The sequence below is a fragment of the Amblyomma mixtum genome, chromosome 3, assembly GCF_055824585.1.
Source record: "Amblyomma mixtum isolate Tamu chromosome 3, ASM5582458v1, whole genome shotgun sequence".
Classification (NCBI taxonomy): Eukaryota; Metazoa; Arthropoda; class Arachnida; order Ixodida; family Ixodidae; genus Amblyomma; species Amblyomma mixtum.
Genome location: NC_143014.1, coordinates 209,097,232 through 209,385,589, shown reverse-complemented (window position 1 = coordinate 209,385,589; position 288,358 = coordinate 209,097,232). Strand labels below are relative to the sequence as shown.

At 46.2% G+C, this 288,358-nt stretch overlaps 5 protein-coding genes and 2 pseudogenes across 7 annotated transcripts; 2 read left to right on the top strand and 5 right to left on the bottom strand.

Moving 5' to 3' along the window:
• Window positions 1-67,784: 67,784 nt before the first annotated feature.
• LOC149353503 (uncharacterized) lies at window positions 67,785-68,800 on the bottom strand (annotated as a pseudogene).
• Window positions 68,801-69,696: 896 nt separating this feature from the next.
• Window positions 69,697-76,584, bottom strand: LOC149353502 (uncharacterized; annotated as a pseudogene).
• A 17,554-nt stretch (window positions 76,585-94,138) lies between these two features.
• Window positions 94,139-158,005, top strand: Sap-r (prosaposin). 3 transcript variants are annotated; one of them, XM_089582603.1, is made up of 36 exons: window positions 94,139-94,299; window positions 101,079-101,230; window positions 101,292-101,363; window positions 101,449-101,514; window positions 101,578-101,637; window positions 102,041-102,136; window positions 103,431-103,565; window positions 105,013-105,075; window positions 105,300-105,356; window positions 106,696-106,764; window positions 107,213-107,311; window positions 107,437-107,496; window positions 107,938-107,997; window positions 108,083-108,196; window positions 109,909-110,029; window positions 111,650-111,703; window positions 111,950-112,029; window positions 112,685-112,847; window positions 115,932-116,038; window positions 117,869-118,034; window positions 121,958-122,070; window positions 123,929-124,094; window positions 126,165-126,274; window positions 130,021-130,186; window positions 133,731-133,846; window positions 137,395-137,560; window positions 140,133-140,266; window positions 142,953-143,118; window positions 146,550-146,662; window positions 146,769-146,934; window positions 147,533-147,615; window positions 147,705-147,885; window positions 149,909-150,057; window positions 151,970-152,050; window positions 153,566-153,697; window positions 157,642-158,005. In XM_089582603.1, the coding sequence occupies exons 1-36, from the start codon at window positions 94,260-94,262 to the stop codon at window positions 157,678-157,680; spliced, it is 3,915 nt and encodes a 1,304-aa protein (XP_089438729.1). In that variant the 5' UTR covers window positions 94,139-94,259; the 3' UTR covers window positions 157,681-158,005. The 3 variants fall into 3 exon arrangements, with proteins under 3 accessions (XP_089438729.1, XP_089438728.1, XP_089438730.1); XM_089582602.1 differs by having other exon boundaries at window positions 126,162-126,274; XM_089582604.1 differs by lacking the exons at window positions 123,929-124,094; window positions 126,165-126,274.
• A 10,933-nt stretch (window positions 158,006-168,938) lies between these two features.
• On the top strand, window positions 168,939-177,648 carry LOC149353500 (uncharacterized). The gene is made up of 4 exons (XM_089582605.1): window positions 168,939-170,386; window positions 172,528-172,604; window positions 174,856-175,018; window positions 177,367-177,648. The coding sequence occupies exons 1-4, from the start codon at window positions 170,284-170,286 to the stop codon at window positions 177,447-177,449; spliced, it is 426 nt and encodes a 141-aa protein (XP_089438731.1). The 5' UTR covers window positions 168,939-170,283; the 3' UTR covers window positions 177,450-177,648.
• A 3,739-nt stretch (window positions 177,649-181,387) lies between these two features.
• LOC149353499 (pancreatic lipase-related protein 2-like) lies at window positions 181,388-203,931 on the bottom strand. The gene is made up of 8 exons (XM_089582601.1): window positions 203,772-203,931; window positions 196,762-196,820; window positions 193,856-193,944; window positions 188,782-188,919; window positions 187,173-187,469; window positions 186,283-186,535; window positions 183,501-183,695; window positions 181,388-182,631 (listed from the first exon to the last, which is right to left on the bottom strand). Exons 2-8 carry the CDS (start codon window positions 196,784-196,786, stop codon window positions 182,399-182,401), a joined length of 1,230 nt encoding a protein of 409 aa, XP_089438727.1. The 5' UTR covers window positions 196,787-196,820; window positions 203,772-203,931; the 3' UTR covers window positions 181,388-182,398.
• A 12,576-nt stretch (window positions 203,932-216,507) lies between these two features.
• On the bottom strand, window positions 216,508-231,784 carry LOC149353498 (phospholipase A1-like). The gene is made up of 6 exons (XM_089577364.1): window positions 231,657-231,784; window positions 230,169-230,275; window positions 227,235-227,534; window positions 224,144-224,387; window positions 218,598-218,789; window positions 216,508-217,156 (listed from the first exon to the last, which is right to left on the bottom strand). Exons 1-6 carry the CDS (start codon window positions 231,679-231,681, stop codon window positions 216,897-216,899), a joined length of 1,128 nt encoding a protein of 375 aa, XP_089433490.1. The 5' UTR covers window positions 231,682-231,784; the 3' UTR covers window positions 216,508-216,896.
• A 10,827-nt stretch (window positions 231,785-242,611) lies between these two features.
• On the bottom strand, window positions 242,612-263,454 carry LOC149353497 (pancreatic lipase-related protein 2-like). Its single transcript, XM_089577363.1, has 8 exons — window positions 263,341-263,454; window positions 260,141-260,229; window positions 249,770-249,852; window positions 249,209-249,337; window positions 248,077-248,376; window positions 245,832-246,084; window positions 244,678-244,872; window positions 242,612-242,995 (listed from the first exon to the last, which is right to left on the bottom strand). The coding sequence occupies exons 2-8, from the start codon at window positions 260,157-260,159 to the stop codon at window positions 242,688-242,690; spliced, it is 1,287 nt and encodes a 428-aa protein (XP_089433489.1). The 5' UTR covers window positions 260,160-260,229; window positions 263,341-263,454; the 3' UTR covers window positions 242,612-242,687.
• Between the last annotated feature and the right edge of the window lie 24,904 nt (window positions 263,455-288,358).

Genomic DNA, 288,358 nt, shown 5'->3' with positions numbered 1-288,358 from the left:
TCACTGCCTGACTAAAGCTGGACTTCGTTGCGTTGCGTTGCATTGCGTGTACGTTCGTTGCGCTGCGTGTACGTTCACAGCTACCCCCCCCCCCCCCCCCCCCCCCCCCTACCACTCAGCGCACCACGACAAAAGAGCGCGGACGCATTGATGCTACACGCTTCGAAGCCACATACCAGTTATCCCCGTGAAAGGAACAAGACCCGCTGAAGAAACTCCGTAATGCTCATTCATAATCCCCAGCGAACGGTGGGAGTAACCTGTTCCTACGCCACAGTGCATCAAGCAACATCGTAAAATGCCTGGTAAAATCCCTGAACAAACTCGAAACTTACGATGAAGAGCGACCATGCGGCTTCAAATGTACATAGGTTCCAAGTTGAGCCAAATTTCGACGGAAATAACCTGAAATATCACGCAATGCTAAAAGGTTACAACATTCGTTCGCTGCCCCGCCGCGGTGGCTCAGTGGTAATGGTGCTCGGCTGCTGACCCGAAAGACGCGGGTTCGATCCCGGCCGCGGCGGCCGAATTTCGATGCAGGCGAAATTCCAGAGGCCCGTGTGCTGTGCGATGTCAGTGCACGTTAAAGGATCCCAGGTGGTCGAAAATTCCGGAGCCCTTCACTACGGCGTCCCTCATAGCCTGAGTTGCTTGGGAACGTTAAACCCCAATAAACCAATAAACCAAACCATTCGTTCGCTGTTCATAATGGCGCTGCGCAAGATCACACCTTTTGGGAAACTGCCTGTAAGCTCCATGATTTATGAAGCTGCACTCTGATTAGACCATAGTGTTACGTGCGTTCACCACCCTCTGCAAACTCCCCAAAGGAGCCGGTTCGATTTTGAAGCGGAGTTTCATGGGAATCTGCATTTAAATATGCCAGCTCAGGGAGCTTCGTGCCACGTCACTCGGGCTGTTCAACGGTGCGATGCTTCATTCGCGCTTACGAAAGTGCGGATGCTATATGGCCTAGAGTTCTTTGTTTCGAGATTTGGGCATTAAGGTCCCCTGGGCTGCACTTCGTGGTGTTCCGCGAGCTCTACAGGCACCAAAAACAAGAAGTTGCCGTCTTACATAACACAGATAATGCAGCCAGATATGTGGTTGCAAAATCGGTATTCGTGGCATGATGCCGACCTTGATTTGCAGTCTCGGTAAAGCCTGTGCAACTTGACATGACGGCGCAATTACCTAAAACAGCTAGTGACACCTTGCAGCTACGAAAACATGAACCGATAATCAAATAAATATAGGCTTCAGGGGGCCGGCGAGCCATCCTGAAATAATGATGTTCCATTGGAATTTTTGCTTCTTCGGGAAACTGAGGAATAAAAATTGGCGAGAAAGGAATTTTTTAGGAGTATCAGGACATTTTAAAAACAGGAATTCTCTAACTTTTTCCAAACAGGCGAAGTTTTCAAGCTGCTGCAGGGAAAGAAAGGGCCTGAAATAGAGATTTTTGAGTTTCACTGAGGGAATTTTCGGCTACTGCACGGAACATCACTGTGTTGCGATAGCGTATGCGGTGTGATGCGGGCGGAAGGGCATGTTTTTTTACACCTTGTGTCAGTCTTAAGATCCATACCTTAGTCATTTGCCCTGTCGCCCGATTTTTTTTTATTATTATTAAGGTTTGCTTGTGTCGGCTTGCAAATTTGCCTTCGCAAACGTCGCCGCCGCGGGGTCATCCCACTGGAATGAAACGCAGGCAGCACACTGTCCAGCCTCTCGTCGTCGACTCGTATGACTTCTTTTGTGCTATGTAAAAAAGTAATAATAATATATACTCTCTTAGAAGGGTCTCGCTGGAACGTTCAATTGCGTAGGCAGGCAAACGTTCGTTATATTCGAGGTTGACTCACTGAAGTTCGTTATATCCCATGGACCGAGATGGTACACTTCGGTTAGTTATATCCGAAGTCAACACACTATGTTCGTTACATCCGAGGTCCAAACATGAAAGTTCGTTATACCCGAGGTTGACATACTAAAGTTCATTATATCCGAAGTTAACACACGAACGTTCGTTATACCCACCTGGCCCACCGTTATATATGCAACTGGCCCACCGGGGTGTGGGCAGCCTGCTTTTCACTGTTTACTGACAGACGGCAGTCACCATTTCCGCTGGCAAAGACCCTTCTTGTGCTAACGCATTATTGTTTTATGGCTTCTCCGGATTCGCAAATCTATTACACCCGTGATAGATGCGGATGTTTAGGAAACTGGAGCAGGGCATAATCTTTTATCTACAGAATACCATGTTTCTCCTTGCGTACGCTATTCGCAACTTTCACCGGCGGTGTCGCCACCAAGTGATCGCCTCTGGTACTACCCGAGAGATGATACCGAAGAAAGGCGTCCAGCTTGGTCATGCGTGTCTCGCCCAACTTATGTTCTGTCAGTGCTGTGGCTGAGCTTGGCTGGCGTATTATTGTGTTTTGGTTCGCTTTTTGCACATGGCCAGGGCAACAGGTTAATACCATATCCGGGCGCGCGTGTAAAGCACACAAAATGGGCAGAAAATATAAAAACATTCAAACTTTATGTCTACTGCAGAGCTCGAACTCTGCGGTCAAAGGCGAGATAGATGTGCATACATTCCCTCTGGATTCCAAGCTCAAGAAAGAATGGATAATCACGCTTCTTATTAAAAAGTCCGTGACCACGGCCATGACGGTTTGCAACACGCATTTCAGGCCCTGCTGTTTCTTCCCCAGCACCACCGGTGAGCAATGATTTTGACCCATAAATCGTATTTAAGCCTTCGCGCGAATTCTATTCAGCAGCGCGCACTTCACCCTACAGGTACTTATAGAGAGAGAGAAAAAATGTTCGCGGCGGGGTTCAATGTTGCAAAGCTTGATAGCAGTAGCTGTTGAATTCAAACTAAATTTGGAGTCATATACAGAAATTTATATAGACGTGGGGTCATAGGTCCTCAGCCTGTACCGGCCGCTACTAGCATTTGTGGCCCCCGAATAGTCCCCAAATAACCCTAGCTACTTTGTTTTCCAAGCGAGTTCTCCTGGAAAGTGTTTTCGCCATAGCTTGTCCATGATTAACGACGTTCAAATTTGTTGCCCGCGAGAGGTGCTCCGACAGAATTCGTCTGTGCTGGATTGCGGACTGCAGACCGCTATTGCTACTTTGTATCTGCGCCTCATTGTTGCGCCTGGACTAAATATTTATGTGTTGTGCTTGCCTAGGCAGCCAGATGCGGCGGCATAGGCGGAAAACAGGGCCAGTGGCTGTGAGTTCGGCATACGTGCCGCTATTAGAGTAAAAACCCGGGCTAGCTGGTCTTGGTAACTCGAATGAGTTTTTTCAGTGCAAGATTAGGCAGTTCAAAGCGTTTGTACTGCGTGTGTCTCTTTTCTACGTCTTGCTTAATTTTGCGCTAAAAAAAAAAAACGCATTCGAAGTACGCACAGTCTTTGCCAAAAGTAACCAGGCTGCATGGTCTGCTTCTCATTTGCTCAGTGGACTCCTTAATGCTCCCCAAAATATCAAAAGGTCTAGAAAGTTGAGGGGAAGGGCTCTTCTTATCTTTCTGAGATTTAGAGTCCCGTAGTTGAGATTCCCTCTTGATCTCGTAGAGGGAAATTGGGTTGATGATGATTGTTGTAGGATTCTTGACGTCTTGCAGATTCGAATTGCTCAATCACATTGCAAGAGGACACTTCTGTAGAGGTTAACTTTTTATAACAATTAAAAGCACAAAGGAAGATACAAGCAAGGAGAAGACATATTTACACTTGACTGACTCGATGTGACGAAACCAGCCCTCGGTCCTGCCGAAACAGCTGGTTTTAAAACCTATGTCCCCGCCCTCGGTGGGGAGAATAACCAATCAGGTACTGTACAAACAACCACCCAATAACTTATTGGGGAAAGGAAAACACAACCAATCAATGATTGAGGAAAGAAGGCAGCTCATCGCGACACCGTGCACAGATGTACACTCTCCACCATCACGATTTCGTATAATTGTGCTTTCCCGCTGCAAGCTTCGCGACCACTCACTTTCCCAACGCCCGGTTGACCCAAGTTCCAGGAAAACCACTTCAACCCATCTGTTAAGCATCGTCGCTCCTCATGCCTGCAGCTAGCGTGGCAATATCCTGTTGACTGCGCTTCAAAAGCACGCCGCTGCAGACATGGTACAAAAAGCCACGCACTGTGACGCGGGTTCGCCTCGGGCTGAATTGACAGTCCTAAGGGAAGATGCCACAAGTCTCATCAGTGACGGCTTCATGCAAAGTGTGCATAACTGAGCTTGTTGACGCAATTTTTGAATACGGCAGCAGAGAAGAAACAAAGTCAAAGTAGGGACAAATATACGAGGATGATGTGACAAATGAAGTTTTTATTTGAAACTGTTCTGCTTTTCGGGCGACATTAGGGCGAAAGAAAGCGACATTTTGTCACTTCGCGGTACATATGTTGTTACATATTAATTGCACATTTTGCTGGCATGACCCATCACATGCCACTGCAGCTATTCTTAAGGCTGACAAGTGTGGCCTTTTCTAAGCAGACAAAAAAAAAAAAGCTGAAGTAAGCCCAATTTGTGAAAGAGCGAAATTCGGCACTCCCCATTTTTCAATACTGCGCAGCTGGACCAACCAAGTGCCCTGGATTATTGTAAGTACTTAGTTATTGAACTGGTTATTGGTCCTATGCAAATTTTAGGAATTTTTTCACCTCACATTCTTGCGAGGGAATTATTTTGCCCCAAGCTACACTTGGGGCAAAACCCGCCATTGCGGTGTCCAGCAGGGCCTAAAGTAGGGAAAATGGCTTTACCGCTTGCTCGAAAACTCTGGCTTTGATTTATCGCTCTATTATGTGATCTGAATGTTAAAAAAAAAGGAAACGATTCATAACCGAGTGGCACGAAGAAAACACAAAGAAACCTCTGAAGAGCATCAAGCAGTACCGGTGCCACTGAGCGTTTTGGTGTCCCTGAATATTCCCGCCACAGAACAATAAAGAAATTGAGGAAATAAAAGGGGAAGAAAAGGCCCAAACTTTCTTCGTGATACTAATCTTCACGCCGCTCTTAGCGGCAAGCAAGAACGGCTACATTACATCACACTGACTATGGAACAAGTTCTGTTCTGTCTGACCTAATATCATGTCCAAAAGCTCGCGTTTGTGTACTGCGAATCGAACCAAATCGGATGTCCATTTGGCAGACAGTAGGTGAAAGAGAAACAACCGTAACCCTGAAAGAGGAAAAGGGAGCGAAGAAGGCAGGAAACAAAAAACGAATGCGTAGGGAGGCTGCGCGTAAAGCGTCGCTGTAGAAGTGCCTATAGTCTGTAGCGGGTGCAGATAAGATCACAAAGGTTGTGTTGGTGCCCATGCATAGAACTAACCTTGTGTGCACTGACGCAAAAATGCATATTATATCTTAATTTTAGAAGGAGGTATCATTTTTCCCCGTGCAGTGTCGTATTTCATCCTGCGAAGAGGGGCAAAATGCGACAACTTAAAGTTTTTAATATCGCTAAATTTTAGTGTGCCCCTTCAGCTGGTGTGATACGTGATTCAGCGAACATGATGCCGGCAGGGGAGCAAACAAATATTTCGGCAATATTTATTTTCTGTCTGTGAATTGTAAAAATAAAAATAGGACGATTAATTAAAAATTTGCGTCGGGTTTTGCTCCACTCTCCCCTATACCAAAGAATTAAAGTTTATCTGCACCTTGTTCTTATTCTCTTTATCTGCCTGCTGAGTCTCGCAAAAAAAAAAAAAACAAATTATTTCTTCAGTAGTGCCACAGATACCGTGCTGACAGCCTGACACACTGCTCACCAGGTTCTCGAATGGTCCATGCTTCCATAGCCCAAGGCTTTCGTGGGTCACTGCGCACTGTCCCTAAGCCGCACAGCCATCTCCTGCCACCACCGGAAACGTCATCGCCTTGCGTTGTTTAAGGAGCGTTGCGCAAACGCCCACGCAGCCATAAAAGTTCCATTTCCTGTCGAATGTTGCTCATCCGGAAGCTCCCGACCGCAAGGCGGTACGCTTGGGTCGCTTTTGAAGACTACGGCATAATATTCAAGGAACTGGCACGCAGCGAGACAAAAAAAAAATATTTTATACAAATGACTGTGGTCTAAGCCACGTCCTTAGCACAAAATTATGGGTCATTGGTGCTTAGGGGGCTCTTCTTTTGTTGAGGTCCCTGGTGTCATCAGCTGAATGTAGGCCGTGATGTGTTCTACTAACTGTAGCGGATAAAAACTCTACCAGGAGTTGACGGTTTGAGGTTCATGACTGGGTGGTTGAATGCGATGAAGTAGCTGGGCAGTAAGACTGTGCGGGAGTGTGCTTCGCTAGCTTAGTACTGTGAGCGCTCCTTTGTATTGTCTAGCCGCGGGGTAAGGCAGTCGTCTTCCCGCGTAGGAGGACTTTCTTCCGAAGTAAAATAGCACCTTCAGAGACGAACACAAGAACACGAAAACAACATGACACAGAACAACGCTACTGCCAACTGGTTTGTTTCTCGCAGAAGAACATGAGTGTATGCGAAGAACATCGCATGCGTAACAACTTACCGCGTCATAGTCTTTTTTTTTGTAGCCTTTGTTTCCACATGGCACGCTAATTTCAGGCGTGCTTCATTTTAATGTAGCCCTCATGTAAGTTCATGCAGAGAGTAGGAGCCTGGCAGTCAACTCTAAACTGCCTACATTTATATGAACTCGTTCCCTGCGAGACGTACCTCTTTGACATGCCCAACATCCTTGGAGAAAAATTTTGAATATTGAAATATTGTAAGGTATTGTTATAGGAATATTGAAGGCAGTGGTTCATTCTTCCGATGGGTAGCAAAATATTTCTTTTAGACCGTTTCCACCACTCGCATGAAACAGTTAAACTGCCGTGTAAAACCAATGGGCGACGCTTTTGACGACAGCAAAAACATTAATAGCAAAAAGAATTGAAGCCTGCCGAAGGGAGATCTGCGGATATACTGAGTGTTAATTATAGCGAAATCTTACAATATATGAAAAAATCGTGCCCATAAACTTGTTCCCGTTCAAAAATGCTTTTGTCCACAATTGTTTTATGCTTTCAGGCTGCAGCTGCATTTTTGCGCGCGCGTGTGTGTGTGTGTGTGTGTGTGTGTGTGTGTGTGTGTGTGTGTGCGTGTGCGTGTGTGTACGTGTGTGCGCGTGTGTGCGTGTGTGTGTGTGCGTGCTTGTGTGTGCGTGTGTGCGTGCGTGTGCGTGTGCGCGTGTGCGTGCGTGTGTGTGCGCGCGCGCGCGCGCGTGTGTGTGTGTGTGCGTGTGTGTGCGTGCGTGTGTGTGTGTGTGTATGTGCGTGTGTGTGTGTGCGCGCGTGTGTGTGTGTGCGTGCGTGTGTGTGTGCGTGCGTGCGTGCGTGCGCATATTGATTCCTTATGGTGTCAACATTGAAGCAGGTATGAATGGATTTATGAACTAGCGGGAAAATTTAGAACATAATTTTCCGAGGAAACAGTGATTGTAGGAGTTTCCAGGATATCCGTGGAAACTGTGCCTGCCGATAGAGGTGAAATTTAAAATTGCCACAAATCAAAAGGACGCTGACAAACAGCAGAAATAAAGAAAAGCAGCAAACGATAAAAGTGGTTTATTACGTCAGCACATATGGTACCGGTAACTTCATTACACTTTACTTGTTTTGTGTCGGAGAAACGAATGAGTTTCTCCCCGAGAGGGGCACACACATCTGAGCACAAGGACACTTGCACAAAATATATATATTGGAAATTTGAATGGTACAAAGTTTGAGCTTGAGGTCATGGAATCGACGAGTGTAGAGAATGCGTACTCGTCTGAGTGGTATGAATTCTATTCCGACTTTTAATGGGCACAGAAGAACCAGGAGAACTACAGCGATCAATTCCAGAGAGATGGAATTTCAGCGGAACCAGCGCAGTTGCCACCCATATCCATAAGCCACTTCCCGAATCAAGGAGTTCTGAACAAGCGTCTTTTTCAACGGGAAGCTGTTTATGAACGAAATTGTTCGCATATCGTGAGGCTGCACCGTAACAGTCGGTATATACGCAGATCCCTCCTTAGGACGCTTGTAGTTTCCTGCTATTCATAGTCAAAAGCGCACCCCTTTGGTTTTGTATGACTTTCTTAACTGCTCGGTGCGAGCACAGGACAGACTTTAAAACATGATTGTGCTACTCATCGGAAGGTTACACCATTCCCATCAATATATGTTCATAACAGTATCTTACAGTATTCCGCAGTTACCTCCCAAATAAAATTGATGTCCACAAAGCTGTACTTGGAAAATGCAGACTGCATAGGTATGTATACGAACTGCATGCGAAGAAAGCCAACTGTCACCGATACCAAGGAGCACAAGGATTTTATATCGAGTGGTGTTGATCAAAGGCAAAATAATGCTGTAGCTACATTATCGCAGGTGGTTGTCTATTGCTCTTCTGTGTAATCAATTATCTTTCAGCGTTAATGTAGCTGCGATATTAATTTACCACTGGTCAACACCACAATTTAAAAGAAAAACATAAAAACATTTCCTTGCGCTCCTTGATTTCGGTGACTCATTCCACTTCCATTGTCTGCTCAATTTGTATGAATTGGTTACAGCACGTAGGTCAGTCCCATATTGCAGGACGGCAGGCCAATATACTGGTTTCTCACTGCACACTCGTAACGAACAGGTGTTCAAAATGTTGACAGAAGCCAGAGTAACAGAGGAGCGCGTCGCGAGTGTAGGATGCCTTGACGGGCCGGAGCACCCTACGCCAGTGTCGCCAGTGAGACCTGCAACGCCATCTCGTGACAGACACCTGCGTTACAGGCGAGGTTACACCCATGCGCGGAGCGTGGTAGCGATAACGAGCCTCGAGCTTGTTTATCCTTTCTGAGACGGGGACAGCGCATCCGTCTTCTTCACGATGTGAGTGCGCATGCATCGAGTCCTGAAAGTCCCGAAAGGCATGGAACAAGTGAAAGAACCGGTAGCGCCGCGGCAGCCGTCGTTGCGTCAGTATTCACCGTGCAATTTAAGCGACTGTAGACAATGCCAAATGGCCTGTGCGGAATAAGGTTCAAACTTTCAGTGTCTCTAGCGAACGGCCAGGTCCGGACCGTCGTCTTACCAAGGATCTTCGTGCGCTGCACGATATCGGCTTAAACGCGAAGCATCGCTAAACGTTCTTAGCGACGAGTTCCTCACGGCAGCCGTGGTAGCCGTCAAGCACATAAAGACTGTGTCGAAACCACTTTTTGGAGGTCATCATCATCAGTCAGCTACGTCCACTACAGAACAGATGCATTTCCATCTCGAATTAACCCCGTCCTGCGCTAGCTGTAGCCACCCTATCCAAACTTATTTCCCCCTCTCGCATCCCCGCCTCACTCTAAACCACCTCCGCTTCACTTGGAATTCACTCTGTTGCCCTAATCGACCATCGGTTATCTGCTGTTATTTGTCGCGCCCATCCCCTTGTATTTTCTGTAATTTCCACAAGGGCATCAATAACTCGAGTGAGTTCTCGAATCCACGCTGCTCTTTCTGTCTAACTTTGCCCCTGTCGTTTTCCTTCCCGTACCTGGCTAAGCTGTCCTCAACCGATTCCCAAGTTTCTTTTTCGTTGACCTCCGAGTTACAGGTGCGCAGGTGAGTAAGGTAATAAGTTTTTCGGCGTGCTAGCTGAATGTATTCTAACCCATTCTTATCCGCTTGGTAATTTATTAATCATGATGCTTATTTACAGTCGCAACATGGCCAAGACTACGTGGCCAACTTTCTGGCTTCCTGCTCCTGTACCTCACTGTCTATGGTAAAATGTTGATCTGCTCCTTTACTGTTCCGTGGAATAAATATTACCTTAGTTTCTTCCATATTAATTGTTTCACCGTTGTACTCTGCTTGTAGAGTTCCTTATCAGTCATGCGCTGTAACTCACCCCCTGGGATACTTGGCAGCACAGCGTTACCAGCAGATCGGAGGATAGGGTCTTTATACCGGGTGTTTCACTTATGATGGTCTGAAATTTTTATAAACAAGCTTTCTCACTTAGAATAGCGTCTTTTTCAGCATAGCAGTGTCGGCATTGTGGTGCATCAGAATACAGCTAAGACATCCTAACTAGACGGCTGGCTAACTAGTATTTAGTAGTTAACTTTTTAACCATTACCGTTAGTCACCATATTTACCGTTAGAGGCACACGTGTAGCCGACCGTAAGTAATGCCCATATCAGTTGTTAGAATTTCGAAAACGCAGTTACCCCCAGCGCCGTGGCCCAGCAAATTTTGGCTACTTCCACGAGTTACATGCTCTGCAGAGATTGCTTTGCCTGCAAGCTTTTCGAAAGCGCATTTATTTTGGCGCGAGTAGGCAAAATTTGTTGAACCACAGTGACGAGGGTAACTGCGTTTTCGAAACTCTAAAACGTGATATGGATATTACTTGCGGTGGCCTACACGCGTCTTAATAAAGAGGAGACTAACAGTAATGGTTTAAAATGTACTAAATATAGCTAACCAGCCTTCTGTTAGCCCGCCTTACCTGTATTTTGATGCGCTATACTGCTGGCAATGGTATGTGGAAAAAGGCGCGCTTCGGTCCCAAAAAACCTATTTTTAAAAATTGCAGAACATTTAGGTGATACACCCAGAATTCACCTTACTTAAATATAATTCTTCTCGACCCAACCTTCTGAACACCGCTCCTAAGAATGCAGTGAATTTGTCTCAAACAATGCAAACTGAAGACAACCAATAACACATAACGGACGACGTGCGCTGTACTGCATCTACTCTTTATTTCGCTCACAAAGGCCAAGGAAAAAGAAGAATTACCATCCATGCTTCACAAATGCACCCTGGCCAATCCCCCGCCGTGGGTATGTGCCATTAAGCCTTAGGACATTATCATCATCACAAATGAGAACGGAAAACGCAACAATGACGATGAACTGATGCAACCCACTCAGAAAATGACAACGGCATCTATTGCATCGCCTCAACTAAACACATTTGGAGAAGTGATATAAATAGTTACTAGTATTTTTAGAAAAAGGCTGCCAACAATTTGCGTTCAGCGATTCGCTTGCAGTGTTGGAAGCTATTTCCAATAGGCTGCGGCTAAAATTAAAGTACGTCGGACAGGCCATGTACACATTTTTTCCCGAGTACGTCCAACGGATCCGAATGCTGTGGCTAAAGGCACGTTGGAAGGACCAGGCACATTTTTTTTTTCCCGAGTAAGTCAGACGGATCTTACCAACGCGTTTTTAAAATTCCGGGCATTTCATGCTCACTCGGCGGTCGGCTCGATTTCGCTCCCATTGCGCTCCCTTTGGTTTGCCATCTGCGAAGATAAGTGTACAATTAGTTGCTTCTAGAATATTAGCTGCTACAGAATAGAAATGGTGAGATTGGAGTTACAACGTTTGCCGCACTTGTTTGGTTGCAGCATGCAAACTGCAAAAATTACTCCTGCTGATTCCATTCCAACTTTCGTGCTTTTCTGCCGTGTGCTGATATCCGCTCTGTCAACTTGGAAGCTTATTTACCTTGCGGCGAGCCGCTTTGCCCAATTCGAAATTGAGTTTCCGCTGCTTCGGCGCTCCAAATGCACATTTATGGCGATTATCTGAACGGAGGCCCTTCGGCTCGCGCTGAAACAAGCTGCAGCAGGACACCTTTCTCGTCTTCCCTGGTCTCCCCCCCCACTGCAAAACGTTGGTGATTGCCCGGAACTACCTATTACACGCTTCCGGCCCTCTCTATCTCTCTCTCTCTCTCTCTCTCTCTCTCTCTCTCTCTCTCTCTCTCTCTCTCTCTCTCTCTCTCTCTCTCTCTCCCGTGTATTGTGGTAAAGCCCGTCATCGCTTCGGCAGGAGCGTCGGCTCGGTCATCGCCGTTGTGCCGGTAAACGTAGGCGTAAAAAAAAAATGTCATACTATTACTTTTGCAATGTCTGTGAGGCAGATCCTTCAGATTTCAAAGATGTGCATTCTATTTGATGTTAAATAAGAGCTAGCGTATGATATTTCTCACGTTTTACTCCCGGGTGTTCTGCAAGGTAAGATGCGTGTTGCTCCGGGTATACGAAGGCTCGCAAGTGTGCCGCTGCGCTTCAGAGGTTGGTGCAGAATTTCCGCCAGCACAAATGCTGGTGATAGCTTGCCTAACTTACGAGCAGAACGAGGCGAGATATTATGAGATTGCTTACTACGGCGGAGTGCGAAGGCACCGATCGATTAGTGGCGAGCGCTGAGAATGCTTCACTACGTCAGAAGAGAATCTGTGCATTATTATCGCGGTTTGTTCGTGCATAGTGGTTTTAGTTTGGACGAGCTGCCGGATATGTACACGCCTTGGGTTGCAGCTTGCGAACTGCAAAATTATTCCTGGATATTTCAATGCAAACATATGACGCACATGAGATTTTCTGTCGTGTGTTAAAGTCTGCATCATAAACACTGAGACTTTCCTTTTGGCGAGCCGCGTTCTCCAGTCGAAGTTGTGTGCACGTAATTGTGACGACGGCTGAGCGGGGTCCGTTCCTTTCAGCTCGACCTAAATTCGAAACCGCGGGCGCTTAAACTCCACTTACACCAGCTTTCGCAAGAAGATAAAGCTGCAGGCTGGGTGCTTGCCTAGTCCATCCAAAACTACGCAAACACCGTCGCTGTTTACCAGGAATCAGATCGTTCATGCTCCTGGCTTTCCGGTCATTCCCTCGTGCACTGCGGCGGAAAGCGTCTTCGCCTCGGCAGGCTCGCCGACCTGTTCATCGCCGCTGTGCCAGCATAGGCGTCAAATAGATTCGACATACCTTTTCCCACGGCTGTGAGATATAATATAAAAATTTAGGAGATGCACATCCTATTTGCTTTCTTTTCCGGTAAAGAAGAGCTTGCAAAATAGTTATTTATTTCTTACGGTTTGTTCCGCACGGTGATATCCGTGTTGTTCCGGGTACGAGCGCTCGGTCCCCAGTACATATACTCGAGCTTCAGAGGTGGGTGCGAAAGCGCAGACGGCGCAGATGCTAAGTAGGGATAGCCGGCTGCTCAATATGAGCAGATCCAGGTGACAGATTACGGGGCTTTTCTCTGCTGCGTGGCGATGCCTGCCGCCGTCGTTTCTATGGAACCTGGTACAAGTAACAGCAGTGCTCGCTGCACGTAACTGGGCGTAAAGATGCCAACCTGTGTCATTTGTGGGAGGGTGGGGGTGTAAGAACGGGCGAACTTCTCTCTGCAGCTGCTCGAAAGTCGCGAAGGTTGAGCTCTTTGTACGCGTAGCAAGCGGCATGGCGGGCGTACACTGGACGTGACTTCAGGCATGGGCGTACAATGATACGTCGGGCGTATCATCAGAAACTAAGTTTCCATTATGCCTTACGTAGGGGGCGGTTTTTGCAAATGTGCACAGCTTGAATGAAATGGAAGACTTTTCAATAGAGTGTTCATCCCAACTAAGGTAAGAGTGGCAAGCCTACACTCTGAGCAGTTGCACATTATTAACACCGAGGCACAAACTTCGAAATTCGAATGTGCCGCCGGCACGAGTCGCACGCGGAGGACGCGCCCGTGGCGCCCTCGAGTGGGAAGTGGCGCGTCGCAGCGGTGAACCCGGCGACATGGCGCAGCGCAGTGACTGATCGTTCCGTGGCGAAATTACGGCCATCTTTGCAAGAAAAATTGTGTGCGCAGACAAGTACGGAGTGGACCGACACACATTACACGTTCCTTCCATTCCGTCCTTGCCTGTGCGTGCGGTTTTCTTTGAGAAGATGTAAGGAAACGAAATATCTCAACTAGCCTTAAAGAATTCGAAGTGTCAAAATGATACGTCCGACGTTCCCAGTCGATTCCGATTAAAAGTACGGCGGACGCCACCGTAGGCCCGTGGCTAAATTCAGGTTCAATGTATGCCCATTGAGCTGCTTGCTCCGCGCAACCATCGCAAATGAAACGTCGAACCTATTTGTTGTCTACGATGGTGCAGCGGCGATGAACAGACCGGTGAGCCTGCAGAGGCGAAGACGAACTCCACCGCAACGCATCAAAGGACGACTGAAAAGCCAGAAGCGCGAACGATCCGCTTCCGGGTAAACAGTGACGTTTGGGTATTTTTGGAAACGCTAGGCAAGCGGGCGCCCAGCCCGCAGCTTTGCCTTCTGGGTTCTCGCGAAAGTTCGCGTACGTGGAGCTTAAACCCACCGCGGCTTCGAAGATAGCGCGAGCTGAACGGACCCCGCTCAACCATCGTCTCAGCAGAGATGCGGCGCGCGCACTCAACTTCGACTGGAGAACACGTTGATGATCTTCTTACAAGAAGAGTCTCAACGTTTATGAAGCGGACTTTGGCACACGGCAGGAAAGCACATATATTGACATGATAACAGCAGGAGTAATTGTGCAGTTCGCACGCTGCTACCAAACGAAATGGTGCAAACAGCGTAACTGAAGTAGTACGTGGTTTTCGACATACGCGTAGCGGAACAGTTGTTGAGCTTTCTAAGTACGCACACCGAACTCCGATCGCCTCATTCCGGGCAGTGGTAATAAATATTCTTGGACCAACCTGACGTATAACTATCCTCGCAGATGGTAAACCAAAGAAGCGCGTAACGAGAACAAAATCGAGCAGACCGCCGAGCGAGCATATCAAATGGCCAGACTTAAAAAAACACATTGGTCCGATCCGCCCAACATACTCGGGGAAAAAAAAAAATGTACCGGGTCCTTTCCGCTCCATCAGGCTTCCCGATGCACTGAAGAAGCGGAAAAGGGCACGGCAGCAACTGCGGCCCAGCCATTCGATCTGCGGAATAGATGACACTAATTCAAGGCAGCGTGGCAGGGCCAGGGTGGTTCACCTAAGACTTTACACAATTTTAAAAAATAGGCTTTTTGAGTTAGAAGAGTGCTTTTTTTCGTCATAGTATTGTCAGCGGTGCAGTACATTAGCATACAGCTAAGACATGCTAGGTTAAGTAATACTGAATAGTTAAGTTTGTAACTAATACCGTTACGCTCCTTAATTATTGGCAAGCGTGTAGCCCACCATAGGGAACATCCATATCAGTTTTTATAATTTCGAAAACGCGATTACTGGCGGCACTGCGTCGCTACAAATTTTGGCCATTTCGACGACTCACGTGCAGTGGAGAGGTTGCTTTGCCTGCAAGCTTCTCGAAAGCGCATGTATTTTGGCGCTATGAAGGCAAATTTTGTTCGGTCACAGCGCCGAGGGCAACCGCGGTTTATAAATTCTAAAAACTCGTATGGATATTACTTACGCGGGGCTACCGTCCCTCAATATTTAAGGGATCTGACAGTAACAGTTAAAAAGTGAACTATTCAATATTTGTTGACCAGCCTGCTAGTTAGCTCGTCTTAGCGGCATCCTAATTTACTACACTGCTGGCAATACCACGCCGAAAAAAAAAGCTCTCCTAACTCAAAAAGCCTTTATTTAACAATTGTGTAAAGTCTTAGGTGAAACACCCTGTATATAGTGAAATACTAGTTAAAAGAAAAGCACCAGGTGTAACAATGACCCATGGTCCGCGACTGTCTTGTATTACTCCGCTGTCCAGTCACAGCAGTAAACGAAATGAAATTGTTAGGAATAGAGCTTCCACTCGGCCGCTTAGACGTTGTCTGTGAGGTCCCTCCGTGTGCCCACCGGGTTGTGCGCGTTCTGGGCAACCTGCCTTGGTGGCAGGTAGACCACCTAGGTCTCGTGACCTTGTGACGTCATCACAATGTGCAGCAAGCCGCCCGCCGTGGCATGTGGCAGTTCAATTAATGATTGGTGGCAACCTGGGTCTCACAAGAGCCATTGGCCGCAACACCTGTCATCGCCGGGCAGTGGCGCATCGTTTAACCGCTGCACCACTGCGCCAGGAGGGGAATGAGGACTCCCAGCTATCTGTGAATGTAAAGCAGAGAATGGCCAATTCCGCATATATGGGCTACAGTGCGCGAGCACTGAACCCCAACTCATCGATTGCACCGATCTTTGTTTGAAGCTTTCTTGACCTACCGAACCTCGAGCCGGAACCGAAGCGAAAGCCGAAGTGCCAGCCCATATAATTTGCATTTGGCCTAACCACGCTAAACCGACCGTCATTTTTTTTTTGAATGTTTGACAATAGCAAACAGGCCAGAGGCATCAAAATTCGCTTTTGATTTAGGTAGCTAGAGAAGTTTTCACAGCGGGCTACTTACTGTTTCGGAGGAATTCTGTGCGGCGGTTACTGCGTATACTTAAATCCGGCTATAGTTCCTCCACAGACTTCACTCGAGCACGCCAGGCACGTGTCTGGGGGCTTATTCATGGTACACAAGCCGCAGCATTGACAGTGATGTTCTCTACCTTAACCGAAAATTCCCTGAAAACCCTATTTGAGGCCCCCTTTTCCCTACAGCAGCTAGAGAACTCCGTCAATTTAGAAAAAGTGAGGCGATTTTGGCTCTTACTGTTCCCTTTTTGCCAAATTTTTCCTCTGAAATTCTTTGAAAAGGGAGAAATTCCGCGAACGGTACATCACTCAGGATTGACGGTTTTCTTAAGACAACGACATCGACACCTACGCATGGCTGTCGTCTGGAATCCCCGCTTGCAAGAGAAATAATGTGATTCTTTGAGTGCGTTCAGATTAAACGTGACTGCGACTGTGCATACCTATTCAATGTATACCTATTCAATGTATTTATTCTGCAGTAAAATGGAAAGTTAAGCTACTTATTTTTTTTTATTCTAGGTGTTTGCCATTAGGCATAACGAGGAAGGTCGAGAAAGTTAGAAGAAGGAGCGTAGACAAGCCTCAATTGAAAAGTAGCAAAAGTTCTCAATAAATCGATTATCATGTGTCCGCTTGCGGTAGTCGCCTGCAACATCCCATCGCAGGACTACCTTCCTTAGGAAACGTCGTCTCACAGAGGCTGTAGCCGGGCAAGTCCACAGCAAGTGTTTTTCGTCACACAGGACGTCTGGCGCAGCACCGCAATGTGGACACTTGTCAGTCTCTTCTAAACGTTTGTCACGCCACCGATGATGCAGAGGGAGTCACAGCCGCTCCTGCCCGAATCCGGCGCACAGATACCTCTTCCTCCCAGTGAGACTCTGGGGGAGAGGGTACGAACACGGAGAAATTAGAGCGCGTGTTCGCTGACGCAAAGCCTGTTTCTCGGAAGCATGGGACAGGAACGGATCTGGGGGAAGAGGTGGCAGGATGTCGGACACATCAGACATCCTGCCACCTTCCCCTCTTCCCCCAGATCAATTAAGCTATAGTTGGTTCGTCCTATTTGTGGAAACAAACTGACAGCGCTCGTCCGGTCTACTTTCTTTTACGTTGCCTTTGCGCTGTTTCTACAAAGAAATTTATTCATTGCCCATTTCCTCTTCCATGCCACAAATGAGACGAAACACTTAAATGAACGTAACAAACGTCCTGTTCAAAAGTACATTAACATTTGGCAAACGTTTCTGCGAGGTGTACGATGGAAACGAAAGTGAGGCTGACAATCTTTCAATCTAAGGAAACCCCTGACGCAAATTACATTTCTTTTGTTTCTATGTAATGTTGGGATCATTACAGATGGTAATACAATTAGTAATAATTTTTTACAGAAAATAACTTTACCGGAAAACAACTCCTGCATGGATAATTGCATAAAAAGCTACTACTTGAACCAATCCGTTCCCGCTTTACATAACTGCGTCGCCTTTTGCGATCCCGCCACAACACCCATACGCATGATTACCAACCACCTCAGCCAGTGACCAGCCAGTGACTAGAGCGCCATCAGCGGCAGCTAACAGACCCATCACGACCGTGCATGCCATGTGCGTGCCGAGCTCACCGTGAGCATCGCCGCTGTCTGGCTCTGACGCAGTGGAATGGTAGCCGATTAAAGATCTTAGTTCATTAATTGGTTCTATTCCAAGACTGTTTTGAGCTTGACCGTTCATTTCCCCGATACGAGACTTCTCTCTTTTTTTAGCATTAATGCGATAATGTATATGTTTTTGCCTGCTTACGCACTTTTGAAGGCCCGGCGTATCGTTTAGGTTGCATCATGAAGCATATAGCGCTATAGGATGCACACACATAAGGACTTTACTCAGAAATTTTGGGGAAGCGCATTTTTTTCAACGGCAAATTGTTTATGAGCGCAATTTGTTCGCACATCACAAGACGACGCCATAGCAATTAATATTTACGCAGATCGCATCTCGGGACGCTCGTAGTTTCCTGCTACTGTAAAAAATGCGCCCCATTGGTTTTCTACGTAAGTCTTGACTACTCGGTGCGAACGCAGGAGAAACTTTAAAGAAAGATTTTGCTATGTATTGGGAAGATAAACCGTTCCAATCAATACCTTTTTTACAGTATCTAGAATAGTTGCCTCAAAGTTGAAAGTGATTGAAAGGAGGTCCCGTCCACAGTCTCTGACTTTGGGACCTCCTTCTGTATTCCAGTGTTTTTTTTATTCTGGTACCATAAACATGCAATAAGCGAATTTTGAACTTCGAACTTGAACTTTGATGTCCAAGAAAGCTGGACTTGCGGAAGAAACACCAGACGATACACAGCGCTAACAACTTCAGTTTTATTTCAGCGACATCATGTGTAAATAGACTGGTGACGCCAAATGATATCAAAACCCACAAGGCGAGAACAAAAACTAAGAACTATGAATGCCCGGGAAAAAAACAAGGCAGTGATCATGCTTCCTCGAGAAGTGACAGCTCCTTGTGTAACAGTTTAATGAAAGAGGCACTGACGCACAAATCTCGCGGCTTTCCATTCTTCAAAGCTTAATTCGTTTCTCGCGTGCATTTATCACGATTCCTTGCAACCTCTATGGTACCACTGTATACGCGGCACGCACTGTAGGTATGGAACTACAGCGGCACACTTGCGACCCGCGCCCGATTCCAGGCTGTCGCGTGTTCCTGCGCTAGATATGCTTTTCCTTACGGCATACTCAGCCACTTACGTCAGAAGTTTAAGGGAGCAACAACCAGAAAGAAGCCTTTTCACCTGTTCTAGAAATCTGATATGCTGTCTGAGACCTCAAGGCAACTACAACAACGTCGAGAATATGGTTGAATAACGTTTGCAAAATCAACAAATTGCGTCGTTGTATTCATAGTGAGTTGCGTCGTGAGTATCATAACGAATGCTCTCGCACTTCACAGAGAACCATCGTAGTGGTTTGTGCAAAATCTTTCCTAGCTTATAAAAACTTCGTTTTCTGGGCGTGGTCTCTATGATTAGAACTCGGTACCCTATCGATACATGCACACTTCCATTTCGTTTCAGTACCTATTCAAGGTCAGGAGCTTGTGGGAAATGGAAACTATTCAATGGAGTATTCGTACCTACGGGGGTAAGTGTAAATAATTTCTGTGCTCAGTAGTGGCGCATGATTCCATTCTCTCAACGGCAAAGTCGCACAGCTTCCGGTTAGCAGCGCGTAATTCGCACCGAGGAAAGAACTGGTCAATTTGAATGCGCCGCCACACGGTTCGCACGCGTTCGTCTCGTCCCGTGGCGCCCTCCAGTGGAGAGCGACGCGGAGACACGGAGACACATCGTCCCAAGGATCATGTTTCTCTTTTTTTCATCTGTTACTGCACATAATACGCTCTTTACAAACAGAAATTCACGGCGCTGCTTTACAGCTGTCACAGAAAGAAAAGAAATTCAGGGGGGCTCTTTGTTGACCTAAAGTGCGGTGAAGCGGAAGCCTTAAGCGCGGTGTTGCTGCTTGTGTCACTGATGTGTGGTTAGGTCCATCAAGTGACCAGACGTCCCGATTTAGGCGGGACATGTCCCTCTTTTGCGTTCGTTGCCCCGCTGTCCCGCCAGCATGCATGTGGGACGGCGTTTTGTCCCGCCTTCGCTGCACTGGCTACACCCGCCCTGCCTAGCTCCACCGAACCAGCCTAAATAATGGAAGAAACAAGCCATAGCCAGGTGGCTCGCAGAAAAGCACCCGCGACCACGAGTCACGCCTTTTCGCGTTAAAAAGGGCTCCCTGGGCGCTGCCATATTGTTCACTGGACTGCAGTGGGCACCTCGCGCTAGCATGGTAGAAGCTGCGGCGGAACCGGTTTTCGGCAGTCCAGAGAAGGGGTGTTTCGATTAAGCTCTACTCATACTTTTACATCTATACAGTGCGGGTGGAGGCATTCAAGGAGTTTTGCGACTTCGCATCTGTAGAGTACCAGCGACTTCTGGGCTACAGCAAGATGAGGTGGTTGGCATTAATGCCAGCTGTTGATAGGGTGATTAAGCTCTTTCCGGCTTTGAAGTCATTCTTTTTGTCGGCAGACAAATGCCCCTCTCTGATTAGGTCATTTTTTGAAAACCCATGTGGAGAGCTCTGGCTCCACTTTCTGCACAGCCAGGCTGCCATGTTTCAAGCGACTGTGTTGGAGATTGAAGGAGACTCGAAGACTGCCATCGAAGTTCACAAGGCCCTGAACGAGCTGCAGACCAAAGTCCAAGACAGACATCAGCAGGCATTTCTGCCATCAAGTGTGCGCTCCATGGTAACATCACTTGAGGAACTAGGAGAAGTTAGAAGAGGATCGGTAGCAGAAGTAGCGAGGAAGTTCTACCAGACCTGCACGTCGTACCTCGAGCGATGGTGCAACCAGTTTGATGAGATCAACAATCTCTCGTGGGCCTCTCCCGAGTCAGCACCGCTTTGGGACGATGTGCAAAGAAGTGAGCAGCTCATAACTTCACAGTTCAGTCACATCAGTCTTGATGAGAACGCTTTGTTTGACGAAGCCTGTAACGTTTCGCGTTATGTCACGGCTCAAAAACTAGAGGAATGGAAGAGCCAGAAGAAGCCTGTCGGAGAACGGTGGGTAGATGTTCTTCGGCACTTTGAGACGAATGATGTGCCATGCGACAACATGAGGGCAATTATTGAGTACTGCATGTGCTTGCCAGGAACAAATGCACCAGTGGAGCGGGTGTTTTCTCTCATGAACAAGATCTGGTCTGCAGAGAAAACGCAGCTTCAAGTGACGACCCTTAAAACGATCTTGATGCTCAAAGTGAATGTGCACATGACATGTGAACAGTACCACGGACACATCTGCAAAAATGAAGGGCTGCTGAAGAAGATTAATTCAAGCCAGAAGTATTAAGTGTATGCGCCAGCTAGGCAAGAGCTGGAGGAAAAGAAATGCTGCATGATATAGATAAAATAATAAAAAGTGCATGTCTAAACTATTAGCCGTGTCATTAAAAGGGACCCCCCCCCCCCCCCCCCCCCCTCAGTGTCCCGCTTTGGGGTCTGAGGAATATGGTCACTTTAGGTTAGGATGTTAATCTTCGCCTCTAAGAGTGGAACGCGACAGTGTCTTGCAACGCGGCCAGGGAGTCCACAGAATGCCATCGCCCGTTCTGCTACACGCCTTGCTCGTCGATAAATTGGTTTTTGAGGAAAGGAACTGTATCTGTCTCAAATATCTCGGTGGACACCTGAACCTCGCCATAAGGGAAGGGAGGAAGATGGGAGTGAACGAACACACTGTACACACTAGACGCGCCTTTGTTCATTCCAAGCCATCGAGCTTGCATGGCGGAGTGGTTAGCGTGCTCGTCTCGCACTCTGGAGACCCTGGTTCGATACCCCAATTCAACCAATTTCCTACTCGATTTTGTTTATTTATCTGGTCTGACTAGAAAGGTTAATTAGGCTAATTTGTTAATTAACTAATTAACTAAACTCAGTCCCACTTACTTGGCGCATCACTATACCATCCCTTTATTTGGTTGCATGGTTACTAGCCAAAGTACAATTGGCCCCGTTTGAAATTCGCGTACTGTGACGTCACGACAATTTCGACCAATTGAAAAGCGTGACATTTCTGTCGACAACTCCTGCTTGCAACGATGAGGCATTAAACGCTTCCGCCTTAAAACGAAGGCAAAAGATGAAAAAGTACAGATAACTACAGTAATAATATAAATAATATATTGTATATACATGGTGTACAAAAATACACACAGATTGAAAGCGTGATCATTTTATTTGCTGATGAGGAAATCGCAAGCCAGCGAACCACATATTGAGTACTCGGTAGCTGTCACCTGCTGCTGCCACACGCTCAGTAAAAATGTTGCAAATGTGTACCGTTGGTTGCAGGAAGCATCGGACATAAGAATAATCTTATAAAAATGTTTCGTAAGTTGCATTACCTCTATATGTTAGATGGAAACATTGTAGTAATGTTAGAAATTCACAAGTAACGTTATATATTGTTCCAGTAACGTTAGTTTAATATCAAGAGCAAACATTATTCTAATGCGGACTTTTAAATGTTATAATGTTAAAAAGTAACAATGATATACTTTGTATGACACCTTTGTATAACCATTTACCTCATTATTAGCAACTCTCTCAAAACGAACGAGCGAGATTACTTTGAAATCAAAACCAGTGAAACATCTAGGCATCGCCATAGTAAGTTCATCCCATTACCGACCAAACGAAATGATTGTCTTACGTTTAGTTACTTTAGTTACGTTTAGTTACTTCCAGAGCTGCCAGGGTAGAAATGGCACTTGCTATAGGCTCTTAATTCAGCGTCGCTGCTCTCGACTGATGAGTGCGCTTTTGGAGCACCAGAACACTCTTGGTCAAATACTGAGCGAAGCAGTCAGATAATTCCATTTTCTACAACTTGCAAACTGAACTGCCGACTGCAAGATTGGTGACAGCGTTGTTTCTAATTAGCGATGTGATCAGCTTCTTGGAGTCCAGTTTACTAATGCAACGTCTAGTCACTCGACACTGGCACCGGATAGCTTAAGCGGGGAAGGCGGAAAAGGCACAAATTTCGCTGCGCCACTGTTTTGGCCTCTGAACACAATCTCATCGTCTGGAGAAGAGAGGCGATTACTTTTAATCGGGCGCCTACACGCATGACTCGAGTTCCGTAACCTGGTGCAAGCCTAAACGTGAAGCTTTTTTTAAGCCAGCACTTCTTTTCAGTGCGAGCATCAGGCATTCACATTTCACAATTGCGTGGCATAAGTGGACCAACAACACGCAGCTAGGTGTTGTTAATAGTAAGTCCAAGATGTGAGCAGTACAGCGATGGCCCCCTCATTCGGCCCGTGTGCTATTTTCCAACATTTTCATGCCCTAGCCGAACCGCAAGGCGCATGCCCCTTGGCTCCTCTTGACCCTTTCGCAGATGGAGGCTCTCGGCCCAGAGAAGGTCACTGCAGGCCTTCAAGTGACGCAATAGGTGGCGGTGTGGAGACTTGTCGCTGCAAGTGCACGGCAAGTCCGCACTGTAGGGGTAAGTGAACCAGTCGCACGTAGGTCTTGGTGACGCCATCCTTCGAGCTTTCTCGGGGTGTCAAAGTGCAGGACGACAGTCGGTTCCCATCTGGTCTCGAAAATCTGCGGAACGAGAGGCACGGAGATGACACACGAGAAGGCAAGAAGACTCAAAAGTGAGCATGCTTTTCTGTCTAGATTGTGAATGCTGTTTACTCATTTTTATGATCAACTGAGATTGATTTGTTTTGCGCACGGAGTGCAAACCGCTGAGGACATTTAAAACACGTCAGGTTTCGTTTATATATTATGTCAAAATTAAGCGGAACTGAACCTACGGCTAATACTGCTGCACCACGTCGACGTTATGACCTTAGTTGGGAAAGCTTCAGACTATGGGATCCTAGCAGTAAAATTACGGCTGCGACATCATGACTATTTTGTGCTGGGGAAAGTACTGCACAACACCACTTTTAGATTTTTTTTAATTTTAAAAACTGAGGAATACGCCGGAATACATGGTGTACATGATAGAGCTTAATAATTAAAGGAATAATTAACTAGAATTACCTTATCAACTTTTATCTTTTTCTTAGGAAGCAAGATTATACTGAAAAATTAAAACCTGGCAACATGGAAGGTGAGACGAGTTATTAAATTTTCTTAACCGGCTAAGCGGTTCGCAATATCGAATATCAAAATTACGCATTTGGAAACTGTTTGAGTTGGCTTTCTCTCAATGCACATTTATAAAATGTCGCTCGCATTTATAATGTAGCAAATACAGACGCCGTTTGTGTTTTGCGATGTAGAAGCAGCTAACCTCGTTTCGGTGGTGATACTACGCGCAGTCACACCATTTTAAAAATATGCAACGCGGGAAAACCTACTCAACGAGCTTTGAAATGCGTATTTTTGACACTTCATATTTCGAACCATATTGCTGATTAAGAAAATATAAGACCGAGCTAACCTTCGATGTTGACGGCTTTCAATTCTGCAGTAAAATCTTGTCCCCTAAAATCGAAAATAAAGAGGTAGATCCATTAATGTTGTTGATTATTCGTCCAATTACAGGTTGCGCGGTGTCGCCCCGCGGCACCAGAGTAGCGTGCGCCGTCGTCTGCTCACCGATGACTGTAAGGTGTGTTAGTGGCTATTTATTATGATTAAAAATAAAAAGTGAAGGGAAAAGATGTTGCTACCCGCGGCATCTGCCATCGAAACCTGAAGGACCTGAGCTGCGGCTAGCGAGAATAAAAGGACAGGGAGAGGAAAACAAAGGGGGAGCGATAGGGGAAAGGATAGGAGCGCGTCGCGAGTAGTGCTAACTATGGCCGCCGCTCACTCAGAGATGGCGCTGGAGTAACGCGCGCCGCCGTCCATTCACGCGAAGCGAGGCTCAGCGGCGGCGGATGTCTGTGCGTGCTGCGTAAGCTGGAATCCAGAGCCACTTCCGTACGGCACTGCGTGTTCCATATATTCGGTCGCCTGCGTTTCAAACACCGCAGCAGCTGCGCTCAAAAATGGCATTACTGAGAAGCGTAATCGTCGCCTAATATTTAAAAGAAAAATCTGTAAACGTTAAAAAAAAATCACCCTGTACAAGGTGTTTGCTGTGTTCTTTGTGCAGCTGCATCTTACTGCCGGCAAAAAGGGCGGGGTCCAACGCAAATACCGCTTATGGGTAATGCACAATTCTACGCCCAGTTACGGTCAGCGAGCGAGTAATTAGTCTGATTCGCACTTCTACGTAAATAGTTCCTGCGCTACGCATATTTGCCAAAGGGTTGTACGTCTATGTCACGCTGCTGTCTTTAATAACACACGTAATTTGAACCCGGCCCGGTAGTAAACGAATTCAATCCCTTCTGCTCTTCACTGTTCGCGAGGCTCTGAGGCATAGCCAGGGGTGAATGGGGCGGTGGAATGGTGTGTCCGGCGGTTATACCAAGTGAGGCTCATATATGATTCACAGTGCAACTTTCACTTCTCTAAGAAATTGTCTCAGGTTATAGTGAAAGCCCTTTGCAGCAGAGCAAGTGATATCACCGTTTTTATTGTCTGCGGCATGCAAACGACCGACTCCGATGCAGTTGTCCTCTTCTGCTGCGTTGCTCAAAAACTGCAGTAACGGTGACAGTGGGAGGAAGTGGGTATTGTGTTTGATAAGGTAGGCTAAAAGACTCGCTCCAATGCAATTGTTCTCTTCTGCTGCATTGTGCAAAAACTGCAGTAGCGGTGGTCATGCGAGGAAGTAGGTATTGTGTTTGATAAGGTAGCGTGAAACGAAGTCGCCTCTATGCAGAGCTGCGCTGCCTGTGTGAAGCAAAAATCAACCACTTAAATTCCTTCGCGTTAGTAGTCTAGTCTGACCGCCCCCTTCGGCCAGTACGGGACCCACTAACCTTGCTTTCCGACTCTTTGCGCTTATTCATCTTCCTCGCTCGATCCCCTGTGTCGCCGGGCACCCACTGGTGATACAATGGGTGCAATCTTTCCCCTGGCCTGGTGCTTGGCTTATGCGGGGTGAAATGCTAGGGAAATGAGTCTTTCACCCTACATTGAGTAGACGAAAATACCTTCTGTCATGTCCCTATTTGGCCAAACCTGCCCTTGCTTGATAAAATATCATAATTATCATAATAATAACCATAATCATCATTCGTCCTCCTTACTAAACTTCCATTCACACGCTTTTTACACTTTTACTTTTGTTCTTTGTGGAGAGGAGCGGATTTTTGCGGAGAGGAGCTCCTAACAATTCCTGAAATATTCACGTGCTTTCATTCAAGATAAGAATAGAGGGCATCAGACGTTTTGAGCTACGAACAATGAAGCCCACGTCACCCACATTGAGCCAGCGCTGGTCAAGTGACGTCTTCCGGGGCTTGCAAGTGCTGTCAGGAATAAAGATGGCACATACCACGCTGAGCTTCGACTGAACTGCAACGCAGCGCCGAAATTTTGGGCGTTTTCAATAAGCAAAAGCTCGACAGATGGAAATGAGGAAACTGACATGCCCGCAGGTTAACGCGGTCCCCTCTTCTATGGCCTAGACCTGCAGCTACGCGATGCAGTGTTGTCGAAGCTTGCGTGGCTCCATTTTGCCCCCAACAGTACATGTGCAGAACAAGATGGGATTTCACTCAAATTCAGGCTGATAAGATCTTGCGTCCCAAAGCAAAGCACAAGACGAAATGTGCAATTAAATGTCACCTCCTGCCACATCTGGCACGTTATTTGACACAGAAACCTGCACGCGGCGCTTTGTTTTATTATTTTTACACGCCCTTCGAGATGCTGCCAACGAGACCAGCTATGTTTCTAAAATTCATTTTAATTGAAAGCAGCACTGTCGGCTATGAGCAATGCTCTAGTGAGAAGAAAGTGAAATAACGCTCATCCTTAAGCCCTAAACAAGTTTTGACATATTAAATAAACAAGCGCTGTGCGTAGATCAGACGGTTACAATAGTGTGTCCAAAATACTAGAGCCATGCGCGCCACGAAAGATTTCAAAAATTCAAACCAAAGCCCGCTACTGATCTTTCTCGGCACGATTACTCTCTTCGTCCGCGCAGATGATGACAAGGGCGCACCCACGTGATGCGTAAGGCCTAGATAACTGCATTAGTCGAGCACCCCAAGAGATGGATGGCGCTTATTCCTGGCGTTTGGTCGCCTGAGTTTCTGGGACTGCGCTCTTGCCATGCGTCGTCCGTCTCGGAGCGTGAAGAAAGAGCATTAGTTTCGCCTTGGCTCGAGATTCGTTGGAAGTCCCTAGATCAGCTTTGGATCTAGGGACTTTAGTAGGAAGTGAGGTGAAAGCTATGCAAGCGTGAGACGAGGGCTTTCGAACCCGATGGTTGACTTGCAAGCACGGGAGAACATTGCACCGGGAAGTCGTCGCCTTGCGCTTGTATTGCCTCCAGTCGCATACGTGAATGTTGCCGCTTTGGGAATTTCTTTGGGGCCTATGTATTGTATCTTATTTGACACTCGTTCGTTTCCTTGTTTCTGTTTTCATTGCAGCTTTATCGCGCTTGCCCGTACAAGTTCCTTGCTGAGCGTTCTAAATCCGGTGGTGTTGACGAGTTGCCGTGCCCTACAGCGATGTTGCGATAATTCTAATCATGTTTTAGCAGAGCGCGACACGCGGTAGGCTATTGTGATCTGCCTCGTCCAAATAACGGGGGTCGCCGCATGTCTGTCGGAGTGCAAATAGAGGGCGTGACGTTTTCGTCCAACTTTAATCCAACGGAGCTTCGCAGCAACGCCATCGCGCGAGCAGCAGTCGGAACGCGAACCTGTGATGTCATTTCCATAAGTAGAAGCGTGTTCTCCACCGAACCACCAGGACGGTAGGTCAGAGGTTCGACTAGCGTGAAGCTTGACCTTGAGGGCGACCTTGGCCAACTTGGAGAAATAAAATAAATATCGCCGCAGCTGGGTTTCGAACCCGCGGCGGCACGAACAGATCAGCTTCGCTGGCCACTGCACGAAAGCACTATGCTATCCCGCACCTCGCGTTAAATCTAAAACAAGCTAAACACAAAGCAAAACCATGAGCCGACCAGGCTAAACACATGCTTTCGCACGTCTACTCGGTTTAACCCCGTTAAAACAACACCACTTTTTTTTGCTCCTCCTTCTCTGCAACTCCTGGCTTATAGTTCACGACGCAAGACCCTAATTTTTGTATTAGTGTCGCTACTGTCAGAAAACACGCGGCGACTGTGACTCATCTGCTGCCTCTCGCTCGCTAGAGTGGGAGCGGATATCCCTCGCCTTGGCTTCCCTGTTGCGGCCTTCAAGTCGATGGTCTGATCGGACAGAGACTATTGTTTGTCTCCGCTATCACCGAGGTGGCGTGTTTCTGACAGACGCTTCCGATCAGTCGATTTACGCCCCCAAACTTTCCAAAGCTGGACTGGTTGTGTATTGGTTCCACGCTCTCTGACATATCAAGCACAATGCTGCCTCGGTGGTTCTGGGGTCGGTGTGCATGAACAGATTAGAACAACATAGAATACGGTGTCAAAGAACGGAATAAAATTAGGCGTTCAGCCAGTAAGGGTGGACACCAACGGATACAATGGAACGGACAAGAAGGGGGCGCGTGATAGTCAGCGCCGACGCCACAGATCGTTGTGCGCGGACACCGGTGTTATTGAACAAGCTAGCCACTCTAAAACCGATCGCTCAGCAACCGCGCATTGTTCTGCGGAGTCTTTCGTTTCGCAGAGGCTGCTGTTGTAGTCGTTGCCTGCATTTTGTTTTGGGTATTCTAGCTAGAGAGGGTAGGGGCGGAAGACACCGTGTCGCGAGTTACTTAACTTTCTTGGAAACGTTGAACTGCACAGAGGAAAGGGAATGTCGTGGGCAAGGGGTCTTAAAAACAGAAGACATGTTCTAGCACGAGAGAGTGGGCATTCTCTTTGATCAGCTGATGCAAAAATGCACTCTGTTCCTTTTTATGAAAGCGCGTCGCTAAAAGCAAGGTTTGAAGACCTGCAGGCTATACAGCTAAAAATACAGCTGCATTCGGGAGGCTTCGACATCTAGCATGCAGAGGTGTGCGGTTTGGTCTTAGCGCTTGCAATTTACAAAATGCAAGCAAAGAATTCCGTTAGAATACATGATTATTCGGTTTCTAGGCTGTTGCATGAGTTATCCACGGAGAACCCATCTATCTATAACTGTAAACTTATTTGCGCGTTGATACTAATTTTGTCATTTACTACACGTGAACGATAAGAAGAATCTAAGCTGTGCGAGACGTAAAAAGCAGGAGAGAATGGATACAGATTTTCTTTTCCTTTGGATGCTGTCAGGCTGTTGTAAATTGGATTTTCAAATTCAAATTCTTTATTTCTGCCTTGTAAAGATACAGACAGCGGAGGCGCAGAAAAAGCTGAGAAACAGCTTGACTAAGCCGCAGCCCCCTTTCGCTTGGCAGCAGCTTGACAGCAAGGCTTTTAATACAAAAGGCAGTTGCAAAGCGTGATAACAAGTATACAATACAAGAGAAAACGAAAGAACATTATACAATATTGACACAATATTCACATTGGGTAGACACAGGTAATGGCAGCAAAGAAAAAAAAAGAGAAAGAAGAAAAAAAAACACAAAACAAAAATCCTACATGCTAGCATACAAAGCACGCAAAGACCTGTTTGACGAACTGAAAAGGTCAAAATTATTATATATATACGCGTTTAGCAGGGACGGAAGAGTGAACTGCAGGCGTTCTCTACCCGAGTTTAACCGTGGGGTCGGGACTATCCATGTCTCCGCATACCTTGTTGTGTAGCTTGCATCTCGGGTATGTAGTTCAGCAAGTTTACGTATGTGGTTTACATTTCTACGTGTTTCGAGTTTAAACCGGACACTCAAGCGATATTTATACAAGTTGTGTATTTTTAGCACACCACTTTGTAGAAAGAGATCTTTGCTTGGCGAGTCCCAGGGGACATTGTAAACATGACGAAGAAACTTTTTCTGAAAAATGTAGATACGCTGAAGACAGCTAACCGTAGCTGTGCCCCACACTAGATGGCAGCAGTTTAAATAGGAGTAGAAAAGTGAATTGTAGAGGAGTAACTTTACTGTTCTTGGAATGACGTATCTGAGCCGACTTATGACTCCGGTTATTTGAGCCAGTTTCGTGACAATATGGTCCGTGTGGTGTTCCCAAGACATGATGGAAGAAAAAACTACTCCAAGGCATTTAAATTGTTCAACTATGTCTATACGTCGCGAGTTTAGTTTAATCTCGATGGGGGAAGGAAGTACTTTGTTTTTAGGACGAAATATGACAGCTTTTGTTTTCTTCTCATTTATACGCATGTATCTGGATTCGGACCACTTTTGTAATTCACTCAAGGTGTCATTGCATTCCCGAACATTTCCCGAATTTTGTAATTGCACATCCATCATCAATAACCTTATTTTGTTCTTCGAATCTGAATCGCGCTATTACCGTGTAATTTGTCCAGGGCAGTACAACGGTAGTAGCGCACCTCAGTTAAGAAATTCAAAACCGGTCCATAACCTATCCCTTCTCTAAATCACCTTGCGAAATCTGAAAACGGTTGGATTACCGTGTGATTTGTCCAGGGTAGTACAACGGTCGTAGCGCACCTGAGTCAAGACATTCAAAACCAGTCCATAACCTATCTCTTCGCTAAACCACCTTGCGAAACCCGAAAACGGTTGGATGATATAGGCTGCATGGATTGAGGGACGCCGTAGTAGAGAGTTCCGGTTAACTTCGACCACCTGCGATTCTTTCACGTGCACTGACATGGCACAGTACACCGGCCTCTAGCATTTCGCCTCCATCGAATTTCGACCGCCGCGGCCTGTATCGAACCCGCGCCTTCGGGTCAGGAGCCGAGCAGCGAAATCCGAAAATGTGAAGGAGTATGTTCTCTTATCAAACGCTTATCCCTAATACTTCTTGCTAAGATCGAATTTACTTGGCCTTTCGTTAGAAAAAAGCAAAAGCACTCGAGACTGTTCCGCCCCTTCTCAACCGTGCAATTGTCAGCGCCAGAAAAGCACTTGATCGATGCCCGTCTCCGACAAGACAAAGACACAGAGAGCATTGTCACAGAGGCGAATGTGCAACACCCCTAAAATACAAGAACAGGAAGCCGCAGTCGCTAACCTGTCGCCATGCACTTGAGGACACGCGTGCTTTTTGAGCGCCGTGTCCCAATCGAACAATTCTCTCCGGCCACGCTGATACAGAGCGGTCATTAAGTTATCATTCGCTAATACAGCTCAGTTCGCGCGTACTGCCAGTACAAATTGCCATTCGAAGGCGATCTGATAAGCACCAGGCGTGCTCGTATACCCTTTGAAGACAATCACGCAGCGATAAGCGCGCGTAACGCTTTCCGGTGCACTTTCACGAATCGCCTATCAGGACTGAAGCACTGTAACGGGTGAGCACCAGCGTGACGCGCTTTAAAGTGTGCCGTTAATGTCATAATGTTTCATGTTACTTTCCACTGAAATACTGACTCATGCGGCGGCTGATTTTAGCTTACTGTACTGCGAATATACTCAAATGGTATAGGTCTGTCTTTTCGTGCAAAGCCACTTCAGTTTTAGCGAACTTTTTCAACCCAGGGAAATCGACAGCAGCATGACGTCGCCTTAAAGCTGCACTTCTTTCCTGTCGTCTCTATCCTTATTCCTGTGAACGTCTTTTTTTTAGCGCACAGCCTTTCAAATACGAAAGCTGCAGAAACCTTCTAAGTTCTTGGTATCGAATCTGTAGATACTAAGAAATTGCATCTCTGGCACCGAAAATAGGCGCTAAACCCGTAGCTTCCGCATGTAATGGCTAGAAACTGGCACAAGTCATATTTATATTGGGATTAGACTTATTTCGCATCTTAATCGTGCCCAAGCTGCATCCCCTCAAGAAAAGTTACGGAGTCATGTAATGAAAGCAGCAGCCGCATACAACAGATCTCAAGCTCCCACCGCATGTAGGTGGGTGCAGGAATTAAAAAAAAAAACACGGTGCGAGCGGTGACGTGTTTCAGCCGATCCACTGTTTGCTTACAGCTACATTGGGTGGAATATAAAGAAGCGTTGCATATTCGCTAACTACTCTTAATTTTCGCCACCGCGGTGGCTAAGTGGTTATGGAGCTCGTCTGTTGACCCGAAAAACGTCAGTTCGATCCCGGCCGCGGCGGCAGAATTTCGATGGAGGCGAAATTCTAGAGGTCCGTGTACTGTGCGATGTCAGTGCACGCCAAAGAACCACAGGTGGTCGAAATTCCCGGAGTCATTCACTACGGCGTCCCTCATAGCCGGAGTCGCTTTCGGACGTTAAACCCTCATAAACCATAAACCAAACACTTAATTTTCATCTAATAATCACAGACAGCAGGAATAATATATTCGAAGAATTTGGAAGTTGTCGTTGAATGAACAGAACTACTGTGTCCAGCGCAAGCAGCCAAACAAAATGTCCCAATCAGAAATACAGTTGAACCTCTTTAAAACGAAGTCGAAGGGGCCCCGAAATCACTTCGTTATAGCCACTGCTTCGTTACAGCCGTAAGTGACCTTGACTGCAGCTGTCGCACGCGAACAAGCTTACGTGTCACCGTGTCGACTGAGGAGACTTTCAACACGCACACCGAGTGGCACTGACGCGGTCGACTGTATAGGTACACCAACCGAACTGGTGTATCATTGCGAATTTTTACCCCGTTTTCAAGACAGGAAAACCGGTAGAAGGAGCTCACAAGGCGGTGATTTCGGCGCAATTACCAAGTTCGGTTGGCTTCGACGCATGAGCCCCCTGACCGCAATACTTCACTGCACGAAAAAATGGGCTTAATGTGCACGCCAGACCGAAGGACACCCACAGCTTCTAAGACAAGGGATCATCACTACTTTCCAGTTCCTCTTACACAGCGGGCGACGGCATATTTATTGCTTCCTCTTTGCCGGGGGTCGTAGACAACGTGCTCCGATCTGCGTCTAAGTCTGTCGCTATCTGACATTTCTTCGCAACCAAAGCAACTACTTTGATTATTCCCACCTTCGGGCCACTAAGTAACCAGTAATTTTTAGTTTCACTGCTACATAATTACCGCGCTTAGCTCTTCTAAAACGAAAAATTCTTCACGATTTTGCTCCGCCATATGCAAGTGTATATGAGCATATTTACCACAGAAAAATTGCGGTCTTACTCAGACGGTAACGGAGCGCATATAGTGTACTTACCAATTATGTTCGTTTCAAAGTCGTATTAAATAAGTGCTTTAAAATCCCGACCACGTTTACAGCGCAATTTGCTGCGCTCCTGTAGAAATTCTGATAGGTATTTTGGAGGCACGATATTGTTTTAGAGCCCCTTCAAAGAAGAATATCCTTCTCTTGGAGAGAACGATCGACGTATCACTCAAGTACTTGTTGCCTTTTACTTTTATGATAATGCAGAAAATCCCGCACGACTATATTCCAGCTTCTCGTGTAGAGTTTTATTATTTGAAACAGTGGCTGACAGCCGTAGGTGCGCAATGAGCGGGCAGGTACGCCCCCTGCTAGTTCCTTATCGCTACCTCATGTTCCCTTACCGCATAATGCACTGGCCCGTTTGTCCGATGCATGTCCTTTCCCGTGTCAGCGGTATGTCTCCGACCCTCCCCTGAATGTCGCAATGCCACGAGCCATGCCCCGAGCCATATGCTAACCCTGAACGTTCCCTTTTATCCTGCCCCGGTGCCATCGAATTCCCCCATTACCCGTACCTCTCTTTCCCAACCTGGGACTAGCTGACGGACCAGTTGACTTTGGTGACCCTGGAGCAGGCTATCCTCAACGCTTAATGCTGCGTCGCAATAAAGTTATCTCTCTCCACAACACCGGTGGTGCAGTCAACATGGCGACTGGAGTGTCATTCTACACAGCCAACAGCCCTTGCTGTATGCGAACACATGCGAGCAAGCGTGGATTCAGCCAGGAGGCCGAGTACGTCCGGCGACTTTTTTTTTCCTTTTCTGAGACACTCTATGGGCGTACCCTATTACCTCAGGTCTACTGAGCCTCTGCCCAGCTTGTTTGCTTGCTTTTTTCATTCCTTCCAGATTACTTGTAAACGCTGTTGCCACAGCGACAATGGCAGTGCGGGGAAACCCACTGAAATGAAGTCGCGAGAATTTTGACATTCAAACTTCGCCTGCAGCCTGCTGCGGCCCTGGCTGATTTGCTTGAACGAGAAATCCGAGACTGCGGTGTTTACTTCGCAAGTGGCGGTCTGCAACCTCGTCGTACGTTGCTGAAATCACGCGCTGACAGGATGCAGACAAGTTTGAATATCAGATTTCGTGACTTCATTCGACTTGGTCTCATCGCACCGTCGTTGTTACTTTGGTGCAAGCGTTGGTAAAAATTTTGAAAAGACTGGGAGGAATGAAAAAAAAAAAAAAGCACCATTTGGGGTTGAGACATGGCAACAGGTAACAGAATATATGCACAGAGTGCCTCGAAACACGAAAAAAGTCGCCGGAAAACGTGTTATGACCCTATGTTTCTGACCTCCTCATCCTCATGCACGCTTGGGCGGATGTGTTGGCATGCAGGGCTCTTGACTGTGGAAAAAGACGCCCATCGCTATGTCGCTTTGCGCCTTCGGAGCTATGAATGAAATACCGCTGATTTGCACAGTGGTCTACGTCGGTAAAATGAGCTGGTACGTTTACGATGGGGCAAGCGAGCACATGCCACTGATAAGGAACAAACAGGGCGCTCATTTACCCGCTTGTTGCGTGCCTGTACCTGTCAGCGACCGTTTCAGGCAATAAAAATACTCACCGGAAGCAAAAATATAGTCTCACGAGAACTCCTGGAGGCCTATATTATTAAGCAAAAAGGCTATAAGCGTGTGAATGATACGTCGGCAGCTTTTAGAGTATACAAATGCACTGCTTTGAAAGGACGCCAAAACAAACGAGAAAGACAACTGCCTGAAAGTTTGGCATCGAGACTTTAGTTTTTGCTGTTGTTGTGGTTGTTTTGCTGTAGTCTTTCGTATGCGCATTTTCTCCCAGTCTGTGTGGCGCTTCGCAAATAATCTCAACACACTAATTAGCCCAACATCAAGTTCTCCATACCTCTTCTCGGTGTTGCGCGGCGCAAAATATGAAAAAGTGCTCATGGGGGCGGTTACTGGTGGACGCTGCCAGCGGCAACCAGATGACTTAAGTTTTAGGCTCATGCTAGTGCCCCCTGTTCCAACCAATTTGCTTACCCCTCTGTTCGAAGTCAGGCGGGAATGAAAACAGCTGGTGTCGGTTCGGCTTAAAGGCCCCCTGCCCACCCGCGGCCAGCAGACACTCTCTACCTCACTTTGAGCGAGCCTCCTCTCCTTCCATTCCCTCCTCGAAATTTTTCTCTCCCGCTCCTCGTCGAGTAGGCTCGGCAAGGCAAAATCACCCCTTCCTTCTCCGGTGTAAGCCGGAGGCGTGGTGTCTGTGGAGTGCGTCACAGGGCGACGTCATGGCCCCGCCTTCAATAGAATTCTTTTCTTGGTTTTTGCATTTTCTCCGCACACTGAACGATCGAGAGGCGCGATCGGCTCGACCACCTAGACTTGTTAGCGAGCGCATCCTTTCATACATCTGTTTGTCATTCCCAGTTAACGAGCCACCTTTTCATTTTCTTTTAGGCCTCCCCACCGTTTCACGAGCGGAGGGGCGGAAGTCGGTTGTGTTCGAAACACACGGCGAAGCGCGGACCCGGCAACCGCCCGTTTGCTTTTCTCCATGCGTGTTTGTGTTCTGTGTGTTTGTGTCTTTTCTCCGCTCCAAAGCATATGTCATTCATTGGAGTCAAGGCGTACGCAAGATGCACGAAAGATAAGCGGTATGTGTGCGGAGCGGTAAAGTGGGCGAGCGAGGGAAAGGCTCTGCTGCACTACTAATTAAAACCTTGTTTTGGGGGGCTCGCATAGAAGAAAAGAAACTGAGAAGGGAGCGCGCACGCAGAGCGTCTCGTGACGGGATCACGGCGGGGGGGGGGGGGGGAGGGGGGGGCGAGCCAACTCCCTCAGTTTTACTGTTTTTTTACTTCTTATGGCTAGGGTTCAAGGCTGTCGCCGCACGCTCCCTCCGCAGTTTTTTTTTTTTGTTCCTTCATGCGGGTTTGTAGGCATGAGCCAGAACAGAAGGCGCTGCGGAAAGCGTTGTGCAGACGACGCGACGCCAAGGCTACGCCCAACCTTCTCCCGTCAGTCAGAACGATGCACCAATGGAGTGCCTTTAGCGAAAGTAGCCCCCCTTGACGTCAGCGGGGTGCAGAGTAGTGGGCCGGGCCCGTTTTTGAAGGAAGGAAAGAACGAACGGGCTTTGATTTGAATTTTCGCAGCTTTTCGGGGCGCGCATGGCTCTAGTATTTTGCAGAGGTTATCTTCGATGCCTCATCTATGCAGTGGGCTTGTTTTTCAAAAATGTCCGGACCCTGGTCAGTGGCCCTTTAACAGAGAGCAGCTTCATGGTGTTACGAGTTACCAGGCATAAGCGCAAGAAGAAAAAAAAACACCCATACACAAAATAACGACACGTGCACTTCAAACTCCAGGAGTTTCAAATCTCCAAGATATCAGTGCAGTCCCCGCACAGAGCGGATTCTTGGCCCACCACGAGAAGGAAGATGCTTGCTCCAGCGAGTCATCAAGCTGCCAGTGTTATCGCCAGCCGACACCTTACTCCTGCTCGAAAGCGGAACTAATATATGCGCTTTTTGGGCATGAGAATGAAAACCCGGCAAAATAAGCGTTCATTAATGCGAAAGAATTATACGTCCCATAGCACATAAGCCAGAGTTCGTCGCCGTCTATGGTACGAAATTCCTCAGTGATGTCACCATGATCTCGCACGACATCGCAGTATGGACCATGAGGTTGACGTGTACAGCAAACGAAAATAAATTTTCTTCCAGAGGCGCGTGAACATAACTAATGTCCTTCAGATTGCGAGACAAGCACGCAAACCATAGGCCCCAGAATCCTTTTCTTTTGACATGGTATGTATTACAATTCTGCGATGTTTTATGTACATTAGCTATCTACAAACATTAAGAAAAACACACTGCTTCTTGGTGAATAAAGGTGAACCTATAGTGTACGCGTTTCCTTACGACTGTATGCTAATGAGTAGGTGTCATTACAAAGGAAGGAATCTCTAATGAACCTCACAAGCGAGCTCACGATGAGACAGTGCTTTCGTATTAAAAGCACTTAAGCAGTCTCAAGTTCCCTCTGTATCCTTTTTAAACGCTATAAAAGCTCTGTTAGACCGCCCCTTGTGAGTTAATTCGGGCTCAGACTTCAAGAGGGCACGGCAGAGACGCAAGAACAAAAAAAAAAAAGAAAACGGAAGAATTGTAATTTGCCAAAATTCCGGTCTCTAGTCGCAACATTCCGGCACTGTTGTGACTAACATACCATCGCTGTGACATATTGCAGCACTTAGCCGGGGCCGGTGAATGAAATATTCGCAGCGTGTTTGTGCGGCTCGACATCCAGCAATCCAAACCGAAACGACTCAACAGAATAGACTAATTTATAATAATAAAAAATGCACAGGCGGTCATACGCGGTAATGCGACAAACCTGCCCCAGCCGCACTAGTTGTACTTTTCTCTGCTACTTGCGGGTTCGAATTGTGTTGTGCCTTCGCTCTTTCGTTGCAGTGGATTGGTGGTGGGCAGGGCCTTCTAGAGGGTAACGGTGGACGGTTGGTGACAGGCAAAACTGAACAGGAAGGGAGGCAGTGGGAGTGAAAGAAGAAAGAGAAAAAGGGGCCATAGGGAAGAAAATGAAAATTGTATTTGAGGACAGGAAATTGCGCAGTAACTGTCTCGCATCTCTCGGTGGACCCCCATCATCCGTTTGCAGAGGAACGGAGGAAGTGGGAGTGAAAGAAGGAACACAAAGAGGGCCCGTAGTGAAGAAAATGAATTAGAGGAAAGGAAATTACGGAGGAGGTTGCGCCGCTGCGCGGAGGAGAGGCCACAGTTGGCACGATTCCAGCGCAAGGACGGACACCGCGAGCATGGACGGATACCGCGAGCATGAGCCATTAAAGGCTTTCGCCTTAAAAATTATCACTATTTTACCTATTGCATACCAGTCATGTCTGTTTTCAAAAGCGTCCGAGCAAAAGTTGGCCCGCAAAAAGCAAAAAAAAAAAAAAATGCATCTTTTTCAACATTTGAACAGAATATTTAGGAAAACGCGTTCGTTGCTTTCACAGGGGCTACTTTGCGCTTGCTGCAGCAGTCTGAGAAGCAATCTGGAGTTATCGGCGTAATTACGGCCTTCTCAGTAAATCTAGCTTATAATACCTGTATTTAAGAACGCCGCAGTAATACTCGACCTGCAATGTTTAAAGGTCCACATGGAATCGCCCGATAGAGGACCCTCTGTATTCTACATATTTAGCAACCACAAGCAGTTTACTTATACATAACCAGAATCAGCAATTTCTGTTTTCCGCTGTTTTATCCGGTAATTGCAACCGCTCGTCTTGGCAGCGAGGAAAAACATAACATGAGTCAGAAAGTATGCGCCGGTTCAACGGAGCTCCCGGCAACCGCAGAGTTCCCGCCCGCAGCCTATGCTGTGTTGTGGCAGTTCACCCAAGTTGCAAATCATGGGTGCACAGCAATCGCATGCTTCACCGAAAAAAAATTTCTGCTCGAACCGCCACGCAGGGCAATGACGCCGCTGGGCATTCAGAGTTAGAGGCCTATATTTATTTATTTATTTATTTATTTATTTATTAGTACCTCACAGGCCCCGAAGAGCATTGGGTGAGGGGGGCAAATCGAAAAAAAGGTATATACAGATGGAAAAAACCGTAATATCGGTACAAGAACGCGGACAAGTATCAGACAAGTGTTTTGATGGGGCGAGGCGATTCCAATGTTACGTCTTATCTGATTGCGCCCCTTTTGCTCGTGCAGCCCTTCAGAGGATTTATTTTTGGACCAGGGCCGATGCGGTGGTCTGCTACCTCAGCAGTGCCGTTATGAGTGTATTTTGGGTGTAGTGGTCATAGGAAGGGGTGGGGGGGAGGGGGGGGGGGGGCTCTTTAACAGTGGGCGTTTCATATCGGCACCGATGGACATCCGTTTCGATAAAAAAAAAAACGGCGGAGACGTGCGATCAACACGTGAACAGCTCGCACATGTACGTACTTACAGCCCTATTAATGTGCCACTGCCCTCAAAGCACGAATACGCCTATATGGGAGTAAAAAGGGGGCAAGCTGTCCTTTAGCGCTGCCCCTTTTATTAAAGGGAGTGGGCTAGAGGGCAACTTACTTCGTTTTTACTCCTTTCGTGTTTAGAGTGTACAACCATCAGTATCCGTGTCCTTTAGCGGGCGCAAGCTGTCGTGGTGAGAAGGACTAGCGCACTGTTAACGTATTTATGCTTTGCAAAGAAAACAGATCAAGGAACCTAAGGAGAGCACTCTCAAGGAGCGCTGGCGTTCTAAGCATGCGTTCTAGTGCTCTACGCCTTTCCGCAACGCCCCACGGAGTGCCTCTCTCCTTGTTTCCTCGTCTGAACGGAATCGTGCCGGCGTCCCGATAAGACGCTGGAAACCGAGGAGCAGGTTTCGAGTGACTAGGAAGATATGCCAACTTCAGTCGGGCCTATCAAGGGTGTCTCTCCGATATCCGGCTGCCTCGGGCGTCTAGGACGGGATAAGCGAACGTCCCCCGTGCTCTTCTGCACTCCTGTCTGCTCAGCGCGACGACGCTCGGGTCCCACGGCACGTGTTGTAGTAGGGGCCATCTGCTCGCAATTAGTAGGGGGATGTCGGTATTCTTCTAGTCCCCATTTACTGAACTGACATCACATGGTGCGGCGTTGGTGTAGCAGCGCGACACACATACAGTGACGAATGCAACAACACTTTTTATCTGTTTTAACAGCGTGAGCTACTTCACGCGCCGTCGCACAAAGTAACGCCGGTTCCGATATCGGAACTTTGAACTCAAGCTCTCAATCACTGCTCACGAAATATTTCGTCGAATTAGATACGTGGTTGATGCCATTTTTTGTCGGCGTGTACCTCTGCTACAAGAAAGTTGCTTCAGATATCGTTAGAGTTCATGGTATTCGTCCTGTGTATTTTGTATTCGGGAATGACGTGCGTTCTCTTTAAGACACGTGAAGTGTGCACGTACATAAAAACTTATTACGACATTGGTCATCTTGACGGTCTCTTCTCACCTGACGTAAAAAACGTTAAGAATAAGTAAGGAAATCTATTTGCTGTATAGGCTGCCAGAACACCAGAATAAATTTATGGCATATAGCCGAACGAAGTAGAAAATAACAGTCGTGTCGGATTTCCATACTTCATTTCTCCTTGGCTGCTTCTGGCGCCTTAATCTTTCGGGCTTGTAAATCCACTAAGCGGGAAACTAATTTTTCTGTGCAGTTATTGCTCTTTTTGAGGCCATCTGACGTGATATCTATCATGAAAACATAAAAAAATTAAACCCTCAATTGAGATAATTAACCCACACACAATTTGTGGGTTGGGCTTTTATTAATGAAACTGTCACCGCAGCAGAGACTGGAGAGGCGTTAAGTTACAGGAAACTTGAAATTCGGTATGAAAATATGTAAAGCAGTTTCCTTCGCATGGTGAAACAGAAGCAAACGTGGCACTGCTCGCAGCGTGCAAGTGACGTCAAACGCCATCCGGGAAGTGTTCAAGTGTGCGCCCTTCTGATGGAGCGATGAGAGGCCGAACTAGCGAGACAGGCTTATTTCCCAAACCTTCAAAAACGTGTGGTCTGGTTCGAAACACGTACATTTTTGCCTTATACGGTCTAAAATAGATTTTTGCTTTTATGCACCCATAGGTTTGGGAGGGCAGGGTACAAAAGAGCTAAAAAAAACGAGTGCCAAGATGTGATGCTGCAATCAAATTTGTGAATCGTTCCTCCAATAGCGCGAAAAAGAAAATGGCTTCAATGAAATTGAAGTAACTGTCTCACTTCTCGGTGGACACCTGAACCGTGCCGTGAGAGAAGGGAGGAAGTTGGGAGTGAAAATAGAGCGAAAGGTTTGAGCGTTCCAAGAACTTAAAATGTGAGTAAACAAAGCGATAGCCGAAATGAACCAATTTTTTTTTTTTTTTTTGCTAGCTATGTTTCTTCCGAGCAAACCGAAACGCCAATGCATTGGTTTTAAACCCCGTCAATGTTTCCGTGAAGTTTTAACGATTACTCATAAATTATTAGTCATAACGTAAAAGACTTGTCACTCTTCGTGGCCCGCTGTGTTGTGATGCTAAATAATCCTGAAAAATAGTTCTATCAGTCTCTGACAACTAAAAACCGCTGACCCAATACTAAATGTATTTTTTTCCTTGAGTCCCTATATTAATCACGAGTAATGCGCCTGACAACTAGTCAGCCGCTTTCTCGTCTCCACAGCTTATCTAAAAACGCTCCTCATGACCGCGTTGGCAATCGCTGTTTGCCGTCCGTGCGAGCAGTGCTTTGACCGTGCCTTCACCACTTGGAAAAACTTATCTCAGTATCACGTCTCGTGCAATTTATTTTGATTTTCTCAACCAAGTCGACTGCCGAGCGTGACGCATAAATGAACAAAGTGACCTCGCGACCTCGCTGTGATCTTAGACTTCACAAAAAAAACAACAAAAAAAACAAGATAGATCCGAAAGTTCCGCATTCCCGCATAGCAGGCGCTGCAGTTTGAGACAAAGCTGTAGCGGTGCCGAGCTGTATTCTAATCGTTAGCACGGGTTCAAGCTCCACGCAGCTGACTGTATCAGTCATCCAGTTTGCATTATCACGCGCCGAAAACCGTAAATAATTTGCCTGACACCAGCGAGAAACTCATGTTTTAATGAAGGGCAAATGTTTTACATTTGTATCTGGCAGAAAATACGAGTTGCCCGTGCAGCTCATGTCGAAGTCATGACGCCAAAACGAGAGATAATGGAAGTGATGAGAACGACGTTTTCACGCGAATGCAGCTGCAGAAAATTCAGCTCTTTCAGGTCATTGCGGTCTTTCATTTTCACTCTTGCGCGCGGGCTTTTGACAGCTGGGTATCATTTCAGAAAATACAGCTGGGCGCTTTCAAGTAGGGTACACCAAGCGCACAGAGAGCTTGATTAAAGCCTTGGAGCCTCTATTCTTCTACGTCATCATCCCTCATGCGAAAGTATTCCTGTAAGTGCCCCGCTGACATCTAATCGCGTCCTCATATCTTTCTCACTTTGCTAATGGCGAACAATGTGATCGATTGTCGTCGAGGTCTCTCTCTTCCGAACTTCCTTTGCGTTTTTCGAGGGGTATTGCGATCGCAGCTTTTTTGCAGCGTTTCCACAGGCCTGTTGACTTTTTGAGTGAGAAGATAGAGCTCCAGACTTGCGACCGCGGGGCCGCGAAGATAACATTCCGCACATGCTGACAAGACCCTCGGTGGCGAGGAGGGCATTTTCCGGCAGGGAATCCTAGGGAAGACACAGGGAAAAAGTGGCGTGACTTTTTGCACCTAGGTTGTGAGCGGCGTACAGGGATGAACTAAGCGAACGCAGGCTCTCAAACTCAAAAGAAAACATTTGGCAGAGGGCTGTTTGGTTGGCAAAAGAGTTTAATTTATGTTAGGAAAGAACACTAACCGAAAATCATTCATTTTTGGTTGGCGTTCTTTTCTATCTTAAATTGAACAGGCTATAAAATGACATGTCAGATACACCTACACTTTTGAATGGCGGAAAATTTGATTGATAAAATCATTGAGTTAACTGCAGCTGTTAAACTGCTAGTCATTTGTAATCCTTCTATGAGCTTAAAGTCTGTGCAGTCTCCTGCTTTCTCACCCACTTAATAGGAACATCACTGGGCCCTTGAAAAAGCACAATGTGGGCATGCCATGTTGATTAAATAAAGCCTGTGTAATTTTTTTCATGAGTGACAGTCAGGCTTAGCAGCTGAAAACGCAGGGCTGCCAAGACCTGACCAAGGGCTAAAACGACGCATGACGAAGCTGAATTATATAAGTGGAACATTTTTCTGCCTAGCGCCTGATGGCTTGCTCGAGGTCTTGCTCGATGGCTTGCTCGAGCACTAGACAGGAGGTAAGGCTGAGCACATCACCACGAGGGAGTGGCATTCCGGTTTAAAGTGTCACTTTTTTTTAAAACTTTAAACCGGAGACTTTAAACCGGAATGGCACTCCCTCGTGGTGATGTGCTCAGCCTTACCTCCTGTCTAGTGATGTGTTGCTCTGGCTTTTTGGAGACGTCTTTCGTATCGTTTCCTAAGAGCTTTATGAATAGTTCATGTAAATAGAACATAATTTCAGTGCAATATATACCCCGTTTAAATAAAATAAAAAGCGACGTGGCTTAGTGGTTAGCGTGCTCAGCTGAGAATTGGAAGGTCCATGTTTGGGGACCTGGTTTTGGTACAATTTTTTCTCGTTTTTATTTTTATTGTATTCTTCGTATTTTATACATATACACATGCGTTACCATATGATTTCTAATCGTTTGGCCATGGCTCACACATTTCCAAAATATGCGCACCCCACACACCCGCATTTCCCATATGACCCGTATGTCCCATATGACCCATATGGCCCATATGACTGGTACAGCCTTTATCACTCATATTCAATAGCACCATATGCCACTTGGGGATTTTCAGAGCACGCGCTCACTGTTTACATCGTGTTGCTTTGCACAATGCATTGTTCGGTCGGTGAGGGCTGGCAAATAACTAAGAAACCAACAGTGAGCCCACGGGTTTGCCAAATATTCCGTGTTTCAGCGAAAGTCAACCCTGTACTGTACAGAAATAAGTGGCCAATCTGGGAGGAAACTTCCAACGCATACCACATGGTATAAAAATGCCAAAAAAATGACGGTATCCCTAGAATTAACCAACCCACTGAGGAGCAATGGGAGGAGGTGCTTGCCATATCTCGCCTTGAAGATCGGAGGAACGTACCTGACTGCAAGGAGCAAAACGTCTTCAGCTTCCAATGGGATCCTGGACGAAGGATACTACCCATTGTGCCCTAGTCCATTCTACGTAACGCTATTCTGCTCCTCCAAGCGTCACTTCACTGTTCATCTTCGGCACGCATTACCTAGTGTCAGTGTGTCCAGAGACACAGCACACCTATCATCTTGTATAGCACACGTGATCAGCCGTTTAGTGGACTCTACCACGCAGTAAACAGCTTCTTCTGAGGCGCGGAAATTTTCGATTCTCCCGCTGCCGAGAAAAATTTGGTTTGGTTTATGGTTTATTTGGGTTTAACGTTCCCAAGTGACTCAGGCTATGAGGGACGCCGTAGTGAAGGGCTCCGGAAGTTTCGACCACCTGGGGTTCTTTAACGTGCACCGACATCGCACAGCACACGGGCCTCTAGAATTTCGCCTTCATCGAAATTCAGCCGCCTCAGCCGGGATCGAACCAGCGTCTTCCGGGTCAGCAGCCGAGCGCCGTAACCACTGAGCCACCGCGGCGGGGCAGAAAAATTTGGTGCTGGCCCCGCACAGCCGTGGAGCCCAATGGCAGTGCGGCAGTTAACTGATAATCAAGAACTGATTATAATCGAAGTCCGAAACAATGGAGACACTTTCCGCTATTCTACGCAAGTTCAAAAGTTTTGATCCTTTTTGGGACGCTACCATTAAATAATGGGCAAGTATGCTTAAGGAGGAAACCGGGAGGAAGTGGGGAATGCTGCTACATTCTTAGTATTGTGGGACGCTACACGGAGCCTATGGGAAAAAAGAGCCGAAGTGTTTCGAACTCAAACTGTAACCGTCGGGACCGATAAAGTGTCATAGACGCAAATTTCAAATTACAGAGGGGAAAAAAATGCACTAATGCACGAGTATTCAGCTTAGAATCTTTTGGCGAATCAGAACGCCGCACGCCATACATGCGAAACCCCACGAAACCAGTGGCGAATTGGAAAACTGGCATTTATTTTTTATATTTCCAACGCATACCTGTATACCGTGCACTATCGGGGCCGGATTTTAACACGAAACTGCTACATGCGCTATTCCTCTAACGCATAACGCGACATCGATTTGTAAAACCAGTTGAAGGACGTGGGCTTCACTTGACCCTTTAAGCGGAAACGCAACTTTACGCGGAAACTAAGAGGCGGAATTTTGTACTCTGTTCATAGATAGTGTAGACGTTTCTTCCGGCCTGACAGTATACATGAATGCCCAAGTTGCACGCACTTGATAGAATTGCCCCTGCTATCTTATCAGAAACAGGGGGCCAGCGAACACAGATGTCAGAGCACGTGCTTAGGCGCCACAGCTTGCAGCATTTGTCTTCCTATAGGGCGCATCCGTTCCGTGAGGGCAGCGTAGGCACATGCGGACTTCCGGCAGCTCCCGCGTGCCGGCACGGACGGTGCAGATAGGCATCGTTCCGCAGCTACCCCGCTCGCCGAATTTGCGTGACGGCCCACTCTCAACGTTTAGCGGCACGCAATTCTTACACCGACCGACGGGTCATGGACGTTTCCTTCTTCACCTCCGTCTGCTTTCTTTGCTTCCCCATATCTGCCGCCCAGGGAGCCTCAGTTGTATGATTTCCTCACGGCGAGAAATGAAATACCGTGCAAGTATGCAGCACAGAGCCAAGAAAAAGGAAAACAAGAACAATTCACGCGAGCATATATAGCCGCACGATGCGAACTTGCAAACCGCATAGTTTGGTGGACCTACAGCGGACGTCTTCACGCACGGCAATGATTTACATCTGGCGGTGAATTTCGGTGGACGATTACCGGATAGGAAGGCATTGGCATTATTTGGAAAACGTGTTTTATAGCCTGTCTAATAATTCATCCTACTTGGTGCCAAACGATCGAGGGCAGAAACCCCCAAAAAGCTGGGCGAAGAATCCTTCCGGCTTGTTCTTTGTCACCCGGGTCACGTGGTTCTGAATATTGACAGTACCCATGAACATATTGCGACTGAGGGTTGATATCATTAGAGGGAAGACGAAGTACTCCTAAGAGTAAGATATTATGACAATAGAAAAGTGGGGCCGGTTGGGCTTGTTTTTGAGGCGATGAAAAAATCACCTATGCTTGACAAGACAGAATCTGTGTTCATCAAAGCCAAAGAAGGTTTCCGCAGAACTTTCCACCGCCTCCTCCGACGCTGACAATTTGTTCAACTGGTATTCTTAAGCTTGGTATTTTTTCTCAAACAAGTGCACTAAGTGCGGCTACCTGAATCGCTGTTCGGCAGTATATATTTACTGCAGGAGATTCAGCGTCAGCAGCTTTTACGGAATCTCGGATGTAGGTAGTGGTCTCTACATCGCAACATCAGTGGCTGCGCCACACAGCATATCAGTCGCCCAGTGCTTCCATGTTATGTAAAGAGTTGGACCATTCGCTTAATCCTTATACTGGCACGAATCTGGCCTCCCCTGGCTTGTTTCTTTTTTTTTTTTGTCTCTGTGACAAACGTCAGTGCCTAAACATAAGGGTTCTGTACATCCGACACCGGTATAGCTTTCTGCCGTTGTTCGTTCCTTGCATAAAAGAAAAATTAACGAACTTGAAAATTTTAGCACCTTCGATATTGAGGGCCGCGTGACGAGGGGACTCAGCAACCTCCCGAATCAGGACTTCGACGACTGTTTCCAAGACGCGCGCACTATGGATTACTTGAATTGACAAGAAAACGCGTTTCCCAAGATTACTAAACTCGTTCCAATTCCGCGTCCCTCATTTCACCGAGCTATATTACCGCGGTCGTATTTAATCAAGGCGCGCAAAAAACTGTGTTAATTTCCACCGGCGCCACTGCCCTTGCGTCCCGCACAGTTAGCCCACCGATATGGCCACCAACATTCACGCGTGCCGGCGAAACGGGCTCGAAATCTTTCTCCGCATAAACGCCGGCAGCATTCGTCACGCGGCGCGGTGTTCGCACGTGTTTGTGATCATTCCTCGTTCTCGACGACGCAGCTGCGCATATGCATCTGGAGCGCCTCCAGAATTGGCGATGCGCGCGCTCGACTCGCAGGCAGAACGGAGCGTAGTTGTGCAAGCGCGGAAGCCGTGCGCTAAACCGAGGAAAAACGTCCAAAGCGCGTGTGCATCTGTCGGCCCGTCCCTGTCCGTTCCCGCGGGGCCCGAGGCGAACCCAGCGAAGACACCCCGCTTGCATAACCGAGCAGGAAAGGAGACAGCCGCTGCGGGCGGCTGTCTTTCACGGCGCGTGTGTACTAGTGCATGCGCGTGTGTATTCCGGTCGGTAGGCTGCGCCCAGCGGCTCCTCTGGTTCACGTCGGTGCGGCGGAGGGACCACGGTTACGCAGCGCCCCGAAGTAACATCGGGCCACCGTTGACCCCGTTTCGGCCCGCGCAGGTGTGTCGAACGGGCCGGGTTTACGACGACCGGGTTTCCGATAGAGGCGCCGCCGTGGCTCAAGCATGCTCGCCCGCTGCGTACTAGACAGAGGGGGCTGCAGTGAAGGAGTTCCTTACTTACCTGCCGGCGCCTTAAGCAGCGACGGAGAAAGAGGCAGCAGCTCCACGCTGGGCCGATATTGGGACGGCAAACAGGCAAAGCTCTCCTGCTGGCCTACTGTGAGAAGTGTGACATTCGATCCTGTCTAGCTGAGCGGGTGTATACTTCTGGCCGCGCAACCATTCCAGCCATCCCGGCATTCCAGCTGTTCCTGCGCGGTCTTGGGCGTTTCGCAGACAGACGAGCCACTTTATTTAGGTAGTCACTTTGCGAACTTTCTGCCCCTGCAACGTATCTTTTGCGCCAGCGCGGGCGGGGCCCCAGCGTGGTTGTCGGCGTCGTTGCTAGCTGAGAGTGCATTGTTTACCAGACAGAAAAGTTTGATTCTTCAATTATTTGGTCGCCCTTTCTCTGGTTGAGGCAATACATTTCATGCATTTTCAGATCAGAACGATTTTTTTTTTTCAACTACGAAGTTTGCGAATGCTGTTCAGGTCTCCTTTGTGGCCGGGTGGCTGCGCTTAGGGAGATGGTAATGGATACTATTCTACTTTCTTCAAAAATGCACTGCCGAATGCGGACTTTTCCTCAACAAATTTGACAAACACCTTTCGGCCAAGTCTCTCTTTACCGCTGTCCTACCCGTACATTCATCCAACTGTGGCGTGCCGTAGTGTAAGGTACCGGATTTAGTTATTTAAGCCACCTGGGGTGCTTTCATGTGCACCGTTGCCTCAGTACATATCGGCGTTTCTTTTTTTTTTTTTTTTTGCGAGCCGCGGCTGGAATGGAACCCGCGAATTCGATCAGAACTGAGCAGTCGAACGCCACAGCCGCTGTACGGCGGGCATTTTGGCGTCTGCAATGTCTTCTACAGCCTCTTCAAGGGGCGCGAAAAATTCCACGCATCGCGTTTGTTAGCACGTAATGAAGGCGTTGCAGTGAAAAAACGCGAAAACAATAATGCCCGTTCCTCGGCGAAAAACCCGCCCGGGAAAACTGCGATCCTGTCTTGAGCGCTCACATTGCTTCCCCTTCCTCCTCTGCTCGCCAACGTTTCGGTGTCTAATTACTTGTCTAGGCATTTTCCGCATTTCCCTCTTGCACGCGTGTTGGCATGATGGCAACACGTACACGGCGCAAGAGCTTTCAGACTGAAATTAATATTGGCGCCATTTCTGGATGACTGTGCTGCGTGGCAGCCAGTCTTCGCGAGCAAACTCCACACTCTAAGCAGCGACCGATAAATGCGTTCGCCATACTTACACGTAATAAAGAGGGACCAGACGCATTTCGGAACACGCCTACGACCGTCGTGGCGCAGTTGTGGCAGTTTTAGTGGCGCTGTATGCATATTTTATTGTTTTTTTTTGCATCACAACTAAGCCGAGACCTTGTACACTTCGGCCCGGGGAGAACAGTGTTCTCCAGAAGCATTTACGAAATCAGTTCAAGAGTGATTTTGCAAATGCATAAGTTTGAAAACCTTGCAATAACTAAGTCAGTGAGAATTTTGTCTTCTCAAACAGCGCTGCGCAGACAAGACTGCAGAAAAGGGAAAAAGGTGGCGAATGTCCGATTACTAAATTCTTTTTTTTTCTTTGAACACTTACTTACTTAACCAACCCTAAGTTATCAATCTGCTTTTGAAGCTATCCTCATCGAAACAGAAAAGGAAGTATGAAAGTGTGTATCAACCTTCAGTCTCACTTCAAGAAAGAAACCGTTTTCTCGAAAAGTGACAATCTCGCACGCGCAATTTAAGGGTGTTGGGAGGTTTTATTGTTCTTTCGTCACATGTGAGACCGCGGCGTTATTGAGGTGCGAGATTTCCGCAATAAAAATTTATTGCAGGTCAGCGCTTGTGTCTCCTTTCCTTTGTGCTATATCGACTTCGCGGCTTTCTTTAAACAAAATGGCTTATCTCGTATTTGCGTCCAGCTAAATGTTTTGCTTGCAGCACGCAGGGCGACAAACGTGAAACTTCGGACGCCCTTCACTTCCTCCGTTTCACTGAGATAGTCAAAATGTGTATACTCTTTCGGCCGATACCTTCACGGACACTGAGGAAAAAATTAAAGTTGGTCTGTGTTGTATATGCACTATTTTTAGTACTCAGAAGCGTTGCGAGGCAAACACGGGCAGCGCTGCCAGGTGAGAAAACTGACTCCTCCAGCCAAGGTCGCTGTATTCATGCAGCCACCGCCGGATGCGACTGGGGTTTATGTTACTGCTGCGCACGACTCGATCGCGTTGCGGTGTCGGCAGCCACGATCGCCATGTGATGCGCCCCGTGTGTGCTCGTGGGACTGTTATCGTATATGATTGGAAGAAGCGCAGATCCTGGTGTGTGTGAGAGCTGTTGGATTGTGGTCGTCGTAGTAAACGGTTGAACTACGCCAGCGTCTTAACAGTCTGTATTGATGGAGTACAGCGTTCTTATCGAAAAGAGGCTACTCACTAAAAAAATTTCTTATTTTTGGCAGGTTTTTTTCTTTTTAATGCGAAAGCGTTAGATGGCTCAACTTCAAGGTCATGTCCTCAAAACATGTCGGCAAAATGTGTCGACAAAATGTGTCGACAAAATGTGTCGGCCAAATGTGCCCGCACGTTTACAGTCGAGCCTACTTATATTGGCCGCAGTTATAACGAACGGTTGCTTATTACGAACGAGGGTTGAGTGACCTTCAAAACAGGTGTTGTGGCTATAGCATTGCGCCTCACATAAAGCGAACAAACTGTGGTCGCCCCACTCGGTTATAACGAACGAGGAGGCGCCGTAAACTCGCCCCCGAAGTCGAAAAAAGCGCGCATCCCCTGAGCGCCGAGACCGAAGAGCGTTTCCCAGCTACCGTGATCTCCCCCAAAGGAAGTGTCGACCCCCCAAAAAACAATAAAAAAGGCGGCATTGAAATTACAGTTAACCGCGCCCAGACAGGCTAGAAGTTAGCCAGGCTGCACACACACAGCTCTGATGAAGGTACCCTTATCCAACCCTTGATGTTTGGTCTTTTTTGGAAACAGATGCACTGAGAACACTAACACCGTCAGTGCACCCATGCACCCTTTAAAGGGGCTGCGAAACACTGCCTGGGGGAATACCGGCTATACTTAAGGTGGGTTCTTTATGTCACACAGATGCTGACAGGAATCGATGCACAGGAACGGGAGTTATTCAGTGAAGAAATTTCAAAATACAAGCAAACAAAAGGCTGCCCTCAACTCGATTTTGGCGGGGCTTCCCACTCCTATTTCGCTCTCCCAATGACGGCACCTGGCGCAACCAATCAAAACAGCCCGCCAGAGCACGTCGCGGAAGTTTGTACTCCATGGTTGCCTGCTCTCTGTAACTCGTTCTTGCTGAGACTGGCAGCGTTGTTTCCATGCCAGAGCGCCCCTGGTGGTGTATTTTTATTTTACTTCCTTTGCAGGGCTTTTATCTAAGACAAGCAAGTTGTTTTTGTTGATCTAATATAAAACGCAGACAGGTGACAAAATGTGTCTCTATTTATTCACACAATTTGCAGGATATTTACTGTTTGTCCGGTCATCAAGCTCGCGCCAGGTGATGTCATATCCGCTGCTAAAAACCCGCCACTGTGTGGCGACAGCATCAGAACCATGAAGTTGTTTTGGGGAGGACATTAAAATATTAAAAAACGGAATGTACGCGGTATTACCGACGCTAATAGCACCATTATAACTCACTGTATGCAATCAACAGGCAAAACAGTTAACTAAGATTGTGTTTCTGGGCCCCTTTAAGGGGCCACAGGTACAAGGATGTTAGAGCTGCATGGGCTGCATGTGTGCGTAAGGGTGTGTGGGTGCTGCAAGCGTGCATCTGTTATGATCTGTGCTCTTTCAGCTTTCCATTAAATGATAATTGCAGATTGATGCGTGAAGCTACGGATGCGATATGTGCCAAAATGTAGTACATGAACGCGGAGAGAGTAGGCGTCTAATGTGGAAGTATTGTTGAACTCCTATCACCTCAGTGTTACACGCTTATACGGTCAGTGTGTTATACGGTTGTCAAGGTTAGTCATGGCCGTGAGTATGAGCCATTAAAGGCTTTCGCCTTAAAAATGCCATGATATATGCTTATCTTTAACCTGGAAACAAAAAAAAACATTGCACCATTGCTGATACGGCTACACTGCTGAAGCAGTACCTTGCTGATGCGGCTCTGGCAAAGACGTATACGCCATCCGCCCGCGTGCTGGAAGCGCACCGGTCGCTGGGAGTTGCTATGCCTAACGTGCTCGGAGGTTATTCAGAACTAGTCGCTGTCTATTACAAGATGTCTAATACTGTTACCAGTACACTAAAAATAGAATAATCGCTCATTAAAATCAAGGTACAGTTAGTTCCTGCAACGCCTTCGGCAGAGAAGCATGCCAGGGGAGGGCCGCCGCAAGGCTTTAGTTAGCTGGGCTGACTTCACCGCATGACAGCGGCGTCGCGTGGAAAATGGGCACAAGAGATAGAAGGCCACCCTGAAGCACACCCCACGTTCACTTCGTAACAGGGTTTCACAGTGCTGGCGCTGCCAGCAGGTGCCCTAAGCTGTGCGGCCGAACCTCCTCCGCGCGCGAAAAGCTATCGAAGAGCGCAGTTAGGAGAACCGCAACTTGCAGGTGTAAGGCGCGCAGTTCGATATAACGAATGACCGGCGAAATTGGAGTTCGATACTCTGCGCGACTTCCCTATACTTTTACATCGGATTTTAAAGGGAATAATCTGTGTTTTATATAGCCAGTAGTTCGAAATATCCGGGTTTGATATATCCAGGCTCGACTGTATCGCCTTTAAAAGCATTCTTCAGAGGCCTGTGCATCTGCCAAGCAATTGGCAAAAAAGGGTGGCAACCAGGGAGAAATTATGCCAACCTGGGAGAAAAGGTCAGTAATATATTCGTCTCTCAGTTTCGTAGTCAGGCTCGACAGGAATGATGCACTAAAACGCAGCTAGCCAAACTGGTCTCTCTTCAAAATATCACCACGTGGCGCTAGACGCACTATGATACACGGACAAGCACAGAGCGGAAACCATTGAGTTCTATAAACAAAGAACAGGCATGCATGAAACGGGGAAAAACGAAAAAATTAAAAAAAATATGCCCAAGAATGTCGGGAAATATCGGCCGCAGTACACCAAACCTTCCGTGTCAAACAGGAACGAGAGAGAGAGACTTCACCTCTCTCTCTCTTGCTTCACCAGAGAAGAGCTACCCAGTCATATGCACGGTGATTTCTTTTACCCTTTGCAGATTTTTATTTTAAAAACTATTAGAGATGTGTTGGTGCGTTCTGCTGAGCGGTATTCTATAGCCAAGCAAACATTATGTGTCTCATATGTATCAATAATTACACGACTAATTAACTTAAATCAACTAATGAACTTTTTATTTCTGATTTTAGGGGTCAAGGTTATACTGCGATACCGATGGCCGTCAACTTTGAAGGTGAGCCCAGTTTTTAAAATTTTTAATCGGCAATGTGGCTAGAAATGAACATCAGAAATACACATTTGAAAGCTTGTTGAGTTGGTTTTCCCGCATTACCTAATTATAAAATGACGCCTTCGCGCGTGATATTGTCGCCGAAATAAAGTTAACTTTAGCTCATAAAATAGACCAACTGCGCCTGTATTTGATGCATAAGAAGTGCGAGATAGGGCATTTTATAAATAATTAATGCAGGAAAGTCAGCTCAACGAGCTTTCAAATGCGCATTTTTGATATTCGATATTTCGAACCACATCGCCGATTAAGAAAATTTAAAAACAGGGCTCACCTTCGGTGTTAACGGCAGTCAATTTCGCTGTATAACCTGGCCCGCTTAAATTAAAAATAAAAAAATTATTTCTTGGTTTAATTAATTATTCGTATAATTATTGACCCTAAGAGGTGCACAATATCCGCCTGGATGCATGACCCAACTTGCCAGACCGCAGCGACGTGTCTCTCATAGTTTTTAAGTAAAACTCTGGAAAGTTTTTTAAAAAATCACCCTCTGGATTTCACGCATTTTTGAAATATGCTCGAAATATTGATTTGACATGAACAAAAAATTTTAGTAACTGGTATTTGAAAAGAAACCCACGTGAAGCGAACCAGCGCATTTTTCAACAATTAAGTCGAAGTAGTAACATTTGCGGCCGCCCAGCGCATTTATAGCATCTTTTTATTGATTAATACTTTAGTCAATATGAATGAAATAACTTCATTACGGAAAGTACCCGAAAAATTTCGAGTAGAAACTTGTTGGATGCCATGCGGTAATTTCTTTAACACAAATTTTATACTTTTTTTTTTTACTTTTCAACACTTTGAATAAAGCAAGTGTAACAAAAAAAGATGTAATGCCTGCATCACTACCACCTACTTTGAAAATTCTGTGCCTGGCGGGCGGCGCTTCTTTGCTGGCCGCTTCCATGGTCCACCGAGAGATATTTGGTATGTCGTGCGTATTGGATTCAATAGTGAAAGAACAAAAAAAGAGACTTCCAAATGAAGCGGCCCCTTTGCGCAAATCGGCCTGTTTAAAATTCCTTTTGACGCCCTGGAGGTTGATATTTGACGCATTTGCCGTGTTTTCAGCTGTTCGAAAGCGAATTAACCAATGTTCCTAAGCGGCATGAACCTTGATTAGCGGCTAAGATCAGACACATTGGTAATGTATTTGCGAACATTCGCAATCCTCTCCTGTCCTCACTCTCTGGCACCCGCCATAATCCTCTTTATTATCCATTCCCTTCCCGAATAGCGGGCCAGGGAATTATCGCTTGGGGCCGACCTCTCTGCCCTTCTTTGCAGATAAACCCCTCTCTCGTTCTGATGAATGTTACCTTCAATGTTACCTAAGGAGTTGAATAAATGAACACAGAGTTTTTCCTGTTTGTCCCACAGGCAGACAAATCTAGCTTGTGAGTGCAATTCTTGCGAAATGAAGCACCACGCACGATTTTAAAACTTCTTTTTCGTATTACGTGAAGCTTACAAGGATAGAAGTTCGGACGAGTTGATTGTTGGTGATAAGGGTAGTCACAGCGCGAAAGGATAGAAGAACACAAGAACCGGCCAAACACATGGCTGACTATCAACCCATGAGTTTATTCAAAAGGTCTTCAATCTATACAACAATCACTGCATGAAAAAAAATTAGAGGGGACACTTCAGCTCCACCTTAAAGGTATGATGCGATGGGTTCAGGGTTAATTCCCATATATGCAGAATTTCATTCTCTATTTCATATTCATAGATTCCTGACACCCTAACACCCCTCCTGGCGCAGTCGTGCAGCGGTTAAGCGATGCGCCGCTGTCCTCTGTTGGCAGGTGCTCCCAGCAGTGGGCCAATTGTGCGTCCCAGTTTGCTCTTCCCGAGCAACCAATAATTAATTTAGCTTCCACATGCCACGGTGGGCAGTTTTCTCACTCTTCGGTGGGCAGGTTGTGACGAAGACGCATGATCACGTGACCTGGGTGGCCCACCTGCCTCCTAAGTTGCTCTCTGGGCAGCACCTGCCAGAAGCAAGCTCGTGATTTTTCGCTCGCAACGCCGACGCCGGATTTTCTGGGCAACGGGGCCTTCAACGCTACCACGTTAAAAACCACATCATGGCAGGGAACAGACCCTTGATTTCATTACAGATCCCTGATATCTGCGGATATTGCGGAAAACAGCTGGTCGTTACACTTTCCAAGCAACGCTGATCCGAACCTTTTGCAAACAACGGGTCATCTACATGCAGGATTTTAAGTTTCTCTTGAAAGATAAACGCAACCAGTCCTTGCCACGTGTCTTTTTCTGATACAATAACCTGAGAGGGCCAGTTAGACAACGGTTTTTGCCGAGAAAAACATGTGCAGGCTGCCTATGCTCTGCGACAGCTTTGTCAACCCGACGCGAGTACACAGTTTTTTTCCGGTCAGCTTGACTTTGCGGAGCGACACGTCATTTCGAGATTCTAAAATCTTGTTGGTCGCTTCGCAAGCCTTTAAACCGTAGGCAGCGTTAATGAGTGTTGCAAGGCCGTCTTCTGTGTCGATGGTTAAGAGGGTGAGATCTTGCTCTTTTACGTACGGCACGGTGCATCTCAGAGGCAAATTGTCGGAGGATGTTTTATACCTGTGCAAAATATTCACACCTTCTGATAAAATGTAAAGTTCATTTACAGATGCTTGCCTGGCATCTTGCCTCAGCACGGAGAGTAGCTCAGGGTCTTACATGTGCGGTTTAACGGCGAACTTTGGCCCTAAACAAAGGACATGCCATGCGTAGTCTGGTAGCTTGATGCCTTCGGCTGTGTCTACAGGGTTGTTGATGCTGTAGGCCCATTAGAAAGTCTTTTGGGGACCATGCAGGTTGCGAAGGTGCTACAGTGCTCGTGTCCAGAGGAAATCTGTAATGTACTGTCCGCCGGCTTCTCGAGAAGTGGCGCGAAAGGTAATGGGCGCCTGCTTGTCCATGCCTGTCCTGAAGGGTCACGTACAGGGAACTCTTGTAAAACGGACCTGTCGCTGCCACTCTGCTCGAAGAATCTTGCAAGCCGTGATGCCATGGCCAGTAGAGGGAGGAAGCAATCAGAAGGTCAGCTGGATGTCTGGCGGCAAAATCCTTTTCCGGATGCATATGTTGGGTGCCACAAGGAAAGGCACCCAGCAAGACAGGAAAATGTGTTAATGTGCGTCTACAAGAGCACAAAAAGAAGGTACATAGTGGAGCCGTATCTCGGAATATAGCGGCCTACTGCCGCGTATGTAGCGAAGGAAAATGCCAGGCGATTTGCAGACTGCCAGGTTGTGGCCGAGGGCAAATCCCAGCTAACGAGGCAGATAATAGAGGCCTACCATACAGCAAAGAACCATGGTCCATGTGTCTCTTGGAAAAAAACAGCGCTAAACGAAAGGACAACGAAAAAGAGTACAACAGGACCGGCGCTGACTATCAACTGAAGGGTTTATTAGGAACAACACGCAATATATACTCCAATGACAACCAAGAACGCATGGCAACACCAAAAGCTACAATGATACATCAATCACCTGGATCCAGATACTTCAGTTCACAGTCATGAACTGTTACAGAGGGGATGCTCACGCACGAGTCACTGTTTTTTTGAATATGAAAGGCTTCACTGATTTCCCGTGTTAGTTTATCTTTGTGTTTGTACAGAATCTTAGTTTCGTTAAAAATGGGGGTACATGATTTTTCAGAAGAATCAGGTTGGTTATTCTGGGAACAGTTCCTGTAATGCAAGGCCAAGTTTGACGACGGAGCCCCCCTTAATGAAGTGTTGTGGTCTCTTAAGCGGGTGTTCAAGCACCTTCCTGTTTGGCCTATATAGGTCTTCCCTCACGTGAACGGCACTTGATACACAACCCCTTCAGCACAAGGGACAAACCGCCGGTCATGCTTAATCTGGCAACCTTTTTTTGTTTTTCTTCGTTTCTTTTCCTCTTCCCTGGCCCTTCTATCTACAATGGCGCACAATTTGCCGAGCTTGTTTGGTGCCGAAAAAAGAACGTCAATGCCATATCTACTGCCTACTTGCTTCAAACGGTGTGACATTTGGTGAATGTACGGTAGAACAACGAATTTCTTTTTTTCCTTTTTTGAAGGTTCCTGTGGTTCATGCCTTTTGACCCTTTTAATTATCTTGCTGCAAGCAAGTAATAAAACATCATCTGGAAAGCCCGCACTTCTTAGCCTCTGAACCTGCTGATTAAAACTTGTACTGATGGCATGCACGCATGACTTGGTTATGGCAGCACCTAAGCAAGAAACTGCTATGACACATTTAACAACCTTGGAATGCGCTGAACGAAAACTGAGCAAAGGCTTCTCTGATCTCTGAAGGAAGGACCAGCACACGTGATCTTGCTTCGTTGTCAATCTTATATCTAAAAACTGCAGCTCGTTGTTGTGAGGTTTTTCAAAGGTGAAAGTTAGTCCGTGCCCGCTCCTGTTGTACTCTTTTTCGTTGTCCTTTCGTTTAGCGCTGTTTCTTCCAAGAAACATGTACCAACTAGCTCAACTCTCCGTTTTATTGAAGTCCATGTGTCAGTGATCAGTAAGTTTCAACCACAAAGGAAGTGAGTACCTGTCAGATAGATGGTTAATCTTCTTCTCACGTTACTTGATGACCTTCTTGTGTGTTCCCTCTCATTACTTGATTTTTTTTTATGCAGTGATTCTTGTATAAATTGAAAATCTTTTTAATAAACTCAAGAGCTGATGTAGTCAGTGCTACGTTTGTCCGGTTCATGTGCTCGGCTGTCCTTTCGCGCTGCGACTACCCTTATTTCGCGAGGCGTCGTGCATGGGGTGTAGTTCACGGAATTTGAACCGGCTGAAGTTTCACAAAGGAGTGCTACGTTATTTCAAGTTAAAGCTGCTGTATCGCCATGGACCGTCCATGGGAGCGTTTCAAAAGCTGCCTCTTGTTGCTTGAGAAGTGCGACGATGCGGTCTGTGCAGGGGGACTGTACAGCGAGGCGGATATTATGTCCGTGACAGTTTAGTATAATTATTAGACGATTATTGAACGAAAGTTAACTAATCAAGTTCTTTGTTTGTGATACTAAGGGGCATATTATATTACGAGATTGGAGGCCGTCAACATCGAATGTGAGCACAGTTTTAGAGTTCCTTAATCGGCAGTGCAGTTCAAAATATCGAACTCCAAAAATGCGCAAATGAAAGCTCGATGAGTAGGCTTTTGCTGCATTTTATATCTATAAACTGGTGTCAGTGTGGGTGGTGCTGTCGCCGAAATCATGCTGACTTCTTCTAAATTGTCAAATATACGAGCGGCGTCTTTATTTGGTGCCGAATAAATGCAAGCAGAGCAGCAATTGGTCACCCTGGTGAAGTACTTGGACACAACCTTCTATGAACAAACCAATTAACCCTCGGCCTTTAGTCCCCAGCGAATACGGGGAAACTGACCAAGGTGACGGTCACACCTGTGACGCAGCGGAAGGTGCTGAGAATCTCTGGCTTCGGACAAGCTGCCATTGGAAACTGAACCTTGCAACGTTTAACGCTAGAACTTTATCCAGTGAGGCTAGCCTACCAGTGCTGCTCGAGGAACTAGCGGGTATTAAATGGCTTGTCATAGGCCTTAGGAGGGCAGATTAGGAGGGCAGGTTAGGAGGGCAGGTTAGGAGGGCAGATGAGGCGTATACAGTACGAAGGGGTGGGCACTTACTGTGCAATGGTGGATTAGTGAACAGACGAGAACTAGGTGTGGGATCCTTCATCAATCAGGATATAGCTGGCAACATAGAGGAGTTCTATGCTATTAACAAAAAGTGGCAGCTATCGTAGTTAGACATAATAAGGAGGTACAAGCTGAAGGTGGTGCAGGCCTACGAGCCCACATCTAGCCACGATGACCAGATGGTTGAAAGCTTGTATGAAGACCTGGAATCGGAAATGAACAAAGTAAAATCACAGTAGACTGTACTAGTTGAATTCCCTCTTGATCTCGTAGAGGGAAATTGGGTTGATAATAATGATTGCTGAAGGATTCTTGACGTCTTGCAGATTCGAATTGCTCAATCACATTGCAAGAGGACACTTCTGGAGAGGTTAACTTTTTATAACAATTAAAAGCACAAAGGAAGATACAAGCAAGGAGAAAACATATTTACACTTGACTGACTCGATGTGACGAAACCAGCCCTCGGTCCTGCCGAAACAGCTGGTTTTAAAACCTATGTCCCCACCCTCGGTGGGGAGAATAACCAATCAGGTACTGCACAAACATCCACCCAATAACTTATTGGGGAAGGGAAAGCACCACCAAACAACAATTTTGAAAGGATAACACAACCAATCAATGATTGGGGAAAGAAGGTAGCTCATCGCGACACCGTACACATATGTATACTTTCTACCATCGCGATTTCGGATAATTTTGCTTTCCTGCTGCGAGCTTCGCGACCACTCACTTTCCCAACGTCCGGTTGACCCAAGTTCCAGGAAAGCCACTTCAACCAATCTGTAATGCATCGTCGCTCCTCATGCCTGCAGCTAGCGTGGCAATATCCTGTTGACTGCGCTTCAAAAGCACGCCGCTGCAGACCCGCCTCGCCGTAAACACGTGCACACAGGATGCGACCTAACGACTCCGTCCATGAGGGGAGTTTGACCTTTCCCTTAACGGCGCCCCCCGTATCCCGCTGGGTTGTGCTCACCCCTTTCTCGGAGGTTGTGCGGAAGGCCCAAGAAAAAGAACGTAATGGGCATTCCACTAACGCGACCGGATGCGGCAAACAAAATACAGCACCGCAAACTTCACTCCTCCCAGCCAAGAATGTCACACGGACACTGACATTAAAGTTCAGTCACGGTGTCCAACAACAAAAGTACATTCGCACGCACACACACGTACGCCGGCTGTCCGGTCAGTCCACCAACACGCACACATACGCCGGCTGTCCAGTCAGTACACCAGCACGCACACATGCGCGCGCACAGCGGGTATTTCAACCCGCACACACAAGGCCGGAAACCAATCTGCACATTCCAGAATCCACCATGTCAGATCGGTGCCCAAAACTGGCAGAAATAAATTCTAGCCACCTACATCTCGAAACAAAACTTGTTTCTTTTGGGCTTTGTCCAGAAGACTGGTCCAAAATTCCGAATTATCCGGGAAAACACCGGTTCTAAAGGCTGCCGCCGCCGTCGGATCAATAGAGCACACCTGCTCCTCGCGGGCCACGAAGATTGCTACTGCCCTCGCATCTGCATTCTCCCCTTCTTTGAGTTTCACAGTAGGGTCAGGCCTCTCATCGGCTACTTCGCATGCAGTTTTGCATTGAGATTCAAGTAGCCCTAGCTCTTCGTACAACTTCCCACCGACGTTCGCTTCAAAGAAAATCATGCCTTCGAGCCTTCTTTTCTCACAATTGACTCCACCAGCTTGCTTGCGCACTTCTGGCAATGAAACACACTGTCTCTCCTCCACGCTGACACCACAGGGACAGATGCATTATCCCAATCCTGCAGTTCCTTATCAGCTTCGAAAACCATTGCAGTGATCAAACGCTCATTCCTTCCTTCCTCGGCATCAAATGCAGCCTTATCGCTCGTTGTTAGCTCACAATCTGCTGCAAAAACTTTTGCAGCTACCGAATTGGCCTCAATCTCTACCGGCGTCTCAGGTTTTTCTCGAATTTTGAAACGCTCTTCCAAATCAGCTCCCTCATTTTCTTCATGTAGCCGCTCTCTTTCTGGTTGCTCTAGCAGTGAGAGCGTTTCAGGTGTTACCAACTTCGCTACACCATCAGCTACATCTGCTGTCACTGCGCAGAGTGTCAGCTCCGGCTGGCTAACCGATTCATCTTTGGAAGCCAGCTTACCTTCGCCTGTAAAGGGTGTTCCCGCTATTGGTGCCTGCTCTAGCTCTTCGTCGAGCGTTACTACTGCCCCAGGGTTAGCGCCAACCTGCTTTGGCACAATGCTGAACTCCTGTTCAGAAACAATACACTCATGTGCCTCCTGGGTCTGCTCTATCTCAGCTTGCTCTGACAAGCAGCGCTTCACAGGCGTGACTAACGCCCCTATGCCCTCAGCCATCTCTGCTGGCGCGGCACACAAGGTTGGGCCCTGCTGCCTAACCGCTGCAGCTTTCACACCTATAGCCATTGGCACACAGGTCATTCTCACCACGGGAACATGCTGTTCTTGCTTCGATTTCGGACAGTCAATCATTAAATGCCCAAATTTCATGCAATCAAAACATTGGACTGCAGCAAATTGGACCTCGCTAGCAACTTTCGGTCCCTGCTTTAATTTCGATTGCATCTGCGCAAGCTTCAACTTTTCTCGCTCGATTGCGAGTTTCAACTGGTCAATTTCAAGCAGCTGCTCTCTGCCTTCTGCTCAACCTCCACGCGTCGCATAATGCCCTAACGATTATGCCGTACGGCAGCCATCTCCCTTTTCCGTGCTATCATTTATAGCACGAAAACACTACACCGACATGGCGCATTCGGAGAAAGCAGAAAGGTCTCCTACCTCGCTGGTTGCTTTCCTCTGCCACGGTAATCTCGTCGCCCTGAGTGACGACAGCGGGCTTCTCGATGCGGATGAGTTGAGCCCCGGCTCTCACAGCAGCTCGCTGACTTGAACCTTCCTGATGATGTCGCCTTGCAGCTTGCAGTTTCTCGATGCGACAGCCCGGTTCATTCAGCAGCTTGCCGACGTCTGCCTCGTTTGACTCGCTGGTCGCCTGGTTCTTCTCTTGAACCTCAACGTGGACGCCTGGTTCCTTCCGCAGCTCACGGACTTGGCACCTCCACGACACGTCGGTCGCCTGGCTCCTTCAGCTCCTCGCTGACTTGAGCCTCCTACGTCCCGTTGACCTTGACCAGCAGTCTCCGAAGCTTCCAACGTCAATCTATGACGCTGACTCACGTTCCTCCTTTAGGACGTACCGCTCTGCAGCTTGTCCACCGACTTGATCTTCCGCCCCTCCGTCAGATACCTCGAGCAGAAAGACGTAGCAAATCCTGTCTCGACTGCGCCAGTTGGATTCCCTCTTGATCTCGTAGAGGGAAATTGGGCTGATGATAATGATTGCTGAAGGATTCTTGACGTCATGCAGATTCGAATTGCTCAATCACATTGCAAGAGGACACTTCTGGAGAGGTTAACTTTTTATAACAATTAAAAGCACAAAGGAAGATACAAGCAAGGAGAAAACATATTTACACTTGACTGACTCGATGTGACGAAACCAGCCCTCGGTCCTGCCGAAACAGCTGGTTTTAAAACCTATGCCCCCACCCTCGGTGGGGAGAATAACCAATCAGGTACTGCACAAACATCCACCCAATAACTTATTGTGGAAAGGAAAGCACCACCAAACAACAATTTTGAAAGGATAACACAACCAATCAATGATTGGGGAAAGAAGGTAGCTCATCGCGACACCGTACACATATGTATACTTTCTACCATCGCGATTTCGGATAATTTTGCTTTCCTGCTGCGAGCTTCGCGACCACTCACTTTCCCAACGTCCGGTTGACCCAAGTTCCAGGAAAGCCACTTCAACCAATCTGTTATGCATCGTCACTCCTCATGCCTGCAGCTAGCGTGGCAATATCCTGTTGACTGCGCTTCAAAAGCACGGCGCTGCAGACCCGCCTCGCCGTAAACACGTGCACACAGGATGCGACCTAACGACTCCGTCCATGAGGGGAGTTTGACCTTTCCCTTAACGGCGCCCCCCGTATCCCGCTGGGTTGTGCTCACCCCTTTCTCGGCGGTTGTGCGGAGGGCCCAAGAAAAAGAACGTAATGGGCATTCCACTAACGCGACCGGATGCGGCAAACAAAATACAGCACCGTGAACTTCCCTGTACTCATGGGCGACTTCAATGCGAAGATAGGCAAGAAGCCGGCCGGAGACAAGGCGACTTATGGCACAGGCTCTAGGAATAGGAGGGGAGAGTTATTACTAGAGTTCGCAGAGAGAAATAATTTACGGATCATGAATACCTTCTTCCGGAAACGAAAAAGCAGGAAGTGGACATGGAAGAGCACCAATGTTACGACTAAAAATTGAATAGACTTCATAATATGCGTCCACCCTGGTCCCGTGCAGGATGTGGAGGTCCTCGGGAAGGTGCGTTGTAGAGACCACAGAATGGTAAGATCTCGAATTAGCTGAGACTGGAAGAGGGAACGAAAGAATTAGTGAAGCGGAAGCCCATTAACGAGTTAGCTGTTAGAGGGAAAGTAAGTGAATGCAGGTTATGGCTGCAGAACTGATATTCGGCTCTAACTGAGGAAGCCTTTCATAATGTTGAAATAATAACGATAATCTCACAGCTATCATTACGGAGTGCACCGCAGAGGTAGGCGGTAGTAGGATGGTTAGGCAGGATACCGGCAAACTATATCAGGAGACGAAAGACATGATTAAGAAACGCCAAAGCATGATATTGCCTAGCCCTACAAAGAGAATAGAACTGGCAGAGCTATAAAAGTTAATAAGCGCAAGGTAGCCGACAATAGGAAGTTTAATGTGGAGAGAATCGAGCGTGCTCTAAAGAATGGAGGTAGCCTAAAAGCAGTGAAGAGAACTAGGCATAGGTAAAAAACAGATGTATGCGCTAAGAGACAAAAAGGGCAATGTCATTCATCAGCAATATGAATAAGATAGTTAAAGCAGCCGGTTCTACAGAAATCTATATATTAGCCAATGTAATCAGAGCGTTAATGAGAGAGGCAGTAGCGCAGAGCAAAGGGGCATCCCGCCAGTAACGAAAGAGGAAGTATAGAAAGCCATAGGCTCAATGCAAAGGGGGAAAGCAGCTGTTAAGGATCAGGTAACAGCAGACATATTGAAGGACGGTGGGGAGATCGGGCTAGGAAATAACTATCCAGCCTGTATACGCAATGCCTTATGACCTCGCGCGCATCAAGAAGCATGGAAGAATGCTAACATTGTCTTGATTCATAAGAAACGAGACGTCTACTTCAAAAATTACCAACCGATCTGCTTACTGCCCGTTGCCTACAATGTATTTACTAAGGTAATTGCAAATAGAATCAGTACAACCTTAGACTTCAATCAACCAAATTATCAGGCAGACTTTTGTAAAGGATACTGGAAAATATAGACCATAGTCACGCTATCAATCAAATCATAGAGAAATGCGCAGAATATAACATCCCCTATATACCGGGGTTTTTTTTTTTGGAAGGTCCAAAATTTTAAGAAAAAGGTTAATTGCTTTAGATTTATTTTAGGACTGGGGCTATACTGGAGGCTACGGCGGGCGCCAGGCAAGAGGAAAACTGCTTTAATTAGTTCGCTGATTAACTAAATATGTTAATTAACTTTTTTAATTTTTATTTTAGGGGTTATGTTGTATTCGCTGAATTGGAGATCGTTCTCCAAACAGTCCAACCGAGGAGCCCTCCACTACGGCGTCTCTCATAGCCTTAGTCGCTTTGGAACGTTAAACCTCATAAAACCAAACCAAACCAAAAGACAATTTTAATTAAAAATTTTTCACGCATGTTACGAGGCGCGAAAAATTCACCCTGGTAGGCATCTTCACACCGTAACTCAGCGGCGGTGAGCGCCTCTGACGCAGTTCGCTCCGCCCTGCGCTTTGCGTCACACGGCTGATATCACCTGAAGCCCGGACGGGCGGCCTGCCCTATCGCTGATTGTTTCGCTTCGCTCCGCGGCCTCACGGAATGCCGCGTTGGAACAAAAACGCATTGACACAAAGCGCTGGGCGGAGCGAACCACGTCACAGGCGCTCGCAGACGCTGTGGGTCAGTGTGAAGCTGCCTACCAGGGTTACTTTTTCTCGCTTCGTGACGCGCGCAAAAATTTTTTCATCAAATTTTTTTTTCTTGTCTGGACTGTTTGGAAGACGATCTCCAATGCTGCTAATACAACATATCCCCTAAAATAAACATTATAAAAGTTAATTAACGTATTCAGTTAATCAACGAACTAAATAAAGTAGTTTAGTAGTTAATAAAACCTGGCGTCCGCCGTAGCCCTCAGTTGAGCCCCAGTGCTAAAATAAACCTAAAGCAATTTACCTTTTTTAAAAATTTTGGACCTTCTAAAAAAAACACCCGGTATAGCCTTTATTGATTGCAAGAAAGCATTTGACTCAATGGATACCTCATTAGTCATGCAGGCACTGCGGAACCAGGGTGGAGAAGAGTCTTATGTGAAAATAGCCTGGACTGGGAACAGTTGGGAATAAGAGTCAATGGAGAATACGTAAGTAATTTGCGATTTGCTGATGACATTTTTTTCCTAACTCACTCAGGAGATGAACTGCTAAGCATGATCAATGAGTTAGGCAGGCAGAGCAGAACGTTGGGTCTAAAATTAACACGCAGAGAGCCAATTAATGTTCAACAGTCCTGCAAGGGAACAGCAGTTCACAATTGGTCGCGAGATGCTGAAAGTGGTAAGGGTATCTTTTACTTTGGGCAGGTAGTGACGGCTCATCCGGATCACGAGAGGGAAATAGCTAGAATAAGAATGGGGTGGAGCGCATATGGCAGGTTCTCTCAGATGATGGATGTCAGTTTAACAATATCTCTCAAGAGAAAAGTATTCAACAACTGTATCTTACCGGTACTCACCTATGGAGCAGAAACGTGCAATCAGCAAAGAGGGTTCATCTTACGTTAAGGACAACGCAGCGAGCTATGAAAAGAAAAATGGTTGGTATAACGTTAAGGGAGCTCTGAAACACCTTCGGAGGAGAGCACGTCAACTGGCTCAATCACTGAATTGTGTTATCATGAACACCTGAGCTAATTAATACACCTCTACACGCACCAGAGAACACATAATCACGCGCGAAAGTTGGCGAGCACTTCAAAGCAACTTTTTGGTGCTCGCAACCACCTCTGGCGCTCGCACCTGCGTATACAAGTTGAAAAAATGGCTATTGGTTAGATTCTTCCACACGTCAGGCAGCTACCAAGGTCGCGGCCAATAAGTCCCGTTGCTCCGGCGGGTCAGGGATCTCCGCTCCCGGAGATGGGGCCAGCGGAGAAGAGCCAGCCTTCCAACGTGCAATAAGTGACGAAAGGAGAGGAAAAGGCGCGAAGACGCTGAAATTGAAATTTTGACTATATGATAACTCAGCTTCTGCAAAGCGCATAAAAAAATTCTTTCTTGACATTATTCGTGAAGCTGCGTGCTTTAACATCCCAGGCTTATCGCAACGTTCTGAGCCCCTTTAGGAGAACGGAAGTGGGCAGAGTGGGTGAAGAACCAAACGTGGGTTAATGATATCCTAGTCGAAATCAAGAGGAAAAAATGGGCTTGGGCAGGGCATGTAATGCGAAGGGCAGAAAAACCGCTGGTCATTAAGGGTAACGGAGTGGATTCCAAGAGAAGGCAAGTGTAGCAGGGGACGGCAGAAAGTTAAGAAGTTTGTGGTGGTATGGTGCCCGCTGCGCGCAAAGGACAGATAATATTGGGACTAAAAAAAAGAAACAAGAAAAATGGGTCTCATCCCGTACCGCTGGTAAAGATCATAGATTACTTTGGGACAGGATTAATTGGAGAGACATGGGAGAGGCCTTCCCCTCAATTGGGCGTATTCAGGCTGATGATGATGATTTGGAACAACACTGCCTATTAAGAAAATTTAAAACATGGGCTCACCTTTGATCTTAATGGCTTTCAACTGTGCAAGCTTCGCCATCGTCACCGATAGCTCTCTAGACCTATTCTCTTGCTCAAAACAATGAAGCAAAGTGTTGAGATCAAGGGCTAAGTCTGAATTCTTCAAGACTAGCTCTTCCACTAGAGTCGCGATTATTTAACAAAGGTAACAAGCAACCTTCCCGCTCGTTCGCATTCGCATCTTCGTGGCAGTGGTCCCTGTGATTGATTTTCGCGGTTGACAAACTGCAGTGCAACGCGTCTCTAGGTGATAGCTCGTCAATCGCGCTGTTTCTTTTTCTGCGGATTTTGTAGTCTTGACGGAAGCGTACGGCGCACTAAAGGACGAGGATACAAGAAAGAGAGACACATTGGACACACTAGGATGAGATGACCCGGACATACTTGCCGGTACTTCACAACATCGGAGCTTTCCGCGCTGGGACCTACTAACCACCTCTCAATAGGCGTCCTGCGACGGCCGTTATAACCATGTGGCTGCCCATTAGGGTCACTTCCCCGAGAGATCGTTTAGGTTTCAGAGGCCGGCTACGCAGAACCCACCGCGAGGTTCTGGTTTCCCTGTAAACAGAAACCGTCGCGTAGCTAACCGGACGGCACACCCCCATTTGCAGGAGGGAGATCACAATGTATTTGAAAACTTTTTGAATTGTTGTACACAGCCTTCAGAGCCGGATTTCATGAATCCAACCAGAGTATGAACCCAGGCCTGCCTCCGCCAGGCATCGCACTTCAAGAGCCCAACTGGCCCTCACAGTTGCAAGAACGTCGCTGCAGCCTCCCATGTGGTGGGCTCCCTGAGAGCAGTACTACTTGTGGTTATGTGGGGGGGGGATGAGCTCGGCTTTTGGCACCCTCATCGTGGGGGCACTGCTTGGAGCGGCGAAGGGGAGTGGAGATGTGGGGGGGGGGGAGTTCGCTTGCGACGCGCACGCAGTGGCCGTGGTCACGAGGTTTCCGGGCATCTTGGCTCAGGCCGCAGCAGTCCTGTCACTGGCTCCATGACAGGTGGACCGGTCTTGGGTGGATCATGTGCAGCTCGCACCGGGGGGGGGGGGGTATTGATCCTCCCGCGCAGGGTTTGGCGCGAGGGGGGGGGGGGGGGTTGGGGCTCTAGGAGCGGGAGACGACTTGAAGGCCGACTAGGGGAGGAACCAGCTCATAGGCGAGAGGCCAGGCCAGTTGTCTGCAGGAATTCCAGCAGCAGCCTAAAGGCTTGGGTCTGGCTGCGTCCAGGATGCAGCAGGTCCTGGTCCGAGTAGGCAGGCAGGCCGAGGCTACGGTAGCCTACCGTCATGGTTCTGCGGGTTGCTTCCAGGGACGGGCAGGCGCAGAGGAGGTAGCCCAGGGCCCCGCAGGAGGAGCAGTCTGGAGAGGGGGCTCTGCCGTGGCGGTGCAGGCGGGCCTGTGTCCAGGAGCAGCCCGTTCGCAGTCGCAGGAGCAGGGTCCGCTCCTCCGTGGCAGGCCGTCAGGCACCCTCAGGAAGCGGTCCCCTGAGGCCACGCGAGGATCCGGGTGGAGGGCCCATACGGCCTGCCGGAGGGCAGGGCGGGCGAAGTCCAGCTGGACGACTGCCGAAAAGATTGGGGAGCCGTTGGTGTGGGCAGCCCCGGCCAGCTGGTCCGCAGCCTCGTTGCCGGCAATGACAACATGCGACGGTAACCACTGGAGAGAGACCGGAGGGCCCTCATCCTGGATGGCCATCAGGCGAGCCGTGAGGGTGGCCACTGTGTGCTGCGTGGCCTGGGTCCGCCGCAAGAGCAGGAGGGCCTCTCTCGAGCCAGTCAAGATGACTCCAGGCTGCCGTCCGGGCATCAGGAGGAGGAGGTCCGCTGCCGGGTGGAGGCCAGCCAGCTCTGCTGCCGTGGAACTGGCCGGGAACCCCAGGCGACACGACAGTGCTGCACGCAAGGCCGGTACCACACAGGCTGCGGCAGCTTGGCCTGTGGACGGGAAGGCCGAGCTATCCGTGTACACCTGGAGGTGTCCTTCCAGGAATTCCTGCAGCAGGGCGGCGACTGACTGCCGCAGGGCAGCAGCAGGAGTTCGGCGCTTGCTGCAGTCTTTGATGCCCACCGAGATGGGGAGCGGTGGCCGTGTTGAAGGTGGTGGAGTTGGTGGCTGGGCCGCAGGGGAACCGAAGAGATGGTGGAAGGTGCTCCACAGGAGCCCCATACGGGAGGCCGGTGCATAGCAGAGCCGGGACAGGAGGGCCCCACCGTCCAGTGCACGGTATAGTCTATCAACATGCCGGAGTCCCGTCTGAAGGAGGAGAAGGGAGATTGGCCAAGTCGCTGCCTCGGCGTGGGTGGCAGCAATGGGGGAGCTAAGGGGGAGGCCCAGGCATTGTCGCAGGACAGCGCGGTGGCTGAGCACCAGGGACCTCAAGCGGGCGGGCGGTAGGGTCACCAACGGGGTGACAACCATATTCATTCCCACCAGCCGCATTGCAATTCTACAAAGTCGGGCAGCCAAAACCGCCCTTAGCCCATCCAGCTGGCGGGGCGCATCGTGCACGTACCAAATCGGACTTTTCCCCCATGACAGGAGCGCGCATGACAGAGATAAAAAGCAGCAAAAAACAATCAGAAAGCACGCCACATGAGGCGCGATAAAAAGAAGTTCACAGCCTCGATGGAAGAAGAGGAGGAAGAAGTGGTCACAAAAGCCATGTTTGCAGAGGTAAACAACAAGACAGGAAAAAAAAGTAATTGGGACTATTTCGCACGGCTCCACAAACGACGGATCGCCTTCGAAGCAACAGCAGGATAACCTTCGCAAGCAGCTGGCGAGCGCAGAGAAGCGACAAACATCTTATACAGGGATGTCAGTGGCACAGACACACAACAAAAACCAGAGTGGTCCTCCAGTGTCCTTGCAATAGGTTAGTTATCAAACCGCACACAATACCAAGACAGCAGCAGTCCTCCATGTCCTTGCAATAGGTTAGTTATCAAACCGCACACAAGACAGCAGTAGTCCTCCATGTCCTTGCGATCGGTTAGATATCAAGCACACACAAAAAAACAAGACCACAGTGGTCTTCCAATGTTCTTGCAACCGGTTAGTTATCACACCACATCACTCAGTTTCAGGTACTGCACTATGAAGAGCCAGCAGTCTACGTTAAGTGCATCAAACTGTGTGCTGCCATCGCCAGCCTCGCAGATAACCGTCGACGCACAACACCAGCATAGATCATGTAGTTGTGATCAAGGTGGCACCGGGCTTTCTTGACGTCCTTGGACACCTGGATCGGGGATTTTCCAGACATCCACACTAGGTGTTCTCGCAGAGACGCGGTATCGCACAGTTCGTCGAAGGCAGATGCGATGGGGTTTTTGAAGAGGGTGCTGGCCGACCATCAATAATCATCACGAATTTTGCTGCCTTGTTCAGCAGGCCTCGGTTCTCCTCTTTAGCGTCGTCGATTGCAGCACAAGCCGACGCTACGTCTTTCCAGCCAGAGCACGTTACATTAACCCTCAATAGAAAGACATTCCTGGAGATCATCTCTTGAAGCCACCGAGGACCGCGTCGGACATGTTTCCAGTGCTTTCGATGCGCACCTCAAGCAAGTTCCTCTTGAAATGGCCAACCAGGATCGAAAAAAGCAGAGCAGTCTTCAAGGTCAGTCGAGAGGTCATCAAAGTAAGTTTCCTTAGGCGTGGGGTGCGTAGCAGGGAGTTAAAGATCTCGGCCATTAGTGGGCTTGTCTCCTCGCTCTCAATGTAAGCTCTGCGCACGTCTAAGTGAAAGGTCTGCAGGCACTCACATGCCTTAAGTGCAACACAGAGCGCACTGGTGATAGCTGCTTGTGTTGTGCCATCATTGCCTGTGCCGACGCACTCGTAGTCAACGTGTAGTGAGTGCAGTGAGTGATTCAAGGCCAACGATGCCATTAGTGGTGCTGTCTCCTCGCTCTCACTGTAAGCCATGCGCACGTCTAAGTGAAATCTCTGCAGACACCCACATGCCTTAAGTGCAACACAGAGCGCACTGGTGATAGCTACTTGTGTTGTGCCATCATTGCCTGTGCCGACGCCCTCGTAGTCAATGTGTAGTGAGCGCAGTGAGTGATTCAAGGCCAACGATGCCATTAGTGGGGGCTGTCTCCTCGCTCTCACTGTAAGCCCTCCGCACGTCTAAGTGAAAGCTCTGCAGGCACCCACATGCCTTAAGTGCAACACAGAGCACACTGGTGATAGCTGCTTATGTTGTGCCATCCTTGCCTGTGCCGACACCCTCGTAGTCAAAGTGTAGTGAGCGCAGTGAGTGATTCAAGGCCAACGATGCCATTAGTGGGGCTGTCTCCTCGCTCTCACTATAAACCCTGCGCACATCTAAGTGAAAGCTCTGCAGGCACCCGCATGCCTTAAGTGTAACAAAGAGCACACTGGTGGTAGCTGCTTGTGTTGTGCCATAATTGCCTGTGCCGACGCCCTCGTAGTCAACGTGTAGTGAGCGCAGTGAGTGATTCAAGGCCACCGATGCCATTAGTGGGCCTGTCTCCTCACTCTCATTGTAAGCCCTGTGCACGTCTAAGTGAAGGCTCTGTAGGCACCCACATGCCTTAAGTTCAACGCAGAGTGCACTGGTGATAGCTGCTTGTGTTGTGTCATCATTGCCTGTGCCCACGCCCTCGTAGTCAACGTGTAGTGAGCGCAGTGAGTGATTCAAGGCCACCGATGCCATTAGTGGGGCTGTCTCCTCGCTCTCATTGTAAGCCCTGCGCACGTCTAAGTGAAAGCTCTGCAGGCTCCCACATGCCTTAAGTGCAACACAGAGCGTGCTGGTGATAGCTGCTTGTGCTGTGCCATCATTGCCTGTGCCGACGCCCTCGTAGTCAACGTGTAGTGAGCGCAGTGAGTGAAAGCTCTGCAGGCACCCACATGCCTCAAGTGCAACACAGAGCGCACTGGTGATAGCTGCTTGTGTTGTGCCATCATTGCCTGTGCCGACACCCTCGTAGTCAACGTGTAGTGAGTGCAGCGAGTGATTCAAGGCCACCGATGCCATTAGTGGGGCTGTCTCCTCACTCTCATTGTAAGCCCTGTGCACGTCTATGTGAAGGCCCTGTAGGCACCCACATGCTTTAAGTTCGACACAGAGCGCACTGGTGATAGCTGCTTGTGTTGTGTCATCATTGCCTGTGCCGACACCCTCGTAGTCAACGTGTAGTGAGCGCAGTGAGTGATTCAAGGCCACCGATGGCATTAGTGGGGCTGTCTCCTCGCTCTCATTGTAAGCCCTGTGCACGTCTAAGTGAAAGCTCTGCAGGCACCCACATGCCTTAAGTGCAACACAGAGCATGCTGGTGATAGCTGCTTGTGTTGTGCCATCATTGCCTGTGCCGACGCCCTCGTAGTCAACGTGTAGTGAGCGCAGTGAGCGAAAGCTCTGCAGGCACCCACATGCCTCAAGTGCAACACAGAGTGCACTGGTGATAGCTGCTTGTGTTGTGCCACCATTGCCTGTGCCGACGCTCTCGTAGTCAGCGTGTAGTGAGCGCAGTGAGTGATTCAAGGCCACCGATGCCATTAGTGGGGCTGTGTCCTCACTCTCATTGTAAGCCCTGTGCATGTCTAAGTGAAGGCTCTGTAGGCACCCACATGCCTTAAGTTCAACACAGAGCGCACTGGTGATAGCTGCTTGTGTTGTGCCATCATTGCCTGTGCCGACGCCCTCGTAGTCAACGTGTAGTGAGCGCAGTGAGTGATTCAAGGCCAACGATGCCATTAGTGGGGGCTGTCTCCTCGCTCTCACTGTAAGCTCTGCGCACGTCTAAGTGAAAGCTCTGGAGGCACCCACATGCCTTAAGTGCAACACAGAGCACACTGGTGGTAGCTGCTTGTGTTGTGCCATCATTGCCTGTGCCGACGCCCTCGTAGTCAACGTGTCGTGAGCGCAGTGAGTGATTCAAGGCCAACGATGCCATTAGTGGGGCTGTCTCCTCGCTCTCACTGTAAGCCCTGCGCACGTCTAAGTGAAAGCTCTGCAGACACCCACATGCCTTAAGTGCAACACAGAGTGCACTGGTGATAGCTGCTTGTGTTGTGCCATAATTGCCTGTGCCGACGCCCTCGTAGTCAACGTGTAGTGAGCGCAGTGAGTGATTCAAGGCCACCGATGCCATTAGTGGGGCTGTCTCCTCGCTCTCATTGTAAGCCCTGCGCACGTCTAAGTGAAAGCTCTGCAGGCACCCACATGCCTTAAGTGCAACACAGAGCATGCTGGTGATAGCTGCTTGTATTGTGCCATTATTGCCTGTGCCGACGCCCTCGTAGTCAACGTGTAGTGAGCGCAGTGAGTGAAAGCTCTGCAGGCACTCACATGCCTCAAGTGCAACATAGAGCGCGCTGGTGATAGCTGCTGGTGTTGTGCCATAATTGCCTGTGCCGACGCCCTCGTAGTCAACGTGTAGTGAGCGCAGTGAGTGAAAGCTCTGCAGGCACTCACATGCCTCAAGTGCAACATAGAGCGCGCTGGTGATAGCTGCTGGTGTTGTGCCATAATTGCCTGTGCCGACGCCCTCGTAGTCAACGTGTAGTGAGCGCAGTGAGTGAAAGCTCTGCAGGCACTCACATGCCTCAAGTGCAACATAGAGCGCGCTGGTGATAGCTGCTGGTGTTGTGCCATAATTGCCTGTGCCGACGCCCTCGTAGTCAACGTGTAGTGAGCGCAGTGAGTGATTCAAGGTCAACGATGCCATTAGTGGGCCTGTCTCCGCTCTCACTGTAAGCCTTGCGCACGTCTAAGTGAAAGCTCTGCAGGCACCCACATGCCTTTAGTGCAACACAGAGTGCACTGGTGATAGCTGCTTGTGTTGTGCCACCATTGCCTGTGCCGACGCCCTCGTAGTCAACGTGTAGTGAGCGCAGTGAGTGATTCAAGGCCACCGATGCCATTAGTGGGGCTGTCTCCTCGCTCTCATTGTAAGCCCTGCGCACGTCTAAGTGAAAGCTCTGCAGGCACCCACATGCCTTAAGTGCAACACTGAGCATGCTGGTGATAGCTGCTTGTGTTGTGCCATTATTGCCTGTGCCGACGCCCTCGTAGTCAACGTGTAGTGAGCGCAGTGAGTGAAAGCTCTGCAGGCACTCACATGCCTCAAGTGCAACATAGAGCGCGCTGGTGATAGCTGCTGGTGTTGTGCCATAATTGCCTGTGCCGACGCCCTCGTAGTCAACGTGTAGTGAGCGCAGTGAGTGATAGCTCTGCAGGCACTCACATGCCTCAAGTGCAACATAGAGCGCGCTGGTGATAGCTGCTGGTGTTGTGCCATAATTGCCTGTGCCGACGCCCTCGTAGTCAACGTGTAGTGAGCGCAGTGAGTGAAAGCTCTGCAGGCACTCACATGCCTCAAGTGCAACATAGAGCGCGCTGGTGATAGCTGCTGGTGTTGTGCCATAATTGCCTGTGCCGACGCCCTCGTAGTCAACGTGTAGTGAGCGCAGTGAGTGATTCAAGGTCAACGATGCCATTAGTGGGCCTGTCTCCGCTCTCACTGTAAGCCTTGCGCACGTCTAAGTGAAAGCTCTGCAGGCACCCACATGCCTTTAGTGCAACACAGAGTGCACTGGTGATAGCTGCTTGTGTTGTGTCATCATTGCCTGTGCCCACGCCCTCGTAGTCAACGTGTAGTGAGCGCAGTGAGTGATTCAAGGCCACCGATGCCATTAGTGGGGCTGTCTCCTCGCTCTCATTGTAAGCCCTGCGCACGTCTAAGTGAAAGCTCTGCAGGCACCCACATGCCTTAAGTGCAACACAGAGCATGCTGGTGATAGCTGCTTGTGTTGTGCCATCATTGCCTGTGCCGACGCCCTCGTAGTCAACGTGTAGTGAGCGCAGTGAGTGAGAGCTCTGCAGGCACTCACATGCCTCAAGTGCAACATAGAGTGCGCTGGTGATAGCTGCTGGTGTTGTGCCATAATTGCCTGTGCCGACGCCCTCGTAGTCAACGTGTAGTGAGCGCAGTGAGTGAAAGCTCTGCAGGCACTCACATGCCTCAAGTGCAACATAGAGCGCGCTGGTGATAGCTGCTGGTGTTGTGCCATAATTGCCTGTGCCGACGCCCTCGTAGTCAACGTGTAGTGAGCGCAGTGAGTGAAAGCTCTGCAGGCACTCACATGCCTCAAGTGCAACATAGAGCGCGCTGGTGATAGCTGCTTGTGTTGTGCCACCATTGCCTGTGCCGACGCTCTCGTAGTCAACGTGTAGTGAGCGCAGTGAGTGATTCAAGGCCACCGATGTCATTAGTGGGGCTGTCTCCTCACTCTCATTGTAAGCCCTGTGCACGTCTAAGTGAAGGCTCTGTAGGCACCCACATGCCTCAAGTGCAACACAGAGTGCACTGGTGATAGCTGCTTGTGTTGTGCCATCATTGCCTGTGCCGACACCCTCGTAGTCAACGTGTAGTGAGCGCAGTGAGTGATTCAAGGCCACCGATGCCATTAGTGGGGCTGTCTCCTCGCTCTCACTGTAAGCCCTGCGCACGTCTAAGTGAAAGCTCTAGAGGCACCCACATGCCTTAAGTGCAACACAGAGCACACTGGTGGTAGCTGCTTGTGTTGTGTCATCATTGCCTGTGCCGACGCCCTCGTAGTCAACGTGTAGTGAGCGCAGTGAGTGATTCAAGGCCAACGATGCATACACAGAGCACAGGGTGTTGCCCACAAGCCCCCTGTTGGAGACCTTCACCATTGTAGCGCGTTCGAGAGTCTGTGCCAGGGTTTCGGACACTAACGAGGGCTGGTCTACAAAAAGGCAAAATTGGACGCGGCCAGGACACTCTAGTCTGAGCAGGTGAAGAGTGGACTTTTCCTGTTTCAGGATTGGCTATGTGCTGCTAATATGCGGCAGAACGAGAGTTCTCAGCGTGGTGTTGGTCTGAAGTGCCGCGCACAACTTCATTATAGTTGCTGCATCAAGAGAAGAGTTGTTCAGATTGAGGTGCTCCATAGTGCAGTTCCCTGACAATGCTTTGGCAAGACATGTAGCCCCTCTGCTGTCAAAGCTGCAATTTAGTAGCGACAGTGTTTGAAGTGAGTGATGGCCGATCAAGAGCTTTGCCAATGCATCTCCCACTGTGTTACTAATTGACGTATTTTCTAGAACCAGTTGCTGAAATGATAGAATGCCTTCTAACGCAGTAGACTTTTCAAACAGTAAAGGCAACCCCGCCGTCCGCTTAAGTGCTCGCAGCTCATACCTGTTTCGCATAGACCCAGCAAGGTGAGCTTCTGGAGAAACCTTCTGCTCTTGAAGGCCCCTGGCATGGCGTCGCAGACAGAAGACTGTGCTGTCCTGCACGGCCAAGTACTCTAGTCGTTCACATGCCATTTGGGCTTGGAGCAGGGTGCTTGCAGAGTCTCGAGACAGATGGTTGCCGATTAGCTTGACGGTGTGGAGGGTCTTCCCGTTTCTCCCCAGCATATCGGCTACCATGGCAGCCAGGTAGTCACTGACGTGAACCAGTTGATGAGGTCAAGCTCACGTAGGCATTTCGGAGGGCCAAAGGCGTGGAGAAATCTGCTCTGAGGCAGAAGTCTACGGCTGGCATGAAGTACGACCCTATCCAAATTGTTCGCCGGTCCAACGATGACAGACGAGATGAGAGAGAGCCGGTGAATGTGTGTTGGGTCGTAAACACGGACTTCGTGGATGCAGGGATGCTGTCTGGGAAGCCAGGCGATGAGGAAGGCGCCGTCGTTTTCATTGCCTCTAGCCTAGTACGTCGCCAACTCGTCATCTCGGTGCTCATAAGAGCGCAGGCAGAGCTTGCCCGGTTCAATCTATGTCAACGTAAGTCTTGTCGCCCGCAACGCCTTGTTCCACGATGCCAAATTCTCAGTAAGCCCGCATTCTTTGAGCTCGCCCGCGGAGCAGGACCGTTCGCAGGGCAGACCTCGTAGTAAGTGTCCGAGTCGCCAACGCCAAGGGTAGTAGTTAGCGTCCATGCTAGTATCCCCGTTTCAACTTGGCGGAAAAAATTCCGTCGATGCCGTTAATACCAAACTAAGCAGGTATATTGCAACCGCAGCTTCTAACCTGAGGTTGGACGAAGCGTTGGTACTCACGCTGCCATGCACCTTCCCAAGCTATTCTCGGAACATGAGTCCTCACTTTTTTCATGGATCTTTGGTGGCGGCTGTCGAGATTTCACTGGTAGCACACAACGTGATCAACCGTGGTGGGGTGCCCCGAGGCCATAGCATTCGGGAATCAGAAGAGGGAACGAAGCCTAGCACTGCTTCCAACACGAGAGCGCACGAGAGCCTCCAGCGCCTTCGTCTTCTCCTTAGCAATCCGTCTTCTTCGTCGCAAATGGCGCCACCTGGTGCAGCTTCTGATCCCCCGAAATGCGCTATATACGCTGGGTGTGTCCCCAAATAGCGAGAGCTTCTCGGGAAGTCTCACATGCTGCGGTGTGCGCTACATTTGCTGATACAGTCGTTCAAACTAAACAGTGTAACCAACTGTGCATGAGGCGAACGAGAACAAACCGGGCACTGTAACAGACGACTGCTCAGGCGATATCCCAGCCGCCTGTGGCGTCCGCTAGCGTGTTTGTAAATGCAGCGGCGTTTCGGCCGGCCAATAGCCTCACAGGTTTCTTTCGAGGTGGCAACCTCAATAAAGGCGTTAAGCTTTTCGAATCCGGCAGTGTCCACACGTGAGGAAACATATGAATGAAAGTGGCATAAAAATAGCGTCGCGTCTGCCACAGGCCGACGACAAAGGAGCCGCAGCAAAGGAAGCGAGAGAATTTTAACGTACTGTAGTGTTTGACCCCAAAGAGCACATATGGAGGAAGAAGGCCTCCTTTAATAGATCTTTTAAGGCGACAACAAACGCATGAGTTATGAGAATAACCACGCAGAAAGATAACGAACGATTTGGATCCACGCAAAGTTTTCGCCGTTCATGCTTCCTGTGTCGTGTCGAAAAGCGGCAAAACTAGGCCAAAGGAGAAATGCGACAGATGCTGTTACAGCCAAGAGCACAGAAGTTAGCGTTACTTAATTCTGGGTTTCAGAGGTGACGGAAAGAAACTGCGACAAACAGCAAGATGCTGCTCCATCGTCGTCGCTTCCCCCTTCTGGACGCTCGCGCCGCGCTCGTCGCTGTGGAGTAAGAAACGCAGGGCACTTGCCGCATGTTCTTTTTTCACAGTGGTCGGGGAAGCAGCGAGCGACACAAATGTCTCGAAATTTGAGCCGGATTACAATTCGAGGCCCGGAACAGCCGTTTGGACTCAAGTGACTTCAGCGGTGCTCCACAGCATTTTCTGAACGCAGTCGGTTGGAATCGTTAGTCATATTTTTGTGGCCTGTTTTGAGGGGAAGATCTATATCCGAAGGCAAACTTGCTAGATATAGCGTCCTCCATACGAGTTATGTGATAAACAGTTCGCGTTTCTCACCCCTGATCGCGACCGCTGTCATCTTTCCGTACTTGTTTCAGCTTTGCGATATTTCTTGCATGCTAAACAATGACAACAGGGGCTGGAGGTAACACACCTTCCCACACAGGGGCCGATAAAAGTGCACTGGCCCAGGAAAGCCTTTCAGAACAGGTTGACAAACAGGAACTTCCCTCCAGAAATAATGCATCCGAGATCTTACGTATTGATTGATTACAAACATCTTTATTTCTTCAATGTTCTCAGAACATGTGGGTGGGCCGCCTAGTCCGGTAGTCCACTGGCTGCTGCTGCTGCGCTGACCCTCCCCACCAGCCAGTGCTGACGGTCAGGATCATCGCTGAGCGCGAAAAGAGTGAAACAACGCGATTATACAATAAACACCCTTGCACCATCCATATGCGCCATGTTCTTCAAAGACAACGTTGCGCGACGGCCCTCTCAACCGGGTTACCGTCTTTGTCTTCAGCACAAAGCCAGCCGACTTCCCCGTCCACTGCCTGTTCCTCTCTGTCTTTGGCTAAGTGGCTAACTTATTGATAGGAGTTGGACATTTGGATTGAACCGAAAAAAAAAACGATTAAAGTACGCCTAATTCATTTTTCGAAACTCGGTTTCAACCTAAAAAGGTGAGTATTTTGGCATGCAAGGAATAGATAACTGGCAGTTGAACGCGAGTTACACTCAGTCCAAGCATAAATTCAGTAAGCAGGCAAAGCCAGGGGCATGATGCGACGATAATGTTGTTGGATGAGAAGCGGAGTTGTGCGATTTGAAGTATTGCTCCTCTGCTCCTCTAGTCAGGCGGTTGAGTAGATTAATCAACTGCATGGAGGACACGGGCTACCAGGTATGTTCTGGATACCGCGACAATTGGGGGCCAGTTCCATCGCTGCCATCAACTCGTCGACCACGTGATGCCCCATCCTCGCACTCAACCCATCGCGACAACCCAACAATAACATGCCAACCTAGCTCTTAAAGGTAAACATCAACTTGCGTTTTTGCCAGGCGGCGATTTCGTTTAACTTTAGTCACTCTTTTAATGACGATAGCAATTTCTTCTGCAAGCTCAGCTCCAAGTATTGCCATTTGCACGCTGATTACTGGTAACTAAATTGTTCGTGGTGAAAAAAAAAAAACACCGAGATAGTGTTCAGTTGACTTTTGACCACACAGGATTGCTGCATTAACGCACCGAAAAAGTCAGTATTTCATTCGTCGAAAATAATATTCGCGGAAAAAAAAGAAACGAAACTTGAGTTCTGAAATAAAAAAAAAACGAAAAAAGTCAGCCGAATTTTCAGAAAACAAAAACCAAAAAGTCCAACCCCTACTTAATGGACTAGTCGTATAGGTCTTGATTGGGTCATTTCCTTTGAAGCTCTCGTGGACTTTTCTAAATAAGTTGCTAGTTCTAATAAAGAGTTTTCTTTTTCTTTCTATCGGGGAGGGGGTACTCATGTTTGCTGCAGCGAAACTAACATGCACTGAGCTCCGATCTGTTATCGCGAGAATGTATGCATGTCCAGCGATAACAGCGCAATTGTCTCATGAAAGCCACGTACGTGCGTTATCGCCGAGTCAGTGTGGTCCGCGTGCTCACCCATCTTTTCAACACAGCAAGCCAAAGTTTCACTTACCGATCTCATTGTGTAGGCCAACGCTACCAATGGAATTCGTTAACGCCAACAATTTAAGGCGGATTGCGCAGTGACGCGTTCGGACGAGCGACGGCGCGCACCTTGTCATGCACCTTGTCAGCACCTGCTCTATAATAAAATGCGCATGTATTTTTAGCTGCAGTGGTCGCTACTGGTGTTGAAGCGGTTGGAGCCAACAGCGCAGCTCTCGGTTTTTGTCTACGAAAATGTGGGCGGCCGCGCAGCTCATTACTGTTACCCGCCTCCCGCCGCGCGTGTGTGGAAGCTCATCGAAAACTCCGGTGGCTATCACGAGGCAGATATCGCTGGTCACGCGCTTTCGCATTGCTCTTGATATCTATCGATCTGTACGCCGGCGGATGACGGTGCCTGCAGGGTCATTTTTGGTCAACATTTCCCGGCTGGTAATATAAACGCGTCCACAGTCGAACAGTGGCTAAAAGAGCGATCAGTTGAATCCATCGAAGGCAAAAGTCAAAGCCATGGTGTCCTCAGATTCCGCTTGCATCTCTTGGATTCCAGTTACATTCGTTTGATTCAAACGGCTCAATCTGGGTTGCGGGACGCCCGTATCAGAAACCATGCTCACCAAGTGGATAATGAGCACATCCAGCTTCACGCCATGTGCACTTATGAGGTGATCGAGACACATACGAGTTCTGTACGTGTCATGAAAGACCCGGCGGTTTTTGGTGACATCGCGGTATAGAATCTCGCGCTCAAAACGTCCTCACACTCAATGCGCGCTCAGTACTATGTTCGGCCACTTCTTCGAGTGAGCAAAGGTGGTGCCTCAGAGCTGCAGACCGAAGCGTACAGTTCATCATCCGTCCCTCCTTGCTGTACCCCATAGGTTTACTAACTGGAACAATGGCATGCGCGAGGGTTCTCGCGAGCTTCCGTTTCGTTTTTCTTGCTAGGGCACAACGGGAACACCTGAGACGTCAGCTCGTCCTCGAAGGGACCCAGGTCTGCAGATGCGCGTGCGAAGCGCCACTTACCGAGACTCTCACGCCACGGACGCGCTCTTCATCTCGAGCGGCGCTTCCGACACTCTATCGGCCCAGCGACCACCTCTCGTCACGAGCCATATGCATGCTTCGCGCTGAAGTTCTCAGACGTCGAGTCACGCCACCGAGCCGAGCATGTCTGTACATTTCTTCCTCATATATTTTTTTTTTTCTCAGGCATGTGACCATTGCTGTGGATCAGCTCAGGGCACCGGGAATTCTTTTAGACACCTTGACTAGCGCAAAGTGGGCAAGGACAAGAGGGCAAGAAGAGGACACGCGAGGATTCTTCATGGTGAAAACAGCGCAGGAAAAACGAACGGACGACGAAAGACACAACACAAGCGCTGACTCGCAACTGATTTTTAATGAGGATTCTTCTTTTATTGTCCTTGCCTATTCAAATTTTGCGCTAGTCGGGATGCCTGAACGGAATAACCAACTAGCTCAATTAAGAGCATGCGATTAAGTGATGCGGCGCAACCGGCCTAATTGCTTTCGCTCGATGGCTGACCATTATTCACGCCAAGAACTGATGCGGGAACACTTTGGCTCGGCAGATACGCTGAGTTCCCTCTGCCCGACACTCCCACTCCCCAATTTTGAGGGAAAGAAAGAAGATATTATACACAAGTACCGAGCGGACCCACTGAAGAAATACCGAACAGAATTTTGAGCAGCCGCCGCGGCGGTTCAGTGGCTATGGTGCTCGACTGCTGGCTCGAAAGACGCGGGTTCGATCCCGGCCGCAAGGCTGCATTTCGATGGAGGCGAAATCTAAAGGCCCATGTACTGTGCGATGTCAGTGCACGTTAAAGAACCCTATACGTTGTCGAAATTATCTGAAGCCCTTCACTACGGCGTCTCTCATAGCCTTAGTCGCTTTGAGACGTTAATACACCGCACACAGAGAAAAAAAAATAAGCAATGTAACGTTACTCCCAAAAGGAAGTTTGCGTAATCTCCTGAATGCCGCCCGCATATTTCAGTACTCGTAGGACTCTTTATACATTGTATTTTTTACTTCAGGGAAACTGATCATCGTGAAATACGAATAAGTGGCTTTTTCCCCAATAAAGGGCCTGAATACAATAATGTTACTGATGCAGCCCTCGCAACGACGTGCACCTTAAAATAACTAACGTATTCATTGCAGGAACACTAAGCGGGCTATGGCGAAGCGACAGAAAACAAATGAGGGACGCATAGGCTTTTGTTAGCTGCACGCTAAGCGCTAGTAGGCACGGATGCGGTAGGGACCTGGTGAGAAATTTTCCGGGCAGCGGCTTTCACCAACGGCGTCCCGGACTAGGGACCCGATCAGCCTTCCCTTCAACTAAGGCTTTAATAAACGTTTTCATCATCATCATCTATTGCGCGCGTTACGTGCTTTCAGGGGGGAATGGCCGCGTGGGAAAAGGCAGCGAGCACCTTCTTCGCTTGGCAACGGATCACGCCGATCTTCTGTGGCAGGAGTACAGCTGGCTTTCGAGTCGCAACCGTAGTAAGACTCAATAGTCCGCCTTAACGCCGAAATCCTCAAGTATCTAGCGCGCTAACAAAGTGCTCTAGATGGTGAGCGGATCAGCGCTGCAAGCAGTGCATTCATGCGAACGTACACCGTATGCAGAGTTGTACTTGATGCGCATGACAAGTAATTGATTACCTGTAATAATTTTGTAATTAATTAATTAAACGTTCCTGGTAATTCAGTTACTTTTTTCTTCAATTGATTGCTGGTAATCAGTTACTTTTTTTCCAAAAAAAAAAAAACAAAATGTAACCAACGACGCAGCTTTGAGAACCTGACGGCTAACACTGGTGCTAGCAGGGATGCTTTTTTTCATAACAGAGCGACAGCGGACCGGCTGTGGAGAAGCATCGCGTCCTATCGTGTCCGGAACACAACCGTGTCACTGTCTTATTCTACGGCAGTTCTCGTCTCGAGAAATATCACGTGACCGCGCTCTGTAGGGGCCACCCCTGTCCTGTCAGATGGCGTAGCGATTTACTTCCCACTACACCCAATTCGGAGGCTTCCACACTGAGCACGCAGCAACAACGAAGTGCGGCGCTTCGTAGAGGACTTGGACGCTAGCATTGAAGCATTGCGCCACTACGACCTACAGTTCGCAAGGTGCTCATACTTTACAATATGCAGTCCTTCCCTGCCGCGCATACATTGAGACAGTGTTCAGCGTAGCTATTCATCTCTTCGGGAGGAAATGGGAGAAAATTAACGACGACAACTTCGAAGATCAACTGCTCTTGAAAATCAACAACGTAAAACAAAATATCAGGCAAGCTGCAGTAAGACATTGTAGTAAGAATAAATTTATGTTAGGCAAGAAAAGCTAAAAGAAAAACAACGCAATAATAATCGGTGACTGTAATTGTCCAGTTACTTTTCTGGGGCTGTAATTGACCACTGCAATAAGTGACATATAAGATGGAGTAATTGCAGTTGTAATCGGTTACGTATTTTCTGTAGCGTGTGCAAAACTGATCGTATGCCTTGCCGCAGCAAAGCCTCCGTGTTTCGCACTGTATACGGACTTCGGCTGAGTACAAACTCGTGGTTTCCTGTGCTCCGATTCGATATTTTCGCAAGTTTGCTCCGTCATAAGCTGCAGGAGCACGGAAAACATGGCCGTCACGCAGGCCAGCTAAATATTTGGCCAGATGTACAGTATTTGTCATGTTTAGAGGGAATGCGAGAAATTTTAACGGTTAAACAGGCGCTTAACGCGTAGAAAAGTAGGTTTCACCGCGAAGCAGGAGCGCGGATTCAGGCTCCTCCTCTGAAGCTCTCTGCGCCTTTTTTTCCGCGGTGAAACAAACTTTCGTCGAGTTAAGAGCCAGTTTAACCATTTCTAGTGTTGCCTTTAAATATAACACATAATGTACATTCGGCATGCCACATCTGTGAACGCTGCGCAATGTGTTTTGGGGAGATGCATTATTTCATGATTTTGACACACAACGACAATGCCACGGTCCCCTGCCTGATGACTCCGCTAACATCACAGCGTCACTAGTTCTGTCATGCATAGATGCCATCTATCCATGCAACTCTCTGCAGCTAGTTTATCCGAGCCACGGCCGGTTTAATGGAAGCATGAAAATTAATTAGAAGGAGACGGAGAAAAACAGGCCTGAATTCTAATCTCCGAGTACACAGATGAATTTCGCTTGGCTGGCGATCGCTTTCTGAACAAGAACGTGACATTCTTTCGGTACAGAAATAGGCACACGCGCCGTTTATCATGTGTTCACATAACAACAACAGCAACAAAAAAATACAATTGCGTTTGTTTCGTACACGTCAGATGGGTTCCATGCAAGCGGTCACGCTTGAATTGCGCCTGGGAATCTTGGCAAACGGCAAATACACGCCGTCTTGGCGTGTTGGCGCTGCGCTCGACCTCTCTGTAATATATATAGTTGTAATATATATACATATATATATATATATATATATATATATATATATATATATATATATATATATATATATATATATATATATATGGTTTGGTTTGGTTTATGGGGTTTAACGTCCCAAAGCGACTAAGGCTATGAGAGACGCCGTAGTGGAGGGCTCCGGAAATTTCGACCACCTGGGGTTCTTTAACGTGCACTGACATGACACAGTACACGGGCCTCTAGAATTTCTCCTCCAAAGAAATTCCAGCCGCCGCGGCCGGGATCGAACCCACGTCTTTCGGGTCAGTAGCCGAGCACCATAGCCACTGAGCCACCGCGGCGGCTATATATATATATATATATATATATATATATATATATATATATATATATATATATATATATATATATATATATATGAGAGCGAAGCCAACAGCCACAGAAACCAAGGAGCACAGGGGATTTTTTTTTAATTCATTAATTTTTTTTGTGGTGTTGATCAAGTAAGAAAATTACTGAATATGTTGTCGCTTAAAGCTGATTGATTAGAAAAGCAGAAGAAAAAACAACCACATGCCGCCGGTGGGATCCGAACCCACGACCTCCGAATGGTCGTGGGTTCGGATCCCACCGGCGGCATGTGGTTGTTTTTTCTTCTGCTTTTCTAATCAATCAGCTTTAAGCGACAACATATTCAGTAATTTTCTTACTTGATCAACACCACAAAAAAAATTAATGAATTAAAAAAAAAATCCCCTGTGCTCCTTGGTTTCTGTGGCTGTTGGCTTCTCTCATATTTATAACGAGCCCCTCATTCCCCTTCCCTATATATATATATATATATATATAGTCGCCGGAAGTTTCCAATCTGTTAACGTTCAGTTTTTTTTATTATTATTATTAGGCTGCCCTTGAACCCTCCCCCCTGTGCCTCATCTGCGCGTGAGGCGCACTCGGCATATTGCTCATCCATCCGGACGTTTTCACTTTCCTCTTGAGAGAGAGAGAGAGAGAGGAAGGGAAAGGCGAACTCTTGTTTTTGCGCTTGCCGGCGCTGCTAAGCATGACGAATATTTCCGCTTGTTTGCGTGGCTGAGAGCCGTCTCTGTCTCTGGGCGTCGCAGGGTGACGAAGCCTCGCAAAGGGCGAAAGATGAAAGAAGTTGTCGGAAGTCGTCTTCGAACTTCTTTTGAAAGGCGAAGGACATCTTTTGTTTTTGCGTGACGGATTCTTAGCTCGCCTAACTTTGTTTGACTTTTCTTACAGCGCCTTATTCGTATTTGTGCTCTCCGCGGTTCGTGAAAGACGTGCGCACTGAGTAAATAAAATGCGCGTTGCACGATCGAATCAGTCTACAGAAACAGTGCCCACAAAGACGACGACCAGAGAAGGATACATAACGAGCATTGTGTGCCTTGTCCTCTACGTCTTTGTGTGCGATGTTGCTGCGGTATGAATTACAAGCAAGCCCGCATCGCCATGTTAACTGCTGTACGGATCAGGTTCGCAGCTATTCTAGTCGTGGAGGTAAACAAAAAAAGCACTGCCTTTAAAGTACCCGCAATAATTTGAGCCTTGTTCTGTGATATATGTGTCATCATACACAGCGTTTCTGCACTTGGATTTTTCCAACCGTTATATATATATATATATATATATATATATATATATATATATATATATATATATATATATATATATATATATATATATATATATATATACATATATACAGGGTGTCCCAGCTAAAAGTAACCAAGCTTTTAAAAAAGACGAAGTGTCCTAGCCCCGTGACCAACTGAGGGTTGTTGCCAGTCGCGTGTCCTAGTCTGCGGTATTTCTTTTATTGTGCAAACGTAATTAATTAGCAGAGACTGATTAGCTAACTTTTTAATTATTGCCTTTAGGAAGAAATCGTCAATGCAAGAATTGTAGATCCCATAGAAAAATAACCGGTTGCGGTGTTTCCAACCAAGTACCACTGATACAGCTTCTTTTATTTGCCTTAAAAGAAAGCCCGCGAAATACAAAAAGAACCACGTGATAGGGAAGCAATTTCAGCGCTCCCAGACGACCGATCAAACAACGACATTCGCTTATCTTTGCAACGCTGGCCCGAACGGGGTTCGGCGTTTTGCGATGGTTGCGAGATATACGACAGCAACTCTCGCATGGGCGCTAGGGCGACCGCTCCTTCAGCGCGTGACGGTGCAAGTTCGGCGGCACGGCCACATGCCTATCACTCGAGGCGAGGTTTCGCGTGAAAAAGCGCTCCATGCGAGCCGCGCTTCACTTCCTTGAAAAGCAGCGCCCGCTTACTTTTCATGACGCATATCTCGCCACCACCTCAAAACGCCGAACCCTGTTCGGGGCAGCGTTGCAAACATAAGCAGATGTCGTTGCTTGATCGGTCGTTTGGGAGCGCTGAAACTGCTTCCTTATCACGTGGTTCTTTTTGTATTTCGCGGGCTTTCTTTTAAGGCAAATAAAAGAAGCTGTATCAGTGGTACTTGGTTGGAAACACCGCAACCGGTTATTTTTTTATGGGATCTACAATTCCTGCATTGACGATTTCTTCCTAAAGGCAATAATTAAAAAGTTAGCTAATCAGTCACTGCTAATTAATTACGTTTGCGCAATAAAAGAAATACCGCAGACTAGGACACGCGACTGCCAACAACCCTCAGTTGGTCTCACGGGGCTAGGACACTTCGTCTTTTTTAAAAGCTTGGTTACTTTTAGCTGGGACACCCTGTATATATATGCAAAAAAAGACGCATTTTAGTTAATCGCATGGTTGGCTGATACAATCGCATTCATGAGTGTAGTAGTTAGCCGCACAGATGACAATCCCCATGCTACTGAGGGAATTATGCCGACATGCGATGTATGCTGACACATGCCAACGGAACGCTGAAGCATGATGTCACTTTTCTGTGTATCACGAACACCCTATAGATTTTCCTGCTGCACTGATCGGGATAACTCCGTTGGATATACGTCTTATCACAAAGAAAGGCTCGCACCGACACGTGACCCAGTACACAACCCAGTTGCTATCGGTTTTCGCCGCCACTGAAGTGCATTGATGTATACGTGTTTGCGGGTTGTTAACACAGCGAATCGTCTAGCTAACGTCGGAGCCGCGTCAAGACAGTCCTGACAGGCATGTCTTTTTCGCAAAATTCATCCTGAAGGCACGCAGCGTCGGTAAAGAGATGTTGGGAGCTTCATGAATGTCCTGATGGCGATCGATACATTGCGGCCACCTTTGCCTCATCCTATTTTGGTGACCTCACCAAGGTGTCAGAGAGGCCGGAGACGTGTTATGCGAGTGAGGTCGACTTCAACCTCATTCGGGAGCCAGGGTTGGGTGACCCTTAAGGTTTCAAACTCACGATGCCGACTTCAACTTCAAGTTGAACTTATCTCCACGTCACTGTGAATTGGGCGATTAGGTGATTTGAGTGAGGATCCCTTTAAACTTCACTCCTGAGTTCGAAGTTGACTGAGGTCGGCAGTCGACGCAGTCGAGCTGTGAAGTGAAAGCCCTTGGTTGCTGCCGGCAAGGGCGTCCGCAGAACTTTTTCCAGGGGGGGGGGGCACCCGATGTCCGGGGAGGGGGGCGGCGGTAGGTCAGCACCAAAAAGGAAGGCCCAAATGCACATCTGGCACAATGCTCAAAAAGACATTTTACCTCTGAAAAGCAATTCGCGGTCGCTCATCGGTTGTGACGTCTTGTTGTTGAGCAAGAGGTCCACGGCTTAGATACCACGCAGCTGCGGACACATTTCGATAGAGGCGAAATGAAAAAAGGCTAGGTTACTGAAATTAATTAGGAGCCCTCTATTATACCACCTACCTCGCTACTCTGACATGTAAATCAATCAATCAATAAATCAATCAATCAATCAATCAATCAATCAATCAATCAGACCGCCAGTCAATCAATGCGTGTATTCCGCAACAAATTCTTTACAGCGCTGCCTCGCGACCCAACCTCGTATACCAGCGGATGAAACATGCATGGCCCCTTATGCTTGATATCATTTTGGAGGATGGCTTGCGTCACTAAACGGATATAATTTATTTTTTCCGCGCACCCACATCCCACGTCCCATTTACCATTGCTGCCCACTGTACAAGCATAATGGAGAATTAGGCCCCATATCTGCAGACTCCATCTGCCACGTTATTTTTGCGCTTCGTCAAGGAAATTTGTTGTCACGTGGCGATGATGACAGAATTATCAAGCAAACTGTTTATTTGGCGACCTTGTTCTTAAACTCAGCAGTCGTCGGAATCAGGATGGCCACCGTGGCTGTCGGCCGCGCTCTACTTAAAACTTCCCAGATAATGCTCGAACACCGTTGTGAGCAGCCTCGGATATCCTAGAATCCGTCGCGCGTGACCGCGATCGCTTCGCGAGAAATCTTGTCGCGTCGAGAGAACAAACCCGAGATAGACTACCATGGGCGGCGAAACGGAAAAAAAAAAAGAAAAAGTCCATGTGCCAATATGTGATATGAGATGGGTAGGCCTATCCAGCAAAGAACATGAGCATATAGACTTCTCCCGAACTCTGTCGTATCGTGAGACTGAAATGACGCTGAAATCCTGCAACCTCAACAGCCTCAGAACTGAGCGGCGCGCGTAGTCGAGCGATCGCATTGCTTCCTAGCGGTGGTGGTAGTGGCTTATTCTTTAAAAAAAAATAAAAAGGTGAAGCAAAAGAGTGTTGCCGGCCGCGGCAATTTCTATCTAATATCTAAGCACCCGAGCTGCAGCCGGCGGAAATGAAAGGAAAAGGGAGAGGGCAGTGAGGAGAGTATAGAGGGGAGCGATAGCAAGAAAGGACTAGGGGAGAGCTTTGTACACTATTTACAAAATACAAAAGTAATCAAGTTCGCGCCGCTCGCGCGCTAATGTCCAAGCATTGTCCGAAAGAACCTGCATGAGATCGTCAACTTGGCGTTCACAGTACACCTCCATGTTGTCACATTAAGCTGAATTAAGTACTCGAAAAAGCATATTTCGTGCACTTTGTTCACTCTTTATTCATGAGACTTCCGTGCGGTGGATGGCCAAGACAAGGAGCGGGGAGCCGACGGATAGAACAATGTCTTTGTTCACAAATATGGACGCTAACGTATGTGTACAGCGTGATACCGTTTTTTTTTTTTTTTGTACACTCGGGGTGGCCGCTTGTAGAAGCTTGAAAGGCGGACCTCTGGAGGGCAAACGATAATAATAAAAAAAGGCGTCAAAGTTGCAAACAAGACAGAAAAGCAACGAATTGGCCGAATGTAGAACGCTCGGCCGCCACTGGCACTCCGGATTCCCGGCGAAAGTTCAACGTCCCTGGCCACTGACTACTTGGAACAAGCCTCCGCGCGTGCTTTCTGGGACCGGGACGGGGTGGTTGGCCTCACCCCGCTCGCGCCTAGCTCCCTTTCTTCCCCGCTGCGCGTCTTTGCTTCCCCCTTTCACGTTCTTTGGAGGAAGGCACGCGAGTCAGGGCAGCTACCGCGTCAAGGCTACAGATGGTGACAATCGGCCCCGAAAAGTACCTAGCTTCGTGCGGCTTCAACAGCAGCGTTCTTGAACCCGTCTCACGTGCCGTCCTAGAGACCTCAGTACACGAGGCCGCCACAGATATCCAAGGTTCTCGGGGGTTTTAAAAGCAGCCAGAGAGTAAACAATTTTTCACGAAGTGGAAGTCAGTGACAGAGTAATTTAGCTAGGAAGGAAAGAGAATTGGTATAATTAATGAAAAAGACACGCTAAGAGATATTTATTAGGTGACAACTGTCACCACCACAGCACGAAGCAGTTGCTACTGATTATCGGTCTTTATCGTCTCAGGCCAAGAGCGCTTCCCGCCCATGAATGAAAGCTTGAGCTTCGATTGGTGCTTGTGATGGAAAATTATTACGAGCGAAAGCGCTGACGACATGAAGTTTACGCCCTTTGTGTTGGAAATGGCACACTGCTTCTGTGTGTTTCCTAGACAGTCGCGTGAGTAGTAACACCACTTTCAAGTCCTATTTTCGACATTGTCTCTTGTTTTCTATCTTTCGTAGCTTTGCGTGGGGCGCGTTCTCATCCAATTTTAATAAATTGCACCAAGATAACGGTGCAGTTAATCATGGAACATGCGGAGGTGAGAGTTCGTCACCGCAGAAATTTTCCAGTGATTCTAGTATCCGTCGCTCTGGCAAAAGTTTCTCAACGTCGCAATTATGACCGACTAGAACTAGAGCGGGCGCGCTGTAGGAGTGCTACCTGATAGGACCTTGAGTCGAGCAAGTATAACATACAAGCTCTACGCAGTGGCGGTCCCAGAGGTTGATTCTCGTGGGAGCAGACGGACTTTCGTATACCAAAAAAGAAAAAAAAATAGAACAACGGTTTTTTATTTCCGTTTCATTTTTGCAACAATTTTGGTGCGCTTTGCTGTCGAAAAATAAAGGCGAACGATACAGATGTCATACCATAACTCTTGCTTTGAATTTTAACGGTCACGTGAAGAATATTCATTTCGATACCAGGGGAAACCAAGTCGTAGGCTGAGATATCCCGCCATGGCGTGTCCAGGAAGGTCAAATCACCAGCCCGAGCATTTCACGAGCGGGGTTAGCGGCCGTCATTACTCAGTTCTGGGAAGTGGCTTTGTTCCGCCCTCGGTCCCCTCCGACAAGGCGGCTCGTCGGCCCTCCTTGTCAAGCCAACAAAAGGGATGATCCCCTCGCTGGCGTCGCTGTCTCCCATGAGGGGATAAAGACATGAACGGGTGGCTTCTTTCTGCCCCGACGAGGTTGCTGGCCACCGCAACCGCAGGTGAATGGCACCGCCGCCGCCGTCGTCGCCGCACCGGCCCCAAGGCAAGACAACGATGGGGGCACGGCAGGACCATGAAAATAAATAAAACTGCGCAATTAGTGCAGTCGCAGGGACTTTCGTATCCTTTCTGCAACCACTATCAGTTTCCTGATAAGAATTAACGAACTACCGCAAGGAATGTGGGACTGTGCTTTAATCATACTCGCTCAGTAATTCTTAGCAGACACCTCAGTTCACCTTAATTGTTATTTCGAGCAATCTGACAAGAAGGGCGCACTGTCACTGTAAAATTCACAAGGGTAGAAACTTGGGCGAGTCGGTAACTGTGATGCATGGTATGTGGTGTTGCGCAAAACGGGACAAGGAACAGAGAAAGACGCACACAACACAGGCGCTAATTTCCGACTGACAGAAACCTAGGCGACCAAGACGAACGTGAACCGTGGGGCTGACAGGCGCATGCGCCCGGAAAAAAAAAAATGAAAATCAGGCGCACGAGGAACGACGGACAAACGAATCAGCGATAATTAATGAAGGCCAGCTCTCTTTTGGAATAGACGGCTCGCTGACACATCTATCACCCAAGGCAGCGATACGCGCTGCTTCAATAATTTCACGTGTTAACTGATCCCGGTGTCTGGCCACGGTCGAGCACTTATCCATAAATGGCACACAACCACTCTCCTTACAGTGCAAAGACAGATTGCTGCCAGTAAAAGTTTTCAAGTTGTTTTTGCGTTCACGAAGCCTATCATTCAAGCAATGACCAGACTGACCAACATACCGCTTGGCACAGGAGAGTGGGATGTCATAAACAATGCCTTCAGTACACTTCACGAACTTTTTTCTGTGATTAATGGTGCACTGCAGGTTTTGGCGACGTTTATCGGCGGGTAAATTTTTTTTGGTTGGTTTGGTTTATGAGGTTTAACGTCCCAAAGCGACTCAGGCTATGAGAGACGCCGTATAGTGAAGGGCTGCGGAAATTTCGACCACCTGGGGTTCTTTAGCGTGCACTGACATCGCACAGTACACGGACCTCCAGAATTTCGCCTACATCGAAATTCGACCCGCGATCGAACCCGCATCTTTCGGGCCAGCAGCTGAGCATCATAACCACTGAGCCACCGCGGCGGCCCTAAAGTTTTTTTGGATAGCGCGCTGAGTTTTTCAGGGGCTGAGAAAACCATGCGAGCATTCGCTTTCGTCCCATTGTTCTTGAGATTGTGGGACAGGAAATGAATGTTGTGAATGACGGCAATTTTGCCTTTCTGAAGGCACAGACGGTAGTGAATCTTCCTGGCGCTTCTTCTTCAATATGCCTTCCGCGACAGAAACACAGATAACAGCTGGGTAGCCTGCTTCATGGAATCTTGCGATTTGTTCATAAAAGCTCTGGCTGATGAGGTGGGGGCATGACTTATCCAGGACATTTTTCAAACATAAATTAATAATGAAGCGTTTTACGAGTTTAGAATATGCGTACATGTAGGGGAGTAGAGGTTTGTTAGCGCGAGGTGAATATCTCCAACACACGTGGTTGTCCAGTAATTTAAAACGGACATCAAGAAAGCGGATCTCGTTGTCAGTTGGCATTTCGTTAGTCAATAGCAGTGGTGAAAAACACTCTTGTACAATGGCTAAAATACCGGACGCAACCTGCTCTAATCGCGACGGCGTACTCAACCAGAAAAGGAAATCGTCCACAAAACGAAAGATTCTGACCACATGTGGGCTGGTAAGCCGCTCTTGGAGGCTCCTGTCAAGAGATGCCAGATACAGGTCGCTAAGTACCGGGGCCAGACAAGACCCAATGCATACTCCCTGTTTCTGGATGTGTGCAGCGCATTGCCAATTAATGAAAGTGGAACGGAGATAATAAACGTGTAACAATTCTAAAAAACTGCTGACGGACAAACCGGATTCATTCTGAAATGACACAGCACCAAAATGATGGATGGAATCTTCGACTATGGTGAGCAGGTTATGATGGGGCAAGGAGTAATAAAGATTTTTCCCATTGATGGAGAAACCAAGAAGGCGCGCGGTTTTTATCAGCCCCTGAAAAACTAAGCGCGCTATCCAAAAAAACTTTGTCCGCTGATAAACGTCCCCAAAAGCTTCAGTGCACCATTAATCACAGAAAAAAGTTCGTAAAATGTACTGAAGGCATTGTTTATGACATCCAACTCTCCTGTGGCAAGCGGTATGTTGGTCAGTCTGGTCGTTGCTTGAATGATAGGCTTCGTGAACACACACGCGCGCGCGCGCACACACACACACACACACGCACACGCGCGCGCGCGCGCACACACACACACACACACACACACACACACACACACACACACACACACACACACACACACACACACACACACACACACACACACACACACACACAAAACAACAACTTGAAAGCTTTTATTGGCATCGAATCTGGCTTTGCACTGTAAGGAGTGTGGTTGTGTGCCATATTTGGGTAAGTGCTCGACCGTGGCCAGACACCGGGATCAGGTAATACATGAAATTATTGAAGCAGCGCGTATCGCTGCCTTGGGTGATAAATGTGTCAGCGAGCCGTCTATTCCAAAAGAGAGCTGGCCTTCATTAATTATCGCTGAGTCGTTTGTCCGTTGTTCCTCGTTCGCCTCATTTTCATTTTTTTCCGGGCACATGCGTCTGTTTGCCCCACGGTTCACGTTGGTTTTGGTCGTCTAGGTTTCTGTCAGTCGGAAGTTAGCGCCTGTGTTGTGTGCATCTTTGTCTGTCCCACGTTTTGCGCGACCTCACATACCATGAGTCACTGTAAAACATTTTATTCGCCAGAAAGAGCTTGGTAAGAGGTCGCGTTAAGTGGTCGAGAGTACGTAGCCCTCGACGGCTTTGTCAGCCCACTCCACTGCCAGAACTTGCATTATGGGGTCAGAGCTAGCAGGCACGGTGTCTCGCACCGCTCGAGAGAAGGAGCATTGCAATCAGTTTCGCATGTTTCAAATCTCCCGCCTCAACGAAATGCTGAAAGGGCTGAACTCTTGTGCGGACCTAGGGAATCTGGGGACCGTTTGACGCCGGTTGAGAGCGGCGTTTCGAAACGGAAGCGTATGGTGGCGCCGGCGTCGCGGATCATATGACTGTGATTCCGCAGATCGCGTGAAAAGCCCTATCTCGCTTCTGCTTGCAGTCAGTCCACATTGTTTTCTTTATGTGAGCGAGCGCCTGTCCTGTGTTCTCTTGTGGCAGCTGGCACTCAACCGCGCGGCGAGATGTTCGCGAGAGTGCTCCTCGCGGCGAGCGTCATCTGCTGTGAGTAGAGCGGCCGCTGTCAACTCTCCCATTCGTTCGTCGACTTGTTCCGCATGTCTCGCTTTCAGTACTACGCATTTGTTACAATGATGGCATTTGTGCTTCTTTTCCATCTTTGCATTGTGCTTTGCATGCAGTAGAATTTTCCGACTAGGCTACTCCGATCAGCTGTCGGTGTTTTGTCACAACCTCGAGATCCTCTCATATGACACTCGATGATTCATCAATGAAAATTGTTTACTCTGTTCCCGTGTCTTGAATCACCGTGGTATAAGTGCTTTTTTTTTTTTTTCGTGAGTTTCAAAATCGGGGTCAGCTGAAATTTAATTCATTCGCTCGTAGATTTCGCAGTGCTGATTCCCAAATTTTTCATTCCTTGTTAACGCTTTGGTATATTTATCTCAACTACAGGCAGTGCACTTGTTGCGAATTTGATTTCTGATATGCGTAAGGCAGCTTTATAGGATGTACTGTATACGTGCTAACAGACCTTGTTTGCGTTCGCTGTTTCCAGTATTTTAAAGCTGATATTAGCTGGCTGCTCTCCTGAGCTGCTGAAGTTATCTTCGTGCCCTTCTGTACAAAAAACAACAAAAAAACAAACTGCCTTTTTTTGCAACTATTTTTTCGTGTTTGCTGCTTGCTCACATGATGCAAATCAGACATCTTTCTGCATTCGATTTTCAGGCATGGTATGTATTTCGCTTCTTTGCTTTTATGTGCATGCATGAGGCTGCCGCATGCGAATGCATGCTCGTTGTGCAGCAGTTTGTGTGCCTTGTTGTAACGTTCAGTTTGTCCAATTTGCTGGCATTTTTCTGTTGTTGTGATAGAGCTGTGACAGTTCTGAACGAAAAACATGTTCTACTCGTTGTCTGACAGTAGTGACTCACTACAATGAAAGGCATCATTAGACATTTACTGGAACTTTCACTTGTCACGTCTCTAACATAATGCTAAACACGAGGGCCATCTGTCCTAATGTATTATTCTAGGACAGGTGACGCTCGCACTCATGGACCTTGCATTATCTCATGCACCACTTTGTTTGCGTTGACCTGGGATATTTTTAATCGACACTGGAAATAACAGTGGGAACCGTGCAGTGCATGTCAGTTTTGTCTGGAGCACGTCAGCAGTGCACACCCATGCAAAGGAAGCAAAATTTGACAGGTGCATTTGGGTTTGAGGTATAGTGCTTATGCCTATGTGCCTTAAAGGTCTAAGAAGCTGCACTTTTGCACAACCACTGGTTGGCAGTAAGTTCCAGCTACAATAACCATATGTTACTTCCTTATACCATGCACCACTTCAGTGCTCTAGGCAAGATCTGTGTGCCTGCATGTACCTGTGTCGGAGTGCACTGAAGAAGTTATCATAAAATTGCCTGCTTACGTTGCAGAGTAGGCACTTGTCTGTACAGTTCCAGTTTCTGCACAGAATTGGTGGTGAGGAGGGGAGGGTGCACAACACCTAGCTTGTTTTAATGAGCAAGGTCATATGCACTCAAGCGATGTATAAAGTTCACAATGTGAGCACATGACATTAAGTGCATGCTGCACTATGGTGAATTGTGCGTATTTGAGAAATGCTCAGAAACGTGCAGGTACTGAATGCATCTTAATGCCTTGCAAAAATTAAAGAAAGCATGCAGGTAATGAGTATTTATAGAAATAGAGAATGTAAACTATAAAGCAAAGCTTTCAAGTTGCTATTAAAAATGTGAAAAATAAGTGTTACCAGAGTACTTCAGTGCTGTGGTATCGCCTTCTCATCTTTGCACTACCTTGCTGGCAACAAAATATATTTAGACGACGTTTTATAGTTCATTTTTGAAGTAGTGTATCTTCACTGTAAGTTGAAGTTGAATAAGTGTAGAGCTGTAACTTTTGGTGCATGTTTAAAAAGCTATGTTCATGTTTTTCAAGATGCATGCATTGCTGCTGAGTGTGTTCATAATTGCGGATGCTACTTCTTGCTTGCCTGTTGACAAGACTATGACATTTGTGCTTGATTCGATGATGAGTCTGGTAGCCTTGAGGTACTGTGTTCTTACTGTAAATTTTCTGTGCTTTATGGAGGTAACATCCCTAATTGCACTGTGCATTGGTGATTTAGCACCAAAGGTGAAGAGGAAGTTGTCAGTTATAACTGTACCAGAAAAAGATGAATAAATGATACTGTGTAGTGAACAGTTACTGTCATGGCTGAATAAATGATACTGTGTAGTGAACAGTTACTGCCATAGCTGTCGAAGCGAAGTTTTTATGCTGCTTTTTTAATGTGCACTGCAGGTAGTTGTGCAAGCAGTGATGAATTTATCTTGGTTCTGCTCTCATGTCAGCACCAATCTCACTTGAGGAATTAATGTATGAAATGTATCATCACAGCCACAACACCAAATAGGGACAAGCATCTGGGCAACAAAGCGATATTGCACCGACGTCTGTGTTCTGTATTATATGACAGGAAGAAGAAACGGCAATTTAAAAGCAAGTAATGGGGACAGGCAGGACGTTTTTCTTTGGCTTTGACCTTTTCAGCAGTAGTTGAATGTAATTTGCATGCTTTTTACTTGGTACAGTATTTTACTGCTGGATTATGTGAAAGCTGACCATCGCCTCCAAATTTGAAAGTAAAAATAGGGGCTATTATTACTATATTACTGGCTCAACTTGGCAGAATGTATTAACCTGTAATTTAGTCAAACTCTTTGTCGGATATAGTGCAACAGTGTCAAACCAACTGCTTTTTTGTTCTGCTACCAAAAGTAGATTCAGCAAGAGCCAGATTTGAAGCAACTAAAAGCTACTCTGCACTCTGAAGTTTTCGTTGCTCATCTAAGACCATGTTCTGTCGGGTTCAGTATAGCCTGCAACGCACAATATGTAGTAGGAGCTTAGTTCACGAAGCAGTGTGCGCCCAGCAGTGCTCAAAATGGGAGCACTTAGCAGCCGATGAGAAGAACAGATCAGCCCAAAAGCTTGTGCATGCACATTTTGTGCTCTGTATGAAAGTGCATTGATTTACCATACGGTGAAAACATCAATCCACCTTTTTCTTAAGATGTGGTTCCCTCTAGGGAATGCGCGAAAATTTGTCTGCTACACAGAAAACTGGTTGAAAGCAAACCCACGTTAGCGATGCAGGCGCAGCCCGCATCCTTGAAGCGCTAGCTGCGCTTACGAAGTGGCAAGTGTACTTGACAGCTGCTTCCAGTCGCTAACATGAAATGTGCATGCGCAGTAGGAGCAGACAGATTGTTTTCAACCAGCGGAGCTCGAAGAGGCGAGGCATGCATGTGGAGGACAGCTGTGAGGAAAAGGCTGATTGGCTTACTCCATACACATTGCAAGTCATGTCGAGTATGATAGTACATTAATGCTCTTGGCTCCACTGCGTATATTATGGTTTTTGTGTAAGGATAGCGTCAAAAATTTTGAAGCATGTTATCAATAGGCTTCATCTGTAGTCTTACTGTTATATCGAAACATTGCAATGAAGGGAGTGTAATTGATGTTTGAAGATAATGTATTGCATTCTGCTTCTTGTGCATTCTCTATGCTTTAAAGGGATGCTGAGGAAAACTGTTGAATTTTTATTCTTACTGAAAATTTATTCTATGGATCTTTCTGAGCATGCTGGGGTTTTGTAACGGCAAAAGACTCATTTATTGCTGAGAAAATTAGTTCAGAAATTTTCCTGACACAAAAAAGGACGCCATGACTACCATTTTGAAGTAAATAGCACTGTAGTCTAGCCTCTGGTATCTGTGCCAGAAAGACTCTCAATGCACCGGAGTTTACCGTATTTTCCGGTGTATAAGACGCACCCGCCATATATGCAGGGTGTCACTGAAAAAGTTGGTATATAAGACGCACCCCAGTTTACCCAGTTAGGCTAGTGAAACTTAATTAAACACGCTTGCACAACCATCGCAAAATTCACCGAAACTGAGAAATTGTTAAGCAATGCTAAGTGATCGAAAAAGGCAACACTCACCCTATACCCGCCCACGTTTTAGAAAAAAGAAAAAACAAAACAACTCTCCCATATGTCCATAATAACATTTTATTTCTACTTAAAACCTTCGAAGTCTTCATCTTCGGATGCACTATCAAAAAGTTCGCCCATTTCTGAGGCAACACGGCTGAAACATTCTGTTCGCACTACGTACACGGAGCAAGCAAAGATGCTAAGAATGGCTAAAAAAGAACGCCGGCTTATCTTGGCTTGTCTTGACAATGGCGAGAAGCGCGATTGACGCCATCTTTTGGCATTTCACATTACTTTTGCTTGGGGCCTCCTAAACAGTCGCGTGTTTGTGATCCCAGAAGTCGTCATCCCCGCTGTTTCATGATTAAGTTCACCTAGAAAAAAGTTGCGCACAGCGGCCCCTGTATTGAAGTATTAACAGTGTTGCAACTGCGTCATTGTTAGTGATATTTTTTTGCGAAAAAAGCTTTTGAACATGAACCTGAGTAATTTCTGAACTCGCAAAAAAAAAAAAAAAAAATTCGCGCTTAAGACGCTCCCTTGTATAGGATGCACCAGCAAGATTTTTGAAAAAAGCTGCGTTTTGTACACTGGAAAATACGGTACTTGTGAAATCGGCTGTTCATGGTGACACCTGTATATCATTTTTTCGGCACTTTCTAGCTTATGAAAGCTGTGCTTTGAGTGAAAGTAGTGCCTTTGTCGCTAGATTGCGGTAATCTTGCGATACAGGCCAACTTTAGTATGTCTACATTTGGCTCACTTGTCTGGACACATGGGAAATATTAAAATGCTCTTTAGTAGATGTCACAATGAGTAGGATGTCATTTGTAGCTCTATAAACCTTTCCCTTGAAGCTTCCTAAAGAACTGTAGCCTTTTTTAAAATTCGGGATATTGCTACAAGCTGAATATTGATTAAGCTCAAATTTTTTTTTAAGGTTGTGAAAAAGTCTGGAATAACAAATTTTGGTTGGCAACTTAAATGTGTTGCTGTGCACAAAAGGTATAACTCTACAAATAAGCAGAGGAGAAAAAAAAAGATTTCTGAACTGTTAGGAGCAGTGTTGTTCGTACCTTAAATTGTTGGATGCTTTAGGTATTAAAAGAGTGCTCCTTTTCAGAATTTCAATACTGTTTTTTTTTTCTTGCAGCCATACAATGTTCGCATTGCAAAATTGTTAGACTTAAGATTCATATACTTATTGTTGAGCATTGTGATGGCTGGAATCAAGGTTATGCTTTTGTCAGTACTGCAGTTTGCTTAGTTTAATTTTTCATTTTAAAAATGTGATTTTGTTAAAACTTGTGCAGCACATTTAAAACATTTTTGTTTAACATGCCAATGGAACTAGACTTTAGCTATATGTAACATTTCTACCCAGATGGATTATCTGGATATTTTAAAGTAATAAAAACAACGCCATGGATTGTAGTAATAATAAAATAAGCCAGTGGTGAAATTGTCAGTGCACACATAATTTGTGGCAATGTTTTGTGCTGTTTGAACGACATGCACACAGTGGCTAGCAATGCATGATTGGCTTTCAGCATGCGCAAGTCGTGGCCTGCTTGGTGACCCTGTAAAGGTGTCAGATTTTTTTGGCTTTTTGCTTTCTCTCTTAATTTTTATTCGTTAGACCCTCTGTTTAGTGCAGTTTCGCTCTGCATTCATGTGTGAGAACGTACTGCACTCTATCATAGTGTGTGCCGCTGCGGTTATGGCGCTCGGCTTCTGATCTGAAAGACGCGGATTCAATTCCGGCCGTGGCAGTCGGAACTTCAATAGAAAAAAAATTTTAGAGGCCCGTGTACTGTGCAATGTCAGTGCATGTTAAAGAACCCCAAGTGGTCGAAATTTCCGGAGTCCTTCACTACGGTGTCCCTTATAGCCTGAGTCTCTTTGGGACGTTAAACCCGAATAAATGAATAAACCAATCTATCATAGTTTGTCAGTTGTCAGGATCACCAATGCTTGGATTTAGTTTTCTACTGGGGCATAAAGCCTAATTTTAAGTGTCTTCAGTTTGTAGGTAAAAGAAGAAATGCCCATCTAGATTAGTGGCTGGAAAATATGCTAAGCTTGAAAACTTGACGGGTATGTGGTAGGGTTGTACCATCTTTTTAGCTTTGTTATACATCTGTGAAATCAATATTCATATACACTTGAGTCATTGCTTGAGTTCAATTACTACAAGTGAATTGAGTTATTAATGTGGCATGATTTGACTTTTTGTTACTTGAAATTTAGCCCAGTGGTGCTGGTTTATTATCTACTTCCTTAAAATTGCATGCCATGAGTGCCAAGTGTGGTGACATCACTGAAACCCCCCTTCCTGTAAGTTCCAGGGACTGCACTGGGCTCGCCTAACTACTCTCACCAGAGTTGGTATGATTGATGTTCTTGCTGGCTTATTACTGCTAGGATGGCTCAAGTTTGCGGTTCCAATTTGCCTTTTATGCCTGTCGGCGATGAATATTCCTGTAATTGAAAGCCTTTCAAAGGGACTTGGGCTTTATGAGAATGGGGACATCTGCTGTGCTGGTCGTGCTTTGGTGTCACTACAGTTTGATGTATGTATGTGTAGTGTGTGTGCCACTTTCTTTTTTTTCTGTGAATGCATCTCCTATTTTGTCTGTATGTACTTTCATTTTTTGAATAGCTATGTGTATCGTTTTCTGTACTTCCTGTTTTTTACCTTTGTTTGGTTGTGCACTTTACTAGACGTGGTAGGTTTTGTAAATGTACTTTCACTAAGAGAAGTTTTTCTTTTCCAACTCCAGTGAGTAATGCTATTCCTTTGGTCAAGCCATCAGACAAAGTTTGCCAGACTCTGAGCACATCATGCCAAGACTTGTGGGTTGCATCATCATGCAAAACTGTCAAGCCATGCATAGAGATGGTCTGGGAAAAACTCGAAGTCCCCATGGACAAGGTAACTTTAATTTGCTTGTAATAGTGTGTAAGCAAGTCTGACTGCTACATGTCCCTCACAGAGCAATGTATGCAACATCTGCAAGGAAATGGTTAAGGAAGCAAGGGACCAACTCCTCAGTAATGAAACACAGGTAGGTGCTGTGGTATGCCTCGTTCACAAAGTTGAAAAAGTTATGCCGCTCTTGTAAGTTGTTCTGTGTGTAATTTTGTTTTCAGGATGAACTAAGACAAGTGCTCGAAGGCAGCTGTGCACTGATCCCAATTGGATTTATTAGTGACCTGGTACGTACTGTTTACGAGTGTTTTTTCACATTCTTGCTACAGTCTTTCGCTCCTGTTTTACAGTGTAAGAAAATGGTCGACGACTTCATTCCTGATCTGATTGACATCCTTGTTTCAAGGCTGGTAAGTGCCTATGGCATTTGTGAATAGTAGTTGTTGGCTGTACTAAAATTGCAAGATCTAGCCTTTATGGCCTGGTCAGACAGATCAGGTGCATTTCTTTTTACTTGGAAGTCAAAAGAAAAGTACAAATAGCAGTGCTTCAGAATAGAATTTTTAGCTCGGGCTATGATGTGCATGAAGCAAAAAGTTGAAACTGGAGTGCAGAAGGTGTGCTTTAATCAAACTGGTATAAGTATTATGCAGTACGATAGTCGCTGCTAGTTTCCTTTACTATTTTCTTTACTGAGGTTAAGAGCACGTTACTTCTTTACATTTCCCTGTGATATAATTCAGACATTGGAAAACTTTTGCATGTTTGGAAGAAATACTCTGTACCAGTGTTTTTGTGTTAACAAATCTGCAGGACCCTGATCAAGTGTGCACAATTGCTGGCCTCTGTAATCCTGACTTTGTGACCAAAAAGCTTCAAAGTCTTCTAGAACACAGGGTTCTCGTGGCGGTAAGTGGTACTGGGGCGATGTGATAAAACCAAGTTAATTTGTGCATAATGATGTGTTCCACAGGTTGGCCCTTCTAGGAGGTGTGTTTCAGTGTTGAGCGTGGCATGTTACAGAAGGGAGCGAAGACATTCTTATGGGTGGTGTTTATAAACTATTTATTTACAAAATATTTACATAGCGGCCAAAGTGGCCGCTACAACTGTGAAAGATCTGGAACTTCAGGCCAGAGCTCAACACTGACAGGCCTCTTGTCTGAATTCTGCGAGAATTTCTTTTAAGAAATGCTGAACAAGGGCAGTCATGTGGAGCTTTCTCAGGTGGAAAGTTATTTGACATTCTATAATGAGAGATAACAATCGCTGTCACCGTTTATTCTGTAGTGAAAAATGCGCTAGTACTTGCTTATGTGTTGGCTTTTTCTTGCTGTGGTTACTGTAATATGTTGTCCTATCAGACTCTATCTTTGTGGTATGGTTATCTGCTGTTGTGTGCCATATTTGCCTGGTTCTGGGTCTTTATGTTCCTTTGCTTATAACATTTCAAGACTAGGGGAGATGTTTAAGATAAGGTATCTAGATTTCACTGCACTGGCTTCCAAATATGTAATGCAGTGGGTTCCTGTTGAGTGAATATAAAGCTGACCTCTGACAAGCTGGGCTGTTTGACCACCATGATTTAAATTTCTGTATGCACATTACAAAACGAAAAAAAAAAAAAGGCTAATGCAAGTCTGTGAACTAATGCAGTATTTGAAGTTAATGCAAATTCTTGCAGTACTATTCTTGCAGCATTACTTTAAATATCCCCAAAACTTGTTGGAAGCACAAAGTGCTGCAAAGGAAAGCAATGCGTGCAGCTAGAAGAGAAAGACTTGACAAAGGAGCAGTATGTACAGTAATGAAAATAATTTTGAAATGAAGTGAAATGTGATTAAGGATTTTGTTATTTTGATTACCAGTTGCTGTGCAGCCACTGCACAACAGTGGAGGACGTATCACACTTCTAGTTTGTTTGACATTTTGGCGAATGGGATGTGGTGGTCACAATGGCTTCATGAATATTCATGGAAGCACTAATTGATAGGTGTTCCTGAAGAATGCTGTGCTGTGTTTAGGGGAAGAAAACATGCAGTATGGCCCATTCTGATTTTTCCTGCATATTGTCCATGTGACGTGAAATTTTATTTGCAATTTCAGCACTCTGAAGTAAGATCAAAAAAGAAGTATTGACTTAAAAACAGAGACATTATTGTAATTAACAGAGCTCTTTTTTTTTTTCTTTTATCATCCTTAGTCAATCCAGTCTCGCATCTTTCTGCCATTGGCTAAAGTGAGTACGCCTGTGTCTGACACCAAGAAGACTGCCACCTGCACTGAATGCAAGACGGCCATGAAGTACGCCAGGGAGCTGTTCCAGAAACTGCCTTTGGTAACAGCAATTTCTTATTGAGTGCATTTTTTTCTTCATTGTCAGTATCATGAATTACCGCTATTTATTTTTACAAAGAAATGAAAATGTGCTGTCTTGACAGTCTTTGCAGTTTTAGTCTTGTTATTGCTTTCTAGTCTCGTTACTTAGCTCTTTTTTTTTCGCCAGTGTCAGTTTTGTTTGCCTTTGTATTGCGCAGAATGTAAAAACGAGATTCTTAGTGTACAGCTAAGGCTGTTGTATTGGCTACAGAGAAATCCTTGCAGTCGGCTCCCTTTAAGATCCCTGTAAGTTAAGAAGTGTTGAGCTGAATTATTTGTTAGGCTGAACAGTTTGGTGGCTTTGTCTCGCTTCCCATAAATGCAATGTCAAAAATAACTGATCAGCATGACCAGTCTAATGTACGCAGTGGTTCAGATACTGTAGCAGTGCTACATGAATGGCCGATAGATAGATTTTGGTGACTCTGTCTGTTGCATTCTTGCTCCTTACGAAATGCAGCAAAAATATTAAAGAACTGAGAGTGCACTTGAACAGCAGGTTTGTATGTGGAGACATGCATAAGGCAAATGTAACTGGTCTTGCGTGTGATGTAATTAGAAGCATTCTACTCTTTTTAATACAATAAGAGTCCTACTAGGAAAGTGAGGATTGTTAGTATCTTAGCCTAACGTCAGATAAATGCTCTCTTTATGTCACAAACAAGTAATTGATGTAAAGAAAGCCTAAAACCCATAATACAACATAGAATGGTTGACTGCAGGGGGTATGCAGGATTTACCAAGGCATTTTTAAAGTGCTAATAGCATTTCATTGGAAGCTTTTCCTCCTTTAGTCTTGTCTCGTAACTGGTTTGCTTTTGGTGTCTATATACTTAAGCTTGTTATTTTCAGTCACCTCTGTTGAGCTGAACTGAGTTCCTTACTCCTATCATGTTCATCTCAAGGGCATCTACTGTGCTCGAATTCTTTGCAGGCATTCAATCATGATGTCACCCTCTAATTTCCATTGTTTTTAATCCTACATCTGTGCTTGCATGTATGCTATGGCACCTTGAAACCACCTCAGTCTGCATGACATAGTGAATTTTCATTAATTAGAACTTCTAGAATTTGACAGGATCAAATTGACAGATTGAGTAAATGAAAAGTTCGAATGAAGAGAGTTTGTAAATATACATTGGAATCTCATTAATTCAAAGTTGTGAACTAAGATATCTCATGGGCTGCTAGTGTCTATAGCCCCATGTTAAAGCCTTGTCTGGGTCCTGAAGCTGCTTTTTTACCAGTGCTAACCTGATTGTTATGTTTTGTAACAATGTCATCAATGAGATTCTATGCTCTACACTTTTCATTTCCTGCCCCTCCTCTCTGTTTTCTATTAGAACTTTCCCTCTGTCACCCTGTTTTGGTGCAGTGCCATGAAACCTGCAAATTTCATGTTTCAGGCTGGAGTCAAGTCTGCTGTCCTGAAGGTTTGCCAAGAAAAGCTTGGCAGCACCAATCCTGAGGTAAAATACAATGCAGTATGCTGTGTGCAGACTGTGCAGGTTTACTCAGAGCAAGAGTACCTAAACTGCTTGAGGGCTAATGCTTGTAGTCATTGCCAATAGTTTTTAATTTCTCCATGATCTGTGGTGGTTCCATGTGACCGTGGTCTCTGTTTGGGTGGAACAGTGAGCTAGGATAAATTCGCAGGTGCCTGCTATCCTCTTTGTTTTAACTTGTCTTCCAGTGCTTCACCGTGGTGGATGTTTTCCTGCCATCAGTCTTCAAGTACCTCCAGTCAGTGGTGAGGAATTGTTTATTCATTCTTTGGATCAGTAACACAAAACCTGAAATGTGTGCATTGTTTTTAAAAAAGCATCATGATTTGCTGAGCTTTAAATTTTTTTTAAACATGATGCGAAACTTAATGCACCTGTACATTCTGGCTAGCTATGTGTTTCTAATGTGGTATACAGGACTCTTCACCTAAGATGTTTAGCAGTTTTTAAAAATGTGCTCTCTGTGTTAGAAGAGTACTTTTTTTCGAATAGCTTTGTCATTCGTGTAGTGCATCAGAATGTAGCCAAGACAGGATAACCAATAGGCTGGCTAACTATATTGAAGAGTTAACTTTTGAAATATCATTTTTCGTCTCCTTATTTATTGAGAGGCATGTAACTCACTGTAAGTAATGCCCAGCTTTTTTTGGTTTAGCGTTGTAAGTGGTATAGCATAAGAATGCAGCTTAGGCGTGCTAACTGGTAGGCTCGTTAACTAATATTGAAAAGGGAAACATTTTTGAACTATTACTGTTATTCTTCTTATTTATTGAGAGGCATGTAGCCCGCCATAAGTAATATCCACATCAGTTTTTAGGATTTCGAAAACGCAGTTACCCTCTGTGCTGTGGCCCAACAAATTTGCATGTATTTTGGCGTGATGTAGGCAGAATTAGTTGGGCCACAGCGCCGAGGGTAACTGCGGTTTCGAAATTCTAAAAACTGATGTGGATATTACTTACGGTGGGCTGCTTCAATAAATAAGGAGACTAACAGTTATGGTTGAAAAGTTAACTATTCAAAATTAGTTAACGAGCCTACTAGTTAGCACGTTTTAGCTGTATTCTGATGCGCTACACCACTGACAGTGCTATGGCAAGAAATAGCGCTGTTCAAACTCAGAAGGCCTATTTTTAAAGATTGCAGAAAATCTTAGGTGGAACACCCGGTATTTGTAACCAAGGTGTGAGAAAACAGATTATCATGACTGAGAAAAGGTGTGAAAGAATTGCAGTGTATAGATGTACAGTCTTGTTGAGGACATCTAATTCAATCATTTGACATTGAGTGCTGCTTACTAATGTGCTCGAAAGTATCTGTGTTGTAGTATGTGTCTTTTGTTTTTCTTCTGATTGAAGGTGCAGCAAGTGACTGCGTCATCATTTTGTGTACTTTGCTCTTATTCATAACAGTTTTAATGCCTAGCTCATAAAAACACACAATGCAATAGTAGCTATATTGCTTACTAACAAAGTTTTCATTTGATGTTGCATTGTATTGCTGTATTTATATTTGTGAAATGGCCTGTTGTCTGGTATGCTTGATACATCTTCCCTCCGTAAAGAACCTTTTCTCTCTGTCAAGGATCCAGAAGAATTCTGTGCCTACTTGGGCCGCTGCAAAGCTCTTACTCAGAGTCCACCAAAGCTGAGTGTATGTGTCTTTTCTTTTTAGTTCGTATCTTCAGCTCTAAACTTCCTTGTGTGCCATCAGCAGTGCTAACATTGTCTTGCAGGGTAGACTTATTTCTTAGTAAAGATGGAAAGAAAATTTGGGTTTTGTAATAAGGGAGTAGTTACTCATTGACATCCACCCGAGCGCAGCCAAACGGCTACAGTGGAAAGCTATACAGCTTTCTCTTTCATTTCACGTTTTCTTGTATATTTCTCTCTCCTGACTCACAGTGGCTGCAGCTTTTTATTTTGTTAGGTGGTAAATATTCTTAGAGTATTTTTTGCATCAGTCTTGCCGAAGCACAGTTGCTGCACTGCATTGGCTGGAGTGTTATGTCACTGCTTTACGATGTTCACTCTATGTTGCTGCTGCTTTGCTAGCTGTAGATTGCCTTTTTGAACATTTCGCTTACCGAACTTCATTTCAGATTCCACCAATCACCCATTTGAAGGACAACTTGACTTGCGACTTCTGCAAGCAGATTGTGGAGCACGTTAGACAAATTCTTGCTTCAAATACGACAGAGGTGCGTCTCGTCTTTATTGAGATAGTTTCTAAGGAGCATCTTTTTCAATCGCAGTGATTCTCTTTGACGTTACACCACTGTACCGCTGCTTGTGCTAACTTTGCCTCTTTGGTTGATTATTGCAGCAAGAATTCAAGCAAGCTTTGCTAAACTTCTGCGAAGAGCTTGGCTCTGCTGCTGAAGAAGTGAGTGGCTTATGTATATAAGCATATTTGTACACTTGTCCGAGCTTGCTTAGCCAAACCAGAGTTTGTTTCGTGTGCTGCCACGGTTCGATGCAGGTAAAATATTTATATTTTTATATTTTCATGATTGTTGATGTTAGATGCATGCATCTTGAATTTTTGCCATGTTAAGACCTTTGTGAAAAATTGGTACTGTTCAGGTTTACTTGCGTGTTCATGTGTCTTATGCGTTTACTTGCATTTTCTGACTGGAATTAAATGCAATTTTCAGTGTCTGCCAGAAAGGTGTGTCGTATCTGAAAACATGGCTGTATTATTTCAGTGACAGAACTTATCCTGTGCAGTGTCCTCAAAATCGCACACATGATAAGAGGCGCAAACATCGCTGGTGGGATGCCTGTGTTAAGCTGCATTTTCTTACTTTTTTTTTCTGCATTACAGTGCCAGACCTTTGTTGTTCAGTACTTTGACATGGTATACGCTTACCTCCTCGAAGCTCTTGTGAGTACAACTTTCTCAATATGAGCCAGCCTCCAGTTGTGTGCTTTTGTTGGCGCTTGTGTCATGGAAGCAATGTCTGCTGCAGGTCCCGGACACCTTCTGCAGCACCATTGGCCTCTGTCAGCCTGGCGTGACATCCGAGGAGAGGGCCCTGAGCAAACTTGTTATCAAGGCATTTCAGGGAGCACTTGAGCAGAAGGTGAAAAACTTAACCCTGTCATTTTGCCTTGTTCTTGTTTTCTGTGCTTGTGGTACCTTCACTTACATAATTTTATTGATTCATTCATTCGTTATTCATTTACCACCAGGGCCAGAGGCATCACAGAGACAATGGCTGTGTGTAAAATAAGGGCAACGAAAAATGCAGTGAAATCTTATTCAAAGAAATTTGCACTGATAATTCGGCGTTGATTTCAGAATTGCGGAAATGTTGATTACCTAGGACACATTGTCAGCAGGAGGGGGGTTTTATTTGCGAGATGCAAAAGGAATAAATGACTGAAAAAAGTTTTTGTTGAAATTATCAGAGACTGACATTGTGGATGTGATCCGTGCATTGTGAATGACAGAGCAGTGAAAGAATTAGTTTGTCCTGATGTACAGGATGATGGAAAATTTTATGAATTAAAGTTGAGGAGGAGATTTTGTGGCAAGACGACGACCAAAACAGACGGTCAGGGCTAACATTCATGGTCGATATACTGGCTGTTTAGTTGCATTTGGGAAGAGCAAAGCAACTAGAATTATTTTAAGCTAGCTCGACAGGGCTGGTTCGTTTGATGTGACCCAGGTGCACTTCATTTCTGATTGTAGTGCATTAAACTGTGTGCACGTGTATCATGTGTTATGTGTGTGTATACTTACTTGAACCGTCTACTGCCCGAGCATTGAAAACACTGGATAAAACTTAAAAACATCCAATATTTCTTAACTAATGGCTCTTTCATTGCTGAAATGTAAAACCAGGAGATTTATTAAGAAATAAATGATTACCGTGTAATTAAGTTAAGGTGATTATGATTATTTGTGAATGTCGAAGAAAGATAAAGAAAGCTGGGTGTAGTTACAGACGCATACAGTTAATCGAGAGCAAAATTCAAAACTGGCCCATATCAGCCATTGCATTCTTGAGAACACAGAAAACTTTGACTGTTTTGTTGTTATGGTAAGCTTTTGCATGAATTTATTTCTCAGCAGGCTTCCTGCTTGTCTGGCAGTTAGACCTTCTTTTGATAAATATGTTGGAAAATACCCGTTTCTTGAAGTAAATCAGTAGTTCATGCAATTCTGTGAGAAGAAATGAAAATTATAAGCATTTTCATACTTTGTATCGCAGGTGATACACTGGGAACTACATGTTTAGTGCTACTAATTCTGTGCACCATTGTTTTATTTACAAAACTTCTCACCTGAACAATGAGCCTTCTGTCGGAGTCATTTGTGAGGTCATTAAAAATTGAAAGGGATCTCATTTTAGTGAATAAACCTTGTGTGGTCAGTGGTTGCAGGCAGATTTCGTTATTGGAGCTGCTTAATCTGAACTTGCTCCTTCCTATATTTAATGAAGATGTCGATATAAATAGGGCTTATTTTTCTTTTTCATAAATTTTGTTTCTGATGGAACTTTATAGAATTACAGATGGTTGTGTTAATATATGATAACCTTTCTTTTTTTTTTGATGACTATTATCAATGCATCTTGCTTATTCTCGCGGATAAGCTCCATGGATAGCAGTTTTGGGTCATAGACATATTGCAGCTTGGAGAGACTAAGAATGTCGCGACAGCATTTCAAAGGGGAAGTTCAATTTTGAGTGCGTAACTAAGGTGGCTGTAAACACTGCAGAACCAGTTTTTGCAGCTCTCTTGGTTCAAGGAACTCAGCCTCACAGTGCCTGTCTCTTGTCTTAGGGACACCTCAAGAACCTGAAGGCTGCCAAGAAGGTCAGGGGTTATTTGAAGCCATCTCCAACTGTTCCCCTCATCAAGGTGTACCCTGCAGTGCCAAAGAAGTACTTGGACAGCAACAGATGTGAGCATGTTTGTTTTATCTACTCGGAACTCTCTGTGTAGCCATTTCCTTTTTGTACGTGATTCTTTTATGGAATTTCGTGTGTGCTCTCATTTCCAAGCAAAGCTGGATATTTTGTCATTAGTCTTGTCATCCACACTGAAGTGCAAAGATATGATGCATTTGAAACTGCCTATATGCTGCTGAGTTGGAGAGGGCTCCTGGGGTAATGCCGTGGAAGCAGGCCCATGCAATGTGTACCTTTTATGTGTAATTAGTTAATTTCTTATTCAGCACAGTGACGGAAGCCATGTCCATTCTGATTGAAATAACATGATTAAAATTAAGTGCAACCAGTCACATAGTCTGGTCTATCTGCTCTGCTTGTTGATGCTTGATAGGACAAATGGCCCGTTTTCTGTTTGCTTGCAGTATGCTGCGTCTGCAGTTAGTGAATACACTGGTCACATGCTTGTCTTATTTTTTCAGAGTTGAATACTTTTTTCACTCGCATAATGAACGCACCCACTACTTAAGCTATCAAAAAGAACAGTTTTTTTTCCCCATGCTTAATAAACACTCCTCGTCCTTGTGGTGTGCAGTCTGCCGGGGATGATAGTGAATGCTAGCAGGTGCCCTTTTTCGAACGCCGAAACAATTGGGCAATACTACAAAGAACTGAAGCAGAGGGAGACATAGGCTTAGCCAGGCGGCACATAGGGACATTTATTGGGTCCCGCTTCGGCCTTGTATAGCCTAGGAGAGGAAGACTAGATAGCTTGCTCGCGACCTTCCCGCTCGTGCCTAAGTGAGCCAAGCTGGCGTTGCAGCACTCCTCCCCCTAAAAGACGAGACAGTCTGGGGGCTTCCTCGTATGTGTAGAGCACTAGGGAAGGGCTGCTGCTGAAGGCGGGCTTCCGTTGCCATTGTTTGATTGGTCAGGGATAGCAAAGTCCTGGTCTCACTGGCATTGGTCAGCAAAGTTCCCAGAGATTCTCACCTTCGAGACCTGAACTCTCAATCAAGTGCGGCCTGCTGTGGCCGAATCTGGTCAACGCGCTGATGCTGCAGCCCCGTGGACGTGTTCACCGTGACCGAACGGCTGCCTGAAGTTGTTGTTATGGCTCATAAATGGTTTTTCTGTTTTACCTGCCATGTTAAGGACTGTAGCAACTTATTGCGGGTCGGCTTTGCGCTCATTGTTTTGAGTCATGTCAGAATGAACTCTAGTTGTGTTTTCGTGGGCAGTGTTATATGGAGCGCTGCGTGAGTAATATGTGCGAGCTTAAGACAAATGCTTTTGGCTATGCTCTCAAGGGCCGAAACTACCCCGGAAGGTGCATTTTGCTGTATATGGAAGGTCGGTCATTCTGGATAAAGTATCTATTCCACATGCCTAGTTTTTGTTCTATTTTTACAAAGTCACAATTTTTTCAGAATATTTTGCCCTGCATAATAAATGCACCCCCTAAATTTTCAGTGCATATTTGGGAAAAAAGTGTGTTCACTATACGAATAAATATGGTAATTATGTATGTTCAAGTTATTTTGTGCTGGAGTGATCATACTTAATTTTATCTCAACCGTAAACTGGATGTTGTGTTCCAAACGTTATCTGTTTTGTCCTTGGCCTTGTTTCAGCTGACATTGTATTTCCAATGGTGAAGACTTTCCCTGCCCAGTATGCCCCAGTTGGTATGCATTGTTGACTTTTTCTTAATTGGTCTTGATTGTTTGAGTTGTTTGTATAGGCTATTGTTTTGAGGAGCTGAGCCATTGTCTTATGCCTGTGTCGTTTGCGAGTTCTATTTTATGTTTAAGCAACCGTTTTAATGGCCCTATTAAATGGTGACCCACCGGTGGCCCATGACACAGTGAACATGTTAAAATTAATTTTGGAATGTGGAGCTGTCACTGTTTTCTTGTTTCTTTTGATTTCAGTTGAGGATGTATACACTTGCTCCATTTGCAAGGCATTCATCACGCTTCTTGAGCAGATCGTGCCTGTAAATGCCACAGTGGTGAGCAAAAAGTTTCTTACTCATTGTGGGTATTGTAGCAGGGTGCTGGGGTTGGTGGCAGTAGATTGACTGTAGAGATGTACCTGGAAAGCATATCTGCAATGTGTTTATTAAGTTATTGCAGCAGTATTCTTGCTGTGCTAGGGTTCGTTCTTTTTTTTTTTTTTGTGGTTGCCATCTCCCGATTTCTTGAGGGTTGTAGAGAAATGTGGGATTGTCTTTTCAAAACTGGTTTGCAAATTCTGCTGCAACAGTTTCAAATTGCACCTGGGGATATGTTGCCCAATAATGGCTGAGTAAGATTCAGAACAACTTTTTATTTTTTATGCGCGAGATTTTAAATATGTTGCAATTCCTCAGTCACGTTGAAGGTCAGGACTAAATTTGTAGTGCTTGAAAGATAATGGACAGATAGGAAGTACAGAACGCTTAGTGTACGTGTTGTCTACTTTGTATCTGTTCGTCTTTCAAGCTCTACAGGTTTCATTATGACGAACCAAATTGCCCGAACAGCCACCCCGATCAAGTTGAAGATGGTTTTCTGCCTATTTTTTTTCTGCTTTTAAGTTAGTGCTTAAAATTGGAGTTTAAGGCATAGCTATTTAGCTTAGCTCTGCCAGTTTACAACCTTGTTTTCCTTTTTTTTTTTTTGCAGGAGGATGTGAAGTTTTTGCTTGATGAGATTTGTGAGCTGTTTCCTCCAGAAACAGAAAAGAATTGCCGAAGCTTTGTTGACAAAAACGCTGAAGCTATCCTGAAGTTCGTGAGCCATGACGTTGCCCCAGCAGTTATCTGCCATGAAATTGCCCTCTGCTCAGGTATGTATTGAATGATGCAAAAGTGCAGTAATCTAACAGTGTGCTGAGCATGTATGTTGAGATGTGAAAAGCAGGTCTTTTTTTGGAGTCTGTCTTCAATAATGCTCTCAGATGCTGTGTGTGCAGTAGTGTGCAAATTGAATCCACAGCTTTTTCTGATGGTATGCTACAGTAAGCAGTGATTTTTGTTTCGGAAAATGTAGTACTGTTCATGCTGTGAACTTGGCTGCTTTTTTATGTCAGTGAATGAATACAGTAAGCATTTCTCAAAATGGTGAGCTTGGCAGCATGTCTTTCGTCATACCGTATTTACCTGCATAATTTGCACTTTTCTTCTTTAAATTAAGGCTTCAAAAAGGGGGTGGGTATGCAAATTATGCGCAAATTTTCTGAACACGACCTAAAAAACGTCATAAAGGTCATAGCGCACAATATATACCGTATATTGCCACCTATACGAAGACCACCCCCATCTCTCACCTCTCACTGGCCAGAAAAAAAGAAAAGTTGACTCCAAATGTAAGACGCACACCCCCTCCTACCCCACCTCTCTTTATGTAGTTCCCTATGGAATGGCATGACTGCACATGTACAGTTCAAAGCATTAAATGCACAATGAATATAATCGTGAAGCTAGGAGTGGGAGACAGAGAAGATAATGGGCGATCAAGTGGCGCCCTCATGTGCGGGCCGACTGACTGACTGACTGCTAACTGAACAGAAAACAGGTCGGTAGTTTTGGATTCGGGCGCAGTGTAACTGTTCGTCTGCAAAAATGACCGCCAGTCCTAGCAAGCCGCGTAAGCGGCGCACAATTCATGCCCTCGTCACTCGCATTTTTCGCATTTGCACACAGCCGCACAGCCGCACTGATCTTCCCAAGCCTGCCTTGGGCACACCCGCATACATGCTGGTTATCTGGCGCAGCAGAAAGTGCAAAATATGAGAGTACAAGTTTTTTTCTCAGAAATCTGGACACAGAGTTGGGGCTGCACAAATTATGCACAGGTGCAAATTATGCCAGTAAAAATGGTAATTGTGTGAACAAATTTTATCACTCATAGAAAGGCAATTAATTTCATTCTGGGTTTCAACATTGTGTTCATCTTTGAAAGAAAATTTGGTCCCACAAATGCTTGTGTGGTTATTTGGCAAATCCTAATGTTCAATGTTGCGATTTCCTACCACTGTGGTGGTTTGCACAGTGTTGTACATGCCTGTAGGAAATTAATGTAGTGGGTGTTTTTCATGAGTGAACTAACTTAATTGGCCAACTTGAGGCTTGCGTAGACTGTCAAGGTGGAAAGAAAAAAAAATTAATAGAAATGGCAAGTTTCATTACATGTGCACAAAAAGTGGTATTGTCTGATGGTGGTGCTATACGTGCTATGCCTGCTATGCCACATGGGACAACTTGATGCCATTTGTTTTATTGCCATTTTTAGTTTGACAAGTTCACCACTACTCATTTCTACTCATTTCCCATGATATGCTGCATTGTTTTTATAGAAGAGCATAAAATTCAATCAAAAATATCATATCAGTTGACAGTAACTAAAAATTCGTTTTTGTGTGAGGCAGGTCTACATTTCCAGTGGAACTGGTGCCATGTTTATCTGTACCACAGGTTGACACCTGGCTTGTATGCTTTATGTGTGGCTTATGACTACTTTTTAAACTTGCTGAGCTAAGCACTGGCATTCTCTTTAAAACACTTTCACTAGTAGTGTACAGGTGGCCACAAAAGTTTTTGGAAGACGAAAATTGCAATGAGGCTTAATTTCTGGCCAGCCTAAGCATGCCGCCACTAACTGATGAATGTTCTTCGTACTTTCCTGCGCGACCTGGACAGTGCACTTCTCAATGCCTGGCTGTGCCTCTGTGTAGCGAGAAAAATTCATGTTTTTCGTGATTTCAGTGTTCCAAAAACTTTTGTGGGCATCTGTACATCTTAAAGGGACACTAAGGACAACTTCATTAAATATTTGTTTGTAGTAAAAATGTATTCTATGGCTTATTCTAGGTATGTTGATGTTTGTTTGGCAGCAAAAGATGCATTTGTTGCTGAGAAAATTGTATTTAAAAATTTCCCCGCCACTTGATTCAAACTCGTCACATTTACACCGAGTACTCCGTGACTACCAGTTGGAAGTGAATGGTGGTGTAGCCCAGCCTCTAGGACCTGTGCTCGAAAAACTGTTGATGTGTGAAGTGTACTTGCAAAATTGGCTGGTGGCGGCAATGCCTCTATTTCATTTTTTCACCTTTTGTAGGTTATGAAAGTGCAGTTTTCAGTTAAAGTAGCGCTTTTGTTGTTAGAATGCAGCAATCCGTTGGTTGATGCAGGCATACTTCAATTTGTTCTCAGTGTCCCTTTTGCTGGAGCACTGCGTACAGCGTACACAATGTCTGTGCAATAATGAACACATTTTATGCCTACGAGCAGAGCTTTATTATTCAACTAAATATTTTTGAGCCAATTTCCCGGTGTTTTCATATTCATGGTGCTTAGTGCCAAGTCTGGGTGTGTGGAGCAAGCTTCGAAAATAATGGCATCAACAGTCATGAGGCATTAAGCACCTACTGTAATTTCTTGTGCATGTATGATATGGCTATTAAGACCTACCATGAGGCGATGATTAGTGTCGTATAGTAAAACTTTTATGGTAGTGCCTGCAGTGTTGCTGTGCACGATAGCATCCGGCAGTTTACTCTGCGTGGAATTCTGTATTTCTTCTGCTTCCCATTGCAGGCTTTTGTTATCAGCTGTGTAGGGTTACTTAAATGTTGCTTGTTTGCCTGGGGTGCCTTTGTAAAATTCTGGCGCTAGATTTCTATGGCAAGGTTGAAACCCTCTTAGGGTTACCTGCTCAAATGAAAGAAGCAGGTCGATATGTACTGAGTAGTACTTATGTACCAGGGGAATGTGATTTTGCTTAGATTTTGCACACACGCATGCATGAATGTGCACACACGGACACACAAATGCAAACACACAAACAGCTGAATGCTTACCCCTTTAAATTTACCTTGCAGATTCACCGAGCTTAACCTAGTAATTTCTTTGATATTTTTTTTTTACAGCGTTACCCCCGAAAAAGACTGGCATTTATACCGACTCACCAGACTGCGACTACTGCAAGCTTACTGTTGAATTTTTCTATGATGAACTCAAGAAAAAAGAAACGGAGGTTTGTAGCCTAACCACACTTTTGAAAGGCTGCGCTATAGAAAAGTTTGTGCTAAACTTGGCTCAAGAAAGCTGCCCGCCTTTTATTAGAAGCTTATCAGTTCTGTTGCCTGTTGTCGTATAAATGTAATGGTGCTGTTTTGCAATTGCATCTTGGCACTTCTCTGAAACTTGTCGAGGTAGGAAGCAACTAAAGGCATTTAGGGGCTTTGTTGCCTTGTTTCATGCACTCTCCTGTGGCATCAGATGGAGAACCGCAAGTCCTTGCTTGCTTTTTTAATCTCGGCATTACTGCTCAAGAAATAGTTGGCCTTAAATTATTTTGTAGTTTTTGACAATCATGTGCTCGATGATGCTTTTTCTGTATTCAATAACAGTTGCATGCATGTAAATAGAAACCGCAACAAAACCCTACAGTAGTCAGTGGCAAAAAAAAAAAAGGGAAGTGATACCATAAACATAGCGTGCTTTGCATTCATTGGAGCTGAAACGCTGAGCGGATTGCAGAAAGTTGGGAGATGGATTTTATTTTTGCAGAAGTGGAGACTGTAGGTCTTGGTGTATCACACATGTGAATGCTTCATTCTGGGAAGATTAACTAGACACCAGGTATCATTGTCAGGACTGTCTGCCTACATGTGGGTTTTTACGTTCACAATGTGTAGTGTGGTATCAGAACTTGGACGCCATGACATTTTCTTGGAAATGGCAATGCCATTCTCGTTTATCACCTAGAAGTACCCCTCACAGTCTTGTGTTGCTGTCCAGAGTGCAAAAAAAAGAAAAGGTTGTCACAGAATCAAGTGACTTCAGCTCGAAAAAAATGAGCACAGAAACAAGAGGAATGAACAAGGCAGGAAAGGCACTGAACTTCCAACTGGTTTTATTAACAATTCAGTGATTATGTACCCAATATTTGACACTGAATCTAATCAGTCATTCAAAAAATGTCATTTCATTATCGTGCCATGACAGTGACAGCACGCTGGCACAATTTGTACCCATTTTTCCGACATAAAATGCCTTGGTGATCTTGCATGCAAGCATGCCCTTGGCATGCCCGAGAAACTTGATTTCTTCAAATGGGTCTGCATCTGCAAGCCTTACAGTGAACAACAAAATGCCTCTCTGTGCCATTTTGCACCCTGTTTTTTTCCCCTTGTTTTTGTGTGTTTTTTTCATGCTGCGATCACTTGATATCGTGGATCCTAACCAGCTTGCCCAGCCAGCCATCCTTGTTTGCATTGGCTCCAGTTTTGCACTGAGACAGGATGTTAGAACTAGGTATTAAATGATAGCGATAACATGTTCCTTTTTGTATCTGTAATGAATAGGAATTTGGTATGTGTTGCTTGTACTGAAAAGCAGATTAAGGGATTGATGAGTAAAAAAAAAAGTCGGTGATAAAGAGCCATAGGCATTCTGAGCTCTGTACTTTTTTTTTTTTTTTTTTGCTGCCTCTCTGTTCTATGTAGCAGTGGTAAAATATTGACATGCTTTATCAGATATAGTAGGGCTGTTGTCAGCTACAGTTGTTGCATCTACACGACATATGCATTGGATGGCTTACTTGCAAAACCATACCCAATGCTCATTAAATACCTAATGTGTATTACTTAAACACTGTATCTTTATACTTTGCTCCTTAACTTCAAGTATTGGAGCTTTCATGCCTTGGAATTATTACAGAGTTACTTTGAGCTGCAAGGCTGCGTTGGTCACTGAGAGTGACAAAGCTCAGGTTTCAGTTGTGGTTTTGTACATTGCCACGGGCATCAAGCATCAATAGGAGTGTGCACTATTTTTGTCTGCTTGTGGACATGCTTTTCAGGAGGAAATCAAGCGGGTGGTTGAGAAGTTTTGCCAGCTGTTCCCAGCCGCCAGCAAGGACAAGTGCATCAGCACCATCAACAGCTATGTGGACATGGTCATATCCCTCGTACTCCAGGAGTTTACCCCAGAGCAGATCTGCCAGGAACTGAGATTTTGTGCCCCGAGTGAGTGCTCAATTTCAGTGGCTTCTTTTTTTCTCTTATTGTTTTGGAGAAATTGCGTGCAGCCTGGTTGTCTCTGGCACCGGTGAGCAGAATGGTTTGCTAGCTCCTGGTCCTGGGTGCTTTCTGGCCGGGAGCATCGCTGTTATGCTGCTGTGCTCTTCTTTAGCGCTGTGACTATTGCTGCCTTGTGCTGTGACCTTGGCCCATTTCGTCAATTTCAGCATAGGTGAATAAATTGCGGCTTTTGTTGGGGCAGGTCGGTAACTCGTAGCAGAATCTCGTATAGACTTTTTACAGCGCAAGAACATAGGTGCCTCTGTATTTGATCACGTGACCTTTCCACCATTGCCGGCCTTAGGGACTTCTCCTTTCAATGGCTGCTGGCGCACTGGCACCCTCCTACAAGGGGTTGCTTCAGCTGTCGCTGTGGGTAACTAACTGGCAGACAACACAAAAGCTTTCTGTGAATGCACATGGTATGTGTTGTTGCTCCAAAATGTTCGATTCAGCCACCTGATTTTCTCATCTCCTTCTGATTGCTCGCATCGGTTCATTTTATAGACATCATTTTATCCTCCATTATCGTTCCGGCTTCTAAACGAAGACTGTACACGTTGTTCAGAGGCTGGTTTAAGCGCCCAGTGGTGTTTGGCTTTGCTCTGGCGAAACTAAGACTGAAAACTGCTCTGGAGTTTAGGACCTGCATATGAAGTCAGCTGGAATCAGCTGAAATAGACAGAATTTTATCACTAGAAACTTCACCTCTATCCTGTCCATATGTGTAGTTCTAAAGATATTCTGATATATCGGGTCACTGTCATTGAAAGTGAGCACATGGTTACAGGCATGTACATATTGACCTACTTTCTCTGCACGATGACTTCATTATGAATGTGTTTGCTCTAATTTACCACAACAAGATTCTTTTTAATACCCTATGACGATAACACAGTGGCAGTACGACTGCGCAATATAGGCGCGTGCATGCACGCATGCACACGCACACGCTATCACTGCTGTTATCAAGATCACCAGCTCAGTCTTGCAGCTAATGCTGGGGCTGAAATAAGCATTTGCATGGAGTTTGTGATAGTTTCGTTATTTTTTTTTTTGTTACAGTTACTCGCAGATGTTATGTCCTCACCAAAATCTGGATTTGAGCTTGCAAGATAGCCCTAAGAAAAACGGTGGCCTGTGCCTCGGCCTGTGTCGTCATTTTTCTGCCGCTCGAGCCCAAGAACATTAGCTGTACTTCCCTGCACATTTATTCAAAAACACACTTGACTTTCTTACCAAAGCTGCGGTGTTAAAAATGAGTTTTACATTCGTACACAAGCTGTGGAACAATGGTTCACACTGTACACCAGTGCTGTTGACGGTGGCTCTGAAGGCTAGAAATGACAGCTGTCCTAGTGTCGCCATCGCTTGTGCACAATGTGAACTGCTCTCTGTAAACGGTCGTTATACGCTGTACACTCTCAGTCCTGGCTGAAGCCAGGGCATGCCTGGTAGCGTTACACAAGACCATTAGTTGTCGCGTGCGTGTTCAGCACTTCCTTTTTTTTTGCCTATATTTTAGAGTTTGTATGGGAAGCTTGCTAAATAACATTTCTATTCTTGGTAGCATAATTCAGATTTAAAACTTTCCTTGTGGTCAAAATGTCTGCAGTGCTTCCCTGAAGGTTGCACTTTCAGTAGATAAGAGCTCTCAGAACAGTGAGAGTTGACACAGGAGGTATGACTGTGACATAGAAAGAAGCTGCTGAAAGCTGTAATGTCCTCAAAATTGGACTTCCCCGCAGTGAGAGCTCATGAGACTGGACATTTGCAGGGACATAGCACCCACTTGGACCTTCTTAGGTTATTAGAAATGGCAGCTGTTTCGCCGGACAATGTCCCTTTATAGCATCACTGGGGCCATGCTGTAGGAAAGGGTTGTGCAGGTACTGTGCAGCATATGGGTCAGTTCTGCATCCATGCTTAGTGTTGGTGGCATGCAAATGCATGCGGTATATACTCGTATGTGCATGTGCAATTTCAAAGAGAATGTTATGCTCCTTTGTGTAAATCTGTATTCAATATGCACAAGCATCATGAAAACAGCAGGCTGCTTTCTGTATTTGCTTCCCATCTATTACTAATGCACCAAAAAGTTTACTCTCTGTTGGGGCAGGAAAGCGTCATTTAGGTTCCCCAGGGGTCTTGCTGTAGTGATTCGGAATATATTTCTTTCCTGTGGACATTGTTTCCAGCATATTGCAGTGTCATTGATTTTAGGCAGGAAAGATTAGAGCTGTCTCACTGTGAAAGCAGTTCACTGCAACTGCTTCAGCAATGCATTGTCATATAATGCATATTTGCTGTTGTTCAGTGTTAAATAGTAGAACTACGAATCGTGTCGAATAATTTCGAAGAATCATTTCTTTGTTATGCTGTAAAGCACTTGTGGTACGAGAAACACCACACCTCCCACAATAGTGTGGTGCTGATAGACATTCGCAAAGTTTGGCTACACATAACATATATAGGTACCTTCGAAAGTAGTAGGTTAGACAGCTGCTATCATAGCTTAGTTGCGAGAGCAGTGTGTGCAACATGCATACATTGTTGGTTTGGACGCCACTGGCGGCTTGTGGTTTTTTTCTTCCTCTTTCTGTGAAATTCTCTCTTATCTAAACTGATTATTGAATTTTTAACAGCACCACCATAAAAAAGAAACATTTGGTTATACGTGTGTGTGTTCCTATGTCCTTGAGATTTCACTAGCATTCATCAGAATTTCTAAATGAAGAAGGAAGGAAGCGTGGCTAGACATCTGCTGGTGTGGCCTTGTCTTTGTCAAACCCTGGTAAAATAACAAAGTTAGGTGGAGCCACTTTCTGGTCATATTTTGCATTGCAGTTTCCCCCAAGTTAGGAATACTTGATAGTAGCATTGATGGTGGTGCATTCTGTAATGCTGCTGTATTGGAGAGTGTAACCTTATTATTTGGACCTCTGTTAATTCATAAAACCAGGTAATTTGGACTACTGGCAAGGTCTCAGCTGATGGCCATGTTAGGCTATGATGTCGGACGCTTGTATATTCGGCCGCTGCTACGCTTGCAGTTATTCGAACGGACTGCCGTAGGGAGACCATGTGGGGGCATAACTGGCATGTCAAGCAATCGCACCCAAATGTTCCTCCTCAAGCTTGAAGTGCATGCACTGCTGCTCATGCACCTCTTTTTGTGCATAATGGGAGGCGTGACAGTGATCGGAGGGCCACCGTCGCTGGGCTGTAAAATCGTCTGGCTGCGAAGCTTCGTTGCCAGACTATGGTGACCATGGCGGCAACAGCTATCGGCTGTGCGTCCGAGCTCTCAGAGGATGGCTGATAGCTGCTATCCGAGCTGAGCTTGGCACCGTTTCAGATGCAGATTGGTGTGTTGCTGGTCTTTTTATGTCTCTTTAAAGGCATCTCACCTTCCTGGCGCCAATGCTTGTTTCCGTTGCCTCTGTCCATGTCGTTCTTCTGCTCTTCCAGTGCTCCGAAAGTGCGTGCTTATCACGTGCTGCGTGCGGTTTGTGTGTTAGAGCCTCCCCCACGTGCATTGCAATTGCCTTGCACAGTGCAAGGGTATGCAGAGGCCCATACCGATTAGGAGCAGTTCTGCCTTGGAATTTTTGATAGTGTGCAAGTGGTAAAGCACCTAACAGAAACTACGATAATTTTATTTGCTGAGCAGTTTCTATGTTAGTAGCACAATATTTTTGCCCTGTTTTCAATGAAATAAATTTACTTTGATGTGAACACTTTTTTGCATGTTTTAGGGAACCATTCGATAATTTGGACATTTTTATTGGTCCCTTGAATACCAAGATTTTACTGTAGAAGATGCTTTCGTGTTTGTGTGACCACTTCTTTGCTTTTCACTGTTTCAGAAGTTGTATCTGTGCCTGTTGTTCCACCCAAGAAAGTGTCGGATGAAAAGTGTGACCTGTGTATGGTTGTGGTGAAGTTTGTCTACGATCAAATCAAGGACGAGAAAACTGAGGTCTGTTCCCTCAATGTTTTTTACACTCTCGGTGTCAGTATCGCATTGGCCTCCTAATAGTGTTCAGCGAGGCGAGGTTGTAGTTCAATTTCATTAGCATTGTATTAGTTACGGTATGAGAAAGTTGCAAGGGTGAATTAAAAGAGCATTGTAAGCTTTCATTTTGTGCATGCTGCCTTTAAGACATCCTGTTCGGTTGAATGATCTGCTAAGCTGCACAGTTTGGTGATGATTGTTCAGTTTTGCATAGACACGATGGGGGAAAAAAAATAATAAAAAGAATCTGAGTAAGGTAAACAATTTTATCTTTTGTGGGCTGGTTGATTGAAACTTTCCCATTGTGGCACGAATGTAATTGACCTTCCTTTCAAAACTGCGAGGACACTTTGGCAATGAAAGTGTTGAGAGGCGAAAGCCGAGGACACTATGCCGTGATGACCTCCGGTGGATGTGACGTCATATCGTTCCCGTGGCTATATCGATACCCAAATTATACATCTTTCAAGGATCTTAAGTGTTAATTATGCTTCATTACATTTTTCCATCTAATTTAACACAAATCAGGCGTTTTCCCGACCATTCTGTGACAATTTTGACTATGCCGTGATGACTTCTGGTGGATGTGACGTCACACGGTTCCCGTGGCTATATCAACGTCCGCACTATTTCAACGCAATTTCGACATTTTTGCCTATATTTAATTAACTAATTAATCTAGTCAACAAACTTCGCTTCTAGGTTCATTTTTTTCTGCTCTATCTGAAGCAACCATTGGTTTTCTTCTATCTTTTTTAGTTCCCGAGTTAAACGCGTGTGACACGCTTTGTTAACAGACGACAGTATTAGCCATTAAAGGCTTTCACCTTAGAAGTGGCAGAGCAGTGGTCAGTTGCAGCACGCAGTCATGCTAATAAAATGACTTTGTTCAAGGTCTATGTTCAAGGCTTTCCAGAAGGGCTCTTCAAGATTCTTTTATCTATCTCTAAGGTGTCCTCAGAAATCTGGGCCTATTTTCGCTGAGTATTGACCAACACCAAAAGTGTTGCTACTGAGAGAGTGATCTCTTCATTCGCAGGAGAGAGAGGTAGGGAATGACCAGATAATTTTACATTAAAGGAGGTGTCAATCAATGCTGCATGCACTACCAGCGCTTGGTTGCGTAGAATACTGACTTGCCATGGTGCACTTTTCTGGTTGGAAGTTGTAGCAAAATGGACTGCTTGTAGCGTGACATCTGTGCTCAGTGAATATTGAATCAGTTAGTCAGAGCTGAGAAATTATACTTCATGAGTAGGGCATAAGGTGGCACAAAAATGGTGGCTTTTCTTTCCTGCTGCTTTTGTAGAATTTTCCTTGTTTTAGTGCAGAAGCACTACTTCATGAAGTCTAACTGGCTCACAGAGTTCATCTGAAGCGTGACCTTGAAGGTGACCTTGGCTAAGCCTAGCTTAGCAACAGCCCATGCTGAAATAAAATACTAAATATTGCTGCGACTGGTTTTAAGAACATGTGGCGGCTCGAACAGAACAGCTTCGATGGCCACGGCACGAGGGCACTATGCTGTCGCCACAGCCGATTAAGCCTCTCTCTTTTTAAACTGTAACAAACTCTTGTACTGTGCATTGCACATGGTCATCTTCATCAACTTCCATCTGCGGTGTGAACAGATGAGGTCAGCTTAACTTGGTCTAATATCGTTGCCAGACCTACTGACAACCCAGCAAAGCAAAACCACGAGCCAACCAGGCTAAACACATGCCTTCGCACGTCTGCTTGGTTTAGCTATGTTAACCTTACTGCTTTTTGTTGTTGTTTGAGACCTAAGCCTGTATTGTCTCTTTTTTGTGTTGTGTTCTAGGAGAGGGTAAAGCAGGCGCTGGACCAGGTGTGCTCCTTGCTTCCTGACTCCCTGCAGCAGAAGTGTGTCAACATGGTGAACACCTATTATGACATGCTGGTGAACCTCCTCCTCCAGGAACTCGTCCCCGAGCAGGTGTGCCAGGAACTTGGCTTGTGCTCCTCTGGTAGGTGCCGACCTCTTAGTTGATTGTGGCAGCTAGTGTAGTATTTTGAGTTGTGAATTTTCAAGACAGTCTGATGTGAGGGGGGACAGAATGAAGGCCTAATATGATCTGTTGAAGCTGTCTTCCGCGATGGTTCCTCTTGCCCAGATGCCCTCTATGCCCTAGCAAACTGGCAAACTTTGCTCCTTCCTGAAAAGTATGAGGTTTTTTGCTTATTTGTCATGATAGAAAGCCATCCTGCATTTTTGCTGTTGCTGTTGCCTTTGTGGTCTGATGTACCTACTCGGCAGAAAGAGCTTTTTCTGTGGTTGGTAGCATCGTTACTGTATGTCTACTCGTGAGAAGCTGATCTAGGCTCGCTTTCAATGAAAGTTTTTGACACGTGTTCCTGTGGTTTGAGGAGCACCGTCTGTAGGTCACTGTAGCTTTCACTGGCCTTCAGCACCAGCTTGATGGTTTTCACAGGAGTCTCAGCCATGCTGTTTGGTCTCGGGTAGCCTGGACTCGATGTCATGTGTTCATAGACCCATTCACCTGAAAACTTGCTTGATGGTTTGCTGGAAAAGTGTTGGCCATTATCAGTGACTAGCACTCTTTGGATGGCACATCTTGCAAAGTGAGCTTTCACTTGTCGTATCACATGGGCAGGTGAAAAATGACTTGAGCTATCGGCTTTGTACAACAGATACTAAAACTGTTTACCGTTTTACTCTCTTGTGAACTCCAATACATTCCTAAAGGAAAGTTTGGGTTTGGCTGCACTGTCCTCTTGCTGTGCTGGTGCATGCAGTTAACACTCCTCAAGCCGAAATTTAGTCCTTTGGTTGTATTTATATTGTAGAACCTCATTAATTGAACCTCTGGTAATTTGGAAAACCATTTAATTTGGACTATGGGCAAGGTTCCAGCTGATGTCCATGTAAGGCTATGATGTTGGAAGCTTGTTAATTCGGCCGGTAGGGGACTGCCGCGGTGGCTCAGTGGTTATGGCACTCGGCTGCTGACCCGAAAGACGCTGGTTCGATCCTGGCCGAGGCAGTCGAATTTCTTTGGAGGAGAAATTCTAGAGGCCCGTGTACTGTGCGATGTCAGTGCGTGCTAAAGAACCCCAGGTGGTCGAAATCTCTGGAGCCCTCCACTACGGCGTTCCTCATAGCCTTAGTCGCGTTGGGAGGTTAAACCCCCATAAACCAAATCGGCCGGTATTGTGCTTGCAGTTAATTTGAGTGGGCTCCCATAGGGACGCCATGTGGAGGCATGACTGGCATGGCAAGTGATCATCGAAGTATTTCTTTTCAAGCTTGAAGTGCATGGTGCATTGTTGCTTATGCACCTTGTATGCACAACGACAGGTGTGACAACAATAGAGGGCAGACTTCTCTGGGCCAGGAAATCGTCTGGCTGTGTAATTTCATTTTAGGAGTTTCGCCACCAGACCATGACGACTACGGCGACGGGGCTATTGGCCGTGCATCCGCGCTATCATAGAGCGCTAATAGCTTCCATCCGAGCTGAGCTGGGCAACGTTTCAAATGCAGATTACAGTGTTGCTGGTCTTTTATTTCTTTTTAAAAGGCGCCTGGCTTTCCTTACACTAATGCTTGTTTCCGTCGCCTCTGTCCGCATGGTTTTTCTGTTCTTCCAGTGCTCATAAATTGCGTGCTTGTCACATACTGTGCGCACTTTGTGTGTTTGAGCCTCCTCACTTGCATTGCTGCGGCTGTTAAGGAGGCTCCATTGTGGCCACCTTGCACAGTGCAGAGGATGTGGAGGCCCATACCAATAGGAAGCAGTTCTGCCTTTTATTTTCGATAGTGTGCAAGTAGTAAAGCACATAATGAAAACTACAGAAATAGTATTTGCTGCCTAGTTTTTTGTCAGAAACAAGCTATTTTGTCCCGTTTTGCATCAAATGAATTTATTTTGATGTGAATGCTTTTTGGAACTTTTTAGGGAACCATTCGGTAATTTGAACATTTTTACCGCTCCCTTGAATACTACTGGGATTTTGCTATAGATGATGCTTTCATGTTTATGTGACCATATTTTTGCTTTTCATTGTTTCAGTAGTTGTATCCGTGCCCGTTGTTCCACCCAAGAAAGTGTCGGATGACAAGTGTGACGTGTGTATGGCTGTGGCGAAGTTTGTCTACGATCAAGTCAAGGACGAGAAAACTGAGGTCTGTTCTGTCAGTGTTTTTAACACTCTCGGTATCAGTATTGCATTGGCCTCCTACTAGTGTTCAGCGAGGCGAGGTTGTAATTCAATTTCACTAGCACTGTACTACTTATGGTATGAGAAAGTTGTAAGTGGAAATTAAGAGAGCATTGTAAGCTTTCATTTTGTGCAGGCTGCCTTTAAGACATCCTGTTCGGTTGAATGATCTGCTGAGCTGTATAGTTTGGTGATGATTAGAGGCCGGATTTTTAGGCACTAAAAAGCACGTTTTAGGCGCCATAAATAGGTGGCTAAAATTGCATTTTAGGCACCCAACGGAGAAAAATAGTCACTATAAACTTTATCAAAAGTGCACACAGTTCCGAACTTTAGCACACAATATGTGCTGTAAAATAAAACAAAAACAGAGCAGGAATGATCTGGGACCTTAAGCAAGGTGCGAACATTAGAAGGCGTTTTTTTTTAAGGCTGTCGCGCAACTTTTCGTATAATACACATGCTTCAGCAGAGCAAAAGGGACGGTTACCAACCGTTTTAAAACGCTTTGGTATACCTCGAAACACACAATTCGCTTGTCGTGTACAAAAGTAGAAACAGTGAACACCTTAACAGTAGGCCATGTAATTGATAGAAACATTGTCAATTCAAAGCATCTGACAAATGAGTTCAGACTTCGCTCACACAGGAATTGAACAGTGTTTTATAGTTTGTGGCTTCACGTGTCTGGAGCCACGCGACTATCAAATGGTGCTTGCCATTAGAAGGGTCTGGAAACCATAAATACGAGATGCTAGAAAATGTTACACACAGTGTTGCTTGATGCGGAATATGCCGAAAAGAATCATTGTTGTGCACGGGCCTGCGTACATCCACGAGGATCCATGGTAAAATAAACATCATCCACCTAGAAATCACTGTTAAAGCTATGGAAACAGTAGCACACAAGCACCATCTCCAGGTTGATGGACTCAAATTTATGCCTCTTATCAGTAAGAACAAGCTTGTATGCTGAAAAGGAACGCTCAACATCAACGGATGTTACAGGAGCGTGCTTGTACTTAGGAACATTTGATGGCTTTACACTGTTCGGTATCATAGAATGTTCACCGGTAAGTACTCCTGAAATTTGCTTGAGGACTGAGAACCCTCCGTTTTTGTCCAAGACGGACTGCAACTTTGCGCGGATTTTCTCGGCAACTTCTCCGTGAGGAAGAGCAGCGATTCGTTGCTGCATATTCTCAATTAGTCAAATGTTGGTATTGAGCATTACACCTCCCCATTCCATTTTTTTTATAGTGCTCGCAAGAAAAGTGAAGTTAGCACACAAGTACGCGATGTCTCCTTGGAGGTTGCTATGAGAGAGGGGAGCTTGAGCCCTCCTGTCTAGAGCACTCTCATCATCTGAGAAACTGTTTATGATGGTCTTCAGGTCAGAAAGGTGGTAGTTGTAGTACTCAACGGCTTCCAGCCACGTTCCCCAACGTGTGATGATAGGCTCCGGCGGGAGAGGCACTTCCGGCAACTGCTCTTTAAACGCGCACACACGAGAAGGCGCTTTCAAAAGCACACCCTTGACTGAAGCAATAAGTTCATAACGTCCTTGAAGTGCTTTCTGAGTTCTTCAGAAAGAAAAAAATCTTCTTCAGAAAAAAATCAGTTAAACTGTTTCCAGCAGGTTTATGGAACATTTTACAGTTGGTTTCAATTGGAACCAACTGGGAATTATTTGGACGAACCTATAACTTACTCCGTATACTTTTCGAAATGTGGTGCCATCTGGTCAACTACCACTTTAACGGCCAAAGTCATCAACAAGTTGCCACGATAAAATGGCAGAAAATAGGAAAAAGGTTGCTTCGATATTTTCGGCTGACGTGGTTGGTATTGTGTACACAGCCGGCGTAGGTGCAGTGTTCACCACAGCCAACTGACGACGTCATCTAATGTTGCCACGTGTGTGTTCTACTCAAAACCGAAATGGATTCGAAAGCAAACAGAACCTGAAAGCAAAACCGCAGCGTATTCAGGCCCCTTTTCTGTAAAATAGGGCATTTCTAGTCACCGACGTCGGAAATAGGCATTTATAGGCACTGACACGCAAAATAGGCATTTATAGGCACTATAAAAAGAGTATTAAACATATTGTCAACACCTAATTTGTGCTCATATGTAAAAATGGTGCGCCTACGAAGCGTTGAAAAAAATAGGCATTTGTCTAAAATCCGGTCTCTAGTGATGATTGTTCAGTTTTGCATAGACACGATGGGGAAAAAAAAGAAAAGGAATCTGAGTAAGGTAAACAATTTTATCTTGTGTGGGCTGGTTGATTGAAAGGCTTGCATGTTGCTTGTAACCCCGCACATTCTGTTCTTCAAGTAGAATAACAGCCGCCGCGGTGGCTCAGTGGCTATGGTGCTCGGCTGCTGGCCCGAAAGACGCGGGTTCGATCCCGGCCGCGGCGGCTGAATTTCTTTGGAGGAGAAATTCGAGGCCCGTGTACTGTGCGATGTCAGTGCACGTTAAAGAACCCCTGGTGGTCGAAATTTCCGGAGCCCTCCACTACGGCGTCTCTCATAGCCTTAGTCGCTTTGGGACGTTAAACCCCATAAACCAACCAACCATAAACCAACCAGTAGAATAACAGTAGTATTGTACGGAAGTATTAGGGTTGCAACTGAACGCTGATCACATGTCCTCCTATGCAGGTTAAAAAGCAGCTGTTGGAGAAAAAGCACAGCTCACACCAACTCAAAGTTGATAGCAAATGTGCTGTGTCATTTAAGAAAATAGATTGTTAAGTTAGGGATGCTTGTTTAAGTTGAAAATCTGGTTAAAAACATTCGCTTGGTCCCAGCATTTACAGTAAATCATTTTTAAAGCAATTCAAGTACAGTAAAAGCTATAATAGCAAAGGAAGATCTAACAATACAGTATTAATATGTTAATAGTTTTGTGATACAGCTGCGTACTGTATTTTTCAGTTCACTGGTTACGAATTATGGAAATGGAAGCTTTCTGTTTTTTTTTGTGCACAAACTTTGCTGTGCAAACCAAACCACCCAAGTAGGGCGCACGAGCTTTGAGCACGCAGTCATGCTAATAAAATGACTTTGTTCAAGGTTTATGTTCAAGGCTTTCTCTTTTTCTTTTTTGCAAGACAAGTCCTCCTTGTCTTACTTTTCGTAGTCGTAGCCAACATGCATTGAACATTTTCATATTTTGTAGTTTTATTTTTTGAGGGGTGGCCAGCTGCTCTTGAAATTCTGTTGGGATCCAGAAGTGCTCTTCGAAATTCTTTTATCTATCTCTAAGGTGCCCTCAGAAATCTAGGCCTATTTTCACTGAGTATTGACCAACGCTTAAGAGTGTTGCTACTGAGGGAGTAATCTCTTCATTCGCGGGGGAGAGAGAGGTAGGGAATGACCAGATAAATTTTACATTAAAGGAGGTGTCAATCAATGCTGCATGCACTACCAGTGCTTGGTTGCGTTGAATACCGACTTGCCATGCTGTACTTTTTTTTTTTGTTGGAAGCCATAGGAAAATGGACTGCTTATAGCATGACATCTATGCTCAGTGAATATTGAATCAGTTTTCAGAGCTGAGAAATTACTTCATGAGGGGGGCACAAAATGGTAGATCCCTGTGGCTTTTCTCTCCTGCTGCTTTTGTAGAATTTTTCTTGTTTTCTTTTTGTTGTTGTTTGAGACCTTAGCCTGTACTGTCTCTTTTTTGTGTGTGTTCCAGGAGAGGGTGAAGCAGGCGCTGGACCAGGTGTGCTCCTTGCTTCCTGACTCCCTGCAGCAGAAGTGTGTCAACATGGTGAACACCTATTATGACATGCTGGTGAACCTCCTCCTCCAGGAACTCGTCCCTGAGCAGGTGTGCCAGGAACTTGGCTTGTGCTCCTCCGGTAGGTGCCGATTTCTCAGCACTGTGGCAGCTGGTGTGTTTCGAGTTGTCCGTTTTCAAGACAAGCCAGAATGAACAGAATGAAGGCCTTATATGATCTCTTGAAGCTGTCTTCTGCGATGGTTCCACTTGTCCAGATGCCCTCTATGCCCGAGCAAACTGGCAAACTTTGCTCCTTCCTGAAAAGTATGAGGTCTTTTGCTTATTTGTCATGATAGAAAGCCATCCTGCATTTTTGCTGTTGCTGTTGCCTTTGTGGTCTGATGTACCTACTCGGCAGAAAGAGCTTTTTCTGTGGTTGGTAGCATCGTTACTGTATGTCTACTCGTGAGAAGCTGATCTAGGCTCGCTTTCAATGAAAGTTTTTGACACGTGTTCCTGTGGTTTGAGGAGCACCGTCTGTAGGTCACTGTAGCCTTCGTTGGCCTTCAGCACCAGCTTGATGGTTTTCACAGGAGTCTCAGCCATGCTGTGTGGTCTCGGGTAGCCTGGACTCGATGTCATGTGTTCATAGTCCCATTCACCAGAAACTTGCTTCATGTTTTGCTGGAAAACTGTGGCCCTCTTCGGATGCCATATCTTGCAAAGTGAGCTTTCACTTAACGTATTACATGAGCAGGCGTAAGTGACTTGAGCTGATTGGCTTTCCAAAAATTGCTGTAGTTGTCCACAGATTTTAATAACCGTTTATTGTTTTGCTTCAAGTTGTGAACTCCAATTCATTCCTGAAGGAAAGTTTTGGTTTGGCTTTACTGTCCTCTTGCTGTGCTGGTGCATGCAGTTAATGTGCCTCAAGCTGAAATTTAGTCCTTTCACTCAGCATTCATGTTGGCCCAAAGCGCACTGCTACATGCACGTCGTAAGGTGCTCTCGATGCCAGTGTGCGATGCATGCAGCCTTTTTTTTGTCTGTGCATGGATTGCTTTTAGAACGAGCGGCCTTGACTCTTGTAGGTCATTCCATGCTCAGTGGTAATTTCATCTCTATATGTAAAATATGCTCCGATTTCTTGTACAACACTATATCGTTCCAGCAGCCGTCATGACAAACTTTTTCTTGTCAGTTTTAACAAGTCTGCTTGCTTGGCTGCTTTGCAGATCTTCTCAAAAGTCTCTTGTCACTAAGCAAACTTGATGTATTGTAGTTTCTTCTCTCCTGTATTCATTAAAGTCTCTCTCTCTACTTTTTTTTATCAGTAAGACTTATGCTTACTCGGGTGCTTAAAATTCCATCGCAGCAAATGTCATTAGACTCAACTGCCAGTCTTGTGCTGCTACATGAGGTATATTGGTGGCATTTGGTTCAGTTGTCTTTGAAATCAGTGGTGTACTGCGGAGACATTCGAGACTTTCAGATGCCTTCGAAATGCGAACAAATTTTATCCTCATGTGCAATGTCATCACGCCATATTTTGGAAAAGAAAAAATGATGGGTAATTAACTGCTTTAAAATTTTCGCTCATATTACATGGCATAGTGTTTGATTTATTTACTTTTGCTTATGTAGCTACGTGTTGGCTCCAGTGGTCATATTCGGCCGCTACCTCTCCTCCTCAGTTCCGGAGTCTAGAAGGAAACTAAAAGCCTTAATTGGCAACACCTTCACCATCGTTTATAATAGCAAGCAGCAGATGTGGCACATGCACAAAATGAGTGAACAGACAAATACCGTATTTACACGATTGTAAGTCGACTCGAATGTAAGTCGACCCCCCCACATCACAATTGTGAAAAAAAAAACTTCAGGTCATTTAAACTTGGCCTTTATTAGTAGAACTAGAACGCGACAGTACTATCCTGTGGCCTCCGCTGATCACCAGCCGCTATCGGCTGCCCCACGCGGGAGTGCCCGTGGGCACATTCCAAAACAAAAATGTCTTAGTCACTGGGCTACTCGTCCACACTTGCGCCATCGTCCTCGCTAGCGCTGCCGTCGTCATGTCGTCATCGCTGCTGCAGTCCCACAGCTCGTCGTTCTAACATCGTCATGCAGTGAAATCCTGCACTTCGCAAAAAGCCACATCATGACACCGCGAGGAACAGCTGAAAATTTTGCCTCGCTGTAGCTTCCACTCCTGTATCACTCAGTGCGAAGGTCGAACTTGCGGCCCGGCGCGCAGTTCGTTTCTTCGGCATAAAGAATGACAGACATCTTGAATGCAGCCGCGAACGAGCGCCGGTCGCTTATCAGACCTGGAGCACAAATGACGAATGACGAAGCACTACATTAAAAACTTGTGAAACGCGGCCGGCAGTAGTCGAATGCGTCAGAGCCACAGAGAAATTACGCGCGAGCGGCGTCGGCTCTTCCGTGGGCTACCGACACTCCCTGGTGCCGCTGCGGTTCGGAGGGGGGTGCCGCCACGATTGTAACAGCAGCCCTTCCATCAACTACCGACGCTCCCTTCGGCGCCGAGTGCGCGGTTGAAAGTAAACAAAAAAAAATTAAGAGTAGAACGCGAAGGCATTATCGGGCCGCCGCCGCTTATCAGCATACGCAATCTGCGGCCACGTGTGGGGAGTGGGTTGGTGCTGGTTTGCTGCTTATCGACAGCCACCATCAGCGGGCCGCCTCGCGCAGGGCGGGGATGCCGGTTCTGCGCGTTGACATAGCTGCTCAAGGCAAGAACGATGCGACGGAGCCGCGGAGGCAAGAACGATGCGACGGAGCCGCGCAGCAAAAAATGCAACCACGCTTATCTCGCCTTTATTTATAGTGTGATGCTTTGGTTTCGATTGTAAGTCGACCCCCCACTTCGGATTTTCAAATTTTGAAAAATGGGTCGACTTACAATCGTGTAAATACGGTATGTACACGTGCACACAGAGCTACGACAAACCAGTGTTGCCTTGCAAGGGGAATAAAAAGATGGGTGCCCTTATTAAAAAAAATATAGCTCACAGCTAGACCTTGGTTCTATTTCATAGCAATAAGAAATGCGCCACTGTCCCCCCCCCCCCCCCCCCCCCTCCGTTCCCCCTTGAGTGTAGACGCATGTGGAGAATGCGTCCCATTTCCCCAAAGCCTAGCAGTGAAGTTAGTTACTCCTACAACAGCATTCTTGGTATTGTGAACTTTGTTTAAAGCTTTTAAATTTTGAAGAAAGGTATGTGCTTTAGAGTGCTTTTCTTCAGTAGTCTTTAGTAGTTGTACCAAATAAAGGCTTTAGTACTGGAGTCAGCAGTTGCAGCAGACAGATTAGCTTTCATGCTGATTTCAGAAAATTGATGTCAAAAGCTAATCCTTAAGGTAAGTTTACCTGTCAGCTTACATAGGCTCTGTGGTAAGCATGTGGTGAGAAAAATTTGCAAGTTTTGTTGAACTTGAGTGAAAACCTTGCTTTTCAAAAAGCATAGACTGGGATCAAGTGTTTTTAGAGAAGCTTGAAGTTAATAGGAAGACACACCTTACTTCTTCCCCTTATTCTTAATTCCAGAAGGCAGCCTTTTGCTCCTTGTTGTGTTCACCCAATTCTTTCCTTCCTTGTCCTTTTTTTTTTTACTTCTCTGTGACTGGTTTCCCCGTCTTTCTTTTTGAATCTGCAGCACCAGCAAAAACTGCGGAAACGAAGCTGCCCACCGGTGCCAAAGATGATGAATGCGCTCTGTGTGAAATCATGGTCAAGCTCATTTACAATGAACTGAAGGACCAGAGGACTGAGGTGGGTAGAGAGGGGCTTTGTGGTGCAGGCCGGTCTTAATGCTCTTATCCTCTGAATTGTATGGTTCATGCTGGTAGCGTTAGCATACAGTAGTGATTTTCAGCAGCAGGTGTGAAGTTGCAGGTATCGTTGGCTGCTTTCGCAGTATGTAAGCATCAGAGTGGAAGTTGAAATTAGCTGCGCATGCAGTTTTCTCTTCATTCTTGATACTCTGGAAGTGAGTCCAAAAAACAGGGGCCTAAGTACTGCTGCTTTTTATACTTATAACATATTAAAAAAAAAACGAGCAAAAATAAAAAGTCAGAAAGGGACCACAAAGTATTGTAGGGGTTTTGCATCCACTTCACTTGAAGCTCTCTTTGAGGGGAATGCTGCTTTATGAACTGCTGATGTGTGCAAACACAATTTAGAAGTCAATTGATGGACCTCTCACGCTCATGTCGCGTATACGCACACAGAGGGAAAGTAGTATTGACAAATGGAGGTGAGGAGGATAAAGTTGTCCTGGCCTCCATACATTCAAAGGGTTGCAAGTGGATCCTTCATTCGCATGCAGTCCACACATGGTGCCTGAGCACAAAAATGATGCATGTCATCAAAAAGCATGACTCTAGTATGGACTGCCATGGCAAGGCTATGATGGCGTGCAATGCAAGCTTCCACTACATGTATGGAAATGGCTACAGTAGTGTTTTTTGTGGCAACAAATCTCATTGCTGGCTGAATTAAATTGAGGAATGAAGTGATTTTTGTTTGTTTGTTTTTTTCACGTGATGAGTGTACTTTACTTCACGGGTATAAATTTTTTTCAGTTTTTATCATTCATTTTTGATCATATGGGAAGAACCTTTTTGAGCATAGTAAAGAAAGTGTTTTCAGGTCTCCTTTGACCAATACAGTAAGACCTCAATAATTTAAAATTGTACTTAAAGGGACCATGAAAAGAATTAAAAGCCGCTTGTAAATGTTAGAAGTGATGCTCAGAAGCATTGACACCAAGTATGAATCTTCGGAACTGAGCCGGCAATTTATTATGAATTTTTAAAAATCGTGTTTTTTAAAATTCGCGGGCCGCTTGGTGTCTTCGTAGGGAGCAATTCTGAAACCAAAATCGGGAAAACAGACGTCACTAGTTCCATGACGTCGGCAGGCCACCACACGCTGTCATTCGCTAGAGCCGCGGCAGCTTCGACGTCACGGGCACACTTCCGGTAGCGGTGAAAATCGTCTGCTCGAGCTGCCGCGCGACCCCCTCGGGCAAGCGCGAGCGAGGGCATTGCCTTCGCGCATATGGTTTTAATTTACCTCTGCCGCCTCTTTCTGTCGCGAGTTCGGGAGCCAGGAAAGCGCAGAGACCGGAGAGACGCTGCCGACACACGCTGCTCCTCGGGAGTGGGACAACCGGAAGTCGTAAACCGAACGTCAGTGAATGACGTGTTCATGGGCGGAGCCCAGTCCCGGAGCTGTTTTCTTTATTTTTTTATGGTACCCCGCGTGTACGAGTTGAGGGGGGAGAGGAGGAGCGTGATTTTTAATCGCCTGTAACTTCGTTGTTATTGATGCTAGCTCAAAAATTCTTGCGCTGGAGTGACGAGTGATGGATTGCCTATCTTTACGTAATCTCAATAAATTTGTTTCATAGTCCCTTTAATTCGAAGCTCTTTGGTGGTCCCCAAATTTACCTTGCAAATTTTACCTGATGATTTAAGAAGCCAGTGCCACTGGGTAAATAGTTCATTGACTTCGATTGTGACCTCTGAGACTCCTAATGCAGGGGAATGCCATGCGAGCGTGTAGTACAGATAACTAGCAACAGTGCAAACAATCCTGAATTGTGAGTACTGGAATGTGTCCAGTAGGTGTAATTTGTGTATCAAGGCATAGTACGGAGTACTTTCTTACACAAATGGCAGAATAAGAAATAACCTCGAGTTTTGTGTTTATAATTGCCTTTTTGAATTGCTTTATTTTCTCAAAATCTCCTGTCTCGTCCCTGATGTCTACAGCTGCATGGCATCAACGTGAAATTTTAGTTTGTACAGTTGAAGCTGGATATATCAAACTCGATGGGGATCTCAAAATAGTTCGATATATTGATAATTTGATATATAAAAAAACGAAAATAGATAAGGTTATCTGTAACCTAGAAGCAAAAACACATTGCACCTATGCTACTGACTTACTTCTTGCGGTGACATGCTGCCCGCTGGTGTGCTGACAGTGCACTGCTTGCAAAGCGTTCCTAGGCCTAACTTGTTTGCATCAGTCGCATTGGACAGTGCTTTGGAACTAGCCACTGCTTATGATATGATGTCCAATCCTGTTACCAGTACACTCTAAATCGAATATTAATATACTGTTCATTTATGCGATGCCTTTGGCAGTGAAGAACGCCAGGTGATAGCCGCTGCTAGGCTTTAGTTAGGTTGGCTTCTTCACCGCAAGAATCGTTGGGACTGAAGTCTACCCTCATATACATCCCATGTTCACTGCATCATGGGATTTCGCAGCACTAGTGCTGCCTGCAGGTACCCAAAGCTGTGCAGCTGACCCATGCCCTCACGGGAAAAGTGATCGAAGAGTGCCGTTAAGAGAAGTACCGCTTGCAGGGTGGTAGCATGATGTTCGATATATCGAATGCTTTGCTCAACACAAGTTTTATAGATGCGAATAATAGTGCTATACTTTGTATGTGATTTTCAAGGGGCTGTTCTGACTGTTCGATATAAGCAGTAATTCTATATATCAGGATTTGATATATCCGTGTTTGATATATCGAGGTTTCATATATCGAGGTTTCTTATATCCAAGTTTCTTATATCCAGGTTTGATATATCCAGGTTTGATATATCCAGGTTCGATATATCCGGGTTCAACTATACTTCTTTGCGTGCAATTTTCCCTGAGCAGCACATTTTGTGTGCCCTCAGTGCTTCAGTACATGGGATGTGTAGTCTTGATCGTTAATTCTGTAGTACAATTATTTATTTGTGCATAGTTAATTGACGCTCGCACCTTAAATCCTGTGTGTCTGCAGCTAGGGCTTCAGTAACCTGTGTGTGTGTGAAAAGTAATTTTTAGAAGCTAGTGCCAAAAAATTTGCTGCAGAGTACCATTGACATCAAGAACATCTGGCTACTCATTTACATCTAGCTACTACTCATTTACATCTAGCTACTTTGGGCTGAAAATCAGCGCAGCTGGAACCAATGTGGGATGAAACAGTTCACATTGTTTTTTAATGTTGTCCATTTGGTGGCTCCCAGATAGCAGTGCACTTGTTCACAATAAACGTTTAGGAGGAAGTGGTGTGGCTGAAGGCTTCTATCTATCTCGGTTTTATTTAGAACATGCTGCAGGCCTACAGTAGGCCCAAGCAGGAGGGGCGAATACATAATATATGAAAAAAAGAACAGGTTTAGCATTCGTTTACCATGTTTTATTGTATTCAGTGCAGGCAAGGCTTCCTTAAATGAATGCCTTCAGTGAACCAGACATTTGTATGGTCTTGCATGCTGACTTTGCAAATGTGCGGCTGCTGCTTCTAGGCAGAGATCAAGGCGGCGCTTGACAAAGTTTGCTCCTGGTTGCCATCTACAATGGAGCAGCGCTGTGTCAACACTGTCAACACATACTTTGACCTGTTGGTGACCCTGATCATCCAAGGACTGTCCCCGGAGGAAATCTGCCAGGACATTGGTCTTTGCACCACTGGTGAGAGGCAGACTCTACTTGTCAAGGTTTCAGCCATGAGAAAAATTGTTTGAAGTATGCCAGTCGTTGTGCCAAGATCACTTGTGCAGCGACTACTGCAATGTCCTGACAGAAGCTCACGCCTGCTGTGTGTGGCCTCTGTGAGTGCTGTAGGTTGTAAGCAAGCTTCAAAGAGAGGGCATGTTGGCATGCAGGCAGCAAAGTTAAATTGGGACAGTGCTGTGCCAGTGGGTAGCACTTTGCAACCACGTTTTGCTTGGTGTGCAAATGTTCTTATCTGGACTTGCTTATTTGCAGACCTTAGCTGTGGAATATGTTACAACCTGAGTATGCTTTATGGCACAAGGCCCCCCTGTATGCTGTTTAAGCCCCAGCTAAGATCTTAAAGTAACTGCAATTCTAGTTACCTTGTGCATGCGTGCCACGTGTCATGAAGATTAGAGGCAAGCATGAAGAGTACAGAAGTTGCTGTGATATAACAAGTATGCATGTTGTCATTGAAATTCATGATTTGGCAGTTTAGGCATCACGGTACAGGGGAACCCCATTGTTATGTTCCCCGGGTGCTGCATTTTCCCAGCTGCTGTGTTTTCATGAGCCAGTCCTGTCCAAGCTCCCATAGAAACCCACGCAATACAAACTCTGCTGTTATGTCGCAGCTGTGGCAGCTTTACTGCATGCTACATCTTCAGCGTTACTTTGCGATAACAGTTCACCCTGTGCCAGCATTTTGACTGCCTACATTTAGTGCGCGCGGAACTCCACGGCCGCCACTGTTTGGTGGCTTCCGGTGTGTTGCACCCATGTCGACGCTGGCACACTTACGGGCGGCGCGAATTTTGTTACTGCTGTTCGTGCAGTTCCGTCTCCTCTGTGGCGCAAGCGACTGAAGGCGCAAAAAGAAAAAAAAATTGTACGCTGTACGAGATGCAGTTGCATGGGTTGGCTCCGAGGCATTTTTCTGTCATTCGCTTTTTCCCTGTCACCTGCAGCTTGAGAAAGCAATTGTTAGATTACAACTGACGAGGATCGAGTAGGATTAAAGTGGCCGCCGTGAGAAAAGTGCAGAAGCGTGTACCGTATTTTCCAGTGTATAAAACGCGGTTTTTTGTCAAAAATCTTGCTGGTGCGTCCTATACAAGAGTGCGTCTTATATGCGAATTTTTCTTTCTTTTTTTTCGCGAATTCAGAAATTACTCAGGTTCGTGCTCAAGCTTTCTTCACCGAAAAAATATCACTGCCAATGATGCGGTAGTAACACGGTTGATACTTCAATACGGGGACCGCCGTGCGCAACTTTTTTTAGATGAACTTTATCATGAAACGGCGGGGATGATGACTTCTAGAATCACACGCGGTCGTTTCGGAGGCGCAAGCAAAAGTAATGCGAAATTCCAAAAGATGGCGACAGTCGCGCTTCTCGCCATTGTCAAAACAAGCCAAGCCGGCGTTCTTTTTTAGTCATTCTTTGCAACTTCGCAACCGTGTACGTATTACGTCTGTGTTGGTGACTTCGGCGTGTGTTTTCCACTACCTACATCTGTCGTGCTCGGTCTTACTACAGTATGCCACCGAAGTTGCGCAAGAGCTACACCTCAAAGTTCAAATTATCTGCGGTCGAGTATGCTACCGAAAACGGAAATCGGGCTGCGGGCCTACGGAGCTACGGAGCTTTTATGCGATCAGAGGAGTCCATCCATGGTTCATTTAACGATTGTCGAGCAAGCGTGTTTAATTAACCCTCACTAGACTAAGTGGGTAAATTGGGGTGCGTCTTATACACGGGTGCGTCTTATATACCAACTTTTTCAATGAGAGCCTTCATATATGGCGGGTGCGTCTTATACAAGGGTGCGTCTTATACACCGGAAAATACGGTACACATGCCCAAACTTTACCCACTTTGTGTGCTCGCCCTCTTCACTGCTGCCTCCCTTCCGCCAGCAGCTGCTCAGGCAGACTGGGAGCCACTGCTGGGCGTTTAGGACTTTCTGTGCATGCGAATGGTGGCAAGAGCATGTTCTCCTCACTAGAAGTAAAAACAAAAAACAAAACAAAAAAGACGTCTGGTTAGGATGTGCATTTTTTTTATACGCGCTTCTGGGCTACTGCATTTCTCGGCTGGTATGTTTGAGTGAAATTATAAGTTACGTCCATGATCTGAACAACCTCTGAGACAAGAGTTCGTAGAGCCAGTAGCAGTGGGAAAGTTTTAGTAGCAGACAGGCTTTAAAAATTGCCATGCATAGCTTTTACCTTACTTAAGAATACAAGCTAGGCTATATGAACATTTCTTAGATGTTCTTGGCAATTGTTGTTATCAAAGTGAGGTTGATGTTTTGTTCCTGGGTAACTGTGAAAGTTATTTACTCAAGTCAAATGGCATATTAACCGAAGCTTTATTCTCCTGTGGTTAATTTGCATTCACCTGCTAGTGTAATAGGTTCAAGTATCCAATTGTTGAGTGTTGATATCTAAAAACAGTAAGTCATCTTGATAGCCAAGCATGTTCCTATTCTTGTCTTGTGTGATGCTGCTGCTGAGATATGTTGCTCTGGTATTATGTCATCAGGTGCTTCAGCAAAGGAATCCAAGCTACCACCATACGTAGGCGTTCCTCCCAAGAAGGCTTCCGATGAGAGGTGTGATATCTGCAAGGTCGTTGTGCAGTTTGTCTACAATGAGCTCAAGGACAAAAAAACTGAGGTGGGTTAATGTGCTTAACCTGAACAGTTTGCAAATTTGTTTTTGTTTGCTCCCCTTTTCTGGGCATTTTTTGCATATAAATTGTAGTGGTTGTATCTTCTGCCATCTTGAACAGTGGTACCGCAGTTGAATACCACAGCAATGAAATTTAAAGGCAACCAAGAAAACTTCATTGTTATGGTAGTTTTCGGGTAACATTCAGGTCGTGGATTCAGGAAATCTTATTAACGATAGTTCAAGGTGGCTAACTTAAGCGCTTGATTTATTAAGGCAGATTGCCTTGGCCGTGGCAGAAAAATCAGCGAAGACTTCTTTTGGTTTATGTCTTTGTTTTGCCATCGAACTTTGTCGTCGGGTGTAAATGGCAGTGCTAAGCCATTTACACCCCTTTATCATCAATTTAGTCACAGAACATAATTTCGTGTTACAGTGTGCATTCACTGGAGCTCTTTTTTAACGAGATTTTATTCCAAGCGTGTTATATGCACTTGTGCTGATGTTGTAGGCAGTTGTTCAGATTTTAATGTGAAAGCATTTTTTGCCTCATGAGTGTTGTGGACAAGATGTGTCGCTCTTTCACCAATCCATAGCCCATCCACAATCTAATCCTCAGCCATCCAACGAGCAGATCTATAATTAAATCTATAATCCAACAAGCCAAACCATAATCCACAATCCGATTCAGAATCCAACAAGGCACAAGCTGCCAATGAAGAAAAATAAAAAAAGAAAATTGGGGTCTGTAGTAAGATACAACTTAAAAAAACAGCATTTGCTAACACTTGGCCGCAGTCCGTGGTGTCCTGTATTACTCCGCTGGCCAATCGCAGCAGTGAATGACATCGGCTTTTTAATGTTTGACTATATCAAACAATCCACGTGTAAAAATTCTAGACCTCATAATTTTTTTCTTGTGATAAGTTTCTTGTTTAGGTAACAAGAATCGTTTAAGCAGCAAACTACTTTTTCGTCATGGAGGAATTCTGCATGTGATGGCAGAATGTGGGCAGAGCTTCACTGCAGACTTAAGTTGTATCCGACTGCAGCATGCGCAACTGGGACGATTCCACTGCGCCACGACGGTTTGACGTTTACAGCTGAAAAAAGGCACGTCTAGTGAATGCACAGTTGTCTTAGAAACGCATCTTCAGGATATGTACTGAGGCGTACATTCGTACTGAGGTGACTGTTCGTAGATTTCTCGAAAGTTTTTGATTGTTTAAATCATGACATCTTGATCAAAATGCTTGCGTACTTGGAAATTCGCAGCCTACCACTAGAACTGCTACAGTCATACTTAAAAAAACGCTCACAGTCCATGTGTATGGGTCCCCATCAATCACATGTTCTTCCCATTTCAAGAGGTGTACCCCAAGGAAGTATTCTGGGTCCTCTATTATTTAGCGTTTACATCAGGGATGTAGTGAGTATTGACAAAACAGCTACATTTATAATTTATGCTGACGATAGTACCATATTGTTCTGCAGACCTGACATTGGCATTTTAGCAACAAAATGCAATAGCGTGCTGTTAAAACTGTCCTCCTGGTCGCAAGCCAATCATATTATCATTATTGCAAAAAAGACAAAAATAATAATTTTCTAGAAATAGGCCTGCTAATCTACAAAATACTATTAAATTTCAAAGAAAACATATTGACATCATTGAAGGTAATAAAATACTAGGTGTAACCTTTTCCTTGCACCTTACTTGGGACCTGCACATAACTCAGGTGTGTGAGAAACTTTCATCTATCACTTGAGCATTCTCACGATGCAGGTCCTTTCTGCCTGTCCAAATCAAACTGAAAATTTACATTGCATTGTTTTTTTTTTTTTCATATCTTACTTATTGTAGCCTAGTCTGGGTCACAACAACTAAACAAAATATTCATAGGCTAAATGTCTTGCAAAAAAAAAAAAAAGTTCGCATAATCTCAAACATACCACATTTCATGTCGACACGTGCCTCATTTCAAAAATATGGATTTGTAAAGATTGAACACCAACACTCACATCGCATTCTATCTTCTTTTCATTCGACTTCCGCAGCACTAAAAGACTTTTTAATATCGACCAGTTGCCTTACAGCTGGTGTCAGTGATGCCCTGACACGTAGCACAGACCCGTGGTTCGTGCCTCAGTTTTGCACTAACTACAAGCTAAAAAACTTTGCGCTGCACTCTTCCTGCCATTCTTAACAAGCATCAAGACACACAAATTCTCACAATGAAACAGTTGAGGCTGTATTTTGTAAACACGTATCTAGGGTTTCTTTTGTGTCATGTCATTTCCTGTCGTGTTTGAATGTGATGTTCAACTTAGACATATAATTCCTTTTATTACGTTTAGTTCAAAATAGGTGTTGCAGTGTTAAAAATCTGATTGTTCCTCATTACAAACTGTGATACAAAATTTGTTTTCTCCTTTTTTGTTTTGTTGTGCTTTGTATTGCATCTGCCTTGTAGTTTTTTCTTTATGGATGCAAACTGACAAATTCAAATGTGATTCACTGTGAAGTTACAACAAGTTGTGTTTCTGATTCTGTTGTTGTGATCTATTATTGCATTTTCACTGTTTTTGTCGTCTTTATAAAGCCAAGTGGAGGTTTCAGGTGTACCCTACTGCATTACGTAAAACGTTATCAAAATAAAATGGAGCACTGTGTTCTGTTTCTAATGTTCAGGAGGAGGTGAAGAAGCTCCTGGACCAGGTGTGCTCGCTGCTGCCAGATTCGCTACAGCAGACGTGCATTAACACAGTGAACACCTACTATGACCAGCTGGTAGACCTCATCGTGAAGGGATTGACTCCAGAGCAGGTGTGCCAAGAGCTTGGCCTCTGCACTTCTGGTGAGCTCTTGGCTTTGTTGGAAAAATTTGCGTAGCATTAGCTGTGCATGGGACTTTCTTTGGGGCTATAGTATGTGCTGTTGGTGAATTGCTGTATTGTAATTAGGGGTGTGCGAATATCAAATTTTTCGAATACGAATCGAATACGAATACTTGGTTCCGAATATCGAATCGAATATCGAATAATCAAGGACAGACGCATTTAACCGCTACAAAACATTTGAGCACCCAAGAACATCACAGCTCAACTATCGATGATTAAATGAACACAAAAGGTGTGTGTGGCTGCACAAAAAGTATCAAAGTCTGCAACGTTACTAGAAGAGTGGAAATATCCGAGAGGATGGCTAGTACACAGCACTGATTAAGGCTACCTTGCCATCAGCACAAAAGCGCGTTGCTGGGATGAACATAAAAGGTTGTCGTGAAGGAAAACCAGCTGCACCACATGGTCAGGCAGAAGTAATTCCCTTCTAGCTGAAACGACTCCTCCAGCCACAGAAAATGCCCTCTCACTTGGCACTGACCTGGCACGTATTGCGAGGTACTTCGTGCACAGTTCTGACTATACCAGCTTCGCAGGTATAGCCACAAAAAAAAAAAAGCTCACCAGTGCAGTCAGCTACTGCATGGCCCTTGGAGGAAGGAAAAATTTTCCTACCTCCATAAGCATTGCTCTGGGCGCCGCCATGTTGTTATGTATCTGTCGATAGGGCTTGTGGACCGATATGAACGCCGGTGCTCACAGTGAATATTCGGCTAGATATGAATATTCGCGTCGGGTCGAATTTTCGAAACAACACAAATACTTGGTTTTCGAATCGAATACGAATACGAATAGTAAAAATGTAATATTCGAAACATATCCGAAAATTTCGAATATTCGCACACCCCTAATTGTAATTGAGAACTGGCTCATTCGCATGTTGCCAACCAGTGAGGTTGTGGGCTTGGTCTGTGTGAACTGAGAAATGGGCACTTTTTTTCCGGAATACTAGTGTACAGCAATTCGCTTTTTTGCTCCAGGAAAGGGCAAGAAGTTATATCGGCTTGCTAGCTGCAGTTATGTGTAGTTGTGTCAGTGGCTTGCAGTTTTCCCCTCCATTTTGTTCATACACCTTGTTTCAGTGTCGCTCAACTTTGTAATTGGGAAATTTTCAGGTATCCTTGTACATGTTTACTTGTACATCATTTAACTAGTGCATCCCATGCATCTCTTATTGCCATGAAATTGGGTCCTATTTGGATGAGATGTTCTGCATTTGGCTTTGTTTAGAGTAAGGCTGTAGCAAGACTCAAATTGGGAGACAGGTTGTACCGTATTTACTCGCATAATAGGCGCACTCGCATAATAGGCGCACCCCTAGTTTGGGCGCGAAAAATCAGATTTTTTTTATTCCGCGCATAAAAGGCGCACCCCGAACTTGGCACTGTGATCAATACTGTATTTACACGATTGCAAGCCGACACCTCGCCACCCCCCGCTCCCCAATCTTTATTTTAACAAAGTTTTCGCTGAACTGACAACTAGTCCTCACTAGTGCTGCTGCGGACCCACAGCACGTACAACGACATCGCGTAGAACAGCCGCACACAGTTTTCAGGGATGCTCACTTTAAACGTCTGTTTGGAAAGCTTCATCTCCAGCCGGAAACGTTCCCGACTTAGGTCCGCGAAAACCTCTGCGCTTGGAGTGCGCTTGGAGTGCGTACGAAAATTTAGGGACGCCTCAGTCGCAACTGCCGCACTTCTCGGTCACGTCGTATTTTCCGACCTGCACGCTAGCCGTGTTCGAGAGCAAACTCCCAGCCGTGTAGCTGTTAAGGTGCTTGGCCGTCGAGCTAAAACAGCAACGCTCCGCGGCAAAACCATAAACCACGATGAACTATCGCGCTACCGCAGATCCCGGCACTTGACAGCAACAAAAAAAAAAAAAAAAAAAAACGAGCTGGAGATGCTGATGGCGATATGGATAGCGAAAGCTCGCGGCGAAGGAAAACGTTGATGATGATGATAAGGTGCAGCAAAGCCATAAACCACGATCAACTATCGCGCTACCGCAGATCCCCGCACTTGACAGCAACACAAAAAGAAAACAAAAAAAACGAGCTGGAGATGCTGATGGCGATATGGATAGCGAAAGCTCGCGTGGAGGAAAACGTTGATGATGATAAGCTCTACCTCGGGCACCCTCCGTGGGTGGCGTCTGGAAGCTCCTGTGCGCGTGTGTGGCCTCCACGATCAAGCGCCCGTTGCGCGCAGCCGGAGCCGATCGCAGAGGTCCCGGCGCGTGCATTCCAAAGGCTATTCCCGCGTGGGTAGTGGAAAGTTTCGGTGCGGCCCTTACACGGATCTTTTTTTTTTATATTTTCTTCGGGAAAACGGGGTGCGGCCCGTACACGAGTGCGTTTACGCGGTGTGTTCAATTTTGAGAGTCGGAAAATTTCCGGAAATTTTACCCCGCGTAATAGGCGCACCCCCAACTTTGAGCCGGATTTTCTGGAAAAAAAGTGCGCCTATTATGCGAGTAAATACGGTATTAAGAGCTAACTGCCTATACAGTTGACGACCGTAAAACTGTCAGAAAAATCGGGCAGTCTGAAAAATGAAATTTCACGGAAAAACTCGCTAATTTATTCCCAATGTGCCGGAGGGGAGCACCGGCAGTCTGAGCAAGCTTTTTTAGTTTTTTTCCCCAATCTTGTTTCTAGTACTTGGAAAATGTTAAGGTGCAGTGTTCTCATTGTTCACTGTGAACTGCTGTGAAGTAGTTTTAAGCTGGTTTCGGCAGTTACGTTTGCACTTTGGGGGCTGAACCTAAACTAAGCCTTAAAAATTATGTTTGATGCCCTGGTCTGAGTTGTTGTTGAAGGTTGCTCATAGGCTGAAGTTTTTTTTAGATCCACTATCATCTTATCAGCACAGCAAAGCTTGCTTCATCAAGGAAATATTTTTGCAGTCAAACATACTCCTATCTGGCTATGGTCATAAGGAAATTTCACAAATGTAAATGTTTCTCCACTAGAGTACTATTCCTTTAGAGAACTGGTTACACGCTCATATGTCTGGGCAGTGATTATAGTGAAATTGGAGTATGATCGGCTGAGGACACATTTTTTTCTGCTGCAATTTGCTTTGCTGTTTTTAATCTCTACACACACACAGAAAAAAATCGCTTTGTAGGAACTGCAAAGGAAAAAAAAAATAAAATATCTGAAGTTAACAGATGCATGCTAGGTCTTTTAACAGTTATGTGTTTAACATTCTTTTGGGCTACTTTTCAGCTACTTCTTGAAATTCGAGTTGCCTTTTTTTTTTTTTTTCATCTTGTCTAGCTCTGCTGACAAGCAGAAGCAAGCTAAAAACCTGCATGAAATTTGTGGGTGCACTCCTTGACAAATGTGCCTTATTGTTCACAATTTATTTTCTAGCACGGAAGCCCACTCCTACCAGACCAACCAAGGTTGCTGATGATCAAAAATGCACTTATTGTACGACAATTGTACAGTATGTGTATGATGCCCTTACAGACGAGAAAACCGAGGTGGGTGTGCATTGTTCAAGCATAAAGTGTCCAGCTCTTACCTGGGCAGAGAAATCATTTGCAGTGCTAATTGATGCGTGTATTATTGGTTTGTTGCATCTGATAGGAGGAGATTAAGGAAGCACTCGACATGGCTTGTTTGCTGTTTGAAGGTGATGCACGGAAACAGTGCACTAACATCGTCAACACTTATTTTGAGATTATTGTCTCCCTCATACTTAAGGACTTCACACCTGAGCAGATTTGCCAGACAATCGGACTCTGTCCATCAGGTGAGTATGTGTTTGTTTTTTGCAAGTTTCTGTGCAGTGCAGCCCCATGTATTTTTCTCTTTACGTTTGACTGTATGTGAGCTGGACCTTTGTTTAATTATTTTCACTTGTGAGAGCAACACTGTGGGCTGTGAGGCACGCCATGGTACGGTGCTTCGGATTAATTTCGACCATCTGGAGCTCAGTGTGCACTGAAAGCTTCATCCGCGAGTGCTCTCATGTTTTGCCTCCATTAACTTCTGTGGCTGATGTTGAACCAACGAACTCATGCTTGCTAGCCAAACACCATTGCCACTGAACCGTTGAACTATTGCAGCAAGTGCCCATGACTATGCGCAAGCTGCAGAGTTTCATAAACACTGCAGTGAAATGCGTTTGTGTTCAGAAATATACATTTCTCATTATCAAAATCGTGTCTTCCTTCTTGTGGCATGTGTTAGTGCAAAGCCCGTATGCAGACTTGCTAAATTATGGGCCAAGATCCAGTTAGAGACTTTTCTCTCTAATAAAGTCATTGAAACATTTATTAGCTTTCGTGTGAAAAACCTTTTCTCTAACTAGGTGCTCCCCCCACCACCCCCCCGCCTTTTTTTTTCAGCTCCAGGAGGAGATCTGGAGTGCACTTTCTGCCAGTATGCTCTGCACTTCATCCAGAATGAACTCGTGGACAATAATACTGAGGTGATTGCGCTGCTCCTCTGTACTCTTGTGCATTGCTTTGGCTCTGTGTGTGCATTTCTCCACTTTAAATATACTTTGCCTCTCAACAGGCCCGGGTAGAAGCCATCCTTGAGAACCTGTGCGCCAAGCTGCCAGTAGACCTGGCTAAGGAGTGCGTGGCATTTGTGGACGAGTATGGGCCGGCTGTCATGGTGCTGATTGCTCAGGAGATTGACCCTAGCATTGTGTGCGTGGCTATCAAGGCTTGCCCCAAGGATGGGCTGAAGAAACGTGAGCATTTTGTGTCTGCTGCTTATATAACAGTTTATCAAATTTCCTAGTTAATTTCCACTTCGTTTTCTAGTGATCTAAAAACGCTTTGTGCCCGATGTTCTTTCATGTGGGTGATGACAATCTTGAAAAGACCGTTTAGTATATGGAAAAGTAAGCTCTGGTAATTAGACAAACTTGTAGCTGCAAAAGAAGATTGGTGGTGGTGCAGGAATTGTTGGTGATAACAGAAAGCAGTGGTTGGTGATAGCAGAAGGGAATGGCTGGGCTTTCAGATGGCCGCTGTTTTAAGTGGATTGTTATAAATTCTGGCTAAAATCTGAACCACATCATGACAGGTCTAAAGCATGTGGCTGGCTTCTCGGGCAGGATGAAAAATCCTGAAGATGAAGGCCACTTGTGGCATTACCAGTGGCAGGTTGAGAGCAGTTGAGTGGAACTGGAAGCAGAGCACTTGGCTCTGGCCGAGAGCAGTCCCTCCACATCTGCAAACAGAAAGCAATTGGTACAGGGAGAGCTATTGTGAGGGGATGCTAGAGATGGTACTGGATGTGAATGATCCTGGCATGACCTGCTGTATTTATCAGAATGCAATGTGACCATGATTGCAACATGAGAGTGGACTTCGCTGGTGCAAAACAGAGAAAAAAAGCATATACACACAAATGAACAGGGGGAACAAGTTTACAAACAAAATACTTGAAAAAAATTACTTTCCTGTGGTTCGTCTTCATAGAAAGGCCTCCTATAAACTTTAACACTTGCGGCAGTTGCTGCCATCATTATCATGGGAAGGTTTTATGTGGCCCTTAGATAACCATGCAGTCACGCCTAGTCATCACCACATCGACTGTGCACTTTAGAGGCCTCGTCGTAAAAATGAAACAACTCCCATTCACTCAACCGTGCGGCAAGTCATGCCTCCTGATCATTGGTGATCATTCTCAGCAGCATTTAAATACACATGCCAGTTCAATGCCACTGAGAAGTACGGTTGTCTAAGTTAAATATTGGCAGCTCAGAGCGTCCGTTGGTCGACCAGTGTGGCATTAATTTCTTTTTTTTTTTTTTCCCCAAAGTTGGGGTCTAACCTGCACAACTCATCAACCATTACGCGAGTAAATGCGAGATAGGGTGCCTTTGTCGCCTCTTAATATTCAGTTGTAGCGTAAAGGGGGACATCTCACTTTTTTGTTTCGTAAAAAAAAACTCGTTACAGTCAAGTAAATACGTATGTCTCGGTTGCTTTGACGTGCTTCTCCGTGTGTTTCAACTGGCTAGTACAACTTGCTGCTGAGTAGTCACGCAGTGCGCTTGAACCACTTGCAGTGGGATTCAGCCTTGCCGCACTAAATGTGCTAGTCACATCTCTGGCGACTGCACCCTTGCACTGCACAGTCATCAAAGCCAAAAATGCAACATTTTTTTTTTCCCCTAGTATTTGTTCATGTTAGTATTTAGGGGGCACATGTGAAGTGGATTGATTGCAGCTTTCTCTCCGGTCATCAGGTGTGAGGGTTGGTTGTTACATTCTTGAGGTGCAGCCATGCATACACACAAAAGCAAGTGTGCTGTTCTGAATAAACAAAAAGCAAAAGTGGTTGCTCTCTTCGAGCTAGAGAAGCGTTTTTAGTTACATGGTAGACCCCAAAGAAAGCTGTTGCAACGGGCTGAAGTTCCTGGAGAATTTTCAGTGGACAAGAGATGCTAGCTTTTTTGTATGTCATCCAAGCACTTATCAACAAGGGCCGAAGCCATTTGGCTTAGGCATCTTGGCAGACAGATGGAACGAGCTAACAAAAACTGAAATTGGGGGCAAAAAAAAATGAAAAAGAACTAGACCTATTGCACTCGTAATGTGTATACGGGGAAGTAAGATTGTTGCAAAAGGTGGCTACCGTGGAACAACAGTACCAACATGCAAAATCATTTCATAGGAATACTAATGGAACATTGTTGCTGATGTCTTTTTTTTTTTATTCTTGTGTGTACCTAATGGTTTCCTCTCCTTTTGTCAACTCAGAATCTGACCTGAAGCTGAGTGAGTGTGCCAGCTGCACATCTGCACTCAGCTACATTGAGAAGGTGCTCAGGAGTTCAAAGAATGACCAGGAGGTTGCCAAGCAGGTGGCCAACGCTTGTGACCGTGTTCCGAAGACGGTTCAGTTTGAGGTAATGGCTGCATTCTGCTTTATATATAGTATTGCATGAGTGTTCGTAATAATCAGATGCCGTTTATAAACCAGTGCATGGCAATTTTTCTATGTGTTTATAACACTGTCACAGCCGAGCTTGTCGGAGAACAACTTTTGAACATTGCACATCTAGCAAAGTACACCCTTTGTCTGTAGAGCCCAGGGGGGTTTGCTTGTGGACCATGCTGTGTAGCTCGTTATGCATCACCAGCATTCCAGGTCTCTTGAAGGTAGGAGAAATTTTGGCCTTCTACGCTCAGAGAGTTAGGACTTCCGTGGATGCTAAAAGAGTCTTACTATATACGCTTAGAAACAAACCCCTGTGGGCTCTAAACTTTTGGCAAAGGCTTCTCCTGCTCAGTGCAACAGCTTTCATTTGCTTCAAAGTAGTCTCAAAAGAAAGTGTGTGGGCTTTGATACTAGGGTTCATTGCGCTATAATTTTGCTGCCCATGTCTATTTGGAAACAAAGCAATTGGCGAAAATTAGTGTGGCCACATAGTTTAATTTTCAGCTTTCTGAGCTTCGTGCCAGTTCGCAGCAATGGCGGCTACAGCCGCGCACTATTCAGCCAGGCAAGCGTGGCTGCACGTCGTTTTGGGCACTGATTGGTGTCTTGCTAGCTTTCTTTTGTTCTTCGTATTTTGCATCTTGCCATTCCGGCACCAACCTGTGTTTCCCACGCTTTCGTCTGCTTGATTATTACTCTTCTGGTGTACCATGCATGCCTGTCACATGGGTGTTTGCTGTTTGTGCAGTGCAGCCTCCTCGCATGCGATTGGGCCGCTTGTGACGAGGCTCCGCTGCTACCGTGTTGTGCCTTAAGGGGGGAGGAGGGTCTTGAAAACGTTTTCTTTATTTGTTAACATATCTTTCTGAAACTTAGCACCTGGGTGTATCATTGAATGCCGATTTCGAATATGTATTTAGATTTCAAATATCTCAGCTGGAAGGAAATATATGGCAAAATAAAAAATCCTAATTACGTCATTTCTTACGGGCCTTTTTAGTAATTTATCAGTTAAATAAACATTTTTAAAGAATAAGCAGACATTTGCAAAGGCCCAAAGCACATCCTAAAGCTAACAGAATGTCTACAAACTAATTTTATTGATCATAAATAAACAACAAAGTTGGAAAGAAAAAGTGACGTTGCAGTAATTAGCCCACACTTGGCCTAATTGCTCATTTATCAAGTTTAAAGAAAAACAGAAAGCTTTAGGATGTGCTTTGGGCCTTTGCAAATGTCTGCTTATTCTTAAAAAATCATTCTTTAACTGATAAATTACTATAAAGGCCCGTAAGAAATTACCCAATTTGAATGTTATTTTGCGATAAATTTTCTTCCAGGTGAGATATTTGAAATCTAAATGCATATTTGAAATCAGCATTCTATGATACACCTGCTTGCTAAGTTTCAACAAGTTGTGTTGAAAAATAAAAAACAAGTTTTCAAGACCCTCATCCCCCCTTAAAGGAGCACGCGGAGGCCTTCGCCATTTTTCAGCAGTTCTGCTTCGAAATCTTTGGCAGTGTGCGCGCAATAAAGCATTTGAAGGAACTGTAAAAAATTGTCATTTTCGCGGAGTTTGTACAAGTCTTGTTCCATTACAGAGAAAGATATTGATAACCAAAGCTCTATAAGGAAAGACTGAATCCACAGCATCATCTCTGTTCAGTATATATTTGAGCACTGACCATTCAGTGTAAATACTGATAGGTTATCCAGAGTTGTTAGTCTTACTACACTTGTAGGTATAGTATTGTCCCAGAAGGAAACGTATGTACGACAGTGCCTGCAGACTATTGGGCTGCTTTTTAACTTTGTATTTTTGTTCTGCACCTGTTGGATGCCTGAAGCAGTCTGCTGTTCTCTTTTCATCATTTCAGTGCAAAGCCTTGGTTAAAGCTTTCGGCCCAGCGGTTCTTCAGGGTGTTGCACAGCTTGGCAACAGCCAGGAAGCTTGCAAGGTGAGTCTTGATGGGCTTTATTTTGCTTTTCAGGGATGTAGCAATGCGGAGCAAAACGAGACTCCCTGCAGGCCTTAGTGTGCAAGAAATTTGCAGGTGGAAATAAAAGGATGCTGCATAAGTGCCACTTCTCAACAGCTGAAATAGCACAGAGTTCTAGGGATGTACACACTTTGTGAAAAGCTGAAGCCCACTGTGACTTTAACTGGAGCAGGAGCACTGGTGAATGGCATGGTTGTTATCAGTGGTGCTTGCCAGTACCAAAGCTGTGCTGGGCAAGTGAGCATACCCCTTTTGCTTTAATGAGATCTCTCTGTCAGCAAGAGCACTAGAGGGACATGCCTTCTTGCTGGGTGCACTCTCGGTAGTACCTGTGAGCACTGTTGATAGCAGTACCACCGCTCGGCAATACTGCTGCTCTGGCCTCGGTCACAGTGGGCTCCAAACTTTTGACAAAACCTATTCATGTAATGTTTTGTGAGCATTAGAGAAAGAGCGCCTAGGGGAAATCGGTTTCCAGTGCAAGCACGGCCTTTTTAGCCAGGGAGCAGTTAAGCAAGGCGCACTTGTTTGTGTAGGGTTAGTGCCTTTGTCACCTTGTAGGAAACTTGTGTAATCCTGTATTCATACAGACATGTGCTAACCAACTCTATATTTTCGCGATATTCGCCTTACAATCAGCTACTTGAGTTGCATTTTTTTTAATGTGCGTATTGGCTATGCGTAGAATGAGGCGCTTTTGTCAGTATTTGTTTTTTTATGAAGCTGTATTTTCATTGTGAGCGCGTAACTTTTGAGCTGGAACGCACATAGTGCACCCAGGCCTGGAAAAAGAATGGACATGCTGAAAAATAAATGGCTGGCAGTTTAGCATTGGTAAGCACAAAATATTGTGCAAAAGCATGGTTTTTTTGCAGGTGGACACTGCTGCCATGTACCTGAAAGTGCGATTGAGATGTCGACTGACCCAGGGAGCCAGTTATGTGTCTTTTTTTCCTCAAAATCAGTGGAGTCTAAACCTTCCGCTGGTATGAGAAAAGGAAAGGCACATAACTGCCTCAGTTTGTTGGTGGATGCAATTGCGTGCTCACATGATTGAGGTGTCCACGGACCTAATGAGCCAATAATTACACTTGCTACTCAGAGGCTTCACACACACATACAGACACACTCCGCTGAAACCAGGGGAGCATGGCTGGAAGCGCTTTTGCACTAAAAGAGTGTAATTTATATGGGCCTTTTCCGGCATGTCTGCATCCTCTTTCTAAAACTGCAGTCTTTATGCTGTTAGTAGCAGCTCAATTACTTAAATTGTCGCTATGGTATGGATGAGCACATATACATACAATGAACGTCTTTTATTTGAGACCTACCGTTTTTCATTTTTCCAAGCATTTTTTTCTCTTGGTTTTTACTGCCAGTTTTGTCTGAAATGCATTTGTAGGGGTAGCCAGATTTCTGTGTGTACACTGGTTACCTGCTGTTAAGCATGTGTGATTTTTATCATGCATTCAGAAACTGGACCTGTGTTCGGTGGACGAGACCGAGGAGTATGTGCACAGGCAGCTCAAGCCTTTGGGTCGTAACCCGTGCTCACGCGGCCCTGCCCACTGGTGCCACTCAAAGGAAAACGCAGAAGCTTGCAAGGCAAGTGCTCTGCTCTAGGCATTGTCACTCGTTGCTTTTGCTGGCGTAACGAGTGTAGCTTCTTTAACACTCTGCAGCCTCTTCTGCAATGGGATGGGCAGGTCTTTGATACACGGTGTAAGAATATATTTAAGTGTTGACACTGATTGCCTGCTGCAGCGGAGAATGCACACAGATTATGTTCGTGCTCCAGTACATGTGCTGACCACAGGGGCCCGGGGGTTCTGCGGAGCAGTGGCCAATCGCTTGCGGAGCGGTGGGCGTGGCTAAGCGGTGTGCCCGGCTTTCGGTGCTGTTTTGGGCTGTGCTTGTATATGTTTCGTGCTGCCAGAGTGCATCTCAATGCGTGAACATTAGGTTCTCTGCTTCTGTGTTGCACCTGGTTCTATGCGCCTGGTGGCTGGGATGTGTTGGTTGTTGTTGCGGCATACTTGCGAAGTCCTGCCGGATCTAAAAGCAGACTCGCCGCGATTATAGATAATGCCTGCTTTGTACCCAACTGCAGTTCGTGCTGCCAGACTTCCGTTGATCGAATGCCGCTTTTTAATACTCCATGGGTGCATGCTCACGTTGACCTGATTGGATTGGCTTCGAGGGCTTTAATATCGCAAAGCTTGCTAGGCAATGAGGACATCGTAGGAGAGGGCCGCGGATAATTTCGACCACCTGGAGTTCTTTAACGTGCAGTGATTTCGCACAGTACATGGGCCTCTAGCATTTCGTCTCCATTGAAATGTGACCGCCGCGACCAGGGTCGAACCCACGTCTTTCAGGTCAGCAGCTAAGCACTATAACCACTGAGTCACCATGGTGGCTTCATCTGAACCTGTGGTGCGCGGTAATCACCAGAGTAAATAGGGTATTGCAACTGAGAGACCACGTCTTATGTAGTTATCAGTTCAGCATTGAGTGGATACATGTTTTCTTAGAAACATGTTACTCCGAAGTCTACTGCTCCCCTGTCTGGCCTCCTGGCTACATGAAAGTTGCCTATCAAGCTGCGACTAAATGTGTTTTGTGCCTAATGTTGTAAATACATGAAATTACGTCTCTCAGCAAGGTTGGTTGTTTGTACTAAATTTGTTCGTTGCTCAGAATCGTTGTTGAGGCCGCAGTGGATTAATAAATGAGAATTGTGCAGTTTATCATCACAAATCGACACATGGGCTATAGGAGGGAGGCCGCGGTAGAGGGCTCCAGATTAATTCAGGCCACCTGTGATTCTTTAACATACGCTGACATTGCACAGCACATGGGCGCCTTTTGTGTTGTCGAAATGACGTCGTTGCAGCCAGGATTGAACCAGTGTCCTGTGACACAGGAGCCGAGCGCTCATGGAGATCATCCTTCCTTTCCTTGAGATCATCAGCCACTCAGCATTGTTGGCGTCGGCATAAAACATAAGCTCGGAGGAAGGGACGCGCCAGTGGCATTCTCACGAATCATTTTCGTGTCACTTAGCTAAAGGTGCACTGCACTAACCACTAAGATGTCACAAATGTTGCCACTGAAGCATCGTGCTGGTAGTTTCCTTTTGCTCCGAGCATCGCGTGTGTAGTGCCAGAGTTCTGTTACCGAGCACGAGAGCGTGGGGCTGATTCTCGGCTTAGGAGGCAGTATTTGTGATGCAGACGAAATGATCAAAGGACCGTAACCATCTTCTCTGCACGGCAGGCCTCGTATCACCATGCGGGTCGGCTGATTACATTGCTCAAGCAATGTTTAAATGTAAGCGTCTAGGCTCTTTGGCCCAAATGTGGCAGCGTGCGAATTGAGGCCGACCGTTCATCTTTAAGAGCCGGAATAGTTAACCATGCTCTCGGCAGTTGTAAGGATGTGCGAAAAAGCCTTGCAATGAATGTATTTTGATAACGAGCTCTGAAGGATCACAGGGCTGCATCCTCGCTGCTGTTACGCTCATTCATGCAGTCCCAGCAAGTAAATAAGTAGTCCAAAATGATTCGGTGGTGACAGCAGTTTCAATCCTTTCGTGCCTTGCCCCACTTATCAAAGCACATGTACATGCCGCGGCACCGAACGATCCCACAGCACCTGCATTACGACCGCTGCAGCCCGGTGACTAGACTAGCCTCTGTTGTGTTGCGCCACCTGTCCGCATTCAGAAGCACAAGGAGGGGCGAACAAGATCTCGTCACGATGCCGGCGCAGTGTCAGCACCTAAATATATTCTCGCACCGTGCTTTCACTGCATGAACTAGGGCACATTTTTTCAAAAGATAGAGCTATGGGCATCAGTAGGGCATCAAAAGTCTGATTGTGCCTTTTTCCAGTCTAATAGTATTAGTTTGCATTCATCACATTGCATTTTTGTGGGCGTAAAGGTTTGGCATGTAAAGTTGGAAGTGGCTCCTCATCTAATCACCCCATGTGTTCATATGTGGTGGTGTTCTCTAAGTAGGTGTGCAGTAATGATATAGCACCCATTTTCTTTTGCCAACAGTACAGTTAAGAGCAAGAAAGAAACTAGTGTTCTGTAAATATCTGTTCCATGTGTTGCACATGTAGCAAATTATTGCTTTTTTTTTCCCTGGCTTGTATATCGTTTTGAGTATTATAATGCAGGGCAGTAGTGTGTGATGTGCACATCTGTTGCAGATTTTGTTAAGAAAAAAGTGACAGTGACTCATGATTCTGACTCCTGTAGTCAGTGACATTTTTTTCTTTTCTTTTTTTTAAGCCCATCATTTGTGGGCTGCCCTCTTGTAGTTATTTTCCTTAGTTGTGACTACATATGTGAGCCTAAGGTAAATGTTTCTGCTGAAAGAATGGCCTTAATTGGCAGCATGCATGTTGAAAGGGTTCATTTAGTTTGGCACACTCGGGGTGTTGCGCTGCATAACAAAAGAGAATGCAACAAGAAATCTGGCTGCAGCAACCATGAATATTGGCTGGCCTGGCATATTACATGCATTCTACTGTTTGGTTTAAACAGGTTTTTCAGGAGAAGGAAGGTTATAAGCATCTTTAATGAGCATTTGGCAATGTTTTCTCTTGTGACAAAAGAGCAGTTGCAGAAAGGCCAATACCCACTATGTTTGAATGATTGTGCAGAACTTCTAAAGATATTATGTGCGGGATTAGTACATGTTTCCTTGCAAATTCTTTATTAATTTCGGTTTCATTACTGCTTTACTCTTGGGGCTTATGTGCCTGCGTACAGCCCATTATTTCAGCCACTTCTGTTAAGCTGAGCAGATTTACAAGGCCCCATCATGTTTGCCTTAAAAGGAGTCTACTGCAGATAATACCAGATGTTTCAGAAAAGCCTGCCACTAATTTTTAAAAGCAGGCTTCTTGAGGTACTATAAAGATAGCTCCTGCAGCATAGTAATACCAGTGTTAGCAGACGTCAGGACACAGGTGAATCATGTTAACTAGCAAGATGGTTAACTAATTTCTGATTGTTAACTCTTTAACTATTACAGTTAGGTGCCTGCTTGCAATTGGATTTGTAGTGGGCCGTTAGTAATAGCCTAGTATATAGCCTAATAGTAATAGCTGTCAGTAATAGCCCTTACCTTTTTTCTGGAGTCTGCCAACACTGGTATTGTTATGCCGCAGCAGCCATCGTTATACCTCAAAAAGCCTATTTTTAAAAATGAGTGCTGGGCTTTCTTGAAACATCTGGTATATCTATTTTGCTTGCCTCATTGTTCATTGTATGCATTTGTTCTGTTTAATGTGATAGGACACTTCATTTTGGAAAACAGTTGTCACACAGAGGGGGGCTTGCCGACTTTGCTACATTTTAGTGTATTTCTTCATGTAGTAAAGCTTTACTGCTGCTTGGAAAATTATTTGCAAACCATAAAATGAGTTGTTATTGTTTTAAGGAAAGATTTAAAATGAGGGGGCTTGGTGTGTAAATGCAGATTTAAAAAAATATATATTGACGTAACTTTTGTGTTTTCTTTTCTTTGCAGGCTACCGACTATTGTTCGAAAAAGGTCTGGAAGCAGTAGTGCCTCTTCCTAGGTTTTTTCCGATACTCATTTTAAGTAGCACTTGTTGATTAGATTCATGGCACAATACTACTCACAATTTTTACTTGTTTTTGTTACATAAACTGCTTTAAAAGTAGTCTATGTAACAAAAGTAGATTTTTTATTGTTATGTAGGACGGCTAGACTATTTTGAGACCAAAGCATTTTGTTTTGTTGTCTGGCAATTTTTACACCTGTTTCCTTTAGGATGCACAATATTTTAAGCAGTCGAACAAAGCACATGTTTGTCAGTTTTTGTGCGTATTTGTGGAAACATGGCAATAAACCTTGAATACTGGTTTTACTTGGGTCACTGATTGGGATGTAGATGCTTTCAATTACGAAAGCAGCATTTCCTTTTGTTTTCAGTGCTCGCTTTCATTTGCACTAGAGTAAGGCCTAAACTATACATTTATGCTCGCTTGGAAATGAACTGAAACAGCACATGTCTTGCGTACCATATGTGCAGGAAGTCGTAATATGCAGCAGTGATTACCACATGGCAGACTGCAAAGAAGTTGATGTTTAGGAGGCATGCCATTTTGCCTCAGGTACTACTAGCACTAGCAGTTGCTACTAGCGGTTACTAGCAACTGTACTAGCAGTTGCTGAACAAAAGTCTTGCCAGTATTTCTGCTCATTTTGTCTCCCTGCATCATCAAGAAGTCAGATTTTGATGCTCATTAATTTATGCATACGTCTCCTTCTCATACAAAAAGAAAAAATGTGCTAAACTATGATACTCTGGGCAGAGCATTGACAATGCTGGTTTAAGGTAGGGGAATAATCGCAGAATTATTGCATTCGTGCTAGAAATCATTTAATTTTTGTTCAAATGAATCATTTTCTGTGGGAAAATGTATATACTTGTGATGTTATTTTTCGATGTTGATGAAATATACCTGAAAACTCTAGATACTGTCGCAAGGTTCTCAAGCCAGGAGAAAATGACTTGTGACCATGATCGATCAATGCCAAACTAAATATGGTAGTTCACTGCCAACAGCCAGAGCAATTTTTCACTTGCATTATAACTGACCATTGCATGCTGGTGAACATAATTTGCTTGTTTCATTTAATAATGGAATGTTCTGACAGGTGCTTGCACATGTCATGTTTTCCATTGTTATGTGGTGCATAGTTGGCTGGCTCTACGACAACAGTGCAAGTTGCATCATGCTAGTAGCTTATGCAGGGTTAATGGCACTGTCATACATTGCAAGTGAATTTGGTGGGCATTATTAAGGTGATGTTACTGGTGCATATTAAAAAGTGCATGAGAATATGTCTTTACAACAGTCCACTACACTTTTCCTTGGTTTGTAATTTTTTTCAATGATGCTACTTGTAAACATTTCGAAATGGCATGTCCACCACTATGGTTGGGTTTGATGCTGGTGTGCACTGTCATGGTTAGGCTACACGTAACATAAATAATACCTTGAAAAGCAGGAGGGGAGAGAGCAGCTGCTGTGGTGGAGCACCCTTCACAACATGCTGAGGTCATTGGTTTAGCTCCTGTCGGCAGCTAATGGTTGCCCTTTTTTGTATGTTCTGCAAAATTAACTCCTGTCTAAAATTATCATGCAGTTTCGGTCCCTAACTAACACCACTCTTAAAAACATTAACATTCTTCTATGCTTTTCTTGGTTGCAAAGCCTATTGGCTTTTTTAGTGATACATGTACAGGGTGCATCTTGTTAGGGAAAACCCAGTTTGCCCAATTCGTGTATCTCGATTAATACCATAGAATACAGGTTAAACTCAAAATTCTACTCAAAAAGGTACCTTCAAGAGACTGCAGCTTGTCAGGTCAGAAAGCTAAATATGCCATGTGGGAAAACTCAGATATTGAACCTATTCAATAGATAGGTGCTTGATTCCCAATTTTAAACTTCCTATACCACTTATGATCCGCATGGCTTGCGGCAGAATGAGTTCATTTCACCGTAGTCGTTTTCAAGCACTAGCTGTGTTGTCTGTCTGCTCAAACACTGTTGTGCGTTTATAGCGATCGCTTTGAAATTAACCTACTTTGTATTGTAGCGTACATGCAAAGGTGGGCAGACAGGTCTAGCACAGATCGTTTACTATTTGCTTTTAAATAATTGACTAAAATGCATCATGCTATGCTGGGCAACAAAAATGAGTGCTTGTATTAGTAATTTGGTGGCAAATGTAGCCCAAGAAGCCACAATATAGTGGAATTTTTTTAAAAACCCAATTTTCACCAAATTTTGAACTTTATAAACGGCGTCCAATTTTTAGCCCCCTGCATCCAAAGTAAAAAAAGAGAGAATGAAGGGCCCTAAATACATGACATAGCAAGCCCCTCATTTCCCCTATTCTTTGCTACTTGAAGAAAGGGGCGCCAAAAAAAGACATGTGCAACCTCTCCAGAACATAGCTTTTCCCCTGTTTTCAGTCCCCTTGCGCTGGCTTTCACAGAATTCAGATGCATCGAGGACAAGAAACGTGGAGGAAGGCCGGAGCAGCTTGCATGTGTGCTATAGACGATGAGTAAATGGGATTGAAACGTGATTGTGTCTTGATAGCTAGATCTGGTCAACCGCATTGCCTCACGTGTAATCGTCATCAATTTTTTTTTATACGCTTTGACCTTCTTATGTGAGCGCATACCTCATTTTTTAAGAATTTTTTGCTTTTGTATAAAGGAAAGCTTGGCACCTCAAGTGCCCTTTACGACAGCAGTTGCTTTAGAAACGTTAAACATTTTAAAGAACTCTTCGATTGGTGGGCACTGGATGCAGGGATAAGTGAGTGTTGGTGATCACGATACTGAAATTGAGAAACTTGGAACAAATGCACTCCAAGCCTTTGGAGGAATATCTTTCGTCCAACAATGTGGTTGTCATTTTGGCACGTGCTGTGAGGATTGTTGCATTGCTTCTGCATTAACGTGTATGGGCATGTACGCTCTTCTATCCATGCATGCGTGCAAAAGAGGCAAGACTTATTTTACAACAATTCTCCATCTGCTATGAACACTGTTCCAGAAATGTGCTGCATGTCGATCTGGAGTGTATGCAGCTAGAATCCTTTCAAGAAGACTGAACATCATCAGATCCTGCTTACTTCACTATGCGCAGTTGTTACCACTAGCTTCTCTAAAGCAGCGCAGCTCCTGCTGTGCCTAAATGTTGTTAGAAGCCAGTGCTTACCACACTTTTGTATAGTTATGCTTTAAAAAATTGTGTCATAAAGGGCACTTTGTGCGGTCTTGCACAATGCTTTGTCCATATTGGCAGCTATGCAAGTTTGCAAATTTTGTGTAAATACGAGTTTGGTCACATAACTATGTATTCGGTAGATGTCGCTGCCACATATTGAAGGTGTAAATATCTGTAGCCGAGAACATGGGCTGAAAAATCTGAGCAAAAGTCTATCTGTAGCTCCTATTTGTTTCTGGCCTGCATTCATGGTTTCACCGGGACACCAGATACATTTTAATTTATGATGATAAGTGTTGCTTAGGTATAATGAGGATATTTGACTGTTGCGAGGGCTAGCTTGCAAGTGAGCACTACGGCGACACAAAGCAGTCTTGAATTGTGCATTCGCTTGAAAAAGGAGCTCTTATTAGACTCTGATACAGAGAAATAGGTTCTATATCGAACATCCGCATCTAGATGAGAGTACTGTCGATGTAAAATGCTATGAACGACATTTTTCGCAAGCTCCATATTTTGCAAATTCTGGTAAAGTCGCAATCTGAATATTTCATGATTATGAACTTTTGCGAAGCAGAGGTGATGGGCCCCTTAACACTCCTTTTGCCCAAATTGTTCACAGGACCAATTTTTCGCGAGGTCCTTGTGATTTACGAGAAACGCAAAAATTTAGTAGCTTATGCAGTAATTTTTAATAGAACTCGAGGTGCGTACTGCCGCTGCTAAGATGGAGCTGTTTGCTTTCATCTCGGCGTCTGGCTACCTCTGAATTAGTAACCTAGAGAGAAGCAGTGTTGACAGCATTCGTGGCAGCTTAAGCAAGGAAGAGGCTTTCCTTAGCCTTCACAGTGGCCCTCACTGGAACTGCTGCAAAACACCATGGCATCGTGCTTGATCGTAGTGACTTGGCTAATGGACTGCGCCCTATACTACTGGAGAGTAAAGCAACGTGCGCTTTAAACTAGCTTCTAAGATTTACTTTGATTAGTGTTAAACAGTCCGTGTGTGCAAGTGTTCTTCCCACTTGGTGAACAATAATTGACTAATTTGTTTGAGTATGAAAAAAATTATTCATTTTAATTGTATCGATTTAGATTTATGAACCATATTTGTACACGTCTAACGTCATTTGAATTTTTTCCTGCTGGGCAAAATCGGGCGAACCTTTGAAGTCGACGAAGCTCTGTGAAGCCCACTCAAGAATAGAAGCCGTGGTATTGGTTTTCTGTTAGCATTTGAAAGTTTGCTTCCAGGCTCCTGGGTGGTACCAAGCCTTGTATGAAAGCATACGACGTCTTGCTTATACTCTAGGCGGACGCAAGCCGCAACTTAATTGTTCCTTGTGTCAGGTAAATAACTATACCAGGTGTTTTTGAGAAGCCCGGATCTAATTTTTAAAACTAGGCTTTTTTAGGCAAAAAGATGGATTTTCCGACAATGTAATACCAGTGTTGGCTTACGTCAGAAAACGGGTGAATCATGTTAACTAGTAAGCTGGTTAACTAAACTCTAATAGTTAAAAAAATTAACTATTACAGGTAGGCACCTGGTTGCAATCAGATTTGGAGCTTACCATTACTAACAGCCATATCTATTTTTAACATTTCGAAAACGCGGTCACCGTCGGCGCTGTGACTCGGCAAATTTTGTCCATATATCGCACTGTTCAAAAATCGCGCGCCTTCTGTGTGCGCTCAGCGACGTCCATCAAATCGCGTCGCTTGCAAGCATGCCACGTGACCTTCTCTGTCTCTCCCTCACCAACATTGGCCCGCTCTGCGCTGCTCTGTGCTCCTGCCACGGCGTGGACGAGGTGGGCATCGCTTTGTGCGCAACGCAGGCGCGCGAATTTCAATTTGCGCTAGAATTTGTGGAGCACCTGCCGAGGGTAATCGCGCTTTCGGAATTTGAAAAACTCATATCGCTATTACTTAAGCATAAAACTGCGCAAAGGACAGGCCACAGGACAGAAGTAGACAGGATGAGCACAGTACTGTCTACTTCTGCCCTGTGTCCTGTGCTGCGCGCAGTTTTATGTTTCGTTATGTCATACCAACTAGCCCCCCCCCATCATACACTCGTGGAATTTGCTATTACTTATGTTCAGCTACACATCTTAGATTGCAACCAGGTATTTCCTGTTATAGTTGAAAAGTTAACTATTAGAATTTAGTTAACCTTTCTAGTTAACACGATTCACCTCTCTTCTGACGTCCGCTGACACTGATATTATTATGCCGCAAAAGCCATCTTTTTAGCTTCAAAAGCGTATTTTTAAAAATTGGTAATGGGCGCTGTAGATCTACAGCTAAACTGAAGTGGGCTTGGCATCTATTTGTTACAAGCCATCCTGAGGCGTGCAATTTAAAAAAAAAAAAAAGCACAACAGCGGCAAAAAAAAAATTGTTTCCTTAACTTCGCTGATGCCTGTCGTACGTGTTAGGCATCCTTATAGGCTATAACATGTTATATTTCTAGTTCAGTAATATGTATACTCGTGCGTGGTCAGCTTGCGCGAAGCTGCTCCTAGGCATACGCGTGTGTACGCCGCTTCGTGCAGGTGTACGCACTGAAGTAGCCAAGGTTCGCGCACTTCTGTGGCTCAAGTATAGTAGGCTCATTTCATATTTACCTGGAGGCTATACCGAAATTTTAATAATCTTCCCACAATTGTCCTTAATTATGCTTGCAGTCCTGCATGGCTCCGCAACGAATTCCGTAATCAGTTTTAAGGTCACTGCAGGCGACTCTTGTTGGTTGTGGTACAGCTCGTCACGATTAAAAAGAATGGATGAAAAAAATTGAATTTAATGCTGCAGAAAGCCCACATGTGGCCGCATTTGGAGACGTACTACCTGAGCGGTGCGAGTGTACAGCCTTTATCAAAAGTAAAGAGCCCATGGGGTTTGCCTCTGGACCATGCTGTGCGGCTCGTTATGCTTCGCCGGCGTCCCGAATCTCTTGAAGGTGAGAGGAGCTGTCGCCGTCGCCCCTCCGAAAGGTAGTACTTCCGCGGATACTAAAAGAGAGCCCCACTGCACGGCTTAGATGGAAACCATTGGGTTCTTTACTTTTGACAAAGACAGTACCTACACTGAACGATAGCGATATGCACGCTTATGTCACTTTATACAGCCCGATATGCTTTCTGGGCAGAGATTTCAATATTTCAGCACAATTCATGTCAGTTCTGTTAAACGTTGAATTGTGTAATGTTCTGATATGTAGAGAAAGCATTTGGGAAGCAGTGGAAACAGAAGATGTTTAAGTAAGGACCGCGTCCCGGATAATGGTATATATAGGCGCGAAAGTGTCCACGGGGTATTTGCAAAGCGTGAAGATAAAGGGATGCTGTAGGGAATATCCAAAGGCCGCGGTGCAAAACACAGGAGAGCCGACATCGGGTAGGGTTGGGTAGCGCATTTCGTAGGTGACGTCGCGACGAAATCGGAAGACAAGTTAGGACACTAGCTCCCGCCTCTCTTGCCGCAGTGTTTCGTTTCGCAACAACGTGGACGGGTGGCACGTCGACGTAAATTGCGTTTAATTGAGCGGCTTAAATTGCTTCTGCGAGGAGGGTGCTAAAGGGAGAAAGCGTGCACTAAGGCACGCGCCCTTGTACACGTGTGCGGCGAGAAAAGGGGAGCGGATTCGGAGAGCACAGAAAAACGCTGAGCATCCGATGCTAGCGTGGCATCATTGGTGTGTATCGAAGGCATTTTGGCGCACTCGAGTCCGTGCTTCTATTTTTCTCGGTGATACGTACCGGCATATGTGGAATCGACTTGGCGGTGGTTATATATGACCACAGGCATGTACTTGTCTCTCTATAACGAGGGCCAAAGTTCATAGTAGCGCCCATTCGTGCCTTCTGAGTAACATAGAACAGTATGGTACAAAACTTGCGCCTCCCTTCCCCATGTCTACTGGGGGGGGGGGGCACGCCCCAGGGCCCCTTGCCCCCTTTCTGCGCATGCCTGCTGCGAGTAGGCTGTATCTTTGGATTTGCGATACAGTGAAGGTGTGCCTTTTTTTCATAGAACTGGAAGCAATATTCGGGTGCCTGAAACCTAAAAAGGACGGTCACTCCCCCCTCCCCCTCCTTCATTTTGGCTCTCCTCGTTTATTTTTGTTTTATTCTTCCGAGCTTTGGTGCATGATCCAGGCACTTACTTTAAAGCCCCTGGAAATTTTTAAAGTAGCGACAACCTTTGCAGAACGCCGCCTCTCCCTCTCCTGCGCCCGTCGCCTCTTCCCATTGGCCGATGGTTTCGCGCGCAAAAGTCCTTTAAACCCGCGCTTTTCGCCGCCGCAGACGCCATATTGTCCGCTCCAACCGCGCACCGTAGGTTCGGCAGGCGTCGTTGCGGACACTGCGCTTTTGCTTGCTGTGAAGAACAGCGGCTTTTGTTTTGTTCGGAACGTGTGTCAGTCACCTAACTTCAAGCCGTCTATCTGTGCGGCATGACGGGCTGCTGCGCCTTCGGGTGCAAGAACCGTCACGACGGCGGAAAGCGGTTCTTCTCGATCATCGAAAACCGACGCGGGCCGGAGGAAGGTTTGGTTACACAGAATTGGCCGGGCGAATTTTAATGCAACGCCATCGACCAGACTTTGCGACGTAAGGGACGTGCTTTCAATAGCTGCCGAGTTTTCCTTGTTTTTTTTTTTTTCAAGCTACGCTGTGCAGTGGTTTGTTCGCGATCGAGCGTATGGCCGCAGTAAGCTCGACATAAGGGCGCTTGCGTTGAGCGCATCGTGATTGCACGCACGCAAACGTGTAAGTGACCCGAGGCACACGTCTAACTCTAGAGTGACGTTCCTTAAATTTGAGCGCATGCCGCAGTTAGACATACATGCGTACTATAAGCGCAGATCAAACTGCGCTCTGACATGGTGAAGCGCAAGCGTTACATTCTGCAGTCGCGCGCGTGCTTGCGTGTATAGTATATATATATCTATATATATATATTAAAGAAAAAGACAAAAAGAAAATTATCGCGCCAAGGCACCGTAGGCACCGCTGGTGGAAACACCAGCTGTCGCGCGCTGGCTTGCGTTTAATCTCGAAATATGACCAGTAGCTGTGGGTATGCGTGATATAGTGCCCATCGTAAGTGGGTCGCGCGTTTCCTGTCAAATACTTTGTAACATCAATTCCGCGTTCTCGCTTCCCCTTGACGCCTAACTAGTTAGAAGGAGGCTATGAATGCGAGCAAATCTGTGATAACCTCTTTTATTAATGCTAAAACGTTTTTTTTTTTTTGTTAACGTTGCCCACAGTGAGGCCTCCACTATCTCAGTCTTTAAAAGTATTGTAGCCGCTTTTTTTTTTTTAAATGAGATCCGTATAACAAAAGGCTTTCGCTTTACCGATGTGCATTTAGTACTCGGGCTGTTTCCGAGCCTGAGCCGGGCATGTCTATACCTCGCGGGCCGGGTTCGGGCCTATATCGAAAAAATCGAGCCGGGCTGGGGCGGGTAACGAAAAAGGTTGACGGGCTCGGGACGCGTGAATAATTAAGGCCCGTGCAGTGCTCTAATAGCGACTATACGAATATGGAAGATTATCGGACAGATGTGTTAAAAGCTTTTGCTTTTCACTAAATGACTGATACCGATGAAACATTTATGTAGAACTTTATTATCCCATTGCTGGCAGGCGAAGGATATTTGCGAGGTAGGTTTTCTCCTTACTAAGTAACTATTCCAAAGAAAATTTTAATGCGGGAGTCTATATCGTTACAGTTCATGCAAGCAAAAGAATATTAGGGGAGGCACAGATAAGTACACACTTAGCGTGGCCTTCATACCGTATTTCGAGCACTCCCTCAAGCGTCTTACCTGGTCCGCGATACACTTCAGCAGAGCAGACCAAAACTAAAAGCCACTAGAAGAGCGGATGTACCACGCGAATTAAGAATGCCTTCACTTGCAGGTGCCTTTTAGAATGTCAAGCCTGTGCATCCGTTGTAGCACGTCCAGCGTTCCGGCGGGGACGGTCGTTCTGTTTGCATACTCTTCACCAAAACAGATCACCGCAAATTCATTCTACGGCCTCGTGATTCACGGTCACGTTCAATGCGCGCCCCACTCTCGATGTCAAACTTGGCACGCCGCATAAAGCCCGGCGCACCCGGACACGGTGCGCGTGCGGCTCTACCAAAACAGTCCATCTATGCGTGCTCATTATTGCCTTTAGACGATTCAGTGAAGCATGCAAATGTTTCTCCTAAGTCACCGATGTATTTATGCAGCGGAACGCACGATTAATGCGGAGACATAGAGAACTCGGCAAGTACGGGAATCCAGCGCAACCATTTGAAAAGGGGCGTTAGTTCCTTCGGAGCGGGCTAGAGGTCGCCACCGCAGTCACATGAAATCACAAAGAAAACAAAAGTCGTTCGCCCGGCGCGCGGGGGAGGAGGATAGAAGAGGGTCGCTACTTTAGTTTTTTCAGGGGCTTTAACTTACTTCAGCCTGTAGCGACGGCACCAGCTCGAAAAGGGCTATGAACCGAACGATCCCTTTACATGATTAGTCAGAACATGAAAGTGTTCGGCTTCATAAATTTTGGATGGTCAAGCTATTAAGGTGCTACACGTTTTCAACCGCTTCTTTGTGGAGCAAAAACGCTAACTTGTGAGCCAAAAGGTGTCCTCCACATGTGTCACGCACGCATGCACGCACACGCGCGCAGGCACACAAACAAGGCAAGGAGACAATTTTGAGACCCAGCCCAGACAACGCAAAAACGTCCAGTATGACCTCAGGATGCCCACATCAGGATGTTCAGACGTTCTCAAGTTGTCCCTATCTCGTCCTCAAGCAGTCCAACTGGGATCCATTTGCCCGTTGCGAATTCTCGGGATATCTTGAGGATCGTGTTGGGGGACGTTTTCAGTACTACTTTTGTTTTCATACGAGTGCCGCATTCAAAGCTAATATAAGAGAAGCTAACCAAAACAAGCAAAGAGAAGAGGTGCAGCATTGATTTACCATGTCCAGGGGCGCAGAGAGCTACAGCTCTATCTGGATTTGAATTCTGCTGCCTGAATGGAGAACAGGAGTAGGCCAAAAATCTTAACAGTCCCATCCTATCAGAAGCATGCAGTACACAAGACCAAGATTACAAGGAAAAATATTGAGATATCTTCTCAACGCGTATAATATTTTGGTTTGGTTTATTGGGGTTTAACGTCCCAAAGCGGCTCAGGCTATGAGGGACGCCGTAGTGAAGGACTCCGGAAATTTCGACCAACTGGGGTTCTTTAATGTGCACTGACATCGCACAGCACACGGGCCTCTAGAATTTCGCCTCCATCGAAATTCGACCACCGCAGCCAGGATCGAACCCGCGTCTTTCGGGTCAGCAGCCGAGCGCCGTAACCACTGAGCCACCGCGGCGGGGCGTATAATATTTTGGGTCACAATAATTTCCTTCGTTATATCGATTGTACACAGATATATTTTAATAAACCTGCAGTTTTTAAGTAATCAGAGCCGAGCGCGAGAGATATAAGTGGTTTTATCTCAGTTCAATTCCACAGTATTCCCCTGCGACAGGACGATGGTAGGACATTTCAGGAATTTTCATCTTCGAGTCGTCCAGCAGAGTACAAACTGAGGACATCATCCTGAGGACATTTAGCCATCTACGCGCTCAAAAGGTACTCAGAATGCCCTGTTTGGGATCGGGACGTCCTGACCACTTGGGGACGTCCTCAGGACGTTTGGTGTCTGGGAAGGTTCCGACGACAGGCTTACATCTCTACGATGGGCTGCAAAGGGCCATCCTTGCGGCGAGAGTGAGCAACTGCAAACACAAAGGTGACGGCAAGCAAATCGGAGGTGAACTTCGTAAGGCGGGATTTTTCATCATGACCTGTACGTGGAGGACACATCAGCAGTGCCTGGTAAAGTAAAGAAGGAAGCAAAGTGGTCCTGCACGTTTCGTAAACTCGCCCTTCCTTGGAAACTAAAGTCGAATTCCCATCTAAAGAAAGATATTCAAGCAGAGCTTTTTACGCGTGCAGGTTTAACACTGGCAGCAGGAGAGAGCAAGTCCCGGGAAAGTTGGGCTCCCTAATCGTACCGAATACTCTTTGCTTAATATGCAAGGCGTTTCAGGTGCCTCCCGAAAGCGGATTCCACGTTTCGAATTGTCAGGTGTCGTGAGCATGTTTAGCACTAGGTCGTAATCATCTTAACCAAATAGTACTGCTGTGATCGCGGGCAGCCCAGTGGGCTTCAATCGCCAACATATTTCACAGATACAATAAAAAAAAGTGTACCTTTGAAGCCCTAAGCTCTGACTTAGACTTATAACCTCTGCTATGGTCCGCAAAGGCCCGTCTTCGCGGCGAGGGTGAACAACGTCGAACACAAAGGCGACGGTGAGCAAAGCAGAGCTGAAGTCCGTCACGCTGAATTTTACAGAAAGAGCTGTATGTGCAGCATTCCCCGAAGCGTACGCGATAGTCTGTCCGCCGCACGCCTACCCGCGATACGTTAGTGGGGCGGGAGAGTCCCAACCTAGTTCACTATAGTGGAGGCTACGAGGGGAGAGCTAATTAAGCCGTGTAGTCTTGGTCCCAAGAGCTGGGCTGCATGTAATTGCTGCAGACGGAAATGTCACGAAAGTCGCTCAAGCAATGCACAGCACGCATTCAGCACAGCTGTCGCTGTTTTGCCTTTCGAATGAGGACTCCTTGGGCGTCGCCACATTGCTCACTGGGCTGTTGTGTGCACTGGACCCGCGCAAGCGCGGTGGAAGCGGCAGCGGAACCGGTTTGCAACAGCCCAGAGGGGGGCCGTTTCGACATCCTCCTCGACCGATGGAAAGGTCTATACGCTCTGGAGCAAATGGCAGGAGCAGTGTTCAAGGCTTGCGCTATTTTTTCATGGCTGTGGTTTGCATGTTTTTTTCCTTCTTTCAATTATTTTACGCGAACGTGCACAGGCTGCCCCAGCAGGCAGCTGCCATTTTGGTACCCGTTCAGTCTGTTCGTTAGTGTTGCAGTTCATTACTGCTTATGCGGTGTTTTTAAGATTTGGACAACAAAAAAGTGCTGATAGGCGACAAATATAATGCATTAGATGAGGTGACGCGCTGTCTAGAGCACGGTGCTAGATGATGAGCGCAGCTCCAATGACTGCTCAATAGTTCGCAATGTTACGGGCGCAGTACGAGCTTCACAATACGCACGGCATTGGCTTCAGACACGTGCAAAGTGGGGCACCAATTCTTGGGCGTAGACCAGAAACGTTCTGAACCACCACGCGGTTGGGCTACTCTGTGTATGCTTGGTGGAAGCACCACGGTTCGACGGAGCTGCATTCGTCCCTTCTTCCCCCGCCTGCCGGATTAGAACGGGACACAAGGTGTTGCATGCAGGGACTCTTGGAAACTTCCGACAGACACACGGGAGCGGACAAACGGAGGAAGCGGAAAACGACAAGCCGTGTCCCAGCAGTGCAGAAAAAAACTGTCGGTGCGTATGCCTTTTATTTTCTTTTTAGTGCGAAAGCGCTACTTCACAGGTCAAACCCAACTAAGAATCTTGTGGCGCCCCTGGCCTTGAGGGTGCTTAAAAAAAATATCGCCGCGACTGGGATTCGAACCCTCGGCGGCGCGAACAGATCAGCCTCGCTGGCCACTGCACGAGAGCGCGAACAGATCAGATCAGCTTAACTTTTTTTTTTCTTTATTGCGATCAGCTTAACTTCGATCCGAGCTTAACCTGAGTCTAATATCGTAGCCAGACGTGCCGACGACCCAGCAAAGCAAAACCATAAGCCAACCAGGCTGAACATATGCTTTCACACGTCTACTCGCTTTAATTACGTTAAAACCCTACCACTTTTTCCCTTTGCTACCGGCTAGGCTGCTGTATGTGTAATGATTTCTGACGTACTTGAGCATACACCGTAGTCAACCGAGGTACGAAAAAAATGGGGTTTTGGGGGAAAGAAAATGGGGCAGTAACACTTCTCGGTAGACATCTCAACCGCGCCGTGAGGGAAGGCAGGAAGGTGAGAGTGAAAGAAGAAGGTGAGAGGTGCCGTAGTGGAGGTCTCCGGAATAAGTTCGACAACCTGACATCGCACAGCACATGGGAGCGTTTTGCGTTTCGTCTCCATCGAAACGCGCTCGCCGCGGTCGGGTTCGAACCCGGGTACTACGGCTCAGTAGCCGAGCGCTCAAACCAGTGAGCCTTGTGCGCGCCCAAGATTGCACGCGTGTCAAAATAGGGATAAAGAAAAGCATTTAGCGCACGCCGTTTACACGCCGAGTTGAATGCGTCGCTAATATTGTGCGCTTTTGGACACTGCTGTCGCCGCCCTCATTAAAGGTAGCCCCGTGTGTCCGAACGGTACCGAGACCGAGACCGAGGGAGGGAGACAGAGAGATAGAAGAAAGGAAAGACAAGGAAGTTAACCCTGCAATGCCTGCTGACTAAAACGGAGACAAAAATTCCGGCATATAGTGAAGTGCTCCCGCAGTGGATGTGCATACGCAAGTTTCTGAATGTACAGGTGGAAGTTTTCGAAACATGGAAGTCACGAAAAGAAAAAAGATTTCCGCTTGTCGTGGACGCGCACCCAGTAAGTGAAGAGAGGGGAGGGGGGGGGGGGGGGGCGGCACGTCATGCCGAAAAGTGTAAGGGTGATCAATTAGATCGGTGTAGAGAAAATGCGATATCATTTTTCTTTTACTCGCCAATCTATTCCAGCTCTAGCCGCCGCGATGGCTCAGTGGTTATGGTGCTCGGCTGCTGACCCGAAAGACGCGGGTTCGATCCCGGCCGCGGTGGTTGAATTTCTTTGGAGGAGAAATTCTAGAGGCTCGTGTACTGTGCGATGTCAGTGCACGTTAAAGAACCCCAGGTGGTCGAAATTTTCGGAGCCCTCCACTACGGCGTCTCTCATTGCCTTAGTCGCTTTGGGACGTTAAACCCCATAAACCAAACCATTCCAACTCTGATTCCATTGTGTTTAACTCAACCAATATACTCCAATTCTGATTCCATTCACTATCGCTTCTTTTATTCAGTTTTGCTGTGCTATTCTTAGTCATTTATAATTTTTGGCGAGCCGTTTTTAGTCTGGCCTCCCCCCTATAGTGGATATCTCTCTCTCCACCTGAATGCTGGAGAAATTTCAGCAGTCGACGTACGTGTCAAAAAGCCGTGTTTAGTGATGCCTCCTTCTTGGTTTAGGCCATGCTGTGCTCGTGTCCGTTGGCAGTGATAGCCGTATAAATTTTAGAATTTCGAAAATATGATTTTGCTCGTCAGTGCGGCGCAACAAATTGTGGCCCTATCGCTGCGCCAAACCGAACCCGCGTGGCCGGTGAACACGCGCAGCCACACATGCAAGCAGAGAGCATTCGGTGGCGCACGTGTCACGTGACCGTCTTTGCTGCCTGCCGCTGATCGTCACGACTCGCTGCTCATCAACATCAACTTTGTTTCATTTACTAGAATGGCGGTCGTGACGCATTCAGCGGGACACCTACATTATATTGCCACATTCGCGTGGCAATGACTCCATATATCTGTCGTTGCCATTTATCTTGCGCGTTAGCTTCATTGCCTATTGTTTTATTTTTCTTATTTGTTTTGTTCTGCAGCCGACGACACACCGCAGTGTAGCTTCTGCAAGTCATCCATAGACTACGTGGAAAGGTGCCTGATGAACAGAACTGCAGTAAGTATAGATATATGCGCGCGCGCATAGTTTTGTTGGCTACCGAGGGCGCGCTTCTTAATGGTGCGTACGTTTCATTGACGCAAACATAGGCTGCATAACAGTTTCACGAAACGCCGTCGCTGGTGCAGCGTATCGCTAAAGTAGCTTTTAACGTACCGGCGACGCCTCGGCGAACGCCATCTATAATTTGCTTGAGAAGAGGATCTACGTCGTATATGCGGATTCCCCGCAAAAGATCCGATTCACATCCGCAGAGCCTTCATGTCATTGCTGTATACCGTCACCAGAGGTCAAGCATGACTGCCGAGGCACACATGCTTGCTGAGCTGTGCAAAGCGTGTGACGGCTTCTTCGCACATGCGGTAAGGATTCCGCGCACATTAACCGCTGTACGCAAATGTATACGGGCGTGTAACGAAAACTTGACCGACGATTACGGTACTCCCTGATGCGAAGTTTGAACAAACTTGATTTTTCGTTATACTGAGGCAGAAAACTTCGACGACGCTTAAGCTACAAATGTGAAGCGTTGCCGCTTTGTCGCACAAGGCCTCTAAACAATCGCGCTGAACGAACGCTCCTCAGTGATGTGTAAGCTGCACGGTGCAACCATTGCCTGACTGCGGCGTCATCTCCTGCGTTTGCTGCTGTTGCAACGTGCTTGTCTCATTGCTTCAAGGAGGAACACTGAAGCCACAAAGGACGCGCCTTCGTTTATTGTGGGCCAGGTGGCTCTTGGCACCGCATGTTCTGAGTAGCTCGTGCCATTCCTATGCTAAGTGGCTTGGACCCCACAAATGTGTGTGCTCATGGTTGACGGTTCGACTGCCGACTCATAGCTGTCTCCAGTTGCGACTATCAGTTTTGTGGTAGATCTTACTCTGATTCGAACTTAATCAGTTACGCACCTCTGCGACATTTAAATGTCCCACAATCTTTGCGCAAGGAATCGCCTCACTTGGGCAGGGCAGTCCACCGCTTTTCATAAACCCTGCAATGTGCGCTGCCTGAATCTGATGAGTTGCTGGGTATTTGCTTGCTAGCGTATCCACCGCAGTCGCCTTTGCGCAGCTGGTTGGGGTGCGCGTTTTAAGCATGGGGGCTAACTGTAAACGCATTTAGGCTTTGGCTTTGGCTTTGTGGGGGTTTAACGTCCCAAAACGACTCAGGCTATGAGGGATGCCATGGTGGAAGATGTTTTCGATTATCTGGGGTTCTTTAACGTGCACTGACATCGCACAGTACACGGGCCTCTAGCATTTCGTCTCCATCAAAATGCGAGCGCCGCGGCTGGGATCGAACCCGCGTCTTTCGGGTCAGCAGCCGAGCACCAAATCACTGAGCCACCGCGGCGGCCCGTTAACGCGCTTAGAAAGTCATTGCACAACAGCCAGCGCCGGTGCTCCCGCCGTGACCTCCCCCTCTGCTTTGCACCTTACGCTTCCCGCCCGGCTTTTTTCCACCGCTACCCCCTCCGCCTTTTGATTCTCACCCTCCCGTCGTTATCGCCTTACTTTCATCCTTCGCCTTGCTCTTTTTTTTGTATTCGAGATGTTTGCCATTACGCATAATGAGAGAGGGTGAGAAAGTTAGAAGAAGGAGTGTAGACAAGCGTTGCTTAAAAAGTGACAAAGGTTCTCGATAAATCGATTACCATGTGTCTATTTGCGATAGTCGCCTGCAACGTCCCATCGCAGGCCTACCTTCCTTATGAAGCGTCGTCTCACGGATGCTGTAGCCGGGCAAGTCCACAGCAAGTGTTTTTCGTCACACTGGTCGGGCGCAGCACCGCAATGGGGACACTTGTCAGTCACTTCTAAATCGGCGCACAGTTACCTCCTCCTCCCAAGTGAGGCTCTTCGCTCTGCTATAGATCTGCCGGTTGGGCCGACAACAACGACGACGAAGACTCGCAAGCCAGAAACGGGCGACTAAGTGCTGCGCTCTAAAGCTGGCGCTCTGGCCACGATTTGGTTTTGCGGTCACACCGACACGCTCATCACTATCGCTCTGTACGGACTTGTGCAACTTTTCGTGCATATATAGGTTTCAGGCAGTGTGGTTAATAGGTGCAGCCAGTGAATGAGGGCAAAAGCTCCTGTGTGCGCTTGCAGAGGCGAATGCTGAATCTCATACCCAGTTGGAGGGTGAACAAACGAATGAATGAATTTATTTATAAAATGCAGGTCTGAGCCAAGGACCTGACCAATTAAGGGTGGGAGAATAAAGCATGTCGCGTTAATCGCAGGTTCAGGTGATGTACCGGGTGAGCGAGATCTGTGAGCTGTTCCCGGCGGCCATCGAGAAACCCTGTCGACTGGCCACGGACAAGAACGCCAACATCATTTACATGGGCCTCAAGTATCACAGTGACCCCTCCACGCTGTGCAACATCATGACACTGTGCCCGCGTAAGTCGCTCCCGGCACACTCCTATTGTGATACCCCGTCCGCGCACGCTACCACACGCTTGTTACTAGCATCGCTACAGGAAAGAAACGAAATACATTTATGACAGGAGCATTCGATGTAGTTGCTCTTACAGTTCAGGTTGAAAGCTCTGCACCGATTTTTAGTTGCTGAATGTTTCACCACACGAGTTCTTTACTTACAGCTAATGAACGCAGCTGAGAAGCACCCTTTGTGTGTCACCTCATGGGGACTAGATCAGCGTGCACACGCCAATATAAACGTACGTCAATACCTCGCCGGCTTCCATCGCCTTCCATGGCACGGAATTTCTCAATGACGTCACCATGCTCCCACATGACGTCAGCAGTCGACCATAAGTTATTGACGTCTGCAGAAAAGAAGAAAAAATAAAATTTCTTCCGAAGGTGCGGGGAATTGAACCAGGACCTTCGTACTGAAGGCGAGCACGCATCCCATAGGCCACAAATCTTTTTTTTCTTTATTGCCCCATAGACCACAAAACCGCTTTACTTCTTGGCGAATAAAGGTTTTCCTTACGACTGTATGCTAATGAGTAGGTATATCCTTAGGAAGGAAGGAATCTTTAATGAACCTCGCAACAGAGCTCATGATGAGAGAATGCTTTTGCATTCAAAGCACATAAGCAGTCGTAAGTGCTCTCCGTAATTGTTTTTTATGCGTAAGCATTAGAACCACCATTGTAGCGATTTTCTGTTCATCGGCGTCGGTCTCTGAAGCCTCCGAGAAAGTGGTAGCAGAAATAAAAACTTACCATTCTAAAGCCTCGAGCCGGATTGGATTCTCTGGCGTCGCAAACAGATCAGCTTCGCTTGCCGCTGCTTTTGACTGTTCGGCCATCCGCGAGCACTGTTTTGCGCACAGATGGCGCCACAAATTCGTGGCGCATGCTGTAGTTTGCGTCACTGCGCGAAGAGGGCGCCACGAGTCAGTGGGCTCATGAAATCGGAGCCCACAAGCTAACGCAATCCCCTCCGCATCAGGCGCATTGATCGCCCGGGAATTTTTATTCTTATGAAGGAAGGCACTGTTGGAGTATGCGCGCTGGAAGGGTCCAAAGGTGTGCTTAGGCATGATGTCGCGGGTATCCCCGCTGCTAATTGACATTCGGATATTTCTTGCCCCTGGTTATTCTCTGCAGCTACAACCACCGCCTTTCTGCCTCTGTACGTCGAAACATCCACGTGGAGTACGTTTGATTTCTTTCCCAGGCTTCGATCGGCTTAGAGCTCTCGTCCTCGCATCTCTTCTCCGTGTGTTGGGAAGGGGCTCACGTTTTTTGGTATTGGGTTGACCACTAATGTTTCTCTACTGTTTTTGGTGTGTCCGTCGAATTTTCGATCTCCCCTATTGCGTCCCGGTGGCCAAGTCTCGTTAGTAGGTGCCTTCCTACCTTGGACTCCTTGCCTGACTTTCTGAAAGAATGTAACCGCTTCGCTGTGGTCGTTATAGGTGCTGAAAACTCGTAGTTCCATGAGTTTTTGCGTCGATGATCGGAGGGGGGAGTCCTAGAGCGATCTGATACGCTTTCCTGATTTGGGCGTCAATGTGGTCAATGTCTACTCGGTTTAGGCTGTGGAACGGAAAGCTGCATGTCAATCATGGTATCACCAAGGTAGTGACTATCCTGACTGCGTCAGTCTCCTTTAGCCGTCTTCTTTTATTCGTTATCCTACGTTATCATTCCACATATTTGGTTCGTCTCTGGAAAGCTAGATAACTCCCGGTAGTCTGAGTCGCGCTACTCTACCTGAAAAATTGTTCAGGAGGTTTCTGAACCCATACAGAGAAAGATTCAGAACTTCCTCAGAAGGGATAATTGGACATGTTGCGCCTAAGACTTCACAGGGCGGCAGTGGCGGATGAGGGAACGGCTGGACTACAGAGGTGCCAAAGTTTGCGGTCAAAGAAGCCGCTGAACGTGAAGCAACGTGCTTGCTTATTTTTGTTTGTTCTTCAGCTCTGAAGAAGATAACGCAAAACGGAAATGCTGCGTGTTGCGAAATGAGGTGTTGCGTAAGTGTTGCGTCTTTAGTGTGGAGGAAATTTTTTCTGTTAAAGGACGAGAAAGAACTTGGATATTTATTTTGAAGTTTTTTTTTCTCGTTATCTGTAGAGTCTCCTCGTTTTCTTCTTTAGGAACGTTTCTTTCTAGCGTTGTTTTCTCCAAAATAATCTAACTTGCTGCAAAATTTTTATGCACAAAGTGTCCGCATTGCTTTTTTTGTTTGAAATGCCGCTTGTGGCTGCTACAGCTGGTCGTCTCTGCACTTTGACACTTATAAGAACCCTTTTGTTTCTATTTCAGGTGCGCCTGGTGCAGAGGGACGAGTATCTCCTCGAGTACCATGGGGAAAAGGTTGTGACTTTGACATAAGTAATGGACCGTAGTTCTGTCGGCATAGCCTATTTGCCCATGGAAATGAATCGAAGAATGCGACTGTACAGGAAGTGCTAATTTTTTCTATCCTTATTTTAATATGTTTACTGCAGCGCGTGACTACCGTGAAAACCTGCCGAAAAAAAAAATTGCAGCATCGTTCACAAGTACGTTACGCGATACGCAATAAACAAATGTTTCCAAACTGCCGACATGTGTTCTGTGCACCTCGTTGTAGAGCCCTCTAAAGAAGAAGTTGTCTTTGAGGCGAGGCAAGAAAAGCAGAGAGTCTGGACTTCCCGCGTGCATATTAACAAGTTTATTTTATTATCCCATGCTCTCGCGGCTTCTCTCTGTACGTGCTCTCTCACGCCGCTGGAGGCATGACGCTGTAGTCCCCCTCTTGTCCTTGGCCCGCGGCAATCGCGAGATTTCCGCGCACTGGAGCACCGATTTGAAGGAGGAAAGTGGCGGGGATCACACGCATTAACGCAACCGGAAGGAGCGCAACACCGCGGAGCGGAAGAAAACAGGATGGTGCCAGTTTGTGGCGTAGCTTTCCTTCCGCTGGCTTTATTGCGTGTGATCATGCACTTCTAACTCGCCCTACTCCCCGCCCTTCTGGAAGTGGCTGGAGCAGAGAAAGGTTGAATGGGTGCATGCTGTGCTGGCGTATTCTTCTTACAGCCGCAGCAGGGCGCCGTCGCACCAAATGTCTCCTTCCCTGGCGAGAGTGCTTGAGTAAAGGACAACAGAGCAGTAACATGGTAGCAGACACATTTATTATTGTTTTTCGGGGAAAAAAAAATACCAGGCGGCCGGAATGGAAAGCCAGTCCACTTGACTTTCTTGGGGCCCCGTTCACACAGACACCAGATTGGCGAAGATACATTTTTAAGAGCACAAGGAGCGCGACAAGACCTGCAGACGTCGCGAAGGCGTTACCGGAGGCGGAAGAAGGGTTCACAAGGGGGACATCTGGAATCTGTGTATTGAGAGGCCAGTTCGGGGGAAAGTCCTCAGGGCAGCGCTACTTTGCGGCCATTGACGCGCCTGCTGAATGTTCTTCCTTGTAGTCTGCGTGCAGGGAGATGACAGAGTCGTGCTTTGTGGAGGTAAGATGCTCTCTATGGGATGGTCAGGTTGAGATCAAACATTTTCGAAAATGTTTCGCTGGGTAGCTATGACGCCCGTTATGCGTGGTAGGCTATGCGATCGGACAAAAAGGCAAGATGAATTCCTTTCGTGACCACGCGACATTTAAAAAGGCAGTTGCAGATGGCGTGCATGGCTTATGTTTTCTTAATTTACATGTTATAGTGAGCCCTGTAGGGCTCACTCCTTATTTAATTTTGACAGATGAAAATTTATCAATCTACAGTAATGAATAACATTGTTGTGGTGCTTGCAGGTCCCGACAAGGAAGAAGCGATACGAAGGCTGCGAAGTACTTTATTGGGCGACAGCTTGGATGCTTTCTCCGGCGGCGCTCATGCAGGAGCTTGCTTTTGTGGAGCCACTGCTGACGTCACTTGGCGCGTCATCACGCGTCGCACTCGGCCCACACGAAACGCCTGCACGCGTCTCACTCGGCTCACCCAGAACTCCGGCACGCGTCACCTCTTCCACAATGGCTGGTATCGGTCAGGCCAACACCCTCTGGTCAGGCGGCCTCCTGACTCGCCGAGGGTACCGCCCCGTAGGGCTGGGGGAGGAGACCGAGATCTGTTATTCAGAACGTTCAGATTGTCCGCCACCCTCATCAACCGCTGTCTCCGCAACTGGCCCTGCACCCGTGGTCAGCGGAGGCAGGCATGCGGGGCGGTACCCTCGGCAAGTCAGGAGGCCGCCTGACCAGAGGGTGTTGGCCTGACCGATACCAGCCTTCGTGGAGGAGGTGACGCGTGCCGGCGTTCTGGATGAGCCGAGTGAGACGCGTGATGACGCGCCAAGTGACGTCAGCAGTGACTACAAAAGCGAGCACCTGTATGAGCGCCGCCGGAGAAAGCATCTGAGCTGTCGCCCAATAAAGTACTTCGCAGCCTTCGTATCGCTTCTTCCTTGTCGGGACCCGCTAACACCACAAATGAAAAATGTGCTTTTTCTCGTATAATAAGACCTTCTATTGTGACATCGAAACGAGGCTCGTTTTCAGCGAAACATTCTTTATACATTGGCCTTCGGGCGTGGACATCGCACTACATTCACTACTCAACTCAATCTGTTTGTCTAGTAAATTCAGGGTTGCGGTATAATACCAATGAAACTCGCATGACTCAGGTGGCCTCTCACCCAAGATCTCGCAACAACTTTCTGAATCAAAGCCTCGTTCAGACTGCGCATTCCTGGTCTTGCACTATTATTAGCTGTAAAAAAAAAGTTCTGCATACAGGCTTCGCAGGCGCTTAAGCGTAGAGCAGGCACTAACCCAAATGTCGTGTTAGCTCATCCGGTTGCAGGTACAGTGAGGTCGGAATCGAACGCGAACACCGACGAATGAACAGAACACTTACAGTTTGGATCTTTACGCGTACAGTCATTGTTCTAGGCGAAGTGTCGCCGCGTACATCGATGTCAAGCTACACATTGGAAGAATAGCGCACAGGTGCGCTCGCGTTTGATGCCGTCCTGGTGGTACACCGCAGTTTCTTTCCCAAGAACTGCATCCTCGCTACAACCTTCGCGGGTACGGGCAGCACACCTCAGCTTCTGCCGCGGCTAGCTCGCCCGTTTACGCTCGGAAACCCCTCGCGACGGCAGCGGTCGCCGCGCGTTGTTCGACCCTCGCGCGAGTCTTTCGGCCTTAGAGATGGAATACATCGATCGTAAAACGTCGCGTTCTTGCGGCGCGATTTCAGTGGCAACCAGCCAAGGGCATGATAGCGTTTCTTTATTTTGCCCGCGAAATGCACGCATCTGGGCGGCACATGAGGCAGCGAGTAAAGGTTAGCGGAAGCGTTGCGAACGGACGTTTGGGCGAAGAACGAGCGACGATATACAGCGTGTCTGAACTAAGATTTCACGCAATTTTAAAAAATAGGCTTTTTTCGGTACAGCATTGTCAGCGGTTTAGTATATCAGAATAGAGTTAAGACGTGCTAACTAGCAGGCTGGTTAACTAATATTGGATAGATACCTCTTAACTAATATTGGATAGATACCTCTTTAATTATTACTGTTAAGCTCCTTAATTATCGAGCCCACGATAAGTAATATTTTTAGAATTCCGAAACCACGGTTACCTTCGGCGCTGTGGATCAACAAATTTTGGCTATCTCGAAGAGCTGCGTGCACTGGAGAGGTTGCTTTGCCCGGTAGCTTCTCGAAAGCGCGTGTATTTTGGCGCGATGTAGCCATAATTTATTGGGCCACAGCGCCGAGGGTAACCGCGTTCTAGATTTTTTGAACACTGAGATGGATACTACTTACGGTGGGCTACACGCCTCTCAATAATTAAGGTGCCCCACAGTAATAGTTAAGGAGGTAACTATTCAATATTAGTTAAGCAGCCGGCTAGTTAGTACGTTTTCGCTCTATTCTGGTGTACTAAACCACTGACAATGCTATGCCGAAAAAAGCGCTTTTCTGACTCAAAACGCCTATTTTTAAAAATTGTGTAAAATCTTAAGTGAAACACCCTGTATGTGCTCGATGTACCTGGAGGACACCTGCACGATCAGTGTGCGACTATGAGACGTGTGGCGCTTGAAGCGCTCGTGGTTACTTGTTGAGAACGTATACAGGCCTGCTTCGATGGTTTGGTGTGCGTCTAAAGTGAGATAATGCACCAAGGCAGTCACTTCGGTTAATTGTTCGATCGGGCTCTGCGCTCAACTTTTGTGATGACATCGAGCCCAAGGGGCGAGAGAGAGGATGTCAAGCAAAATGCCTGTTATTTTATGTTTGATTTGTTGCTGTATTATCTTTGAAGATCAATACGTACTGGTGGTTCAGATTCAAAATCCTTTTTATTCAGCTTAGGCAAAAAGTTTGCTGTGTGCGCAGAAAAAAAAAGGACTGCCCCTACGAAACCGAGTACCAATGTGTGGTCTCGAAAACGCATGAAAGCCTACTTTTATCGAGCGCTTCCCGTGGATGTAATGAGGTGTATAGGATGATTATTGCAATTAATCAACGACTTTTATACGCACTGCTACTGCACCTTTGACCCTATATGAGTAGATGGACTGTAGTCGAGGCACCCAGTACGTAATATATGCGAATGACAGCTAGCAGAGGCTCATCAAGGCGTAAACGTTCGGCTTTCCGATCGTGTTAACCAAATACGGAAATCGCAATTGCTATCGTCCTGAAAGTCGAACCGCTTCGCAACAACGCTTCGTCGAGCTTATTTACAACACAGCACACAAGCATTCGAGCATACAATTTCTGACTCGCCATTAGCAAAATTAAGCAGGGCGTTGCATTTACCTGCCCTTTAGGTATTCTCCAGCTTACACAGCGGCATACAACAACCAAACGATAACTCTTCCATCAACCATTTTCTCTCACATCATAGCTTCGCGTCGTGTTGCCGACGTGAAAAACATGAGATATATACCAACGTTCGTACTGGAGTCTGGGCGTAAACACTCACACATACACACACAGAAGGTCTCATCAATATGTCTGCCCTTGCTGTACCTACTTAGGCGCTGCGGTACTCGACTTATTGACTGTACAAGTGCAGCTAGCTTTTTACCCTGCGTAGCTAATCGGGCTCACGGTGCTGGTTGCACTCGATCACAAAAATGAAAAAGAAAAGAAAATTCGATGACGTTGGTTTCGTCCAGGGCTAGATGACAGTAGATTCTGCTCGACGGCCGCGCTGGCACTGAACGGCCGTGAACTGGTCTGCGCAGTGCAGACAGATCGAGGAGACCTTGGCTCAGTTCCAAGGATTGGCACTCAATTGAGGGAAGGAGACTGGGCATGAAAGGCGGTTCGCACGCCCGTCGCATTACGCCTTGCAGTACAGTGACTTTGCGTTCGTGACGAGCGTCTGTACGCCCCTTGCGGCCACCGTGTTGCTGAAGTATCCCATGAGGCCACGTTGTCCCCCCCGCGGCTGGCACTTCTTCTGCAAGAGCGCCCGGAACCCTCCGGGGCAGGGGTCGGACAAGAAGCGGCACTGCTTGTTGCGCAGGGACTCGAGGAAAAGGGCCGGCGCCCGGAGGTGGTCACACGGAATATCTGCAACACGGCCGCCCAAGCACAGACCCATCACTACACAGCACGGCATGGTCTGACGGCTGAGGAGCAGAGACTTTTACTGACAAGTGTAGCAAGGCGGCCTAGTGTACTCTCAGTAGAGCGAAAATTCTTCCCACATGATGCACCAGTGACCGCGCTAAGAGCGAAGAGTCACGTGCTGAGGATGTACACTAATTGCGACCTTTGGAGTATTACTTAAGTGCCCCCCGGAAATTTTATCGTTACGGGAATGGCGTTGTACAGCGCCACTGGAACCTCTGTTCTGGTATGTCTTGGAGAGCCTCGATATGCGGCTTACCTTCACCTTTGTCCTAGTGGCGAAACTACGGGGTTGCTTGTCTCCGTTTGACCGGCTCTTGCAATCTGACCGTCCTGCCAACTTTCTGACCTTCTAAATTTTTCTCCATGGCAATCTGAGAGATGGGTCGGGGACATGGAATGTTAGAGAAGAGCCAAAAAGTTTTTAGGAAGCGTTAGCTGAATAGCCAGGCTCGTGAGGACAATTACATTATCTTCCAGGACGTCCGTTTCGAGGTAAGTGGTCACTAAAAAAGGACGAGAGAAGGAAAATACCGCGATGCTACACCATCACTTTTTGTGACGCCGTACTGCTAGCTTTCTTACGCCGCGGCCGATAACCTTGTGCAGGATTCGCGTGAACTTAGCACGAAGAGGTAGCAAATCATGGCTGCCCACAGTAAATAGGCGAAACAAGATCGGATGCACGCCTGGCGCCATAGCGAACAGACCATGCTACTGCTACCATGCCTTTGCTTGGCATCGTTTCGCTTGTGCCGCTGAGGCATTTACTGACACGAGAAAGCGAAGAAAACGAGCACAATGCTCACCGAGCGGCTTGCATCCGGGCTGCATCTTTCCGCCGTTGGGGTAGTAGTCGACGTGGCCGACGGGCTTCTCGATGCCCAGTTCGCCCACCACGATCGCCTCGCCTCCGCTCGTGTGGATTGCGTCCACAAAGCGGGCGTCCTTTTCAGAGAGGCACACGCTCGTGTTGTCGAACAGCGGCCCGGCGGGGTCCAGCGCTGCGTCGCAAAAAGCGTTGCCCGCGCGCGGGCCACACGTGTGCGCCTCCTTAAACCATTGCGGCAGCCGTGGAGTAATGCATCGCGAAGCCGCGGCGGCCGCGTTTCGACGGGGGCGAAATGCAAAAAATCGAAATGTCCGCTGTGCGATGTCAGTGCACGTTAAAGGTCCCCAGGGGGTCGGACACGAATCCGGAACCCGCCACTATGGCACCTCTTTCTTACTGCCTCCTTTCACTGCCTCCTCCATCCCTTCCGACATGACGCGGTTGAGGTGTCTACCCAGAGTGAGACAGTTACTGCGGCTTTTTCATTTTTACAACCAACCAGAAATTAGCAACAAAGATAATCAATAATTTTTTGTGTGCAAAAGCCGGGAGAGCGGCTGTGAGGCACGGTATTGCGGAGGGCTTCGTATTGATTTTCACTGCCCCGTGTCCTTAAATGTGCGCTGACAGCACAGCATGCGGGCGTCTTTTGCATTTCGCTTCCATCGAAAAGCGGCTGCCGAGGGTGGATCCCGTGACCTTGGGCTCAGCAACCGAACGCCATAACCACTGAGCCACCATAGCGGGTGAAAACGAAACAAGTTAAACGTGACGCTACGAAGGGGCGAAAACTGGCAGTCGCAGAAATGAGAGCTGCAGCTTCGCGTGACCTGTCTGCGCTGTGTTGCCAGACACTGCCATTGTCTGGTGTGTAAAAGGGCCGATGGCATTCGCGTCGTGAAACAGATTAATTTGGACGCGGTGTTGGAGTGCAGTTCAAAATTTAGAGATGCACCACAACGCATACCCCAACTTTAGGATAAATAGTGCACGCGTATATCTCTGACGGATCTGTCTTTCTTTTTTTCGTACTGTCACATCATTCTATCTTATCCTTTGGGTGTGAGCTACTGCGTGGGCACACGCACGGGTATGCAGATATGCATTCTGCCATTGAGTACATATATAACGCAGTTCCTTTTCTGCGACCTTCGGTCTCGCTACTCTTTAATTCTGCCAAGATCTTGATGACACCCTTGCCAGTTCTTTTCTATATTGTTGGTCCTATAGACCTCTCTTTCTCAGTAGACTTGCTTGGATGATAGGCTTAGCAGAACTGTATAATGGTCTGTCACCTGTAGAGCACAATCCAGGTGCAGTTTTTGTCGAATAATCGTAATTACCAGCCGTTCCTGACACGCTTTTGCTGAGAGCGCGTTCATCACTGCGGGCATAGGCTGCCAGTTGAGGCCGCTCTCCTTACTGTAGCCTAGCACGTTTCCTGACCAGTACACGTTGCTGGGATTGCTGGCTCGTACATACTTGCTGGTATCATAGTTGCTATTAACGTATGTGAGCATTCAGTTAAAAGCATAGCTGTTCATCCGCAATGACTGCGATTTGACAGCAGAAAACTTATTCGACGAAAAAGAGCAGTAACACAAACCAAAGGCAAGGACGAAGACAGAACGACCAAAACGGGCGCCGCTACACAAAGACAGTATATAGCACTCGTCTCGACGTTTCTATTCATCCCAGTCTTCACTTAAGTTTGTTGGTGTCAAGTCAGAGTCAGTGCAAATGAACAGCCCTTTGGTTTTAACTGAGTGTGCATGTAGGTTGATAACAGCGCAAAACTTACGCGTATGTTATTATTCATCACTGTTTTGGTAACCTAGCTAACGAACCAAGAGGAACACATAATCACTGTTGAACTCTCGATTCGAAACTTGGCTCAATGCCTGATGCACTTCACGGCAGCAGCAAGACAACCGTTTTTCATTAAATGTCACAACACTGTTTGCCAGACATCCGAAGGTGCTTGCACACTTGCTAAAAATTAAGTGAACATTCACGCGCGTTACGTATCTTGAGCAAAATTGACAAGGACAAACGTTGGCGCACAAATGACATGCACGCGGTGGGCAAGACGCTCGTTTGCCTGCATTCCTTTTTCTTAGATACGTATAGCCTTGGTCAGAAGTCTTCAGGTTACACGGTTTGCTTTTGAGCTGTGTAGTGGGCATCCACGGCACCCCCAAAGATGGAAATGTATTGAGAGATGAGAAGAAGGGTCCTGCTTACCCTAAAGAGTTTCAGAGCTTCAAAGCTGCCGTAAGTGCGTCACTATATATAAATGGCTGATAAGCGAACCGTGCGGCCCAAAGACTTTTGATCAAGGGTGTACATTAAGCAATAAATCAACTAGTCCAAGCCAAGATATTAAATGAATGTAGCCACGTCTTACACAGGGTTCATTCTGGATTCTGGACCTACTGCAACTGTAGTGCGCTCTCAGCCTATAATGACTGATATGCGTGGCTCAGGCTATGCGATACAACGGAGGACGAGGAGGTTTCCGTTTAGTTCCGAAGTGAAAAGCAAATGAAACGAAAGCGCGAGATGTCATGACTACTCGCGTTCGTCTCTTCCTTTTTATATGCGGGCCTAGTGCACCTAATGCTCTCAGGCTATCGAGAGGCGGATGTTGGAGCTCCGCCAAAAAGACGAGATGCGGCGCGGCGTTGAACCACGCAGCGAAGGGAGAAGCTGAAGCGCGTGCGCGCGCGTTGTGCTGAATAAAGAGCGGGGGTGCATACCGGTGATGCGCGAGATGAGCTTTCCTGTGGTCTGCTTGAAGTGGCGGCCGAAGAAGCCGGCCATCTGTCCTCCCAGGCTAAAGCCTATGAAGTGCACCTGGTCGACGCTCACTGTGTTGGGGTGCGTCTCAATAAGCCTCTGAACGAGCAGAGACGCCTCGCGGCCCACCAGCGCCGTGTTGCCAGCTGCCTTGATGTAGCTCAGCAGCTGCGCACCGCCGCTCCAGTCGACGATTATCACGTTGCAGTCCTCCTGCGATCGTGCGAGGAGGTGGCAAGTGGTCAGCCTGTCAGCAGCAACGTCATCGCGCCGCGAATAGACGTGGCGCACCACTCCCACCAGTGCACCCTGTATCCATGTCCATGGAGAAGTTTAGACGCGGAGGTTTCCGTTGCTATGCGCGAGCTTCTGGAAGGCGCCACTTGCGCCACGGGTCGGACATCATCGTCGCTACTGTGAGCGTCAAGGCGTCGTACACCGATTGCTCGAAGTTCTCTCAAACATCAGGTGTGTCTGGTTGGCGTAACCTCGTTTAAATTTTCAAAATTTACCGCGTCTTCGTGAGCTGGATGGATAGGTTTAATCGACGTTCTTTTGAAAAATCTCGGGTTTCTGTGCGCAACTTCAGGCGCTGAGTATTGTATAATGTAATAAATGCATCTTTACGTGTATCTGTCACTTTCAAAGTTAGGTTGACTTGTCTTTAGGCCGAAAGATCATTAGGGGTGTGGTCAGTCAGATTTATGCTGTACTGTAGTTCGGCCTGCTTTGGCCTGCTGTCTGTTGATCGCATATTTCTGCTTTCCTTATTCTCGTAAAGACGTATACAGAAAGCCATGCCAGAGGGGAAAAAAAAACTATACGGGATAGCGCCACGTGGCACACGTACCACATCGAGCAAGGCGTCCTTGATGTCCTGGATCCACTGTATTTTTCCGTTCTCGAGAAAGCCGTGCGCGATGAACTTGAGCGGCTTGGGCTTGTCGAACTGGGCGAGGCGGCCGAGCCTCGTGCTGGGTTTGTAGTCAAGTCTCACTGGCGAGCGCCGGTTAGAGCGCGAGTAAAGCTGGAACTTAGTGTCCACCGCAGACGGGTCGCTGGGGAACGAGGAGGGGACCGTGAGCCTGTCCTGGTTGCTGAAGCAGCCCACGTACTCGTAGCACACCTGTTCGTTCTTGTCGTCGAACTGCGAAGGATCATGGCGCATTTCGTGAGAGCACTGCTTTCGGGGACGCGGGAAAGCTGATCAACTGGCAGTGGGTTGAGTGGTTGACAAAATTAAGACGACCGTTAATATGCGTGCGCAATGACAGACGCCAAATTTCCCCACCGGCCCACTAACAGTCTTGTTAGCGGCTTTTACTTGAAGCAACGATTGGCTAGTTTTCCAAATGGCCTTAACTTGGAAGTCGTGTAAGAGCGGCTGCGCAGGAGCGTAAGTAGGGGCTGCGCAGACCGCCGACAAGCACGAAATGGAGGAGACGGGACACGCGCTAACTTTCGGTGGCCCGTCTCCTCTTTTTCTACTCGTGCTTCCCTTTCGCTTACGCCACCGGTTTTTACCTTTGAATGAGGCATGTCGTGTTATTTAGACATAGCTGTGTCTCTTCTATGTCCCCATTTTATTCCATCTACTTCGTACAATTGTCCAGCATTTCACCCTTTCTATTGCGAACACCAAACAACAAAATTGTTTGATCCCCGTCGTCCTGCGAGCATAAATAAAACTCGGTCGGGTCTACGTATAGCGACGCACATAATGCACTAACGGTAGCTTCCTGACGCGCTTTTCGTCAAAATTTTAGGTCCTAAGATGACTGCGACTTCGGGCTGATAAAGACGTGGCGCAGAGGTCACACAACTTTACGCAGGCATGACCTATTATTTGTCTTTCTCGTTGGCTGTCATTAACTGCCATGGCTTGTGCCTCGGCCACTCCCCTAGCGCTGTTGCATATTAAGTCCTGTAGCCCTGACCTCTGGACACAACTTGGCAGTACTTGGAAATCGACTAGACTAAATAGTATTTTACTTACAGCGAGAATTACAGGCTGAGCCTCAGTGTACGTTCGCTTCGTACGTACAGAAAATAGAAGATAAAAAAAATGGGGAAAACATGCAGCGCTAACTTCTTTCACGACTTGTGCACTATTTTTTGTGTATCTGTGTGTGTGCTATGGCATCAACCTTCGTTTCCGCTTAAATATTTCCTCCCGTTGTTACAGCAGCGCTGTCACACGCACGCACGCACGCACGCACGCACGCACGCACGCACGCACGCACGCACGCACACACGTACACACGTACACTCACACACACACATGCACGCACGCACGCACACACACACACACACGCATGCAAGCACACACACGCACGCACGCACACGCACGCACACATGCGTGCACATACGCCCACACGCACAAAATTGAATAGACAACATCTGAGAATACCACAGCGCAGAAAGAGAATAAACGCATTTTCAGTTACGTGTGCGCTCACCTTCGGAAGCAGCTTTTCCGCAAATTGTCCCGGAATGACGGAGTCAAAAACTTTAGCCGATGAGTCCAGGTAGCGAGCGGCGTCGCCTATTGGCGAGGTCGTTGATAATCGAGGGTTTGTTTGCACTTTGGGTTGGAACTGCAGGCAAAACGAAGTTGCAAAAATGCTATTAGGGAAGGAATTCGCTAACAGTCGGCAACTTCAAATCAGATTTGAATCACTTCGTTTTCTGGCTTGGTGTAAATAAACTGTCATGAGATGCCCTTCCTTTAAAAAAAAAAAAATACAAGTACCTCACCTAGAAGGTGACATTTATTTATATTTTGTTTGTCTTTTCACTTATTATTATTATTTTCAGGTGAGGAGAGTAACGATTACTCATCTTATGGGACAGCGTTTCATTCTGCACGCTTCACAGTAACTGTTTGCACGGGGTGGACTGAAAAGCAAGTATAAAGTGGAGCGCGAGTGAGTGGGCTTAAGTGAGGCTTTTCTTTTTTTTGCGTGTTATTACTCCGGCAGGTAATGTGACGTCAGAGGGTAATCAGAAGCACTATACATCAAGGTCAAAACATGAACCACTTTCGCAGCTCCCGCGCATAAACTTTAAAACACGAAGGGGAGTTTGTCCTTGTTTATTCACATCGTTCGTCTTACGTTCATGGGACATTACTTTTCGCTGCGTGCTCTGTTTGTTAGCATGCTCGTGAATGTAAAAAATATAAATTTGGGCAGAGTAGTGTTGTACACACGGTGGATGTTGTGCTTAATGCGCCGGAGGAGGGCAAATGATTAACATTAGTGTAAAATTCTTAATGCTAGTTTGTTTCCTTGCGGGCAAAAGCTATTTCTTACTGCAGCAGAAAAACGAATTCGATGGGAACACTTGTTTCTTTGTTTCTCTGCCGTATCTTCACAAGCGACTGTATGGAAGCGATACTGGCAGGACCCCGTGGAGTTGAAGTTGAGTATTATTACTGTTAACTACGGATAGCATACCACTGCGAACCAACATAAGCGGTATTTTGCACGATTGATGCTGCATGCTGTATAGACAGACTCGTATGCTCTAAAAGAGAGCGCTATGTTAAGCGGCTTACTTTGTTCGCCGTTATTACTAGTTTTCGTCTGGGTCCTCCTGATCAAACAAACTATAGAGCGTGTAGTCTGAACATAGCAGCAGACATTTCTTCAGTATTTGCAAATTTCCTGCCGAAGAATGAATTCGTTAAGTATTTTAGCTGGCTTCTAGCTCCTTCATGACGCTGCAGACTGTATTTTTGTTTTCCAGAAGGTAACAAAAATGAAAGCAAACCACCCTTTTTTCTAACATTTTGAAAGTTAAACTGCTTGGTCTAGCAAGCGGACTCACGCGTTCAAGTGTAGAATAAATAAACGTGAGAGCTCACCTAACTAGCAGTGTGTATCAGATGCTGTAAGTTGCGCGTACCGTCTCTGCCGAAAGTCTCTGCTGAGTCTCTCACAGCCTGAGTCGCTTTGGGACGTTAAACCCCATAAACCAAACCAACCGAAAGTAACGAGGCTGCATGCCACTCCTCAAACTCTAAATCTGTGTAACGTAAGGAGAACCGTTGTCCTAACCTTTGCGGACCTTTTGATTTTTAGAGAAGGCGTAGGGGCTGCACTAGACGAGTGAGAAACAAGCCATGCAGCCTTGTTACTTTTGGCAAAGGCTGTCTCCGGCTTCTGCGGCTGAAGTTGTTAGCCATTTTTATCGAAGTCGGAAAGAAAGACTACAACTCAGACGCGAACGGGTAAAGGGCACTGCAACGTGGCCGCGGTGGCAGCGTTTTAGCTGAAACGCATCCAAAAAAGCATCCAACTGGTAATGAATAGTGTATTAAATGATGCTTTTCTGTAGTGCCTTTGGTATTTAATTGAGTGAATACGTATGTTTCGTTTGAGTTCGATTTCGCCGCAGCGTCTGGCAAACCTTAACAGAAAGAACGAACAGAACACAGGGGTAAAGGTGGGTAACAGTAGGCTTACGAAGGGCTTCATGCTGCACGGGCACAGAGAGTCACACAAGCACACGGGAGAACAAGCTCACACACGTATTACCACCTGTACGGCGTTTCGTTTCTCCAAGGGCTGAAAAAGAACAAGGCGCAGCACACAAAGAAAGGAAGGAAAGTTTGCCACACCGCTCGCAGCGTTCTGGTGGGCAGCGACGACAGCCGACCAATGCCAAAGGAGCGAAACGCATTACCCTGAACAGAACAAAAGACAAGACGTCACAAGACGACACAGGTTACAAACAGGACAACGACAGACACAAACGACACAGGGTAGTCGGGCATTAGGGAGGGAGAGGGTGGGGGGGGGGGTTCCCGTGCATGATCCTCGTGACTGCGCGTAGGGCGCCGCCGTCTTTGAAGCGATGGAAGTGAAACACGCTGATCCTGACTGGCGCCAAAACCACGGCGGCCATAACCCGCTACCAGGGTTCGCGGTTACCCTGCCGCTGATGTCGAATGCTTCATTCTACTATACTGAGAGAAAACGACGGGGTTGCATGGGCCTAGAAGGTAATCGAAGCGCATGGTTAAAACAAGCGGTTTTCCACGACTTAAGGGTAAAAGAAGGCCCACCCATTAGCTTTACGAACTACCTGCATGAGGCCTACACTTATGGAACATTAAGTTGCTGAAAAGACCTGCGCGCTATGTCGAATATTTCTTACATGTGTAAAGCCGAAAGAACGTTTGCGGAAAAAAAAAACAAAAACGGCAACTCGCCTGACTGACAGTGCGGTGACACTCTCAGCCTGGGATTGTGTAGGTTAGTGTTTACTGGAGTTTTAACTTTTGTGTGTATACAGCACTCTCTGGATACTCGTTTAAATAAGCCCTCATTATTTACGCGTTATCCGAATAATATAATGTTCCTCTCAGGCTAAAAAAAGTTAGACTGAACTTGTCTCTCGAGTGGCTCGTCTCGTAATCGAATACAACCAATACAATTGTATTTTATTGTATTGTATTTTAATGTATTGCAATGAGACAGCGCACTCCAGACTACGTTGAACGCGATTGCTTCGAATCGCCGCTACAATTTTGGTTATTTATTATCTGGGAAAAGGGTCTATTGGTTGTTTGGAAATGAATCGATCTGAGCAAAGACATATCTGACCTTAGCATGAACTTCACCATTAGAATGTTCGCGTGCTTTGCGAGCTTTCCGTGAGGTCTCGTTCACAAAGGCGATTGAGAACTCGGAATTATGCGAATACTAGCCAGTTTGGCTAGTATTCGCGATGAGATCGGACCACGGACAGGCAATTCATCTTAGCAAGAACGCGTACCCAGGAAGAGAGGTGTTCGTTTCCAGCTTCAGTAAAGAAGAAGCGTGGCCATTTGAAAGCAGTCTTACTCATATCACTAACATCGCATGGTGTGGCCACGAGTGCTCTTAGCGAAGACAGAGCGGGGCCGTGTGCTCGTTGGTACTTTAACCTTCGAAGCTGTTGAGAACTAACAGTGGCTATGCTGAAAGGGGAAGACCTAAGGGGGAGGTCGAGACCGCCGAGCTTAAACGGCACGATGCTAATCCACGTTCTCCATCGTCTATGTGAAGAAACATAGTAGAGTAAAAGTGCTCACACATACAGCAATGCATTTTCCCCCTTAGAGCCCACAGTGTGAATTTAAGAAATTCACTTGTTTTTCCGAACTTTTTCTATCGTTTTTCATCCCTACAGTGCGTCGAAGCATGGTGGACGATGTGCACATAGGTGCTTCGTGGTTTTTGTCTTTTTTTTTGCATCAAAGTAAAGAAAACAAAGAGATAAAACATATTGCTTTAGGCTTGTCGTTAGGTTCGTGTTGCTGAAAGCAGCAGCAACAGCCAAATAAGCTGATTAAATAAAAAACATAAACTAATTGAATATTTGGACAAAATCACACATATGCTGTCCACTTGTTCACAAGAAGCGAAAGTTGGGCAGTATGAACTATTGCACATTATCACATTTGTTCACCAGCGCTAACAGAGAGGGAGGAAAGAAGTACTGGGGCCGAAAACTGGGAGTCCAACATTTTTCTTCTTTTTTCTTACGCGACGAATATGCCGACCCCCTTGTGCCGATTTATTTTCTACTATTTTCCAAAGCAACTTTGTGACCGAGTTTTTGCAGAACAAAATGCCTCCGAAAGAGCACCGCTTTGAAAAAGCAGTTCTTCTCAGACATCGATCAATTAGAGATACGCTGTTGGAAGTGACTTATGGGTGTCCTGTCAGTGCATCCATGTGCCGTACCAAGTGTCACTGCATTACGTGGAGTCGTTAAATAATCATCGCTGTTTGAAAACGCGAGAAGATGTCGCGAGTTTTATTATTCACGCAGGTTTCAATGCCTCGTAACCCAATGCCATGAGCGCCAATAATATGACGCGTCACAGGCTCACAGCGCCCCTGCGTTTTCCGTGCAGCGAATTTCTGCAGCTTAAGTCTATTTATTGGTTAAAAAAATAAGAAACGACTACCCTGTTTAGAGGCTTTAGCTACAACCGGCGTCCGAATGAACGCAAATTTCCGCGTTTTCCTTTTCGTTGTCTTGCGTGTGCGGCTATCTTCACCTCGATATCAGTTGTAGTCATCATGAGCAGTGGCAATGACTACCAAGTTATCACTTTCGCGTCTGCCGCACCTGAGAAATATTTCTAAAAGTGACCATCATTAACTCTCCAGGATAAGGGAACCAATAGGTCCACCTGTGCCGCATTTTGTTTGCTTTTCTTGTAGAAGTGAACTGCGGTAGAGCACATTATTCGCTTAGGTTAAATCTCAAGGGTCCACCTTCATACTGATTCCTACTATTCGTACTTAGCGATTTCCTTCAGAGACTTCCTTATTCAACCTCCCTCATGCAACGTGAGCCAGTATGCTTTGCACGCTTGAGCATTCATTCCTCACGAGGATCTCCCCCAGAGCTCTCCCATCTCTCTATTGGCGCTGGTGAATGTGTTCGCGGTGCGTCCCTCCCTCTGAGATGACGCTCGGTAAGAAGTAGTGTGCGTCAGTGATGATGGCTGGGAACCTCCGGAAGCCGTACCAGGGCTCCTAATCCGAACGGCGAATCCTGAGGCGCAGCGTCCACCAACGGTGCGCCCATGGAGAGAAATGCCACCAGGAGCGTAAGCACTGAACGGGTGAGGGGATGGAGGATGATAAAAGAGATACAGAGAGCCATATTATAACACATTTCTCTTTGTAAATACTGTGCAGGAAAGCTACGTTTCTACTTTGGCTTTGCGCCAATGGGAGACAGGTCACGAAAGGCAGAAACATGTCTGGTAACGGCAACGCTCCGAACTAGTCTTTCATCGCGACCTCCAGAGGACAAAGCATTACTTCGGCTGATCTCAACAAGTGGAGAGAAATCTCAACAAGTGCAGAAAAAAGTGCAAGAAAAAAAGCTCGTACACTGGGATTTCGGTGCACGTTGCGGAATGCATGCTAGAGAAGGCATAAAGGACCGGAATTTATCATGATCCTTCCTATAAGGTGCGCCTTAGAATAGGCAGTGCAACTCTGGCACCTAAAATCAATCAATCAATCAATCAATCAATCAATCAATCAATCAATCAATCAATCAATCAATCAATCAATCAATCAATCAATCAATCAATCAATCAATCAATCATGTGACCCTAAAATGGATGTTAAAAAATTCACATAATTAATATTAGCTAATTAACTAATTGAGCACAATCTTAAAAGGTAGTCTCAGGAAACATTATGTCGTTGTTTTACTTAGCTCCGGTGCGCACTTTTTCTTTTTAATTCCTTGGTTCAAGTTACGTGAAACACCCTGTATACAATTCGCGCAAGTGCGCAACGGTTGTCATGCAGGGAGCTGTAGCGCTTGTACCTTATCTTTCACGTTGCAGGACGCTCCCATAGCCACCTGTAACTCCATGTTTGCAGGCAAGATAAGCTAGCACTGATGACACGTGCATTTTGAGCTTCCGGGCGTCTGCTGCCTGTCCCAGAGATCAGTGCTTCCTGCGAGCCCTTCCTGACGGGAAGCTGCCGCTCTGTGCATTTGCAACGCATATTGATACGTTGCTGCTGCCTTGACTGCCGGTTGTCTCTGTCGCTTCCTCAGTGCATGCAGCCGACAAGCGGCAGTCTCGCAATAGGTCTGGCGATTTATCGTCGGGATGACTTCCACCCAGCGCTTCTGCTCCCGTGAGTCCTCCTGAATAGGAAGCTGCTGTCGCCCTCTGTTTCAACGAGATATAGCTACTTCTTTCTCGACTGCCGATACTCTGTATCTGTGCCGCTTCCTTAGTGCGCTCACGAATCGGCAGTTTTTTTTTCTTTTGTTTCGTAACGCATGGAAGAAAACAAAAAGTAAGCGGCACTTCAATGCAACCTTCATCTTCCAGAACTTATATTTCATACAATGGCGCGTTAGGAGAAATCTTTAAAATCTATTTGGCGCGTGCTCTCAGTTATAGTGTTTTTCCACAACTTTTGTTCTCAACTGTACAGTCCAAACTCGAGCTTTCTTTGATTGACTTTACATGCGGCTCTATTCCGGAGTGAGACATATTTTTTGTGTAAACGTCGAGTATACGTCGTCTTCGAGCGTTCAACCAGATGGCGCCATTGCCTTTGGGTTTTGTAGGTTTCTGACTCGCTTTTAAAACGTCGGCTTGATAACTCGGATTTTTTGGAATGAAATATAAAATGAAACAGCTATCTATTTGCTGACGCTATGCTCTCAAACATAGTTTTGCGGCAACGTGAGATGAACGCGTACTGTAGCTACTGCACTCGTGTTTTTTTTTCCCATTCGAGGAATTCCGAGGAAGTAGTGATAAGGGCAGATCGTTCAGATTTTCCCACACCTTTCTATCTGATTAAGCCTGGTCTATCATGAACACAAGCAGAGATATACGTAACCGAGTTTCGTCATTTGAGTCTTGTCTTATCCAACATCACTGATTGAGGCATGTAAATGTGAGTTTCCGGTCTTCTTGTTCATGAGTGTATCAGTAAACGTCCGAGACTTTCGGAAGTTAAATTCTGCAAGGATCGTTGCTTCTCTTGTGTGATCGCAAACAGTTGTACAGTTTGTAAGAAAGCTCGTACGCGATGCCAGAACAGCTGATATATACACCTCTAAGTTTCCACAAGGGGATACATTATGTCCAGGATTCTTGGGCATCATTTTTAATTGCGAGTCAAATGTGGAATATGGTAAGGTACTTTCACGGAAATATTAAGTTAATGGATCATTATTCTGATGCATTTAAAATCTTTTAAAGTTTGTCCATCGCTCGCATCGACCAGTTAATACTGTCACAGAATTTTTTTAGCGATAGCAAAAGCGTTAGTAACAAAGAGTATGCAAGCCTCCCGAGGGGGGATCTGCGTATATATTGATCGCTGTCGGCAAATCATCCCATATATGAAACAACTGCGCTCATAAACTATTTCCTGTTGAAAAATGCGCTTGTCCAAATTTTCTGCCTGTTGCACGAATTCCACGTCACCGCGTGAAGTGGCGATTTAATTTGAGTGCAGCACAACAGAATGCCAGGGACGCTCCTGTGAAAACATGTAGGTGTTTGGTTTGGTTTATGGGGTTTAACGTCCCAAAGCGACTAAGGCTATGAGAGACGCCGTAGTGGAGGGCTCCGGAAATTTCGACCACCTGGGGTTCTTTAACGTGCACTGACATCGCACAGTACACGGGCCTCTAGAATTTCTCCTCCAAAGAAATTCCAGCCGCCGCGGCCGGGATCGAACCCGCGTCTTTCGGGTCAGCAGCCGAGCACCATAACCGCTGAGCCACCGCGGCGGCACACGTAGGTGTATTCCAACCACTTAAGAGCTCTTTAACGCGCACCGAAATTTCCTTGCGCTATCTCTGCGCCTCCTGAACTTTACAAAAACGCTCCGAAAAGCAGTCACCCTCCGGTATCGAATGTTAGACGGAGAACTTACCGCTCATTTGACTACGTGACACCATGTTTCCGGCTCTTCTTACACCACAGCAGAGTAACCTGGAAGAAGAAGGAACGAAAAAGACGAACTTAAGCGCCAAACTATGAAAACTCGGTTTCTTTCTGTCTTACGTAATCTAGCTAGTAAGAGTACACGCCAATTAAACGGAAGCCGCGCGCGTCTCTTCAGACAAGGATGGCCGTATTTTTGACCGCTGACTCTCAGAAAGGGGAAAAACAGGTATCTTTACGCACGTGCGAGCAGCCAATTAATTAGGAAAGAAAAGAGAACGCTAACGTCATGCTGTTCAAGAAGGAAGCGACCGAAGCCGTCTACGAAGAAAACAGGATTCAGTGCACCTTTACGTTGAGTAATTTATGATTATTTCTTTCTCTCGCTGGAAGAAAAAAAATTACGTATTCACGGCCATGAGTAATCGGTCGGGGGCATCCGTGCGCGCCGCGAGAGAGCCTTTATACGCTCAGCGAAGTGGCGCATGAACCCGTCGGGTGAGCTGCGTCGGCAAAGACGTAGGGCGCTCTTCGCGAGATGCTCGTAATGAGCGCAACTAGTCGCGCCAAGCGGCCGAAGAAGGATTCCCCACTTCTTGACGTCACAAGTGCACTGAACAACATCAAGGCTGCGAAAGAGAGGCGCGTGCTCGATAAAATGACGCATGTGCCGAAATTAATTTTCTTTTCCTACATTCAGAGCATGGAAAGAGAGCCCACGTGGAGACAAATGCACCGCAGCGCAATGACATCGACTGGAAAAGCAGATACGAGACGAAGGAGGTGCGCCAGGAATAAGAGGCGGCTTATAAGGGGAGAATTTCGGAATGTGCGAAAAACTGTACTCAGAATGGCGTTACTGCATAATTACAAATGAGCGGTGAAGGCAGCTGTGATTTTATTAGTGGTACTTATGCGAGAATACATAGGAGATAGAATAATTTCTTCTTTTAGTTTTACTGCGGCCTGAACACGTACGGGTGATCAATATCTTTTTGTTTTCAGAATGAACGTGAGCTATCGGCTGAACTGTGGCGATAAAAGCATTCAATGCTTTATAACGGCCGTGCTCTCTCGGTAGCCTTAAGACACCCGGGCGATTGCTTGGCAAGTAAAAGGAATCCAGGCATGCTCAGGCGAGCAACATATTGATCATCCGCGACCTACACGAAATTCGGAGGTCGTGGGTTCGGATCCCACCGGCGGCGTGTGGTATTTCTTCTGCTTTTATTATCTTCCATTGATAAAAACTTCAAAATTAATAAAAAAAAATGACATCCGTTATGCTCCTTGGTTTCGGTTACTGCTGGCTTCCCTCATTTACGTCATAACGAGCATTCTTTCCATACATAGCCTTGTCTGCTGACTATCTTTTGGTTATTTTGGATTTAAGGAAGCATGAAAAAGAAGACACTCGTGCGGAGCAATCGGAAATGCCAGTTGATTGCTTCTAGCTGTGAAAGCTTCCAAACGCGCTTTGCGGCGAACTGCAAAGAGACAGTTGCTTACATAATCAAATGCATTAGTAACCACTTATTCCCTTATTTTATATTCAAATTAGCAGGAGGATATAAGCTGCCTGATATATGGAACCTGCTGCATGAGTTCGAATGCGTCGCTTCTCTTACACGCTGTAGTTGAGAACCGGGAGCAAGACAGTTTACCGCGGTGCAGGTCCGAGCGTGCGCTGACTACATTGTTTTTCCAGAATGTTGCGCGCTCTTCTGAGAAGGTTTTGTTCAGTTTATTACTTGCACAGTTCGGACTGAAGGGTGTGCTGAGTTCATGTTATTACGCAGTTTTGAGGAAGCTTCTCGAAGTGTGGGAAGAGATACTGATCACCTGAGCTAGACAATCAGTGCACTTCACCGAAGGCCACGCGCATGTTCTTGTGCGTTTAGTTAAAGCTTAACAACCTTGACTTCGCATCCTGGGGTGATCACACGCACAGCAGAGAGAAAACTACAGAGCTTGTGGAAGTTGTGAGGCCACATTTTCGTTCTTTTTTTTTTTTGGGGGGGGGGGGGGGGGGGGGGGGGAATTGCTATGAAGGCATTTAGGCTATGTCACCTCTTCCAGGATACATTGCGTGGTAAGCATGCAGGGAACCAACGCTAGCGTACGTGCAGTTGAGAGTAGTGGCAAGACTTTGTTTGAGTAAGAATTTCTTCTTTTGAAAGCGTTTGCATTACCTTCTCATACCGAAGAGTGTCGTAAACTGTAACTTTTTTTCTTGCCAAATGTTTTGAAACTATCATGCCCAACGGTAGAATCTTGAAACTGAAACATCTCGAAAGCCAACTGTGGCGAATTTTCGCCTCGCCTTTGGCCATGTATTTAATTTCCCGTAGTGGCTGGCGTTACTTGCTCGAATTGATGAAAAAATCCTTATCCAAAAGTTTCGAACCACGGAAATTAACATTGGCGTTTCCGCATAATTCCCTCGTAAGTCCCCATGAGCCGACTTCCACTATCCTACAGACGTAAAAACCCACACTGTATCATTACGCAAGGCCTCAGCGTACGTAAACATCTTCTAATGTCAAACCACTTGATGGCTTCAGCCTTGAACGCCCATCAATTACAAGGCAAAACGTCTTGTTTTGTCATCAAATATAAGGAAAAAACGTTATGAACCTCGCCCCCACACTAGTTATTTTTGTCCCTGTACCCCGTCCTTTGTGGCCATGGCGCCGCATGACCGCAGAAAAGCTATGGTCAGATACAACCTAGGAACAAAGCGGCAAATGCCGCTCACAGGGGGTCCTTCAGCCAATAGTGTCTTCCGAATCTCATGACGTCGTGGTTAATCCGCTTTGACCTGTTAGCCTGGAATCGCAGAGGGTGGTTAATGAAGGTTAATGAATGTCACCATGTCTTAATCGGATTAACCTCGTTGTCATGAAGTTTGGTAGACGCCATTGGTTGGAGGTTCTCCTTTGAGACCTGCCGCTTTATTTTTCAGTCGTATCCGACCATAGTGCGCGCAAGTGCAAAGTCCCGTGAAAATTAAGCGTCACCTTTGAAGCATTCGACGAGCATTCTGACGCATGACGGTAATAGCAGTGATCTTGCTAATTTAGGTTAGGAAGGGAAGTTAACGCGTCCTCAAAATCAACGGAAACGCTAAATGAGTCAAAGAATGCATCGGGAATTTTGCCTTCCACCGTAAGCTTAAAGTTGCATTGATTCTCACCAAGAACATTTTTGAACGCTGCTACTTACATACCCATCGGGGGAAGGCGTCGATTCGTGGTTACTTTCTGGTAAAGCTAATCAAACTTTCTAAACATGAGATTTGTATTAAGCAATAAAGCCTTAGTTAAATGGATCGCGGTCGATACCATGTTTCATTTGTTAATAGGAGCAGGTCGCGAGCGAGGCAAATGGTCAAGGGCATGAATATTCGCGCGGAAAACGGTAGACGGCCTGTATTGTGAAGGTCACGACCACAATGCTGCGGCTAAATCGCACGTGCGGATTACAAGGGCTTCAAGACAGCTAAACTTTGCTACCGTGCACGGTGCACCGGTCGTCTCACGCTCTTACGAATGCCAACTGTGTTGCTCGTCTGACACCTCAGACATAATGGGTGATGAGGACGGTAGTGGTGATATTGACGAAGATGGCGCTTTTGACTTGCTTAGATAAAGATGTAATAAATGCCTGCAAGGATGTGGTCTTCGGGCAATATTCAGATGTGTCGAAACGTCTCGGCTAACATGCATCTGATTATAACGGCGGCAGCCGTCATAAGGAGTGTTTCCACGTAAAAAAGCAGCGCCCGGCGACGTCCGCCTGAAGCCTCGTAGGAGACAGTGCTGGCGTTGGTGGAAGCCGACTTCGCAAGCTCCTGTTACTCGCGCCGCGCTTAATACGACTCGTTGCGAGGCTGTAGTTGGTTATGCATTGTTTCTAGAGAAGTAAGTGAGCGTTACTTTTTTTTCAGACGAGCACACAGACAGCCGTAATGTCCGTCTTTGTGCTCTTCTGGAAAAATAGCGCGGAATTACTTTTCTAGAAATAGTGCATAACCAACTATAGCCTCGCAACGTGTTCTATTAAGCGAACGTTTTTCTACTGTGGACACTTTCTTTTTTGTCACTACTGGCATGAATTTGCCATTCCGCGGGCGCTAACTTGAATAGGGCCTTACGATGACAGCGCAAAGGGGCATTGATACATGGCCGTGGTGCTGTATCCTTGGATACCGTTCGCTTTACTGGTACCTCGGTGCAACTAAAAAAAATTTCCAAAATCAGCCTCGACGAATGTTTCCAAATAATTCTACAGCCACCAGCAAGAGTTTACAGGATGGGTTTGGTCCGGAACTGATGTGTTGTAGCGCTGCCGCGCGACGCAGTGGCCTCGCATTGCTACCAGCGGACGGATCATGCACGCCCCCCTTTGCTATAGTAAGCATTTAGCGTGTCTGAATTCCTTGGCGCTGCGCCGAAAAAATGTTTTTTTTTTTGCTCATTAGCGCGTCCCGTATACTTTTAGTGCAGGCTGTACGTACACGAGCTGGAGTAGTATCGATGGTGCTTGTACACATCATGGAGAAAATAATTTAGTGAAAGCGGAAGCTTTTCTAGAGCCCATAGTCCGGGCAAGGCCGCTGCGCTCGCTTCCACCTGTCTTCACTTTATATGGAGGGCAAAGACTGCGCGATTTTACACCTACTCTCGGCAGCGAAGAAGACCGTCGACTGTTCTACAGAGCTCTCAAGACGTGCTGCCAGCTCCGAGTTAACTATCACACGAGCATTTACGAAGGTCTCCCGCTTGGCCCAAAAGTCAAGGAAAGTACACGATCCGGCCGCAGACGGTATTGCGCCGGTATACGGCCAGGGTTTAAAAATATGCCTGCGCACTGCAGAAAGATGCAGCTAAACCGGTGCTGTTGGCCACTTACTGGAGCACCGCTGGTGGTCTTCGTGATCCAGTTAATTGAATAGATAGTTTAATTAAAGATGTTCTCAATTTTCTAATATAGAGCGAAACTATCGCTTGGAATTTGTAGTATGTGCTTCGAAGACGTTTAATTCAGAAATTTTCATCTCGCAGTCTATCGCGCATTAAATTTTCCGCGTTCGAAAAAATTCAGGAAAACTACGAATAGAAATAATAAACGACTTGACACCTGTCGGCGCGCGATGATGTCAGGGCTGTAAGACGGACGACCAGTTCAGCAGACCGTGAACAAATTCTGCACTCTCTCTGTCTTGCTCTGTCTCTCTGTTCGACGTGACGGCGCTCGTCTATGAAGAATTTTCATTGCAGCTCTTTGTATGGGCTGTGTAGTAAATATCACGGGTTGTAGCAGAAAAAAAAATTCGAGGGGACACTTAAGCTCCGCCTTCAAGGTAAGACGCGATGGCGTAAGTGGTTAATTCCTATATATGAGGAATTGGTCATTTTCTACTTTACATTCATAGATCCCTGGGTGTCCTGATGCCACCGCTGAAGCAGTGGTGCAGCAGTTAAGCGATGCGCCACTGCTCTGAGATGGCAGGTGCTGCCGCCGGTGGGGCTTGTGAGACACAGGCTGCTCTTGCCGAGCAACCTCTAGCGACCTGTCCATTATTTTGAATGCCACCTTCCACTGTGGCCAGTTTGCTCACAATCCGGTGGGCAGGTTGTGATGACGCCACAAGGTCACATGACCTAGGTGGCCCACCTCCCTCCTAGGTTGCTCTCTGGCAATTTTTCGTGGATTTTTCGCTCACTGTCAACGACGCCGACGCCAATGGCGACGCCAGATTTTCTGCGACACAAGCTCCGCTATCGCGTTAAAATACTCGATTCAGGGACCACTAGGCTCCACTGTATATATTTTGCTTCAACGTTTCAACTTTGCTATTAGCCAACAGTTCGTCGGAACCTTTATATAGTGGAAGGAATGCGACCGATCTTTGCAGTACTACCTACTGTGTTCTCGATAACTCGTGATTGAACAGAGTTTACAAACGTTACTGTTGAAAGCCTTAAATGCTATTCGTTCACTACAGTAAGACAGTTCTTTGTTCCTCGTAATAAAGAGGGAATCTTATTGCTCAGAATATTTGGTGGCGCACCTGAGAGAGGCAATTCTTCCAAGTGCTCAAAAAGAGTTGCATACACAAGAGTTTGTTACACCCGGGTTTCAATAATTGGCCTAGTGTTTAGTTTTGCAAACAGATAGAAACAATGATCAAGGTAGTCTTCACGTTGTAGACCGAATACGGATAACACAAATAAAAAATACGCCCCACGGAATAGAAGCAAAACAAAAAGTGCACAAATTCACCCGTTCGCCTTCGCTGCGCTCAAACAGAGAAACATTGTTCTAGCTTCGTGAATAATTGTGCACATACACATATACGGCTCCCACGAGCTCACCTTCCCTCTCTACTCAGTGTTCAAGCGGTAGAGAGCGAAGTATTCGATGGGAGTCCCACCCACGACGCCGAAGAGCTCGAGCTGTGGCTCGCCTATGGGGATACCCTTCCTGGTGCAGTACTCGAGCGCGCAACTCGTACTATACAAGGCAGCGCTACTGACTGGCGGCTTCCTTCCTTCTGGATTATGTACTGCGTAACGAGGGAAGAAAAGGAAAAAAAAAAGTAAACGTATGTGGCATACCTTAGAGGCACGGCGCCGCTTTTTTTTTTCGCTCCTGACTTGCTGATTCTTTTCTGCTCAAAAGTCGGAGGTAGTTGGAGCAAACTTATTGCTCAGCTAGAAGCCGAGTTACACAACTGATCGGCATTACTCGCGAGTTATTCTCCACAATGCTGGATTTTACGCACTAATATGTGCAAAACAGACTACCCGAAGAGCTATCATGAGCCCTCGCTTTTACAAAGTACGCCCAAAAGGTGCACGTATACAGCGGAGAGCGAGACGATAATATTGACATGTAGTCTGCAAAATAAGCGACAAGATCCACAGCTGCGCGCAGGGTCGAGCAGGGACGCACGGAGTACAACACGGCGTAAATGCATCGAGTGCGACTTACCGGAACAGACGTTGTCGCTCGCGAGAGATGGAGACTGAATGTCCGACCACTGACGGATACGCCAGTTTGATTGCCACTCCTGTGCGCACTCGGCGATCTCCCTCCGGTCGTGGCTCACCGCTCTCGCCGTGTCTCGCGGCGATCTCAGAGTCTGTCGCCCTTTCTAGATTTTCTCTTCTTTCACATGCCCCTCTCGCTCTTTTTATTCTGCTTCTTTCTCTTCCGACTCGAAGGGCAGATGAGGCTGAGGGCAGATTTCTTTACGCCGGCTTCATTTCCTCCTACCTGGGAACATTGAGGAAAGATTAGAGTGCGGCAGCTCTCCCAAAGACGGGCGAGGATGTACGTGGGCTGAAAGGGGTGCAGAACGCTTTCCCGCCGCGCTGCTTGCCCTCAGCGAGGACAGATCTGAGATGGCCCCCACCGCCCTCGCTGCCACCGCTCCCACGCAGGAGTGATCGAAGGAAAGGAGAGGTGAGAAAAGAAAAAAAAAAAAAACTGCGCCGGTGATCGCGTGCCGCAGCATTCGATTACGTGTGCCGCTAGATGGTTACAGGTATCATTCGATCTGCTAGCAGACAGTTCGGTAGTTGGCAAGCGCTAACCAACGGTCCTCGCCCGCGTCGAGTCCTTGGTCTTCTAGATATGCTCTAATTTTGTACCGCCAGAAAGACCCCATTTGTTTTGCTCGTTTTTCGCTGAATGCTTTTGAAGCGGCTCGGTGCTGTTGAAGTGCCACAGACACGTGCAGTGCAGGAGGTGAAAAAAAAAGTGCATTTGCTGGCGATTTTTTTTCCCCTGGCACTCATTTCTGTTTTCTGCCAAGACTAATGGGACAGTCGTTGCATTTAGGGCTCTTGCCTGGCTTTAGATTCTTGTGAGAGAAGGACTTTAGTTTCTGTTTCTCTCCAATTTATCTCAAGCCCCAATTCGGTCACAGAGCCGAGTGTAAAAAAGAATAAAGAAAGGACACAAAATAAACAAGTGTGCGGAAAGACGCATGTGGGATCAACACCTTCACGACGCCTTAAAAACATTACAGCACAAGGTTATCACTCTGTTTTAGTAGCTGTATAGCATGGTATGTTACAGTATGATATAGTATGGTATGGCATGTCATGGTATGGTAGGTACAGTCTTTGTCAAAAGTAACCAGGCTGCATGGTTTGCTTCTAGCTCGTACAGTGGAGCCCTTACAGCTTCCCTGAAGCTGAAATGGTCGTTAAAGGTAAGGACTGGGGGTCTTTTTTACCTTCCAACAGGTTTTTATCTTTAGGAAGGCCACGAGGGCTCCACTAAACAAGCTAGAAGCAAACCATGCAGCCTGGTTACTTTTGATAAAGACGGTACATTACGGTATGGTATGGTACAGTATATATGGTAAGGTTCAATATGATATGGTATGGTTTGGTTTGGTATGACATGGTATTCTATCGTAGGGTATGATATGGTACGGTACAGTATGATATGGTACGGTAGGGTATAGTATTGTATGCTATATGATATCATAAGGTAAGGCACGCTGCGCAATGGTGTGAACCGTGGTATGGTGTTTAACGTCGCAGAGCTGCACGTGAACTACATCAGAAACGCTGTAGTGTATGACTCCGGATTAATTTCGTCCACCTGGGGTTCTTTAAAGTCCACTGACATCGCACAACACGAGGGCGTTTTTGCATTTCTCCTTCATCGAAATGCGGCCGCCGCCGCCGCTGGGATTTAGTCCCGCAACCCTGGGGACCATTCTCGTAATTTGCGTACAGATGCGTTTTTGTGCATGCATCTTTCTTGTTTGCATCACTACCTCAAGTTTCGTGACATGCGCTTTGTTACTTATGTGCTCGGTGTAAGCATCCTCTTTTTGGTTTGACTTTATTTTTTTCTGTTTTCTCATACAGGAAGGCCGGTGCTTAATGATTTTTACGTGCCAAAGGTTACGCTAGTTGAGGGTTCCGGTTTCATTGCGACAACCTGGTGCTCTGGACGTCTGGCGAGAAGCTCGAGCATGCATAGAGAGAAGGAAAGAAAATATCGAATAGGCGTTACCCCACGATATATCTAGCGGGCCTAGTCAGGGCTTCGTGGTGCAGTGGCAGTGTAGTGAACCAGTTCGCCTATGACATAGGGCAGGTTTGAGTTTTAAGTTTTGAACACGGCAAGATCGGGAGGAGGGGGGGGGGATGTTGCATATTCGGGCAATCGCCAGAATGGATGACCGTTATCAGGGCAGCGAAATCGGCATCATGGGAGGCCAGGGCTGTCACGGATATAGCGCATGAAGCGGTCATTGAGAAGAGAATGGTACGGACTGACTATAGCGCAGAATAAAAGGGTTTGTGGGGTGCGGGTTATATGCACCGGTTAAACAGTAGCTTTAACAGTAGCCGTGGGATCACCTTTTGGGGAGTTTTTGTGTGGCGACGAGCTCGTCGGTACACGGGAGGGATGGAACTGGTGTTAGTATCGCAGGTCAGGCCATATGTGCCTGCACACCGTATAAAGCGGTATGCGACCGAGGAGTCCTTCGGATGATGGTTGTGAGGTTTGGATGAGTTTGGGAGTGCTCTCTTCGTCCAACGTCGGGTGTAAGGGCAGCAGGGTGGTTTCAATCATGATCAGCAGATTCCGATGGTTTCGGCGTGTTATGGTGCAAATTGTGGAATGCGCAGGTGCCTTCTAGCGCAGCTGCATTGATTTCAGGAAAAAAAAATGTAAGACAATAATATTACATGCGCGTATGCGATCAATGAGCGCACAAAAATTGTAGTAATTATTGTAATCAGTCGGCTTTGAATCATCTGCGACTCCTGGCATGCCCGCTGCTTTTGATAAGAATAAATGTCTTTAGGGCGAGTGTACTTCTACGCCTGTAAATATTCTAAATAGTTTGGGCACGAGCACTCCATCGCCTTATTTGTTACGCCCTGCGCGCCGAGTGGCATGCAGAATAAAGTGCTACTAGGCGGATGCAGCCTGGAAAGTCAGCCGATTCAGGAAATTTACATAAGGCGCAATTCCCTCTTCATTGATAACGGTGGGCGTACCACATCGACATAATGATTGGTTTCGGTCGGTTTTATGGCGTTTAACGTCCCCAAGCGACTCAGGCTATGAGGAACGCCGTATAGTGGAAGGCTCCGGAAATTTCGACCACCTGGGGTTCTTTAACGTGCACTCACATCGCACAGTACACGGGCCTCTGGAATTTCGCCTCCACCGAAATGCGACCGCCGCGTCGCCGGGATCGGACCCGCGTGACGCCGTTATGCCTCCTGGCAGTGCTCGTACGTGTCCTTGAACAACGCGTTTAAGCGCAGCTTATGACGCAGGCTCATACGAGGAAGCTGGTGGGCTCGAAAAGAGCAGAAACTAGCGCACGTACTCTACAAGGTAGCTGTAAAGTGGTGATTGGAACTGCTCCAATGAAAGTAATAGTTAAAACCAGTTTTGCCTGTAGGTCCCAAGATGAAACACGACTAACTGAAAGCAGCAGCACGCGCAATCCCTACTCCCGTTCTCGCTAACCTAACTCACGCCACCCTTCGTGTACTCTTCTCTCTCTCTCTTGAAGTGAGATGGGACTTTGTTTTGTAATATATATATATATATATATATATATATATATATATATATATATATATATATATATATATATATATAGGTTACTTGTAAACAAATACCCCCGAAAGCAGAAGATTTGACAGCCGTCGCCGTAGCTCAGAGGTAGAGCACCGGACGCGTAATTCGGAGGTCGTGGGTTCGGATCCCACCGGCGGCATGTGGTTGTTTTTTCTTCTGCTTTTCTAATCAATTAGCATTAAGCGATAACATATTCAGTAATATTCTAAATTGATCAACACCACAAATTAAATAAATAAATAAAAAAAAAATCCCCTGTGCCCCTTGGTTTCTGTGGCTGTTGGCTTCTGTCATATATATATATATATATATATATATATATATATATATGATTTCTCTGCCTCCTGATATAGAGAATTTCTATAGCTTTAGAAAATATATTAGCGTGATAGCGTTAAAGGCCCCGTTCCCCAGAAAATCCGGTGTTGGCGTTGTTGGCGTTGTCGGCGTTGTGAGCGAAAAATGCCGATCATGGCTCTAGGAAGTGGTCACCAGAGAGCAACCCAGGAGGCAGGTGGGTTACCCAGGTCACGTGACCTTGCGCCGTCGTCACAGCCTGCCCACCGGATAGTGAGCAAACTGCCCCCCGTGGCAGGTGACAGCTAAATTAATGATTGGTCACTCAGGAAGATCAACCTGGGACGCACAATTGGCCCACCGCTGTGAGCACCTGTCATCGTATAGGCAGTGGCGCATCGCTTAACCGCTGCACCACTGCGCCAGGAGGGGTATTAGGGCTCCCAGGGATATATATGAATGTATAAAATAAAGAACGACCTTCTGCATATATGGGAATCAACCCACTACGCTATCGCGTCATACCCTTAATGGGGAGCTGAAGTGTCCCTTCCAACTTTTTACACATAGTTCTTTGGGACTTCAAAAATGCATTATTTGATCCTTTCTTTTTCTCACGTCGAGCGGAAAAGTGGGTTTTTTCAGGGGCTCTATTCGAATTTTTCTCTCCTTGTTTTGTAAAAAACAGAAAAGAAAAGCGATTTTCAGATTTTGCGACCCTCTGATAGAGCGTTTTTTTTAATGCTATTTTTATCCTTTTTCATCGCAGGGACGGAAATTTGGATTGGAAAATGGGAGTTTTCGTAGGCTTTATTAGCATTTTTCTCAACGCAACATTTTCGAAGATTTTTGTAGCTTTTTCGCAGGAACAATGAGGCGTAAGCAAACAGATTTTCCCGCAGATTCCAATCAATGCATTTTACGTGGCTGAAACTAAAATCGATAGCTTAAGCCACTTTTTATTTTATGACAAATAAAAAACATTCATGGGTGGAAATATTATGGCACCGAGAAATAAAAAAAAAACACATAATAAGTCTACTTCCACTCAAAGCCCATAATTTTAGTCCCAGTTGTGTAGAATGACCATGTCTTATCTTATCCACAGCGACGCAACACGTCTTGAAAGCCGTGCAACGTGAGTGCCATTTAGTCCTTAATGTATCCAGTATAAGTACCCATGTGCTGTGCGATGTCAGTGCACGTTAAAGAACCCCAGGTGGTCGAAATTTCCGGAGCCCTCCACTACGGCGTCTCTCATAGCCTGAGTCGCTTTGGGACGTTAAACCCCAATAAACCAATAAACCAACCTATCCTGTTGTCTATCTTTCAGAGACGCCAGGGAACTACGCGCGCTCCCATACTAGCCAAATGTACTCAGATGCAGGTGTACCATTTATTCCGCTCTCTTGGCCTCTGTCTGAAGAAATCGAAACTGCGAGTATAAATATGCAGCTGGCTAAATTGCTCAGGCTAAGCGGCATGGTCGGCGCCGATCAACAACGCTGAAGGTCAGTAAGGTCATCGCAGCGCTGGGACCTATAGGTTCGCTAGTCGGGGCTCCCTGAGAAAACATCTCGCTAGCATTGTGCACACCGCTTGCCGAGTTGCTGATATCCTAGAGACAGAGAAAGAGAGAACTTGCCTAATGGGCGCCCGAAACTTAGTAAACATTTTATCCTCTTTTTTTTTTTTTGGGGGGGGGGGGGGGGGCGGGGGGTGCTCCGCGATACTGACGGTCGAGAAGCAATCTCAAGCACTGCTGCAGAAAAGGAGCTTTCGTTACGCTTCTCTGAATAACAAGAAACTCGGCGTCAGTCGCTCCTGCGTACCGGTTTTAAGGGCGCCTGTATTGAGCCATCGCTCGTCTGCAGCCGAGGGCCCGAGGCTGGTTGTTGATAAGCATTTTGCCTTTCGTTCTTTCTACTCCAATCGAACGATGAGGTTAAAAAACGAAAACAAAAAGAAAAACACTTAGTACATTCGGTCGGTATGCCCGAATTATGGTACATCTCAATGCACTCTGCTGTCTCGAAAAATTTATCCCTTTCTTAAATTTTTACCATGGGAAGGAAGGCTTTGCCCAATTGGAAACATCGCGCAGAAGGGGCTGCGAGAGGCAGTTTCCTGGGGAAGGCGCCGTGAGCTCCGTTGGCTTCCAATTTTTCCTCCTTGTTCGGTTCAGAAGAGGAGGAGGAGGAAGAGTGATCAAAGGCATTGAAATACATTAGGCAACTCGACAGTGAATTCTCGTTCAGCGCGGCGCGATAGACGTCACAACCTACGTGTTTCGCTGACTGGCTGCGGCGGCTGTAGCCAGCGTGGGAAGCTGCGCGATTTTTTGGCGACGTCTTTGTGTAGAGGACTGACGAACTACAGCATAACTCCATTTATAAGCCTTTCACTGGTCTGGGGCAAAAAAGAGAAAAGGATTGAGCCCGAAAACTGCCTTCAAGAAAATCTGTCGGTGAGGAGATTAAAATGTGTCGTATTTGGCGTCCGCCATTTCTTTCATTAGACTTTGCGTACAGCGCGCTTCCGGGCGCTTGAAGCGCCTGCTGTCCTCGGCACATTGAGGGCCAGGCGCAGTCTCCGTCAAAAACAAGAGGCCCGCTTCGCGACTGGCCTGCACAGTTGCCGTGCCATGCTTTCGGAACGTTTGTGATGCTGTCTGTGTTAAAAAAGCTAAAGTATGACGAGAAAAATTGTCCGTGTCGAGCCCTCTCCGCAGCCCAGCGGTTCTTGGCCAATACGTTATGAATAGAAGGCTTTTCGCATGTGTCCTCTGCAATTCACATATCTTTAACGAACCTAACGTCTTTTCTTCGTCGGACACACACACACACACACACACACACACACACACACACACACACACACACACACACACACACACACACACACACACACACACACACACATATATATATATATATATATATATATATATATATATACATATATATTACTTAAAGATGCGCATGACGGTAGAAGTCCAAACTAAAACGATATACGACTGCTGTCGACATTCCGTCCACATAACTATGTCGGAAGATGTGCTGCTAAGCCCACTTTTTTAGATATATCTGCTACGTCCTTGCGGTAAAATAAAACAAAAACTCCCCGTTTTCCATATGAAGAGTGCTGAATATGGGACAAATAAATCATTGCAGGCCATAGCACGATCTCAGAAAAAGCTTTGCATTCGCTGAGCATACAATTGCGTACGAAGTGTCTGCAAAGTTTAAAACAGAGGTGCGCAGTAGAGGTGAGGGGGGGGGTTAGGGCAAAAGGTCTTACGGATTTTTGTTCCTCTCGACTGTGCGGAGAAGTCCCCATGAATAAAGCCTCCCACTCTCTTCAGCACCTGTGTGCTCGGAGCATGCAGAGCCTCTTCGCAGCTTTTGGAAGAAGGTTTCCGGGCCAGCGCGCCAGCACACTTGTTATGCTATCCGCGGAAACTTCTTGCTCTATGGAAAAGCAATTATGCGTTGTCCCTGTGGCATAGTTGCCAAAAAGACAGTTTGAGCCAACTACCTAACACTGCTATATTTTCTGGTGTCCCACTTTTCATCTCCCCTTATAATCGCTCTTTTTACATCAGGTAACCTTACCACGAGATAGTATGTGCCCGCGATTTAGAGCGTCTACACGTAACGGCACTTATTCTTGGCCCACATCGAGCGGCGATTGAAGAGGATCTGCTGCATCGTATTAAACAGGCTTAATATGTATAGAACGATGCGTTTACGGAGCTGCCTTATCATGTCTGTATGAAAACTTTCGGTCATTTTGTCTTTATTTCTGTTTGTCAGAAGGAAGAAAAAAAGGAAAATGAGCCGAACAATCTTTTTTTTTTCCTTCTTTGGGCAAGACGCGACAATGGCAGACGTGGTACGTTGCCAGCGAGGACATTGTCATTTCTGGCACGCGGTCAGGTCGCGGCTGGAAAACAAGTGATGCAACGCGCGATTCCGCGTCCGACAAACTTGAGCTCCCTGGGGAAAGGATTTATCGGCCAATGTGGCCCTGAATCATGTCTGCGAGCCACGACCGAGTCATGCCAGGTGCGTGACATGCATCAACAGCCGGCCTCCTACTATACACGATGGACGCTGGTCGCAGCGATGCTCTGATAAGATGGGGCTCACCAAAGGTGATTTAAAGGGAGACCGGATATGTCTGGATGGGCGGAGGTGGGTGTGGCGCAGAAGTAAATAAAGTAAAAGAGCCTGCGGCTCCTTGTTCCGCTAATCGGTTTTTTTCGAGAGCAGAATGCCTCTCATTACTGATATATTTTCGTAATTTGATTACTTTTATTGGTTCTTCACTGCAATCTTCGTTCGCTGTGCGAAAGAAATGTTCGCAATTTTTTTTTGCACTCCTCTAGTGCTTACGGTCGCTTCACTATACACCCTCACAGCGTTGTTGGGACTCCACGAAAGATACAGAGCTGGGAAGACGGGAAGACGGAATTTTCGACAATACAGTCTTGAACAAATGCTGGAATGAAAGCTTCAATTCTCATTTGAGTTCGCATGAAAATGAGCCAAATTTTACAGATATACAGGTTGTATTCTGGCGTACTTGAATGTAACCGCAACCGATTCGTCACTGTAAACACCTTTTCATTGCCTTTCAGCCCAGTCGTGCCACAAAGGTCGGTATTAGGGCCCCTTGACTTCCTTATTTTCGTTAACGACATGCCTTCTTTTGTATCAGCTAGTATCAACATTCTTTCTAGTGATTGCGTTGTGTTGTATATCACAATAAATAGGACAGTAACAGTGTGAAAAATGACCTAGACGCTACGGCTGGTTCATGGTTTTAAACACTAACAAGTGCAATGCCCTATCTGTTTTCCGCACTGTTCCTTCTCTTGCTTCTTATCACTTTAACAGCAGCATCCGTTCACCTTTAACACCATGTCGCTACCTTGGAGTGCATATCTTTGTCGATCTAACTTGGCGACTTCATATTGGTAGCATTATTAAGAGCGTTACTGTATTTTAGGGTGCATCTGTCGTAACTTTCCTTCTGTCTCCATTTCAATATAATTGCCTGATCCAAACTAGAGTACACGTCACCATCGATGCGCCGGCCTATTGAGATAAAGAATCACCGAACTTGCACTTACTGCTGCGCGCTGGAATGGCTGCATTGATATCACCCTAAAGAACATGCTCAAATCTGTCGCATACAATTCCTCCTCAGCCAGCAGCGATAGTCAGTTTTTATCTCTTGGTGTTCCATCTTTAAAAACGTCATTACGGTCGTCCTGCGTCATTTTTGGCACTCTGAGTTCACAAGGAAGTACGTTGCTCCTCGAGCATTACGAATAATTCCCCGCTTTAGTATACCCATTTGCGCTAAGAAATACGATGGGGCTGGAGGATGCGTCTATGTTCCCGGGATACTTAATGAATTCCCTAATTATATTTTTGCTGTGTCCACTAAACGAAGCTTAAAAGTGGCGTCTTCAGATTATTGTAAACTGTGTGTTATTCTTACCTCCTGTTTTGAGATTTTACTACTTCCTATGAGCTCACTATGCTTTAATTCAATGTTTACTAATGGTTTTCGTCAGTGTCCACGTTCTTCACTGCAGTCGTATTGTCACTGTTTGTCGGTCGCCGATATTGCCCGGCCTTGTCATGCAACTTCTCTATTGGCTTTGTCAAGCCTATTTTCTTACGTATTTATTTGGAAGATGGAAATAAAGTCGTCATTATCGTCATTGCCATTATTTGGAGCTCCAGTGATCAGCTCATTCGCTCCAACTTACTCAAAATATTTCTACACGTTTCATTTTCCACAACTACGATCGCAAAGCCAACGGAACCACGATGAAAATATCGCAGTATCCCTCACTTTCTTCCCGATGAAAAATTTCTCGCCTTGCTTTTCTCTTACCCTAACCTGCGAAATGGGCTGATCCCAATTACTCATTACCGTTCACATCACGAACCACTATCACGAAGGTGGTAGGATGTCATGTCGCACTCAAAGTGCAACCTCGGTGTTCAGTTCAGTTCAGTTCAGTTTATTTATCTTAAAGGCCCCCTTGTATCGGGGGTATTACATAAGGGATGGGATTTTAATGAAATGAGCAAACAAAACAGCGAATATTATTTAGCACTGAAGGTGATCGGTTACATGTTCTTGAAAAGTAGAGGATGAAGCGATGTTGACGATGTCACGGGGTAGGCCGTTCCAGTCCGTTGCTGCTCGAAGGAAAAATGAAGCAGAAAAGGTGGCAGTATGCGATGGCGGCTGGGCAACTTGAGGGGATGACTGGTGCGGTGATATATGCGTGCGGCAGCTGTGATATACGGTGACCGATTGAGGGAAGAATGAAAAAAATTGTGATAAAGGGTGAGACTTGAAATGCGACGACGGAGCGAAAGGGGCGGTAGTCCTGATAATGCTTTCAATGAAGAAATGCTGACGTCATATGAGTATGAAGAGTGGATGAATCGAGTGGCACGATTTTGGACAGCTTCTAATGCATTAATGCATGTTTTTTCTAGCCCCTCTGATTTTACTGGAATTTTCAATTGAATTGAAGTTTATTTGTACCTTACCACATACAGTGTGTATATGACACTGGAAGCGCGAGGAAAAAGGTGTCACAAGGACAACTTGACAAAGTCGCACGCTCCCATAGTGGCCCCACGCAACAGTGACAGAACAACTCAGCGGCAAAAAACAAGAGCCAAAACAGTAATAACAGCAATAATGCGTTCAGAACGAATATAGGTCGGCATACGGCGCAACAGAGTCAAACATAAAGAATGAGGCAAAACTCTCCAAATAGCAAACAAAAAATGCACCATTTCCCGACAATGCACACATCACAGCTCAAAAACAAACCGAACAACGCAGCATACAGTCTTTAAATCTCACTGTTGCAGGAGTTGATAACAGCACGTATTGTTTTGAAGCTAACTGCATTAAGGTAAAAGTTCTATCAAGCGAATTAAGAAACCCTGGCAGTCTGTTTTCTATCGTTTGTTGTCCATATGTAGTTTTTTATTTATTTTTACTCGCCAGTTTGCTCTGTCGGGTTGTGTAGATAGGGGCAGTTAATTGCAAATTGGCTAACGTTTGCCAATAAAACCAGATCGGCATTTAAACCTTGTTTGAGTGTCCTACATGTCCGCTAGCTGTGTAGCTTTGCAACAGGCATTACTTCATATTTATTGAACAGTTCTTCGGTGTGAAGCAAGGTTGGCACATTCTCAACAATTCTTCGGTTATATCGCGTTCCCGGCCCACTTCACGGACTCCAGCGTCCGCCTGCACGAAGCAAATTAGGCCAGTTCCCAGTGTTTCTTATTCCCTCCGTTGGTTTTTGGAAATGAAAGGCGCATAACTGGCTCACTGCGTTAGAGTACACCTACGTCGCTCTGTGAGGTGGCGGCGGTGTCCACCTAAATAACGCGTAACACGTTACACGGCTGCCATTTTACCCCTTAAATGGCTTGTACAAAGCTATTACAGCTTTCGCTGCAAAACAAATCAAGTGTACACGCGCACGCACGCACGCACGCGCACGCACGCGCGCACGCGCACACACACGCGCGCGCGCACACACACACACACACACACGCACACGCACACGCACGCACGCACACACACACACACACACGCACGCACACACACACACACACACACACACACACACACACGCACACGCACACACGCACGCACGCACACACGCACACACGCGCGCACGCACGCACACACACACACTAATAAAGGTAATGTAGAAAGGAACAGTAACACAACCCGCGCAACGGTGTCCTGCCACTGTTACCGCACCCTCAAAGCAGCACGTAGCTCGTTATGAGAAGGGTTCGTGAATGCTTCACACCCGTCACTTCGGTCATCATATAGCAGACAGGCGTTCGGCAGCCAAGACATAGTCCAACTCCGTATCGTTCTGACGCACCAGCAGTTTCTGACACTCGGGCCGTAGATTTATAGCGGCAGATGTATCTTGCGTGTTTCAACGGGAACAAATTGTGCGACGTATTGTGTAAGGACTCATGACGCGTTGTCGAGCAATAATTCGCCCGTCCAGTGGCGGCGCTTTCGTTGGACGCATCGGGTGCTTCTACCACCGAAATAGTAACCCTGATGATTTGTTTTGTCATTGACCGTTTGCTCAGTATTTTCTCGCTGTTTGGTAACGCGCATTGAAATGCGAATCCCCGCCAGATTAAGCCGCTTAACGAAAGCTGCTGTAACGTTGAAGGTCTCTGGGTCCGAAGGCCCACTGCTGTTGACCCTGACTGGGGACGGCATGGGTGCAGCAGCACTGACTGCCCGTATGCGTCAACCGAAACGTCTACGTGGAGATTGGGAGCGGATACCTGGGCTGTTCTTGAAGAGATTTGCGGCGATCATTATCAGAAACTGTTCGCAAGCTCTTTTTTTGGCCAGCCAGGCTCGCGCTCTTCCCGCCTTTTACTAGGTGCGTCGTAAATGAGACCAGTTACGCAGTTCTGGCTGACATCCAGCAGCGCGTGTCTTTGTTTCCTGACCTTGCGTCTGTGCCGAGGCTGCTCATGCAGCGGATTAAAGGCTACATCATACGTGCTGATAATTTTGAGGATAATGACAGGACTTTGCCGTGGCCCCGAGAGTGGCCATGCGTCGTGCCGCCTGATGACGAGATTGCTGCAACTCCGCTGAACGGGCTTAGCAGGCCCACATCGTTGCAAGTCAAGTTTTACGGCATTTATCAGCAGAGGGATAAAGCCTAATCTTAAATACTCAGAGATTAGTACCTGAATGAAGCGTCGCTTCCGTGTTCTATTCAAAATAGAGCCCATACTAGCGTGCAGTTATGCAATTCGGTAAAGTGTAGATAGCAATGAACGTGCAGGATCCGTGGACACAGACAAATAAAAGTTTGCGATTTAGTTGTGTGGTATGTGGAGTTTAACGTACCGAAGCCACACGCGGGCTATGATGAAAGCCCTTACAGTGTAAGTCTCCGGTTTTTGATCTCGACCACGTTGAGTATAGTTTAACTAGGTCTGACACTGCACAGCACACGGGCATCTCTTGCTCCTCGCATCTGTCGCAATGCGCCCGCCTTGGCCCGGATTAGATCCCGCAACCTTACACTCAAAGTCACTGAGCCACTGCGGCGGGTCACACGCACAAAGGTAGTCATCGTCACGCTTTGCGCTTTTTAATGCAGAAGTGTCTCAGTGGGCCGGCGGCCGTGGTAACCAGCTGGACTCCGCGACCCCCCGCCCGCGGGCAGAAGAAGCCCATCTCGCCGCGGCTGCCGCGGGTCGCCGGTGGGCGGCCGCAATGGTGGCGAAGGAAAGCCGCGAAGCCTCCGGCGCACGGCTGTGACTCCAGATGGCAGGCCTTGTTTACCAACGACTCGAGGAACAGGTTTGGGGCTCGCTGGTGGTCGCACAGTGAGGCTGCGGAAATGGGAACCGGAATGGACGCTAGAGGGATGTCCGATAACAGAAGTACTCCAGTCCAGTCTACCTCCTCTGCATGCAAGACGATTCTCAGGTAGCTCTAAATAAATGAGCACTATAGTTCAGTTCAAAAGTATCCTTTTTTTCCCTGAGAAATCTACGCCTCAGAGAGAAGCTCGTTTTCACCCTCTGCTCACCTTGATACGCGACGCGCATGCAGGGCAAGAAACTTCTGAAGCTTGTATTACGCTTTGTGCGGCTCTTACGAACAGCGCTTTCAACACTTATTGTTCATATTCATTAGAATAACACTATATTATAAATCTCATATTGTACTGAAAGATTATTCCTTCACCCACAGAAGTGGCTGAATATTTGGAGTCTGTACATTTGGTCCAAACACCTTAGAAATCGCAGTGTAGTGCCTGAGAATGAAGATCATTTCCAGCTTCTCCGCCGCTCGAAACATCATTGCTGGTGCTGACCTCTATGTTATGGTAAGAAACGCGGAATAACCTAGCTGTAAGTGCTGCACAAAGTTACTGTGGCGCAATCAGTATCTTTAACTGAGGGACGGTGTCGAATGCTGCACCTTGCAATTTCGAACATTTTGCTGAATTGGAACGTTGAGACGGCAGCATTAGGCGTTCCGTTTCAACCAGTTAGTGCTATAACTACATGAAGTTGTCAACGACAGCGAGATGTGATGTGAAAGCCCTAAATGTAATCAGTGTAATAACTAGCCATTTTTATGAAGAGTCACAAAGGCTGCTTCCCATCAAAGCTATTGCGCTTATAAGTTATTGCGTAATAACTCCTGACCTTAACCTAGGTTAAGGTGAGGAGTTATTACTTTTAGAGGTGTTTTTTCCTTATGAAACTTTGTGGTTATATCTTCCCATTACTTGGCGAACCTTAGTTTCACAGGAAATAAAATGCACGGTGTTTTTAAGCTGCGATTGAGTGAAACCACGTGGCACTCCGCAAGCGGTCTTCAGAGCTTGGGCCACATTTCTTTATCTCTTTTTTTTTGTGCACTTGTCACATACGTACGCGGTAAATGGCTTCGACACGCAGTTTAGTTACTTGAAATTTATAATTTCATGGCAACAATTGCTCAGAGTTGCGTCCCCTTGGCAGCTCACAAGTTGCACAGAGTAGTGTACTGTTCATTAGCGGTGCGCCGCGGATCATTTCCTCTTTTAGAAATCCATATTAGCCCCATTTTATAGACGAAGACATGTCAAGAAATGCATTGTTCAAATATCGCGTGCTTTAATGTTATTATGAAGCCCTTGCTTTCAGATTTCAGGCTGATGTGCGTGGACTGCGTAACGAACGTGTTGAGGAGCACCGCACATGGACATATTCGCAAAATTCCTTTCCCCGGAAATGGTGTCTTTCCTCAGCATATAAGTCAGGCCGAAGGACAACTCACAGCCGTAGCATCCCGGTTGGTTCTTGGCGCCGTTCACGTAGAAGTCCACGTGACCCGTCGGCCGGAGGAGCCCCAGTTGCCACGGCTGGTGCAGGTACCCGCCGCTGGTGTGGATCACGTCCACGAACGACGCGTCCTCAGGGCACACGCACACGTTGGTGTCGTTAAACAACGGCCCCGCCGGGTCCAGGGCTGCACAGTGGAGGCGAGACAGTTTTACGCCCGTGTACTGTGAGGGGAGGGGTGCGGATGTGAGGGAAGGTGTGTGGTGGAAATAGCCGGCTGTTCTCCGGGACTTCATTTTCTGAGCAATGGTTTTTCTATCAATTCTTCTGGACCGCTGGGTTTTACCCATGCCTTTGATGCCGGAGCCAATGGACGACGCTGCTAGTCTTGCTTTATTTCAACCGTGACTTCACAGGCGACAGTAGCCAATAAGAAAGGACTGAAGAATGAATCTGTGAAAGGATCGTTACAAAATACAGCCCCAGAGTAAAAACGTTAGAGATGGCTGCGGCGACCCGCATTGGGAGAATGCGAAAGCATTGACGCCTCCTCGGCACTCGTCGCCTCTCTAATTGCCTCTGTTTGCTAATAAATGCCTCTTTTTATATCGCAGACACAACTGTCCATTTATTTGGCTTATCGATCGCATATCGATCACGTATCGATCACATATCGGTCACGTATCGGTCACTTATCAGTTACTTATCGATCACTTATCAATTACTGATGATCACTTATCATTCACTTATCGGTCACTTATCGATCACGTATCGATCTCTCATCGACTGTGTAATCAACTGACAGATGGAATCTGTGCAATTCGTCCAGTTCCATCGCGCTTCATTCAAATTTCGCGCCGCGCGTTGGCTCCGCAAACCTTTCCGGTCACGTGGGCCAATCACGTCGTACGTCACGTGGTACCGCACTTCCGGCGATTCAAATATCCTGCTACTCCCGGCCCGACCACGCCCACTTTTGGTCACTTTTTTGGCTCTAATTAGGTAAAGATCCGATCGGCACCAAGATTTTTGCGCCGCATCCTCACATCATTCTCCTTCTATTATAATCACTTTTGAGACGATATCTCTTGATAGTTTTCCACAATCAGTGCGAACACGGTTTTGATGACAGAAAGCCGCCGACATAGCCTAGTAATGCTTTCGCATTAATAAACATCATGAAGCAAGGCACAGCACCGGTTGCATCGTTGTACACAGAATCGGCCTCGTATGAGGAACACACAATAGGTACTTTGAATCCAGGCATCGCAGGGAACCACTCGGTTTTTGTGCTGAGTACATACCCTCGCCCCTCACTTATAATGCGTGCTTCAGTGTGTAAGTGCAGGACTGGGTTGATAGAATATTCTTGTCCAATTTTTATTATTTTGGGCTCATTGGCTCAGTCGTCGTCCCGCCTTCGCTTATGGCCGATATCAGTTGCAAGTCAGCTCGGCGGATGAGCAGAATGAAACATAATCGAAAAAAAAAAGAATTGCTATACCGGCCAAGCAGCTGATGGCATTCAGTAAAGCGGATTTCCACATCCCAAAACAACATTGTTGGCTCTGCTTACAAGACATGCCTTTATGGAGGGCTTCGGATTGATCCTGAATCAAGTGAGGTTCTTTAGCGGGCACTGAAACAGGCGGTTTTTCCATTTCGCCTCTGTAAAAATTCAGGGGGGCACTTTGTTGACCTAAAGTGCGGTGAGGCGAAAGCCTTAAGCGCGGTGTTGCTGCTTGTGTCACTGATGTGTGGTTAAGATGTTAAGCTTCGCCTCTAAGAGTAGAACGCGACAGCGTCTTGCAACGCTGCCAGGGAGTCCACAGAACGCCATCGCCCGTTTAGTTCTACGCCTTGCTCGTCGGTAAATTGGTTTCTGAGGAAAGGAAATGTATCTGTCTGTCGTATCTCGGTGGACACCTAAACCTCGCCGTAACGGGAAGGGAGGAAGATGGGAGTGAGCGAAGACACCGTATTCACTAGACGCGCCTTTGTTCGTTCCAAGCCGTCGAGCTGGCGTGGCGGAGTGGTTAGCGTGCTCGTCTCGCACTCCGGAGACCGTGGTTCGATTCCCGAGCGCGACCAATTCCCTACTCGGTTTTATTTATTTATCTCGCCTGACTAGAAAGGTTAATTAGGCTAATTGGGAAACTAAGCAATTAATTAAACACAGTCCCACTTACTTGGAGCATCACTATACGATCCCTTTAATTGGTTGCATGGTTACTACCCAAAGTACTATTGACCCCGTTTGAAATTCGCGCACTGTGACGTCACGACCGTTTCGACCAATTGAAAAGCGTGACTTTTCTGTCGACAACTCCTGCTTACAACGATGAGGCATTAAAGGCTTCCGCCTTAAAATGCGGTGGCCGCCTTTAGGCTCGAGCTACGAAATCTGTGCTCTGCGGCCCAAAGCTATGGCCACTGAGCTGTCCCGGGACTGAGTTCTCGAACTGCGACCGCTTCAGTGACATTTTTAAACCCCGTGTTACAACTCGCTGCTTCCCCCTCCAAAAGGAGGTTGTTTGGCGACACACCCAATTTCAGTCGTACCAAATGATCCGACATAGAGTTGTTGCTTTACTCCGCAAAAAAAAAAGAACAAAATCAATTCGTATTTAACACGGGACCAGTCTGGCGAATTAATGTACTTTGCTGTGTTTCCTGTGCCTGAGGGGCACTCTGCCGCCGTCCTAAAATCGTGTTCAGCTGGGTTGCCTACTCAGTGGTGCGAGCGTGGTGCGACTCCTCGCGCGAGTCAAAGACCATTCACGTCGCGTCTGTCGCAGGAAACGAAGGCTGTAAATTGGAAGGAGCCCGCCCGTCCATTTAAAGACAAAAACGAAACCTCGGAGGTGCCTTTTTTTAGCCACTTGTTCTTGGGTAAAAACAGCGGAGAAGCGGTAATCGCTTGTTTCTGTTGTTTTCCTAATTGTGCGAATTTCATGTGGCTCCACAGCGAAGCGGCTTTATTGCGCAACCGCGACTCTTGTATAAGCACAGGGCAGTGAGGCCAGCTGAGTCTAAACACTCGCCGCCTGTGCGCTTCGTTTTTTTTCCTCAAAACATTCCCGTGTAGGTTGCGGAAAACACATTTCGAAACGAAATTTGGTCGCCTTTCACTCTTCTACATGTGAAGCGCGGCGAAAACAGTCGTAACTACTTAAATGGCGCCACACACATCGCGTGACTTTTCGAGCTATCAAAGCAATCAGTACGCCTCGAGCCCCGAGGCGGGATGGGGTTGTGGGACGAGAGCTTTCTTCGTTCCCGGGCCCTTGGAACCGGCCTTTCATAGACAGTTCGCTGTGTCGCCTTGCGTCATAGCACGCTGTTCCGCTTCTAAATGTACGAAATATACTTCTAATTAATGTGTGAACAGTTGATTCCGGAAATCTCGTTAGTGTTTTTTGGCACGCTTTGATGAAGCCTCAACGATCTGGTCATCATGGCTTGATGTAGGCGCTAGGCCTGCACCACCTTCAGCTTGTAAAAACGCTAGCATTATATTAATTCATAACAAAGGAGACGTCAAAGACTTGAAGAATTACAGACCGATAAGCTTATTGTGTATTGCCTACAGGGTATTTACTAAGGTAATCGCTAATAGGGTAAGGACAACCTTAGACTTCAATCAACCAAATGATCAGGTAGACTTTCGTAAAGGATACTCCACAATAGACCATATTCACGCTATCAATCAGGTGATAGAGAAATGCGCCGAATATAATAAGCCCCTATATGTAGCGTTCATTGATTACGAGAAATCATTCGACTCAGTAGAAACCTCAGCAGTCATGCAGGCATTGCGGAATCAGGGTGTAGAAGAGTGTTATGTGAAAATATTGGAAGATATTTATAACAATTGCACAGCTACCATAGTTTTCCACAAAGTCAGCAATAAAATTCCAATAAGGAAAGGTGTCCGGCAAGGAGACACTATCTCGGCTATGCTATTCACTGCCTGTTCACTGGAGGTATTCCGGGGCCTGAAAGGGGAACAGTTGGGGATAAGAGTTAATGAAGAATACGTAAGTAATCTGCGATTCACTGATGACATTGCCTTGCTAAGTCACTCAGGACATGAACTGCAAAACACGATCAATGAATTAGACAGGCAGAGCAGAAGAACGATGGGGCTAAAAATTAACATGCAGAAAATCAAAGTAGTATTCAACAGTCCAGCAAGAGAACAGCATATCGCAATTGATGGCGCGGTGCTAGAAGTAGTAAGAGAGTATGTCTATTTAGGGCAGGTAGTGACAGCTGATCCGGATCATGAGAGGGAAATAACTAGAAGAATAAGAAATGGGGTGGAGCGCATATGGCAGGTTCTCTCAGATCATGAATGGCAGTTTACCAACATCCCTCAAGAGAAAAGCATACAACAGCTGTACCTTACCGGTACTCACCTATGGGGCAGAAACGTGGAGGCTAACAAAGAGGGTGCAGCTTAAGTTAAGGACAACGCAGCGAGCTATGGAAAGAAAAATGATAGGTACAGCGTTAAGAGATCGGAAGCTGGCGGAGTGGGTGAGAGAACAAACGCGGGTTAATGACATCTTAGTTGAAATCACGGTGAAGAAGCGGGCTTGGGCAGGGCATGTAATGCGAAGGCAAGATAACCGCTGGTCCTTAAGGGTAACGGAGTGGATTCCAAGAGAAGGCAAGCGTAGCAGGGGGCGGCAGAAAGTTAGGTGGGCGGATGAGATTAAGAAATTTGCGGGAATACGGTGACCGCAACTGGCGAAGGAGAGGGTTAATGGAGAGACATGGGAGAGGCCTTTGCCCTGCGGTGGGCGTAGTCAGGCTGATGATGATGATAATGATGAAGCCTCGTGCGCAGATGAACAAGCACTCGTTAATCCCCCTCTCCCCTCCCCTGCTTTTCTCCTCACAAAACCTCACTCGTGAAACTTTTATTTTTCCTCAGACAGCCGGAGGAGATCCCGGACTTGCCCTTGACCGCAGTGATGTTCCGAAGTGAACCACTTTCGGAGGATCGCTTGCAGTAACAGCTTAAACTATACGTCACTTGAGACACCCCGGTTAAAGCACGTGCACTTGAGCTTGCAGTGGGGACAACCACTGTGCGAACAGGGTACAACGAACCACCTTTGCGGGATAATCTTGGGACGTGGCAGGGTTGGCATAAAAGCTGCGTGTTTCGGCCTTTTTGTCGTTATTCTGGGAAGTATGACCTGCACTGCGACACTGGCTTTATTTTTCACGAGGCACACGTGGTTCAGACAAATTTACGTAATGATCGCCGCGCGATATCTGTACTGCGGTTGTCCGTCCTTCATAGTTACGCGGCCATCTGCAGTGACTGAAAAGTTCGTGAAGCAGTGACTGTCAAGGGACGCATTTATGAACAAACAAACACTCATTTGCCACTCATATTGCTCAAGCAGTTCGAATACATGAGTAAAATCGCGTATAGCGAGAGTTTCCATCGTCGAGTCCTGGTCGCGCCAACGTGCATAGAGGCTTACTCTCCGTCGACTTCCTTCGTGCCGCACTGGAACTCACCCGTTATGCGCGCGATGCGCGAGTCCGTGTCTCGCTTTAGGTTCCTGCCGAAGAAGCCGGCCACCTGCGCACCGAAGCTGTAGCCGATGGCGTGCACGAGCGCGGCGCGCAGCGGGAACTGTCGAAAGAGGCGCTGCACGAGCAGCGACAGAGTGCGGCCCACGGCCGCGGTGTTGGCCGCCGCGCCGGCGTACGTCGTGGCTGCCAGACCACTCCAGTCCACCACCATCACGTTGCAGTCCACCTGCGGTGAACGTAAGACGCGGACTCGCACCGTTCAACTTCGCAGCTGTCTCTTTCTTAACGATGGGATCTTTGAAAACTCGCCTGCTGCGGCTGGATTGGTGCGTGGTGAGACGCACGAGATCGAGACACCGCCGCAGACACTTTTGTACAACCATCTGAGAGGATATACGTATTACGCATAAGAGGATATAGACGAGAAAACTTGTTTGGTCCCCTCCAGATTTTAAATCGAATAGGCGTGATCGTCAGTTGTAAATTAAGGGAAATAAAATGTCGAACTAGCGCATTAAAAAGCAGATTTTTTTTTCTCCACACATCAGCAGCTAACAAAATTGAATACCAGCAGATGTTACAGAGGGACGTTCACTGATGACGTTTTGGTTTCTGTTCTTGGGAGTATAACGGCTTGCACGGTTGGTCTTTTTTCTTCATTTTTCTTCATAGTGTGCGTTTATTTGTTTATGCTGTTTGCTTTTGTTGTTGTTTTGGCCTCATGCAAACATTACGCACTATCCGAAGCAAACGTTTGCGGTATACATGTGTCCTGAAAAAAAAAAAAGTTATTGTAGCGTCACCGTGCGGACCGGTGGCCTGGTATTGCTACCAGCGGATGGAACATGCATTTTCTCGTCAGAAACAAGGTAGTGCTATATATAACAAGGTTAGCGAGGGTGGTATACAGGAAAAGTTGTCAGTGGTGCTTTGTCCTGAGTGCTCCCATCATGAACGTTGTTGTGTGTTGAGCTAACCTGTTTCCAACAGGAAATCGCATCACCAACTAGCCCAGCAACAAGTTTCGCTTGAATAACACGCACTTCCGCTGACACACTCAGACATGCCAGGCGGTTGAGTTTAGGCCTGCAATGAAAAAATTTTTCTTTCCCGCACACCCGCACCCCTTAAAATATGACTGTCGATAGAACCTCCCTTCCTCCCCATGCAGCACTGCCTTTGGATGTTGCAGGTATGCGCAAATAACTAAAAAATAGTTCGCGAACAGACAGTGCGAACTATCAGCCACTGCTACGCCACGCAAATGTATGCACGAAGGGATTCTCGGTCGATGAGGGGTAAACAATCTTCAATAATATGAAAGCATGCAACTTCGTTGTTTTAAAGTTTATATTTAGAATAATGAGTACAGCCTGACGCAAATATAGCCCCATGTTATACGGTATATGTTATTCAAATGAAGCCGTTTATAACCACTGAAAGTCGCATAAAAACGTGGTGAAGCAGGAGTCAGTAATGAGCTCGAGTTCTTCAAGGTTAGTAAGACTGTTAAAGATGGTAAGAGCTCAGAGAACATAACGTGAAGTAGCGAGTTGGTGTTTTAGATTTTACTTAACATAGCATAAAAATTTCTAAAGTGTTTCTTTTTTCCGCCAATTGCAGGACGTACCGTGTTACAGTACACGACGTCAGTGCTTAGTGGCAGTTAAAGCCGCTACAAGGTGTGTTTAAGGTTACCACGCTGTTGCAAACCACGACATCAACTGAGGTGCTCCTTCATGTGCCATCTGCTTCACATTTTATTACCCCATTATTTATTGCCGATAATATTTGATCGCAATGTCCCTTGTATGTTCTGCATTCCCCAAATATCCAACACTTACAGCCCACAGTTTGCGTCCTGAGAGTGGCTACGCTATCAGCAGATTGAATAACCCAGTATCGCATGCTGTTATGTAAAAACTTACGAGGAACACCCATTCGGCTAAATGCGAGAACAGAGTGCACAGCAACAGCTATACCGTTCTTTTGACTGTATATTTAACAATTTACTGCTTACTACTTACCACTTACTAGCTTAGCCATTACAAGCGGGATGGTGAGAATTTTAGGCTGCCGTATTTAGGAATTAACCACACTACAGGAAAAAAATGCTTTGGATGGGAACTGGTCGGCATTTAGAATGGAAAGCTTGTGTTTGTCAACGCGGTTTTAAGAAATATAACCCTCCTATCGAAACATCATACACCCATTATGAGTCAGCCTTATTTCGCTAGGTGATTACCTTCATCGAAATTTCTACCTATTTCTACCTACCTAATTTCTATCTACACACTAAAGAACGACTGAATGAAACTGTTGTGAAGTGCTACAGACATCCAGACACGGTGGCCGTGTCCCGAACCATCATTTTAGTAAAATTCAGTTTTTTTATGCAACTTTTATGCATTTGCATTCCGGCACTACTAATGCACGTGAAAAAAAGAAAACATTCGCTCGTAGGGGCGTTATTTCCGTGTTCGCTGCGTGAACATGCACACTCATATTCGGTTGCAAACGGTTCTCATCATTATCTTTGTATACGTAATCTTGGCTTCGTTTGTAATCAGCATTACCCATCCCACTGTGCGCGATTTCCGACGATCCACGCATGCTGGGTCCATATTCTTCATCTGAGGCCTGAAATTACAAGATGAAAGTACAAGGTGACCTATAATAGCCGAATGAGTCGCGTTGCGTGGACGTAGGGCAGAACTGTCGCCTTTACTGGCGACTGCATGACATGCCTTTTGCGTTAAAGAGTGCATCTTCAAATACGCAGATGTTCCTTCAGTCTAAGCAATCGTACAAAACAAAAACGTGAAGAAACGTTAGAACATGTGTACCATGAGCATGCTACATAGTTCCATGGCTCCACGGCGCCAAACCCAGACGTGCTTTAGAACCTGATGCTTTCCGTGTGCGCTGTAATTTCCGGCACGGAGTGCGAAGGATACCGTATTACGACATAACGGGAGGGAGCTTGTAGGCCAAGCACGACAGAAAGAAAATCGTGATAGTGAGATCTAAGGAGAAGTATGCCACGTTTTGGGGGAACAGGGAGTATGCTGACCTCTTGGAGCAGGGCATCTTTGATGGCTTGTGCCCAAGGAGCGTACGCAGACTCCAGCCAGCCGTGAATCAAAATGTACAATGGTTTCGTCTTGTTAAATTGTCGCAGATATCGGTAGTTCTCTCTTGGCTTCAACTGGACGATCGTCGGGTAGTACCTCTGACTTCTGGAATAGAGAAAAAACTTAGGCGGCAAGAGATTCGGATTTCCGGGGAACTGCGATGGGAGCGTGAGTCGGTCGCGTCGAGAGAAGCAGCCCACGTTCTCGTAGCACACTTTTTCAGCTGCCGAACTTCTTTCCTGCGAAACGAAAAGGAGAGAATAGCGCCTGTCGTCAGCGGTCTTCAGCTGGTGTTCTCCCGCTAGTGGGGAGGAAGGTTATGTGCAAAAATAGGTGGTACAAAAAATGTAGAAAATGGTAAAAAAAACAACTAAAGGACTGAAAATTGGCCGAATTAATTCGTGCTTGTTCTTCTTCCCTCTGTGTATTTGTTTCAGTAGGCCCTTTAAATCAATACTCAAATGCCTCGACTGCTTGCTGCTTGCCTGATACAATCGTTCATTAGAATTCACACGCGCAAGCCCTCACATTTTAATCGTAAGCAGAGCTCAGCTTTACGCTCTGTCGTAAGAAGCTCCACACGCCTATGTTTTTTTTTTCTCGCATGCTTTCAAACTTGTGGGGACGCTTTCGTCCCCTGCTTTCACTTTCCCGCATTGCACCCCCTACTGTAGTTAGCTCCCCCGCTAAGCACTCCTCTCGGTTCGGTTACTTTTAGCTAACAGGGGAGGGCGCTCGCGTCGCAGCGACATCAGCGCCACGGATGGCGTGTTTTGCCGCGCGCGCGCGGGGGAAGGCTCTCTCTCTTCTCCCTGGGACAGGGAAGCGTGTTGGACGTTCACGCGCAAAGCTCCGCTCTTAGCCGCGGGCGTCCTCGTGTGGAAACGTGTTCCCCTCAGCTCGTCCCGTCCGGCCTCGGAGATATTCCCTCTGCCCTACCGTGGGCGAACATTCGCTCGTAACCTTGCTGGTGAGTCGGACATCCTCGATTCCTCAATGTATTTTGTTGCTAGCTGGCGTTATTGTTGTTATAGCAATAAATGCCTTGTTTGTGTCAGCCAGTGTGTCGTTCCTTTGTTCCCGCAGAGCAAGGCCCGCCGTGGTCGGCGTGCGCTCGGTAGCGCTCGCGACCACGGGGTGGGGTCCGGGCGGTTTTGAACTATGTCAGCCGCGGTAAAACGGGGAGAACGTATTTATCTCCCCAATTTTAAACCCCACAAACTTCTTGTCAACAAAGGGTGCTGTTTTCACTGGGAATGTTGGTTAAAAAAAAGTATTTCAATGCTGCTACGACCGAAACGTGAAAAAGCTAATTCGCACTCCAGGCAGGAGAACGGTACATTTTCTGAGTGAGCCTGGCAAGTGCCCAAAATGCCCTTTCGACCTGCATGCGGGTGCTTGTGCTAAATCTAGCTGAACTTGCAAGCTGAACAAGCTTGATGCTTGATGGAGAGTGACAGAAGAAAAGAGCTTTTGATATATATGGGACTAACCGCCACTGTGATATCTTCCCATTCATAATTTCACTTTTTAAGGTTTAGTTTGGTTTATGGGGTTTAAAGTCTCAAAGTGGCTCAGACATGTAGTGGAGGGCTCCGGATAATTTCAACCGCTTGAGGTTCTTTAATGTGCTCTAACATCGAAACGTTTTTAGGTTACTTGGCAACTAATTTTGTTTCAAAGCACTCGCAATATTTTTTTTTTACTGAATGCTATCACCACTAGGCTTGCTTCTCAAAATAATATTTTGGTACAGCTCTCGAGGCGCCTGTCCGTTGTCTCCTCGTCTCTTTTTGTGTCGTGAAATCATTTGCGCCTAGGTGGGTTTTTTCCCATGTTTCAAGACAGCTCTCTAGTTGCGGAAAAAAAGAACTCTACTTTTTCTGTGTTTAGGTGTAGAATAATCTGCGCCTGAGATCAAAATCACTGGAATTTAAGGTTCAAGAAAACTCAAACATTTTTTTTTGCAGCGCTAAATATTCGTACCTTTTTTTTCGCATTTGTAGTTGTCTCTCATCTCCCTCATCTTTTCTTTTCCTTTATCCTGCACGTTGTTTGACTCGTGAAACACAGGTGTTACAGCCATAGTTCAGATGCTTTGCTTAGTTTTGCGTTTTTAGTATTGAAAAAAAATTCGCACTGGTCGAGGAATGAAACCCGGTACCACCGCCTGTCCGGGGCGGTGGTCGCTGCTTTGGGTGGCCCACCTGTTTTCCTTCAAATGCGAAGTTTCTGTGGAGGCTGCATAGTTTGCCTTTGTAGTCGTATATGTCTGCGCTTGAGTGAACACTAACAAGTAATTGCTTTCTCATTCCAGAGTTATTTCTGATATTCAAACTTAGTGCTGCCTGTAAGATTGCAGCTATACCTGCACATAATCACCTTGTAGCTGATAATATTTCATACGATTGAGTTCACTGAACAAAAAAAAGACTCTTTCTGCTTGATTCACAACTCACAAAAGTTTAGGGCTCCGCTGGTGATGGTAACAAAAGTAAGAACTACAATCTCCCTAAAGACGACGGTAATACGCTTTTATTGTTGGCGTCACACGTACGGCCGCCATTATCAGAATATGGCGTCGCTTAAACTGGTCTGTTTATCTTTGTCGTTGGAAAGAAAGGATATACAGAAAGAATAGCTCGTCGAGCGCAGAAGCTGGACGCCAGCTGCTGTGCACCTGCACTCTCAACGTCTTTTCTGCTTTGAACTCTGGTCAAAAATGTCAGAAGCGTTTGGAAATCGCTTGGCATTAGTACGGTTTTGCTCTCATTTCTAAATGATGCGCATTTGCATTACAAGAAAACAATAATTTTAACGATCACAACAAAAAGAACGAAATTATTCTGTGGTACAATAGCATCGTAACAAACCTCTGTTTGGTTCAGCTTCGCTTTCGAAGCCGTCGCCGGTTCATTGTGTATTCTCGTTTGTCCCTCCGCAGATGAGTAGCTCTTGCAGTGAAGAAGAAGCAGTAGCACTTCGTTTGCGAAAGCGAGGGCAGGATGGCATCGAGAACAGAAATTGTGTTAGAAAAGAGGGAACAGTTCGCCGTGGAGGACGCATCTCTTGATTAGCTGACAGTTGCGCCATGTTAATTTAAGCTTGATCGAGTGACTAGTTGAATGTCGTGCCATGGAGACATGGCATTGGCGAGAAAGCGAGATGCGTCTTTGCAGCGACAGCGTTATCGCAGTGCCACTTCACGGCATCGTTGTCATTCTAGTTGTACGTCGTAATCTAAAATTAACTGACGTCATCCATTCGATGTCACGTGATGAAGCTGAAATGGGGTTGTGGTGGCAATAGCTGCGCTGTTGCTCCGTCCCCTTCCCGATACCCTTGGAGGCTTCCTTATCAGAGCCTAGTGGCCGCAGCTTATAAGGGGCACATGGTGACAAAAAGTTGGCTTTCATTGGCCAGCAGTTCGACATGACCGTGGTCTAGTTTCATTGGTCAATAAGTGATCACGTGACACACGAATGGCGACGTCAACAAAGTTTTTGTTACGACAGGCATACTGAAACCACTACTGCTAACGTCCACTGCTACTACTGCTTCTGTTGCTACTATCCCTACTACTATTGCAAAGAAGGAGTGGGGCAGGTGGCACAGCTGTCACTTTTTCTTCTCCTCAGAGTGTGCGAGAAAAGGTTTTAAATATTTCATTAATTGGTTATTGGTTGGTTGATGGAATTACACATCAAATCTTCCGGACAAAAGCATTTTTGAACGGAAAAGAGTTTATGAGCGGAATTTTTTTTTCGTATATTCTAAGATTTCACTATAACAATCAATACATCCGCAGGTCTCCCGTCGGCAGGCTTGAATTTTTTCTGCTATTAACGTTCTTGCTGTCGTCAAAAGCGTTCCCCATTGGTTTTCTATGGAAGTCTTAAATGCTCGATGCGAGCGACGAAAACGCTATAAAAGAAATATTTTGCCACATATCTCAAGAATGGACCATTACCTTCAATATTTCTATACGAGTAACTTACACTTTTCCAATATTCAAAATTTTTGTTCAAGAATGCTGGACATGACATGCCAAAGCACCATTGTGTGTTATGAGGCACGCCGTAGTGGAGGGCTTCGGAATAATTTCGCCCGCCTAGGATTCTTTTACGTGCACAGATACCTCAGTACACCGGCATTTTTGCATTTCGTCTCGATCGAAATGTTGCTGTGGTCGGGATCGAACCCTTCTACTCGAGCTCAGAAGTTGAACATTATAGCCAGGACTACAGGGGTATTTGCTTGGTGTAGAAAAGACCGACACAGTTTTCTTCGGTCCCGTGAAATTGCAACCTTAACGTAAGCCATAACTCTGTCAACCGCAAGTAAAGATGGAAGTTACTCACCCAAGAAAATGTTTGCCGTCACCATACCTTGCTACTAGACGGCATCACGTCTCAAGACATGCCATGCACACGCTTTTATGTTCAAAGTGCTGCGGGAGGAGAGGAGAATAAAATGATTGGAGACAGATGTGAGACATGAGCACGATGCTGTCGGCAAATAAGCCTCTCAGCGAACGGTCTTGACACTCGCACTCGATGAAACGCGTCGCAGAGTCTGGCCGTGTTGTGCAGTGTCCTCGGTGAACCCATTGTTGTGTAATCCGTCTACTCGCGGGACGGGTCTGTCTGTGCGCGGCTAAACCGAATGCATATTGTGCACAACAGCCCTGGACGAACTGTCGCGTTCTGATTTCCTTGGAAAAAAAAAGCAGCAAACACAAATGACACAGGCCTTGCACTTTGGAAGGCCACTGTAACAAGCTGAGCGGCGAGAAGTGCAGTGGAAACACAACAGCGAGGCTAGTTTGTCTCCGCTAAGTTTTTTAAAGTTATTAATATTAGTTAATTATTAATATTAATAATTATATGATAATTAATATTAATAATTTTATTATAATTATTAATATTAATATTAGTTATAATTATTAATATTAGTTAAAAGTTGACACCAGCCGACTGCAGCAACGCGACAAGCGGTCTCCTTTAGCACGTATTTTTCTGTTATTCTGCGTTTCGTTGGCTCTAAAGAGGCAACCAGTCATTCGAACCTGCTCGTTTTCTGCGCGCAAAGGAGGTGTTTTGTTTTTATTTTGAGCTCAAATATGTTTAATCAGGCCAGAGGAAATTACGGCTAGATTATTTTCGGTGATGTGTTGCACTGTAAATGCATGTGCCCTTTTCTTCTTCGAATATCAGGTTACGCAACAAAATTCATTTCCCATATGCAAGAAGCAGTAAGACAAGGAGTGGCGCACCAAGAACACAACAGCTCCTGAAGGTGCAACAGAGTTTCGCAGCAGTCAGTTCATGAGTTGACTCCTGTGTAAGGAATGACAAGAACAGTGGAGAACATCGTCGGAAGTCACCCCGTACTTTCGCAAAAATAGCCCTTTCCCGGTTTTACAAAGAAGGTTTTTTATTTTGTGCAGACCAGACTATTAATGCTTCAGAACTAGTTTCCACAGTCTGTCGTGTCTAATGACAGACTAAAGAGCGCGATACGACCTCAAGAAGGCGGAAGGAACACAGACACGCCAGAAGTTATGTTGCCTATGATTCTTTATACTTCGTGACTGTCATTTATCGCTATTTAGCACGCCTAAGCCGACCATCGTCTTTTTTTTCGTTTTCTAAGAACAAAGACTTCTTCCACATATCGTCATATTGATACTAAAGAGTAACTTTTTAGGATTTCACAAAACAGGATATAAACTTTATATAAAATAGGATACAAAAAAATTTCCTGTAAGAGACTGTATTTGCAACCCGGACAGGCAGTTACCCACAAGGAAAGTATTTAGCCTTTTGCACATGTAATTTCAGCCCTTGAAAAAAATTGTTGTTGGGCGATGGCTTGCGTGGCGTTCACGTCAACGATGTGAGAACAGAACTATGACTAATTTTCAGAGAGGCCAACGATCATATCTTATCTTTCGTACCTACTGTGACCTGTACGTGGTGAAAGTTTGTACATTGTTCAGTTTGCTATTTGCCTTTCAAATGACTCTGAACAATTTTTTCTTGAAATCACATAAAATTGCTATTATGAAAGAAATGTCTCCACAAATAATTCCGACTGACTACCTGCATAGAATGCTTTATTTTGGAGCATAGCCCAAGAATAAAAAGGCTCTTAATGCAAGCCTGCCCCTAAATGCCCTCATAAAGACACTTAAACGTGGCAGTTGCTATCATTAATGAAATGGAATCAACATGGAGACGCGAAATATTGCGATATCAGAAATAACTTTTGTACTTACAAGGCTCAAACTTTCAGTTTGTTTTGACTATGAAGCTTGATGGGCTGGCCTGCTTTCATTGCGGTTTGAAAACCAGTAGCCAGCTGGACAGCTCATCTTTATGCAGGCTCTTCTTTAAACACGTGCAGCCACACACGTGCATTATTTTGGTATTTTCGCAAACTTACCGTTCATACATTCTTTCGCGTGGAATTCTTTATTAATAAGGAATTTCTGTTCACTTTTCCACACCCACCGCCATATGTTCGATCCACCCTCATACATGACACCCTCAGTCCCTTCTAAAATAAGTAATCGTTTTTGCGTCGATGACATAATACGTCGGCATTCCGGGCAGGAACGGGAAATTTCCCTGAATGCGACTAGCACGAGTTTGAAACGAACCCAGGAGAACGAACACCTGCATGCGCAAAACGACGTTGCACGCACTCACCTTGTTGAAGATGTTCTGTTCGTAGCAAGGTCCCTGTCCGATTTGTTGCAGAACGTGACAAGCGCAAGCTGCTCCGGCTAGGTTCGACCGAAGAAAATAGAGTCGGGCTTGTTTACCTCGAGGCGCGGCGAGGACAGAGCTTCAGTCAGCAGGAACAACGCCTGCGATTTCGCATGAAGCCAGAATAGACCGACCTTCAGCGTTGCGCCGAGCGTAACGGCCGAAGGCTCGTCCTGGCATACAATACAACTCCCGCGAGACGAATCACGTGTCATTGCTCGCATCTTCTAATATACCTGAGTGAAAAAAAAAGAAGAAACATTTGGGTCGAAAGCAAGCGGGCACGATAGTGATAATGTACCGTTGTCTTGCGGGATTGGAACTCGGCTAAACTATATTGCAAGCTTTTTAGTCCTTCCAGCTCAGTACAATCCTAGCAAAAATACGCCCAAATGCGACTGAATGGCTTGTCCTCTGGTGCACGCCCGTAATGAAGTTTTTATTACGTCATCGATATCAAGTATCTTATTTACTTTCCTGTACTAGGGAGGTATTTAGAGTGAAAGAGAGTAAAATTTCTACTCCCAACTTAAATGGAGCACTAACATGGCGCCACGCTTATGCGCATTATTTTAGGCTCATTCTTAAACCATGCCAGTGGTGGAAACAGACACGACCGGAAGCAGCTACACACAGGCACTCACTGAATGTTTGATGGCCAGTTCACTATTCAGTTTTACTCTGAAGCATAAACAATCACGGACTACGGATCAAAGCGTCAACTTCAGCAGCATGGTCTGTGACAAGCCGCCGCCGCAGCTAACCGTTTTGCACAGCCACCGAACTGAAACTACTGCATTGTCACCACACACCACAGTTGGCTACGATGGTTTCAATTCAGCAAGTTCGTTTATTAATTCTTTGAGATTGACATCATAATCAGAAAAGTTCTGTTTTACTTAAGAAGGGAAGAGGGAGGTTTGAGAAAAAGCTGTTTGAGTACAGCTTGACAATGCTTCATCCTCCTAAGGGCAACAGTAACAGCTTGCATATTTCAGGCTACCAGAGAAAGAAACAACAGTAAAAGATTACTAGACAATGCGGGGAATATTTGCGTTTCCTAAAAATCAAGGTGCCAGAAATTATAAGTGAAAAGCACTCATTCACATCCGGCATACTTGTTGCTGCTTATACATCATAAATTTCACGTGCAAGTAGAACATACCTGCAATTACAAAATGCACATTCAAATAAAACAAAGAATAAATGAAACTTTATTCGCCCTTATTAGATATATTCGCATTTATTAGATACAAATGTTGAATATGACACTATGCAGCTCTGAATTAGTGAAAGTGGGTAAATGTTCCTGGTAATGTGTGCGCGCTTGTTTGTTGACCGTAATATGTGCTATCAGCAGCGAACGAAACACGAACACGCAAAGTGAGGTGGCAACACAAAAACACCTGAATGTTAGCTCCTGGAGAGAAATTACAAGCGAGGTTGATTAACACTTCTGAAGAAGAATATTCGTGCCTTCGAAATGAAATTACCCGTCGCTGGTATTGAGCTTCCCTTGGCTGAGAGCTCCTTATTTTGTTGTTTATGGCTGAATTGTCTTGTTCGCGTTTCATTTTTTGCTGATAGTACGTGAAGGAGGCATGTGCCATTGTATCTGATTACGAGTGGGGCAAACGCTGTGTGCGCTAAGTTTACGTGGTTTACGAATGTATCAAGGTCTACCTGGATTGCTCGCTTGTAGCATCTGTTAACTTATAGCTATTATATTAGTAGTTTTAAATACTTTGCTTTTGACTAAATATGTTTGAGTGTGTTCCATGTAGGAAACATTTTCAACTGCTCATATTAATTTTTTTTTTGCGATAGAACTGTGCTATGCAGGTTCGTTGAGGTTGCGACAACATATGGAAAAATAACGCGTCAATATTATATTCCACGCACGTTTAATAGATTACCAGCTCCTGTGATAAAAGCAAACATACGGCATGAGGCTAAGAAATCACCTAAAGAGTCAGAAATCTAAAGTAAGCTTTCAGTGTTATTTTTAACTTAACATTCCGCTATTAGTCTTGTGCACTTTTTCTGTGACCTGACTGCCAGGCACTGCCATTCAAGCCTTTCGAGGCTTTGGCAGGTCTGCCATCTGTATTTGTTACCCTTAGGCGCACTAAGGATTATATTGTGTTCAATTGTATTGAATTGTGTTGTGTTGTGTTTTATTGCATTGTATTGTATTGTATTCTATTGTATTATATTTTATTTTACGGTACTTTATTGTATTGTGTTGTATTGTATTGTATTGCACTGCATTGTATCGCATAGCCTTTTGCCTTTTGATGCATAATCGAGGGTCGTTCAGCCGAAACCCTCCAGGATAAGAGTTGAAGGCGTTTTGTGCTCAAAGCTGCCTGAAAATCGGACAGTCAGGATATACGTGTGCACAAACAACAATGTTTTTTTTTATATTTGGTCAATCCATCATAGTGGACGGACGTGTGTTGCTATAGCGCTGAGGCCAACAGCAATAATTTCCAGTTCCTTCTGGTTTTAAGCGGACTCTTTTATAACTCCTTGATGAAATGACAGGCCCATATTTGATGTACCGGGCTGCCGTCAGCTGCAGCCTTTACGAAATAAAGTAAGGTTCGTGTAAATGTGAGTGATAGTTAGAGGCCACGCAGTATAGTATAAGATGCACATATATTGAAATGGCACCGAGTGACATTCTAGTATAGGTCTTCCACATCTTGGGTTTCGTCGTATATGCTGTCTCTTCTGAGAACGAAAATTGTTAGCAAAAGCCATACACCCTCCACCTGTGTTAAGCAGATTGTCTCCTGGGCTATGCTTATTTTAGCTTTAGACGTGATGCGCCCGTCGCGCCTGACGATCTCAACAAATACTCGTGAATATGGGCTTAACGAAACAGTTTGCAACAATAACGAATAGTGGTCATCCACCGCTATGTCGTTAAGCTGCTGAGCCTTAGGACGCGGCGACCACGTTGCGATTCATGTGAAAAGCATTTGAAGTCCGGGTGAGATGTCAGTGCACGTTAAAGAACTCCAGGTGTTTGGAATTAATAAGGATAAAGAGCACTCCGATACGGCGTCTCTCATAATCTGTGTTTAGCTTTGAGACGTCAAACCCCACATGCCACCACAAGAAGCAGGTGGTCACGGCGCAGAACAATCACTATGCATTGAGAAAGCGCTCCGAAAGGAAACACTTCGGCAATATTTATGGAAAATAACTTTGCTCTGGGCGCTTTCTGACGCATTGAGTCAAGCGTGGTAAACAACGGGAGTCAAAACAGCGGCCGCTCTAAGGAACTAATGCTGCAGCCACGACCACTTGGCCTCGTCATGGCAGCGGACAGCAAAGGCACGCTGACAGAAGGAGGTTTTTTGAAGCATTCCATGCGTGGTGCACACATTTTGATATTCGCCTACTATGCTCAGAACGTCCTTTTCTCTCAAGCCGGTGGAGGTTTTTTTTCTACCTCGCTGACTCGTTTTTTGTTGCATACCTAGGCTTATGTCCTAAACCCCAGTTAAAACAGATAACACGCATACACACATGTTTCCACGCATACTAGCATATCTAGCAACTGGCCCGGCGATGCCTTTGAAGTGTCGCTTAACTGGCACACAAGAAAAATGAATTGGCCCGTGCTTTCTTCACGGAGATGTTCATCCTTTCCGGCCCAGCGATTCCGTTTGGAGTCACCAACTTTAAAGGACAGTAGACTTGACATGGAGAAGAAACTCCATCTCTTTTATGGCACGTCTAGTATTTAGTTATTTATCTACATACATCAGAAACCTTTCGCCTCACAGAAAAATGCTGCTATGTAGAAAGGAAGCATAAAAAGAGGCTTTTAACGTAGTTAAAACGAGCAGACGTGTGAAAGCGCGTGTTTAGCCTGGTTGGGTCATGGTTTTGCTTCGCTGGGTTCAAAATTTATTTTATTTCTTCATGGGCTGTTGCTATGCTAGGTTTGGCCAAGGACACCTTTAACGTCACCCTCCCACTGGCTACAGCTTGCGCGACGCTCCTCCGAACTAACCCGAGCTTATCCGAGGTACTCCGAGACTTCCCACAAGATTCTTAGTTCGGATCGTGTTAAGTAGTGCTTTCGCACTAAAACTGCATACGCTCTGTTGCCGCCATCGACTGGAACTACTGCCTCCCATTAAGCGTGTACAACAAGCGAAGTGGTGCTCGTCTTTCTCCGATCATGCGGAGGTTAGCCGGACCAGGAGGCCTCATGTTATGCCTTCAAAAGAAATTCTTTTGTAACACCTCATTAATGGGGGCTAGAAGGAGGAGGAGGAGGAAGAACATAAGGAAAGGCGATGATTTAACCCAAAGAAGAAACCGGTTTGCTACCCTGAATTGGGGGCAGGATACGAGGGAATGTAAAGGGGAAGAAGAAAAACGAGTAGCAGAAAAATGAAATCAGTATGCGAAGTCAGTTTGTGTGCGGTAAAGTCACCGCCTATCGCGAAGGCCCGACGCTCTCAAGAAGCTGAGCAGCGCCTGGGAAGCCTTCACCGCTGGCGATCGCCGCGGCCAGTGTCCGAGGATCTTCATCCCGTCAGCCGGCATGGGTCTAGACGCTCCAGCGCACGGCAGAGTGTCTGCCTTTCGGCATTGTATGTAGGGCATGCACAAAGAATGTGGCCTATAGTCTCGTCGCACCCTCAGATGGCACATGCAGGGTTATTAGCCATACCGACAACAAAAGAGTAATGGTTCGGGAAAGGTTGCTTCACGTCGTGGTAGGTCGGATGGAAGCTGGAGCTTCAGGTCAGACTCCAGAGATTGTCGACTATGTGAGTTCGAAAACTTGAGTTCGAAAAGTCTGCGAAGCCTGCCCGCTGCGTCTGCTCTCGAAATGGGGATCCACGCACAATCGCCGTCGAGGTAGGCCGTGGTGCCTGCGACGCCGCTGCGTCCTGTTGGCCATTGGTAGATAATGTCGTGCCCTTTACTGATAGCAGAGTGATATAGATCTCGGATTTCCGCTACTAGTTGTCCGTGAGATACACGGCGAAGAACAGCTTCTAAGCCTTCCAGGGCTTCTTTGAAATCAGTGATAATAGGCCACTGCTGGGGTTTTATTGATTTATATGCAGAAGTCCGACACGAAGAGCGGTTAGTACTGCACCCGTCGAAGAATTCTTATGAGATGTCTTAACTCTGATGACTGTAGTCCTTGAGGGGACGAACACAGAGCACGAACAACTGATGAGGTTCGCTGAGCCGTAGATGTAGACGTGCAGGTGGTTTACGTGGTGCTCCTGCGAATATTCCAGTGGGACGTTTTGTTCTGTCGGCGATAAATCGACCTTCTTCCTGATGCCGGGTATGGAAAGAAGCGCACAAGGTTGGTGCGGGCTCCACAGTGGAGAGGACGGTGTCGAATGTGTGCCCTCGGGACGTCAACTGTTAGGTGTAGTGACTGGATTCTCCTGGGCGATTAGTGCGGTTGCGGCTGTATAGACACATTTCGGAAATTCTAGGCAGGTCTGGGAGAGCTTAAAGGGAAACTGCATAGGTTTTAGAAATCAACGAGCTTAAGAGGGTCGAATGTGTGAAACTTGCAGGTAAAGCATGCTAAGTCTTTTTGGGCTGGCACTTGAAATAGTAAAGTAATCGCAGATTAAAATACGGACGCCCTTCAAGCTTCTCCGCAGCGCACAACGCCAAGTGGGGGGCGCATGATGACGTCATCGAATGTATCGGTACATTTCCCACGCACAAACGCCTGCTTTCAGGAAAAAAAAACTAACGCCACCGAAGGCGAACCCTGCCGAGAGTTTTTTGGCAGCGTCTAACGCGTCAGGGCAGGGTGTGGCTGACGTCAGCGGTAATTTGAAATCATACCTTCCGTGACGTCACGCTGAGTTTTCCTGCATTCCTTCAGTGCATTGAGGAGAAGCGCAAATTTCAATCGTCGATTACGTCACTATTTTAAATGCTAGTGCAAAAACACTTGGCATGCTTTACCTACAGCCTACATAGATTTGAATCCTTGAAGGTATCCATGAAAAATGCGTTTTACAGCTGAATCATCGGCCGCACTAACGCTCCTCACGACGTTGCCCCAAGAAAGGCGAGAACGTGAGAAATCGTTGTTAGTCTCTTTTTCATGCACGAAATATGAGGGCTCCATGATAGATTTCAGCCGATGATTACTCCAAGAAAGCTATGGCTTCGAAATTATCTATGATTGCAAATGGAATCATTGGGAGGTGGAGGCCCTAAAGCAAAATGTGTCCCGCTGTCGTGTTTTTGTTTCTGTGATCACTTGTGTTGTCTAAACATCTCCTGTTGTGACTTTTCTGAGCTGTATACGTGAGAAGAAACGTTTTTTTCCTCCAGAGCACATGACTACATTTAGAAAAAACTAGACATTTAGAGCGTAAATGAAGAAGTCTCAAGAGACGCTCTCCAACCTGTGGTGAGGTGTCACACCGGAGGCTATTAATCAGATGAAAAGCAGTCATCGCAAGAATCCACTCTTTTTTTTCCTTGGCATTCACCATCGTACCTTGGCCAATCCCCCCGCGTGGGTATGTGCCATTTTCATATGGTGAAGAAGAAGAAGAACCCGGCAAAAAGAAGTAGAATGCGAAAGCTTCATATGAACCTGCAGCGATTTCTACCGTCACATAAAATATCTTTCATGAATTATACTTCATGCAGAAAGCCGGGTACTGTTTTTTTTTACTGAACTCATCCTATTACGCATATCACACTGACTAGGTGCCACTGATTCCAATTGTAATCATGGAAAAAAAATATGGATAAAAAAAAGGCTTAGCACAGATTTTTTTTTTTTCACCTTTGTGAATTATCATCTTTCTACGCACGCGAATCTCTGTGTGTCAATTTTTTATTCAAAAGAACATTAATTTGGGCCTGAAAGGGTTAAGAACCGGAAGACTTTGGCTATGAGAGCGGAAATTTAGAAAATAGTCTTGCGAAAACTATGCGAGGTTCCTCACGTTCGAATAAAAACCCAATTCGTATTGCGGGAATGAAAGTGAAGCATTATCAATGCTGTGCTTGAGCCAGTGGCTAAGAGGGAACGAAGGAGTAGTGTCGTTTATGTTGATCACAATGAGCGAAAAAGATTCGGAAAATTTTAATATAATATTTGCGTTATACTGACTCCATTCTTTTAACCCATTGACTCAAGTTACTTGGAGCATGCAGTACACATAGGTTAGCTCAAGAGCGCAACTTTGCTGTCATTGCAGGCACGAAAAGTCCAAAGCCAACTTAACGGCAGCGCATTTTCCCTCCCCTGATTACAGTGATATGTGTTATTACCCTCGAAACTTTGCCACGGTACGGTAGCACATTTGGTGACGTCATTGCCATCGTGCGCTCACAGCGCGCCCGAGTGATTATCGACACAAGTGCTCGGAGCTTCGCTCAGCTGAAACCACGTGCGCACTAGTGTCACGACATAAGAAGGAAAAGGAATGTCCGGAACTTTGTGTGGTAGCATCACGTTGCGTCAGTGTCGCTCAATAGATGAACCACGGGACAGTAGCCTGTATACACAGAGAGTGGACGACGTAGCGCTTTCGTCATTGTGCTCTTCGATGTGGAACGAGAGGGCGCTGCACCCGTATGTCGGCGCAGAAGATTATCGCGCGTGAATCCTTAACAATTAAGCAGGGCGCGAAAAATGCGCGGAAGATGCAAGGGCGAGCGACGGATGCCAATGCTGTATGACGATCCAATGCTATCGCCGAATCTCGCGATTTTCGCGGCATGTGGGAACATTGTCGATTTATCGGCAGGAGCCATCGACTTCTGAACCTCCCGTCGCATCAGCAAAGTGCTTATGAACCGCTGCATTTTCATTTCCTTTGAGTTTATTCTGTAGGCACGTCGTCATGAAGCGAACTTTTGAAATTTCGGGATGAATGCTCTATTAATGAATAAGCATTGTATGGCTATGTAGGCGGTTTTGGCGTGGACTAGATAATCTCGGTCCTATAACGGAGGAACTGGTTGGTATATAGGGAAAAGAATGGTATCTTCGGATAGAGAATCGAAAGAGGATGTGCAAGTGACAATATGGTTAAGGTGGGTTAATTAGGTAATTAATTAGAGCCAAAAATGTCCAAAAAGTGCGCGGGGCCAAAAAGTCAAAAAAAAAAATGTCCAAAAAGTGGCGCCAAATTTGAAAACGCCGGAAGTGTGGCACCACGTGACCGGAAGTGTGGGCGGATCAACGCGTGGCGCGAAGTTTGAAAACTCAGATGGGCAATTGATGGAACTTGATGAAGTAAGACAATTAATTGTGGTATCGATAAGGTGTCGATAGGTTATCGATAACTGATCGATAAGTGACCGACTTCCGGTCACAAGTCTCAGTTCACATGAAAAATGTGGAAGTGTTACGTCGAACGTCTTGGCGTGTCGTGTGATGTCATAAGGTGTGACGTCATGCTTACGCAATTCTCCAATGCGTGTGCTTCACGGATCTCTAACGTTTTCTGCTTTAAGCCCCGCACAGATCGTTAGCTGGAATTCAGTAGCCACGGCTTGGCAGTTCTGGAGCAGCGCTCCGATTTTATTGGTCAGGAATTCGAGAGGTGAGCCTATAGGCACTGCGTGCGAAGCTTCGCATTAACCTCTTCTGCCTGGTCGCACGCCTTGGTTCTGGCGTCTGGGCGTGTCGTTTCGCGACGGGTTCCTGGGAACTTGTCTCTCGCGGCAGTAGGGCGGCGACTCGTTGGTCTCCAGTGTCTGGACGCCCCTGCCGGGCGCCTGGTCCGCGAAGTAGCCCATCTCGCCCCGATCGCCCCTCCGCACGCAGCGGTCGGCCAGCAGCGCGTCCAGGCCTCCAACGCACGGCTCGGAGATGAAGCGGCATCGTCGGCTGCGCAACGACTCCAGGAAGAAGTCCTTGGACAGCTTGTGGTCGCAGAACAGTTCTGCGAGCAAAGGGGTCGTGAGGGACGAGCATTTCACTTAGATGAGCGGATTTTAAGCTACGTGAAAGCACGGATAGAAAGGACAGTGTGTGGGGGCTTCTTGATGGCAGAGTAAGGCGCAAAGGCAGGGGCGCAAGAACAAGGACATTTTACGCGGGCCGCTCGGTTAGACTTGCCTTTCTCCCACGACAACTCCCTGACGGGGAAATTACGATCCGTCGAGTACAGAAAACCACGCTGCTGGGATCCGCACATGTCTTTCGCCGACACATAACGGCATCTTTGGCTCTTGTGAAGAGCCCGATACGTTATGATTACCAGATCCGACATAGATCTCATTGCCGTGTGCTTGACGTTAATAATGATAATTCATTTATATAAATATTTATTTGCATGAACACATTGTCAACGCCTCCTCGACATCAATGATAGTCGAGTGAGTGGTTTTGTGAAACCAAGGCCTCTCCTACATACGATTTCTTGTGGTCTGAAATCAGATGAAATTAAATGAAAGGTCATTTTTCTTCGTCAAAAGTGCAAGGAATGCGTCCCATGCGCTAGATTTCGTGCCTGCTGCCTGTGCGGCACCTGTCGTGAGAGGGAGAGAGCTACGTCAGGACTGCCGACTTGCCACGGGAAGTGGGTGGCTATGTTGTTTTTGTGCGCTTTATGGAAGAGCATTCGGCAGACCAGCCAGCAGCTCACCGCAGCCGCGCTGGCGGCGCTTCCCATCCGAAGTGCAACATCGCGACAAGTAAAAGAACAGAGGTGTTCAAGGGGTTCCCGTTGCGAAGCGAGCAACATGACTGTGATGAAAATACAGGAGGCGTTGACACGGTAACCACAGCAATTTGAACGTCATCGCGGTCTCGGTACTAAGCCTGAAAATGACAGCTGCATTGCGAAGCGCTTTTACTAAGCGCTTTTACCTCGTCTTGGCTTGCGCGTGCGCGCGCGCGTGCGTGCGTGTGTGTAATATTCGTTCATTCCTATAATATAATATTACAATATACATATAATAGAATCAGAGAGTAAGGGAGTAACTACGTATTGGCATCCACCCAAGCGCAGCAGAAACTTCGCTGTTAAAGAAAAATTCTTCCTGGTCCGGGGTATATGAAGGAACTATATTCCGTCATTGCTAAAAAAGCAGCGGAGTGGAACCGCCTACCTGCCGCGTTGGTGCTTGCCAGTAATGTCGATGAATTCAGGAAATCCGTTACAACGCATAGCGAAATTTTTCTACTTCTTTTTCTGTTACTCCACCTTGCCATGTGCTTTTGGCACCTGAGTAATGCAGTGTTTACGCCTGAAATCTGTTTTTTTTTTGCCTGTTACTTTGCCTTTTTTTTAGTTTCTGGATTGTTCACCTCATTTTGCCATAATGCTGTACATTGCCTTGAGCCTGTGTTCCCATCCCACTTTTTTGTGTTCTACCACTTCCCTCTTTAATGCCCCTTGTCATCGAAGGTTAAATGAAATAAAGAAAACAGAGATTACGAGGGTATCTTAGATAGCGTGCAATGCGTTAAAGTTAAGAGCAGCCATTTCATTACACCACGTGATGCGTCCAACTGCAAAGTTTTGATAGTGTCATTCATTAAGGCGCTCTAGCTTCTAAGAAAACGGTGCTCTTTCGTACCAATCCCGTATCGATCATAACACCTCTTCACCCCACTGACCGAGTGGCGGACATCCGGGCTGCTTTTGGCCCCCGTTGGGGTAGAAATCCACGTGGCCAAAGGGTTTCAAGATGCCAAACTGTCCCTTGATGACTTTGCCCCCGGAGCTGGTGTGAATGGCGTCCACGAACTGAGCGTCACGCCTGGAGAGGAACACGTCGGTGTCTTCAAACAGCGGCGCAGCGGCATCCAAAGCTGCGCAGATAGAGATGTAAGTTGGAAAGAAACGTCTCTCATAGTATCATAGAAGAGTACTGACGCTCAATGTAGGCATAAAAGGCATGAATTCGTTGCTTGGTTGCACACGGTTCGGAAGGAAGGCTGCACAGACAGGCTGGTAGGAGGCGAGCAATGTAGAGGCACGAGGAATCTGAGCTTAATAGATACGACATTTAATAGAAAGCAGACAACAGACAATGAAACATTTTTATTGTTGCCATTTTTAGTTTTAGCACAGCAACGACATAATTGGCAGTGGCTTAGCACAGCTAGGCCAGGATATACGTAGCGAAATCACTTTCGTCTACTGACATTTCGGTAGCGACACGCCGTCGCTGTCGTTCAGCAGCTTGGCGGCGTCTCTTCACGAGACGCTCCTCTCGTTCTTCGGGCGTCTCGGCCGCCCGCTTAGCCTTTCTCGCCTCGTTTTCACGCTATCGGCCGGCCCTGTACCATGCGACGACTTCTGGACCGGAAGACTCACTTTCACGCAGCCTGTACTGCTGCCGTGACGAGCACGGCCGCTCTCCTTCTTCAATGGTGCGCGTCTGAGGAGCGAGCGCATCGATTCCGGCTTATACTTGGGCAGCGCGATTCTGCGCATGCGCAGTGAGGCGCGTAGCGAAGCGATCGGAACTCGGCGCAGCGGCTGCGGCGGCGCACACCTGTGGCTCCAGCGCAACTGGTTGCCATGGTAACAGCGCATGCGCAATAGTAGCCTTTCATTTCATTCATAGTCATTCCGTGTCTGTTATTTGTGTGCGTAGGGCAGAAGAGATTGCGAAGAAAGTGCCGGCGCTGAGTGTCATGAAAAAGAAAAAAAAAAAGACGCATTCTATCATTTGACTTGGAAGCTTGATGTTTACAGCGATCGCCTCATATAGTATGCGTACCCATGTTATTATTATTATTACTACTTCACGGCGAGGGCTTACCAGTAATCCTTCCTAGTAGCACGCCGGTCTGGTTGAGGAAATGGCGGCCCAAGAACCCGGACACCTGACCACCCAGGCTGTGGCCGATCACGTGCACATCCTCGGGACTCAGAGTTTGACGGTAGATGGACAGCAGGTGCTGCAGCAGCAGCGATCCCTGTCGGCCGACCAGCGCTGTGTTACCGGCTGACCGTATGTAGTTGCCCTGCTCCGAGCCGCCCCGCCAGTCGACCACGATCACGTTGCAGTCTTCCTGCGCGCAGGTCACAGCAATACAGTGGCATAAGTCGTGGATCCACTGGTCCGAAACACTTGTGGAGATCCAGAGTCTGCTGAAAATTTCTACAGACATCTAGAAATTCTGGACAAGCCCATTTTTTTACAAGAAGTTGTTTATGGACGTAATATTTTTCGTATATCGTAAGATTTCAACATAAAAACCATTATATCTGCAGATCTCCCATCGGTAGCTTGCATTTTTTTTGCTATTAACGTTTTTTTTTATTGTCAAAAGTGTTCCCCATTGACTTACTATGAGAGTCTTGACTACTCGATGCGAGCGATGGTCAAACTTAAAATTACACATATTTTGCTGCGCATCGAAATAATGGACCATTACCTTCAATATTTCCATAATAGTACCTTACAGTATTCCACAGTTGCTTCACAATTAAAATTGATCTCCAAGAATCCCGGACTTGATAAAGGCTACCCTTTGCAATGATGAAATCAAAGGTAGCCAAGACGGGAAGTCCGTGACTACAGTGACGCAAAATGTATTTTGACTAAGGTGACATTTGTGGTCGTCCCGATATATAACCACTTGTCGCGGTCGGTTTAAATAGGGAGAGTAAACGGTCCGCAACGTGATGTGATGCCAACGACCAAGTGAGGCACACCCCTGTGAATGACCGTTCTCAGGCGCATGGCTCGGCCCGGTCGAAACGCTGTCGGCCGAGGTTTCTCAAGATTCTTCGTAAAATTTGCCGAGCACAATTTCTTAGCTTTGCACGTACGCAACCAAAGCTTAAATCTCGACCTCGAAGCTAGATTTATGACTACGAAGATCAAATATAAGAAAATACGTGTGGCACATCCCGTAGCTACTGTTGCTAGCGTTGTGTTTAATGGGTAGTGCCTGCTGGTGGTGCTATATATAGGAACAAGTTAAATTGTAGTGGTATGAAAGGCGTCGTTAAACACTGTAGTGGAGGTACTCCGCACAGGCGTGGGTAAAGATGCAAACAAGGCTTCATTCAGTCGATAAACAGACTCGAGGCACGGGACGTAGGCGGCCGTTTGTGCAAGGTGCTTGTGCTCGCGAGCTAGCCAATCAGTATACAGGCACTATCTGCGGCGCATCAATAGTGCAAGGTTTCAGTATACCGCGACCTCCTCCGTTTTGAAACGATGGTTGGATAAAACTTGCCGACAGCGACGCACTACGTCACGTCTTGGCTACGAAAACGAATTTTGAATTAAAACTTGTAAGTACAGTTGTGGAGCCAAACGTGACGCAATTTTATTCACATGTTGCCTGGCCCTACCGCAAATTAAATCCGGTGTTATTTATGCATTGCTTCAACTTATATGTTTATTTTGTTCTCTTTTGCCACTATGTTCCTTGTCCAATAGAGTACGTCTACCTTTCTGAAATCCCTAAAACGGGATTGCCTGTGGTTGCTTCTGGCGTCTCTAAGTCTCCTGCGAAACTCGAGGCAAAGGTCAGAGCTCGTAACGGTGCTCTAGTGGCACATGATTCGGATGCGCTCAAGCTCGACCCTGCATTGAGAGCTTAACCTGCGCAATGAATCAAAATCAACTGCACTGCACCCAAAATCGAGCTTGGCGCGTACAGCGCGAAATAGAAAAAAAAAAAGAAGAGCAGGGGCACAAGAGGACGAAAGAACAGACGTAGTGCCGTGTTTTCTTTACATCCTTTCCATCTTGCGTTCTTGTATTTCTGGAATTTATAGCGCAGAAAGACGAAGACACAAGAAAGGAATTGGACATGACACAGCGCTTCTGTACCAACTAGTTCTGGCATGGTTGTATATATCCTTCACTAAATATTCATTATAGCGCTATAAAAATCTCTTACGGCATCGCTCGAATGGCAGAGCAACCCGACATAAACAACTATTGATACCTGAGCTCTACTGAAGTGCATAGGCCTCCACAGCGTCAATCCTGAGCCGCGCTGTCTCTTGAAGAATCTACGTTTATGGGGATGATAGGCGCTCACCAGGTTCAGGAGCGAATCTTTGGCTTCTTGCACCCATTCGCTGTCGCCTGTCTCGTGCCAGCCGTGCACGATCAGCTTGAGCGGCTTGCGTTCGCGGAACAGGTTGATCCTCTCGTTGCGCTCCCGCGACCGCCAGTCGAGCCGCAGCGGCGAGTCGCGGTTCTGGCGCGAGTACAGCGGCAGGCTGGTGTTCACTTTCTCCGGGGAGTCGGGGAAGGAGAGCGGCACCGTCAGCGGGTCCCGGGAGCGGAAGCAGCCCAGCAGCGGGTAGCAGGTGCTGTCGTTGCTCTTGTCTCTCACCTGAGTGCAACCGGGAGGAGAGCCGTCGCGAGACTGTGGAACTCGCGAAGCTACAGCCACGGGCCTGGGCGGCCCGTGACCCAGCTTACTGTATGTATACGATGCAGCCAGTCAGCGAATGGTTGGTTTTCTTGTAGCTTTGCCCATCCGAATTGGAAACAAGTATAGAAACATGCAGCTATACTCGTTGATGCACGTGCGCAAAATTAATAATCATAACAATTATATGAAATAATGAGATGGTTCTCAGGAAAGGAAAGGCGCACCAGATGTCTCACTCTCACAGCGCCGTGAGGGAAAGGATGAAGGAGAGATTGAAAGGAGGGAGAGAGGAAGAAAGGTAGGGCGGCAAGCAATCACAAAGTCGTACGATATTATCACTTACGAGCTTCAGTGACTGGAAACTCATCAAATTGCAAAAATTGATCTCGTCACTAACTGCATGCGCAAATGTGTTTTCAGTAGGTTGAACGAATTCATTCGTTGTGTTTATTTTCTCGTACACGTGTATAATTTTGTCCTTCTTCGCTGAAATCCTGCCGGTTAGTATGAGGGCGGCCAGTATAAATAAAAATTTCTGGCAGTGGTTCGCTGGAGAAAAGACGGCCTTCAGCTGGCTCGTATTTGGCAGTAACAATACAGGCATGCGGCGCATTTATAGCTGCAGTTCCATCGCGGCCGCCGAGTGAATGGGGTCGGTAGTTTGTGGTAGAATGTGAGTTATAGACTGGAAAATACGGTACAACAGTGCGAAAGCGCGGCATATACAGCCGGGTAAGCTTGTGAGTCGGGCTAAGGCACCCTGGTCCTCTAGTCGACCCAGCGCGTCTACCTTCACGGTGTCCGCTAGATTTCCAGGCAGGACGGTGTCCAGAAGCTCGACCGAGGCGCCGATGAAGCGCATCGCTTTGCCGGGCAACCTGATGCGGCCTTCCACGCCTTCCCCGTCTTCCGCTGGAGTCTGCACATCACATAAAAGTGATTATAATCAGGCACATCGTTAGATAACTATTGATCTGAGTCTAGGAGCACGAACAGTCTGAAGGCAGAGCTTTATAATTTGGGTGTGAGAGAGAAACAAAGTCGCAGCATTTGGTGACCTGCACTGGAAGCCTTCGTTCCAGAACCATCCGTAAAGCAGCGCCTGAATATTCCCCACGAGAACAACCTACAGGTGGTGGTAGCGTTGCTGCTCTATAAGGTGGAGGCCCATGCACTCTACTCGCGGAGGTGTTCATGGCGGCTGCCCGCAATAAAGCACAGGCTGCTGTGTGAGCTTTTGCGCGCAGTTACACTCCCCGACTAAAGTTATCGCAATAACAACGCGAAAGCAGTCTCATCATGGCGGCATACGGGTGAAAAAGATAAGTCGGTGCTTTTCACGCGCACTTACCGTAAGCTCGGAGTCATCGTTGTTACGAATGGTTGTGCCGTAGGTAACGGTGGCCAGCAGTAGCACCAGTGCAGTTATGCAGGCTGTGAGGCGAAAGGAAAAGAGAACAAGTAGAAAAACGACAACGCTTTAGCTGACATGGCGAGAATGTATAGCGATCAAGTTCAAAACCCGCGCGTCCCAATGCCGGGTAATTCCATGTCGCATTTTGTATGTTCTAAAGCAAGGGGTCGGACCGCAAAGCTACACACAAATTACCTACAATTGTCTGTCGCGCTCAGAATAGTGCTTCAGCGATACACTCCCTTATTGCGCCGCCATAGTAAAGTTTCTTGTTCTACTCCCGCGGTTTCATGCAGCAATGTTTTATTAATGCGAAAGCGTTACATGGCTCATCGGCAACGAAACCCAATGTCCAGAAAGAGTGGCTTCCCAAAACCCACGTGACCAGGCAAAGAAAAATGAAATTTGCTCCGAAGGTGCGGGGACTTCAACCAAGGGTCTTCAGATTACGAGGCGAGAACGCAGCCCATAGCCACCAAGCTGCGTTGCTTGTTGGCGAACAAAGGTGAATCTGGTGCATGCGTTACCTGACGACTGTTTGCTAATGAGTAGGTGTGTCATTAAAAAGGAAGTCAACAAAAATAAAAATTAATCAGGAAATAAAGATAATAAAGCAATACTTTCGCATTCAGAGCCCGTAAGTACACTCTAAACACGAATACGCCTATATGGGAGTGAAAAGGGGGGTAAGCTGTTCTCTAGTGAGTGCGCCAGAAGACAGTTTGCCCTCTTTTTACTTCTTTCTGTTTAGACCATAGCCTTAAGTCCCCTCCGTAGTTTTTGTTCTGTATTTGAGTGGTTTTTATGGAGTACGGACCAACCGGTGGAACTCGCTACTCTTGTGCAATAAGCAATTGATAGGGAGTGGCATGAAATGTTTGGTTTTCAGGTACAAACCAAACCTTTCGTGCCCATCCCTATCAATTGATTGATTGATTGATTGATTGATTGATTGATTGATTGATTGATTGATTGATTGATTGATTGATTGATTGAACTCACAGGTGCCGGTTGGTCAACTGGACCCGGTTGCAGCCTAGTTTTGCCCCCCAGCCCAGGCGACAATGTATAGCAAGCGACGACACACTTTGGCCCCAGCTGCCAAGGAGGCGAGGGATACGCAAGGCTTTTACATACACCGTTTATTCGCGTCCAGAAACTCGAACTCAGAATCGATACACTACGTACATAGATTCAGAATCGATATACTTCGTACATGAGTGTCGAAGCGTTTAAACCATTCATTTATTCACGAGGAAAAAGCCTTTAGTGAAGCTGTCTGCATTTAGCTCCCTTCTGAACCTTATGGGGGACATCATTCGGTACGTCGTCATAAAAAGATTGATGTGCGATTTACGGCCTGTATTTATTACAAATAAAATCTATTGTTCGGCTCGTCTTCATCATGTTGGTCAAGGTCACGGTATGGGCCGTCGGTTAAGCCAAAACACTGCAGCTGCACGACCCACGACCAAGATGGCATGGAAAGTAGTGCAAATATTACGCCAAGTGAAGCAGTTCACGCCAGCGTCCATAGTTCTAACTACAGGCGAGAGAGGGCTTCTCTAGATCCACATTTTGTATGCACACGAAAACTCTGAATCAACTTGCCCAAAAGTTTCAATAATGTTTTATGCGGCTTATTTTAGTTACTATTTGAGAATTTGCGAAACCGCTCGAGAAATCGAGAACTTGCATTTTTATGCCGCATTGTTTAAAATACGATATAAACATACCGCAGAGTGTACAACCAGAGATAATCTTCTTTCAGCGCCTTACACCAGAAATTAGCTGTCGCGAACCCCAATTCAGCACACCGTGCACCGCGTTATCATTACTGGAATACTGCAAACCAGACTGGGCGTAAGCGCGTTTCACTGGAGGCAACCGCGGTACCGGAACATTCTTAGAACATTCTTACACCGCGATTCCGTGACTTGTAAGCATCAAAATACGCACTCAAGCTAATTCGAATGGGTTAATTAGCCACAAAATTCACCCCGCTACATTCGCTCGAATTTTTGCAAGTAAAAGCTTGCTGTTTGCCGCCGAACTATAGGTTCTTCCTCTCCTTGGTTTTATAGTAGGTCTCCTTTGAATGACAGCCTTGACATAAATTCATGATAATTGGCCCATCGCGCGCTTTATTACATATGGATTCTCACGCTTCCAACAAACTAGCTGTGACCATATCTCGGATGCAAGTTACTTTGCACGGCCGTATGCTGTGTGAATAAGGTGCGGATGCCGAGCGCAGCGCTCGTCGCGGAGTGAAACCGAAGTTCTAATTTCCCTAACGGCTCGCAGATGGGTTTGACATACGACTAAAACGGTGTGTTTTCTACTCGACAATTTTACATGCCTCAGCAGTCATGACGCGCACGCGTTTTCGAGATTCCAGGACGACTAAATGCGCTCCGGCAATCTGCGTTCGCATAGCTGACTGTCAGGACTTGCATACTGAAAAACGCGTTAGAATTTGAAGGAATATCTTTTAAATAAGACCGGGAAGCAAGCTCAACGTAGACCGTATGCGATACGTACGGCGAATCGCAGGTGAATTATCTGAAATGGAACACTGCTGTTGCAGCAACTGTCAAAAATAGGTTAGGTTCTAGATTGGAAACATAATCGATTGAAGACTACCAACTTTTATCGACTATTTGCTCTTTAGTGAACTCGAGAGCACCTTGCCCAAATAAATGTATAACTGGCTGCGGGGCTGTGAAAGATGGCAGAAGAGCTTAGAACATAACTTTTCAACATGCATTTTTCCATGATAGCGGTAGTCTGCAAACCGTGTCATTACCGATACGACAACAAACATTATTCGTCTCGGCAATAACTGGCGTGACATTAACTGCGATGCGTACACTTTCTTGAAAATATAGTTCAGTGCGCAGCGATCTTTAAAAAAAAACTATCAACAAAATAAGACCGGTGATGTATGTCACAGATATCTCCAATCGCTTTTTGCTGCTATACCATTTCAGGCGATCAAGAAAACCCTAAGTCAAACCATGCGAAAGGCAAACCAGTCGAGAGGCAAAAAAAAAATCAGGGCGCCTGAAGTTCCTTCATGCAGAAATAACGCTCTGTTTTGCGCTCTGCGCTATCCGCTAAGTGTAGTGTGCCCACTACAGGCAACGTAGCCCGACTGTCTTCAGGGCTTCGAATTTTGAACACAGAATGGCCTCACTCTCGACTCTGTCCCGACATTCTTTAACAATAGGTTCCTGCCAATTCAGCAAGTTCTGGTCTCGTTATTGTCCCCAGAGGGAAAGATCTTCCAGTACACACCAAAATGTTTGCAACACTCGTCGCACACAGTGTAGACTCAATCGCGTACTGCCCGCGGCCCTGCACTGGCTACACGGCGCTGGTCCGGCAGGGTGCAGAGGCAGGGGCCGCTCGCCCCTTGTTCGTTGCATGGTATGGCGTGTGACGAATTCGCCGTTTCGCGCAAAAAACAACAAAGCAGGGAAGCTGGTTGCTTCAGGAAGCGATTTTGCATTAAAACACAGAAAAAAATTATTTCCCGCACCATTATTATATTTTGCGTTAATTCGCATTGTCTCTTGTGTTATTTACTGCAGAGTGCTTTCGCAATGAACTCTTATAAATATGGTGTATAGCCAGTATATAGACTAGCCTCTATTTGCTAGATATTTTTGTATATTCATAGCCTGTAGACTGTCTGTTGACAAAAGTCTACTAAAAGTGTGTGGCCATAAATCCATAGATTATCTATAGACTGTCTGTAGCATTTGTATTGCCTATAGACTGTTCTCTAGGATTTCCTATAGAGAGTCTATAGACTTTATAGACACAAGTCTATGGACATTCTATAGACTGTCTAAAAATTTGTTTGCAAGGGAAGGCGCTCCTCATTAGGAATCGCGGTACTACGGTGCAGGATTGCAGTACACGCTGGGAGTATTTCTGGCACGTTTGTACAGTACGCAGCGACGCATGATTAGGCTGGCTTTCGCTGCTCCGCTACTCAGGCAACAATGGCCCCGCCGCGGTGGCTCAGTGGTTACGGCGCTCGGCTGCTGACCCGAAAGACGCGTGTTCGATCCCGGCCGCGGCGGTTGAATTTCGATGCAGGCGAAATTCTAGAGGCCAGTGTGCTGTGCGATGTCAGTGCACGTTAAAGAACCCCAGGTGGTCAAAACTTCCGGGGCCCTTCACTAGGGCGTCCCTCATAGCCTGAGTTGCTTTGGGACGTTAAGCCTCAATAAACCAATAAACCAAATCAGGTAACAATCGCAGTACATAGAATGCTAAATTTCTGTATTGGCTGCGTCTTTGGAATGATGCGGCAAAACAAAAACAACCGCTAACTTCAAAAGTGTCCGCGCCGAGACGTTAGGACCGGGAGGCCGGGAAGTTCCGTATCACGACCAAATTACTTCCCGTGGGGCACAAGCCACTATCGTCGCTTCCCGACGCTGGCATGCCGCGTTGATGAGCGTGCCCTTGTTACGAAAGCCGTTGTTTTATACGAGAATAAGCGCCACCTAAAACTAAACAAACAAAAGAGCCGACTAGAAAAGTGCCCAGGGCAATCAAGAGGGCAAGCAACCCTGCTTGCTAAAGAAAAACAGGAACAGGAAGGGGATATCTGAGGGTCGCGCAAGATCTTTGCGAAGAAAACAAACAGGAAAAGAATGCGAGGAGAACGATCGATCGGTTCTCGGCCAGATTGACAAAGCTGGAACATATTGATACGGGAAAGAAAGTCGTAATTCGTGCTCCCGATTACGATACTCGCTAATGAACTGGGGAGAATTCTGGCATTCATTATCCTAATTGTCTCAGGACATGCCTCCCTGTCGGGTTCGCAAATATAGCTGGCAGCGATTTTTTCTATAGCGGGGCTTTCGCATAGCAATATTTTATTGTCCTTCATATGGATGGTCTTGTAAGGAAGAAACACGGACCGACCACTTGAATTTGCTACTCTGTTGCACTTCATCCATGAACCCAGACGATGACTGACTTTCGGAGCTTCAGATAGTTAGGTTGTCGTGTTATGTAGGTCTATAATTGCATTAGGCCGGTCCTTAATGCATATATAGGGATACCTGCCGCCGTTTTTACGGCTGTGCGGAGTAGGGTGTATAGCTGCTTTGTTTCTGCCTGTTTGAAGCGTAGCATATGTGATGTGGCTAATCATTAAAGCCTGTACGATGCGGACAGTGTCGGCTTCTTTTAGGCCCTGACTGCGGCTGGTGACCCTTCGGGTCATGTGGATTATCTGATTTGTATTTTTTTTTTGTGGCACCAGCATGCACGTGGTCTTTGCAATTGTTTGTACGTGTAGACCCAGCAACCGTACTCTGCTTACCCTGTGAGCAGGTTCACCCCCGACTGGGACCTCAATGTGCGGTGGTGGGTTAGCTTTTCTTCGGCATTTTCTAATCGTGAGCGATTCTGACTTCTGATGAAAATTACGTTTAAAATATTGGAACTATATTCGTTGATTCCCTGCAGTTATTACGGGGTAAGGTGATAGATACCACACGAAGAGGTTGTATTTAGATTGTGATAATACACCGCGAATACCAGATGGGCTGAGCATAACCGGTTCCATCTCAAGGTAAATTAACACAATAGCTAGGCGGGTGAGTTGGTGATACATGTTCAAAAATAACAGCGCGGAAAACGAAGACTAAAGGGGAGAAAAACACAGGACAAGCGCTGATTCTCCACTGAAGTTTAAGTGATGTTTAACTTCACTTAAGGGAAGAACGTTAGTATCAAATCAAGTAACGATGAAGTTGCGAAAGTGACAAAAGCAGGAAAACACTGTACCGGTGATAGTTAAACTCTAAGCAAGCGTTGAGAAAGGCAGTAGCTTTGGTGGAAGCGACTCTGCGAAGAAACTTGAAGGCAACCATTGCATGGATGGGATATTAAAATCACCCGAAAACTAAACGGTTGCACCATGCAATCGGATTTGTACTTGGCTTAAGCAATCAATTAATGGTTCGCAAATATAGCTGGCAGCGTTTTTTTTTTATAGCGGGGCTTTCGCATAGCAATATTTTATTGTCCTCTATATGGATGGTTTTGTAAGGAAGAAACACGGACCGACCACTTGAATTTGCCGCTCTGTTGCACTTCATCCATGAACCCAGACGCAGAATCTTTATACCACGGTCACCGAGTGTTGAAATTATCAGACCCTTCTTTACTTCGCAAGCAAAAAGCCTTTTCAGTGGTATTTCCATCTCCTCCACTCTGAACGCAACTGGTGATGTCATCTATCACGGCGTTAAAAAAACCCTGAAGGGCGAGTACGTATTTAGTATTTAGTGCGTATTTAGTGCGGTGAAAACAGATTGTCCGGCTCGACTTCGTCATGTTATTGACTAAGTTTACGACATGAGTCACCGGTTACCCCAAAGCACTAAATCCAGCATGACCGAGATGACATGGAAAATATTGGGAATAATACGCCAAGCGAAGCGGTTCACGCCGCGTTCGTAGAGGCAGCAGAAGGCTGCAATGCTTCCACGTTGTATATGCAAATGAAAGCTCTTGAGCCAGGCGGCGAAAAAGTTTAAACTGCGTCTCATGCAGCTTGTTCTCAAACATCCACAGCTAGTTTAAACTGATTTTTTACAATTTAAGAGTGTAAATGAATGAATGAATGAATGAAATAAAAGAAACGGAAAATTTGGATATTTTATGCCACATTGTTTAAAATTCGAGGTAAATGCGCCGTAAAGCGTAAGACCAGAGAAAACTGTCTTTCAGAGCCCCACAGAACACACTTGCTGTTGCGAACATACTTCAGTACAGGGTGAACCAGGTCATCATTACTGGAATAACAGAGATCTGAGTGGGCGTAAACGAGTTTGATCGGAGGCAATCACGGGTACCGACGTGCCCTTGTTGCCGTGACATTTTTGCACATAAAAATATCCACTCAGGCGAATTCAATACTGTCAACAACCAATCAAATTCGCCAGGCGACGTTCGCTTGATGCTGCTTGGCAACTAAAAACTGACTGTTCTCCCGCGATCTACAAGTTCTATATTATGGTTCTCTGGTTCGTCTGCTTGCAGTGACCCATAGAGTAGAAATTCGCAATTAGTGTCCAATCACGCACTTCATTATGTATTATTTCTCACGTTTCAGATTAACTGAGACCAAATCTCGGACGCAATCTACTATACACGCCCGTAAAATGTCAGGTATGCATTGGGAATAAGGTGCGGATACTGGGCGAAGCGCTTGTCAAGTGGATTGAAACTAATGCTTCTACTTCCACAAAGGCTCGCACACGCACACAGTGCAAGGTCATGGGGGCTTAAGCCGTGTCTTGTCCACTTGCAACTTTCCCATGCTTCGGTAGCCACGATGTGCACATGTTTACGAGGCGTTGGTACGAATAGATGCGCTCAGACAGTCGGCGTTGGCCCGTCTCACTGGGAGCGTGCGTAAGAAGAGAGATGCTTTCACAACTGAATGAGTACGCGCTTTAAAAAAAAAAAAAGCTGGGCAACAGCTTAATGCAGACCGCATGCGAAATGCATGCCAAATGGCGTGCGCTTCGAACGTCTGCAATGAAAGAAAATCTTGATGGTATTGTTATGCAGAATGCCGTTGCAACAACCACCAAAGTATTTGATGCAGCCCCACGCGTTACGCTCTAAAAACAAATACGCCTTTATGGGAGTGATAAAGAAATAAGTTGTCCTCTAGCGCACTTTGTTCCATAAAGGGGTGTGCGCTAGAGGACAATTTACTCCCTTTTTACTCCTTTAGAGTGTAGGCTGCAGAAAGGGAAAAAGAAACTGCATTGAGTAGTCTCTGGCCGTCACACAAACGTGTCCGGTTCGGTAGCGGCATTCGATGTTTTTCTTTGTTTTTTTTATTGTTTTTTTTCTGTGCTGTGACCGGATTACCGGATTGCACTTAAAAATAAAATGCTCAGCTCGGTTTGTTCCCTACTCTTGGCGCCGCGCAGTCGCAGCGTGCACAAAAATGGAACGGAGCAGCGTGGCACTCGCGTTGCTTTCAGGAATTTTGAAGCGCACGGAGAAACGATATATGGGTAATCGCAATTACTAACACGATCAGAATGAGTTTGACGATGGTAATCTGCCGCACTGTCTCTGTGAATGCATAGAGCTGGTTACTCTGTTTCAAGCGCTATAAGAATAGAACGCGTGCATAATTGCACTATTATATTTTGCACTAATCCGCGTTGTCTCTCGCGTTATTTATTCCGTACTATACTTCCACTGCGAAGACGCCCTTCACTCGGATTTGCGGCACTACGGTACACGGTTATAAAATTCTCGGGGTCTTTCTTGGTGTGCTAAATAGTACGCGCCGGCGTATGAGCACTCGGTGTCCGTCACTTCGATTCTCTAGTAACGGCTATAGTAACATGGTAAACTGCATACGCTAAATGTCTCTGCTGGCTGCGTCTTTGGGTTCGTGCGCACAAAAACGCTGCCCTTAACGGTGAGTCCGCGCCAAGACGTGAGGACCAGGCGGGCGGGAAGTGCCCTATCAGGACCAAATTACTTCCTGTGCTGTTTCTCGTCGCTGGGCTGCAGCTTCGATGAAAGTGCGCTTGTTAGAAAAGGCGTTGTTTTATCCGCGAATGAGCGCCTAGTAAAATTCAATATAAAAGCCGGCCCCACAAACAGGCAGGGCAATCAAGAGTGCAAGAGGCTCTCTTATAGAAAAACAGGAAAGGGAAGGCGATATGTGAGGGTTGCGCAAGATCTTTATCAGGAAAGAAAACGGGAGAAAAAACTGCAAGCTGTAGGCGCTTCGCGGCTAGATCGGAAAGGCTGTACTGATTTGATATGGGAAGAAAAAGAGTGCTGGAGAAAGCTGAAGATCATGGATGTAATTAGAAAATAGGCGGTAAATGGCCCGAGGCGGACGTACTTTTACGTGAGCTTGAGTAAATGAAAGGCGGATTTCGTTACCACACTACAGTAGCTGGCCTCATGAGTGAGCCTCATAACTGCGTCAGTATCACTTCAATTCTACATCGACTGTCCATGATATCTAATAAGAATGACAACAGGAGGGGAGATACAAGTTACCAAAATACCTTTTTTTTTTCTCCAGAAAGACAAATCTTAAACGAGATGCGCGAACTTCCGTGATTATCTACCGTCAAGGGGAAAACTAACTGTAACTGTAAAGCAGCCCAGCATTTCAGATCCATGAAAGGGGTGGCCCCAAGCAAGAGGCCAGGCTCATATGTCTCCTCGCTCGTACTCGCAGGTAAGATCCCTTCGATATTAACCAGCGACCTTGCACTGTTGGTCAGAGTACATAAGTTATTGCGCGCTTCTCCTTGTTGTCTTTTTAGAGTTTGCCCCGGTGGCACTTACGTTGTCCTTTGACGCTCAACAAGCCCGATAAAGTACTCTACTTTTCATAGTCTGCGTGCAGCGCGACGAAATACGTCTCGGTCGCGAGTGGTTTCGGTTTACAAGTTTGTGTCGGTGTCCTGGGATGGTGCTACGGCAGATGGATGTGGTGTAACGATGGGCTAGTTACTGCTCAAAAAGATGGGCGTTCTGCTCGTCAGTGCTCTTCAACAGTACCATCAGCGTCAAATCAAACGACAAGTGAATAACTCAGACGCAAACACAAGACTGCACAAATATTACGTGTTGAACGAGATATAAAGGCTGGGTACCATTCACACTTCCACACAGCTGCCTTCGGGCCACTGAAGTGAAAATAAAGTGCGTTAGTATGCAATCTGGCTCAGTGGAAATCTGAGTTTTTCCGTTCCCGCTTCAGTGACCGTGTTCGCGTTTCATTTGACTCTGACAATACATTCATAATGATTCATATGGTGTGTGAATTATTAACGTCAGTACCTGTATACGTATCTGGTGGCGATGGCGTTCATGACAAAGCGGTCGCGAGTTTGACCCAGCCTCGGAGGACGCATTTTATAGAAGGCGAAATGCAAGAGCACCCCTGCGCTGAAATTTCAGTGCGCAATGGAGAGCCCTAGGTATATTAAATAATACTATAGAGCATGGCGGTCCTCATAGCAGAGGTGTGAAGCCCGAGGTAACCTGATGCAGAAGACAAAACCGAGAGAAGAAAAAAGGAGAGCGCTGACTTTCTTCTGCTCTTGATCTCGTCTTTGCGCGCTCAATAACGAGCCGCAGAGCTCAACAGTTGGAAAAGTAAGGGAAATTGGAGCTAGCAGTCGTTTCGTAACTCTGCCTGATGACGCAGACACAGTCCACGTAACGTCTGATTTCTGCACAGTGAACCTTACGTAAGTTGGGTGTACTCACAGTGCACGACAAAGCCCATGGTTGCCGGTAAGCTCCGACGGAGGGATTTAGGCGGCCAACTTGATGATTCCGATGACGTCCTTCAGATGCTAAAAGAGTGACGAAAGATTGTGAAAAAAGGCAAGGTATATTTAGTGCATGCAAACGAAAGACAGTACTTTGAAAGGCTGACAATAACTTCTACGCGACTAGGTGCGTACACTGTCAATAATACAATAATCCTTGAATGCAAGCTACAACACGCAAACCTCATAATAATGAGCCAAGGTAGTTTCGCCGCAACATGGCGGCTTCTCCCAGTGATCACTAATGGCTCCCCTCTGCGCCACTCGCATTCATTCCTAACTGAGCAGACTTTCTTGCCTGATTTTCTGTTTCCTCTCTCTTTCTGCGGACTCTCTATTCTGCGTACCACACGTCCTCCACGAGACCATTTCCCCGTCACTATTGCAGTTGAAATATCATCCACTCGTGCTTGTTCTCCAATACACGCTGCCGTTTATTTTCTTAACGCTAGACCTGTCGTTGTCCTCCCCACAGCTCGGTGCTCCTCTGTTAATCCCATTCCGGGTTGTTTCGTTAGCCTGCGCACTTACGCTCTATACATTCTTTTTTTTTTTGATAGCTACTCGCAATTTGCAGTTCATGCACACATTTTCAAAATGAGAGTAACTCATTTCTATTCGTATCTTGTGGCATCCTGCTCTGTACTCACTGCTTGAACTACATGACTTAGGTAAACGTACTCTCTCACAACTTCCTGAATAATATAACGCAAAGCTCATTAAATAATGTCTCATTAATTTTTAGACATCCTCAGTCACTCTGGGTGAACGATATGCCGAAATTATTGCTCCAATGCATAACCTCGTCGCTAAAAAAAATGTGTTCTGCGGGCCAGGAACGAAGGACGCTTTCACTCGTTCTTTGCACACTAAAGCGTCGTGAAAGCTATTGTGGTCATGTTTACATGAGAACGGCATACAACGGCAGTCCGATGAATTCCTTAGTTTTGAATGAAACCTTCATTTGAGAATAAAAAAAAAGCTTCCACACGAGGAAATATATATTCGCTTAGCGACAAGAGGTATACTTGATATTGTGAAAAAGTGCTTGTCACATTAGACTAGAATAGCTTTGTTTTTACCATCTGAAAGCTTTCTGAACTTATCTTTGTTATCAGTGTGTTTCTTAACCTTAATCTTGTTACGCACGAGGTTTCTGTTAACCAATGGAACTCGTGATTTTTTTTTACGTCAAGTTTCGTCTTTTTTTACATCCAAATATTCTTCACTATAGATCATAAAACTTTTGACATCTTAATGGTTACTTTCTCCGCCTATTACTCCCAAACACTGGGGCAAGATCTGCGTAATAGTGGCACATAAGGCTTCTATGTATCGCCGGTGCTGGCACAGGAGAAAAAGCAAGATAGTTTAAAAACACAAACCATTTTTGGACTATTTTACTCATAACGCACTTTTCTCACGGTAATTTTGATTCCACAGTATGTCGTATGCATGACTGGTGAAATAGTGCACACTAAAAAAAAATGCAGTCAAAATGTCTTTTTTTTTCTTCTGGGTTAATTTGCACTAACGAATTTACCGCAGCAAAATTTCTCCGACAAGCGCGCCGCTTTGACACAAGCATTCTTGTGGCGCGCGATTTTAGTTGCAATAATTCGTAACGTACTGTTTGTCACAGAAGTGGCTACAACTCAGTACGGCCCTTTACTTTTCGCTACCGTTTTCCTCTTACGAAGCACCCATACTGTCTTGAAGCTGCGAAACTTATCGATGTTTGTCTCTTTGATCTATTTCTCTAATCTACTGCGACTGCGAACTAACGCAAAGTCAACTCTCGCACTCCTTAATTTATGGCCGCCGCGGTGGCTCAGTGGTTATGGTGCTCGGCTGCTGACCCAAAAGACGCGGGTTCGATCCCGGCCGCGGCGGCTGGAATTTCTTTGGAGGAGAAATTCTAGAGGCCCGTGTACTGTGCGATGTCAGTGCACGTTAAAGAACCCCAGGTGGTTGAAATTTCCGGAGCCCTTCACTACGGCGTCTCTCATAGCCTTAGTCGCTTTGGGACGTTAAACCCCATAAACCAAACCAAACCAAACCTTAATTTATGATAGACATTGACTGAGCAGCCATCCTTTACAAGCCACACTGTACTTGCGCTATGGTATAAGACTTTCGACGACCGACATTCAATGAAAGCGCCACCGGATAGGAGTGGATAAAGGTACCATTATTGTTCTGACCGCCTAGCACCAGCATACCCCAGGTACCCAACTTTACAGCACGTGTTCACTGCATATCGAAACTTTCGCCACCTTTACAGGTAAAAATTACGCCCGTGCCCTTCTTTTGAATACACTGGTATCCCCTAGCGCAGCCGTCGTCACTCAGGTCAGCCACATGTCCGCATGCGTTCTCGCGCGGCGCCCCAATGCGCGTGCGAATTTGGCACTGGGTAAAAATGTCCACAAGAGTGATATCAGTGCACCGGTGAGCAAAATGTTCTCAGGTAAGTACTGCCGCCAATACTGATACTGCGTCGCACGAGCGAGCCAGCGTCAGCCACAAGCAAAAGGACAAGCAGCGCACTGCTATGCGCCGCCAAGTTTACGCGCACGGTGGTTGCGGGGAAAAAAAAAAAAAATTCATTGAAGGCTGACAAGCCCGCAGGGGTGCACACTTATTCTGATTCGGCAGATAGGTCGCGTCGGAAACGTGTCACGGTCACGCCAGTCGCTGCCGTGGACTCCGTTGGTCCTTAGCGGCTAGCTATGCGCTCGCGCGCAGCTAAGCGTGCCTCGCGCCGCTAACCCAGTCCCGCTCCCACCAAACAAGAAAAAAAAAACAAAGGTCAACCCGCGCATTCGACGCGACATTGATTTGCGCGGTCTGAACGAGCGCTTTATCGCTGGCGGCGGCGATAGCCGACGATATATGCATGCACGTCGCGGCCGCTCCGCGAATGCATACAAACTCCTTTCCCGAATGCGTGCCACTCGACCCGCTGGGGAACCAAACTGGGAAGGGCACGTGCGGCGGCGCGCATCTCGCGATAATCTTCCGCAACCATTCATTTCTCGTTTTTAACGCCCCGGGAGGCGTAATCTTGGCCATCGAGCACCGAATAGGCAAGCGGGGCGCGCCCGCACGCACGCGTACACAACCAACGCTTACCTCCTCCTGGCACAAAGTGCGGCGGCCACGCGTGTCGTCGGGCGTCAGAGCCGATCGCGAGAAAAAGTTATCGGCATGCCGGTGCCCGCGGCTGCCGCGCGCATCTCAAGCGACCTTCTCGCGCTGGGCTGCAGCACAGGGCAACTTCCTTTCGCAATATCGCGCTTTTCTTTTCGCTTCTTTCTGCCAAGGACGTCCGCTTATTACGTCAGCTCACGTTCTCAACGCCCGCGGCGAGCTCCCGCGCTAAGCGCTAATGGGAGCGCGAAAGCGGAATTGGACGAGCTTCGGCGGGACTGTGCGCTCGTCCGGACAAACGGCTTCAATTAGGGCTGCCGCCGTTCTGGCTCGGAGCCATTTCAGAGCGCTCCCATATAATATCACAAAGGCAAAAGCTCCAGAGCCACGCGAGTGGGAAACCACCTGCCCGAGCGAACATGTAGACGAAGTGCTAAGTGCCAACTTACTTCCCGAACACAGTAAGGTAGTGGTCCGGAAGTGAAGATATGAACCTAGAATTTTAGTCGCAGTACCCGACTGTGACGTTTTTGGTGACTTCGGTTTCCAGTTTTGTGCCAGGTGAAACGTCGTCACCAACCCAGTTACGTGCACTGCAGGTCGAAGGCCTTCCCCATTGATCACCAATTAACCCTGTCCTGCGGCTGCTGCGGCCGTATACTGTTCCCGGAAACTTTCTAAACTCGACATACCACCTGACTGTGCCGCCCCCTAAGTGGTCCGTTTGATTTTCCTTGTAATTATAGGCGCAAAATTTCCGGAAATCTTGAATGCCAGAAAATAAAGATGGAAACTGTTTTTTTTTCTTGGAAATTTTGGAAACATTGAAAAAAATAAAAGAAACAAGAATATGCAGATAGTTTATATGTATTTATATTCAGGCAAAGTCTTTTTATCGATTATTGTTCACATATGTCCATCATTACCTGCCGCTTTGGTTCCCCCAAAACTGCTCTTTGATGGTGTGTGGTGCCGATGCACGCTTCTCTGCACTCACAGCGATGAATGCAGAGAATGCTCATGTGGCGCATCGCAGAAAGGTTTTCGAGAAGTGGCTACCGGATATTAGGGTCATCTGTTCAGTCTGTACACTATGACGTTTCAAGGTTCCCGTCTGGTTTACAGCCTTTCCAGCAGGCCGATCTAATGAAGCTGTGAGATCCGGGAGTACGTTATGCTGTCGAAAGCTGGCAGCACCAAGGATAAAAAGGAAGCGTACAGACAAGCCGGTCAGTATACTTTAGAGAGATGTCTGTTAAGTAAAAACACTTTTGATGAGGAGCTGTAGCTAATGATATAGTGAAGCAGTGGGTGGGGCAGCTTTGTTGTTTAGAACTGATACTGGTTTGAAACCTTCAAGTAACGAAGGCTTGCATTCGTTCTACCACCAAGGCACTTGCTACGCGAACCACTCCCGGGGTAGAATAAGACAAGGCGGTGAGGGGAGCGAGAAAAAATCTGTTTTGCGCTTTGGGTAATTTTCTTTGTATGCTAAGAATTGGATGCTAAGAAGGCCAATGGACCAGACAACATACCAACCCAGTTTCTCCGAAGATATGCCGAGTGGGCGTCGAGATACCTTATACTTATTTTTCAAAAATCTTTGCACACCCATTGTGTACCACAAGATTGGCGCAATGCACTAGTAATTCCGGTGTTTAAAGGGGGAAACCGAGAACTTGTAAATAACTACCGCCCAATATCTCTTACATCGATTTCTTGTAAACTTATGGAACATATTATAGCGAAGCACATCTTTCATCACCTAGAAACAAACGGTTTACTTTACCCTCACCAACACGGATTCAGAGCAGGCCTTTCCACCACTACACAACTTGTAGAGACAATTCATGATTTTGCAATGACGATTGATGGGAAGCAGCAGATTGACGTAATCGCTGTAGACTTTGCCAAAGCTTTTGACAAAGTGCCGCACAATAAATTAGTTTTTAAACTGGAAAGAGCTGGAATTAATTTGAATATTGTGAAATGGATTAAAGCTTATTTAACAAATCGTAACCAAGTGGTCAAAGTGGATGGTCATGTGTCCAGCCCACTAGCAGTGCTTTCAGGAGTTCCGCAGGGTTCTGTTCTGGGACCATTGTTATTTTAGTCTATATTAATGATATCTCTGCTGTTCTGGAACCAAATGTACGACTAAAGCTATTTGCAGATGGCTGTTTAATTTATTCTACAGTTAGAAACAAGGACGACCAGCTTAGAATTAACAACTCTTTACAGGCTTTAAGCGAATGGTGCAAAAAATGGAACATGGAAATAAATTATTCGAAATCAACATACACGCACATTACAACGAAGAAGTCTGTTCTTTTGTTCCCATATGTCATTGGTGACAAATGTTTGGTAAATGTAACTCAGTTTAAGTACCTAGGAATGACAATAACACAAAACTTAAATTGGGGCACACATATAGAAGAGGTTTGTTCTAAAGCATACCAGAAGTTATATTTTCTGAGAAAAAAATTGGAGCATGCTACACGGGATGTAAGACTAATTGCATATAAAGCTTTTGTGAGGCCAGTCCTTGAGTATGCGTCAGTAGTATGGAGTCCTAAACAGAATTATTTAAAGAAACAATTAGAAAGAGTTCAGAGGTACGCAGTACGCTTTATTTGCTGCCGATATCGAAGGACAGACTCAGTTGCGGATATGCTCTCTTCCTGTAACCTGGATTTATTAGAAACACGACGACAAAAAAATCGGCTGAAGTTATTGTTCCAGATGCTCCAAGGACAGATAAATATTCAGAAGGAAACATACATACAAGCACCAGGCAAACGCAGCTCTAGAACAAATCATGGTCGGGTAATTCAGCCTTACAACGCCCGTAGTGAAACTTTCAAACATTCCTTCTTCCCTCATGCAGTTGAAATGTGGAATGATTTGCCAATGAGTGTTGTGAAACAGAGTGATGTGCATGCATTCGAACGATCTCTGGATAACCACCTGCTTGAAAGTACCATTTGATGCTTGACTGAATGATGTACCGTGTCATGCTGATGTATTCAATGCTTGTGAATAGTGCTGTTTTTCTATGAAATTTTTATACCCTCTCTGTAAGGACCCTCACACGAGGGTTGACAGTATTGTTAAATAAATAAATAAATAAATAAATAAATAAATAAATAAATAAATAAACTGCTACTGGACCAACGTGCGCGTGGAGAAGGTGTACATTTTTGCGGCTACGTTAGGGCCGTTCATCTACATTGCCGTTGAATATGATAATCACAGGCAAACAGGAGGCTATATATCTGCGTATATTTAAAAGGTCCTTCGAGAGCTTGTCACAGGCAGAGTGTTCGCAATATACCGTATAGTCTCGGCTAAGGGACGCACTTTTTTTTTTTTCACTAGTACGCGGTGCGGCCTTTACACGAAAGCGGCATTATAGAACTCAATTTTCCAACTATGTACCGTGAAAACCGCATTATTTTACCGTACCATCTGAGCTATATCTGGCGCCCAGTTGCAGACACATTTAGCTTTTTTCATCGCTATCACTATGACCGCTGCTCCGGCCCGGGTTTTCACCACCCTCGTAAATGAAGTTATCTTCTGTCTCATCAACTCCACTGCAAATTATTGCAACACTAAATTTTTGCCAATGTCGCAGGACACCGACCACTACGAATTCAAAATCCACGAGTACATGAGCTGTAGGGATGCTCTTCATAGCCGTCCAGTCAGCGTCACATACTGGTCAGCGCGTATAGGCGTCTAAATACTGATTGAAACTGCACACAGATTCAGAGCGTTGCATTCTGGAAGCTGATAATAATGATAGCAGTTGGCAGCTGTCTTCACCTAGCTGCTCACGGTGAGCGTGCCACGGAATGAAATATATAGGCACCTGAAATACAGTGTCTATTTGCAGATTCCATCTTCTCTCCCCCCCTCCCACAGGAATCATGGCTTCCTAACAGTTATAGGGAGCGTCCCATACACGAGCGCAGCCCTTAGAGTAGAGTATGCATTATTTACAGTCAACCTGAGCAAATTTGCAGTTGTATATGGGCAAGGGCGTCCGCAGAATTTTTTGCAGGGGGGGGCCCATTGGTTGTTGGCGCCGGAGGGGGGGGGGGGGGGGGAGTATGTTCGTAGCAAAAAGGCACTATTTGCGGAGTAAATTTATGTATTTATATACAAATAAAATAAATAAGTAAAATACACGCATGAAAGAAAAATTACAAACAGCAAATTAAAGCGAGGCTAGGAGAGATACATTGGAGTTTATCAACGAAGAAACAATTAAAATTAATAAAAATGCAAAAAGATACTATCACTTCGTGGAGAAGAGTGCTCAGTCTTGCTGCATACGGGTTCTCGACACACCCGGATTGATGACCAGCACACAACACAATATGTTCACAAACACGCAACGACAGTCACTCAGTCAGTCTTCCTTGAACAGAAACTGTAGACGCCTCGGATTTTTCTGGGCGAATTGCGTGATGACACTGGTGATAAATTCATTTCTGTGCTTCATTACACGCTCTCGGTGCACACTCATCATATAAAGGCCGTCCAGTCTGTCGTTTGTCATCGTTGAGCGTAGCCACGTTTTCACTCTCCTCATTGTACTGAAGGAGCGTTCGACCGTACAGGTAGTAACTGGCAAAGCCAGAGCCACCTCAATGGCTTTTGCAACACCAGGGAAGAATGTCTTGGCCTGATGTAGAAGCTCGCAGTAAGTTATTTCTGATGGGTCCCCAGTTTTGTTGCACCACATCTCGTACCAAGAGATGGCCTCTTCCTTGAAGTTGTCGATGCCGTAAAAGCACTGGAGTTCTTCGGCGAGAACAGCGAACTCAACACGGCTCAAGTGCTTCATTTTTGATGGATGCAGCTGGAGAAGTTTGAAGCTCCTCTCATTGCTTTCAGAAAAGCGCCGAGCTAAAGAAGCAGTGAGGGAGTCCAAGTACGGCACATATATTGCCACACGGTAGTATTCCTCTGGCGACTGAATCCCGTAGTTGTCTCGGTGGGCCTGACGAGAGACTTGTCTTGGTACAGATATCACCACATTTAAGTGATTGGCTGCCTCCCTTGCTGCATTCATGATGTTAGAGAACTCCTCTACAGCGTTTGTCCGGTGGCCGCGAAAAATACGTTGTAGCTCAGTGATGTGGCCATGCACAGAATGGAAGTCCATGGATACACCTTGCAGAATGTTCGTAGCTGGTTCGAGCCGAGCGCTGTACTTCGCTACAATATGCAAGCAGACGATGAAAGATGAGCTTGTTGTTGCGCAGTAGAGGATGTGAGCTCGTCTAGTTGCAGCGTTCGAGCATGATTCCGTGGACGCGAGCTGCTCGAGTGCTTCGACTATGGCCACGTAATGCTGAGAGAAGATCCTAATAGACTTGTACTTTGCAGACCATCTTGTCTCACACAGCATCGGAATGTTGGGCACCAATTTTCTCCGGAGCACGCTCTCGCGGAAGAAGTTTATGGTTTGTTTGATTATCCCAATTGTGTTTCGAATTTCAGAGACGTCGTTCAAATCGTTGATGACGAGATTTAGTTTGTGACTTGCACAGTGGAAAAATAGTGGCTTCGGGAACTGTTTTTGTATAATTTTGTTCACTCCAGCTTCTTTTCCAGCCATTGTAGAGCATCCATCGTACCCCTGTCCAACGAGGTTCGAAAGAATCAGTCCGACATTCGTCAAAAGCTTCAAGATTGCCGCGGCGATGCAAGCGGAGTTTAATTGCTGCAGCTCTACAAATCCCAAAAAACTGCTCTCGAACGCACACTTCGACTTCCGCCTTGTCAATAAAGCGAACGCCTATAGACATCTGCTCTTTTCCTGAAATATCTGCAGTTTCGTCAGCAAGAACGGAAAAAGCAAACGCTTTGTTAGTTTCGGTAACTATCTGCTCTCTCAGGATGTCGCCACAGATTGTGATGATCTCGTTCTGGACGCGGACAGAAGTGTACTTGGCATTGCCAGCAGAAGAAGCGAAGTGCTCCTGAAGTAGAGTATCTCCAGCTTCTACACGAAAGTCAAGCAGATCATTGAAGACTCCACTATCGGACTGCTTGCCGCGAATCGGCAAGTCATGCGTCGCGCAAAAGACAATGGTGGAAACTATTGGAAATAGTTTCTCACGGTTCCTTTCAACTTGCGCGTGCAGTGCTCTGTTCAGCTGCTGTACAACGGGTAGCTGCTTGCCTTTCATCACATCCATAAAGTTCTGTGAGGCCGTCATTGCTTCTTGGTGCCATTGGGATTTTACGTGATATCTGCACGCCTCGTGCATTTTTCTGTAGTTACTGAAAGCGCGCACGATAAAACTACCTTGAGTACCCCGGTGAACACGCGGAGGAAAAATGACGCAAAAACGACAAAAGGCGCCTTTCGCTGTCGCTGAGTACGCAAGCCAGGGGGCGTAATCTCCCAGCCACTGATGTCGAAAAGGCCTCTTTCCAGGTGTTACATCCTTCTTAAAATCATATGTGACATTTGGCGACCATGGCTTAGTAAGAAGACGTAACTTCAAAAAGTCCGGTATGCCAGTGAGTTTAGCTTTGCCTAGAAACTCTCCTAAGTCATATTCTTGAGGCAAGTTATTTGTTTTCTTGATGTTGTCTCCGGACTTCGATCCCAAGCAAGGAGAAAGGGAATCGTTTCGGCTTACTGCGTGACCGGAGCTCGCTGGTGGAGTTCCTTCCATGGAGACGACGACGCCGGCTACTGTCCGGTGATGAAAGGTTGCATCGCTCTGGTCAAATCCGGACTTGAATCCCAAGAAAGGAGAAATGGAATCATCTCGGCCTGCTGCATCACCTGAACTCACTGTTGACAGAGTCCCTTCCATGGAGTCGACGACATCAGCTACTGTCCGGTGATAAAAGCTTGCATCACTCTGTTCAAATGCTACACCGTTGTCACATGTCACACCAGAATCTGCAGGGGCGCATTTGGATAATGCTTCGTCAGACAACCGCTGACGCTTGAAGAAGCGTCGAATATCCATCATTCGGGACCGCGCGAGACAAAGCTGGCTATGGAGTTCCTCGGGGTTGGTAGTGTTAAAAATATATACACATTGATTGGAAAAACGGTTGAATGCGTACGTTGAAAACAAAAAATGACTATGTATGCAGCGAAAACTTATTTACAAGATAAATGCACGCTCGCAGCTTCATACACCTCGCTCCATCTTGCTCGCGCAACCGCACAGTCGAGTATTTGCACACACACTACTCGCCGCTCGTCGTTTTCTCGTCCGCTGTCTTGGTTGTTCTCAGCTTCGTTGACAACCGGCCACTAAAAACACCGAAGCACAAACAAAGAGGCGCGCACACGCAAGGAACGCCGCGCGACTTCCGAGGGGAAGGGACACTCGCCACTCCGGTCGGAAAATTTGTTTTGTGTGTTTTATGAGGTTCAGAGCCCCAAAACGACTCAGGCTATGAGGGACGGACGGTCTCTTTACCATGCACTGACACGCACAGTACATGGGCGCTGTTGTGATTTGAGGCCCAGCCAGAGGTGACAGGCGAGCCAGGCAGGCGCCATCGGGCTGCCTTGACCAAAGGCGCTGGTTTCCGGAGAAGACGCAAGGAACGCTGGTGTGGGGGCGCCTCTGGAGACTGCGTCGCCGTGAACAAAAGCAGCTAATCCCCTTTGCCGAAAATTCTGAAAGCGGCGCTTGTACCGAACTGCGCTCTCCCGTGGATCGGAGGAGACAGCGAGCGGCGGCGGCGCCAACTCATCGCCCGCTTGCCCCTGAGCAGTCCGACAAAGCGGGGATGGACACGGCTGATTTGTCCCTCCCTCCTGAAGAATTCATCGGTGGCCGGGGTGTGCACTGTCTGCCTCCGTGTCGCTATCTCTCTAGAGATCAAAGAAACAGGCACACATCTCAAGACGGCTCGAAACACATGCTCGCCGGTGCCGCTGTATGTCTGCAACGACGCGTCCCCGGACGCGGCACTTTGCAGATGTGACCCAAAGCGTGGAAGCAGGGCCACTTTTACTCTTTTGGCTGAGCGCACCGCCGCCCCTGACGTGCGGCCATCACTCACGGTTCGAGTGAGTGATTTTCCAGGGGGGTGCAGCCGCCCCCCCTTGCCCCCCCCCCCCCCCCCCCTCCGGACGCCCATGTATATGGGCGATCATAGCTAGCATTATCCGACGCCAAAGCGCTGGGTTGAAGCGCCCACACACAAACTTGCTTCTTCTCTGACCTGATTAAGCTAAAGACGCCGCAAGAAGTCGAAATGTGTGATCAGGTATATAAAGAACACTCACGTGGTGTTTGCTCGATTTTCAGTGCAGGATAGCATTCTGTTGTAAGCGCATTTTTTTTCTGTACCATCACCACTTTGACAGAGGCTTTCAATTTTTCCAGAAATGAGAAATGGGTGCTGTAATGCTTCCCAGGGACAGCACTGACATCCAAGGGATGTCCCTGCGAAATCTTGGAAGAGCATGCGGATATTCCCAGGAAGTGCGGAGGAACTACTCCCCGTCACGTGCCCTTCTGGTCACACATTATGTATTCAAGGGAGGTCCGTAGGAAGACCCTAGGATTTTCATAGGCCTTAACAATTACATACCGATTATTGGCCAAATAACGGTAAATTTTCCTGTGAATGTTTATGGGCCCAAGAGAAAAAAACTTTCCGTTCTATGTGAAAAATATTCGAAAAGTCTAATTTACATTTTCTGCAATTTGGACGCGAAGAAAGCTACAGCTACAGCTGATTACAGTGATGTAGTTGCTTGGCCCAGTGCTGACACTTTTACGAATAAAATCTGCGTAGCATCGCTCACTATCACGGCGAACATTTCTAACTAACATATGTGAAATACAGATCAGGATACGGAAACGCTACAAACTAGAAGTCATGCAGTATCAACGTATTGAAAATACATCCACAGAAAGAAAAATTTGCACGAGTTTGTATAGGGTGTTTCACCTAAGGCTTTACGCAATTTTCAAAAAGGATTTTTGAGTTAGAACGCTTTTTTCAGCATAGCATTGTCAGCAATGTAGTACATCAGAATACAGCTAAAGGCGTGCTATCTAGCAGGCTGGTTAACTAATATTAAATAATTAACTTTCTAACTATTACGTTTCGGCTCCTTAATTATTGTGAGGCGTGTTGCCTACTGTAAGTATTATCCATCGCAGTTTTTAGAATTTCGGAAACACAGTTACCCTCGATGCTGTGGCCAAGCAGAATTTGGCTATTTCGACGAGTTACGTGCACTGGAGAGGTTGCTTTGCCTGCAAGCTTCTCGAAAGCACAATTATTTTGGCATGATGTAGCCAGAAGTTTGTGGGCCACAGCGCCGAGGGTAACTGCGTGTTAGAAATTCTAGAAACTGATATGGATAATACTTACAGTGGGTTCAAGCCTCTCAGTAATTAAGGAGCCGAACAGTAATAGTTAGAAAGTTAATCTTTTAATATTAGTTAACCAGCCTGCTAGCTAGCACATCTTAGCTTTATTCTGGTGTACTTCATCTCTGACAATGCTATGCCGAAAGAAGCACTCTTCTTACTAAGAAAGCCTATTTTTAAAAATTGTGTAAAATCTTAGGTGAAACACCCTGTATACTACAAATCGAAACCCTCCCATTGTAGCCAGTGGCTCTTGCACTTTAAACAATATTATTCCTTTACTTACAAATCTGTGATCACAAAAAGAAGAAATGAAGATGACCGGACCACGTTGCATTTATCTTCCATCAGAAAAGACACGAGTCCACTCCGCCTCTTTGTCTCGAACATTACGCAAACGTAATGAGACGTGATACAAGTAAATGTAGCACCATCCGAACGGAAACTCCGCCGGATAACGTGTCAGGACATCCCTACAAAAAGAATGAATAGAAAGCTTGAGTCCGTAATATCACCCGAAAGAGATATCTACCGGATAACGTGTCAGGACATCGAAAACAAGGTCATGCCACCGACATCCCTCGCAAGTACTCAAAGGTGTAAGATATCTGGCTATCATTCTGATATCCCTGGGACCTATTGTTGTCACTGGGTACCAAGGCAAGAAACTACTACAAGCTCTTTTCTTTCTAAGAACTAATATTTTATTTGAATATAAGCTGTAGGGAAGGAATAGTGGCTGATTAAAAACTTGTTTTTGAATTTTATCTCATGAAACTGAATTATCATGCAGTACGAGACCACGCAACCTTTCTGAAGGCGCCTTTGCTCAACCTCGGCTCGAAAGGAAAGCAAAAAACACAATACGAGAGCACAGCGGGATCAGAATGCTTGTTTGGGCAAGTTGGTAACGAACTTGCGTGTTTGCGTGTTTCGCGCTGTGAAGTCAAGAAGTACAGCAGGCTGGCACTTTGTAGACGTTTAGGCCTGCCGTATTAACTGACAGCTAAGCATGACGTCATGGCTCAACCCCGAATTACTTGGCAATTGAAAGATAATGCTATATGAATCGCACTTTCAATTTGTTTAAGCAGCCACTCATCACAGTTTTTAGAAGCTGAATAACAATATCAGTCTTAATATCCACCGGAAAGTTTACTGCTTCCTTATAAGGGTCACTAAACCATCATCATCATCACTATCATCAGCCTGACCGCGCCCACTGCAGGGCAAAGGCCTGTCTCATGTCTCTCCAATTAACCCTGTCATTCGCCAGCTGCGGCAACCATATTCCCGCAAATTTCTTAATCTCATCCGCCCACCTATCATTATTCCACCCCCTGCTACGATTTCCTCCTCTTAGAATCCACTCCGTTACCCTTAAGGACCAGCGGTTATCTTGCCTTCGCATTACATGCCCTGCCCAAGCCCACTTCTCCCTCTTGATTTCGACTAGGATGTCACTAACCCGCGTTTGTTCTCTCACCCACTCCGCCCGCTTCCGATCTCTTAACGTTACACCTCTCATTTTTCTTTCCATGGCCGGTTTTCTTCCGTGCTTTCCAGGCCTCGAAAAAAACACACAAAAGAATAGTTTTTTTTATAATTCTTTTTTTTTTCTGGGTCCTCCCATTACTACTTGGAATCCACTACGTCACCTTTAAGGACCGTCGATTATCTGTTCGCCATATTGCATGCCCTGTCCGCGTCCGTTTCCTCTTTTTGATTTCAGCGAGAACATCTTTAGGTCGCGCACGTTTGCTGGAGGTAAGATTAGCAAGTTTTAGCATTGCGGGCTTTTCGTGGTTGCGTGCTTAGCGGAATACCGAGTCTCGAGTGCGTATGCGAAGAACACGGCATGCTAACGTAATTTCTCATAGGCCCGCTATCGCGCTAACAGTATACTGAAGCTCTCCAAAGTCAGGAGATTCCCATCTGGATTTCTTAGCCAACCTCTCAGCTCATCTCCCTTCTAGAGCGCTCCTTCGTCAAGCTCATCACTTTGTCGTGCGTGACCAGCTGCTGTACCGTCGGAACTACCTCCCCGATGGTCGCAAATGGCTGCTCGTGATTCCAAGGCATCTCCGCTCCGCCATTTTTGCCAGTTATCACAACGACCCGCAATGTGCTCATGCCAGTCTGCTGAAAACTTTTACCCGCCTGCGCCTTCAGTATTATTGGCGGGGTATGTACCGTTTTGTCCGCCAGTGCATGCTCACGAAATCCAGAAGGAATCCAGAAGAGAAGTAATCCAAGGATCCTTGCGCTGCTCAGAAGCCATATTAATAGTTTCAAGAGAAGGTGTGAGGCCGGAAATAGATGGTGGGTCAGGATCAGAGGTCGCAGGGGAGCGCGAGAGAGCGTCGGCATCGGAGTGTTTACGACCGGAACGATAAATGACCCGAATGTCGTAATCTTGTAAACGGAGAGCCCAACGAGCGAGACGGCCAGATCGATCTTTGAGTGAAGACAGCCAGCAAAGAGCATGGTATCTTTAATGACATCGAACGGGCCCCCATATAATTAAGGACGAAATTTTGTGATCGGCCAAATAATCGCCAAACATTCTTTTTCCGTGACGGAATAATTAGTATCCGCTTTTGTGAGCGCACGGCTGGCGTAGGCAACGACGTACTCATTGAAACCAGGTTTCCGCTGAGCTAGAACGGCACCGAGACCAATGGCGCTGGCGTCTGTGTGATTAGCACCATGGCCAAACAAAAAACGTGGGCACAAAATTACACAAGTTCAAAGCGAACTTACAGTGCATTCAGCTGGCATGCTGAGCGCATAATCATAGTTCTGTTGAGCTGCCCATAAGTGCAATCGCCTGTAGTTCAACTGTGGGGCCGCCCTCAGTTGACATTTCTAAGCCTGAGAGTAGATCTTCGAACCTACTCTAACACGAAGCATCCAGCGCTGACGTTTTCCGTGTTATGTATTGATCTTCTCCACCCAGTGCTGCCTCCCTTACATACGAGGCAAACAAAATGCAGTTATTAAATGCAGTTATAAACCTCGCTACAACAAAGTCGAAAGGATCCCCAGATTTCTTCGTTATTGCCGCTGCTTCGCTATAGCGCGTTACCTTGGTTTGCGCATGCCAACGGGCTTACGTGCCACTGTGTATATCAGTGTCTTCATAGCTGGCGTTTAGTGTGCCGCCAATGTGTACTGACGGAGCTTTTTGCACGCGCAACGAGCGCCCGCCACGCGGCCGAACATACGTACACCAACAGAATACCTCAACCTTGACCTTGGAGAATTAATGTCGTAGAGGACAGGGGAAAACCTATACAAAATATTTAGCTTCATTTTCTAGGTGCTGAAGCCGACACCAGCCATGGAGAAAGGGCTCCTGACGGAAGAAGTGCACGTTGGGGTTGTCTTCGGCGCACAGCTCGCGAGTATGCGGGGTAAACACTTCACCGCAGCACAGTACTGTCTTGTGGAGAATGCGTACGCCTAACCGAAGGCTTTGATGACGGCCGCCTTCTGGTCTGCGGATAATGCTTTGCGGTTTCGTTTTCTGCCGCTTGACCATCAGAATCGTTTCTTTCAAGCACACTAAGCGCACCAAGCGCACTGCTAAATTATTTTAACCTTGCGACAATGTTGAGAAAAGGGAAACCAAACTGCACGTAGAAATTGAGAATAGCGAACGATGCACAGCGTGGCATCGTTCAGTGGTCCGCGCACCCAGTGTTCGGCAAACAAGCGAGCGTCAGCGTCAAGCCACGCGTCAATGCTGACGAACTATCCACAATTTTATGCGCTCCAACAAATGAGAGAAAAATGAGAGGCAGAGAAGAAGATAAGGAAAGAGAAGATTACCAGGGAGCCGTGAGCGATAAAGAAGGGGCGAATATTCCTCAGGAAGTTGATTGTAAACGTTGATGATCACGAAAACTCCAAGCCCATTAGCGCCTAATTTCCCACATTTATTTCAGTGCCTCCCCACTGGCTGTTCCCGGTTTTCGAAATACCCATGAAATATTTTCTGGCAACGAATGCTTTAAGATACTCGTGCACACTGGAAATGGCATAACCATGGATATTTCCTCATTTTTTTTTTATTTTTCCACGAGCGCTAGATTGCTCAACTGTTGGCTGGGCATGTCTGCGCAGAATGTAGGCACATGAGCAACTTTCATTTTTTAAGAGTGTTCTACATTCCTCGCAAGGCTAGCTAGCAGTCTGAAACACCTGCTCCTATCTCGTGCCGCCTAGTGGCAACCCCTGCGCTTCCCCGCGGGGCTCCGTCTTAGACGGCGAATTCCACGAAAATTCCTTTTTTTTTATTGGGTTTTAACGTCCCAAAGCAACTCAGGCTATGAGGGACACAGTAGTGAAGGGCTTAAGAAATTTCAACCACCTGGGGTTCTCTAACGTGCACTGACATCGCACAGTACACGGGCCTCTAGAATTTCGCCTCCATCGAAATTCGGCCGCCGCAGCCGGGATCGAACCCGCGTCTTTCGGGTCAGCAGTCGAGTGCCGTAACCACTAAGCTACCGCGGCGGGCGAAAATTCCTATGTTCTGCACGGTTTACAAATGCATCGCTTATTGTGATCAGCCAAAATTCCTTCGTGTAGCGTGTCATAAGCACGCGTTGGGCCTAATCGGTTTCAAAATGGGCATCGTTGTGAGGCCCACTGTGCTTTTTTTTTTTTACAGTGGCATTTGTATAGGGGCGCTCCTCTGGTTTAAACGACGGTGTCGTTGTCAACGCACATCCTAATCGAGAGCTCCTGCATGCACCTGCTGTCCGAAGAAAATGATCTCCAGGCATGATCTGAGCCACGAGAGACTTGCGAATTGGACGTAGGCATCCTCAGGAATGTACCTTCTGTAATCGTGCTACATTAACTGGCCTGGGAAGAATTCGGGCACTAGTGGAGAAAAGAGGTGTTGGATACAACTATCATTTTATCGCTTCAGCTGAAGGAGACAAATCTGGGATATTTTTATTTATTCCATTTCAGCCCATTACGGCAATACTTATCGGTGTGGCTTAGTGGCTAAAGTGTACCACTACCGAACACGAGGCCACAAGGTCTATCCCTGGCGCAGTGACCGCGTTTTGGTGGACGGAAAAATCACCAGAGTTTTTGTCCTCCTTCTGAGCGAAGAAGTGACAACGATAGCTGTGACGCACCTGACACATACAGGGTGTTTCACCTAAGACTTTCTGCAATTTTAAAAAATAAGCTATTTGAATTAGATGCGCGCTTTTTCTGGAATAGCATTGTCAGTAGTGTAGTATACGTACATCATAATGCAGCTAAGACGTGCTAACTAGCAGGCTTGTTAACCAATATTTAATAGTTAACTTTTAAACTATTACAGTTGGGCTCCTTAATTATTCAGAGGCATGTAGCCCACCGTAAGTAATGTCCATATCCGTTTTTAGAATTTTGAGAACGCGATTATCCTGGGCGCTGTGGCCCAACAAATTTTGGCTATCTCGACGAGTTAGGTTCACTGGAGAGGTTGCTTTGCCTGCAAGCTTCTCAAACCGCATGTATTTTGGCGCGATGTAGGCGAACTTTGTTGGGCCACAGCGCCAAGGGTAACCGCGTTTTCGAAATTCTAAAAACTGATATGGGTATTAATTACGGTGGGCTCCATGCCTCTCAATAATTAAGGAGTCCAAAGGTAATAGTTTAAAAGTTAACTATTAAATATTAGTTAACAAGCCTGCTAGTTAGCACGTCTTAGCTGCATTATGATGTACTACACCACTGACAATGCTATGCCAGAAAAAGCGCGCACCTAATTCAAATAGCTTATTTTTAAAAATTGCAGAAAGCCTTAGGTGAAACACCCTGTATATCCCCAAATATTGCTCCCACTAGCGAGAGAACTCAGCTGTCTGCAACTTTGAACTGTGTACGACACCATAATGGCGACGCTGTATGTTCGACGCAAACGATTGCAGTTCCGTTTGAAGAAAACCGTGAAATCATCTTACATGGAGTCAAATAAATTAGGGCGAAGAACTGCGCGCTTTTGTGCATGGAGTTCGGGATAAACCACTTACCTTATGGGATTGATACAGGCTGCCTCAAGCGTTGCATAAGAAATTTGTGAATGTTCTGTTCTAACCGTACCCTGCCTTCAGCCGTCTTCCACTTGCAGCCATGCGGTCGACGAGAACACCAGCTAAAAATGATGGATGTCTCCACTTGTGTAAGTTGTCCCGTATGGGTTGCTGCTGGCTCTACTGCTGGGTTCTTTGTGTTGCTGGAGACACTGCGTTGCATCCTGCAGCTGCGAGCATAGGAAACCGAAAGGCCCTAGGTCGTGTCATAAGCCACCGTCATCTGATAAAGCAGGACTTGTTTTACTCAAGGTATGTCGCGAAGTTCTATTGGAAATCGCTATGTAAGCCAGTCAGTTCACAGTTTCCCCCCAAGTATTCATCAGGAGCAAGAAAACCCTCCCTTTCTCTTTTGCAACAGTGATTTCAGGTCCAGGATCATACGCATATTTTCCTTTTCTGTTTCTAACATCACATCCGCATGTATGGTACATACAGCATAAATCTAAACAGCAACGTCAGCTTTTGTCGCGAGAATGCATGCAGGATGTGAACGCAGCTGACAATGCAGCCGCGACCTGATGTTATCAAATGCACAATGGAATGGGCTAACGGCGCTCTCTGGTATTCGCATGTGCGCGCAGCAGACAGCTGACGGGCGCACGCTCTCTCGATTTCTTTTTCACACCGGCAGGAAGGAACTCATAAAAAAAACGCAAAAACTGTGCTCCTAAATTACAAAAAGATCTGATACAACTTTCTCCCTCTTTCGAGAGCACTGAACAGAACTTTGAGAGGGGGTGGCAAAAGAAAAGTGTAAAAATATAAATAAAAGAAAGAGGAATAAGTGTTATGTGTGTGAGTGTGTGTGTAGACGGGGGGGTATGGGGTGCGAAGGGAAACGTGCTTGGCTGCTGCTAATGTACGCAGAAAAGTTGCAGATGCTTCTTAGAGAAACATTAGGTTAACGTTTTGGCCAAAAGCTGGCCTTCATCAGTACTGGAGGTGGTGCTTTTTGCAGGCAGTGTCTGCACCTCCAGAAGGCCAGCTTTTGTCCGAAACGTTGACCTAATATATGTTTCTCTCAAAAACGCCTGCAACTTGAAACGTGAAAACTGCACAATTAAAAAAAGACATCCTATATATATATATATATATATATATATATATATATATATATATATATATATATATATATACCACTCTGACGAAGGCCAGACCCTGGTCGAAACGTTAGAATAAAGTTGTTGTTTTTCTACCGTGTGTCAACCAAATTACGTTTATATATATATATATATATATATATATATATATATATATATATATATATATATATATATATATATATATATTAAAGGAAACATATTTATTCGACTCGACGTTTCGACCAGAAGACCGATCTTCTTCAAGAGTGATTTTACATTGCTGATGCTTCCCCTTTTAGAGGGGTGGGCACAGAACAGGTAAGTGAGAAACACAATTAAATTTTGCAGTTTTTTGAATGGGTGATTAATCAGAGCAGAAGAAAGAACAACCACATGCCACCGGTGGGATCTGAACCCATGACCTCTGAATTTCGCGCCTGGTGCTCTGCAGTCCTGAAACCTGGGCGGTAGTTTGGGGCTTACCCCAACGCCACTGGCAAAGAAATGTATATTAGAACCCTTACCTTGACCCTTGCAGGAGTGCCCTGCATTGAACACTTTTTGTTTACCTTCCTAAAAAATTGGCCATTAAAAAAGATCATTCTTTTTTTTCATAGCCACCTGAAATGTTCATACACAGTCGTACATACTGCCAGTGGAGCGGAATCAATGTTCTTGTCATTCCCCTGGCGCGCTTAAGAGTATTTTATTCTTGCTGTAACTCTTGCTTGAAAAAAAATCTAGCGCTAGCGCTCTCATGCGTGATGTACCCGATTTCACAAAACTTAGTGCGATGTTTTAATACGTAATCGTGCATCCTGCAAGACAAAACCGGACCAGGATTGTTGCCAGTCGCTTGGCTCAGTTAAGAATGTATATTTGACAAGATTAGTTTGCTTAACTTGCTTGGACCATTTCAGCATTTATGAAATAAAAACTGGTATGGCGCAAGAAACGGGGACACAGAAGGCACACAAAACACAGGACTGACGCCAACTTTCAACTGGGGTTTATTGCACCAAGCCTGCCTTTTATACCACAACCAAGCCATATCAACGAAAGCGTAAACGTTGTACATATAAAACGGCAATTCATGCGACCACTGGCAATATAGTAACGCTGATCATAACAATCTAATCTAAACAGAGCTTGGGAGGCCAACTTATTTTCTGGCCAGCAGAAACACATCAACCAAGGCAAAAAGAAAAAAGAAACAAGGCACTGGGGCATGACAAATCCACACTAACGAATTATGAAACGTGTGATGAAGGCGAAACAGAGCAAAAAATCGAACGACTATGAGATAAAACCACGTGAAAAAAGATAACCAACAATAACCCGGCAAAAAAAAAACATGACCAACAATAACAATAAGGAGGGATGAAGTCTGAAGATACAGCACCTAGCGTCAAGTGATAAAAACTGAAGATCATTCCTGAAGAACAGTCGTCTTAGCGTCTAAGAATCTAGAAATTGTAAAACACCGAAAGAAAGGACGAAATAGAGCACAAAACCAAGGGAAATCTGCGAACTACAAAAAACCTTCTATAAAAGACGTCTCGGCGCTGCTAAGCATAATGGAAGGCCTGCTAACGCATTTGTTGCCAGCTTTTTCGATGAAATATGCCTCAACAATTTCTCTCTCAGTTTTATCTTTCCCACTCTTTAAAAATCTAGATTTCTCGAATTCGGGACGGCAATTAGAACAGCTCTTGCAGTGGTCCACCAGGAAGCTTCTTTCGTTGTTGCGCAAGTTTCGGGAATGCTCACTTGCACGCTCATTAAAACAACGACCTGTTTGCCCGATGTAAACGAGGCCACAGCTAAGCGGTATCTCATAAACCACTTGTGTCCTGCATTGCGTGAACTTTTTTTGGTGTTTTATGGTGCAAGCCGGCCGCTTTTCTCTGTTGGTCCAACAGAGAAAAGCGGCCGGCTTGCACCATAAAACACCAAAAAAGTTCAAACAGAGAAAAGCGGCCGGCTTGCACCATAAAACACCAAAAAAAGTTCACGCAATGCAGGACACAAGTGGTTTATGAGATACCGCTTAGCTGTGGCCTCGTTTACATCGGGCAAACAGGTCGTTGTTTTAATGAGCGTGCAAGTGAGCATTCCCGAAACTTGCGCAACAACGAAAGAAGCTTCCTGGTGGACCACTGCAAGAGCTGTTCTAATTGCCGTCCCGAATTCGAGAAAGCTAGATTTTTAAAGAGTGGGAAAGATAAAACTGAGAGAGAAATTGTTGAGGCATATTTCATCGAAAAAGCTGGCAACAAATGCGTTAGCAGGCCTTCCATTATGCTTAGCAGCGCCGAGACGTCTTTTATAGAAGGTTTTTTGTAGTTCGCAGATTTCCCTTGGTTTTGTGCTCTATTTCGTCCTTTCTTTCGGTGTTTTACAATTTCTAGATTCTTAGACGCTAAGACGACTGTTCTTCAGGAATGATCTTCAGTTTTTATCACTTGACGCTAGGTGCTGTATCTTCAGACTTCATCCCTCCTTATTGTTATTGTTGGTCATGTTTTTCCGCGTTATTGTTGGTCATGTTTTTTTTGCCGGGTTATTGTTGGTTATCTTTTTTCACGTGGTTTTATCTCATAGTCGTTCGATTTTTTGCTCTGTTTCGCCTTCATCACGCGTTTCATAATTCGTTAGTGTGGATTTGTCATGCCCCAGTGCCTTGTTTCTTTTTTCTTTTTGCCTTGGTTGATGTGTTTCTGCTGGCCAGAAAATAAGTTGGCCTCCCAAGCTCTGTTTAGATTAGATTGTTATGATCAGCGTTACTATATTGCCAGTGGTCGCATGAATTGCCGTTTTATATGTACAACGTTTACGCTTTCGTTGATATGGCTTGGTTGTGGTATAAAAGGCAGGCTTGGTGCAATAAACCCCAGTTGAAAGTTGGCGTCAGTCCTGTGTTTTGTGTGCCTTCTGTGTCCCCGTTTCTTGCGCCATACCAGTTTTTATTTCATCATGAACCAACTCGCCCAAACTAGAGTTTTACTTCAGCATTTATATTAAGCATGAAATGCTTTTAGCCCCCGTTGTCGGCAGTGTGGTGACGTCACGCCGAGACCGAGAGCCATCATCCGGGCACTGAAATCCACTCATCCGGGCACTGAATTCCAGTCATCCGGGCACTGAATTCCAGTCATCCGGGCACTGAATTCCAGTCATCCGGGCTCTGAAACGAGAACATCCGGGCACCGTACGAGACTTAACGAGATTTAACGAGACTCTCTAAGCCCTCCTACGCGACCGGCATGCAAGTGCCGGTTAGTCTCCAAAGGAGTCACAAAAAATAACTGCTGCCAGTGCCTTCTCAATATTTATCAAGATATCAGTCGCTGTGCGTTTGATAATGCACGGAATTATAATTTCCGATTTCTAATAACGCGTGCAAAAAGCACATAAATGCCACGATACACTTCGTTGTCATACGTGATCTCTTAGGGGCTTCGCGCATCGAAGCAAAGCCGCGCAGGCGCACAGGGGCCCGGGGGAGAAGCGCTGCGTTCAAACGGCAAGGCATCGCGCCGAACGGGTGGTGGCGTTCCTCCCTTCCATTACGGTGCGGTTCGGGTGTCCACCGAGATGGCAGAGAATTACTGCGCCATTTCCTTTCCTCAAAAAACCTTGCGTTCAAATGGCAAGGCATCGCGCTGAACGGGTGGTGGCGTTCCTCCCTTCCTGTACGGTGCGGTTCGGGTGTCCACCGAGATGACATTAGGCCCGTAAACATTTCATGCTTACTCTACTCTCGGTTACGGGAGAGGCAGACAATTTTTTTGAATATGCTCGAGATGCGTGGACATATACACTCATAAAGCGGCAGAGCTCCAGACAAAAATTCCCAATTGCATCGTTTTTTGTAACATTTGTTATTTATTTTACAACACTGCCGCCCTCAACCCGGAGCCTAGCAGACGGGAGAAGAACAATTTATCTTCAGGGTTAACGACAAGTGGGAGGGATAACGATAAAAAACAACAGAACAAAAGGATATTACGTTGAAAGAGCAAAAGGCCAAAAAAAGCCTGGTACAAAGGTGCACGCGGGGGGCTGCTGTGTATGTACAGGAGTGAATTACATTCTGACGCGCGAAACGTGAAATATAAGAGCCGGAAAAAAGTACAGAACAAGATTCGACAAATTACAAAGAGAATAATATATATGACAGGCTGCAATAAAAAACAGAACAAAATAAAAGTTAGCACACGCATACCACGGACAGAAAGAAAACCGCCGTATATTATTAAACATGACGCACATTGTCAGCTTCGCAAAAAGGAATTGACAGCAGCGTAATATCAAGCGTTTTAGAATCTCCAGTTACGAGCGGTAGCTTTGAGGTGAACTGTGTATGATGAATATGTTTGTGACTGACAGGTTTCGTTCATTCCATTCTTTGATTTCACAAAGAAAAAATGAATACTAAATGTGCCATTAAAAAAGAGTTTTCGGTTAGCGCATGCTCATGTTGGTGCCGTTTATTCGAGATTTCACATTTGAACTGAACTGAGTGATATCATATTTAATTATGGCGCGGAGTTTAGAAAAGGAACTTCAGACCAGCTTGTTTCGCTCTAGTTGACAGTTAAGGCCTGAAGAAGGGATGAGGTGCGAGGGTGTCATTGCGTCGCATTTTCAGTCAGAGCACAAAAAGAGCGTTCACACGGGTTCGCGCGAAAATGAGAACACCTTCCTCGTGAGCATTTGCGTTCGCAAAATGCGTCCACTGACGGCGCATATTCTCTGGCCGCTGCCATGGCGTGCTGAAGATGGCGCATTCGCGGTCCCTAGTGAGGAGCGAGGGAGCGGTTGCAATTAAGGTTCCACTAATTTGAGAATTAAGGGTAACAGAGGGTAACAGATTGGTCCTGAAGGGTAACAGTCTGGATTCCAAGGGAAGGGAAGCATAGCTGGAGGAGGCAGAAAGTTAGGTGGGCGCATAAGATTAAGAAAATGGTCACACATAATTGCGCTTTTGAAATGACTTGGGACAGCATAGGAACGACACGAACACTTGTAATTACAAGTCATTTCACCTTGTTAACTACCAACTAGCCCAATTTGAAACCCCCCAAGATTAAGAAGTTTGCGGGGACAGGGTGTGCGCAGCTGGCACAGGACGGGGTTAATTGGAGAGATATGGGAGAAGCCTTTGTCCTGCAGTGGGTGTAGTCAGGATGATGATAAATTTGAGAAACTGGCAACGTTCCCTATTTTCCCCCAGCTTCGTTCTCGAACCTCTCTTTCCATCCTTGCATGTAGGCATGGACAGTATTGAAGATACATGTATCTTGGTACTGTCTTTCGATACATTTTGTGTGTCGGTATTATGTACCACTTGGCAAAATAAAATGATAGTATTAGAGTATCGGTATCAAAAATATATTTTTAGTGTACCATGTATTTTAATGGTAGTCGACATTTAAAAAAAGGGGTGTGCCGCAGATTCTGAGGGTGCTGCGAGTCGGACTTAGGGCAGGCTGCGCTCGCTCAGCCAGGAGCGAACTGAAAAAAAAAATAAGAAAAAGAGACTATGTCAATGCAGTTGGCCCGCTCTGTCACCTTTCTTGCTATATTCGTTGTTTGACAGACAGATGTTATATATGTTGAGCTTCTGCACATCGGCGAAGAAAAAAAAAAGGGACAAGGAGAACGGTCCATCCTTATGGTGGAAAGAATAACCCTTCAGGGATGTTTAAGGTTGCGGATGTTGCCAACAGAAATAGATGACTTTCTCCTTCATGCTCAGGAGCTTACAGAACATTTTCTCTTTACTTGGTAAGCACAATAAAGGTCGCCCATTCTTACCACACGCGGTTCAATGGAGTGATCAGCGCCGAGTCGCCGACAGCGTAAAATGCATCAGCTGACGCATACCTTTCATTTGGAGGAGTGACCGTGCAGCAAGGCGTAGTTCTCAAGATGCGCTAGTGAAACTTCAGTTTCCTAACTATACCTCGAGACCCCCCCCCCAGTCAATGTGGCTATGCTTCACTCTTATCCGTTGGTAAAAATTCGACGGACGCTTGAGCTCCGCCTTAAGGGTATGACTCGATAGCGTGAATGGTTACCTTCAGGGGCCAGGAGTACTCTTTGCATATCATTTCGGTGGCACGGACAATGTTCTTTATTTTGTTCTATTTATTTGTTTATTTTATCACTTTATAAATTTTTGTTTTTATTTCTCATAAGGCATCCCTTTAATGAAGTCGACGAACGTTTAAAAATCCATGATGTGATGAACGACAGAGACTGTTGTTTCATAGTTGAAAACAATTGAAAATGGTTGGAAGGTCCAATGCTGGCTAAAAGTGTTTCAGCTTTGTAAATAAGCACCTGGCTTGTATTGCATTCTATACCCACGCCTTCGAAGGCAATAAAAAAAAAATTACTCAGTGTCGAGGGGTAGCACACCCGGCTCACGACTCTATAGGGCATATGACATGAAAGTTTACGCGCACAGCCAGACGAGGACGGTGAAGGAAGACAGGTGACAGAAGAGCGCTAACTTGCAACAATTAATTGTGAACCGCAGAGCGGAATATATAGGCAAGTCGTAGCCTGATATCACACAAGCGCGGTCAACAAAGTAAATTATTTTGCTGGCTGAGCTTGTGTGATATCAGGTCACGAGTTGTCTATCGAAGATACTTCAGAAGTATCAAAGTATCGAGGATACTTTTTTTACAAGCATCGCGCCCACTCCTGCTTGCATGAAAGCGCCCTCAAAAAGATCATAAACTTGTCAGCGCGTGTAAAAAGACGCGATGTTTCCCCCCAAATCTAAACGTAACCAGTTTTTGATGTAAGGCCTTATTGCATTGATTCGGTAATCATCCGAGCAATCGCGCGTGCAATCAGCAATGACGCTGCTTTGCCTTGCGCATGCTCTAAAGCTTGACCCTTTTTCAGTAGCAAGATAAGAATAACCGATAGCCGTGTCATGGATCATGTGACCCGGGCGACCTAGATCACGTGATAGCGGTGGTAACTTGCTAGATCGACACTATTACTCAGAGTAAGAGGGACTATGACTGCAGCGTTGCGCTGCCCCGGTTCTCGGATCTTTGCGTTGGTTTGCACTTTTCAGGCTATTATTTAGAAAGTTATATATAACTCCCCCTCGAAATACGCTTAATTTTGGTTCGCGAAGAATTTATAGAGATATCCGTAAGTCTTTTCTAATAGCTTTCTACTTGTGCAAAAGAAGGCTGTTTCTCGCGATCTCGACTTTCCGATCCGAAATGCCCTCCAGAAGTTGAATAGCTACAGAAGACACCTGGTTCGCAGAGCAGGTCTGCGACCTTGTAGCCTTGTGAGTAGCTGCCAGAAACTGAGCCTCAAATTCGGCCACGTTCCGCGGTGCTTGGCCCGGCCTCCATTTGACGTCGATGGTGAATGCCTAATTCAGCAGCTAAAGGTTGCCGCTATAGTTCTCTGATGCGCGTAATTAGGCCGAACGTGAGTCTGATTTCCAAGCAGATATTTCAACAGCATACTAATTTCTAGAAAAAAAAAATATGCTGCATCAGGCCTGTAGGTCCTGTGTGGGCTCTGACGAAATGAATAAAATGTGCATTTATACGAATTAGCCAAATAATAAAAGAGTACTAATCTCTATTGCATTTAATGTCCACACGATTGTGTAACATATATGTTACACAATCGCTTATATCGACTCTGTTCACGCAGTTGTCCTCGATCGCTCAAAAACTTATTATAGCTACTGCCGCGGCACGTTGAGATAGTGAATGTCATGGAAATCCTAGAAAAACCGACAAAATCCGTTCTGGAAGTCGTTAAAACAAGCCTGCAAACAATGGAAATTGATTAATGCGCCCACGTGGAGCACGTGACCCGCGAGGGGGGGAACCACGGGCACCGGCCCTCGCCGAAGCCAAGCTGCACCCCTTTTATTGCTCCTCTCAGAAAACATAAAAACAACATAAAAGAAAGAGAGGGAGCGTGGAGCAGCAACGTTTTTCCAGGCTTAACGCCATTTCAGTGGAAATCAAAAGGAGCTAAATGCAAAAAAAAAAATGAATTGAAAGGGGAAAGCAAAGCAGTGCAAAACAATAACAAAACTAAAAAATCAAAAATATAAAATAATTAAATATAAATAAATAATAAGAATAAATAAATAGAATTACGGGCGATATATTGGATTTGAGGGGGGGATATGATAGCGCTTTGCTTTCACTCGCCAACGTATTCTACTTCCCAGTCTATCCTCATTACGATTCTATTTCAATTCCGGATTCATTCCCATTCTGATTCTATTCCCATTACGGTTCTATTTTCATTCGGATTGTATTCCAGTTCTGTTCCATTCTGTTTGAGTCTATTCTTATCCCATTTCAACTCGAAATCACTATTTTTATTCATTTTTGCAGTCACTCTTAGTCCGGCGTAT

Excerpts from the sequence above, each read along its gene's own strand:
- Sap-r (XM_089582602.1), top strand. The coding sequence starts at position 94,260 with ATGTTCGCGAGAGTGCTCCTCGCGGCGAGCGTCATCTGCT. Across the intron at positions 107,312-107,436 it reads TTGCTTCAAATACGACAGAG|CAAGAATTCAAGCAAGCTTT; the intron begins GTGCGTCTCGTC and ends TGATTATTGCAG. Across the intron at positions 147,616-147,704 it reads TCGTGGACAATAATACTGAG|GCCCGGGTAGAAGCCATCCT; the intron begins GTGATTGCGCTG and ends GCCTCTCAACAG.
- LOC149353500 (XM_089582605.1), top strand. The coding sequence starts at position 170,284 with ATGCAGGGACTCTTGGAAACTTCCGACAGACACACGGGAGCGGACAAA. Across the intron at positions 170,387-172,527 it reads AGTGCAGAAAAAAACTGTCG|CCGACGACACACCGCAGTGT; the intron begins GTGCGTATGCCT and ends TTTGTTCTGCAG. Across the intron at positions 172,605-174,855 it reads GCCTGATGAACAGAACTGCA|GTTCAGGTGATGTACCGGGT; the intron begins GTAAGTATAGAT and ends CGTTAATCGCAG.
- LOC149353499 (XM_089582601.1), bottom strand. The coding sequence starts at position 196,786 with ATGGTGTCACGTAGTCAAATGAGCG. Across the intron at positions 186,536-187,172 it reads AGGACGCCTTGCTCGATGTG|GAGGACTGCAACGTGATAAT; the intron begins GTACGTGTGCCA and ends GCACGATCGCAG. Across the intron at positions 182,632-183,500 it reads GCCCGGATGCAAGCCGCTCG|ATATTCCGTGTGACCACCTC; the intron begins GTGAGCATTGTG and ends GCCGTGTTGCAG.
- LOC149353498 (XM_089577364.1), bottom strand. The coding sequence starts at position 231,681 with ATGGTGACGGCAAACATTTTCTTGG. Across the intron at positions 230,276-231,656 it reads GACGGCAAACATTTTCTTGG|TGCTACTGCTTCTTCTTCAC; the intron begins GTGAGTAACTTC and ends TCGCAAACGAAG. Across the intron at positions 224,388-227,234 it reads AAGATGCCCTGCTCCAAGAG|GTGGACTGCAACGTGATGGT; the intron begins GTCAGCATACTC and ends CGTTCACCGCAG.
- LOC149353497 (XM_089577363.1), bottom strand. Across the intron at positions 248,377-249,208 it reads ATCTAGCGGACACCGTGAAG|GTGAGAGACAAGAGCAACGA; the intron begins GTAGACGCGCTG and ends GGTTGCACTCAG. Across the intron at positions 242,996-244,677 it reads GCCCGGATGTCCGCCACTCG|AACTGTTCTGCGACCACAAG; the intron begins GTCAGTGGGGTG and ends CTTTGCTCGCAG.